Source organism: Panthera pardus, unplaced genomic scaffold (assembly GCF_024362965.1).
Source record: "Panthera pardus isolate Hobbes unplaced genomic scaffold, ASM2436296v1 HiC_scaffold_3, whole genome shotgun sequence".
In the NCBI taxonomy this organism is placed as follows: domain Eukaryota; kingdom Metazoa; phylum Chordata; class Mammalia; order Carnivora; family Felidae; genus Panthera; species Panthera pardus.
In genome coordinates, this window is record NW_026526876.1 from 6,557,251 (window position 1) to 6,845,608 (window position 288,358).

Below are 288,358 nucleotides of genomic sequence, written 5' to 3' on the forward strand. Positions count from 1 at the left end.
ACACTTCAATAACTAACCACACTTTGGAGACCATCCAAGAGGGATTGTCCATATACCTAGCTCTATAGCCAAGAGAGATATAGTGACGTCCCAGTTTATTTACACAAAGCTTTGATAACCAGACTCGACTATTCTTTCTCAGCCCAAGGCTTATAGTGCAGCCAAAAGTCTGTGAGGAGCAGATACACTTGTAAAACATCGAGTTTGGGAGCATTTGGGAAAACTGTCACCTGTAAACCTGCACACGCGTGTCCTGCCTGAGTCATTGGAGTCATAAGAATAAACTTGGGAACAGAGATGGGGTAGTAAGCGTAAGGACTCCCAATGAAGCCACGGTGACTGCGGTGTTGAGGGAAAGTAAGCCTGTCCCCTGCCCCAGGTCCCTGTGAGGATCCTAACAGAGGACATGTTAGGGGTGGGAAGACAGAGGAAACGTAATTGATAGGACAGATGTAATGTAACTGAAGTCCCTTCACTGGAGTTTTTTTTTTGCTTATATTATGGCCTGCCTTGTTCATTTAGAAAGCTCTAATCAGTAACTGTGAACCCTGTGAATACCTGTTTTTTGAAGTAGCTAAGCAGAGAGAACTTGACCCCCACAGTCAGCAAAAAATAGGGTCAAAACTGAAGCTCTATGTCCAGATCCAGATGGTGCAACCTTTTCCTCCTGCCCCCTAATCCTGGAATAAGCAGAAGAAAATAAGATAATTCAAGATTGTACTGAAATACAAGACCTCAGGAGGCCAGAAGTTAGTAGAAAATACTGGAAGGGAGAGACAAGACTTAGGCAGCAACAGAGGTGCACCCAGCCTCCTATTCCCCATGGCCCCTTCCCCACAAATGTCCTCACTGTCTTATTCAAGTGTTGAGACCATAGCTAACCCTGATTTTTCACTTGTTCTCACCCACGAGGAACAATCACATCATGCCCACCTCCCTACGGGTCACGGTCCCCTCCACGTATCTAAGCCAAAGGACCCATTATCCCTGGAGCTTCCCCCTATATTTTGGTATTTTCTCCAGTCTCATCCAATCCACCAACCCTCTTAACGTTATCTTTAGAACTCCCGATTTCTAGTCAAAAACTCTCCTGTGTCCTCAATCTCTTCTCTGAAAGCCCTTGTCTCTTACCCACCCAGTTGAAACCTTGGTCTCCACCAAGACTATATTGATATTTCAAAGACCAAAAAAAATACTTTTCAAGACCAAAAAAAAAAAAAAAATAGGCTAGGAATCTTCCTTTATCCCCTTGTCAACTTCAAAGTACTTTTCCTGTTTCAAAATTCCAAATATTTTATGGAAAGGCATGGCAAGTCTCCTACCATCCTTCTCCTGCTATTGCTCTGGTTCTATGTCTCTAATGTAAGGGCTTTGCCCCAAAATACTCATAGGAAGTGTTTGGGCATAATGAGAGGTGTGGGTGATTTTAATTTTCCTCTTTGTAGGGGGGTGGGAGGGAGGGGAAAGTGGGTGATGGGCATTGAGGAGGGCACCTGTTGGGATGAGCACTGGGTGTTGTATGGAAACCAATTTGACAATAAATTTCATATTAAAAAATTTTTCCTCTTTGTATCGACCTATTTTACTGAATATGCATTGCTTTTGTGTTCCTTTATTATTTCTTTTTTTTTTCCAATGTATTTCTTCTATATATAATTTCTTCTTTCTTTTGGTTTTCTCTTTTGTTAACTTTCCGAGTTGAATGATGAATTCATTCATTTCTCAATCTTTTGTGCTTTTCCTTTTATGTAAATCTGAATCTCATATGTTTTGGCACATATTGCAATGATTATTATGTGATTCTAATTATTTCAGAATTTCCAATGCACTTTAACCACTCCTTGTAAATGTATTTATTTAGTTTCCAAAGAACAAGGGATTTTTATTTTTAATTTTTCAAAATTGTGCGCTGTGGTCGAGGGATATACTCTGTATGTTATCAATTATGTGGTGTGTGTAGTCAGTAAACATAAGGGTCCTGTGCACTTTTAAAAAAATGGGGAAGGTTGTGTCCAGGAATATGTATTTTGACATGAAGTCATCTTTGTTAATCATGACTTAAACATTAAGTCATCTTTGTTCATCATGTTTTTCATATCTGGTATAGCCTTCCTAATATTTTGTCTTCTTTTTCATTAGTGTCTGATACAGATATTTAACATCTTTTACTATAATTGTGAACTTGTTACTTTTTCTTTGTAGTTTCGTCATTTTTTTTCCCTTATATATTTGAGTCTAGATCATCAGACTAGGATTGCTGCATCTTGTGGATGTTTTCACATATTATTCAGTATACTCTTCTTTATCTGCATCAACGCATTTTGCCTTACAATTAATTTTGTCTAAGAATATCACTAACCAAATTTCCTTTTGTTCAGTGTTGTACTGGTAACTGTTTTTTTCTCCTCTTAATCTTCAATCTCTTTTCTCCTCTCCTGACTTCTATTAAATGGATTAAGCATTTTTCATTTTCCTTTTCCCCTTTAGTAGCTTGAAAATTACACCTTATATTTCATTCTTTTAGATACTTAAAACACATACTTGACATTAAAAAGGCAGTCAAAATCTGTATCTTCCAGGTCATGAAACAGTTCAATTCTGATCTCCCTCCTCCCATCTGCCATCTTATTGTTTAGTATTTTAATTTCTCTTTGTTTTTAACCCTCTCTTCCAAATTAGTCTCTCGTTTATAAATGAATGTTTATCTGGAGTAATAAAAATGTTCACCGATTTCTTTCATTCCATTGTAACTCCAATCCCTCTCCAATCTTCTGTGTTCAATTTTCTCCTTAACTGATAAACACATTTTAGTGGTTATTTCAGGCAATGGTCAATAAGGGTTCTTTTGAAAATGTTTCATTTGGCCCTCACTCTTTTTAAAAATTTTTTTTTATTTTTTAATGTTTATTTTTGAGAGAGAGAGAGAGAGAGAGAGAGAGAGAGGCAGAGTATGAACAGGGGAGGAGCAGAGAGATAGGGAGACACAGAATCTCAAGTGGGCTCCAGGCTTCAAGCTGTCAGCACAGAACCTGACATGGGGCTCAAACTCACAAACCACAAGATCATGACTTGAGCCAAAGTCGGACACTTAACCAACTGAGCCACCCCGGTGCCCCTGGCCCTCACTCTTGAATGATACTTTTAGCTGGGTATAGAATTCTACGATGGTGGTTCTTTCCATTAGTGGACTGTAGGTAAAATTACGCTGCATTCTGACATATATTGTTACTTATGAAAAGTCTGCTGTCAGTGTCATAGTTGTTCCCTTGAGAATATTCTTTCATTCTCTGACTATATTTAGAATTTTTCCCTTCCCAGTGTTTTACAGTTTTACCCCAATGTATCTACATATAAATTACTTTTTAATCCTGCTTGGGACTCTATATATTATTTTAATCTGAAGATTTATGTTTTGTTTTGTTTTTCAAATATGGAAAAGTCTCTGCCATTGTTTTGTTTGTTTGTTTGTTTGTTTGTTTTAAATACCACCTCTCCTCTCCACTATTTTTTTTCCCTTTGGAACACCTATTAAACACATGCCAGGCCATCTCATTCCAAGTGTTAACTTCTTTTTTATAATTTTTATCTCATCCTATCTTGTGCCCCATTGAGACCTCAGATTGGTCTTCTAAAATTTTTTTTAATGTTTATTTATTTTTGAGAAAGAGAGATAGAGTGCTAGTGGGGAGGGGCAGAGAGAAAGGGAGACACATAACCCAAAGCAGGCTCCAGGCTCTGGGCTGTCAGCACAGGACACAATGTGGGGCTCAAACCCATGAACTATGAGACCTTGACCTGAGCCGAAGTCGGACGCTTAACTGACTGAGCCACCCAGGCACCCCTGTCTTCTAAATCTAACTGATCCATTATGTTTTGGTTTTTTTTTAAGTCACTATATTCTTCACTTCTTTTTTTTTTTTTTTTAATGTTTATTTATTTTTGAGACAGAGAGAGACAGAGCATGAATGGGGAAAGTCACAGAGAGAAACACACAGAATCCGAAGCAGACTCCAGGCTCTGAGCTGTTGGCACAGAGCCCAATGCGGGACTCGAACTCACAGACTGTGAGATCATGACCTGAGCTGAAGTCGGATGCTTAACCGACTGAGCCACCCAGGTGCCCCTGTTCTTCACTTCCTAAAGTGAATCAGTTGTTTTTCAAATCTGACTGATTTGAAGAATGCCTTCGTTTGCTTTATATTCACTCCTTTCCTTTTAATAATTTTAAACATATTTATTTTATAGTCTCTTTCAACTTTTCCTATCTTTTCCAAATACTGTCATATTATGTCTCCTGTTTCTGTATTTGCTTCCTCAAAAAAATATTTGAATGCCTGCTAGGTTTCAGGCATTGTTCTTAGGACTTGAAATGCATCAGCGAACAGAACCAACAAAATGTCCTGTCTTCATCAGACTCACAGTCTAGTGAAAGAGAGGCAATATATAAGCTATGTGAAATATAGAGTATGTGAGATGATGATAAAGTGGGGGAGAAAATAAAGCAGGGAAGGTGGGGACAGGAATGGAGGCTATAATTTAAATGGGGCTCTCATGGACGAGAACTGGATAAGGAGGGGAACAAGAAAACAAGCCCTACAGTTGTCAGAGAGGACACTCCTGGAAGAGGGGACTATGAGTGTAAAAGCCCTAAGACAAGACTATTCCTTGCCTGTTGGAGTCAAAATTATACCAGTGTTGTTGGAGGATAGGGAGCCAGATGGACAGTAGAAGGTGAGGAAGGCCAAACCTGACATCAGAGTCCCTGGAAAGACCTTGGCTTTTAACTTCTGTGATACTGGAAGCCATGTGAGGGATTTGGTCAGAGGAGTGACATAATCTGATCTGTAATGTTAAATGATAACTCTGGCTGCTTTGTTGTGGATAGACTGAAACAGGTCAGAATCAGGAAGACCAATGGGAGTTACTGCACTAATCCGGTTGAGAAATGATCATGGCTCAGACCAGGATAGCGTCTATGGGGAGTAAGAAGGAGTCATATTATGCATACATTTTAAAGATAGGGGCACCTGGGTGGCTCAGTTGGTTAAGCATCTGACTTCAGTTCAGGTCATGATCTGGTGGTTTGTGAGTTCAAGCCCCGTGTCAGGCTCTGTGCTGACAGCTCAGAGCCTGGAGCCTGCTTCCGATTCTGTGTCTCCCTCTCTCTCTCTCTCTGCCCCTCCTTCTCTCATGCTCTGTCTCTCTTTCTCAGAAATAAATAAACATCCAACTCTTGGTTTCAGCTCAGGTCATGATCCCAGGGTCATGGGATCGAGTCCCACATTGGGCTCCAGGCTGAGGTGGAGCCTGCTTGAGATTCTCTCTCTCCCTCTGCCCCTCTCCTCCACTTGCACTCATGCTGTCTCTCTGTCTCTCTCTTTCTCAAATAAAGAAAAAGAAAAAAGAGCCAACAGAGATTTGCTGAAAAATCAGATGTGGGTTGTGAGAAACACAGGCATGATTCTCTACCTATTAATCAATCATTCAAAGATGACTCCAAGGTTTTGGCCTGAGATGTTGAAAGGACGGAGTTACCAATTACAGAAGCAGGAAAGCCTCTAAGAGGACAAGGTTTGGGGGAAGATAGGGAGTTTGTTTTGGATGCACTGTATTCATTATCCATTGCAGCATAAAAAGTTGGCCCCAAATTTAGCAGCAGGAACAACAAACCCTTATTATGTCTCAGGGTCTGAGGGTAGGGAATATGACCTCAGCTTACATGGCTGGTTCTGCCTTGGGATGGCTCACCAAATTGCATTAAGCTTCGACCAGGGCTGGACACATGACTGGGGCTGGTTCACATGCCTGTGATGTTCGTGCTGGCTGTTGTTCATGAGGCCTCAGTGCCTCACTACATGAGCTACCTGAGTGTCAACACCTGGCAGGTGGCTTCCTCCAGAGCAAGAGGCCCAAGAGAGAGTGTGGGACAGCAAGAAGCAGGAGGAACCCAAAGAAAAGCCACGGTGTTTTTACAACCAAAAGTGCAATAATGTCTCTCCTGCCATCCTCCATTGATCCCACTAACTAGCCCCCAGTGGCATGGGAGGGGCTGCTCAGGTTACAAATGCCAGGAGCCCAGATCTTCTGGGCCATCCTGGGGGCTAGGTGCCACACACATCACACTCAAAGTTCTTCTCTGATGCCTCAGGGCAGCTCTCTTGAAGGTCATCTGGACTTGAGGACCATCTGGAGTTAAGAGGAGAGAGAGGTTCAAGCTGGTGACCTAAATGTGGAAGTCAGCACATAACGGGAGTATTTAAATAATACTGTATGATATCACCTACACAGTGGGTGGGATTTATCATTTTCTTAAGTATATATAGACGCTCCCTCATAGTGTACCATTCTTCATCATCCCCCTGTGGACACGGTGCCACTAATTGTGTGAAACCAACCTGATGCAGCAGTACTGGGTGTGCTTATGCTGTAACCCTGGAGGTTCCATTCCTTCTAGAAGAGTTTTTCTGTTAATTTCTTGGCTTATTCTTCTCACACCAAGTAATCTTCTATCGCTTACATTTACATGATGGTAGAAGCTTGGGGTTTGACCTCCAGGTGCAACTGCCTTGCTGCTTCCCCAGAGAGCAGCCAGAGAGGTTTTTATAAAGGAGGGGCCCCTAGAGGCTCCAGGCTCTCCACAGGAAGATCTACTCCAGCTGCCCTTCAGCGGGTCCCACCCATCCCTCCTGTCCCTGCATGGGGGGTCGGTACCGTATGTGGGGCTCACAGTGCCTCGCCACTTCTGCCTAATGTTCTGGCCTAGATCTATCTCTTCATTTCTGTCATCTTGTGACTTCCTCCTCTTTCTTCTAACTTGATTAGGGCTTACAAAATACCTTTTATAATAATGCATGCAGAATTTTTATGCATTTGTGACACAAAAGGGATCCCTTGTCCAAGTCAGGTAGATCTACCAATTTGTTGGCAACACCTTCCACGCACTGCTTTTCTATTAGGAAAAGAATAATAATACATCGAAAACTTGTTTGTAGGAGGCTTGATAAGACACTTTGGGGCACCTGGGTGGCTCAGTCAGTTAAGCATCCGACCCTTGATTTCAGCTCAGGTCATGATCTTGTGGTTCATGGAATCGAGCCCCACATCAGGCTCTGCGCTGACAGCTCAGAGCCTGCTTGGGATTCTCTATTCCTCTCCCTCTGTCTCTGCCCCACCCCTGCCCTCACGCTCTCTTTCTCAAAAATAAATAAACTTAATAAAACCCACTTTCTATTTCTATCTATTAAAATTCTACTACCCTATCTTCCCCCCATGTAATTCCCAGACACTATCCTAAATGCTTCTCACCCTGAAAAGTGGCGCTTGGGTGGCTCAGTTGGTTGAGTGCCAGACTTTGGCTCAGGTCATGATCTCACAGTTTGTGGGTTCGAGCCCCACGTCAGGCTCTGTGCTGACACATCAGAGCCTGGAGCCTGCTTCAGATTCTGTGTCTCCCTCTCTCCTCTGCCCCTTCTTGGCTTATTCTCTCTCTCTCTCTCTCTCTCTCTCTCTCTCTCTCTCTCTCTCTCCCCCTCTCTCTCTCTCTCTCAAAAATAAATAAACATTAAAAAAATTTTAAAGTCCCATTTCAAAATTTATCTCCTCCTAATCCCTTCCTTTCGTTAATCTAGAAATCATAGTGATTCTCTCTTCTGAAGTCATTAGAAAAAGAAGAAGAAAAGCCTAGAAAAGATATTTTAGCCCTTCTGTAGAACAGACCTTTTTGCTTTTTCTATTCAAGTAACACGTGTTGAAATTTCTTCCATAAACTGTACTTACCCAAAACTCTACCTTTTTTTACATAGCTATAAATGGTAAGAACCAAAGTTTCTTCTATCAGAGCTTTGAAGACAAAACACAATGAAGAATAGTTTAATCTTTTATCCAGCTGAAAAAACTTTCTTCTTGAGGATCATTAGGGGGCAAATGATCTTTTATATTCAAATCATAAAAAAAATTGTAAATATTTGGATAATTGGCATTGACTTAGGTAATGGGGTAAAATCTCAAAGTCCATTTACAAATGGCAGTAACTAAACATGAGACCTGATACATACCTATGAGCTTACCTCCCAAGCCAGCCAATAATTACTTTTCAACAAAACCATCTTTTTTAAAAACGAACCTCCAAAAAGGAGGCTCTGTCATCTCTGCAGAAGTTTGGGGGTGTGGGCAACCTCCCTCTGTGGCCCTAATGCAGCCAGCAGCAGCCATGAAGGAGGGTCCCAGAGTTCAAAGCTGTAACTTGAGGCCCTCCAGGCTGCAAACACGAGGAGCAGAATCAAGCTCCCACCCAACACGACCCCATTCCACTCCAGCGGCCTCACTACCACAATCTGCCCTAGAGCGCGTTCTGGTCTGCCTCCCCGTTGAAGTTGATAACTGCAGGAAGTCCAAGGCTCTCCAGGGCTTCTTCATCCCTCATTGCATCTCCACTCTGGACATCCTTGAGCCCAACACCATCTCTCACACTTCCCCAACTTCTTACACTCACCCAACTCTAGCAAATTCTCTACATTCTGAACCTTCTGAACATTTCCATCCCCTTCTTGCTGTAACTAAAACCTGGCTCACCCCCAAGGACACAGCCTTCCTTGTGGCCCTCCAAAGGGTTAATTAGGCACAGTCTCCTTCACACGGTTCATGCCACTGGACCTGAAGGTGGGGTTATGTCCTTCCTGCTCTCCCAGGCTTTTCTCAAGCCATTTTCCCTCTCTCCTCCCTAACACCCCAACTGAAAAGCTCATGCCTACAGATTTTACCACTGGGAAAGTCGTCATGCCTCAGTCTTCCACAGACTTCTAAAACTCCTGGTTATTGCACCATCTAGGTGGGTGGTCCTTCCAAAACCTTGGTCTCTCATACCCTTATTCTCATTGCCTCCACTTGTATTGTCCTCTGACTTTTCTCAGCCACCCACTTTGTGGCTATATACCTGGTTATTACCTATAACTGCCCCCACCCTCCACAATCCTAAGTGCTTCTACCTGATGACTCCCTCATGACTGCCATCTACTTCTCAGTTCATTTTTTGGAATTTTCCCCAAATCCAAGAATCCTGAGACTCCACCAGGACCTCAGTCCATTCATCCAGTGAACTCTCTTCTGTCCCTCATGCTACTCGTGCCCTTACTTCCCCTTTTACCTGGCTTAGATCCTACAGTCCACCATTACAATCACATACTTGCATATTCCCTTAAGTCCTTTTCTTCTTTTCTCTTTGCTAATTGCCCTCTTCTCCTTCTCTGAGTGTTAACCTGTGCATTTGAACATGGCTGGAGGAAAACATCCCATCATGATGACCAGAGTCACCTTCAATTAATGGTCACCTGTTTCAAGTGGGTGCTTGGTGTTGTTTAGCCATCCACCATACTTCCCTAAACCAGTCATGCTCCCGTGCGCCCCAGGGACTCTTTCACATCATCACTTCTGTCTTCAAATCCTAAACATCTCCCTCCATTCTCTGCTAGTCCCCTTGCTTCTAATTTGTCTGACAAAAGAAACAACAACCAAATAAAAAAATCCTTTTGTACACTCTTACCACCCCATTTACCAAGCTACTTATATCTGTACCCATTTAAACCTCCTTCCCTCGCCTACTTCCTGTTCATTACGGACTAATTGTCTGTACTCCTGAATATATCCAATCTTGATACTGGATCCCACAACTTCTCACTTACTCAAACCTGTAACTTCAACAATTCTGCCATCTCTCCCCATCATTAATTTTCCCTCTCTACTGCATTGCCTCCATTAGAATATAAAATGCTATATTATCTTCCATTAAAAAAATAAAGAATCCCTCCCTTGACCCTACATTCACCATCACCAACACTTATGCTTTCCATAAAGGTAAATTCTTTTTAAGTTTATTTATGAGAGAGAGAGAGAGAGAGAGAGAGAGAGGGAGAGAGAGAGAGAGAGAATATGGGTGAGTACAAGAGAGAATAGGGGAGGGGCAGAGAGAGAAGGAGAAAGACAATTCCAAGCAGGCTCCTCACTGTCAGCTCAGAGCCTGTTGCAGGGCTTGATTTCATGAACCGTGAGACCATGACCTGAGCCAAAATCAAGAGTCAGATGTTCAACTAACTGAGTCACCCAGGCACCCCACCCATAAAGGTAAATTCTTGAAGGAATCAGAGATACTGAGTAAGGGCAATCCTTCACCCAGGCCCTATTGCCCCTGCCAAAACCTGGCTTTCTTTCCATTTACTCCCCAAAACGCCCATATGACAGTCACTATGGGCCCACATTACCAAACATCATGGCCAGTTCCCAGTGGCTGCCGTGCTGGCCACAGATTCCCCAACCCCATCCCCAAACACTCTCTTCACTTAACTTCATGGAATCCACTCTCCCTGGTTCTCCTCCTACCCTTCTGCCATGCATGTTTCATCTCCTTCACTTGTACTGCTGCTTCTCCCCAGCCTAAATGCTGGAGGACCCAAGGGTCTGTCTTAGAACCTTTCTCTTCTCCAGCTCTGTTTGTTCACTAGATGATTTAATCCCACACAGGGCTTTATATACCATCATGTTTGACAACTTCCTGAACTCTAGATTCATCTCTTTGAACATCTACTCGCTATCTCTACTAGGATGCCCCCAAATCATCTCAAACTCAACACATCTTAAATCAAATTCTTATTTCTATCCCAACAATAACTTTTTCTCCCCATTTCAACAAATGGCAAATCTATCCTGTCAGCTACAGAAGCCAAAAGCCCAAGCATCATCCTTCAACCTCTTCTTGCTCTTTTGGCCCATATCCTACTACCTCTACAATCCCATTCACTCTTCCTTGAAGACATGTCCTGAATCTGACCATCTCTCCCTTCCCCTTGTATCACTCCAGCTCTGGTCCAGGCTGCCATTTATTCCCTGAGCAATGTTGCCACCCCCACCCCTCCACCCCCATTTCCAACCTCGCCTCCTCTGTCTACAGTGCAACAGAGCTGTTGGAAGAATCCTTTCAATGGCTCTCTAGTTTCCTTACAGGGAAAACCCCACAATTTCTTGGATCCCATTTTTGTCTCTCTGTCTCTCACTCTCTCAGCTGGCTTCCATCACTTGGACCTCCTGTTGTTCCTGGAACATGAGGAGCATTCTCCCTTTCTGGACTCTGCCCGGAAAGTGGATATATGTGCATGGCTCACTGCCTCAATTTCTTCATGCCCACAGTCAAATGTCACTTTATCAGGCCTCACCTGACCGCCCAAATAAAGCAGCAGCAAACCCATAGCCCTTGTTATGGGTTGAATGGTGTCTCCCCAAAATAGGTTAAGTCCTAACCCCCAGTGAATGTGACCTTGTTTGGAAATAGGGTCTTGGCAGATGATCGAGGTAAGACGAGGTCACTGGGGTGGGCGCTAATCCAATATGCAATATGACTGATGTCCTTAGAAAGAGGGGAAATTTGGGGCACCTGGGTGGCTCAGTCGGTTGAGCATCCGACTTTAGCTAAGGTCATGATCTTGCAGTTTGCAAGTTCGAGCCCCGCATCAGGCTCTGTGCTAACAGCTCAGAGCCTAGAGCCTGCTTCAGATTCTGTGTCTCCCTCTCTCTCTGCCCCCCACCCCCACTCACACTGTCTCTCTCTCTGTCTCTCTCAAAACTAAATGAACATTTAAAAAAAAGATACTATAGAATGGAAAAAAGGAGAGAAAGAAAGAAAGAAAGAAAGAAAGAAAGAAAGAAAGAAAGAAAGAAAGAAAGAAAATTTGAATTCAGAGACACAGGGAGGGCACCACATAGAGATTGGAATTACACTGCCACAAGTCTTGGAAAGAACAGACACTGGGAGAAACAGATCCTTCCCTAGCACTGTTAAAGCAACAGAGGCACTGTCAACCCCTTGATCTTGGACTTCTGGCCTCCAGAACTGTGACAATAGATTTCTGTTGTTCAAGCCACTTAGTCTGTGGTCCTTTGTTACAGCAGTCCAAAGGAAACTATTGCAATCACCCCAGATTTCCTTCTTTCTCTAGACCACACAACCATCTGATCTGTATTGTATTATATGTGTTTATTGACTGCCTTCATCAAGAACTATTTCCTTATAGAAGACAGGAAGAACTATATTCTCTGAGATAAAGATATAGATATAGATATAGATATAGATATAGATATAGATATAGATATAGATATTCGCAGAGCTTCAAAAGTTGCCGGCTATGTTCCCAGAGCCTCAAAAATTGCCTACTGCTAGGACATGCTCAATAAATATTTGTTGAATGAATAAATAAGGGAATGAATAAGTTCCTTAATCAAACTTTAGCTGTCTCTATGAGGAGCTCAGCCAAGCACTGTGACTTCACTGTGAATAAGACAAAGGAAATGTGTTTGGAGACAGACACACATTCTGTCTTACACTTCATATCCACCCCAGACTCAATCTTTTTCTAAAGTCCTTAATAATTAACCTGAGGATTCTTCCCCCGCCCCAGCAGTCATGCTTCAATTATCTTTCCTTCCAGACTAGACCAATCATTTCCTTATCGTATGAAAGAGAATGAGACCTGAGAATTCTCTTATTTTTTATTCTACATTATGTCCCAGGGCATTCGTGAGCCAATTAATCTCAATGAACTTCCTTGTCATTGCTCTTAAATCTTTAACTGGCCACTCCCCCAACCAAACTGCTACTCTCCCCATGCATATTGTGTGTGTTTAAAGTGTTTTTCTCAGTGCTTCTCCCCTCTTCATAAAAGTTTAGCTTTGCCTGCAAATTCTCCAGCCCCTTAGTTTCTTAAATCCCCATAAGATTACTGGATTAAGATTCAAAGATGAGAATCTGGTAAAAAGAAATACTCTGATATAAACTTGATGAAGAAAAACAGAAAGATTGCCAGTCTTTTCCCATAACTGTTTCTTCTCAACTGTACTGCAAGTTTGCAACTTGGTTCATACCATCCAAAATCTCTGGGAAAATCAAATCCTAAACCTAAAAGGACTCAGAGAGTGCCAAACTTTCGGGACACCTGGCTGGTTCAGTCAGAAGAGCATGAGACTCTTGATCGTAGGGTTGTGAGTTCGAGCTCCCACGTTGAGGGGTGGAGATTACTTTTAAAAAAATAAAATCTTAAAAAAAGAGTCTCAAACTTTAAAGTCACCACAATGAATGTCAACTACCATACCCCTGTTGTACCAGCAGCTACTTGGTGAGTCATATGTTTACCAGTTTTCTTTTCTTTTCCTGGATGAGAAATCAACACAATGGGACACAGCTAAGTCAAGCTGCCCAGATGTAAGAACGACCATGGCTGAGGAATAAGAACATTCTGGGGCACCTGGACTCCTGGAGGGAGTGTGGTGGTTTCTAGAAGAAGAAAACCAGTCCCTAGCCCTGAAGACTAAATTTCCCTCTCTCTTCATGCCTTAAGCTTCAATCCTATCTTTCTGGCTGATTAATGTTCCCTTTAGGAGGAAACACAACTACCAAACAAGGCAATAAAAAATTGCATTCAATAGTAGCATTATTTATAATAACCAAAAAGTGGAAGCAACTCAAATGTCCATCAAGAGATTAATGGATAAGAAAAATGTGCTATATACACACAACAGAACAGTACCTGCCTTAAAAAGGAAGGAAATCCTGAGGCACCTGGGTGGCTCAGTCAGTTGAGTGACTGAGGTCATGATACATGGTTCATGGGTTCAAATCCCACATTGGGCTCAGTGCAGAGCTCACTTTGGATCCTCTGTTCCCTTTTCTCCCTGCATCTCCCCCCACTTGTGCTCTCTCTCTCTCTCTCTCTCCCTCCCTCTCAAAACTAAACATTAAAATTTTTTTTAAAAGGGGGAGGAGGAAATCCTGACACCTGCTCCAACATAGATGAACCTTGAAGACATTATGCTGAGTAAAAATAAGGCATTCACCCAAAGTCACAAAAGGACAAACATTGCTTGATTCCATTCATATGAGGAGGACTCTATCTAAAATAGTCACATTCATAGAGACAGAAGATTGAATGGTGGTTCCAAGCGCTTTGTATGGGGGCAGAGGGGAAGGGGGAGTTATTGTCTAATGGGGACAGAGTTTCAGTTTTGCAGGATGAAAAGATCTCTGGAGGTAGATGGCAGTAATGGCTGCACAAAAAGAATGTAGAATGTGGGGTGTCTGGGTGGCTCAGTCGGTTAAGTGTCTGACTTCAGCTCAGGTCATGATCTTGCGGATTGTGAGTTTGAGCCCCGCGTCAGGCTCTGTGCTGACAGCTGGGAGCCCGGAGCCTGTGTCAGATTCTGTGTCTCCCTCTCTCCCTGCCCCTCCCCCACTCATGATCTGTCTCTGTGTCTCTCTCAAAAATAAATAAACATTAAAATAAATAAATAAATAAATAGTAACAATGGTAAATTTTATATTAGATGTATCTTGTCACAGTTAAAAACAATTTTTTTAAGTTGGGTTTAGGAAAAAAACAACAATCAGTTCAGATCAGGAAGCGCAGAAAAGATACCATGAATCTATGAATGAGCTTACATTTTGGCATCTCAAGCACCAAAGCAAGAGTGTGGAAGACTTTTCATAGTAGAAGTTGGAAGTTTCCCCTCTGAACTAGATTCCCTTCCAAACCTCCAAGGCATCCAGGGGCTCCCTACATGAGCTCTCACATCTATCGAAGGAGTAATGCCTCCATTTGGTTTAAGAGAGAATATGAATCAGGCCTAAATGGAAAATTCTGTGGCCTCTATAAGCCACAAAGGAGCCCTTACTTGGTCCCCTGATTTCCCTCCTGCCTGGCCCTACTATGCAGACTTTTCCGAATTGTCCCAGGTGATCCCTTCCAAGAACTCCAAGGTCTAGCAAAGGCTAAATGTGGCCCTGCTTAGACAACCAAAAGGAAAGCATAAATGGCAGATATCTTTTTGGTAGAGAGCATGGTTATCCATGCTCCAGTCTACAGGGGGAAGGGCAGCCTGTCCTCTGGAGAAAACAGTTAAGGGGTCCTTGTGGCATGAAGTCCAGAGTTGCATACATGAAGAGCCTCACTGTTTACCTATCAAATCTTAAAGGCATTGCTATTGTGTTTTAGGTTTATTGGCTTTTCTTGCTTTTCTTCTTGCTTCTTCTTGAGGGCAGTAGCTGAAATGAGAATAGTGTTCACCTGATGATGATGATGATGATGATGATGTAGCTGATGGTGATAGCGAGCGTTTATTGACCACTTACTATATGCCACGATTCTAAGTGTTTTACATATATTGCCTCATTTACACCCCATAATAATATTAAGAGGTTAGCTGCTATTATTAGCCCTACTTTATAGATGAGAAAATAGGAAAGTTAAATAATTTGCCCAAGATCATACACCTGGTAAGGAATGGATTTTTAGCCAGTTTAGTATGGTTGAAAATTTTTCTGAGCTAGACTTTCTAAGCCAGAAGGACAGTTTCCCTAGAGCTAGTAAGCCCTTTCCAACAATATCATGACCATCTCCTTATATAAGGTTGTACTGCTAACCAACACAGTAGAAATGACTGATTAAAGATGGCTGTGGAATCATGTGTCCTGGGTTCAAGCCCTGGCTCCGTCACTGAGTACCCTGTTTGTCTCTCAGGGATCCCATTCCCTCATCCATAAAATGAAGATTTAAATAAAAATTCATGGTAATGATCGAACGTGACAATATATGGAAAGTGCTTGGCATATGTTGAACGATGATTACATGTTAATCGTTAACTTTACTCTTAGTGGGGCCTGCACATACGAGGAATGGCACCGTAGACTCTGGCCAAGAGAAGCTCAAACAGGCAAGCTTCCAGGATTCAGCAGGTAGATTAAATCAAGACTCTGGTCACTGAAACACCTCAGTACTCCAGAGAAGTGGGCCTCATTATTTACTAGGTTCTGGTGATATAACTTATAACATCTCAAAATGGGAAACCAGTTGGATTATCTCTATTACATGAGAAGGCGGTCAAACAGCCCCACAGTTCTGCACAACGCCAGGGGCACCATTCTTAGAATAGAGCATGCCCTGTAGTCATCTACGTGGACCACATCTGCTGGACAAATCTTTGCTCACCTTCCTCTGTGGCCCATTTGTCCCCAAAGGCTGATTGCCTTGGGGAAATCAAGACAGACCAGAAACTAGGTTTTGGGTCCCAGCCCCACAACGGACTGTCTAAACTTCACCTAGTTCTTTAACTTCCCTGGGCCTTGAATTATTAATCTTTACAAGAGAGATAATCATAATTGTCACATATAAGTAATGGAAGGATTAAGTGAAATGACTATGTAATACGACTCATAAGAGTCTGGTAATAGCATTAGTAATTCCATATGAGTCGAAATTTTTGTTGTTATTTCCACTTAAAAAAAATTTTTTTTTTTTTAGTTTTTATTTTAGAGAGACAGAGAGAGCACGAGTTGGGGGAGAGAGACAGAGAAAGAGACAGAGAATCTCAACCAGGCTCCACACTCAACACAGAGCCTGACGAAGGGTTTGGTCCCATGACCCTGGGATCATGACCTGAGCCGAAATCAAGAGTCAGATGCCCAACCAACTGAGCCACCCAGGCACCCCTGTTATTGTACCTTTTGATGCAAGATCCACTAGCCAGAAGGATTCTAACTAAATGATGCTCAACTCAAAACAGGTCTTGTAAACTGTCCATCTTGACCTTAGGAAAAGTTATCCTTGTAAGAGCCCATCTTTCTCAACCCAAAGCTACCCTCTTAATTATAATTAAATAAGGAATAAAATAAAATTACAAAATATATTATGCATTTATTAAAATTCTAATAATAAATAAAACTATAAATAAATAAATCTTACTTATCAGTGAAGCCATCCAGAGTGTTTCCTGCAACCAGGGTCCTCCACATATCAAACATACAGTCGCATTCTCTTCCTATTAAGCAAAGAGGCAAGGTCTTTGGCAACCTTGCAGAAATTAAGTCACCTCTACCCCCAGTGTCCCCACTGCCTTCTGAGCTCCCATTAACCCTGGCTCAGAAGTTGGGTTTATAAATAAAGGTGCTATTAAGCAGCACTGTCTGCCCACACCTGTAGGAGCAAGGGTCTCCCATGAAAGGGGGCAGTCAGGACATGCACTCTGCCCAGTGGCCCAGTCTGCTTGATTGGCCAGGTCCCTGGTCTGCTCCTGCAGCTCCATTGGTATCCCTAACTCTCCCTTCAAATGCAAAACACAGCTTCATCTTTTCTGGTCACAAGCTTAGTTACGTGATTAAAGGAGCACGTACAGCACCAAACACATGTGTTCAGATAATGTGACCAGATTCCAAAGCCACCCCGTCTTCCTCCCCGATCCTATCCCAGTGCCCCTGCAGGTGACACTCCCAGCTGATGTCTCCTGGACTTGTGGGTTTAGATTTTCTCAGAGATAAAAGAGTCCTTTGTTGCTTTCAGAATTGCATTTGAATTGCTTTCTGGATGAATATAAAACTTTACATAGAACTTTTCCTGATGCACAGATTAAAAAAAAAATTTGTTTAACATTTATTCATTTTTGAGAGACAGAGAGAGACAGAGCATGAGTGGGGGAGGGGCAGGGAGAGAGGGGGACACAGAATGTGAAGCAGGCTCCAGGCTCCCAGCTGTCAGCACAGAGCCCGAGGCGGGGCTCGATCCACAAACCGTGAGATCATGACCTGAACCTAAGTCAGACCCTCAACCCCCTGAGCCACCCAGGTGCCCCAAGATTTTAAAAACCACATGGGGGGGAAGGGGTGCCTGCGTGGCTAGTCAGTTAGTTAAGCGTCTGACTCTTGATTTCAGCTGGGGTCATGATCTCACAGTACATGAGATCAAGCCCCACATCAGGCTCTGCGCTCATAGTGCAGAGCCTGCTTGGGATTCTCTCTCTCTCTCTCTCTCTCTCTCTCTCTCTCTCTCTCTGCCCCTCCCCTGCTCACACACATGTGCATGTTCTCTCTCCCAAAATACATAAACTTTGAAAAAAATCACAGTGAGGGGTTAAACCTGCCTACCCATATATAAACACCTTATTTTAACATTTAAACATACTTAAAACTTAATTTTTCTAATGAAAAGAACCCGTTAATGGAAAGTGGGGTGGTGGTGTTGCTGCTGCCAGTGGTTAACTTTCTGCCTTTTCTTCACAAGATCCTCATATCTCTACTCTTCATCCATAAGTAAAGGAAAATGAATACGTGTTCATCAGGGGAATAGTGACATACCCAAAGAGGTTGACTTTAGAAAGTATTTAAGTACATGGTACTGTCCTAGAATCTCTGTCACCAAAATAGAACCTAGATATGGGCTGTAACTGTCACTCCTTGACTTCTGGTTTGTAATTTTAGCACTTATCTGGGTCCGGTATTCTCTTTGGCAAGGTCTTGTAACTGGGGTACAGTGCCACCAAGTGGTGGTCAATGCCATGCTCACGTTAAAAATCCACCTAATCTGTGCCTGGGATTCATGGGCCACCTATTCAACAAATACAGTATATGAGCCAACGTTGTCTACTTTTGAATAGCAAAAATATGAGTCTTTATCAAAATAGTTTAAGATTATCAACATTTTTTCAAGATACTATAAAGCAATTTCAGAAAGAAAGAAATATGTGTGGTAATGACCATCGTTTGGTAATAATCCACACAATTACTGAGCATCTGTTGGGTTTAAAAGAAAGGTCCCAAAGACAAACAAGACCATAGTCCCTGAACTTCAGTAATTAATTAGACATGTACACAAATAACTGACTCACTAGTCAACAAACATTGCCAAGCTCCTACTATATGAGGGCTATAAGATAAGTACTTACAAGATGCTGTGAGAACAGAGAAAGGTAAGATTGATTCGAGCCGTGAAATTCAAAGGATTCCCCAAGAAGACAGAAATTTGTGCATGGCTTTGAGAAACGAGTAATCTTTTGAAAACCAGAAGGGGCAGTGAAGGGTACCGTAGACAGAAGAATTAATACCAGTGAGACACAGAAGTAGAAAATATTTGCGGAGAAGGGGAACCTGGAAAGGGAAGCTGGAGCGGGCAGGTGGAGGGCACTGAACGCACGTTGAGAAGCACGAATCATCCACCATATGCAATTGGGAAGACTTTGAGGAAGAGGGATGAGATAAACCCTCGTGGCTGTACGTCAGCAAGAATCATCTGCTAACAGTTGGACAGAGAGACGGGTTCATGTCTGTCTGCATAGGGAACACGAAAGAGGAACACATTCTATTTCCACACTAGGACCCCAAACTTTCACAGGGTCTTAGTTTTCTGGGTGCTGTGAGATGCGTGGGGATCCGGGAAAGGAAAACTAGGAAGAGAGGAAGGCCCAGAGGGAAGGAAGGAAGGAGAGGAGTTTGAGGTCACCGGTTAACATCCATTAGCCATTGGTTCCACAGAGCCCGGCAATCGTTTGAGCTCAAAGCTGCCCCCGGTTGGACGCCTCAGAATCGATTTCTGCAAGATGCCGAACGCTGAACACACATATAGCATATTTTGAACTGCTTCTTTAAAGGGATTTGAAGACTGGCTTCAGGAACCAGCATTGCAAAAATAGCAATGGATATGGCATCGTAGGGCTGAAATCTTTTTTTTTTTTTTTTTAATCGCAGAAAAGCATCGTTCTCGTTGACAGTATCCGCAAATGCATTTGCTTCCCGGCAGACACCCGTCACAGACAAACAGGGTGTTCTCCCTCGATAGAGGCTGGAGGCCCGACACAGTGAGGCTTGAGTCTCTGTCGGGCAAAGGCACCAGACAGTACCTGGTACATCTGCTCCCTCGCCCCAGGATTCCCACGCACCCCAATGCCTGCAATCAGAGACTCCGTCACCAGCCAGAAAAGTCAACAGTGTTTCCTGGGAGTCCAGCACTGGGGCAGCCAGGGACAGGTTGTTTTAGGTAACAGAAAAGTCTTGAAACCAGAGGAAGCTCCTCCCATCTCCTGTGAGACCCACTGAAACCCAGCAGGGCCCATCCAGCTTGGGAAGCACCCCACCTTTGTCCTGCATCAACTTCCTGCAAGAGCTACACAGAATCCTTTGCTAAAGAAAACTGGGCTCCGTGAACTCGGCTGAAGGCACCCTGGTTGGGGAGGAAAGATGGGTGCCCGCCTCTCAGGGGGTTCATGAGCCGGTCCCTGGATGGACTTCCGGGGAGAGACGGCTGTTGGGAGTCAGATAAGCTGCCTGAGCTGTGTGAGCTCTCTGCCTCGGTTTCCCCATCTGTTAAACCGAGGGCACGAATGTGGTGGCTCACGGAGCTGTAAGGACTGAACAGGAAAGCTGCCACAGGAGATACTGGTGAGCCCCTCCACAGAGGGGCATGGGGTTCACTGGGGCTTCATTACATTTAAATGACGTCATCGTGCAGGTGGACAGGGGTGTGGTTGGCCACGCCTACAGCTTTGCTGCCCTCTGAGTTGTAGGCACTGAAGAAGCCACCAGGCTGGGGTGAGTGCTTGACACACATAATGGACCTTTCTAGAAACTATGTCTGCCCATGGCTTTGCATGCAAGGTGGAAGGTGGTGACGATGTATGGATGGGGTCGGTCATTTATAGTAAAATCCCAGATTCTGCTGCCCTTATCTACTTTTGCAGCTCAAGATCCCTGCAGAGTGCGGGTGCAAGGCTTTTGTCCATCACCCTCCCACCACCACCACCCTAGTAAGTACATCCGGGGGTCACCAAGTGATGTGCCCAAGTCCAGTCAGCTGATACCTGCTGGGTCGTCTTCTTCCCCTCCCAGCAGGGGATGGGGGACCCCATCTCCACCTGCTGTATCACACCCAGGCAAGCTTCCTCATCAGGACACTGGTCACACGGGGCAAACAAGTGGCCAGTGCTTTCCCCAGAGCCCACACGGCACAGGAACTGCCCCAAATCCCCTGCAGAAGACGGCAGACTGCCTCTAATGGCAGGTTAAATAGGACTCGACATCCTTTGACCCTCCTCCTGACCGGGGGTGGGTCTGCCTCCTCTCCCCTTGAATGTCAGCTAGACTGTGACTACTTGGCCCAAGAGAATACGTGAACGTGATGTCATTGCGGCCTGTAACGGGACTAGCGGTTTCTGTCACGCTCTCCTTGGGGCCCTGAGCCGCCATGTTGAAGCATGACCACCCGGCTGCAGAGACCATACGGAGAAAGAGGCAGGCTTGGCTGACCCAAACCATCCAGCCGTCCCCTGCCAACACGCCAGGGATGTGAATGACGCCATCTTGGACCAGAGCGTCAGATCAACATCCTCAGGCGGTCCAGGAGACCCACATAAACCCTGAGAACGAACTGAATGGTGATCGTATGAAGCCACTACGTTTGGAGTAGACTGTCGGGTGGCCACCGATGATCAAACCACCTTCTCTCTCCCTGCTCCTTCGCTCTGTGCCACACCGACAGCAAAGCAATGTTGTGTCCTGACCTAAGACTGTACTTTAGGTAGCCAAGGTGTATTTCACAACCAACCCTCATCAGAAACTCACACTTCGCCCCCCCCATCACCCCCATCCGTGGGGAGAGTGGGCTAGGAAACCCCGTTCTCAGAATTACCCCATTCCTCCAATACCAAGGGTCCAGGCAACTAAGAGTGTGCCTGACCCCTGGATTCCTTCGGGATCAGTTTTCTTTCTCACCAGAGGCTCCTCAGACTCTCACACAAAGGCTCGGACGGGTGTGGCCTGCAAGACAGCAGATCACAGGGCTCGGGGTTAAGCTGAAACCCTCTTCTGTCCACTGGCGAATCGGGAGACGTCCTCACGATGCCCAAGGCTTTCTCTGGATCCAGGGAGGCACCGTTTCCCCGCCGCGTCTCTTGTAAGAAAAACGAGGCGCCTCTTAGACCTCTTTTCCCCGCAAGACGGGCCTGGATTTCAAGGACTTTAAAGGGTGCTGTGAGCACAATCCAGGCCGAGGATTTTCAATAGGTTTTGGCACATCAGCGGAACACGTTGGAATATTGTCAACACAGATTCTGGAGCCGCTCAGGGCTGTGCACGGGGGCGGCCACAGGTCAGATAAGATCTGTCTGGCATGCATTCTGCCTGCGGAGAAGCATGGAGTCCTCTTAATTCAATTCCTGTCCATTTCAAGATACATAGGGGATCTGGGAAAACCAGGTCTGGGGCAGTCGCTTAGAGTTAGCGGTGTGGAAAGTGACAACTGTTTCTCAACATCCAGTCCGTGTGGGGATTCGGGGTCCAAACACTTACCGGATTAGAACCCGCTGGCATTCCTTATGTGGGCCTTGGAAAGACGTTATGCTTTGGTGTCACATCAGTGTGTGTGTTCACGGGGAGGGGGCCCCAAGACACAGTGACACGCCCCAGTCTGTAGGATAATGGCGACCCAGAAGCAGACAGACTCAGTAGCCCGTTCCAGGGCCCCACGAATCGCCCGGTGGGTGATGTCTTTTTACATGACTTCCAGTCACCCGTTTAACAGTATGGCAAGGTAGCCACTGCTTCCCTCCCTTGCAGGTGAGAAAACAGGAGCCCCTAGAGATGGTGATCGAAGTGATACGTGGCAGGGACGGAATGCAAATGTGGCTTTTCTGAAGCCAGATCGGTGCTCCTGATGTTGTCTACCTGTAGCGAACCTCTCTCGCTCTGGCCCACCCAGACGTCATGCCTTTTTCTTTTTTCTTTTTTTTTTTAAGTTTATTTATTTATTTGGGGGGCGGGGCAGCGAGAGAGAGAGGAAGACAGAGAAGATCCCAAGCAGGCTCCACGCTGTAGGTGCAGAGTCCGACCCCGGGCTCAAACTCACAAACTGTGAGATCACAACCTGAGCAGAAATCAAGAGCCGGACGCCCAACCGACTGAGCCGCCCAGGTGCCCCTAGGCCTTCTTCTCTTAGTGCAGAACTGAACCTCGTTTTCCTCTGGGGAGTCATTCCTTCCCCCTTGTGATGCAGTCTTGGTACGAATGTCAATCAAAATCTCCCCCTCCCCCCCAACCCTAACCTCCGGGCAAGGATTCCCGGATATTGAAGACGCTGGAACAAGTCTACACCAGCGGTGGCCCCCTGCACTTTCACAAGCCTGGCAGGACCCTCTCCTCCCCGAGCTACTCCACATCCAATCAACAGGTTATCTTTGTCTGTTTAAATCGGCTGCTGGGGTGACCCAAGAATTCAGACACAGAGCCCCAGCCCCTTTCAGTTGGAGCTGGCTCAGTGGGTTAAGCGTCCGACTTCGGCTTAGGTCACGATCTCACCATCCACGTCCACCGTCCATGGATCTCACCATCCAGCTCTGATGGCTCAGAGCCTGGAGCCTGCTTTGGATTCTGTGTCTCCCTCTCTCTCTGTCCCTCCCAACTAGCACTGTCTCTCTTGCTGTCTCTCTCAAAAATGAATAAACATTAAAAAAAAATTTTTTAAGTCCCTTTCAGCATATGCTACTTTACTTTCTAATTCCTTCAGTTCCAATGTGAACATTAGGTAACACGAAATACTACGTGTCTTTCACTGATGATTATGTAACAGGATGTCAGATGGGATATTTCCTGTTGTCTCAGAATTAACAGCCCGGACCCAAAACTGGAGTCAAAGAGGTAAGAAATATCATACATTCTAAAAAGAACCAAAAACAAGCAGAAACCTCCCTCAGAGCTTGTTGTGGGGCAAACTGGCTGCATCGAACTTTTATTTTCTTTCTTTTATTTATTTATTTATTTTTTGGTGTTTATTTATCTTTGAGAGAGTGAGAGAGAGAGAGAGAGAAAGCAGGGGAGGGGCAGAGAGAAAGGGAGACAAAATCCAGAGCAGGCTCTAGGCTCTGAGCTGTCAGCACAGAGCCCGACGTGGGGCTCGAACTCACAAACCGTGAGATCGTGACCTGAGCCGAAGTCAGACACTTAACTGACTGAGCCACCCAGATGCCCTTACCATGGCTTTTCGTTTCTGTATTCTGATGCTCTGTCGTCTTGACTTGACGATTTGCTGGCCATGGAGGGACTCAGTTCCCAGCAAACCGTGCTCCTGAGATGACCATTCAAATGCAAACCAACCAGTCCAGAGGCCAGGCTTCCAACTGCTTTTCCTTTTAGACTCTCACACTCAGGGCCACTATTCACCTTGCCTTGATCACCCCAGGGCCAGGCACCAGACAACCAGTATGGCCTCTGTGCCCCAGAGGCAGCTGAAACTATTCAAACGGCTAATCCTGAGCCTGCCCACCCCGCCTCACCTATTCCTTCCTGCAGAAGCCACAACAAAGGCTAGTGGCCGCAGCTCCCCCGCCCCCCCCCGGGCCCCCACCTCCGGTGCTGACTCCAGCCTGGCTCCCCATGTGGCCCCGTATGCCATGTCTCCTGTTTCCAGGGAATCTGTGAGTATAACAATTGTCTTACTTCGTGACAGTCATTTCAGGGTCTACATGCCTCACCACGCCTGATGAAAACAAATCTTGGGTACCCTTAAAACACCAGCCTTGCTCCCCAGAGACTCCCCACCCCCAGCCCCCTTTAAAAAGAAAAGGAAAGATTATAGGTATAAGTATATAAGATATAAGTATATAAGTATATATATATATATATGTATATATATATATATAAGATATAAGTATATAAGATATAGGTATTCTCAGCCTCATGAGAAACAAGGAAGGGGAGACGACCCAGGACCATGTCCTATAGTAATGACAGGGACCCACAGGACGCTGATCGGCCATTCCATTCTCCAACTGGGGATCCCCATTCTTTTTTTTTTTAATTTTTCAATGTTTATTTTTGAGAGAGAGAGAGAGAGAGAGACAGAGCGTGAGCAGGTGAGGGGCAGAGACAGAGGGAGACACAGAATCCGAAGCAGGTTCCAGGCTCTGAGCTGTCAGCACAGAACTCGATGCAGGGCTCGAACCCATGAACCGCGAGATCATGACCTGAGCCGACGTCGCTTAAGTGACCGGGCCACCCAGGTGCCCCTGAGGATCCCCATCCTTAACAGACTTGCCAAGCGGCGCATGTATCCGTCTGGATAGGAGAAAACTGACCTGGGGGCAAACGGAGGAGAGAGATCACCGAGCAGGACTTAGCCCACCACTGGGCATGGCCAAGATGCATGTTTCCCATGGGTCCAGAGGACACTGAAATGCAGCTGGGTTTGGGCCATCTTTCTGGTACCCCACCAAGAAGGCTGCCTGCCAGGCGAGCCAACTTTAATAATGGAGCTGACGAAAAATGGACATCAGTCCAGAGCCAGAACGCCTGTGTCAGGGAAACGGCAGTAGGGGAGGCCCCACAGGACGTTCCAAAGACTTCAAGCAACACCCCCAAGACAGCCAGCGTCTGGACATCTGCTGCACCACACAGAACTCATAACTGGCTGGCTAGCATCAACCAGAGAAACAGCAGCAGTCGCTTAGAGAGCACTGTAGATGGGCCCAGCTGAGGGAAATGGGGGTACTGGGCAGAGGGGGCTGGGAGGGGTTTCACGACCAGGGGTGGCAGGAAAGGAGCTTCTGGGAGTTTTCTAGTGCTGCTGCTTCTTTCTTTGTTTGTTTTTAACATATTTATTACCCAATCCTTTTTTAAAAAATGTTTATTTATTTTTGAGAGAGACAGAGCATGAGCGGGAGAGGGGCAGAGAGAGGGAGACACAGAATCCAAAGCAGGCTCCAGGCTCTGAGCTGTCAGCACAGAGACCGACATAGGGCTTGAACCCACAAACCCCGAGATCATGACCTGAGCCGAAGTCAGATGCTTAGCTGACTGAGCCACCCAGGCGCCCCTCTATTCCTTGATCTGATTTACAGAGTGTGTTAGTGAAAACTCAGCGAACACATGACTTGTATGCATTTTTATGTGTATTTTTTCCATTTAAATATCTATTTTTTGAAGTTTATTTCTTTATTTTGAAAGAGAGAGAGAGAGAGCACACAAGCAGGGGAGAGGCAGAGGGAGTGAGAGAATACCAAGCAGGCTCCGTGCTGTCAGTATAGAGCCTGACGCAGGGCTCGAACTCATGAACCATGAAATCGTGACCTGAGCCGAGATCAAGAGTCAGATGCTTAACCAACTGAGCCACCCAGGCTTTAAAACAAAACAAAACGGGTGCCTGGGTGGCTCAGTCGGTTGAGCGTCTGACTTCGGCTCAGGTCATGATCTCTTGGTTTGTGAGTTAGAGCCCCACGTCAGGCTCTGTGCTGACAGCTCAGAGCCTGGAGCCTGCTTTGGATTCTGTGTCTCCTTCTCTCTCTTCCCATATCCCGCTTGTGCTCTGTCTCTTTCTGTCTCTCAAAAATAAGTAAATAAATGTAAAAAAAAAAAAAAACAACAACAAACAAACAAAAACCCACAAAACATGGGACACCCAGAATATCCACTCTGCCCAAGCACGAGCCCTCCAACGACTCACTTCCTCACCCATGTCCTGTTGACTCTCCAGGCCCCTGGTCTCTCTCCTTCAACCTTAGTATCTCCAACAGTGCCCTCAGAGGCAAAATAAAGGCATCGTTTCCTCCAATCCTTCTGGGTGGTTCCTTCTCCAGCTCTGGGGTTGTTGCTTCACATACCTGAGCTGCTGAGCCCCCCACCTGAGACTCAGAGACACCCACTGCTGGACAGTCACAAGCTCACCTCCTTTATTTCTCCCCTCATGATCCCTGTCCTCTGCTACCTGATTTCCCATATGTGAAAACCATTGCTTTCTATATTTTGCTTTGAATTTCCGTTGTTGCTGTGGGAGGGTAAACCTGGCACTCATTACTCCATCATGGTCAAAGCCAAAGTCCCTGGATTTATGGCTAACCAAGCCATATCTAAGTCACCAGCACTTTTCAGTGAATCAACTTTATCAAATTCTTTGTCAAAGCTTCTCAGTATGGTTTTCATAACATCAACCACCTTTCTTGTTCATGTTTCATTATTTCGCGTGATAAGTACCGGTGACATAACCAAGTGGGAGAATAAATGATTGACTTTCTGATAGGAGCAGAAGTGTGCGGGTGGTAACTTAGCTCACCAGCCTTCTGGTGCTGTCACTGTGCTGCTGCTGTCACTGTGGCTTCCAGAGAGGGTGAGGAGTATTTGTGGATCCCAGGAATCTCCTGTAGTTAAATAATTTTTGTGCGTGTTCTGTTTGAGTCACCTGGGGGAACACCCACGAGATGTCGAGTTTTATATTCAGGAGAGATGTCTGGGCTGGAGACATTGATTTGGGTCCTCATGAGCATACAGGAGATAGTCGAAGCTGAATGTGGGAGCAACAGAGACAATGGAGAGGGTGGGGAGTGAGGAAAAAGGAGGATAAAGGTAAAGTCCATAGAGCATTGACGTATAAGAGACAGACCAAAAAAGAGCCGCTAGAAGCAGAAGAATCATTACAAATGGCCCCCAAGTCTGAGTTACAGCAACTAAGAGGGTGGGCAAGCCATGAGGCAGTCAATGACAGGTCAGTGTTAATCAGCTTCTCTGATAAAATGAGCAAGCCTTGGAAACATGTTGGCTTCACAACTTCCAGTGAACACAAAGGGCCTATAATGAAGGCAGGCAGCTTCCAACCTCTGAACGAATGTGTTGAGTGTTTGAGCAAACACCCGCTCTATGTTGGGCAAAGACCATCTTCACTTTTCATTTTGGACAGGCATAAAGTGCTCAGGATAAGAATGAACAGAGAAAAATCACTACCTATAATGAAAATATCTAGCAATTCAAAAGAAGAGAATGGATAAGAGCATGTGTTATTTCAGGAAATAAGAGGAAATTTCAGGGAAGCCTCTAATGTGTCATCTCAGTGAGATTCAAGAGCACACTGCACGTACAAAACTAGAGGAATGGGACACCTGGGTGGCTCAGCTGGTTAAGCATCCGACTTCGGCTCAGGTCATGATCTCACGGTTCATGAGTTCGAGCCCCACGTCAGTCTCTGTGCTGACAGCTCGGAACCTGGAGCCTACTTCTGATTCTGTCTCCCTATCTCTCTGCCCCTCCCACACTCACGCTCTGTCTCTCTCTCCCTGTCAAAAATAAATAAACATTTAAAAAAAATTTTAAACTAGAGGAGAAACAGAAAAAAAAATCTCAACTCAGGAAAAATGCCTAATGATAAAAGATATAAACATCAAATTTTAAAACACAATGCAGATTATAAGCAACATGGTACATGCTAAAGAAAACTAATCAGGGAATTAAAACCAGCTTAAGAAATCCTTCCAGGATTTAAAGGAAAGGACAAAGAGAAGCTCTAGTACAAAGGAAAAAAAGGATAAATACTTGAAAAGAACAGAAATTACCATAATTCGAAGATTCCATAATTGTCTTCCCAGAAAATCTAAAAGCAACAGCTAAAGAATGATTCAGCTAATAAGATGATTCAGTAAGTTAGCTATTAACAACGTGGTTTAAAAAACAAAAAATTGGAAAAGATGGAAAGGTAAAACCTAGTAAGTTAAATTGACAGTAAACATAAAAAATGTAACACCATTGCTTATTAAGTAAGCGCTTACTAAAACTATATAGTGTTTATTACTCAGCAAATTAGCAAAAAATTAAATAATTCACCAGTTATTGCCAACGACAGAGGGAAATCAGCCTACTCACAGATCGGCGGTGGGAAGATATAGCTACACAGACTGCAGGCAATTAGGCAACATTTTGTGTGTTTTAGAATTTCGCATACCTTTTGATCCAGCAACCCCACTTCCAGGAATTTATCGTAAGGAAATAATCATGACAGTGGTACAAATATATAGCCACAATGACTGCCATGATGGCATCATGTCACTGGTAATAATGGTGAGTTCCTGGAAACAACCTAAATTTCTGACAATAGGGCATCGATTCGACAGGTTATGGTTTATCTATATAATGGAATAATGTTTACCCATTAAGCTACTATGGCAGAAAAAAATAAGAATCGAAGAAGTGTATAATAAGGTATGTAAAAATGACTTCTAAAAATGACTTCTTAAATGATTCCATCACCTACCTATCCTCCTGGAATTGTATACACCGAAATGTTAAAGTCAAGGTGGTGACACGGTGACTTCATTTTTTAACTTCCCTCTTGTGTTTCCTAAACATTCCAAAGTTAATATTAAGTAACCTTTGCTTTCATTTTTTTTTTAAAGCTACTTTAATGCTTTTCCCTGAAGTCTGTCTCATAGTTGCATTTTTCCATTGGGATGGCAGGTGTGACAGAATTTTGAACACGGGCTAAGGATCTCACTCACCTCTAATTTGAAAGATTTTATACATGTTTGAGTTTTACGTATGAAGTCATAACGAGATCCAAAGAGACTCAAAGACGAGAGCATGAAAATATACATCGCTGTGCAGATTTGAACTCACAGACTGAGGAGCACAAAAATATACGACCGTAGACAAGAGGTTATTAGGGTAGGGGAGAAAAGACTTCAAACCTTGCTGAAATGTTTCTTCTGTTTAAATATTGGTTCAGTAAGCAAGCTGCTACGTAAGTTCCCTGAGCAGGGGAAGTTTGCTATATGTTTATTAGCAGCTGAAAATATCCACAGAGCTTGGCCGAATATAGGCCTGGGAAAGACACTCCGTTCTCTGCATTTTCCCTGTGTTCTCTATTCACCCTGGCCCGCCCTCACCCTATTTCTTCTGGAATCCACACAAGCTAGATTATCTTATCTTGCACACATAGCTGCTGGGTATAGGAGGAGGTTGGCATTTAGAGCCCATGTGTTTGGTCCAGCTAGTCTGAATTACACTGGCTGTCGAGAGAGGCGTGTGCTTAACTGAGCCTTTCACGTTCCTCATTAGAGGTGACACGTATTTTGCTAGAGCACCTGGATTTTCTTTATGCAGTGCAGCCTCTGCACGTGTCTTGAATATCTGGGGCGCAGCAGCACCCCCCGTCAGTTGATCTGTCTCAGCAAGGGCTGCAGGATGTGAGGCATCATTACAAAGCATAGAGCACGTTCTCAGAGTGCTACGTCTTTTTTACCTCGGCTTGTTTACTCTGGGTCTGCGTAGGTACTAACCAGATGCTTCCACTTGAAGAGTTTATTTACCTTGTGAGCAGAACTTTAAGATGACCCCAGACGGGCCATCTGAAATCATTCAAGCACATGGTGCTGGAGGGAGAGCCCATATCTAGCTTGGGCTTCATGTTGGGAGCCCGGAATTTGGGGTCTGAAATCTGTTACGCTACAGTGTGATTGCACAGACAGAAGGCATGTGGTAAAAAACAAATCAAGACGCCCCTGGGTCTTAGAGGTCGAGAAGAGGGCAAATAGTCTTCCCCTCATTAACTTTTTATCCCATCTGGACAGCATCATCTCGATTGGTTTTCGTGTTTCCCATAAGCCTTCTTACGAAGAGTGAATTCAAACGGCCGGTGAACATACCCGTTTGAGTCACAGGCAGGTCTGTATGTGTTGTGCACAAAGTAGAGGAAAGGGACCTTTCCGAGCCAGGAGTCGGCCTGGTCCAGTCCATCAGTGGCCAAAATAGAGTCGAACAGACTCTCCAACACTTGGCTTCTGCAAAAGGGCCCTAATCAGGCCTGCTCCTCATGAGTGCAGACAGACACAGCAGTCAGGCCCCTGGATCCAAGAACGGCTCTTTTCCACCAACGTCAAACACGTTTCACAGCTGACCTGCCAAGAATGTGGATCCTGCTTCAAGATACACAGTCGGACACAGCACACAGCAGCCAAAAGAGAGAATCGCCATTGAGCCTACATCCTGGTATATCCCCTACAGATGGACAGCGTGTATATGGACTGGCAAGCATCCCAGCCCTTGGCCTCGAACGAAAAGTTCAGGATTACTTCAGAAGTAGATGGGAAAGATAAAGCAACTCTTCCAAATATGCCTTTGTTTTTCCGTGGGGATTTGTGAAGTGCAGTAGAGGAAGATTCTCAGGTCAATCCCTTTATGAGCGGTGTGGCCAAGACAGGTCCCGTGGCAGCCATATATATCTACCATAAAGAGCGCAGAGACACCCAGGCTAGGGGAAATCTCCCTGCAGTTAGCATGATTAAACTTTTCTTTGACCATCTGTATGGCCTCTAGTTCTGCTTTGTCAAAAGGAAGGGCAGTGTGGCATACGGAAAGAGCACTACGCCAAGAATAAACAAGTTTAGATTTTCTGCGCGCTTGGAAAGTCTGTTTTGTCTTGCTTAAACTCAGGTTTCGTATCCTTAAAACAAGGGGAGAGGGACATGGTCCTGAACCAGAGGTCCCCCACGGATGTGACGTCCAATAGTCTTTCCTGCCCCCCAAAGATCCAAGAATACACACTCCCAACAGATTGCAAGGTGCAGTGCCAAATGGCATGAATCCTCGAGCTGGCGGGTAATCCACTGGGGGTGGCATCACCAGACCCTGTGTGACGATGGTTAGCAGAAAATCATTTAGGAGCTAGGCAGTGGGAAGCACATTCTTCCTGGGTACTGTGTTGCCTCTCCACTCTCAAACTAGAGCACCTGTCAAAAAGAGCCTCTGAGGGAAGTGAGGATAAACTCAGTCTTAAGTGTTAGCAGCTTACCATCATCTAGACCTGCTCGAGCCAAGGATCTGCCCCTGGGCTCCGGTGTTCTTTGCTGCAGGAAAGCCTCTAGCTCACTGTTTCCAGGGATATTCCCACTGATTTGCATCTCTGGGCTTTCCTGCATTAAGCTTCACCAATCTGGGGTGCCCTACCCACGTCCTCCACCGATGAAACAGAAATAAGCATGCTACTCATGCAAAGAAAATCCGGGGCGTTTTGGTGGCTCAGTCGGTTAAACATCTGACTCTTCATTTCAGCTCAAGTCATGATCTCACAGTTCGTGGGTTCAAGCCCCACATTGGGCTCTATGCTGACAGTGCAGAGCCTGCTTGGGATTCTCTCTCTCTCTCTCTCTCTCTCTCTCTCTCTCTCTCTCTCTCTCCCTCTCTCCTTCTGCTCCTCCCCTGCTCATGTTCTCTCTCTCTCAAAAGTAAATACTAAAAAAAGAAAAAAGAAAATGCACATCCGTGTCAGAAATCAGGGGGAGAAAAGGTACCAAACATACAAGAATAGAAAATGTTAGGCAAAAAGCTAACAGATTTCAAAACCACGATGAAATGGATCCTTTAACTTTTTTGCATTACCCCCAAATGCTAACAATAGAAGATGTAGAAGACCATTATAAACAACTAACCAGAAACGTTTTTGGAAAAGGTTCTTAAAAATTTATCTCCAGGGGCCCTGGCTGGCTCAGTTGGTGGAACACACAGCTCTTGATCTCAGGGTCGTGAGTTCAAGCCCACGTTGGCTGTAGAGATTACTTAAATAAATAACATTTTAAAAAAATTATCTCCAAAAAGACTTTAGGCCCAGATGGGGTTCTTTGAGTGGATTCTTTAGAACTTTCCGGGGGAGGGGGAGAAAAAAGAATTGTCTAAACCGTTCTAGAGAAAGGAAGTAGGAATTACAAATCACTTAGTGATTTAATTCCAGAGACTAGAGAAGAGAAAGGGAAAACAGGAAGGTCCCAACTGACAAGGGTTTACACTCCCAGGGGCGTCTTGTACCCTGACGGGAGGAAATTGCAGGATACTCAGCTGGTACTCTTCAAAACTCTCAAGGTCATTAAAAACAAGAAATGACTGAGAAATTTATCACAGGGGCACCTGGGTGGCTCGATCGGTTGCATGTCTGACTTCGACTCAGGTCATGATCTCACAGTTAGTAAGTTCGAGCCCTACATCAGGCTCTGGGCTGACAGCTCAGAGCCCACTTTGAATCCTCTGCCCACCCCCCTCGCCCCTCTCTCACTTGCACTCTCTCAAAAGTAAATAAACATTTTTAAAAATTTATCACAGAATTATCACAGACCACAGTTTTCATGGGAGACATGAAAACTCACTGCGGTATGCTACCATGGATTAGAAAGAGATCCTGAAAGAGAAAGTTAGAACATTAATGGAAAAGATTGGAAATCCAAATAACGGCTGAAATGTAGTTAACGGTAAGGTTTCTTAATTTTGACAAATTCACCATGGTAATAAAAGAAACTGGGTGAGACGCATACGGGAACTCTCTGTGTTTTTACAACTGCTCTGTGAATCCATAATTGTTCAAAATTATGGGGCGCCTGGGTGGCTCAGTCAGCTAAGCATTGGGACTCTTGATCTCAGCTCAGGTCTTGATCTCAGGGTCGTGAATTCAAGCCCTGTGTTGGTGTTGGTGTTGGGTGTGGAGCCTCCTTAAAAAATAATAAGAAAAGAAAACAGAAAAAAGAAAAGAAAAGAGTTCCCAAATTAAAAGTGTAAAGAAAAGGTTAAAGGGGGAAATGGTGATGCTTATATCCAGGGACACAGGGGAAATTCAGGGCAAGAATTTTTTTTTTTTTTTTAACAGGCTGTGGTTCAGGTGTTCTTGAGATCTGCTCACGGAGGTAAGTGGCTCTAAACACCTAGTGAGAGTGACAAGGATAAAAAAACACCATTGGGGCTTCCCCTATTAAAGAACAAAAACTTAGGAACTTCAGACCAAACTCCGTCCCAGTTTAGGAACCTAACACCTATCTGCTTTGAATAAGTGGTTTCTTTTTTCCTTTTCTTCCGCCGTCTTTAACACGATACACACTTTCTCCTCTCCCGCTAGCCACGCGATCCCACTCATCACAGCCAACTCATTTTTCACCAAATCTTCAACCGCTCAGAAGACAGTCGCTCGATTTCTGCCTGAAACCCGCATCCTGATTCAGCCCGTGCATTCAACTGTCAGGAAATACTGTGAAAGAACTTTGATTTTGCGAGCGCCCTTTCAAACACTGAGTGACCCGTTCCGGGTTCTCTGATTCCACAAGAATCTGCACCGTTCATGGTCACTGAGCTGTCTTACCATTCTGTAAGTACAGCAAATGATCCTTGACCGTAGTCACACAAATGACGTTTGGCCGCTAAAAACGCACTTGAGTATTGCCCTACGGAGAGCAGCCAGCACTCCAGCCTCTATTAGGAAATCTGAGCAGATCTGGTGCTCCTACTGGCTTGTCACTTACCACAGGCTCATGGCGTGATGAACAAGGACCTTGAACCGAAGCGTGAAACGTCACGCCCCTCATGGCAAGCGCGTGGTTTGATATTTAGCCCCACGGGAATTACAGAGGGCTCACCTGGCCTAACCTTGTTTCTTCTGCAAGCTCTTCTCTGCTGCTTTGCACGTATCTACCTGAAAGAGATAATTCCGGATCAAACATGTGATCCCTGTGCATTGTCTCAGCACAGTATATCGCAATACTTCTGCATCACCAGGTGATGGAAAGCATCGCCCCTTCCCTTTCATGGCTACAGTCCATTTCCTTAGCTCTCATAATGCAGTGCCCTGCTGACTAGAAGGGCCAAAGACTATTAGAATGGCGACGTAGATATTTCTGATAGTGCTTTTTTTTTTAAAAAAAATTTTTTTTCAACGTTTTTTATTTATTTTTGGGACAGAGAGAGACAGAGCATGAACGGGGGAGGGGCAGAGAGAGAGGGAGACACAGAATCGGAAACAGGCTCCAGGCTCCGAGCCATCAGCCCAGAGCCTGACGCGGGGCTCGAACCCATGGACCGCGAGATCGTGACCTGGCTGAAGTCGGACGCTTAACCAACTGCGCCACCCAGGCGCCCCTCTGATAGTGCTTTTTGAGACACAGCACATTCACATGCACAAAGCTCTAGGGTCCATCAGATCTTTTTTTTAAATTTTTTTTAATGTTTATTTTTGAGAGAGACACACACAGCAGGAGCAGGGAACGGGCAGAGAGAGAGGGAGACACAAATCTGAAGCAGGCTCCAGGCTCCAAGCTGTCAGCACAGAGCCCGACGCAGGGCTTGAACTCACGAACCGTGAGACCATGACCTGAGCCAAAGTCAGACGCTTGATCGACTGAGCCAACCAGGCACCCCTAAGGGGTCCATTGGATCTTAACATGACTTTTTCCTATTTTAGAACACCCTCAGAAGTTCCGTGTGATGTCCCTTTTGGATTTGGGTCTTCTTCCCCTCCCCCACCCCCCACACACCTCCCGCAACTGTTTGTTTAAGGAAATATGTACAGTTCTTTCCAGGCTCCGTCAGCTGCCCAAACGGCAATCACTCACACTGGGATGTGGCCACCCCAGCAGGCTCCCAGGTCACTTCTCATCATTGGGGCTCACACTGCCCTTGAATTATAAGTTGCAGTCCAGCACTGCACCGGTAATAACAGGATGCAGAGCACAGACATTTTTCCATTTGGTGCTTCACCAACTCTCTGGGCAACATTCAGACTCTGAAGTAGCTGCCGTTCACCCTCGGGACTTGGCCGTGATCTCTGGCCCTTTCACTTAAAAAATCAGAGGCAGCATGGTGGGGCAGATTGGGCGGCATGGATTCAAATGCTGCCTCGTCATTTAATAGCCAAGGACACTCACCTAACCCGTGACCTCGCACCTCCCTGAGCCTCAGTCCCCTCATCCGTAGAATGGGGCTAGGCGTAGGACCAACCTCACACAGTTCTCGGGTATTTGAATGAGTTGATGTATGGAAAGCTCTAAACGAGGGCTGGACACACAGCTAACTCTTTAATGAAAGATTAAACATTCCCATAGGGAACTGCCATATGGTACAATACCTCCAACTTTCCCATTTGAGTTGATTTTCTCTTAGTAGACAGGCCAACGCAGCAAGGGGAAGTCTCCCCACAGACTGTCTCTAAGATGCAGGAAATGCTTCCCGGTTGAGTGAAAAAATAAATTGTGTAGCTACGACACCTCCTGACTGAAGCTTACGCTTTTCAACCAGCTGTCTTCAGCCAACACTTATTGGTGGATTCTGTCAGCAGAGCTTATGTCGAGGACGTCCAGACAGAGCCCCAAAGTGACTCACCTAGGCGCCCAGCGTCCACATCTACCTTGAAGTAGCCAATTATGCCTCTGACACTTTGGGGGAAGATTCTTCTTGTGTTTAATAACTGCAAACCTTTGTTTCCCTTGGTTTTTTAATCAGTACTACACATTTCCCACTTGCCTTCCCCCATCTGCCAGAAACACCATATTCTCATTTCAGGACCTCAAGGGGCGCCCTGGAGCCAGGGACACTGTGGCTGAACTCCCTGCTGGCACTCTGGGTCACAGCTGTTCCCAGACTAAGTCTGTCCCCCCATCAACCTCTCCGCACCTCTCTAGGTGCCTGTCACCCCTCTCTGCTCAGCCCGTCTCACCAACCACCTGCCTCTAGGATGCTTGCTGTGCTATCCTCAGGCCCCAGCCCCCCACCTTCGTCTCTACCAATCCTTTGTCTTCTATCTTTTTTTTAAAGTTTATTTATTTTGAGAGAGAGAGAGAGAGAATGAGCCAGGGAGGGGCAGAGATAGAGGCAGAAAGAGAATCCCAAGAAGGCTCTGTGCTATCAACAGGGAGCCTGATGCGGGGCTTGATCTCATGACCATGAGATCATGACCTGAGCCTAAGTCAGACGCTTAACTGACTGAGCCACCCAGCTGCCCCTATGGATTTTTTTTTAAATGGAGGCTTCATCCCATAGGCATGATCACTTATGAACTCAAACTCCAGCCCCCCTTCCCTCCCCGGATGACGGGGGTGTGGATGGAAGTTCCAAGCTCCGAATCATGGCTTGGTGTTTCTGGCGACCAGCCCCCATTCTGAAGGCATCCAGGAGCCCACCAGGAGTCACCGCATTAGAACAAAAGACCCTCCCAGGACATTCCAAGGGGTTTAGAAGCTCTGTGTCAGGAACCAGGGTCAAAGTCCCTGTTTTATAACAAAAGAAGCTCCCAGCACCCCCATCGCTCAGGAAACTTCCAAGGGTTGTAGGAGCTCCGTGTCTGGGGGCAGAGACCAAAAATATATTTCTCATTATGTCACAGAGGGTCAGCAGTTGAAGCAGACTTCAGTGTAAGTGGCAAAAGAGGGAAGCAGCTGGATCCAGGCCACACAGTGAGGATCAACAACCCGGGAGCCCGGGGCCAAGAGGGAAACGTCAGCCGTTTCAGCACCGAGCCTGGGAGCACAGATCATGTGACCGTCATCGCTCATTAAGGTGGGGAACTCTCCTCCTTTCCATGGGATGCGTTCTGGTTGAGAAACAGGTGATAGATGGCAGGTCTGTGCCTTGGGGTCAAGAGTCTACTTCAGAGGGGACAGGACTCTGTCTTTACAATCCAGTGAGATACCCCATCACCCGCGAAATGCTCCTTCTCTCTGTGCACCAAGCGCTTTGGTTACTTTGCTCGGAAATCTTATTATGCTGGGACATGCTGTGTTTTTTCCTTCATCTGGCTAGGATTCTGTGAAGAAACAGACTCCATTTTTGCTTACTTGGCCCCGTTAATGAAAGACAAAATTAATGAAAAGGTGATTGCAGTGGTTTGAGAATTAATTAGACGTTAATGCTCCTCACATAAGAAGTCTGGAGGTGGTGACCTGGTAGGGTTACTCGAATGTACCCTTCCAGAGACCTGGGTTCTTTCTACCTTTCTTTTTTTATCAGCCGTAGCATCTTGTCCATGCTGTGACCTCAGGATCACCTAATGGCTGCTGTACCTCCAACCACCGTAACTGTGTTCCAGGCCAAAAGCCCTCTTTCTCTCTCTCTCTCTTTTTTAAGAGATTTTAATGTTTTTATTTATTTTTGGGAGAGAGACAGAGTGTGAGCAGGGGAAGGGCAGGAAGAGGGAGACACAGAATCCGAAGCAGGCTCCAGGCTCTGAGCCATCAGCACAGAGCCCGACACGGGGCTTGAACCCACAAACCGTGAGATCACGACCTGAGTTGAAGTCAGTTGCTTAACCAACTGAGACACCCACATGACCCCCCCCTCTTTTTAATCAGGCAAGCCAAAGATTTTCCACAAGTCTCAGCAAGAAGCTGTTTGTTATTATATAAATATGAACGTATACAAAAATATACAACAATATACCCAGTTGTACCTTATTAGCCAGAACTCTGGGTCGGGGCCATTCCTAGACCAGCCGCTAGCCAAGATCACGGGTAGTCGTGAGACCCAGGACAAAGCTCCCGCAGCCACGACTCGGAATCAGTTTGGTCAAACAAGAACTCTGAGCTTTACCTCTAGGGACAGGAGCCTGCCCCTTCCGAGATAGGATTATCTCCACGGCTCGGCATTGACCACATGCCAGATATTGCTCCTAAGCGGTTACATTCCCATGTGGTCCTTGGAACAACCCTGTGCTGTCAGTGCCACTATTAATCCCGTCTTACAGAGGAAGAAATGGTAACGAAGAGAAACAGAGTGACCTCCCAAGGCTGCACAACCAATGAGCCGTAGAACTGAGAACACAGCCCGGGCCAAGGGACCCCAGAGGTCCCAGCACCGCTCTCCTATATGGCAGAGGGGTCCGTAAAGCTGGTGCACTCAATGAACGAACGAACGAATGAATGCATGCGCGCATGCTTGAATCAACAGATGGGCCTTTTCCCAGAAGAAGCCCGAGGCTGCTCGGGGCTCCCAGTGCCGTTTGAAGTCACTTTTCTCCATCCATCTTCTTCATGGGGTCACGACGTTATTACGTGCGCCCAGGATTTATGTCAGTTCACTGTGCTCCAGCGGGGAGAACCAAAAAAATGTTTCTCGCTGGGCTTCCTGCGTAACAGAAACTACAAGGACCGAGTCCGCAGGAGTGCGGGCGTTATCAGCACAGTGAACTTAAACAGCTCCACGTACACGCGAGCCCCGGGCCAAAGAATGAACAGAATGTAAAGCACGTCCAGGCTTCTGCTGAATCCTTGAAAATTCTGGTAGCGTGTCCGGGGCCCCATTGGAAGAGGAGGGAGGAGAGGGGAGGACACAGGGTCATCGCAGATCAGAGGACCGGGCTGTCAGTGCTGTCCCGGCACAGGGCGAACTGGAAAGCTACAGACGCAGGATGCCAGACTTCCCGAGCACACACGCACGCTGTTGCCAGACGTCTCGATATTTTGTCTACCCGCCTCAAACATCCCGACGGTCAGGGGGCGATTGCATTGTTCTGGTTTCTTATCGAGATCTGGGGCTGCAGCCGACATAGTTACAGTCCTCCTAAGAACCCCCAGAAAGTAATCAGACTCTGCCTCTCGCTGGGGGCCCCCAGGGCCCCATAATTCAGTGTGATGAATAGAAATAAATATTCAGTGAGTTTCTTCTCTTGGAAGGTGGCCGGATTCAGCAAATGCAAAATACACCAGGCCCACCTCGATTCGGATTTCGGATAAAGGGTGAATGCATGTTTAGTAGAAGCCTGTCCCCAAAACGCGGACACGGAAAGCCACGGCGGAGACAATCTAAATTCTGCTTCGGTGCAAACGACTTTCCACCTGAAAAGGAAAGGATGGATGAACGGGGAGGGGGAGGCTTTGGAGGCTGCCCCGGGGAAAGAGAAAAGCTGCAATTTCCCACGAAAAGAGCAGCGAGAGAGGCGCCGGGTCGGCCACGGGGCCAGGCCACACCGCAGGTGCTCTTTTGCTAGAAACACCTGGAGAGTTTCCACATCTGTCGTCTGCTCCCCTCCCCCGTTCCCCAGCCCCGGCCCCTGGCTCGTTCCGTCTCCCCTGCTCTCCTTCTGGCTCCTCAGAGCCTGCTAGAACACTCTCTCACCGACGCCTCAGCGGCCCACAACACCTCGTGTCCAGAGAGCACAACTCAGATCGTGATGTTCACCACGGCCTTGATTCAGTTGTGAGGTTGGCCGGGCCCTCTGCCCACTTCCAAGATGGGGGAGAAAGGTGGGTAGACAGTGGCACAGGGCCCAACTGGGTGTTTAGGTTCCACATCCAGGGCTGAACCCTCCCCGCCTCATTCCTGTTACCTCCCGTCCAGGACACGTCACGCCTTGAATACGTGACCGCACGCGGTGGCCAGCATCCATACAGGCAAATGACCAGGCACACAAGAAGCCTTCAAAACGGGGTAGTAATGGGGCACCTGGGGGGCTCAGGCAGTGGAGCGTCTGACTCTTGATTTCTGCCCAGGTCGTGAGCCCAGGGTTGCGGGATCGAGTCCCGCATCGGGGTCTGTGCTGAGCGTAGAGCCTGCTTCAGATTCTCTCTCTCTCCGTCTCCCTCTGCCCCTCCCCCCATTCTCTCTCTCTCTCTCAAAAAAAGATAGGAGTAGTGAGAACACACTGGGGGGTACCTGGGTGCACCTCAGCTGAGCCAGAAAGGAGGCGACCTGTAGGTGATTTACAAGAACCGCAATGGGGCAGCGCGAGCTGTCAGAACCACACTGGCTCTGGGCAAAGTTGCTTTCCCCCCAGATAATTTTGACGTCTTGCAATCCAACTAGGGGCAGGAAAACACTCGATTGTTCAGGCCCCACGGTGTCGGCCGGGAAAGGAGGGTGTGCTGGGGAGCATCATTCATCCCAGGGAGCAGAATGCAGAATCCAGCACCGACCCACTTGTGTGTTAAATAGCGATGGCCGCCCGGGGCGCCCTCCCCGGTAGGGTCTCCCGGGTAGGAGTGCGTCCCCCGGCTTAGAGGAGGAGCGGCTGAGGGTGGCCGGCAGAGCAGGGCAATGCTTTCCCCCTGATGAGGAAGCCCCCGGAAGGAGGAGGCCCACCTTGGGGGCTGAGATTAGCTCTGAGAGCTGAGCTATTCTGGGAGTCTGATAAGGACCGGATTTTCCATTTTCTCAGTGCAAGCAGAAGCCAGGCCCCAGGTTTCAAAGTCATCGTAGCTACCCATCGCTTACTGCTCTGTTCCATTTATTTCATCTAGACTTAGTATTCTGTTACTTTCATTCAAAACCCCAGTGGGGGGGAGGGGGGGGCGTGCCTGTGTGGCTCAGTAGATTAAGCGTCCCACTTCGGCTCAGGTCACGATCTCATGGTTTGTGGGCTTGAGCCCCGCATCAGGCTCTGTGCTGACAGCTCGGAGCCTGGAGCCTGCTTCGAATTCTGTGTCTCCCTCTCTCTCTGCCCCTCCCCTGCTCACACTATGTCTGTCTGTCTCTCTCTCTCTGAAATAAACATTAAAAAAATTGTTTTAAACACAACCCAGTAGGGATGGAGCAGTGTCTTGTCTGTGCCCTCCCCTTACGGGGAGGGCTGGAAACTAACCTTCACCGGGCATGCCTGGTCTGTCACATGCCTGTGGCGTGCCAGCGCATCCCCGTGGCGTCCTCTGACATCCTCCTAGAGGGTGCACAGGAGGTCTGAAGCAGGATCCCACCCCCGCCATCCGCAATCCAAGCTCCTTCTGCAGGGCACACAAGAGACAGGCTCCCCCAGGTGCTGGGAAAAGCGGGATGGAGAACAATACACGTCCCACCTGCCCGGTGAACCCTGGAAACAGGAGGAGTTGGTGGCGGGAACGAGAGAGGAACCAGCCTATAGACCCCGTGGCTTCCTGCACAGAGGGCGGGCAGGCTGCCTGCTTTACAGGTTAGCAGATCGCTGCCAGGTATCACTCCATTTCTATCCATTTATTTATTATTATTATTTCCCCAGTTGGGTTCTGTGCACCTGGGTTATCCCTCCAGCCACAGTGGCCTTGTTTTCTGTTTCTGGAATCTGCCAGATAAATTGCTGCTGAGGGACAAATGGTCTTGCGGTTCTCTCGGCCTTGAACACTCTGCTCCAGATAGTTTGGGACGATTACCTCCAGTCCCCTGAGGATCAGCTCCATTGTGGCCTCCTCTGAGAGCCTTCCAGAAGCATCTATTTCAAGGTAGCAAAACACCCTCAGTCCCTCTCCATCACATCCCCTACTTTCATCCATGCCATGATTCGCTGATCTGCAGTTACCCTGGTAATTTATCTTACTGCTTATGGACTGTCTGTCCTCACCCCTCAACTAGGAGGTAACTGTCGTTGGAAGAGGGATCGGTCTGTCTTTCCAGCAACACATGCCCAGCCCCTTGAACGCTGTGTGGCATTAGGATGCCCCAGAAGTAATGGTTAATTCAATGCTGTTTAGTGACCGAGTAACTGAACACAAATACCCAGCTCCAAAAGACATAAAGAAATAAAAATAAAGGAGGAAAGGAAAGAGGGAGGGAGGGAGGAAGGGAGGGAAAGAAAGAAGGAAGGAAGGAAGGAAGGAAGGAAGGAAGGAAGGAAGGAAGGAAGGAGGGAGAGAGGGAGGGAGAGAGGGAGGCAGGGAGGGAAAGAAGGAAGGAAGGAAGGGAGGGAGGAAAATTGATTTATTTGTACTGGCATGGAGCCTGTGAACTTGTACTTAAGTCTCTCTGGTGATTCTACTCTGCAGCCAGCACTGAACCTGCTGGGGGGCACGAGGGTACTTAACATCTATCTCTTCGGGGGAAGTGCCATGGCATGTAGTCTTACCCACTGACCCACTGTGGCAGGAAGAAATGAGGCCGGATTGGGATTATATTCATCCCCAGTCAAAATCAGCCGCTCACATAAGCGCCCACAGTAAATGAGGTGAGGAAGCAGATCATCTAGCTGCCATTTGGGAAAGCAAAGAGCAGCCCCGCACCATCAAAACATGACAAAGAGACAGGCAAGTGGTGACTGGGGCTGTCCGGAGGGATGTGTGTGCTGTGCAGCACGGAGGGAAACCCCGGGAGGACGGGCCCACGAGCGGAAGTGAAATAAAGGAAAGAAAGAGCCATCGCAACGAATGATAACAACCACAGGCATCGGAGAGGGACAGGAAGGACGCTGTCCCCGTGGGGCGGAGAGCCGACCGCCTGAGCACAAGCCCAGGTGGAAAGCGAGAGTGAGGAGGCCCCTCTCGCACAGCTCCTTGAACGTGGGAGCCTAAATCCAATCGGGCACTATGTCACGCACCTGCCAGTGGATTCTGCCTCCCCTACTCCCTCCGGTGCTGGCCAAATGTGACCCGTTGCTCTGGGCTCCAGAGGCCCAGGCTACGGGTGAGTAAGTTCTCTGTTCTGTTTGATGCTGAGACAAGCAGCAGAGAAACTATTAAAAAGACCGAATGTGAGTTGCATATCGAAGGGGCAGCTGGTGACCACGAATGAATCTGATGAGCAGGACGGTGCGTGGTCACTGTGCCACAAGCATGGGCCCCTGGCCGGGCTGGTCAGGGACCGGGACGGTGGCCACCTCCCTCCCTCCCCATCCCTGAGCGTCAGACTAATTACTCGCACACAAGCCTTGGGCCCCGGGCTCTGCCTCCAGGGCACTGCAGGCTGAGATACTAGGAAGGAAAAGTTCTGGCCGGCCGCCCTCCCACGTCACCTCCTGCCTTTCCTGGCACCCGCTACCCCCACGGCCATCAGGCTTCTGGGAGATCAGCATCCCAGTTCGCAGCTTCCACAGACACGCAGGTCCCCTTTACAAGCCCAGCTCTGTGTTTCCTGTTGCCCCTGGATCTTGACTCTCTCCAGCTCCTCTTCCAAAGAGATTTTTTTTTTTTTTGCTGCATCATCTGTCCTGGCTTCTCTCTTTGTATGAGTTTCCTGTTGCTGCTGTAACAAATTCCTGCAAGCTCAGAGGCTCAAAAAAAAAAAAAAAAAAAACAACCAAAATGTGCCATCTTACGGCTGCAGAAGTCAGAAGTCCAAAATGGGTTTATTTCCCTGGAGCAAAATAAAAGTGTCAGTGGGGCCAAGCTGCCTCCGGGGCCCGAAGGGAGAACCTGTTTCCTTGCCTGCTCCAGGTTCTAGAGGGTTCTGAAGTCCTTGGCTAATGCCCCTTCCAGCAATTATAACACCCCAACCTCTGTTTCTGTCATCACATCCCGTTTTCTGGCCCTCCTGCCTCCCTCTTCTTCAAGGACCCTTGCGATTACATCAGGCAGAGCTGAGTAATCCAAAAGAAAGAGCTCAAAATCTGTCATTTAATCACAGCTGCGAACTCTCTTTAGCCTGGGAAGTAACATATTCACACATTCCTGGACACGTTCCTGTCACCCACTTTAAACTCAGAGCACTCATGGGGGCGCCTGGGGGGGCTCCGTCGGTTAAGCGTCCAACTTCGGCTCAGGTCACGATCTCGCGGTTCGTGAGTTCGAGCCCCGCGTCGGGCTCTGGGCTGACGGCTCGGAGCCTGGAGCCTGCTTCGGATTCCGTGTCTCCCTCTCTCTCTCTGCCCCTCCCCCATGCACGCTCTCTCTCTTTCTCCCTCTCAAAAAAAAAGAATAAACAGTAAAAAAAATTATTACCCTTAGGGCGTTGTTTTAATTAATTTAAAAAAAGCCCCAATTCTCCCAAATTTTGCTCTTTGCCCATGGGGCAAAGAAAATTCATGGGGCTGCAAATGCACAGCCACCAAGTCAGAAGTCACCCCAGAGCACCCCGTTAATGTGAAGGGGCCCTTTTTAAGCACTTAGGACACAAGAGTAACATTTCAACATATTAATCGCCGTGTAATTCAGACTCATCTTTTTAGGACGTGGCTTCTGGAAAGTACTCCCTCCCAGAAAAATAACCGTGTGTTATTTCCTCACATATGACCGGAAACTGGGATTTTGTGATCTCTGCTGTGCGCGCACCACCCCCCCCCCCCCCGCCCTTGCTCAATGCAGCTCTCAAGGTCAAGAAACGTCACCTCAGACCTCATATTTCCTTCTTTTGCTGCAATGGATTTGACAAGCAGCCCCTACCTCCTCGTGCATAACAAATGTTTCACACATCTAAAAGTTATGCCTGGAGTCACAGAGTTTAGGGCTCGAGGCAGCCGTGTGTGGATCATACAATTCATCTGCCCCATTTCCCAGATGAGCCAGCGCAGGCCCGGAAAGACAGAAGGCCTTCCTCCAAACCAAGCTGCCCTATGAGTCGTCTGCTTTTAGACTCCTCTCTTCAAGGACAAATAGCCCCAATTCTTGTCATATTTTTTGCCCACCCTCCTTGCCTCCATCCGTTGCATTATTTTTTTTTTTCCCTAAGTTTCCTTGACCTGCTGGCAAAGGCCAAACCATCCACATGGGCTCACTCCACCGGGTGGAGGCCTGGTCCTGGAGGGCACCGCCCTGCGCACAGCTGTGGACGTCCCTCCCACCCAGGCCACATTCCTTGGCAGGCCTGCGAGGCCGGGAAGCTGTAAGGTGGACGTGTCTCTCCCTCTCCTTCCAGGCAGACGCAGACCAAGGCTGAGTCAGGCGTTTATTTCCCGTGTCTATGCCCCCCTCCCCGTGGTAAACTGCCGAAGCCGGAAGTCTTGGCCCCTGGAAGCGAAGGAGCCGTGGCGCAGGGGCTGTGGTACCTGAGGCCTGGAAGGCTGCGAGGAGATCAGGTGCGTGGGGTCACGACACAAGAGGCTGCGTGGAGGTCCTGGGGGCCGCTGCTCATCGGCTGCAAAGAGAAATGGGAAAGCTCCGCATCCGGGTGAGCTCCCTCCTGATTAGTGCCCACACTCCGCCCCGCCGGGCCCATCCAAGGGTTCCCCACCCCCTCTTCACGCCCATCGCGTGACCCTGCTTAATTTCCTTGCAGGCTGATCTCATTTACCTCGCTGCCCCTCCCCGCTTCTATTCTCGCCACCAGATTCCTCCACGATCATTCACGCTTTTTCATTTTTGTCCACGTTTATCCTCAGGTGTGCTTCCCTCAGGATGCCAAAGTGGCTGCCAGCCGCGGAAAAGGGGGCTTCGTGCTTCCTCACTAGCATCCACGGAAAGCCACGCCCCACGGAAGGACAGGTGTTTGTACCACCTGAGCGCTCTGAACTCAGCCCTGTGACAGGTGAGTGAGGAGGCGGGGCTTCCTCGAGGAGCGCTAACCCCAAGGAGGGCCTAGCCCTGGAGCGCCAAACAAATGCAGGGAACATCGTGCTCAGACTGGAAGGGAGGGGAAGAGAAACGGAGGCCAAATGCACAACCGGTGAACCCCCACAGACACCAGCCAACCCCACCTGTCTCTCCCAACTCCCAGTGTACCCCTGGGGCCCAAATTAGCTGGGCAAGCTCCCGGCCAAATTACTAGTCTATGCACACGTAGATTGTAACTTTTTTTAAAAAGCGATGAATCGATTTTGAGAGGCCTCCAAATGCACTGAAAGTGGTATTTTACAAAGACTACTTGAATGGCCCCATCCGTATATACCTACAGTTGTGCACAATCTTCAAAGAACTCTTCCCCAATGTGAACCCTAAGTGCATTAGGGCAAAGGAGAGGAGCAGTCTCGTGTCTGAATGGCTTTTTGCATCATTCAAAAAGGCTTCTTTCAACTTGGAAGCATTAAGCAGAGTTGGTTTTGATTTAGAACTGCTTTACAGGGGGGAAGAAATTTTGGCCGCATTACTCCACGGCAGGGGTGGGTCGAGATATATCTGGACGATGTGCTCGGATGAAACAATTTTTAGACCGCTCATGTGTTGGGAGGAAGGGGGAACAAAAATGTGAATTTTATGAAGTTTGAGGGTTTTAAGTTTTCCAGATTCATAGTTTTGTTTTTTAATTTTCCATAACTAATTCGTAGATTTGTTTCTCTCCTGGATTTTGGAGTATTATTACAGAAATAAAAAGTCACTGGAGTTTTCTCTGGCAACAAAAGTGTATAAATATTGACTCGAGGTACAAGATATTTAAAAGGTTTTGATGTAATGTACTCTAAAGGATTTTGATTTTTTTTAATTTTTTAATCTTTTTAAGAAACATTTATTTTTACTTATTTATTTTAGAGAGAGAGACCATGAGTGAAGTGGGGGACAGAGAATCTGAAGAGGGCTCAGTGCCGGCAGCAGTGAGCCCGATGTGGGGCTGGAAGCCACGAACCTGAGATCAGGTTCTGAGCTGACCTGAGCTGAAGTCAGACGCTCAACCGACTGAGCCACCCAGGCGCCCCATTTTTTTTTTTACATATAATTAGAATGTTGGGGCTAAAAGGACTTTGTGAACGGGCTCGGCTTTTCATATTGCAGGTGAGGAAACAGGAAGTGTGGCTCCCTCACACTTAGCCCGAAGCTCTTGCCGTCCTAATATACGCCTTTGTTCCTCTGGAAGGCATTTTCTCTGGCAAATAGCATGTTAAGTAAGTAAACCCGTGCTCCTGGGTTAACCTGAACTAAAAGCTCGACATATTTTTTTTTCTCTAATGCACTGGGCACACACTTTACCAGTGACTGTAGAAACACAAAGGATCAATCTGGCAGGAAGTCTGAACTGTGGTCCTCAGTTGAATCAAGGAAACCCCTTCCCCAGTTCTGACATTCAGTGTTCCTCCAACAATCCCACCTTTCCCCTCTACGAGCACTGGTCCCGATGCTTTGCTGGATGCGTATTATTGCCATACTAGCCCTGACGGAAAATCACCGGGGGTCGCGAGATCTGCAGTGAGAACTTTCTCACCCCTCCGGGGTCCTCTGAGGTCACAAGTTCTGAGACACAGAAGTGGGCCTCAAGCAGATGGCCGGGGCCCGGCGTCCAGCAGGTGGTTTGATCAGGGAGGTCGGCGGGGGGAAGGGGACTGGAGGGCAAGCCTTCTGGACGTGTTGGGGCTCACTGTGTGCTGGGAAGGAAGCCAGAGAAGCAGGATACGGATCCTGTCGGGAGTGGGAGGAAGGTCAGGGCTGTGACTGTGTCTGTGTGTCCGGCCAAGGTGTGGGGCTGGGAGGGGAGGTGAGCCGGAGTGCTCCTGGAGACCAGGGGTGTGCCGTGGGGGAGACGGGGTGGGGGGGAAGTCTTCAGTGATGGGGCACAGAATAAGGCAGGGGGGTTGAGGATCAAGATTCTTTGGAGGAGGACGTTTACACCCCAACTGTGTTGGGACAGTAAGGACCTCAGCCAACCGAGGGGAACAGAAACGGGGGTTACAGGAAGCAGAGGCTGAGAAGATGAATTTCTCACCCGTGTTGTGACTCCCCGCGTCCTCTGCCTCGTCTCCCTTTGTTATGGGTTGAATTGTGCCCACTCCCCACAAAAGAGATTTTGGAGTCTTGACCCGCAGTCCCACCGCCGGTGACCTTATCTGGAAAAAGCGTTGTTCCAGGTACAACCGGTAGAGGTGGAGTCCTTCTGGAGTAGCCGGGGCCCTCCATCCAGTAGGACGGGTCCTTAGAAGAAGAGGGGCGGTGGGACACAGACTCCCACGGAGGACAACAGAGGTAGACACAGACACAGGGGCGCCTGGGTGGCCCCGTTGGTTAAGTGTCTGATTTCGGCTCAGGTCATGATCTCACGGTGAGGTCGAGCCCCACATCGGGCTCTCTGCTGTCGGTGCGGAGCCCGCTTCGGATCCTCTAACCCCCTCTTTCTCTGCCCCTCTCCCACTCGTGCTTGCTCTCTCTCTCTCTCTCTCTCTCTCAAAAATAAATAAACATTTTTAAAAAATGAAAACGCAGACACAGAGGGAAGACAGCCATGTGAAGACATAGGCAGAACGTGGAATGATACTGCCCCTCGTCCAGGCAATTCTGGGGCCACCAGAAGCTGGCAGAGACAAGGAACATCCTTCACTTGAGCCTTCAGAGGGAGCACGGCCCTGCCGCCACCTTGAATTTGGACCCCCACCCCCTTCCAGGGCTGTGACACAATACGTTTCTGTCGTTTCGAGGCACTGGCTTGTAGTACTGTTACTTAAGCCTTGAAAAACGAACGCATGCCACTTCTAAGATTCTGCGTCTCGGGGCGCCTCGGTGGCTCAGTCGGTTAAGTGTCCGACTTCGGCTCAGGTCATGATCTCGTGGTTCACGAGTTCGAGCCCCGTGTCGGGCTCTGTGCTGACAGCTCAGAGCCTGGAGCCTGCTTCAGATTCTGTGTCTCCCTCTCTCTCTGACCCTCCCCCCATTCATGCTCTCTCTCTGTCTCAAAAGTAAATAAACGTTAAAAAAAAAATTAAAAAAAAAAAAGATTCTGCGTCTCAGCCAACTAAAGGAGAGAGAAACAAATCAAGACGTGTTCAACCAGTCTTTAAGCGAACTGGCCCAAATCTACCCAGACAGCTGCTGTCCTCTCTCTCTTGGACGCTCGCTTTGCTGTGCCCCCCCCCCAACCCCCACTCAACTGCGATGCCGGACCCACTTCCGCGGGGAGAAAAGATGGGGCTCTCAATGTCAGTTTCCCTAAAGGAGTCTTTCTCCCCAAAATCTTTTCTCTCATCTGCTCTCTTAATCCTTTCATATGCTCTAAGCAATTCAAAGAATCTAAAGCTGCAGCCCAAGTTCTCAGAAATTCCTGATGAAAATCTGCATGTGGTGATCTGTCACCTCTGTTTGAAAGTTTCTATCTGTTCTATCTTGGTGCTTAAACAAGACTTTATTTGAACAAATGCCGTAAGATTTAAAAACAACAGAGACTGGCAAATATGATCAAGGAATGAGAATCTATTTAAAAAAAAAAACAACAAAAACCACCAAAGAGATGTGAAAAAGAACCAAATAGGATTTCTAGAAGTAAATGTATAATGATTGGGATTAAAAATGGGACGGACGGGCAACGGGGCAAGGCTTGAATGTCACCGGAAGAGAGCTGACGATAATCCAGGGGGTTAAAAAAGGTGGTGTGTATTTCCCTTTTGTGTGTCGGGCTGCGGTGAGCATTCAGGGTGAGCACTCAGGGTCGGCGGTCATGTGGGAACACAGGTTCCTTCCGTATTGTTGCTCGGCCAATCCCCAAGGGCATTAACCCTATCTGGCCACAGGCACAGGTGATGGGACAGGTTTTATCCCCCTCAATCTTTTTTGAAGCATTACTTTTGTAAAAGACAGAGGAAGAGGAGGAAGAGGAGGAGGAGAGAGTGGAAGGGGGGAGGGGGAGGAGGAGAAGAAGGAGAAGAAAGAGGAGGGGGAGGAGGAGGGGGAGGACGAGGAGGGGGAGGAAGGAGGAGGAGGAGGTGAAGAAGCAGGGGGGAAGAGGAGGGAGAGGAGGAGGGGGGAGGAGGAAGGAGAGGAAGAAGAGAATTATCAGTATCATTAGTATAATTATCGTTACCAGAATGCTCAGGGATTGTGACAGGACTGAATTGCTATACATACCTAAATGCTTTTCTATTTTTTAACCAATCCCGCCGCAAACCAGTGACGGGTGACGGCCCTGCTGTGTTCCACAGGCAGCTCTTTGAGCGACATTACCCCAGCGCCCCAGAGGGAGGAAAGGTATGGAAGACGCACACCTCCACTCACACCTTGAAGACTTAGTCCCTGGGCCACATCCAACCACAGAACGGGAAACGCCACACAGCCAAAGAGCCATGCGTCCAAGTACAGCCCTATTAACCCAGAAGAAGGGGAGTGACCCACTGAGTACGGCCAATCGTCTCCTTCGCAAGTAGATTACAAAGCATCAGGACAGAGCGCATCGGAGTCTCCGTAAACTGAAGGGTAGAACCAAAGAAATTATCCAGAAGACCCTCCAGAGGCAAGTGGAAACATAAAAGACGGGCCACAGGTCCTGGGAAGGTCCGAGAGAATGGGGAAGAGATACTACTTAAAGCAATACAGACCAAGAATTTTCTAGAGCTGCCCACAATACCAGTGCTCAGATTCATGAATCACAGCGAATCCCACGCTGGGCCCTGCTGTAAAGGCACTATATGCCAATACGTTGAATCCGCACAGCAATCCTAGATTGCAGGCACCGTTATCATCACCATATCACAGAGGAGGAAATCCGAGGCACAGAGAGGGTAAGTAACTTGCCCGGTGTCACACAGCTGGCACAGAGCAGAGGTGGGTTTCCAGCCTCTTATCACAATACTATCCTACATTCTCTCTCGAAAAACCTGTAGTGTTTTAATTACAGCCCCAAAGGCAACGCTTTAAAAAATAGACATGCAGAACATTTTTATTGATGTATCTAATGATTCATTTTAAAACTTCCTCTAGGTCAATAGATGTAAGTAAGACTCCAACCTGAGTATGAAATTCCCACTGCTTGGAGATACGGCGGACTTGGGGTATACTTCCATAAATCCACTCTCCTGAAGCCCACCCTAAAAATGATAATAAACAAGAAAAAGGGAGAGAGAAAAACTTCATTTACAGGGAAACTGAGAAGTGGCTGCGGTCCCACGCCCGACTCTGAAACCCTACAGCAGAGACGTGTTCTCATCCAATTAGAAGAGGGAACACAGGACCAGGTCACGTTTGCATCGTTGTTCTTGGTGACCAAAGGGAGACACCATTTTCTGTGGCCCAAGAGGTGTGTCGAGACGCTTGCTTTGCACACCAAAGAGCCCGAGGCACCTACTGCTTTCTCCCTGCTTCTCAGGGCCTCCCTGCCTCTCTACCCAGTGCCAGGCAGCAGGGAAAGGGCGAGGCTCCCGGTCCAGACTCCCGTACTAAGAAGCTGGGCAACCCCGGGCAAATCGCTCTACCTCTCTGAACTCCTCCGTAAAGAGGCTGGATTTGCATCGGCAGTTTTCAGACCTTCCCAAGACTCAAGTCTTTTTCTCCTCACGAACTCGGAGACAGACACGGCACACACAGAATGGAAAAGAAAATCAGCCACCAGTAGCTGAGTCAGAGGGGGTGGGGCAAAAGCCAGGCCTTTCTGTCCCTTCCCATAGACTGGCCCCGACAACCCCTCTGACTCCTCAGAGCAGTCTGAATACAGTCTTTCCGGCTGTAATAGCTGATGATTCCCTCAGGAGCCAGACTACTAAATATTGGTCTCTGCTGTAGTCTTCGGAAAAAGAGGAGGAAGGGAAGGGGGGAGAAGAGGAAGACGGGGAAGGGGGGAGGGGGAGGGGAGGAGGAAGGGAGGAGGGGGAGGAGGAGAAGAAGAAAGGAGGAGGTGGGAAGGAGGGGAGGTGAAGAAGGGGGAAGGAGAGGAAGAGGAGGATGAGGAAGGAGAGGAGGAAAGAGGAGGGGGAGATAGAGGGAGGAGGGGTAGGAGGAAGAGGAAGGGGGAAGGAGAGGAGAAAGAGGGAGGAGGAGAGGAGGGGAGGAAGCAGGAGTAATGGGGAGGAGGAGTATGGAGAGGAGGGAGAGGGAGGAAGAGGAGAGAGGAGAGGAGGAAGGGAGATGGGGGAGGAGGGAGAGGAGGAAGGGTAGGAGGAAGTGGGAGTGAGAGGACCCAGAGAAGGAGGGGGAGGAGGAGGCAGAGGAAGGGGAGGGGAGGAGGGGGGAAGGGAAGAGGGAGGGGGAGGGGGAGGAGGGAGAGGCAAGGGAAGAGAGGAGGAGAAGAAAGGAGAAGGAGGGGAGGAGGGAAGAGGACGGAAAGGAGGGAAGGGAAGGGGAGAGGGAGGAGGGCAGGGGAGGAGGGAGGGGAGGAGGGAGGGGAAGAGGAGGGAGGAGGGAGGGGAAGATGGAGGGAGAAGAGGGAGAGGCAAGGGAAGAAAGGAGAAGAAGAAAGCAGAGGGGAGGAGGGAGAGGAGGAGGAGGGAAGGGAAAGGGAGAGGGAGGAAGGCAGGGGAGGAGGGAGAGGAGGGGGAGGGGAAGAGGAGGGAGGGGGAGAAGGGAGAGGAGAGGGAAGAAAGGAGGAGAAGGACAAGGAGGGGAGGAGGGAGGGGGAGGAGGGAAGGGAAGGGGAGAGGGAGGAGGGCAGGGGAGGAGGGAGAGGAGGAGGAGGGAGGGGAGGGAGCAAGGAGCATCAAACGAAGCACTCAGACAAGAGCTACAAGTTATTTTCAGGCTTGAGCCCAAACAAAGTGTGACAGCCGCCTTTGCTTGGTGAACAATTAACATGAGGTAACTAAACAAGACATTTATTAACAAGAATTGTGTAGCCATACCCCCTTTTGGCCCCATCCCATTAAAACGTCTCGCGAGGAAAGCGGCGTTTGGGGGCGGCCGGTCTCACCTGGGAACAGGCCAAGGCAAAGCCAAGAGCCCCGTCCCTGGCTCAGACCCAGCCAACGTGTCGGCGTCTGGTTTCTTGCACCTGGACATTCACCTCGGCCCTCCGTGGAAGCAAATCCGAACACCAGCAAGCTGGAGACGTGGATGGAGAACAAAAAGCCTCTTTTGTCCCGAGGGCAACAAAATAAAAAGGGCTGCTGCTTTTTTTTTTTTTTTTTTTCCAGCCCCTAAGAAAAGAATTACTCCTGCTAAGCCCCAAAGCTGACATTTTCATGAGAAAACAAATTTGGGCAATTTCATTTACTGCCTGCAAATCCTGAATGACCTGGAACGAGGGCCGAACGGCATTTGCACAGACGGCTCCTCTCCTCGCCCCGGCCCACACGTGTTAGCTCAGCCTTGCCTTTTCTTCTTCCCAATGGATCCCTGGGGGTGCCTAGAACCTTCTATTTATTTATTTGGGGTAATTTGGAGGGTGAGTATTGTGTCTACGCACTGTGTGTTTCTCCTCAATGTCAGTAGCAAAGGAATTCTTTTTTTTTTTAATGTTTATTTTGAGGGAGAGAGAGACAGAGTGCGAATGGGGGAGGGGCAGAGAGAGAGGGAGACACAGAATCTGAAACAGGCTCCAGGCTCTGCGCTGTCAGCACAGAGCCCGACGCGGGGCTCGAACTCACGGACCGCGAGATCATGACCTGAGCCGAAGTCGGAGGCTCAACCGACTGAGCCACCCAGGCGCCCCAGTAGCAAAGAAATTCTTACACTTAACTTGCACAGAGGACTGTTAAGAGGACAGCACCCCGGTGCAGCAGAGGACCCACCTCGGGGACACCATCCCTTCCCAGAGTGCCTTGCGCCCCTGCTGGAGCCCCCCCCACCTCCCACCGCACCCGGTGACCCTCACCACTTGTCCTTGTCACCTGCTGTTCCCCGCTCACTGTTCCCACTGTACCGAATCCAGGATCTCACTCATTCTCGGATGCACCGTTACGGCAAATGACTCCAAGGAATAAAACCCCCGCCCATGAGGGGCACCTGGGTGGCTCAGTCTGTTAAGAGTCCGACTTCGTTTCAGGTCACGATCTCACTGTCCGTGAGTCCGACCCCCCGCGTCGGGCTCTGTGCTGATGGCTCAGAGCCTGGAGACTGCTTCGGATTCTGTGTCTCCCTCTCTCTCTGTCCCTCTTCTGCTCACACTCTGTCAAACACAAATAAATGTTAAAAAAAAATTATTTTTAAACCAAAAAACCCTGCCCGTGAAACGTTGACACTACGTTCTCTTACTATTCAGAACTGCTGGATTATACTTCTCAAAAGAGTTCTGTTAAGGCTTACTTAGGTAGAGGACCGAAGTGTTTATTGCTCTCGTACCTGTGTGAAAAGGAAAATAGAAGCTAAATTAACTGAGGGCGGTATTTCTCAAGTCTCATCACATAGAGACTCGTATTTGGGATCTCTTTGCAGCCCTGAGGCCTGGTGTCCAGCTTCTTGCACAAAATCTCCATCCTCCAAGGTTTAAAAATTATTGAAAAAAAAAAAAAGACTTCTATTCCTTTCTCAATATGGCTCTTAAACTGTCCAGCCGTGTCATCGTAAGCGACAAGGGGATTCTCATGTGGGCAGGCAATGACACTATGTCAGGACTGGCACCAGACCAGAAGTGATCGTGAGATGCCCTCCATACCCAGACTTGGCCCAAATTCAGAAATGGGAGTGTGTGTGTCACAGCAATTGGAAACTGCGGGGTACACGTCGTTTTTCCTGAGTGTTCCCTCTCTACCCTTCACTCGGCCAACCCCTCCTGATCTCCATCCCCAGCTTGAGGGTTTCTCTCTCCAGCCCCCTTCCTCTCATGGTCTACATCGCCCTGCTTCAGACCTTGTGTCTCAGTCTGTGATCACACATCTACAAGTGGGGTCACGGGACACCTGGGTGGCTCAGTCGTTGAAGCGTCTGACTCTTGATTTCGGCTCAGGTCGTGATCTCACGGTTCGAGCTGGAGTTTGAGACCCGCGTCTGGCTCTGTGCTGACAGCATAGAGCCTGCTTGAGATTCTCTCTCCCTGTCTCTCTCTCTCTCTGCCCCTCCCCTACTTGCTTGCTTGCTCTCCAAATAAATAAATAAACTTAAAAAAATTTTATAAAAAAAAAAGTTTGGTTACAGTGCCACAGAAGAGGAATAAATAAGGCACTGAAAGAAAGAGTCTGAATTCCCGCCTGAATCTGCGTGCAAATGCATGATTCAAGACAGCTGTATCTGGGTATAAGGAACGAACACAACTGTGACTGTGTGTTCAGCCAGCATGAAGGTTTGAGTCTCTTTATGCAATGCGCATTCGAGTGGGGGAGACAGATGATAACCAAAGGCGGATAGGATAGGATAGGATAGGATAGGATAGGATAGGATAGGATAGGACGGGATATATAACAGGCATAACAAGTCATATCACAGAAGGTAAAGTAGGCAGAGGGGAGAGAATCGTAAAAGATCCACTTTAGACGAGGCTTCTCAGGGGGTGATATTTGAACGGATCTCTAAAAGAAGGGAGAGGAAGTCCATGAAATCCCCCGAGGGAAGAGCGTCCCAGGCAGGGAGAGAGAAGGCAAAGGCCTCGAGTTGGAAGGATCTGCGGTGTCCGAAGGACAGCAAAAGGGCTGGTGTGATGGTAGCATCGTGGCAAGAGGAGAGTGGTCAAGAGCCACGTGAGCACGGTAGCCAGAGGCTAGATGAGTCGGGTCTTTGCAGCCACTTGACCAGCCCTTTGGACTGGTTAAACTGGCCAGTTGTCCTGACGTGCGCCCAAGAGCCCTTTGATTCAACCGTCCTGATTTCCGGGGGGGATTTGCGGGGGGGGGATGTCCCAAACACCACCATGAGTGAGCCTCTCCGCTCTCCTTTCATACCTATCCACCCTTTGCTTGAATCCCTACCTACCCAAAGCTCCTTGGGGTAAGTATATCTGTATTTTGAGGCACCTACTCTCAATGAACATCGAACGAGAGGGACACGTAGGGCAAAGAAAGACTTTTCTTTACCCCCTTTTCCCGTGCAACCGTGCCCCAGGGGACTCGTGGTTCCCCTGGCCTTGGATGAAATTCAAGGAGACGCCATAGACACTCGTTCTCACAGCTGGATGGAAAAGAAGCAAAGAGCATGAGGGTTATAAGAATTGTTGCTGTCATACCTGCAACTGATCTGCTCCACGGGGGGCGTTACGGTAAACCTGTGAGAGTGGTATTCCCCCTACAAGAGAACCCTTCTTCCCACCCAGACTGGCTTCAAAAGTCTGCAGTGACTTTCCAACATGGGACACCTGTCTGAGATTCCCACTGCAAAGCCGACAGCAAGGTTGGGGGTAGGGGGGAGGCGCGCAGGGCCGACCCAGGTGCCAGGTGATGAAGGGAAACCTTCGGAATATTCTACCACGCTCGCATACCGGCTTATGTGTTCTTTCAGTTTTCAGATGATTCTAAACAAACCCAAATTTATACTTCTATATTTAGCAGCCCCCAGTTTGATTCTGATCCTGTCTGGAGACTGCATGGCCTCCTGCCAATGGTTAAATTAGTCTGTGGGACATCTACTGCTCTGAGCTAACCAATGGCCGTGGGATATTTTTAGCAACTGTAATATAATGTTGGTGGAACTGTGCATTTTTATGACTTTGTAAAGTAATCTCTAATAGAGTTGAAAAGCGATGTCCCTTATTAACCCCGTAAAGGCCACGGTCCACGCTTCAATAGGAGCAAGGGAAGCAGACGTGAGTTGTCGTTTCCCGAGAAAGGGCAAGACCAGAGAGCGGGGCAGCCGGGTTGGAAGTCTGTCCCACAAAACACTAGACTCGGGCAGTGCTGAGGAGGGTCTCTCTCTGCTCCCCCTGATACACCATTTCCTTTGCCACGTCTGAAAAAGAGATAAGGAAGACATCCTCGCGGATGAGAGCCCTTTCTAAAATAGCCTTGTCTGTGTGCCCTGCACAACGCAGCTTCCCCACCGCCCGCATGGGTCCCCTGCTGGGCTGACCCCCAACACGTTCCGCCCCCCCACCCCGCCTGGCTTCCCTCACACAGTCACTTCTGCCTGGATGTTTCCGCCCATCTCTGCCCTGAAAGCCCAGCTCACCACGACATTCTCCGAGGAGTCTTCTCGAATTCTCCCAGGCAGAACTCGCCAGTCCTCCGTGCCCACTCAGATCCCCAGACAAGGCCTGCAGAGACAGGTGAAAGAGAAGATTTTGCACACAAAGTCCTAAAAGTGTGTAGGGGCACCTGGGTGGCTCAGCGGGCTGAACGTCCAACCTTGGCTCAGGTCACGATCTCACGGTTGGTGAGCTCGAGCCCCACGTCGGGGTCCGTGCTGACAGCTGGGAGCCTGGAGCCTGCTTGGGATTCTGTGTCTCCCTCTCTCTGCCCCTCCCCTGCTCACACGCTGTCTCTGTCTCTCAAAAATGAATAAACATTAAAAAAATTTAAAAAAAAAAGAATGGGTCCTTAGACCTGGAAGGACTTTCCTGATGTCTTGTCAAATGAGAAGAGCAAGTTGCAGAGGAGAACGTGGGGAAGGGAAACGGGGAATTACTGCTTAATGTGTACAGGGTGTCTTTTGGGGGGCGGGGAGAGGTGATGAAAATGTTCGCAATTATGCCATGGTGGTGGTTTCATGACACTATGAAGACGCTAAAAGCCACAGCGTTGTACCCTTTGGTTACGGGGGTGAAGTTCATGTTCTGTGCATTTTACCCCACTAAGAAACTAACCCACAAATCCTATACATGTGCAGCATTTGGAAAAGTGCTTCTTTCTGAGTTCCTTGTTGGTAAAGAAGGCACTTGGGATCGATGGACTGAACAGAGCCTCCCTGGACTGTGGGAGTGAGCGCGGGGTTTCTGTGAAAGGAAAGGCATCGCTCCAAGAGGAAAAGAAAGGAGAGGGTGGGCGGGCCTCCCAACAGAGAGATTAGGGAGGAACCTGTCGAACAGGAAGGCTTAAGGGAAATTCTAAGAGCTGAGGAACATAAACCCTCCAGCAGGACCTCACAAACCCTCAGTAAAGCACCAAATAGGCTCGTAGGCAGCACATAGTTTTCTTGTGGAAACCAAGGAAGAGTAAGAGGCTTCAATCAAGATCAAGATGAGACCAAAGCCAAGGGAGCCCATGGAGACACAGAGGACAAACTTCAATGGGTTACACGTTTTTAGAAGTCTGTTGCTTTGTGCCTCTGCTAAGCGGGGGGCACGCCTGTTCCATGGAGATAGGGTTGGGGGCTTGTCCATCTTTACGGTCCCTGCAGGCACATCGCGAGTGCTCAATATGCATCAAGGGAATTGAACTGTATTAACATGGGTATTTCTACTTGTGATATAATTGGCATCTAGCATTGTGGAAGATTAAGGGGTACGATGGATTGATTTGATACATTTATGTATGTGGTGCAACGCGATGACCTCCAGAGTGAATGCTAACACCTGTATCACAACACGTAACTATCACTTCTTTTTTTGTGGTGAGAACATTTAAAAGAAATCTTTTTTAATGTTTATTTATTTTTGAGAGGGCGAAAGAGACAGAGCATGAGCGAGGGAGGGGCAGAGAGAGAGGGAGAGGGAGAAACGGGAGACACAGGGTCTGAAACAGGCTCCAGGCTCTGAGCTGTCAGCACAGAATCTGACACGGGGCTCGAACCCACAAACTGTGAGATCATGACCTGAGCCGAAGTCGGACACTTAATCGGCTGAGCCACCCAGGCGCCCCCCGTTTTTTTTTTTTTTTTAATTTTTTTTTTTTTAATGTTTATGTGGTGAGAATGTCCAATGTAGTCTCTTGGCAACTTTTTGAGGTATATGACACAATACTGATGGTGACTATAATCACCATGCTGGGCATTAGATTCCCAGAATTTACCCATCTTCTACCTGCAAGTTTGTACCTCTGACAACACCTCCCAAACCCCCCCACCGCCGCCCACCTGCTAGCCATATTCTGCTCTCTGTTTCAAGGAGCTCAGCTTTTTTTATATTCCACATTTGCATTTGCCCGCCTTGGTGTGATTTATCTCACTTGGTAGGACACCTTCAAGGTCACCCCTGTTGCTACAAATGGCAGGATCTCCTTTCTCTGGCTGAATACTATTCTATTCTATTCTATTCTATTCTATTCTATTCTATTCTATTCTATTCCATTCCATTCCATTCCATTCCATTCCATTCCCTCTCCTTTATCCATTCATCCACGGACACACACAGGCGGCTTCCATGTATGGGCTATTGTAAATAATGCTGCAATAAACATGGGAGTGCACATACCTTCCCACAATCCTAATTTTATTTCCTTTGGAAATAAAAGTGGGATTTCTGGGTCATATAGTAGGTATGGTTTTAATTTTTTGAGCCATCCCCATACTGTTTTCCATAGGGGCTACACCAATTTACATTCCTCCCAACAGTACACAGCGTTCCCTTTTCTCCACATCCTCACCAAAATTTTTGTCTCTTTGATCCTAGCCATTCTGTCAGGTATGAGGTGATATCTCACGGTGGTTTGGATTTGCATCTCCCTGATGATGAGTGATATTGAGCATATGTCCACGTACATGTTGGTCCTTTGGCTGTGTTCTTTGGGAAAATGTCCATTCAGTTCCTCTGCCATTTTTAATTATTTGCTTTCTTCTTTTTTATTTTTTTAAGTTTATTTTTTTATTTTGAGACAGAGACAGAGACAGCGGGAGTAGGGGAAGGGAAGAAAGAGGGGGAGAGAGAGAACCCCAAGCAGGCTCTGTGCTGCCAGTACTGAGCCTAATATGGGGCTTGAACTCATGAAACCTCAAGATCACAACCTGAGCCGGAACCAAGAGTTGGATACTTAACTGACTGAGCCACCCAGGTGCCCCCACTTTCTTCTTGTTGAGTTAAATGAGTTCTTCATATATTTTGGATTTTAACCCCTTCCCCGATATGTGGTTTGCAAATATTTTCTACCGTTCTGTAGATTGCCTTTTCATCCTGTCCATTGTTTTCTTTTGCTATTGCAGAAGCTTTTTAGTTGTTGCCTATGTTTTTGACACCACATCCAAAACTTGGCAATTACTGCCAAGATCAATGTCAAGGAGTTGTTTTCTTCTAGGAGTTTTTATGGTATCAGATCTTATGTTTAAGTCTTTAATCCATTTTGAGTTAACTTTTCTGAGTGATGTACGATGCAAGCCTAATTTCACTCTGATGCATGCTGCTGTCCAGTTTTCCCAACACCATTTGGGAAATCGAAGAGACTATCCTTTCCCCACTGAGGGTTCTTGGCTTTCAATGGATTTTTTTTTTTTTTACATTTTTCTAATCCAGAGATAAGTCAACAGCCTACTGTACTGACAGAGTTAATGCTCATTCCCTAAACCAAAGGACTTTAAAGCCTCTGTCCAGCGTTCTCTCAACCAGTCTCCTCTGGAGACTTTTCTCTGCCCAGCACTGTCCATGGCAGTGCCATGCACACCTATGCAAACACATATCTCCATCTAGTACTTCAACTTGTGGGAAGGAATTATATTCAGGCCACAAACTGGGGTGTGTCAAAGGGCCATCACAGTCCTGGTGGCCGGCGCAGAATCGGTTGATCATTTTCCAGGTCAGATGTTCTTTTGATGGTGGCGTTACTGTGATTTCACAGCAACCCTAACGGGTACACAGGGCAGGTTTTATTGGCCCCATCGGGTGATCACCCCTATGGGTGATCAGACGAAAGGTCAGGAGGCTAAAGATGCATCAAGCGGTGGGATTCCCACTCAGGATCTAAATCACATGGATAGTTTTTGCATGTTAAGTCAGCCCTTTGGGGAACAAAATCTATCAGTTAAAACCAATGTACTGGTTCATTCCTTCCTCACTGCCCATTTGTTAATAATCATCTTCTTCCCATTGGCACACTGTTTAGCATAATAGTAAGCGTCGCTGAATGTTTTAGAATTAATAAATGTCACATTTCCTTCCCTTAAAAAAAAAAAGCATACCATCAGGTGGGAATGATAAACAGGTAAACAATCCAAATGCAGTGTTATAATTATATTAATTCGACGAATATTTGTTGAGCACGTGGTATATGCCAGAAGCTGGTAAGAGATAGAGAGGGGTTATAGTACAGAATTTAAGCACTGTATGAGAGCCTGACCACCTAGAGGTCAAATCCCTGCTCTGCTACTTTAGCTCCGGGACTTGGGCAACTTCTTTAATGTTAAAGAGTTTCAGTTTCCTCCTCTGTAAAAGGGAGACAATAAAATATACTTCACGGGATAGCTATGAGGATTAAATTAGTTGCTATACGTAAAACTTTCAGCATGGTGCCAGCTCCAATGGTTAATTGCTCAATAAATGTTAGAATCACTGTTATCACTAGTTGGAATCTGTGATGTAAAGGGCAGAGTCTACAACTAGAGAGAAAACTCAGATTTTTAAAATTACAAACTTAAGGGGTGCCTGGGTGGCTCAGTCGGTTAAGCATCAGACTTCGGCTCAGGTCATGATCTCACGGTTTGTGAGTTTGAGCCCCACATCGGGCTCTGTGCTGACAGTTCAGAGCCTGGAGCCTGCTTCATATTCTGTGTCTCCCTCTTTCTCTCTCTCTCTCTGCCCTTGTCCCACTCACTCTCACTCTCTATCTCAAATAAATTTTAAAAATACCATAAATAAATGAATAAATAAATAAATAAATAAATAAAATTACAAACTTAAAGTCTGTGATTTTAAAAATAATTACAACTAGGGCACCCAAGTGGCTCAGTCGGATAAGTGTCTGACTTCCGCTCAGGTCATGAACTCACAGTTCGTGGGTTGGAGCCCAGTGTCAGGCTTTGCACTGACAGCTCAGAGCCTGGAGCCTGCTTCAGATTCTGTGTCTCTCCCTCTCTCTCTGCCCCTCCCCTGCTCATGCTCTGTCTCTCTCTCTCAAAAATAAATAAACATTAAAAAAATTAAAAAACAAAAAATAATGACAACTCACCAACATATTTATATGGCCGATTGATTTTTGATAAAGGTGCAAAAGGAATTTGATGGGGAAGTAAGAATTTTTTCAACAAATGGTGCTGGAAAAACTGGATACATACATATGCCGAAAACAAAAAACAAAAACCGACATCAATCCTTTCCTCACACCATACACAAAATTTAACTCGCAATGCACCACAGACCTAAGTGTAAAAGCTGAAATTACAAAACTTCATCCTAAAATAATCCATCATGCCCCTTTGCAGCCGACCCTCTCCTCCCACCCCCTCCCGTATCCTTGACAACCAATCATCTGCTTGCTCTGTCACTATGGTTTTGCCTCTTTTTACAAACGCGTGTAAAGTGGAATCACACAACAGTTAGTTTAGTCTCCTGTGTCTGGCTTCTTTGCTTAGCCATAATGGTTTTGAGATTCATCCACGTTCTTGCACATTCCTCACGTTTGTTCGTTTTTACTGCTGACTGGTACTCCATGGCATGGATATAACACAATTTATTAATCCGTTCACATGTGAACACTTGGAGTATTTGTAAAATTTTTTGGCTATTATGAATGCAGCTACTGTAAACATTTGAGTACAGGTTCTTGAATAGATGTACTCTTTTCACCTGGGTGAATGCCTGTTCATTGGGTAGGTGAATGTTCATGAGACACCGTTAACCTGTTTTCCAAAGTGGAAAACAATTTGGCATTCCCACCGCCTCTAAGCCAAACTGGGGGGAAGATCAGGATAAGAAGGACCATTGAGCTAGCCTCCAGCCCTCTAAGCAGGTGAACATCTGATGTCAGACCAAACAGAAGAGCCATCTTTATTCCCAAGATAGGACCTCGGGAAGACAGAGGCAGAACTAAAGTACAGAACAAATACTCACTGCCTGAGCCCAAACCAAAGGCAGGGCCTCACGTTGGCCTGGTCTCAAAACATCTTAAAGACAAGCTTGCATTCTTCATTCACGTGCTCCCCCTCTGGCCTCCAGAATTACAAATATTTAGGAAACAAGAAGATGGGGACTATTGTATACACAGACCAAGGGCCCTCCTCCTGAACTGTTTCCACTTCCTATGACTATTTAATTCATATTTGCCTCATTTGTTTGAATTCATAAGGCAGGACTGACGTTGCAATGAAATCCAATAGTTCTGTAAAATGCTAGAGGAAACACAAACAGCAGTGGAACATTCTGCGAAAACATCTCCCTGCAGGTCCTTCGCCGACCACATCAGCTACAAGGCCACACAGACCAGGAACACGGGGTAATTTATCCACCCGGCAGAGGAAAGAGAGCACTGTGTGTTGGACAGGGCGGAGGGTACGGGAAGGGACATGGGCAGACCCGAAGGTCTAGCTGGCTGTACATGTGGTTGCGGACTGTCAGGCCAGAGCCAGCAGGTGGTGGGGGGGTCAGAGTTTCGACAGACTCTCACCGTCTGGGATAGGGCTTTTCAAACTACATCCTGCAGAGCTTCATGGCCCCCTCAGTGGACATGAGTGGATAAGGGGCTCCCGGCTACTCTTTCTGGCCCTCAACCAAAGCAACTCTGCTTTTCAGTGTTTTATATATTCAAGTTTGTACAAGATTTCATTGCTTCTTTTTAAGAACAAAAACTTGTTGCTAAAAACAGTTTGGAAATGACTGGTTCAGAGCAAGATCCCCCAAAGAACACCTCTACTGAGACAGAGAGGTAGCATACATGACTAATGCAGGCTGAAGAGCATTACGAGGGAGGAGTAGGGACTGTGGCTAACCTAAGTCTTCTATAAGGCAGCTGTTACTCAACTCCAAAGAGGCAGACATTTCCACCCATGTCAGGGGCCCACCCATGTCAGGGGCAGAGATGCATGGTTGTGTCATACAGATCAGACATGGGCCATAGGAGAGACAGGACTTTCATAGGAGCACCTAAATACCATCCAAGAGACCTGCCTACAAAGGCAAGAAGACCTTGACCAGAGATGGATGGTTAAGCCTGAATTCCTAAGAGCAGAGGGAGGAAACGTAAGTGGCTACTGGAAGGGAACATATCACATATGCTACAAGCAGCATAGTTGAATATTCCCCGTACAGACCCCAAGGAACCCACAAATGAGCTCCAAGACAATGAGTCAGCTTTGCTCATCTACTAACTTGCTACGGTCAGAAGTATCAACATGCGATTACACACCACCAGTCACACCAGACCTTTCTGGCTGCCATCTTCCCTCCCTCCCCCATTCAGACCTGGAGGGTCAGAAACTGCAGCCAGTATTCTGGGGCAGGACAGGAGGAAGAAAAGAGTTTTCCTCTCAGTCCCTACCCAATGCAGACACACACACACACACACACACACACACACACACACACACACACACACCTTTTCCATCATCGGCATGGCTGGGATGGGAGAGGGGACAGACACTTTAACCTTGAACAAATCCGGAGGTCCTTTTTTCCTCCAACATTGCATTGGGTTAGATAAACTAATCACTAAAATAAAAATGCTTTTGAAGCTAAAAACGACCAGAGGACTTTCTAATTCTTAAGAATGAGCTGGCTGGCTCTGTTGCCCACCCAGGATTTCACCTAAGTGCAGAGGAGCCCATAACCCCAGGGAGCTGAGGGGGAAAGAAGAGAATTGTTAAAGTAGTTGGGGGTTTTTTAATATATAGGGAAAGGAAGGGCATTCTAGACCTTGGGAATCGGAGGCCCAGAGGTACTCAAATGTGAGAGTTTGAAAAACAGCAGGCAGGCTGGGGTGGCCAAAGCAAAGGAAGTGAAATGGGTAGGTGGGGCCAACTTGCAGGGGAGACTGTTTTCCGCGCTCTGAAGCATGGCCTTTATCCTGAAAGAGAGAGGGGAGTTCTCTGATGAGGCAGAGGTACTTTCTAGAAGATGTATCTGGGGACAGTGTGGATGAGATTAGAGGCACTTTGGGGCTCATTACAATAGCCCAAATGCAAGATGAAGGCCTGAATTAGGACCATTGTGGTCAGAGTACAAGTATGGATTTTAGAACTTCTCAGGGGACACAACTGACAGGAACCAAGCTCCCTCTGGATGGGAGGAGTGAGGAATGGAAGGCAAGGATAGCCACTTCCCAGAACCTGATCTCTGGTGCCAGTAACCTAGATATGAAATAGCAGAGGAGGGGGAATGGGGAAGGAAAATGAGGAGCTCGTTTTCAGATGTGGTGAATTTGAGGGGCTACTGAGGCAAGACGTTCTTGGGAGGATGTGTGAGAAGCAGCTGGAAATCTGGGGCCTCAGAAGGGCAGAGAGGTCACGGCTGTGAGATGAGCTCTTCTCTCCCCACTCTGGGTCCTCCTCAAAGGGGTACCTTCAGCCTAAGGCCCCCATCCCCACGTGGAGAATTCTACCAATTCTTTCTTAGCACATCCTAGAGGGAGAGGGGAAAAGCGGATCTCCCTGTAACATTTTCATTACGTTCATTCTAAAATTATACTCTCCTGATCTCCAAGGACTTCCAGTGCCTGCTGTTGATATATAACCACATAACTTCACCCTCTGTATATAATGCTGAATTACTTACGCCTCTTCCACGGCTCGCTCCTGACATGGGATGTCAAACAGAAATAGAACATGCATCTCCCGCATCTAGGGGTGAAACCTTACAGAGAATTCTATGGGCTACAATAAATAATCCCTGATGTTCCTGGAAAGGAGCTCTGTGCGCAGACAAGGTAGGGTCACTGCAGATTTATGAGTGTGTCTTTGAGTCTGCAGGCTCTACAAGGTGAGGGCCAGAGCCTGTAGATAGTGGGAGGTCCGGCGGAAAAGCTACATGAGGACAGCTGGTCCCATGGCGGGGACATCTGAGCACCTGGAGAGCCACATAACAGAGGTTTCCATTTTCTGGATTTTTTTTTTTTTTTTTTTTTTTTTTTTTTACTGCTCCAGTCACTGCCAGAAGAAGCACTTGAGGTTTGTTGAAATCTGGGTGTGTTTTCTGACAGTGATTCAAGTCTGATACCAAGAACACTGGGACAACTTTTGTGCTGTTGCAAATAAAATGTCTCCCAGCCACTCAGCATGCCCAGAGGTTGGCCTTAGATGGACTGTGTATGAATGAAGATTGGTTCCCCTCCGTTTCTCCTTGTCCACTTTTCCTAACTGGCTTTCTGTCTCTCAAACGCTCTTTCTCCCCATTTTCCTATAAAAACCCCTTTCTTTGGGGTGCCTGGGTGGCTGAGTCAGTTAAGCATCTGACTTTGGCTCAGGTCATGATCTCACGGTTTGCGAGTTTGAGCTCTGCATCGGGCTCTGTGCTGACAGTTCAGAGCCTGGAGCCTGCTTTGGATTCTGTGTCTCCCTCTCTCTCTGCCCCTCCCTTACTTGTGTGCACACGTGCTCGCTCTCTCTCTCTCTCAAAAATAAACATTAAAAACATTTCTTGGGCACAGACTGGGATACATTACTTTACCTCTAAGACCTTCATTTTCTCACCTGCAGAATGAAGGTATAAGGTCCACTGCTCCTCAAACTTGAATGTGCAAATTATTCCTCTGAGGTCGTTGACAAAACACAAATTCTGATTTGGCATCAGAATCCTGTAGTGGGGTCCAAGATTCTGCTTTTCCAATATAGTCACGGGTAATTTCAATGCTGTTGATGCATGAAGCTCACTTTGAGTACGAAGAGAAATCATGATGGTCAGAAGTCCTCACCTGCAGGACTATCTCTAATTATGCTCATATTCCACTGGTAAAGGCTGTCCACAGAACCCTGCTAGAGTTCTGAAGATGTATCTAGCCTTAATTCAGGAAAGGTGAATATGGTTAAAAAAAAAAAAAAAAACACATTCAAAAGAAGCCCATGGAAGCCCATCGAATATTTGCCTTCAGTGGAATACGTGATCTCTAAGTATGCTTACAAGTCAATGTTCTAGAACATCTATGGTTCTCTACCACAGGGAGCATATCTTAAAAGCTGTCCACACACAACGAAAGACTCTAATGGACTCATTGGTGTTGATGATGGATCATGGAGGAAAAACTTACAGAAATAAGAAGAGAAATCATAGAGACAAGGGTCAACAAAGAAGGACCAAAAAATTATCAATGGTTAACAAAAGTTGGTTCACAGAGAGGCTAATAAGAGAACTTTAGAAAGAGTGTTTAAGGGGAAAATAGAAAAGATAGTGCAAATAAACACAAAAGAAAAAAAAAGAGAAATAACTAAGACATAGAAGATGTTCTAATAACTTTAAAATAATATCATGAACAGACACTAACAAATTTCGAAGCTCAAAAGCAATTGATGAATTGTTTAAAAAGCACAAAATGGATAAATTTTAATATGAAAGACTGGAAAATTTATTTAGACCAATAATGCTTAAGAAATTGAGAAAATAATAAAAAGCCTTCTCTCCTGCCTCACACCCACACACAAAAGCCAGGCCCAGAAGGATTGACAAGTGAGTGTCGCAAAGCTTCAAGTAATAAATAATCCTCATGTCATGTAAGTTGCCACCCACAAAAAAATTTTTTTAAAGAGGAGCAAAAAATATAACCTTGATACCAAAACCAAACAGACACAAAACAAGGAAAGAAAATTATAGGCCAATTTCACATATGAACAGAGATGAAAACCCTAAATTAAATATAGACTAACAGAATCCAACATATATATTTTTAAGTTTATTTATTTATTTTGAGAGGGGGAGACAGAGCTAGCAGGGGAGCAGCAGAAAGAGAGAGAGAGAAAGAGAGAGAGAGAGAATCCCAAGCAGGCTCCACTTGGGGCTGACATGGGGCTCAAACTCACAAACTGTGAGATCAGGACCTGAGCTGAAACCAAGAGTCAGATGCTTCACCAACTGAACCACCCAGGTGCTTCCCAACATGTATTTTAAAATAATTCATCATAATCAATTTATCCCAGTTATTGAAGGATGATTCAACATTACATCTATCAATCTAATTCACAAAAATTAACACAGGAAACTCAGATGATTATCTTTTTTTAAAATTTTTTTAATGTTTATTTATTTTTTGAGAGAGAGAGAGTGGGGGGAGGAGGGGCAGAGAGAGAGAGGAAGACACAGAATCCGAAGCAGGCTCCAGGCTCTGAGCTGTCAGCACAGAGCCTGACATGGGGCTCAAACCCACAAGCTGTGAGATCATGACCCAAGCCAAAGTCAGACGCCCAACTGATTGAGCCACCAAGGCGCCCCTCAGATGATTATCTTAACAGATAATGGAAAAGCAGTTCATATGTGTCACACATTCTCATTAAAAGCTTTCAGAAAACAGGGATATCGAGAGACTCTCAAATTGGTAGTTTACCTCTCAAAAACCTATAGCAAACAAAATACATAATGGAGACTCTTTAGAAGGTAGAGAAAAAACTACTGTTGCCATGGTTTGAAAGATTTTGTCTAACTCAGTAAGATAAAAAAGAAGCAGAAGATTGAAAAAAGTAGGAGTTGCTATTTTTGAAGAGGCTATGCTCGTTTACGTAGAAAGGTCAAAGTAATTAAACTAATAAATGTTTATTGAACGGATGAGTAAATGAATGAATGAATGAATGTGATGGTTCAGCAGGATTCCCAGACACAAGATCAACACATCAACACAACAACATTCAAGAAACGCTTCTGGGGGCGCCTGGGTGGCTCAGTCAGTTAAGTGTCTGATTTCGGCTCAGGTCATGATCTCATGGCTCATGTGTTTGAATCCCACATCAGGCACTGAGCTGTCAGCAGGGAGCCACTTGGGATCCTCTGTCTTCTTCTCTCTGCCTCTCCCCCATGCTCGCTTGCTCTCTCTCCCTCTCTCTCTCTCAAAAACAAATAAACGTTAAAAAAAAAAAAAGAAGAAGAAGAAAAAACACTTCTGGAATGGCAATTTGAGAAGCTCCACATACATAACCTCTCTGTCTTAGTCTGTTCGGGCTGCTCTAACAAGAGACTACTGACTGGGTAGTTTTTGAACAAAAGTTTATTGCTCACGGTTCTGGAGGCACCAATCCTAACCATGAGGGCTCCACCTTATCACCTCCAAAGGCCCCATTTCCTAATCCCAGCACCTTTGGAAGTTAGGATTCAACATATGGACTTGGGCAAGGGGAGGAACGCATTCAAACCAGAGCACTCTCCCCAGTGAAATAACCATAACTGGCAAAAATTATAAAAACAACCACCTGAAGTCTCTGAAAATTGTCCTAAAGGCACTGGGCAAATGGAGAAACACTAATTCGAGAAAATCTCAATGTCAGTAAGACAGTGAGAGCCTGTGTATTTGAGCCACAACCCACTCCTTACATGGCCACCCCTCCAGCTCAGTGTGAAAGAAGTTCCACTCTGGGCAGATGTGGCCAAGAAGACAGGGCTCCCGCCTCCCCAGCTCTCATTCTGAGGGTTCAGATTCCCCATGGGAGGAACAGGTGGAAGCAATTCCCATCCCTCCCCATAGCTCCTTGTCTCAGAAGCTCCATTGCAGGAGGAAGAAACTTACTCCATGCAGCCCATACTCATAGGGTGGAAACTCTACCCCGGACATAGCAGGCCAAGAATACTTGGCCCACATCACCCTCACCCTGGCTCACTGCAGGCTGGAGGCTCAGTAGTTGGAGAGGCAAACCAAGAAAACCAGAGATTACCACCCCTACCCAGATCTGTGCTCATGGAGCAGGGACACCACCCCAAGGGAAGTAGACCCTTGTCTGCAGCCCCAACCCCAGACAAGTAGTGCAGAGGCTCTGCCCAGTGGGGGAGGCAAGCTCCATATATCTCCCCCAAAAGACTGACTTTATCTGCGAGGAAGGGTGGGGAAGTTCAAGCCAAAAGGCATTTTCAAAAATAGCAAAGATTTTGTTGGAAAGCAATTAATCAGAGAAGACTAGTAGGTCCAGGATAATAATATGCAAATGGTGGGTCAGCTAGAAGTTTAGTAAAGAGAACCAGGGAAGAAAGGCAGAGGGCTAAGTAAGAGCTATCATGGGACTGAAACAAGCCTCAAAGGCTGGCCTCAGAAACTCACCTCTGCAAAGAACTTGACTTTGATTGGATCAAACGGCAGAGCGACATATGTCCAAAAGCATGGTTGAGAACAACGACACAATCAGCTAGCAATTAGTGGTATAACAGCTGTGTGTTACCCCCCAACAGAGACACACCAGTCAGGAGCTTCAGAGATAGTAGAGAAAGGCAGAGAACAGGGCTAAAACCACTGTCATCTCTGGGGTGAAAATATCTAACAGCGTGCTGAGGAACAACGCCAAAGGTTTCACACTCGATGGGGAAACAGACTTCGCTAAACTAGTCTGATCACATCACTAAACAAACCAGCAAGGAAGCTAAACAACAGCATCACAAACAGACAAAATCGACTTTAAAACGACAATGAATGTTACTAGGAAAAAAATGGGACATATTATAGTAATAAAAAGGTCAAGCAAGAGGAAGAGGTCACCATTATAAACATATAATGCACTTCACAAAGTCTCAGAATAAATGAAGCAAAAAATGACAAAATGAAAAGGAAAAACAGACAATTCAGCAGTAACTGTTGGATACTTTGATATCCTTCTTTTGACAAAGGGAAGAAAAAAGGAGTAGAAGATCTATAAGGAAACAGAAGATTTAAACAACATTATAAACTAAATGAACCTAACAGACATCTATAGAGAGGTATTCAGCAAGCAGATTATATTCTTGAATGCACGTGGAACATTCTCCAGGACAGACCATCTGGTATGCCATAAAAGAAGCTTCATTAAACTTAAAAAAACTGAAAGCACATAAAGCATATTCTCTGACTATAATGGGATGAAATTAGAAATGAGTAACAACAGAAGGAAACTCCAAAAATTCAGAAACACTTGGAAAATAACACACTCTTAAATAACTAACGGGTCAAAGAAAACATCATAAGGAAAATTAGAAAATACTTTAAGATGTGGGGGGGCGCCTGGGTGGCTCAGTCGGTTAAACGTCCGACTTCGGCTCAGGTCATGATCTCGTGGTTTGTGAGTTCGAGCCCTGCATCGGGTTCTGTGCTGTCAGCTCGGAGCCTGGAGCCTGCTTCATATTCTGTGTCTCCGCCCACCCACCCCCCGTTGCCCCACTCACACTCGTTCTCTCAAATAAATTTTAAAAATACCATTAATTAATAAATAAATAAATAAATAAATAAAATTACAAACTTACTATGAGGATGAAGTTAAATTGCATGGCATTGCAGTAGAACAGATGAGTTACCTCATTAAATCATTCCCTACAACCTAGGAATAGAAATTTGAAAAGAGATGTCTATGGGGCATCTGAGTGGCTCAGTGGGTTGAGCATCTGACTTTGGCTCAGGTCATGATCTCACGGTTTGTGGATCCAAGCCCCGCATCGGGCTCTGTGCTGACAGCTCAGAGCCTGGAGCCTGCTTCGGATTCTGTATCTCTCTCTTTCTCTGCCTCTTCCCTACTCACATGCCCTCTCTCTCTCTCTCTCTCTTCCTCTCTCTGAAAAATAAACATTAAAAAATTTTTAAACAAAGAGAAAGAAACAGAAAAGGAAGATCAAACTAAACCTGAAGCAAGCAGAAAGAAGGACACAGTAAGTGTTAGAACAGAAATAAATAGAAGAGCGTAGAAAAGCAATCGAGGAAATAAATCAATGAAACCAAAATTTGGTCCTCAGAAAGTTCAGTAAAATTGACACATTGTTAGCTAAACTGACTAAGCAGAAAGGAGAAAAGACTTGACTTACCTAAGTCAGAAATAAAAGGAGCAAGATCATTAATGACATTACCAAAATAAGAAAGATTCTAAGTGAATACCGTGAACAGCCATATGCGAACAAATTAGATAATTTGAATGAAACAGGCAAATTCTTAGAAAGATATAAGCAATGAACACTGACACAAGAAGAAATGGTACATATCAATAAGGCTATACAAATAAAGGATTGAATCAGTAACCAAAACGCCAGCAGAGGAAAGTTTAGGAAAGCTCAGGAATAATAGAATGAACATAAAGTTGGAGTAGGCTGAATTTACTGATATGGGGCCCGAGAAGCAAAGACTGTGGACTCAGGGTTGTGGCTCAAGGGGTTGGAAATGGTTTTCACAGTTTTGTGGGTGGGTGGGTGGGTTGGCTGGTTGGCTAAAACATGAAGGTGAGATGTCAGAGCTCTTCTGTTATACTGCAGAGAAAGGGACCAAAAGGTCTGGAGTATGAGAATAGATTTGTCACATAAGACCTGCTCACCTACCTGAGGATGGCCCCGAGGACACCCCTTTCACAGTAACTATTAAAAAAAAACAGAGGAAAGCCCCAGAATCCTTGAATAGTTCTTCTCTGCAAGTGAGAAATGACAGTGGGATCTGCTGTTCCTGCACAGAGATCCTTAATTACAAGAGGGATAATGGGATCTTGGATTGGCAGGGGCCAAAGGATGGCCCTGAACTGCTAAAGACAAGATGGGTGTAATCAGCATCATGGACAGTGGAGTCAAATATGGAATCAGAATAGTCTGATTCACAGAGATCTATGGTACTGGCGAGTGGATCCTGGTGTCCCTAGAAGAGAAACAGATGGGTAGTCTACTAAATTCTTACTCGATCTGGATAAGCAGACACGTTCTAGGTCAAATGAACAGAAGTCTAACTTGAATCATCAGAACAAAGAATCATGGCTTCTTAATCAGTTCCCGGAGTTAAGCCAGTTTACAGAACCAGAACCCCTTGAATGAAGGGAAGGTCACATTCCTTTGAGGAAGGAAGGACCCTGGCACACTGCCAAAACTTTATAGAGTTAATCTTTCTCCTAGCCTTCCCCCCTGCCCAAAGGTGCCTACAGCCTTTTATCAGGGCGACTGTGCACTGAGGGCAGGGAAATAAGGCTCTGGGGATATTACTGGGCACTGGTTCTGAATGACATTGATTCCAAGAGATGCAAAATGTCACTGTAATTCACCAGTCAGAGTAGGCTTATGGAAGTCAGGTGATCAATGGAGTTTTCACTCAGGTACAGCTAACGGTGGGTGCGGTGCCTCTCTGAACCCATCCTGGGGTTGTTTCACCCAGTTCTGGAAGGTAAAGCCAGAAATCCCCACCCCATCCCTGACTGATTTATTTGGTCTGTACAGAAAAGAGACAGATCTTAGAAAATGGCAGCAGATTACTGTAAACTTTAGCACATGGTGACTAATCACACCTGCTCTTAGCAATGTGGCTTCATTGCTGGAGCAAATCAACATATCCCCTGGTCCCTGGCATGCAGCCACTGATCTCACAAATGCTTTTTTTCCCCACGTCTGTCACTAAGAATCACCCAAAGTGGCTTCCTTTCAGCAGCATACATTCACTGTCCTTCGCTGATAGGTTCAGGGATATATCGACTCTCTGGCCTTATGTCCTGATGTAGTTTTCAGAGATGGTAATCACCTTTCCCTCCTACGAGAGAACACATTGGTTCATTACCTTGATGTTCATGTGCTGATTTGACCCAGTGAGCAGAATTAGCAACTACTTTCAACTTACTTGTAAGATATTCGTGTGTCAGAGGGTGGGAAACAAATCCAACAGAAAGTCAGGAAGTTGCTACCTTGGTGAAACATCTAGAGGCCCAACGGTGTAGGGCACGTTGAGTTATCCTTTCTAAGGTGAAGGATGAGTTGTTACATCTGGCCTCTCCCACAACCAAAAAGGAAGCACAGTGCCTACCTGGGGCTCTGGGTTTTGAAGGCAACATGTTCTTCATTTGAGGATCTACTCCATCCTGTTTCCCAAATGACCCAAAAAGCTGATACTTTTGAGAGGGGCCCAGAATAAGAGAAGGCTCTGCGACAGGTCTAGGCGTCCGTGCAAGTGGGTATGCCTGCTGGGCCATATGATCCAGCAGGCTGAATGGTGCTTCAAGTAGCAATGGCAAAAATAGGGTTGCTGCTTGGAGGTGAATCATGGCATGGGCCCTTAGGATTTTGAAGAAAAGCCCTGCCACCCTCCGTGGCTAACTATTATCCTCTTTAGACACAGCTTGTGGCCTGCTGCTGGGCCTTGGTAAAGACCGAACGCTAATCACAGGCCACTAAGTTACCATGCAACCTGAAATGCCCATCATGAGCTGGGTGTTGTCTGATCCCCAAGCCATAAAGCTGCATGTGCATGGCAGCACAGTCCATCATCAAATAGAAGCGGTGTGAGTAAGCTAAATGAAGATGTGGCCCAATGGCCACGGTCCCCATTCCCACTACACGACCTTCTCTAGAGAGTACCTATAGCCTTACTGGCAGGTGGGGGAGGGCAGATCCCTATGATCAGTTGACTAAGAAATAGAAAACTCTGGCATGGGTTACAGATAGTTTTCCATGATATACAGGCACCATTCAAAAGTAGACATCTGGAGCACCACTTTCCGGGACATCCCTGAAAAATGGTGGCAAAGGTAAGTCCTCCCAGTGGTCAGAACTCCAGGCAATGTATCAGGTTGTTCATTTTTCTTGGAAGGAGAAATGGCCACAGGTAGGAGTCTATATGGAATCACAAGCTGTGACCAATGGTTCGGCTGGATGGCTAGGGACTTGGAAGGAAACATGATTAGAAATTTGGTGATAAGGATGTCTGAGGAAGAGGTCTGTAGATAGACTTTTCTAAATGGGTAAATAAGTAGATAAGTAAGTAAATAAATACATGCATGCGTAAACTGTATCTAACGTGACTCCTCACCAAGAAGCGGCTTCGGCAAAAGGATTTTGATAACCGGGTGGATAACGTGATCTGTTCCATGGATACCAGTTACTCTCCTTCTTCAGCTACTTTCCTTATTGCCCAATGGACTCATTAGCAAAGTGGCCGTAGTGACAGAAATGGAGGTAACGCATGTGCTCAGCAAAAGGGACTTCTATTCACCAAGGCCAACATGGCTACCGTCATTGCTGGGTGCCCAATCTGCCAGTAGCAGAGACCAAACCTGACTCCCTGATACGGCATCTTTCCCTGGGGTGATTCATTCAGCAGGTTGATTACACTGGACCACTTCCATCGTGGAAGGGGAAGCATTTTGCTCACTGTAATAGACACTTAACTATGGGATATACACGTGCCTTCACACAATGCTTCTGTCAAACCCACCATCTGTGGACTTACAGGAGGCCTTACCCACCATCACGCCATTCTGCACAGCATTGCTTCTGATCAAGGAACTCATTTCACAGCAAATGAAGTGCAACGATGGGCTCATGCTCATGGAATTTACTGATCTTTCCAAACTACTCTTTGTCCTGAAGCTGCTGGCTTGACATAATGGAGGATTCGCCTTTTGAAGACTCAGTTATGACACTAGTTAGGTGGTAATCTTTTGCAGGGCTGAGGCAAGGTTCTCAGGAGTCTGTATATGCCCCAAATCCACGTCTAATACAGGGTGCTGTTTCTCTCGTAGCCAAGATCCATGGGTCCAGGAATCAAGAGGCAGAAATGGACGTGGGGGCACTCACACTTACCCCTACTTATATGCTAGCAAAAGTTTTATTTCCTGTTCCCCTGAGCTAGAGGTCTTAGTTCCAAAGGAAGGAATGCTTCCACCAGGAAATACAACAGTGGTTCCATTGACCAGGAAGTTAAGACTACCCCTTGGTCACTTTGAGATCCTCGTGCCTCTGAATCAACAGGTAGGGACGGAGTTACTCTCCTGGCTGGGGTGACTGATCCTGTCTCCCCAGGAGAAATGATTTAAATGATCGACCATGGATATGAAGGAGAACATAAAGGAAGCAAGACCACGAGGGGAGCAAGGGATGGAAAAAAGATGGTAAGATCAATGGACTGAGGGTCCCATGGGGTCAAGGTGCTGGCCCCCAGGCTTTGCTCCCACCCATGATTTCACTGTTGCCATCATTCATACAGTAGATTCCCCTTATTTCCATTCTAAAGAGAAGGATATAGACGAGTATTCAAATAAATAAAGAAGATGATGTCACACAGTGATGAATGCAACCAAGTAAATAAAGCAGGGTAAGGGCATAGTCATGGCAGGGAGGTGGGGCTATTTCAAACTTGCTGGTCGTGGAAAACCATTCTGTGCCCCATATCTCCCCTCTGTAGTAATCCCCGATCCCACATCTGCGTCTTATCAACCACTCCTGCCAGATACCTTTGCCTCCTGTTCACTGGAAAGTATTACATAGCAATAAACCCCTTTACTTTTCCCTCGTCTGCCTGCGAATGTTTTCTCTCTCTAGTCTGCCCACATTTCCTCCAGGCTCCATGAATGGGAGACCTCTCTCCCCATAGAGCACAACCTCACTGATCTTGTCCCTTACCTATCATATTTGATCTTCTCCTGACCATCCAGGTTCCTTCTCTCTTGCCTTCAAACAACAACAGATCTTCCCATGTAGGAAAGAATGTTCTCTTGAACTCTGGTGTTTTGCTTGGGAATACCCAAAATGAGACCTCAACCCTGAGTCTCCTCTCCAATGAAATACCAATAGTCCATAGTATGGACTGGTTGCCTCCACCCAAAATTCATATGTTGAAATCCTAATCCCCAATGTGCTGGCAGTTGGAGACAGGCCTTCGGGAGGTAACTAGGGTTAGATCAGGCCATGAGGCTTGGGCCTTCATGGTGGGATTAGTGGAAGAGACACAATCTCTCTCTGCCTTGTGCCAACACAGCAAGAAGGCAGCTGCCTACAAGCCAGGAAGTGGGCTCTCACCAGGAACCAGATCTACCTGCACCTTGATCTGGAACCTTCCAGCCTCCAGAACTATGAGAAATAGAGTTGTTTAAGCCCCCCCGTCTAGGATGTTTTTGTTAAAGTGGCCCACCCTGACCAAGACAGTCCATGAACCTCTCCCCTCCTCCACAACTAGCTTTTCCCTGCCTCTCCCGTTCTTCCTTCTGTTACTGGTCTGTATACCTCAGTGCATTTTCTCTTCTGCCTTTCCTTCTCCTGCAACTGTCTAGTTCCAGGACTTACTGTGTTTGCCATCACAACATCTCTCAAATCTGGTCTCCCAATTCTAGCCTTACTGGCACCATCTTGGTCCAGGTCCTTATCATCCTCGGAATAAAAATCTCTCACAGCCTCCTAACTGGCCCCCGGCCCCAGACTCCACTTCCTCTGTGGCATCCTGCATAAAGTAATCTTCCTAAGCACTTATTTGGATCCTTTCCTGCTCAAAATTGTTTGTACCTCACCCGTGAAAGGGACAAGTCTTTGCAAACATGCCCTCAACCTATCTTCTTAGATGTGTTTCCCATCACACCCCCCCCCAAGAACCCTTCTGTTACTGTCTGGCCTGCCCTCCACCCACCCCCACACACTTCCTGCATGCCGACTGCTGTCTGCCTTGTGACATAGGACCCCGTCTCTGGGCCCGTGACTATCCAAGCCCGTAGGTACCGCCTCCTGCCTCATACTGACTTTCAAACTTGCAGGATCTGAGTGCAACACTTCCTTTGTGTGCAGGGTCTGAGCACGTGACGTCAACCTTTTAGAGCAGAGACACCCTTGCATCCTTCTCTGTAATATCAGGAATGGGGCTAGGTGATTGCTTGCTCCCAAGAGGGATCCTGTAATTGCCCCAAATCAAACAGGGATAAGTAAGCCAAAACCATTTTACTCCTAGCACGCCTTGCCTCGCGTTCACTAGCTGTGTTTTTAACTATAATTAAGACACGGCGTTAGGTGAGTTTCAGGTGTACAGCATAATGATTCAACAATCCCATATGTTGTGCAGTGCTCCTCAGGATAAGTGCCCCGAACATCTATCACCAAACAACCATATTACGATCCAACTGACCCCTATTCCTTACGCTATTCGCCTGCATAACCTCTTCAGTTCACAACCGGAAGTCTGTAGCTCTAAGCCCCTTTACAACTGCTTCACCCATCCCCCCCAACTCCCCACACGGACTTGTTTTTCATTCTAGAAGGGGGAGGCAGTCGTTCAACAAAATGAGTAAATAGAATGCACAGAATGTTGGCTGGTAGGTGCTAGGGAAGCGGGGAGGCAATGCGGGGGTGGGGGGGTGGGGGAGAAGGTGCTGCAGTCTTTTAAAGAGAAGTGGGGTGAAGGTGACAAGGGTGTAGACGGGGAGGAAGACGGGGAGTGGGTGGCTCTGCAGGCATGGGGATCACACCAGGGCAGGCAGGTGACGCAGGAGGGAAGGGGAGAGCACTCCAGGACTGCTCGTGAACAGCCAGGAGGTCCGTGTGACAGGTGGGAAAGGAGTGATGGTTGGAGACCTCTGCAGACCCCCCCTGGGAAGGGCAGCCATCAGGGCCTGAGTGAGAGGGGACACACTGGAGGTCTTGGAGCCAAGGAGTGGGGGACATGCCCTGCAGAGAGTGAGCTGTGGGCGGGCATGAGCGGGAGGCTGGCAGGAGGCTTGGCAATGACCACAGACAAGCTGATGGTTGGCAATGACCACAGACAAGCTGATGGTGGCTGACATCATCATGGGAGCAGCGGAGGTGGTAAGAAGTGATGGGATTCGGGGTCTGGCTGGAAGGCAGGGCCAGCGTCTTTGTTGATGCATGTGGACCAGGAGAGACAGAGAGGGATGAAGGGCAACTCAAAGTTTTAGCTGAATAAACTGAGACACGGAGCCATGCTTCACCAAAATAAGAAAGTCTGCTGGAGAAACATGTATGGGAGGAGATAAGAAGCTCAGGTTTAAATGACAGGAGATACCTCGCAGGCTTCCAAGTGGAAATGTTGTATAAGAAGTCAGGTGGATGAGGGGCGCCTGGGGGGCTCAGCCGGTGAAGCGTCCGACTGCCACTCAGGTCATGATCTCACAGTTTGTGAGTTCGAGCCCCGCGTCGGGCTCTGTGCTGACAGCTCAGAGCCTGGAGCCTGCTTCCAATTCTGTGTCTCCCCCCTCTCTGCACCGCCCCCCCTCCCCCATGCTCATGCTCTGTCTCTCTCTGTCTCTCAATAATAAATAAATATTCAAAAAATTTAAAAAAGAAAAAGACTGCAGTCTTCAGATTGCCTGCTATTTGCATGACTGTGAGCAAATTGTTCCTTCTCTCAGAGCCTCTGCACAAATGCAAAAAGGAGGGAGTGAACCAGATGCACTTTAACTCCCCCTCTCTGTCAGAAACAAAAATCCTAACCGTTCCTGAGAACTGTTTTGGTTTTTGGCTATATGGCTCCCCCAAGTGGTCAATGGGGTGAACGCAGCTCGCAGGTCAGGTCGCGATTACTGAGCCTACGCGTGTACTGATCATTCACCTACGGGTCGGACAGCGTGGATACCATTTTAGATGCATTATCTCATTAAATCCTCACCAGAACATTACGAGGCAATTACTGTGTTTATCCCCATGTCACAGAGGAGGAAACTGGGACACCGGGTTCAAGACTGCAGCAGAAAGTGTCGATGCAGGGTTCACACCCGGGCAGTCTTAAGTGTGCAGTCTAACTCCCGACCATTGTACCCATCGGGATACGTCACTGTCCAGGGGTAAGAATGGATGAACAGCCAAGACCGGAAGAGCTTTCTCAGTGTTGGCACGTCACTGGGAGAGGTTATGAATGTCCGTGCACCTGCGTGTGGAAAAAGTTGAAGAACCCGCCCACCCCGGCTCCCCACCTCGGGTCAGAAAGGATTTCAGCAGCCGGCGGAGGCCCCTGTGGAACCCAGAGCCTCGCCCTCACGTTATCAGACACCTAACACAGGCCTCTTGTATCCAGCAGAACTGGAAAGAGTATTAGAAAGTGCATTGAAATTACCTTACTCTGGTTTGCTTGCTTCTGGGTGGTTCCGGAACATGCTTTTGATTTGAGGTTCAATTAAGTGACCGAGATCGAGCAACCAGAAAGTGGCTGGGCCTGGGGAAACCCAGGTCTTCTGGACCCACATCCCATTCTTTGTCTTCTCTCACATACAGTTGTTTAAAGATCGGTTTCTTTATTTTAGTAAAATTCACTCCTGTGGATGCACACTTCTCTGAGTTTTGACAAGGCACAGTCGTGCCTTCCAAATTTCAACTCCTTTCCCCGATGCACCTGCTCTCCAGAGTCCACAGGGAGCTAGCTGCCTCTCGTGTTGTCTGGAGTCTTGGCTGTCGTCGGAGGGAGAGGGGATGAGCTGGAGAATGAGCCCTGCACCTTGGCCAGTAGCCTTCCAGGTGGTGGCGATATTTTGAAAAGAACGACCGATTTGCTCGTTAGCTGGGCTTAGGGTATAAGGAGGCGAGATGGTGCCCCCCGCCCCCGGCCCCAAAGCAGGTAGCGTATTGATCCTGGCAGGGCCCCCAAGGACGGGCTCAGACGCTGGCCCTGCAGGTTGCGTGGGGCTGTGGCAGCTCTGGGGCCTTCAGGACGGGGTGCCAGGTGAATTTCACTCTACACCCCCGGCCTCTAGGCCACAGATTTCTCTTCCCGTTGTAAGAGGAGCACTGGGTTTCCGTGTGGACATTCTCCACCTCGAAGGTCCCGCCCCTTGGACTTTGACTTGCCCATGACGTGCACAGCATGCTTTTGCTAACTCGGGGACGCTCGTTCCTGTGTTCCGTTCAGCCAAGCATTGGGTGAACCCCACTGCCACCTGCTTCCTCATCTCAGTGTCTCCCCGCCCACAGTCCTGGGAAAGAACAAATGATGGGTCCGCTCATCGTTTTATACCAGGCCCTGTTGTGGGCTAGCCTAGGGTTGCGTTGATCTTGCCGGATCCAAGAAACCGTGGGAGACAGTGGAAGGCGGGGCCGCGGTCACCTCTGCTGCTGTCTGAACGCAGGGCACCCGGACTGCTAGTCTAGCCTAAGCAGAACCGCCAAGGCGCTCCCCCTACTCCTTCTGTGTTCCTGTTCTCTCGTATCTTTTTTCAAATTTGTTGTGAAATATTTTACACAGACAAGCACATATAAAAGATACATGTGCGGTTGAAAGAACAGAGCAAACGCCAACGACCCCACCATAACCCGGCTTGAGGAACTGATCGTTCATATCATCTGAGAGGTATTGGCCCGTCTCTGACGGTGTCTCCCAACCTCTTCGCCCAGAGAAAATCAGTATCCTGTGTTTTGAATCGATCATTCTTTTGGTTTGCCTAAGAGGTCTCCCGCCTCTGGATGTATTCTTAAAATAGGGTTTCCTCCGTTTTGTCTGGTTTTGAGCTTTATATAAATGGATTCACAGGTGATACGACCTTCTGTGATCTGCTTCATAGAGTTAAAGTTACACTTTATCAACATCCTCACTTTCAAGTCTTTATAATAACTCTTTTATCATACACAGATGTATGGTAAAAGATTACACACAGCTGTAGCAATCTGTATCTATGGATGCCTAGTTATACATCGGCTACTGGTGGGCATTTGAGTGTTTCTGGGTTCTGTAACTACAGGCAATATAGACATTCTTACATGTTTTTCCTGCTGCACGCTGGAATGCTTCTCTGGAATGCAAGCTTAGGGGGGCACGGCTAGATTGCAAGTTAACATCACACTCGAATGATTAGATTATGGCGATTCCCCCCCCCCCATATTTACATCCATTTGTACTCCCAAAAATAGTGTATGCGAATTCTCAGAGGACTTCATACCCACCAACGCTTGGTTTTGTCCCTCTTTTTCAAAGCTTCTAAGCCTACTGAGTGTGAAAACGTTGTCTCACTGTGGGTTTAATCTACCATGCCCCAACACCAAGAAGGTCAAGCTTCTTATCGTATGTTGACAGTCTCCTGTTAAAACACCTGCTGATGTCTTTCCCCATTTTTTTATCGGGTTGGTTCTATTTTTCTGATTGAATCACGGGACTTTTTTATACACTGTGGATGCCCCGAGTCATGAAGATACTATCTTTCATGGTTTTTGAAAGCCTTAAAATTCTACAGTCTGTTGATATTCTAGATCCATCTAGAACTGATGTTTGTGTACAAATGTAAAATTAGGGCTCTCATTTCACTTTTTCTTTTTCATCTTAAAGACCTATTGCCCTAGAGCCACAATGTCACCGTTCTCCCCAGGGATTGCCCACACTGTGAAAGTCAAATTTTAGGTATATGCATGAGTGGGGTCTCTAGTTAGTTCGTCAAGAAATGATATGCAGAATGACCCCCTCTTACTCTATTCTCTGGAAGATGTGGCATGGTTTTGAATTCTCTGTTCCATAAATGTTTGGGGAAACCACCGCTAAAACCAGGCATCCAGTACGGTGTGGTTTTAAGGATTTTCAAACTGTGTTTCACTGACTTTAATGGATACACCACAAATGACTGGTCCAGGTACAGCCAAAGCTTCCTACTCAGTCCTAATGTAATTTCCACCTTTTCCTTCTTTATACGGTAATCTTGCCAAGGACTTACCCCTTCATTGCCCTTTTCGAAGACATAAATTTTGTCTTTCCTGATCCTCTCTACCACATTCTGTCTTTGGGTCCTCGCACATTCGTTTCTGCTCCTAATTCTGTTTTCCTTCGATTTACTCTGCGTTAAGCAAACAAAAGTCAGCATAAATATAAAAGATCTGAACAATAAAGTGAGCAATCTTGATCTGATACATCTAGAGAATTCCACATTCGATACAGAAAATAGATGTATACTATATATATATGTATATATATATGTGTGTGTGTATATATATACATACACACACACATATATATATACACATAGAGGGAGAGGGAGAGAGAGGGAGAGAAAAGTGTGACATTAAAATGCAAACCACTTACTGGCTCTAAAAAAATATCCAATTTCAAATAAATGCCACATATGTCACCATCTCTAACTGCAGTGTCAATGAATGACAAGTTAATAACGAAAAGATATTTGGAAATTTTTAAAATATGATGTAAAAGCACTCTTTGAGCCAAATGAGAAATCATCATGAAAATTGTAAAGAAAACCTAAAACAGAGTAATAATGAAACCTCTCTGTACTAAAATGTATGGGACTCATCAGCGGTGGTTCTTAGAGGGAAGTGCATAGCCTAACATGCTTACATTAAAAAGAATAAAGTCTCAAAATTCTTGAGTCTGACATCCATGTGGAAAAGTGAGAGAAATAACATTATAAACCTAGAAGTACAAGGTAAGAGGTAACCAAAATAAGAGCAGAAACAAATAGCAAAGAAAGCCAAAAAGCGATTTTCAAAATAATTAACTCAGTGGGGCACCTGGTGGCTCAGTCGGTTAAGCGTCTGGCTTCAGCTCAGGTCATGATCTCGCGGTTCGGTTTGTGAGTTTGAGCCCCGCATCGGGCTCTGTGCTGACGGCTCGGAGCCTGGAGCCTGCTAGGGATTCTGTGTCTCCCTCTCTCTCTGCCCCTCCCCTGCTCACGCTCTGTCTCTCTCTCTCAAAAATAAATAAACATTAAAAAATTTTTTTAAACAAAACAAAATAATTAACTCAGCAGACAAACCTCTGGAAAGACTTATCAAAAAAAAAAAAAAGACGAGAAGAGCATCATGAAGGCAAAGAGGGAGTCAATAAAGCAGAGGTTAAAAAGGGAAAGGACAGTGTTAGTAATCAGACACCAACCAATGTAGCAATATAGATAACATAGGAAAATCAACTTCCAGGAAATGACACAAAAAAGAAGTCTTCCAAGTATATAAATCATCCTCTAAAGAAACTGACACCGTGATTAAAAATCTTCTCACAAAGAAAACATCAAGCCAAGACAGGTTTACCGGCAAAGATCTGAAAAGCTTTCGAAGGAATAAAAATTGGGGCGATCTCTTCCAGACAAGAGAAAAGAAACTCCAATTCATTCTATAAGGCAAATGTAACCTGATATAAAAAAAAGAAAAAGAAAAAGAAAAAGAAAAAATAAGTCTTACAAGAAAGGAAAATTATAGGATCATATCACTCAGGATTATGGATCTGAGAATCTTAAACACCACCAAGCTGTGTTTATCCTAGTAACTAATGAAGGGTTTACAGGATGGCTGAATATTAGGGAAACGTAAGCACAATCCCCACATGAAAAGATTAATGAGGAGGATTGCTAAGCGTGTCTACTGCAACATCCTCTCAGAGACAGAAGCCATGGGTACTTTCTTAGTGATAGTACCTGCCTGCTTCTGTCTACACAGTGCCTAAACTTTGGATACTCACCATTGGCTGTGCGGTCAACTGAATCTATGTTGGCTTCTCTGTTTTTAGCAGAAATATGCCACAGATATATAAACCCAATTTTTCGCATGGCTCTGGGAAAATATCATCAAGTCTCGAGAGAATGAAACGCTGTGTTCCACAAGTGTGAAAAAACTGGGATTGAAAGGCTTTTTTAACAGAAGAGTACAGACGCTGTAGGACAGGTACGAGGACTCTTCTCACTGGGCCATAAGGATGACTAGACTGACTTCAGATAACTCACAACCAAGGAAGGAAAGAGATAACCATAACTGAACATGATTAATGCTACACGGAGATATCGAGAGAGAGAGAGAGAGAGAGAGAGAGAGAGAGAAGTGAAGCTCAGAGGACAGAATTGGGAAGGCTTCTGAGAGGGTGTATGATTTAATTCAGGTCTTTAATTCAGAGTAGGTAGGTGCTTTCAAAAGCAGGAAAAAAAAAGAGTTCTGGACAGAAGGAACCAGCTTAGACAACAAGAAAGTACTGAAAAGCACAGGAGGTTTGGTGAACCATGAAAGTTTGTGAATGGCACAACAGATCTCTAAGGCAATCTGTCACCCAAGCCAGAAAACAACGTTCGTCCAGGCCCCCTCCCCTACCTCCTTCTTTACCGCACACATCTCATGAGGAGCCCATGGAGCTAATTCCACCCCCTACATTATCTCTTAAATCCTCTCCACCTCCAATTCCACTATTTTACCTTCCCCAACTTTTGCCTAGAATATTGTTTCTTAATCGGCCTTCAAACCTCCCCATTTCCAGCCTACATAGTCACTGAAATGATTTTCCAAAAGCACAGTCTGAGAGATGGAGACAGAAGCCAAAGCAGGCTCCAAGCTCTGAGCTGTCAGCACAGAGCCTGATGTGGGGCTCGAACTCATGAACCGTGAGATCACGACCTTGCCTAAAATCCCCTATGGTTCTCCAGCATGTAAGAGAAAAAGTTCATCCTTGGCATGTGCAATTTCATGTACGATTATGACCCTGCCCATCTTTTCACACTGGTGCCCTTCTCCTGACTTTTCCAGACTCCTCACTGGCTCTGAGATAGTGGGCAGATTACTAGCCACAGTGAGTCCGTTTCTTAATCTTTAACACGGAGATAATAGTTTCTACCCACGTGTTGAGGATTAAATAAAGCTATACATGGAAACACACATAAGCCCGGCCTTCATCCTGCATATCCCCAGGACTTATTCAAGAATTTTAAACAGAAGAATGACACAATTCAATCAGCACTTTACAAAGGCTGGGGCACCTGGGGGGCCTAGTCAGTTAAGCATCCGACTTCGGCTCAGGTCATGATCTCGCAGTTCATGAGTTCGAGCCATGTGTCGTGATCTGTGCTGACAGCTCAGAGCCCGGAGCCAGCTTCAGATTCTGTGTCTCCCTCTCTCTGCCCCTCCCTGGCTCTCGCTCTCTCTCAAATATAAATAAACATTTAAAAAAGAAAAGGAAAAAAAAAAGAGAGGTGAAGGGCAGTCATGGGGATAGATTGAAGGGGAACAAGCCCAGAGGTGAGGAAGACGGACTAGGAGGCAGAAACCCACAGTGAGAAATGAATGTGTCACATTGTCAATCAGAGTAGAGAGAAACAAAAGAAACTGGAGAAAATTACGGGATCCAACCAAAAGCACCTGGCTCCTACCCAGAAGAAGAAGGTGAAGAGAAAGAGGTCCCCAGAAGGCAAGTCTCACAGAAAGGCCTTGACATATTCAGGAACAGAAGCTGATTCTAGCCAGTGCTTATGCTTTCTCTGCCCTCGGTTGAAACAACTCTCCACGCTTTGGACTTGGGTTGACCTTACAGAAACGGGCAGATGTGTTGGGACCCGGTCTTGCAAACAAAGAACTGAAGCTGCGAAATACCACCTGGGATCAAAAGCGAGCAGGAAGCGTGATGCTTCTAACCACACGCTGAAGGCATTTTTTCCAAAGAAATAAAAAATGTTCTCATCCATGGCTCCACAGACTGGAGTCAACGTAGAGTTCGTAAGATAGGAAGCAATTATGTGCATGTAACAAATCCTGGCTTAAAACATTTTTTTAGCCATCTTATGCACACACCTTCTTATCTGTTACGTTGTGGAATAGGAAACACATGGTTTCTCCAGAAGACTCTCAACAAAGCATCAAGAGACAGAGATGGTCTGCCTCTGCCCAGGCACTGCCTTACAAAAGCTACCAAGTTCTTGAAGACTGGTACCCGGCGTGTGGGACTATCTACCTCACAGACTTGCATTCGCATTGAATCTGTGCAGAAAAGCTAGGAAAAACCAGAAGTCCTGTTTTCCAGTGCTTCAGCAAATCAAAGGCTGATAGAAATCTGATTCCTTATACCTTATCCTTACTCAGTTGTGACTTCACACTATGCTCTACAGATTGATAATTTCAGATGGCAGGGTCACATTTTACATCTAAGAAGTAGAATACACTTTGGCAGATCCTCAGGAAAAGAACAAAACAAAAATAAAAACGCTAACGCAGACGTTGCGTTACCTTGTAATGATTTCAAGGTTTGAGACGAGAATTCTTGGATATTCGTTTATCGGAAAGATTTCCTGGATACTCGTTTATCTGAAAGAAATACATCAATTTAGTCCGTAGCAAATTCCCAGAAGGTACATGGAGGCTGGTGGTTCAGACTAACGGTATTCCTTACGCGCGCACTCTCACACCAGCTTTCCATCACATGTGCGTGTCTTAAGAGTGCACCCTAAGAAGTGAGTCGCTCGTGCTATTGGATTTTCCCTCGGCCGACTTCATGAGGTATTTTAAGGAGTTGACAAGTTCAAGACCAACAGTTCTTAGGTTCTCCATCCCTCACACCCCGAGTAATAGGTACAGATGCCATGCATGTGACTGGTGCACCCAGCCCTGGTCGAGAGCTGGAGACCGAAGTCACCTCTGGACCTCTGAGACAAGGTGGCCAGTGTTCCAGGACGCTTCCAAGCCCTTCTGGGTCCCGTTTCTATCCTCCCGCAGCTAAGACACATGGAGGGAACCAGTAAGCGAAAAGGCACTTTAATACTAACTAAAAGCCATCACAATTTCCTCTCCTGCCAAGTCCCCATTACCAACGGCTGCCACACGATGTCATCATGCTGATAGGGATATGAAGGCCTCTGTCCTGAATCCCGGGGGTGCTACACCTGACGCTGCCTTTGTATTGGCCACTAAGCCCCACTGGGCACCCCCCTCCAGAACCTCTGAGGTCAACTCATCCCCAAGACAAAGAAGCTGGCCTTGGTCAAGTTTATGAACAGAGTTACCCCAGCTGGAGTTCCCTCTCCCTCTCAACTCCGGCCTGCTTCTTGGGTGACAGTTTTTTGTTTTCTTAATTAAGGTAGCATTTCCTACAGTACACGTCACAGACGTGGATTTGAGTCTCAGCTCCCCTCCCTGCTGCTACCGGAGCCACAAGTTTACTTCTCTCAGCCTTGTTTTTGCTTTCACTTTCCTCTCTTCTATCTAAGACGAGACACTACAAACTGACTTTGGAAGGCTACAGTCAGGATCAAAGGAGATGAACACATACAGGAGAGGCAGGTTGCTCACAGTCTATTTCCCATGACATTGTCTTGCACGGCTAGGGTCTGGAAGCTCCGCGGGGTATTCTTTCCCCTGGCAGCAAAGGCGTAGCTGGGGAGGCTATCTACGGCCATTGCCTGGAGAACGTTTGATACTCACCTACCACAGCTGGTTCCAGAACGATACCTCCTGCAGCTCAGATCAGGTTAGGAAACAGGCACAGGGGAAGAGTGAGGCGCTGAATCTGCATATGATCAATGAGTCAGGATTTGGCCAATAGCCGAGAGGTGCTAATGTAACAGATACATTCAGCGCTGGAGCTTTGAAGTTCTTCCCTCCCCCACTTTCCAGGCTCCCACGGCTTTCTGCTCAGCAACATCTATCCTCCCGCCCATAAACCTCTCAGGTCTGACCTCCACAGGCCTTTGGCCCACAAACCTCCTCCCCACCCTTCTCTCTAAAGTAGCGGTGACCGCAATCTGAGCTGGTATCCGGTGCTCACCCAGCAGCGACGGCACCAGTGTGAGGCAGGCTGGGTTCTTACGAGCTGTGTACCTCCACCGTGACACAGGTTGAAGAACGGTACCCTTTTCCTTTAGCATCGAGAAAGCCAGGGCAGGTGAGGGCAACCAACAAAGGAGCAAACTGGAAAAAGAGACTGCATCACACCCACTCAACAGGTGCTTCACGAATACCTCTGTGGTTTCAAGAAGAGTGAGCAGAGAGAGAGAGAGAGAGGGAGAGAGAGAGAGAGCAACCACAAGAAGGGAGGAGGGGAAAAAAAAAAAGGAGCCATAAACACTTCCAGAAGAAGGGAATTTGTCCCAATGTGAAATGCACAGATAATTTAATGGAATTTACTTGATTTTTCCCCTCTCAGGGTCTGACTTCAGAAAATCAAATTACAAAGTCATCATCACAGCCTAGATTTATTACAACTGACCTGCAGGCAAAGGGTAGAACTATTACATAAACACTTCGATTCCATGTATATATCTTAAATAGAGGAGGAATTCAAACAAGAATACAGGATAAAATATTCCAAAGCTCCAAGAAGCAATTATGTTACTGAGCTCCATTTTTACAGACAAATAAGGCAATATCCCTGCACATTAGCTTTTTGATAATTTTTATACATTTTTTTCTATGGTACAAGAGAAAAATAACCAGAGCTCACAATGTACAGTCCTTACACTATTTTCACAGTTTGTGAACACTATACACCCTTTTGTTTTAATAAAGATACATTGTAATAAACTCCTTGCCCTTAAGTTTATAGTTTATAATAATCTATGATTAATACACTAAAATTGCCTTTTTATGTGGTTGTCCATACAACAGAACGGTCAGATTAGCTCCTGGACAGTCAGAATTGCTTTGATCTCCATGTGTCTAATGGCAAAGTGACCCTACGCTGAGCCAGACGGGAAGTTGACAGCAGAGAAACAGATTCCTCTTGAGTCGCCGGGGGCAACGGAGGATGATGGCTTGGTGCGGTCGAAGGAAGACGTGCAACGACGCCTCCGTTCAGAACACTGGGAAGTCTAAGGTTTGGGGAGCCAGGGCGGGGGGAGAAAAACAAGGAGACTGGGCAGGCGGACCAAAGTGAGAAATCATTTCTGAATTCTGAAAATGGACAGGGACGTAACCTTAAACAGCACCGTCTCCCCTCTATCATTCTATACCGTTTGCGACGGCCACCCTGGGAGGAGACACGTCGACACCTGCCACCGCCTGGTTCCTGGATGGCACTGTGTGCCTCTCGGCCCATGGCCGTTTCCTACCCAGTGTGCCTGAGCCAGTCCCAAGGGCTGCTTAACTGTTACACGGAACCCAACGCTCGGTGCCGGGGAGGCCTGAGCGAAGCCTAGGGAAGACCCGGCTAAGGGGTAAGTGAGGCAGCATAGCAAAAGAGAGCAGATTCTAGGGGTGGTTTTGGGCTTTGGGGTTTTGTGGGTTTTTGGTTGTTGTTGTTGTTGTCTTTTTTTTTTTTTTTTTTTTTTTGTAGAATTCCAATTCCAAGAAACGACAGTGACCTGTGCCAGAGACTCTCATGGGTGACGAGCTTCTCTAAAGACTGCCATTACAGACCCTCATCTGGTCAAATGTGTCTCTAGAAGATGCTTCCTCATCACCTACCACATCAGTGGGGCCCCACGCTCCTCAGCCTTTTACACGTTAGAGTGCAGGAGGGATTTGGGGCTAAATATCCCGGATGATTAAAAATGGTTTTGATATGGAGGGGTGGGGGGTAAAAGGCAAAATATTGGACTGAGCAAAAGTCAGTTAGCGGCAACAGACCACATGGGCAGGGGGAGGGATCCAGAAACCGAAGATGTGGGCCAGTGCGGGCAGACGACTGAGGTTTGGTCTCGTGCTGCCTATAAGCAATCTCTACGTCATCAGTCAAGGCACATCGCTTCTATAGCTACTTCTCCCTGTGAGTGAGTTATGATGGCTAAAGTATCAGGCTTGGGACCCAGGGGAAATACAGGGTGCTGTAAGTTGTTCCAGATCGGATGCTAGAATTGGAAACACCCGTAAACTTGGCCCTCAGCACGTTTTTCTTCTTTCAGTCCTGGTGGTTTGTGGCAGACGGAACATCAAGTTGGCAGGACACCGAACTTTGAGAAAGAAAATTCTTAGGGGCAGCACCTTCTGTGACAAGTGGCAGACTCCTGAGTCTTCCCGATGAAGAGAAGGACTAGTCAAGGAGAAAAGAACACGTTCTGTCCTGTCTCCGTATTTCAGGGTTCACCTCTTTGAACGCAACACGGTTTTTGGTAAAGAGAAACTCGTTCTAATTTAACGTGATATTTCAAACAGGAAATTTGGCTGAGCACATCGATCCCCGAACATCGACCGTGACGGTGAAGCAACAGAGTATCAAATCAGTAAATCTATTGCACTTGGTGAAGAGAGAAAATTAAAATTCCTCCTTTGTCTCCCAGCTCCAGAAGGCAATGCGTCTCGTTGGCTGTGCAAACCCTTCTCGCTCAAGCCCGAGTCTCTGTGTCCAGACGTCGTACATCCATCACCGTGCGCTCCCAGTTTCTGGAAGTCTGACAAAACACCATTCCAGTAGCTGCGTCTCCAGGTTTTGAGTCTAGAAATGAAGTTAAGATGTGATCTGATCACAGTCAATAAATTGATCGTACGGGCTTCCACATGTCACGGACACGTCCGTCACAAAAGAGCAGGGTGAGGTCTCTCTGACCAGCACGAACACTGTGTGATCAATCGGGTATCACGGGGATGCACGTCTAGGTGACAGGAGCATACAGACAGGATGGAAACGAACACCAATCTCACTGCACGTGGTGTCTGGGCAAGCAATAAAAACACTGTGATACGGGATGAAAATTCTTTACGTCTTGCCTCCTCTCAGCCCTTTCTCCTAGAGTCTGACGCAGCAGCGAGATCAGTCGACGTACATGGGGGAGCTGGGAGTGGCTGGCATTTGATCCAGGATTTTACAAACGTAGCATGCGACCTCTACGGTACGTTCTTCATACATCAAAATAAAGGGATGTTTCTGCAAGAAAAAACAAAAGATGATCAGAGTTCGTAGGGCAGCCCACACTGAGCTTTTCCCAATTTCGATACAGCACGGGACGGAAGGCTCCCACCACATAATGGCTGTGAAATACGGTCACGCCCGTTCCGAGAGACGGGTTAGCGGGTGTGGGCGAGCCCGATCTGGAAGAGCCATCCTGGCAGTGAGGTCAGGAGGCTTCTCTGCACACCGGGGAGGATTTGCTAGGCAGACAGCAGGAGAGCTGTTCCTCAGCCCCAAACACAGCTGGAGACCCTGCCACCGTCTGAGAGCCAGGAAGAGCCACATGAGTATGGGTTGCCATTCCCCGTGGGACACACGCATAAGCTTCAACCTCCCATATCCCCCATGTGCAGAAGGATCTTAGAGAAGAGGCTGTCTCAGTGCTCCAGACCCTGCTCTGAAAGAGGCTCGACAGAATCCCATCCTGTGAACTTCTGCCCCCGTCCCCTCCGAAGCCACCAGCCCCGTATCTGCGTCACAAGCCCACCCCTTCACACGTCATCTCTACCAGTGTTTTTCTTTCACGGCTTCTCTAAGTACGTGGGCTGGGTATCTTCGGAGCCCCTGCTGGCACCGACCAGAAGTTTGACCTAACACCCTGGACAGCTAGGCAAGGGGGTCTTTGCTTCAGCTACCACCACATTATTGATTAGGTCACAGCATTTTGTTCACTGCCAGGACCGGAGCCATTCCAGTGCTGCTTAAAACAACCAAGTCCCAGGGATGGGTGAGCTTTTGAAGAAATGGGAATTTGCTGGATGATGTAAATTTGCATTGAGAGAGTTTGATACAGAATAATTTTGAATAATTTTGTAGGGGCAGCTTGGTGGCTCAGTCGGTTGAGCGTCCGACTTCGGCTCAGGTCATGAGCTCATGGTTTGTGGGTTCAAGCCCCGCGTTGGGCTCTGTGCTGACAGCTGAGTCTGGAGCCTGCTTCGGATTCTGTGTCTCCCTCTCTCTGCCCCTCCCCTGCTCACGTTCTGTCTCTCTCTGTCTCAAAAATAAATAAAACATTAAAAAATTTTTTTTAAATTACTTAAAAAAAAATAATAACTTTGTTATACACACACACAGGCCACGCAGTGGAAGGTGGCTCCTGAAATGAATGTTAAAATTCTGGGGGGTAATTTTTATGACATGTCAAGGCCAAAATTTTCCATGAGAATCTAGCCAAAAATTAGGAGGAAAATGTAACTTCAAATTTTCTCTTTCCGAATACTGGTTTCAAACATTATTAAAAAAAAAAAAAAAACACTCAATGGTGGGGTGGGGGGGTGGCGGTGGGGGTACCTGGGTAGTGGAATTGGTTACGCATCCGACTCCTGATTTTGGCTCAGGTCATGATCTGGCATTTGTGAGTTCGAGCCCGGCGTCAGGCTCCATGCTGACAATGGGGAGCCTGCTTAGGATTCTCACTCTCTCTCTCTGTCTCTCTGTCTCTCTGTCTCTCTCTCCCTCTCTCTCCCTCTGTCTGCCCCTCCCCTGCTTATACTCTCTCTCAAAAATAAACATTAGAAAAAATAAAATTATTAAAAACATAATAATAAAATACTCAATTAGGTCAGGCTATTTGTTGAGAACACAGGAGACCATTACTTGCTTAGAGAATGAGCATGCTAAGAGCATTTGGGCAAGGAAATAACTAAAATTCCCAAGGTCTCATACAAATAACTAAAATTCCCAAGGTCTCATACTTACCAGAAGTTCTTTATACTTTGGCCTTTTGGATTCATCCTTCGTAAGGCTAAAATAACAGAAAAATACCATTATTAAAACGGAAACACAGTTACCCAAGGGCTTTTCTTTTCACAAGTGAAGTATCACAAAAAATCAGTTTTTTTCCTTCAGATACAAAAGGAACAAAGAGAACAACCTGCCAGATGTACGTACACACACACACACACACACACACACACACACACTGAAACAATTTATAATCTAAGGATTTGTCCTCAGGATATTCAGTGTAGAAGCATTAGTGGAAAACAAGAAACAAGTTAACTACTGATTACAGATTACAGCACAGCTGCGAATACTACGAATAAATGTACGAATGTGTGTATAAAATCGTGTGTATGCACGTGTTTTCTAAATACATACATGAGTATTTATACTGACACCACCTAAGAGAAACCAGAAGTCTGGGAAGTAAACTATATATAAATTTTACCAATTTATCCTTAGATTTTTTTTTTTTTTTTTTTTTTAATTTTTGCGCTCTGTATTTCAATCCTGTGTCCTTTGGTCCAAACGTGGAGAGCACCACCGCCTTACTAAGGACTATATTGATATAATAAAACACTCTGCCCTGATATTTTTGCCTTGAATCCTACCTTGTCTAATTAATGTGGCCAGAAGTATTTTCATGCTGTTTATATTTACCATATTGGTCTGGGACGATGTATCTTAATCACCCCTCTCCTCCAATCTCAATTAAATTCTTTTTTTTTTTTTTAACTCGCAAAAGATAATTAATACTGACAACATAGTTCATCTATTTCTTTTTTCTAATTAATTGATTTTTATTTATTTTGAGAAAGAGACAGAGAGCAAGGGAGGGGCTAGAGAGGGAATCCCAAGCAGGCTCCGCACCATCAGCATGGAGGCTGACGTGGGCTTTGAACCCATGAACCGTGAGATCATAACCTGAGCTGAAACTAAGAGTCAGGCCTTTAACCGACTGAGCCCCCTCACCTGTTTCCAAACTCAGTGCTGTTTTCTATATTCCATACCTTCTGGGCGGGATGTGGTGCTGTGCTATGGCGACTATACCTACACCGAGTTCCAGTATGAAGGGATTCTCCTGGCAGACAACCCACAGTGGCCAGCCTCTTCAGGATGACCTTGGCTGAAGAGACCCACCTTAGCCTCCCTGGGGCAGCCTGAGCTCATGACTGCTGCACAGAGGGGCAGGGAAATCAAGACCCTCATGCACGTGAGGCCAACCTGGAGGCCAACCTGCACGTGAGGCACGTGAGGACCCCTGGAGGGTCATCCCAGTGGTACGTCTTGCCTGTGGAGGTCTTTGTTAAGATCGCACTGTAGGCCAACCTCCCTCTGCTCCTCTAGCTTTTGATGGCAAGGTCACTGCCATCTCATCCGCTTCCCACACACTGATCTCTGCCTCAAAAGCCTGGCTTCTGGGACTCCTGGGTGGTCTCAGTTGGTTAAGCATCTGACCTCGGCTCAGGTCACGATCTCACGGTTCGTGGGTTTGAGCCCCACATCGGGCTCTGGAGGACAGTGCAGAGAACTGCTTGGGATCCTCTCTCTCCGTCTCTCTCTACTCCTCCCCAAGTCACGCTTTTTCTCACTTTCAAAATAAATAAACTTAAAAAAAAAGAGTGAGAGAGAAAAGCCTGCCTTCCAGGGAACCAACCTGCAACACCCTTCTCCTGGGTTCACTCTCCTTCTGGGCCAAGTATATCTTTTCAAGCAATCTATGAATGGTAAACTCTTAACTCTTTCCATTCCTGGAAAAATCTGTATTTCCTCCTTATTTTGAATTATAATGGAGTGCCGACGTATAAAGCTTTAGGACAAGGCTAACAATTCTTTTTCCTCCGTGGAAAGAAGGAGCTATGGCTCGTTTCCTGGCAATTACTGTGGCTCATCGCCAAGTTCGCTGTCGGTCTAATTGATTACACCTTCCCAGACAGTCTACATTCCTGCTAACTTCTACATTACTGTTCTCCACTCGTCCTTCAGGGCATTTAGACACACACTGAGATACCTTTGTGTATCCCACACGGCACAGAGACTCTGACTCCAAGCTGAGAACATCAACTCTCAAATGCTTCGCCACATGATCTCCAATACTGCTTCTCCAACTTCCAGAATTATGTTCTGTCATGTTCGCTACATCTATCTTACCAGTTCCCCTTCTGTTCCCCCTCGTGCTCAACCACTCTTTCACGCAGTTGAATCTGTGTCGTGTTGGGAAATCCCTGTGGCCTATCTGCCAACTTCCCCAACTCTATCCCCAGTTGTTTCCGGCCTAGAGTACATCAACTCTGCGGTCTTTTGTATCGACGGCTAAGTTTTTTTCATTTCTGAATCTCTGCATCAGTTTTCATAGCCAACTGTTTATCATTTCTGTTTCACTTCTTTCTCAGCTTTCTAAAAATTTTTTTAAGGCTTATTTATTTTTGAGAGAGAGAGAGAGAGAGAGAGTGAGAGAGAGGCAGAGCGCAAGCAGGGGAGGGGCAGAGAGAGAGGGAGACACAGAATCCGAAGCGGGCTCCAGGCTCCAAGCCGTCAGCACAGAGCCCGACGCGGGGCTCGAACTCAGGAACCGCAAGATCATGACCTGAGCCAAAGGCGGATGCTTAACTGACTGAGCCCCTCAGGAGCCCCACTTCTTTCTCAGTTTTCATCGAACTTACACCCTCATTTCCTCGGACAGCCTAAATATACTTGTTTTATTTTGAACTGTATTTTGGACTAGTCCATAAGCTCAGCTTGATTTAAAGTAAATTCATGTTTTGTTTTATTAGTTGATTTTTTTTTTTTTTAGCATCAGACTCCATGTATTTTGGAATTCTGGCTTGCACGGTGCACACGCTTATGCATGCATTTGTTTCGCAAATCTCAGAGTGCCTAGCCGGTACTACAAACCGAAGCAGGAGCTAGAGCTAGATAGAGCCATTTCACCACTACTGCTCCTTTTTGGGTCCACCGCTACAGAACAAGGTCCCCTAACGGCTCTTCGAAGTTCCAGCCCCCTGCTGATATTAGGATTATTATAGATCCAGTCCTCTGGTTACACGAACAGCATCTATGCCCTTGCCATTCTGTGTCCCTGCAGCATGCGGTGGCCCAGGCAGTGACTGACATGGGCATGTTTTCACTCCCCAGATCCTGATTTCTAGGCAGAGCCCAATTCCTGTGGATCCCTGTCCAGAAAAGAGCACTTGTCGACCTCTGATCGTGCAGGAAGTGATGTCCTGGGCAGAGCAAGGCCAAGGCTTCAGACCTCCAGAGCATTTCCATCACATTGGTCATCCACACAGATGTTTACTTCGTAAAGCTGCCACAATCTTAGGTTTTTGATTTTTCGATGTCAACTGCTGTAGCAAAAAGCTGCACCAACGTATAAACTCATGATGCCATCTGAGTAGAAACGTTTAACCAAATTCTTACTAACACTGACGATCTTCTGTTTCAGAATTACTACTGCCATTAGTTTGGTCCCACTTACCACGTGAAACCCAACTAGTTAAACCCCGCGCATCCAATAAGGTTTAGTCACTTGTCAAATTAACGTCAATGAAATAAAATTTTAAAATTTATCTCCTTGGCCACACTTGGAGTGCTATGGCCACCACAGTGGACAGGGCAGGTTACAAAACTTTCCCATCCTTCCAAAAGTTCTGCTGACAGCTTCAGACCCACTTTTCAGTTTACTCATCTCTCTTCAATCACACCTAATCTGTTTATTCCAGCCACTGAATTTTTAATGTATGCTTTTTACCTCTGGACGTTCCCTTTTGTTCTTCATAGATTCGTGTTCCTTGCTTTTATTTCCGAGCTTCTTCATTTTTCTTTAAATGTATGAAAAGACTTCTTCTAATTGTCCTAATATCTGAAGTCGTGGGATCTATCCCTGCTATCAGTTGTTTCTACTAATTCTCGTTCCTTGTGCTTGGGAGTGAGTGTTGGAATTTCTTCTGAACTCACACTGCATTCGACTTTTTCTTGGGGAATTCTGGGGCCCTGGCTTGAAGGATCTGGTCTTGCTTCTGCCGAACAACCAGTCTTTCTGATCAGTAGCCTCTTGGAATCCTTACCTCCGATAATTTATTGAAGTCACTTTTTCTTCGCCTGAAGTACAGTTGACACACACTGTTACGTTAGTTTCAGGCGTAGGACACAGCGATTCAACAAGTCTGTGCGTCAGGCTGTGCTCCCGCTGGTCACCATGCGACGCCATTGCAACGTCACTGACCACGTTCCCCACGCTGTGCCTTTTATCCTCATGACTTACTCATCGCACAACTGGAAGCCTGGCCCTCCTTCCCCCCTCCACCCCTTTCACTCCTCCCCTACCCTCCTCCCCTCTGGCGACCATCAATTCTCAGTTTTCCCAGGTCTGTTTCTGCTGTTTGTTTATTCATTTGTTTAGTTTTTTTGGATCCCACGCATAAGTGAAATCATGGCATCTTTCTCTGATTCCTTTCGTTTAGCATAATATCCTCTAGCTCCATCCATGTGGTAACAAATGACAAGATTTTCTTTTTTTATGGCTGAGTAATATTTCATTACACTCAGGCATGCGCACACCCACCCTACCCCACATCTTTATCTGTTCAACCATGGATGGACACAGGCTGCTTCCTTATCTTGGCTATTATAAAAAAATGCTGTAGTAAACACAGTGGTGCATACATTATTTCTGAATTCGTGTTTTCATTTTCTTTGGCTAAATACCCAGTAATAGAACCACTGGATTGTATGATGTTTCTACTTTTAATTTTTTGAAGACCATCTATACTGTTTTCCACATGGCTGCACCAATTTGCATTCCCACCAACACTGCGTGAGGGTTCCTTTCTCTCCACCCCCTTGCCAACACTTGATATTTCTAGTCTTTTTAATTCTAGCCATTCTGACAGGTATGAGGTGATACCTCATCGTGGTTTTGATTTGCATTTCCCTGACAGTGAGTGACACTGGACTTCTTTTCATGTGTCTGTTAGCCATCTGGATGTCTTCTTTGGAAACATGTCTATGCAGGTCCTCTGCCCATTTTTTAATGGTATTATTTACAGTTTTTTGGTGTTGAGTTGTACGAGTTCTTTACATATTTTGGATATTAACGCCTTACTGGAGATCTTACCTCCCGTAATTTCTGATTCCACGTAGTTTTAGAACTCTGTGGACTCCATGGCGTTGTTCTAATGCTGCTACATTTTAAAAGATACCAGGAAACGTTTAACCAGTATTTTAGTAGTTTTGGTGCAATTACTGTCCTGGATCGAATGTACCCTAATAATCTAAAGTGGTCTCATCCATCGTAACACTCGTCAGGTACTGCTCTATGTCTTTCTACACTGGTGTGAACATTAATGTGTGCCTGCGTTTTCAACAAAAGCTTGTCAAGTTTTCTCTCTGAATGCAAAAAACAACAACAAAATCTTACAACATCCCTAGATGGATTTTTTTTCCCCACCCTTCCGAGTTAATTTGGTCTGGTACTTTAATTTAAGGACTCAAGGTTTTCTTCAAGTAAAGATAATTTTTATTTTAATTCTCTCTCTACTATAATCAGTTTGGCAGAAAAACAGTTCTAGGGGAGTACTGAGAAATGTGGCCAGGGCCATAAACCAGGTCCAGGTCATAATGGGTTTTGAGGGGCCCCTGGGTGGCTCAGTCAGTTAAGCGTCCAACTCTTGATCTTGGCTCAGATCATGATCTCACGGTTCGTGAGTATGGGCCCCTCATCAGGCTCTGTGCTGACAGCTCGAACCCTACTTGGAATTCTCTCTTTCCCTCCCCCTCTCTCTTCCCCTCCCCAACTCATGCTCTCGCTTGCCCTCTCTCTCTCTCTCTCTCTCTCTCTCCTTCCCTCAAAATAAATAAACAACAACAACAAAAAGTTTTTTTTAAATAATAATGTGTTTTGAAAGCCATGTTAATTTAGTCTTTATTTTAAGGGCCAGGGTAAGCCTCTAGACCAGTACTCTCTAATCTTTTATTCATTACTGCCCTACCTTCCTGTGAAATTTCAATTCCGCCAATCTGCAGACATTCTGTAGCAGCCCTTTGGAGGGGTGCAGACCATTACGCTATCCAAGAGGTTTTCCTCTCCAGAATAAATTTCTGCCCCCTTAGGGGTGATAGCACGCTGTTAAAAATGCATGCTCTAGGCAGTTTTAAACAAAAAGTAACATGATCAGATGTACAGCAATAAAAATACAATTCTGACAAAAAGGAGAATGGTTTGGCACAAAACGGCACCGGATTACGAGGAAACCAATCAGAAACCTGAATGATCCAGGTTAGCGAGGACAGAAAATGCCCAGGAACAGTGGAAGGAAGGATGCACAAATGCAGAGAGCTGATAGGAGCAGGTCATAAAAACAGGTGTACTTCAACTATGGCCCCTGATGATCTGGAATGAGATGGAACCATGGACCTACTCAGGGAAAACAATGGGACACTGATGTCTATAACCATTATCTACAGGGGAGAACTGGCAATGAGAGACACAGAAATTTAAAAAAATATACAAGTACTACACACAGATGCAACAAAACCAGTCAAGAGATCAAGGGACTAGGCGCCTGGGTGGCTCTATCAGTTGAGCGTCTGACTCTTGATTTCAGCTCAGGTCATGATCCCAGGGTCGTAGGATCAAGCTCCACATCAAACTCTGAGCTGATAGGGTGGAGCCTGCTTGGGATTCTCTCTCTCCCTCTCTCTCTCTCTCTCTCTCTCTCTCTCTCTCTCTCTGCCCTTCCCCTGCACACACACACACTTTCGCTCTCAAAATAAATAAATAAATACTTAAAAAAAGACCAGACCAGGGGCTCCTGAGTGGCTCTGTCGGTTGAGTGTCCGACTTCGGCTCAAGTCATGATCTCACAGTTTGTGAGTTTGAGCCCCACGTCAGGCTCTGTGCTGACAGCTCGGAGCCTGGAGCCTGCTTCGAATTCTGTCTCCCTCTCTCTGCCCCTCCCTCTCTCTCTCTCTCTCTCTCAAAAATGCATAAACATTAAAAAATTTTAAAAATAAAGGGGGCGCCTGGGTGGCTCAGTTGGTTAAGCGTCCGACTTCGGCTCAGGTCATGATCTCACAGTCTGTGGGTTCGAGCCCCGCATCGGGCTCTGTGCTGACAGCTCAGGGCCTGGAGCCTGTTTCAGATTCTGTGTCTCCCTCTCTCTCTGCCCCTCCCCTGTTCATGCTCTGTCTCTCTCTGTCTCAAAGATAAACATTAAAAAAAATTAAAATTTAAAAAATAATTTAAAAAATAAAACAAAGAGATCAAGGGATTAAACAACTCTTAATTATTTTAGAAATTATGCTCTTTGACTCACACAGATTACTTTAACCAAATTACTTCATTAAAATGGAATATATAAAATTATCACATGCAATTATATAAACTGTATAGGTGTTTGCAAACTGGTAAAAATGGAAGAAGCAGGGGCACCCGGGTGGTTCATCTGGTTAAGCATCTGACTCTTGATTTCAGCTCAGGTCATGATCTCACAGGTTCGTGGGATCGAGCCCCATGTTGGGCTCTGTGCTAACCGTGCAGAGCCTGCTTGGGATTCTCTCTCTTTCTCTGTCTCTCCCCTCTCCCCCACTTGCACAAACTCACTCTCTCTCTCTCTCAAAATAAATATATAAGCTTAAAAAAAATAAAAAAGGAAAAAGCAGCCAATTTGAGTCATGCTAATGGTCCTCTTCCACCTAGAAAACCCTGAGGTATCCATCACCCCCTGGGAAACCATTGCAAAAGGAGAATTTCATTATAAAAGATGAAAGGGACTTAAAAACTAGAGTCTAACAAATATTTTCTAATTATTCAAAAAGAGGGCAATGCTGGACCATGAAATGTAAGTCTTACAGGGCCTAGAAAGAGGAGGGAGATAGAGTTCTTGGCAAGAAAAAAATGCGCAGAAAAAGGAAAGCATTTTCAAGAATGCTTTTTGCCCAGAAACACATTAATTTTAAATCATGTTGGATAAACAGAATAATTATCAAAAATATTCAAATGATAACAAAACAGGTGTCATTTAAAACACAGACTGAAACAGGGGCACCTGGGCAGCTCAGTCAGTTAAGCCTCCGACTTCAGCTCAGGTCATGATCTCACAGTTCGTGAGTTCGAGCCCCGTGTTGGGTTCTGTGCTGACACCTCAGAGCCTGGAGCCCGCTTCAAATTCTGTGTCTCCCTCTCTCTCTGCCCCTAGCCCTTCACATTCTGTCTCTCTCTGTCTCTCTCCCTCTCAAAAATAAATAAAACATTAAAATACAGACTGAAACAGTACAAAGCACGACTGTGTTCCTGCCGTATCTGCACGTTCTTATTTTTACGTTCTATGCACACGCAGGTGTGCACATGCACACACACCTGTTAAAAGGTGGACAAACAACACCAGGTGTCGGGTTCACACCTTCCCCGGAAGCGGCTTTCAGACAGCCTGGATTCAGCCGACCCACCGAGCTTTGGGTGGTCTCTCCCAATGTCACAGGCTGTGACTATGTCACAGGCTGTGTCAGAGCAGAGGGCCAGCCCTGAAATGCCAGTCTGACCTGGTAGGTTCTTGACTTTGTAAAAGCTTCCCCGCAATCCTAGCACAACTGCACTGTTAGAGCCGCATCTGAATAAGATGATCAGTCTCGCAGAGGCTGGATTTCTTGTACCGGGTACTAGAAATCAGTATCCAACTAGCAGAACACAAGAGCGATGCTCTCCGGGCCCGCTGGAAGCTTCCGTGTGGCCAAAGTGGCCCAGAGTTCCGGCACAGAGGCAGAGCGACAGGAAGAAGGCCACCCCCTCTAGGGCATGGAGGCCCAGTGCTGCGGGGAGCCAGGAACACTGGCTGTTCTCACCACGTGTTTGTTGTGCATTTGGACATCACGTACTCACCACAAGTTGACAAAGTTGATGAAACTGGGGGAGAACTCCCTTTCCTCCGAGTTACTCAGCTGTGGAGGGTCTCCTTTCACGACTTGTGTTAGTTGATCGAATACACTATTCCACTTTGGGTAAGGAAATCGGCCTGTGGCTAACTCGTACTAAAGAGAACACAGAGGGAAAAGCAAGATATACAAGATATATAATTTTCCCAATTAGTAAGGCTAAGTGGAAGGGGTGTTTAGAAATCAAGGTAATACAGAGAATTCCGTATCAACTGAGTTCAAGGACTGGGACTAAAGGAAACCCCAAACTTAAGCCCGGACCATGTCCCCACCACATAAGAGCTGGGATAGCCCTCAATTCTGATTCCTTTGTGTGAAGGATCCCGGAAGGTTGGTTTTAGAACTTTCTTGGTACAAAGTCTGCACAGTCGATAGTTATCTGAATGGAAGGCCACGTCCAGAACAGTGGTCATATTCATTTTTAAGGGAAGAGGTTCAATCAACAAAAGCCCAACCTGAGCTCAAAGGAAGCAATGTGCGATTCTGTTCTCCAGCCATCCTGTGGTTACTACAGTTTTGACCACAGCCAGATATTACCACAACAGAAGAAATCAAGTCTGGATCAAAACCCCAATGGCGGGGTGCTCAGGACAGCATCTCTAAACCATGCCAAACCAGATCCGAAGGATCTTACGGACGTTATGTCCCAATTGGTCAAAGGTCAATTCTCCCCTTTCTCTTGCTCTGTTCTGAGGATAATGAAAACCCAGAAATTGTGCTTTTTCGGAAAAAATAGGTCTAAGTCTGCAGCATGGCCTAAATGAGCACCGTTTTAGGTATGCTGGTAGGTGATTGTTATGTGAGGGTGTGACCCCAAGCTCATGAGAGAAGAAGGCACCTGAGAGGCAGCACTGAGGACAGCGTCTCAGGGCTTCTTCAGCTGAGGGCCGTGGGACCTCATTATAAAGGGGAGGAAATGAACGGGAAAGTTTGGGGCTGCCTACCAAACAGGACACAGCTCCATCTAGTGATGGGAAATTCACAGCCCATGTAGAAGAAGCTGTCCAAGGTCAGAAAAACACCACCAAGCCGTGATAAAGCAGCAAGCACAAGAAAACAAATCTAAGATTTCAAAACAACATTTGGTAACAAAGATAAGTGATGAGCAAATACAGATAACTTTTAAGATAGAAGGAAAATTTCAGTACAGGTACAGGTGAGAAAGAAGAATTTGCTTAATTGTGCTTAGCTGCAAGTTAAGTAGCTTTCTTACTATTCTTTCTCAGTGTTTGAAGGTAGAACTTTCATTAGGTTTGTTACCTCGGTTGTTCTGGTTCCACAAGAACTGAATTACGTGTAGCTCATTCACGTGTGACTTTTCTGTTCGGTGAGTAGAAGATTCCAAGTAGAAACTCTGCTTGTCCGTGTAAACACATACACCTAATACACATGCTGTACAGAGTACATGCTATTCCCGCTGGAGGTGGCAGGAGACAGGTGCCTTCACCGCTGCGCTGACCGTGGGGGCGCCACCCTCCCCCGTTCCTGTTGCTAGTGCAGTTGCCGACACCTCGTATATGTGGCCAAGGGGCCCAGCGCGACACCAAAGAGCCCAAGGCACTTCCTAAACCTTGAGGGAAACTGTCAACTCTGGTTTGATTTTTAAAGTCAAACACATACTTTTTTTCAACAACTAGAAGATATAGTCCCTGTGATTATGACCATGGAGGAAAAAAACAGGTAAATAAAGTCAAAGACTAGGAGAGAGAGAGAGAGAGAGAGAGACGGAGAGGGAGAAAGGCAGTTCTTATGAGGGGTGGAAGAGTGATAACATTTTCTTTCGATGCTAAGTCTACCATGACGAACGTACCAATGTGATCCCCAAACTCCAGACATCAGAGCGGACATCGTATCCTTGTCGAGATGCACTTGGGTCTATTCTTTCAGGCTGGAACACAAAGAGAAGTCACAGTCATTAATCACGCAAACCCTCAAGGTTCAGGGTGGAAGCGACCGCTGGTAGGTGGCTGAAATGCCAGCATACTTCTAGAAGAATCCACATGTGGGGTCAGACTTGGAGCAACAGGAAGCCATCATTGTATTGAAAACAAGCAAGAACAATCCACAAAACCCAACCTAATGGCAACCTCCATAAAGGGAAAACAAAGTGACTCTTCTCATTTCCCCCCCCAACGACTCCAAAGCATGTGCAAACCGGAAGCTAAGAACAAAGAAAAAAGGAAGAAAACTGGAGAAGTGAAAAAAAAATAATAATTATGGGGTCAGATTAGTAAGCAAGTAGTGGTAAACAGAAGAAGAAAAAAAAAAAAAAGACTAGATCTTCTCTGTTTCAGGGAATGAAGCCACTCCACAATATATCTGAAATACAAGAGCAAATATAAACTCAATAAATTCGTTATAATTATTCTACCCACTCTTCATCATAAAGCTAAATTTAACACTATGCAGAGCTTTAAAGATACCTATTAGTCATTTTTAACCAAATGAAGGCACTGGCAAAATATATTATCCTATCATGCAAACAGCGGAAATCATCTTTAGTAATTCCCATGAAGGGAGTATTCTTTACATGTCCTTGAAATAAGGGACCATTAGTTCCATACGTGTCAGGGATGGAGAAGAGAACCAGTAGCACAGAGCTGATAGTCCCTAGGTAAGACTTAGAGTGAGTACTATTGAAAGAAATGTCCAGAAGTCTGATAGTTGACTGTTATAATCTCTGCCCGTCAGCAACAACTAGTTTGCAGATCTATTTTACATATTTTTGCTTTGAACAGGAGTACTGAGGCTGTATAAGTACTCACTGGAGGCTACTTAGTTTTTAGTTGCGGACATGTGTATTTACCTGAGAAGATACACATTACATAAAAATCCCGGACCGCCAACCAAGAGAGGCACATACTGTGCCCAAAAGAGCCAGGGCACACACTTTTCTCAGGCTGACGTGGAGCATTTACTGACATAAACTATGTTCTGGGCCATAAAACACACCTTATTTTGTAGAAAAGAAATCATGAAAAGCGTGTTCTCAGATCGCGAAGTCACTCAATTAGAAACCAGTAACAGAAAGATACCTGGGCAATCCCCAAATATTTGGAGGTGAAACAACATACTTCTAAACAACCCGCAGATCACGGAGGAGGCCTCAAGATAAAGTAAAATAATACCCTGAACTGAGTGAAAACGAAAGAGAACTCATGAAGCTTCAGGAAATGCAGCGAAAGTAGTATTCAGGGGGGAAATTCATAGTACTGAATAAATACAAATACTAGAAGACAAGACACAGCCAGCAATCAAAACCTAACCTCACAGCTTTAAGGAGTTTGAAATGGAATAAACCAAGGCCAAACCACTCAGAAAAAAAAATAATCAAAGGAAGAGTGGAAAGTATGTGAAATAGACAAAAACAACAAAAATGACAACAGAATGCACACCGACTCTTCGGAAAGATCAACAAAACGGATAAACTTCTGGCTACAATGAGAGAAAAGGAGACATAACCAAATTACTGAAATCAGAACGAAAGGGGGGACATTGCCGTTCTTCCAGAAACAGACAAAATGGACACAGTTTTTGAAAATGAAACCTACCAAAAATAATAGAAATCTGAATAGCCGTAAAGCTATTTTTTCAATGAATTTGTTATGAAAAACTTTCCCGTGAAGTAAAGTCGAACCCAGATGTTCTGGTGAACTCTTTCGACCATGCAAGGGAGAGATAAGACCAGTCTTACATGAATTTCTTTCGAAAACATTTTATGAGGTCAATTTATTCACTTGTAAAACATAATAAAGACATTATGATACAATTTGTAATCCTCATAAACACAAACTCAAAAACTATTAACAAAAATAGGGACAAATCTAATCTAGCAACATGTGAACCACATAATCATGACCAAATGGTGTTTATCTCAGGAATACAAATACTGGCTTAAAACCTGAAAAGCAATGTGATGCCCCGTATTTACAGAAAAATGGAGGAATATTATACCATCTTCTCAATAAATGTAGGATTGACACCTGAGAAGATTCACAATTCAACTCTCAGCACACTATGAGAAAAGAAGGAAACGTCATGTCATAAAGAGCATCCCAAAACCACCAAGAGCAAATGTCATACTTTTTACCCATGAAATCTGGAACACTCTTTTCCTAATTAACACTGGAACAAGATAGGACTTCTGTTCAGCATTATACTGGAGGTCCTAGCCGGTCTAGAAAGCTAAGGAGGGAAGAAAAAAAACCAAACGCCACACCACTGCCTTTACTCAGAGACACTTGAACTTCTATAACTGTTTACACAGACCATCCCTACTAAAGTTAACAGCAACACGAGCAGGGATACGGGGCGTGATGTCAAAATACGCAAATCTGTATTTATCTATGACAACAGAAACATGCTGGAAGATAGGTTTTAAAATTCCATTTACAAGAGTAGCATCAAGGACCATGAATCGGTTAGGAATAAACGTTAAAGGCGCTCAAGGGTTCCTACACTGAAAACCACAAAACATGGCTGGCAGCAAAACGCCCTCAATAAATGGAGGCACTGCAGGTACTGAACTGAAGCACTTGCTAAGGCCAACATACGCACCAGTGAGTGGACAACAGATCGTGGTCCATCAACACAATGGAAACTGCTCAGCAATAGCAAGAATGAGCTAACATACCCCATAGGACGGCTACCTCTTCAGCACATCGCGCTAGAGAAAGGCAGCGGCCAGACAAGAACATGGCGTGAGATTGCATTTGGATGAATCTCCGGGATGAGAAAATCCAATTGCATGGACAGAAAACAGGACTGAGGATCTTTTTTCGGTAACAGACATCTTCGTCTCCTGACTGATGAGCAGCCATTTGTCAAAATTCAAAGTGTGCACTTAAAATGGGTACCATTTGTGGTCTTGGGGGGCAGGTCATTCTGAAACTGCTCTATGTTTCTAGCATGTGTGCGTCGTGAAAACTTCCCCAACTCCTGTAAATATGTCAAAAAAGGATTCCATTTCCTTTCACTCACACTGGGGCCAACCCAAGGATTTTTTAACTGCCCTTTTCAGTTTGCTTGATATTAATTATTCATTAGGGCCGCTTCAGTTACAGGATTACGTGTATATTTTTGTCCGTGAGGGATGCAAATGATTTCTGTCCCGTAACCCCCAACGTTACTTCTTCATTGACCTGGAGATAATTAGCAGTATTTTATTTGGATGGGCCATCTCGTTCTTTCCTCAGTGACTGTAAATACTAAATGACACAAATGCTTTTATGCTAGTTTCAGCATCCTACCCGCCCAGTGCTCTTACCAATGAGTTAAATACATTTTGACATGTTCTTTCTTTACTTCCAAGTGTACTATTTTTAACATCTAAAAGTTATTCATTGAGAGGAGTGGATATTTAAGATTCAAGAAGTTAAAGACCCAGCATCCTGAATCTAAAATCAAAACAAAGGTTTGAAAAACAAAAAGCTTGCTAAAAGTATAAAGGAAAACATCAACTTAGAGGATATGTCACATTAACAAAAATAGCAAAAAAAAAAAAAAAAAAAAAGATAAAATAATTTTATATCCAAAAACATATATAACAATAAATACACAAGTTACTTTGTATGGAAACACATAAAATAAAAACCGAGAAATAAGAAGAAACTGACAATTGAATGTTACACATTTTGAACTAATCCTTCTCAACTTGTTTGTATTAAAGAGGCAAAAAAGAAGTGTTACGCATATGTAATTAATAATACAGGTCTTTTCCAATATTTCACATTTGATTGATCATTTATCATGCTAAAAAGAATCTTAATATGTCTCAAAAGGCAGAAATATATGGGCCAAAAAGCTTTGATAAGAAATAAGTCAGGAAATTAAAAAGAAATCAATGAAACCCTTTGTACTGGTTAGCTATGATGTATAACAAATTATCCCAAAACTGAAATAGCTTAAAACAACAAATATTATCTCACAGTTTCTGTGAGTCAGGATTCAGGGAATAGCTTTGATGGGTGGTTCTGACTCGGGTTATCTCATGACTGAGGTCAAGATGGCAACTAAGACTTAAGGCTTTTCTGGGTCCTGGAAGATTTGGCACTAAGCTCATTCACCAGGTTCCTGGCAGGAAGGCTTAGTTCCTCACCACACGAGTCTCTTCATAAAGCTACCCAAGCGTCTTCACGACATGGCAGCTGGCTTCCCCCAAAGTGAGCAATCCAAGAAAGAAAGAAGGAGCTACAGTGTTTTTATACGGCCTGCTCTCAGAAAGGACACCCTGTCCTTTCTTCCATATGCTCTCACTAGGAGAGACTCACTAAGTTCGGCCCGTACATCAGGCAGTACTTTGTCTCCACCTTATAAAGGGAGGTGTATTAAGGAAATTGTGGACATCTTTTTAAACTACCACACACCTGGCTACTAAAAAACATTCCAATAAGCAGTTCTTACAACTAATATTTAAAAACCTAAGGGGGCACCTGGATGGCTCAGTCAGGTAAGTGTCCAACTCTTGATGGCGGCTCAGGTCATGATCTCACAGTCGTGAGATCGAGCCCCGCATTGGGCTCTGCACTCAGCATAGAGCCTCCTTAAGAGTCTCTCTGTCTCTCCTTCTGCCCCTCTTCCTAGCTTGTACCCTCTAAATAAATAAATAAATAAAACCAACTAAGAAAACAAAAATACGTATGTGAATACATGTACACGTTCACACACGCCCACATGCATCGGATGCTAAGGAAATAGTAAAACCTCACAGATTTTGAAGAATCATCTACCTTTCCCCAAAGACTTCTGGCTCAGAAGGATTCCAGTCTCAAAGAACGGAAAATTATACCACCACAAATGTTCTGAAGGCTGGGGAAGCTTTTTTGAGCTCAAGGAGATCAAAGATATGTTTCATTCACAAGATGATCACTAACTTTTTACTGTATGAATAAACTAAAGATGGAAAATTTCCCAATTCGATTTTTAAAGCTAGCATAGCCTATAGAAAACCTTCATAATATAAAGTATGAACCAATCTCATTTAAACACTTTTATGCAGAAATTATATTACCATACCACATGTAAAAATACATTAAACATATAAACTATGAGCCATGTAGGGATCACTTCTGGAAGGCCGGAATGGTTCAACCGCAGAAAACATGTTACTATGATTTGTCATACCAGTAGCTACATAGGGAGAAACATTTCCTCATGGCATGATTGATACCAAAAAGGCATTTAATAAAATTTTTAATAGCTGTTCCTAATTCATGCTCATCTTCTCTCTCTCTCTCTCTCTCTCTCTCTCTCTCTCTCACACACACACACACACACACACACACACACACACACAGAAATGCACAGACTTTAATCAGAAAAAAAGTATTTGGTTTCAAGGGAGAAAAAACATGAGAATCGTACAATCAATATTGTCATTCAGTACTGATCTAGAAGTATGAGAAAAGTAAATACATACAAATGTATATATATCAATCAATAGAAGGAGAGCCAAGGCAAAAATTATTTGCAGAATGGTACCTTGAGTACCATCTGAGATCAATTCAAATTAAAAAATGAGGCAGATTAGTACTTTAGCTGGTTATAAAATTAACAGTCATCTAAATAGCTTCCCTGTATATCAGCAATGCTAGGAAAACACATTATGTGACATTTAAAATAGCAACAAAAAACTGTCTTAACACCCAAGAATATAGCAGGGAGCCAACTAAATAAAGACTGGGGTCTTGGGGCACCTGGCTGGTTCAGTCAGTAGAACACGCTATTTTTGATCTCAGGGTTGTGAGTTCGAGCCCTATGTTGGCTCCAGGTTGCTTAAAAATAAATTCTAGGGTCGCCTGGGTGGCTCAGTCGGTTGGGCGTCCGACTTCAGCTCAGGTCATGATCTCGAGGTCCGTGAGTTCGAGCCCCGCGTCGGGCTCTGTGCTGACAGCTCGGAGCCTGGAGCCTGTTTCGGATTCTGTGTCTCCCTCTCTCTCTGGCCCTCCCCCGTTCATGCTCTGTCTCTCTCTGTCTCAAAAATAAATAAATGTTAAAAAAAAATTTTTTTTAAATAAATAAATTAAAAAAAAAAAAAAAGCAAAGATGGGGGTCTCAAAGGGCTCACAATCTAGTCAGGAGACACATATACACATACAAAATACAAAACACATACAAAACAAAAGACACATACAAAAACAAAGAATCAGGTGGTGATGAGGGTTATGAAGCAAAGCGGGGTCAAGGAGATGAGAGGAACAGGTCAGATGTGGTGGTCCAGGAAGGACTAGCCAAGCACATGGCATCTGCTCCAAGACCTAACTAAACTGAAAGACTGCCAACGTTAAAAATGTTCACAGAGGAGAGAGTTCAAGGGAGAAAGGAAAAGACCCCCAGGTAGGAACATCCTCCAGATGCACGTGGAACACAGAGGTCGGTGTGGTGGCCAGAGTGTGGCAAGCAAGGCAGAAGGTAACGTGTGGACAATTCTGAAAGACAGTTGAGGGCCAGATCATATAGAGCCTTCTAGGCCCATTATGAGGATTTGGGGATGAGTTTTAAGCAGAGAGGTGGCATAATTTAACAATGCTCAGAGAGGGTAACCAGCTGTTACATGAAGCACAGACTACTAGAGCAAGGTTAAGCAGAAGACCATTCTAGAGACTAGAGCAATCAGGCAGACGAGACATGCCAGTGGCCGGACCAAGAAACACTGGTGGTTTAAACATTTTTTTTTAATGTTTTATTATTTATTTTTAAGAGATAGAGACAGATTGTGAGCGGGACAGGGGCAGAAAGAGAGGGAGACACAGAATCCGAAGTAGGCTCCAGGCTCTGAGTTGTCAGCACAGAGCCCGACACGGGGCTCGGACTCACGGAACCGTGAGATCATGACCTGAGCCGAAGTCGGACGCTTAACAGACTGAGCCACCCAGGGACACCACCCCCCTTTTTCCTTTAAAGGAACACTAGTTGTTTTCAAAAGAGAGCGGGTTCTATGCCTTGAAAGTAAAGCAGACAGCATTTGCTTATGGACAGGATGTAGAGTATGAAGAGGAAGGAAATGAAACTCTAAAGTCTGTTCCTTGAGCAACTGGAAAGAGGGGTAAGAATTTACTGAAATATAGAGAAACTGGGGAAGGGGAGGCAGCTCCCAGATTTTGTAGGGAGCAGAGGAGTGATATGATGAGGTCAAGAGCTTGGGAATAAACTTATTATATGTGCAACTTCTGTGGGATCTAAGAAGTAAGAGAAAGTAGGAAACCAGACATATAATTTTGGAGTTTACAAGTGAGGTGTGGACAGTAAGAAATGTATGGGCACTCATCATCCCCGAGCATCTACTAAGTGACAGAAGCTGTACATCACGGAACAGAGACAGAAAGAAAGTATTACTCCCTAAGACTGGATGATGGACTCACTAGAAGAATCTGGGTAGTTAAGGGAAAAAAAGAGACTGAATACTCAGCCCTGGGGCATACCAAAATAAAAGAGATCAGGAAGATGAGAAGGCCCTAGAGACCCAGGAGAGAGGGGCCAGTCAGGAAGGTAGCCAAGAGCACATAAATGTCATGGAAACCAAGGGACAAAAGTCTTCAAGAACATAGTATTTTAAACATCCCAGGAAAATTAAGGAAGGTCATGGCTCCAAACTGACCATGGGCTTCAGCAACAAAAAGATGGTGATTGCTCTAATGACAGCAGTGATGTCATTCAGTGATGGGGGTAAAAGAACCCATAAGAATGGGGACAGAAAGAATAAAAGGAGAAAAAGGACAGACAGTGGGTATAGACAAGTATTCAGAATGGACAACAATAAAAATTTTTTTAAGTTTATTTATTTTTGAAATAGAGACAGAAAGAGACAGAGCATCCGAAGCAGGCTCTGTGCTGACAGCAGAGAGCCCAAGGCGGGGCTTGAACTCATGCACCGTGAGATCATGACCTGAGCCTAAGTCAGATGCTTAACCGACTGAGCCACCCATGCGTTCCCAGAATGGACAACAATATTTTAAAGAATTTATTAAGAAGTGTGTGTAGCCAGTTAAGAAGGAAAAATTAACAGACAGTAAGATAACTTGACCAAATAGAGAGAAACAAAGTATTCTTCGCTGGGAGGACTAAATAATATAAAAATGCAGTAACCAAAGGCATTTAAGACTCTAATGAAATGCCAATACAATTCCTGCTATTTTTAATAATGATAGACTATTCAAATGAAACATACAGAAAGAGGATACAACACAGTCCAGAAACAGTCCCAAATCCAAGGATTTAGTACAAGAGTACTGATTCTGAACAATGGAATTTGAATAATCAGATAATTAAAAATATAATTTTTATTTTATGGGTGAGGGGGTTTGATTAACAATGCACTTGTCACAATGAGCGGTGAGTAATGCATAGAACTGCTGAGTCATCATATTGTACATTACATCGTGCAATGAGACCAACACCACTGAATGCTAATTATCTCGAATTGAAAAAAATAAATAAAAAGTTTTAAAAATTCATGACTAATCATTTGTGGGGAGAAAAGTCACACTCTTTCCCCTGATAATTCACTAATCCTGATTACATCAGGATTAAAAACCTGAAATGTTAGGGGCACCTGGCTTACTGGGAGGGGCATGTGACTCTTGGGGATGTGATTTCGAGCCCCATTTGGGTGTAGAGATTACTTGAAAAAAAAAAGTTAAAAAAAATTTTTATTTTTTTTTTACCTGAAAAGTAAAAAAACAAAAGCCCAAACTTAGGTACTCAAATGTGAGTCTACAACCATTTCCGATCTCGGCACCAGGAAAACCTTTCAAGATATGCTAACAGCCAGAAACCGTAACGGTAACCCTGATAAGCTAACCACATTGAAATTTTCTATTTCTGTAATTCAATCAAAAATTTGTAGAATTTAAAGACAAATGACAATTTCTGGGAAAACATACAAAACCTAACAAGAAAAGACAGAAGTCGTCATTATATTATACATCAGTACAAAAGACTGGCATCCTAATAGAAAATCTGGCAAAGGATAATACAGAAAAGTGGCCAAATATAAGAAAAAATACAAAAGTATATAACTTTCTCAATAATTTTGAAATATGTAAGAAAAAACCCTTGAAGTTTTTTAACAAATCCCATCCTGGCCTACCAACTCAACAAAGATAAAACTGTAACACTCTAATGCAGAATGACACCTACTGAAAAAACACACCATTTTAATCGTATATTGTTTCCCCAAAGGTCTTGAGAAGTGTGACCTTTTTATATATAGCCAAGGAAAGATACGAAAGAGTTGTGCGAAGACACAGCTTAAAAATTTCTGCAGCAGTATTTAGAATAACAAAGAACCAGGGGCGCCCGAGTGGCTCAGTTCAGCGTCCGACTTCGGCTCAAGTCATGATCTCGCAAGGCTGAGAGTTCAAACCCTGCTGAAAGCACAGAGCCTGAAGCCTGTTTCAGATTCTGTGTCTCCCTCTCTCTGCCCCTCCCCCATTCATGCTCTATCTCTGTCTCTCTCAAAAATAAACATTTTTTAAAAATTAGAAAAAGGGAATAACAAAAAACTAAAAAATCACAAGCAGGCAAAAATAGAAAGTCAGTTAATGTCTAGTGGCTAAATTCATTATACATGAAGGTGCATCGACCTGGAAACACGCCTGCAAATGCCTAAGGAGCAGATGAAAAGCAGAAGTGCCATAGGATTTCATTTACATAAAAATGTAGCGGGATATATACTCACAGAACAATTTTTTCCCCTTATGAATGAACGATGGGTAATTAATTCTCCACTTTCCTAGTCTGTACTTTATTTTTAACATATCAAACAAGGACATAATCTTCCAATAAGAAACACATTTACAACACTATCAATAGTAGAGTTCTTCAAACGTGGAGTTATTTCACTGAACATTTAAAAAAACAGGCATAATACAATGGGATTTCAAAGTCACCAGAAAGTGAAATATCAAGCCACCGGGGATAAGCTGTGTGTCTCAAAGTTATGTGTACAAACAGAAAAAGTGACATATACGCCTCCTTTGGGAGTGTGTGTGTGTGTGTCCACACACACATATACATCCACCATATATATATATATGTATGTACATATATATATGTATGTACATACATACATATACATACACACACACACACACACACACACACACACACACACACATATACACACATACATCAAGGGAGAAAAAAAATCAGATCTGGAATCTTTTCCTGAATATTCCAAAATGTTTCGCTAGGCAAAAAATATTAGGCAACTGACAGAATGGGAGAAGATATTTGCAAGTGATATATCAGATAAAGGGTTAGTATCCAAAATTTATAAAGAACTTGCCAAACTTAACACCTAAAAACATAATTTGAACTGAAGAAATGGGCGGAAGACATGAATAGACACTTTTCCAAAGAAAACATCCAGATGGGTAACAGACACATGAAAAGATGCTCAATATCACTCATCATCAGGGAAGTACAAATTAAAACAACTGAGATACCACCTCACACCTGTCACAATGGCTAAAATGAACAACTCAGGAAACAACAGGTGTTGGCGAGGATGCAGAGAACAGGGAACCCTCTTGCGCTGTTGGTAGGAATGCAAACTAGTGCAGCCACTCTGGAAAACAGCATGGAAGGTTCTCAAAAAAATTAAAAATAGAACTACCCTACGACCCAGCAAATGCAGTACTAGGAATTTATCCAAAGGATACAAAAATGCTGATTTGAAGGGGCACATGCACCCCAATGTTTATAGCAGTGCTACCAAAAATAGGCAAATTATGCAAAGGGCCCGAATGTCCATCAACTGATGAAGGGATAAAGAAGATATGGTATGTGTTTGTATATACACACACACACACACACACACACACACACACACACACACACACACACACAATGGAACACTACTCGGTGATGAAAAAGAATGAAATCTTGCCATTTGCAATAATGTGGATGGAAGTGGAGGGTGTTATGCTAAGCAAAATAAGTCAGAGAGAGACAGATATTGTAGGATTTCACTTATATATGGAATTTGAGAAACAGATGAACATAGGGGAAGGGAAGGAAACATAAGATAAAAACAGAGAGGAAGGCAAACCATGAGACTCAAATGCAGAGAACAAACTGAGGGTTCCTGGTGGGTGTTGGGGGGGAGAATGGGCTAAATGGGTGATGGACATTAAGGAGGGCACTTGCTGGGATGAGCACTGGGTGTTATATGTAAGTGATGAATCACTGGGTTCTACTCCTAAAGTCAAGGTTACACTGTAACCTTGAATGGGGGCGGGGGGGGGGGGAAATCTTAACTATATTTAAAATTAGAGTAAAAAGCTCTTCTTAGAAGAAAACCATCATGGACTTAACACCCAAGATTACGCAGGGGCAGGGGGAGGATGGGGGGGAGGGAGGAGTTGTTACCTAACATTCAGAAATAAGCCTTCAAACTGCTACAGAAAGAAAGAGCACTGGTTGCTCAACCACAAATCCCCATGTTCAAAGGTGACAGCAGGGTAGCCCATGGACAGTTGTTTCCTAAGCTTGATTTCTGTGAAGTCACAATTCTCCAGGACTGGGTGCACCAGCCGCAGTCTCAGTACTGACTCAAACAACGGCGGCCTTCCATTGGTTTTGAAACAGCTTTCCTGAGATGGAATCCATACACCATCCGACCCACCCACTTGAAGCACTCGATTCACGGGTTGCTCATGTATTCCCAGGGCTGCTCGACCATGACCGAGGTCACTTGTAGAACCTTCCCCCCCGCCCCGCACTTCTGGCCATCGCCACCTCACGGTACCACAACTACCCCCCACGCCAGACCTACTGATCTACTTTCTGTCCCTACAGGTTTCCTTTTTCTGCACTTACGTATAAATGGAACCATACAGCACGTAATCTTTTATAACTGGCTTCTGCCCCTTGGCGTAATGTCTTCAAGGTTTATCCATATCGTAGCACGTGTATTTCATTTTGGTTTGAGACGGGGCACGAGTCCACTAGTCCACCCAGACCACGTTTTGTGTGCCCATTCACCCACTGGGGCACACGTGGGTTACTTCTGCCTTTTGGGTATTACACATTCATGTCGTTATGTGCTGCAAACATTCATGTGCGAGTTTTGTGGACGTGGGCTTTCGTTGCTGTCAGGGATAAACCTGGGAGTCCAGTTTACTGTAACTTCTGCACTGAAATGTTTGAGGACCTGCCAGGATCTTCTTCCAAAGTGGCCGTATCATCTTCCTCTGCCACCAACAGCGCATGACGGCTCCAAGTTCTCCACACCTTCATTAACACTTATTAGTATCTGACTTGGGGATTCTGGCCATCCTAGTGGATGTGTGGGGCGGGGCCTCACTGTGGTTTGAAGTCTTCAATTTTTAAACCAGGAAGAACTGGAATGTGACGGATTGATAAGCCGTCAAAGCAACAGCTAACGACCCCGAAGAACATTTATTTTTTTCCCGACTGAAAAGCCTAACCGAGACCGTTACATCCTTAACAACACTCCTGAATAAACTGCTTTCCGGTTATTAACAGGCAAGCCACAAAATAAAGTGGGTTCCACTGACAAATATCAGGGGAATGCTAAGTTTAGAAAAGCTGTTTCTTCATTGAGATTTTTCTCAGCATTTTTAATTAGTGTGCTAACATACATGATGTATCTAAACCCTTAAAATAGCATACAGTGATTCCCAGTCATTGGGTCCCAGAACGCTTTTTTGACAAACTACCCATGTCATCCAGATGCAAAATTTTTAAAAAGCCACTCTACACAGTCTCCCAGTTTTCTGAACAAGATGAGTGTTCAGAACATGGCCTTCATTGAAAGTGATACACAGACTGACAACAGCGAAAACGGCAGAGCAGGCAACTCCAAGGGAGCATCCTTCCAAAGAAACATGAAAAAATAAAGCAAAAAAATAACCAACCTTGTCAGAATTCTGGGGTTAAAGAATCAAAAGTTTATAGGAACCAGGGGTGCCCGGGTGGCCCAGACAGGTAAGCATCCAACTTCGGCTCAGGTATGATCTCACAGTTCGTGAGTCCGAGGCCCGCATCGGGCTCCATGCTGACAGCTCAGAGCCTGGAGCCTGCTTCAGATTCTGGGTCTCCCTCTCTCTCTGCCCCCCACCCCCGCTCATGCTCTCTCTCTCTCTCTCTCTCTCTCTCTGCTTCAGATTCTGGGTCTCCCTCTCTCTCTGCCCCCCACCCCCGCTCATGCTCTCTCTCTCTCTCTCTCTCTCTCTCTGCTTCAGATTCTGGGTCTCCCTCTCTCTCTGCCCCCCACCCCCGCTCATGCTCTCTCTCTCTCTCTCTCTCTCTCTCTCTGCCCCTCCCCAACTTATGCTCTCTCTTTCTCAAAAATAAATGAATAAACATATTTTTAAAAAGTTTATAGCAACCAAGCAAACAATGAATCAAGAAAATCCAACTCGAAAATGATGAGAAACCTCTGCAAAATTGCTACTTGACCTTGCCCCAGTCCTTGCTCCAGCTCAAAAGCTGTCTTACAGACGGCAGATCCCCGGTATCGGACCCTAGACTCTGGGTCCAGAGGGAAGAGGAAGCAGAGCAGACCTTAATCAAAAAGAAGTGAGTTGGTCTGTTCCAACCTGTCCGAGGAGCGATGGAGAATGGGCCGTGGGGCCTGCCTTTGTCCTGCCCGGCTGGGGACTCACTCACGGCATAATGTCAGAGGACGTGCCTCAAAAACACTGTAAGGCAAACGCATGACCTGCGGATGGCCGGTGCAGAAGATAAGGACTGAGACATACATGAGACCCCCAGAAATGTGGCAGGAAAAGTAGACGGCAGAGTTTCTTTGGAAAATGAAGCCATTCACACTGCCCTGTGCACGCTGGGAAGTTTAGAAAGCCAGGTGCATGCCCAGTGGGGGACCCGCACTCAGAAAGACCAGAGGACTTAAGCTGTAACCTCTGGCTGCTCTACAGGCCAAGGGCAGGTAGGAAGTGAAAGGGAAAGCAGATATGTGAATGGAGGGGCTGAGCATCGGAGGGGAGGCCCTAGCACAAGCCATCTGCAAGGGCTCCAGTAGTTGTGTGGGTTTCCTTCCCTTTGTTTTCTTGATGGATTGTTTTTTCTTTTCTTTTTGGATACTGGTATCCGAAAGGAAACAAGCAAAACAAAAAACTAAGGAAAACAAAAAACGAAACTGTCAAAACATTAGCTGAACACAAGCTAGGAAAAGAAACATCAGAGACCACAGGATTTATTATACGGACTTTTTCTTTTTAATTTTTTTAATATTTATTTATTTTTGAGAGAGACAGACAGACAGACAATGTGAGCAGGGGAGGGGCAGAGAGAGAGGGACACACAGAATCCGAAGCAGGCTCCAGGCTCCAAGCTGTCAGCACAGAGCCCGACGTGGGGCTCGAACTCACAAACCACAAGATCATGACCTGAGCCGAAGTCAGACGCTTAACCGACTGAGCCACCCAGGCAGCCCCATTACACAGATGTTAAAACTTTAGAGAAAAAAAAAAAATCACTAAAGAAACAGCTATGTCTCATAGCAAGGAACAAAACAAACCATGAGGAGAGGGGAAGAATCTGGGTTCCAGAATCACCATGTTATAATACTCAAAATGTCCAGTTTTTCACATACACAAAAATACAAAGCATGCAAAGAAAATGCCTGAAACTAACCACAAGGAACCGATAATCAGACAAATCCAGAATGTGGGACATTCCTGGGAAATGTGTGCATGAAGTACGTATTAGATGATAATATGAAATACTTGCTAATCGTTTAAGGTTTGTGTTTTGGGTGTGGTGATGACATTGTGGTTATGAAGAAAAGTGCACTTTTTTGGGGAGATTCGCGCAGAAGTGTTTAGAATGAGATTCATCAGCCACATACTTTCAAATGCTCCAGAACACATACATACATGTGTATCTGTATCTATGTTTACGCACATCTAGATGAGGAGACGGGGAGGCTGCAAAATGTTAACTGTTGGTTTATGGAAACGTTTGTGCTTCAACTCTACATTTTATACACTTTTGATGATATTGAATAATCTAGAAAGATGGGGCTCGATTGAGCGTCCGACTTCAGCTCAGGTCATAATCTTGAAGTTTGTAGGCTCGAGCCCCACTTTGGGCTTGCTCCCATCAGCCTGTCAGCACAGAGCCTGCTTGGGATCCTCTACCCACCTTCTCTCTGCTCCTTCCCCAAAATAAATAATTATTTAAAAAAATAAATAAATAATCTAAAAAGCAATCACAATTCCTATAGATCAAAGATAAAATAATAAATCTTAAATAAAAAGACAAGCTATGGGGTGCCTGGGTGGCTCTGCCGGTTTGAGCATCTGACTTTGGCTCAGGTCATGATCTTGCAATTCATGAGTTCAAGTCCCGTGTGGGGCTGACAGCTCGGAGCCTGGAGCCTGGAGCCTGCTTCGGATTCTGTGTCTCCCTCTTGCTGTCTGTTCCTCCCCTGTTCACCCTCTATCTCTATCTGTCTCTCAAAAATAAACATTAAAAAACAACAAAAAAAGACAAGATACATTTCTGATACCCGATGTAAAGATGCATCAAGGAAGAGTCAAGCCACCTTAAGGCTTGTAATAAAGTTAATGTGGACCACACTCCTGCCCATCTACAGGCCTCACAAGACTCAAGTGGACAGAAGCATTTCATTTAGTCCAGGAAGGATTAAAGGCGGAGAAGTTTATGATCTGCCTCCTGACTCCAGAGCTGAAGAAGCTTAGCAGGAAATGAAAAGCAGTGCAGTTCCTGGGCCTGTGAGCCCTATTTCCACACAAAGACTCAAAGTCTCCTTCTTTCTTAAAAGTCACCTAAGTACAGGGGCGCCTGGATGGCTCAGTTGGTTGAGCCTCCGACTTCAGCTCAGGTCATGATCTCACAGCTTGTGGGTTTGGGCCCCGCGTCAGGCTCTGTGCTGATGGCTCAGAGCCTGGAGCCTGCTTTGGATTCTGTGTCTCCCTGTCTCTCTGCCCCTCCCCGGCTCACGCTCTGTCTCTCTCTCAAAAATAAATAAACATTTAAAAAAAAAAAAAAAAGTCACCTGAGTACAAACATTCAGCTTCAGCTGTGCTGCAATTACCTTTTTAAAACCTGCATAAATTAAACAGGGGCTCCTGGGTGGCTCAGCCAGTTAAGCGTCTGACTTCAACTTAGGTCATGATCTTGCCATTCAGAGTTCGAGCCCCGCATCAGGCTCTGTGCTGACAGCTCGGAGCCTGGAGTCTGCTTTGGATTCTGTGTCTCCCTCTCTCTCTGACCCTCCCCCACTCATTCTCTCTCTCTCTCTCCCTCCCTCCCTCCCTCCCCTTCTCTCTCTCTCTCAAAAATAAACATTAAAGAAATTTTTAACTATCTTTAAAAAAAAATTTTTTTTCATCAGTGTTACACAGCAAAGGTACTCAGTCAACCTTAGTGCTGTGACAAGCCCGAAAAATGAAGGTGGCAGTTTCTAGTTAATTCTCAGGGCATCATTATGAAATGTGTAAATTATATGAATTCGCAAATGCTCAGTGATTAATATGTTTTATTTCTTACTTTTGAAATTGTTCCATTTATCTCTAATTATCATGATGAATGCAAGATCTTCCAAATGTTCCCAATAATCTGCCTGCCCAGCCAACATCTACAAAGCCCAAACTGCAAATGAAGATCTCTTTTTGCACACACACACACACACACAAGTCCGTAAAGACTGCGGCCAAAGCTGCTAAATGGAATGAGTCAATACTCTGCACACCCACATGCTACCACTTACGAGCAGCATGCTGGTCCCCAAAGAACCACGGCCATGTTAAAGAAGACACCAACACCTAGGGGAAGCGCTTCAAACATAGACACTAAATTTCCAATCAAATACAGATGAAAATCCAGCCTGTAGGAACAGTATATGCATACATACAGGGGTAAGGTGAGTGTGAACCATGTGGTAAGTCTGGCCAGTGTAAGTCCGGCTCCGAGGACAAACAGGATCTAAGTTGGCAAATGCCCAAGACCTCTACCCTTGAATTTGTCAGCGTGCTTCATCCACCTCCAAAGAAGGGACCAAGAATATTCAGAACACAGCCTCAGATTCTTCCAGACACTGTGAGCTCTGTTAGGAACTCTGGGAACTCCAGTCCCCCGTTTTTCTCCAACTGGAAGAAAAGCATCACTGAGTGGCCCAGGACACTTTCTCCATGTGTTAACGGATGATGTGGACACAAGATCCATAGTATCCCTGACCCTACAATGTTATCTACGACAGTCAAGAGAGCATAGGGGGTGCTGGAAACAGAGAGGCCTTCTGAGAACCACCTGGGGGTTAGTGGAATAGAGGAAGACAAGGAAACAGGAATTCACTGGGACAATTTCATAGTTCCATGGAGAAGCTAGAACCTGAATTTGGCTCTTAGGGAAGAGGAAAATATTCTAGTATGGTAAAACTGCTGACCAGTGTCAGACCCCTGAGAAGGAGAGCACCAAAGGGCAGGGGATCTCGGGGCAAAGATCACCAAGCAGGAAGATCTGGCCTTCACACTTACTGCCATGTATGGCCTACACCCGGCATCTCTTGTCTTGGCAATGGAGTCCACCAGCTGTCCACTGATGCCAAAGTCACAGAGCTTAATATTCCCACTCCTGTCCAGAAGAATATTGGAAGGTTTGATATCTGCAAGGGAGAGAGAGAAGTCATTCCGCATACAAGTGAACGGTCAAATGAGCTATATTCTAAAGCACATTAAGCAAAATTACTGAAAAACTTTAGACAATGCAAGTGATCAAGTCCTTAAAATTCAGGTATTTAAAAGGAGGAAAATGAGGAAAGAATACTCTGAATGCCAATGCTTACAAATGCAGGCTCAGAAATGTGTCACAGTAAATGTAGGCATTCTATAATGCTTTCTTTGTTTATATCAAAAGACTTACATTCATTTACCTGTTTCAAATTCATTACTTACTGGTCAAAATACAAAGAATGAATTTAACCTACAAGAGCAAATCAAGCTACCTTACAGGATGGCAAAGACTATCCACCCACATGCAAACTATGCAAATTACACAGCCACAATTTAGTTATAAGGTCAAGCTTCACCTAACTTAGAAAAGTATCCAATCCAGTCCACCTCAAAACCACAGCTTTTGGACCAAAGAAGCAAAGACTCAAAATCTGGGTCCAAAATTCACAATGTGACCTGGGGCAAGCTAGTCGACTCTCTCAGCAGCTACAACTTCCTCATCTACCAAACGAAAATAATCATTAATTCGCAGGGCTCTGGACATGAAAACACCGGATGCAGTACCTGAACTTTATTTGTACTCAATAAATGATACGTATCCACTTAGTAATTATTCCTCCTTGAGAGATTTTTCTGACCTTAGCTGACTTCATCAAGTTTCCCCCCGACTAATCCTTTGAGTCATCCTTGAGAAACCAGATTCATTTTCGTTTTCACCCCTTCCAAGGTGTGTGTCTGCTGTCCTGTAAATTTGAGAAAGCCAAATCCCTTCCATTTGGTTCTCTGAGCTTTATGGTCTTGCCAAACTGGCCCCTGGATTTTCACCCCTTCCTCACGGACAATGAACTCACTGCCGGAATGTGCTAGACCCACTGTCTGGCCAATTCTCCCCCTTTGCTCACTAATTCTCTATCCCTGTCTCAATGCTTCTATCCATTGCATTATCACTATCAAATCTCAATGAATAAAAAGCAAGGATAAAAAAGATGAGATACAAAAAATATCTGTCTATAACTCAGAAGGAGAGCTACAGAAAAGTCCAGAAAAGGTCTCTTACCAGCACTGACAAGGCTGATGCCTATCAAACGTCCATCCTAACCAGCCCATCCCTTCTAACGGAATCTACATTTGATTTTATTGAGGCATCTATCCTCCTCTGTGTAGCTCTAACCACACCTCCCAAACTGGGGCCTGACTGGTCCAAACTTATCAGGGTCGTTCCTCGCCAGTAACCAGTTGAGGCAAGGGCATGGCCAATTCTGGTGAATGAGACGAGAGAAAACACTGGAGAGAGAGAAGGAAGATTTCCCAGCTCCTAAAATAGCCAAACGGGAAGAGAAAGAGCTTCTCCAAGAGGCTGTCACATCCACATATGACGCTGGGGACTTGCTGTGGCAGTTAGCACCCTGAGGACGCAGCCAACATGTTAAGAAGGGTGGAGTCAAAAGAACCCTAAACATACTGGGCTTGGAGCCACCCTACCCTTCGACTTGTCAGGACAGATGGTGAATTTGCTTGAAGTTTAAGGCAGTTATCAGGATTTTCTGTTACTCGTAACCAAAAGCACTCTTAACTACAGCAAAAAAGCTAACTGATCATAATGGATAAGAAAAAAAGAGACTTGGGGCTGGGACTTGGAGCCTGGGTGGCTCGGTCGGTTGAGCGTCCGACTTCAGCTCAGGTCATGATCTCGCAACCTGTGGGTTCCAGCCCTGCGTCAGGCCCTGTGCTGACAGCTCAGAGCCTGGAGCCTGCTTCAGATTCTGAGTCTCCCTCTCTCTGCCCCTTCCCCGCTCATGCTCTGTGTGTGTCTTTCTCTCTCAAAAGTAAAATTAAAAAAAAAAAAAAATCAAAGAAAAAAGAGACTGCTATAAACTCATCATTTCATTTATTAATAGGAAAACCGAAGTTATTTTTGAAGCTTTTCCCATTCATTCAGCTACTCCTCTCGTTCAGCTACTCCTCTGGCACTGTCTTAGTGCTTCACTGTGATTGGCGAGTATCCTCGAGGTAACTGTTAAATGCCCTAAAGGGGATATTCTCATAGGCGCAAAATACAGCCAAAAAAAAAAAAATCCCAAAACGAGAATGAGATGAACAAGAACAAAATAATTTTGGTTAGCGATCTAACCCTACATGATTTTAGGCCAAAAGAGGAAATAAGAAGCCTACCTCCTATTATTTTTTAACAAACATTAAGCCACGCAAAATTATTCCTGATAATACAACATATGCTGATGTTCAAGGTTAACTAATTGCAGCGGTCCTGAGTCAACGCCAAATGAAAGTGACTTAAACAAATGCCCCAATTGTTAATTTCTTTAAGCACTAGACACCGTGTTTCCTAGAGTGCAAGGTTTTCCACTGTTCTGAATACGACCTTCTACTTTGTGCCCTATTTACTGTTCGGCTGAACCACACAGTGCCATGTACTGTCCTGGATTTGTCCGTGACAAGTTTCGTGAGGAGAGTGACCTTGGCTACTTCTTCAAAGCCACCACCACACGGCCCTGAGTCTAGCATAGTAATAAATAGAGCAACTGTGAAATCTGTTTGCTGAATTAATTTCGTGATTCCCCCCGACTTCCAATAAATCTACATCAAATGTTTACATTTGGACCTGTGTCTAACAAGGCCAAGATCACTGTTCATGCAAATACAAATGCTTTAGATGAATTTCAATGTAGAGTAACAATCAAAGCATCTCTCTCTATTTTCAAAAAAATCTTCTAAAGTAAAGAAGAAACACCTGAAAGGGACAGTAACATGACTTTAAAATGCTCCAGAGGGTCGAGGGGCCTGAGTTGCTCAGTCGGTTTAGCGTCTGACTTCGGCTCAGGTCATAATCTCGCAGTTCGTGGGTTTGAGCCCCACATCAGGTTCTATGCTGACAGCTCAGAGCCTGGAGCCTGCTTCAGATTCTGTGTCTCCCTCTCTCTCTGCCTCTCCCCGTCTTGCACTCTCTTTCTCTCTAGCTCAAAAATAAACATTAAAAAAAAACCTTTTTTTTTAATGCTCAAGGGGGGCACCTGGGTGGTTCAGTCAGTTGAGCATCCAGCTTCAGTTCAGGTCATGATCTCACAGCTTGTGGGTTCAAGCCCCACGTCGGGCTCTGTGTCTTCCTCTCTCTGCCCCTCCCCTGCTCATGCTCCCTCTCTGTCTCTCTCTCTCTCTCTCAAAAATAAACATAAATACATACATACATATGTAAAAATAAAATGCTCAAGGTACCATCCTCCAAATCATTTGAATGTCCCCAGGGCCATCTTCCTGCCCATTTGTATACACAGAGAAACATTATCTATCAAGCAAATGAATAACTGTTTTTCAAATAAGAGTACTAAGAACTTGCAGCAAAATCTATTTCAATTTCTAAACTCAATATATGAATAAGCTAAGCTGAAATTTATAGAATCCCAAAGGAAAAAATACCTTAAATTAATAAAGTTTTAGGGAAAAAATAACAATAGTGTTAGGATACATACGTTTTGCTAAAAACACAAGTATTTCAGGAAAGCTTAGACAGTGACACTGTAATTTTCAATAATGTTTTCCTATTAAGGAAATTTTATAGATTAATTTCTAATCTATAAAAAATAATTCCTACCCACCTCTGTGAATGATTTTCAAGTTTTCTTTTAAGTGGTTTAGTGCTTTCACAGTCTGGGGAGAAAAAGCAAAGATGAGAGAAGTAATATCCTTTTAATCAAAAAGCATGCAGTTTATCACAGCCCCGGAAGCCCTTTATATTCTTTTAGGCTCCATTATTTCAATATTCTGTCCACTTCTTGTGTTAAGTGAAAATGCTACATGATCATTTTAGATCTGAAAACTTACTTGCTTTTACATGCTGGTCCCCAATAATGAAAAGAACCCAATAACTTATAATTTTTCAGTAAGTCATTACAAAGTTGTACATTTCTCGTACCTTCAAACTTTTAAGAATGGAAATATTCCATACAAGGGAGTCCATATAGTCTGGTTCCGTTATGACCTCTAATTTAAATTAAGTTTTTCCAAATTTCCTCGGTGTCTACTAATTACTCATTCCCCTTCACTCGGTGCAAAGCCTTCAAAGTCATTTTCGCAGAGCCAAAGTATCTCTGCTCAGCCTCTATTGCAATTTATTCAGAACTGACAATATTGTTTGATCACTGCTCAGAAAATCAGTCATTTCTTCAGGGATATAGGGAACAGGGACTTGAGTTAAAATTTCCACAGTCTCCAACCAAAAGAGGCCTAAAGGACAGGCCAACCATTTGCTATCGAAAGGTCAAGTCTCTGCCCCATCAAGCTGCTGGGTGTCAGGAACGCAGAACTTGCAATGTTTGAAGCAGCTAAGCCTCTTGTGTTCATTCGGTTGTTAATGAGCAAGGAGAGACTTAACACCAAGTGATTTTAAATGTTGCGCTTAAGAGGAAGGATGATCACCAAGTCTGGAAACATAGGCAAACATGTAATAAATGATTTACTAGTGTTTCTATATTACATATACTGCATTATACAATAAAACAATTTTGTCTCTGTTTCCCAACTTCACGGCCACCCTGGTACATGGCGGTCAAGAGCAGGATTCTGGGATGGGGCTGCCTGGGCCTTAAATCATTCACCATCTACAACTGTATGAGATTCAGAGCAAATTAACTACTTAACGTCTACAGGCTCCAGATCTGTCATGTGTAAAAAGGGGGCTACACTATTTACCACAGAGAATTACTACGAAGAGAAAATGTCGAAAGATCTTGGCCTGACACAAAACAAACATTCAATAACCATTAGCTATTATCATTATTCTACTACTGTTGCATTATAACTGCTATGAATACTGGGTTTGGTATACTGGAGAGATGACAAAATTTCATTTATCTTCCCAAAAATAAGTTTCTAGTGTAATGCAGCTTCTTTTTATAAAACCATATGAAAGGGTGTATAACTTAACCTTTAGCTCATAAAATATTTAAATTTTTGAATCAATTTAGCTAAGTAAATTAAAATATTAACGAGACCCATGGATCTCAAGGTTTCGATGATTAGCGTTTAATCTGATTTTTAAAATTCCAATTATACACACACACCTTTCATGACTAAAATACAGATCAGAAACTGCCCATATATTTTTACATTAACCCTTAAGGATAAAACGGGATGAGTTGGCAGTTAGCAGGTAGACTATACTGAAAATAGAGGATGTAGGAAAGGAAGAGGCGGGAAATTACTCGCGACTGGAATATCTACCTTACAAATCCCTAGAAAACTTATTTTGCACATTCACTAACCTAAGTTGTGTCGTTAGCTGAGATTCTTATGGGTTTCTGAGAGTCTTACTAATTTTACCCTACTGAAAAGGATTTCATGGACAACTTTGGTCAACTGAAAGATTCAGAGCAAGAAAGAAAATGGTGAGGAATTCACTTTCAAAACGACAAACACATATGTAAAAAAGCACCTGGCCTCTTTTTGGTAGTCTCGTGAAAGTGAACTGACCCAATTAGTAGCAATGCAGGTTACTGAAATTGCTAGGCAAAAATTTAAATAGTTTAGAGTGGGCAGCTCAAAACGTAAACCACAGGAAATATGCTTTGTTTAAGAGTTTCAGTGTAAGGGACTTCAAGGGAACTGCTGTAATTCTGATTAATTTAGAGACAATGGTGAGAATATAACCGATTTAAAAGTAGGAAAAGCAACAGGGCTAAAAAGGAGCAGAAAATTTCTTCTGGTCTTATTTACAGCACAATGTATTATGGTTCATTGTGATTTTAATGAACAGAGTATTACAGTTTTTACATAGAATAGATTTTGAAAATTGTTTCTTAGGACTTGTATTAGTTACCCCACAGAAGTGACTGTGTCTCTTTTCCTATTACAAATGATTTTCCAGGAAGGTCAAAACCATTCTGTGAAGGACATTCAGATATGGACATTCAAAACCCCGACAGCATCTTTACAGAAGTATTAGACGGAATGAACAATTTGAAAACCAGGTACTTACTGCTAAAGTGATTTTGCCTAAAATTTCTTCTGGAATAACATCATCTAATACACTATATACATATTTGTAAAACTTATCAAACGAGGTAGACATGAGTTCCATACAGATCCAACAGTCACCCTATAAAATAACAAATATCTGTTATTCCTTTACATCTCAGGATTAAGTACCATGTTTCCTTTACTTAAAATAGAAATACAATGAGAGAAAAAGCAACTAGCAGTCATTTCTGCTTCCTCCTTAAAGCCCTGGGCAGAAGAGTCCCCTCCTCTGTAAACCCAAACCTATTTGCCCAATGTCCCCACTCTTAATTATAAAGACGGGGATGGTCTTACAGGGAAACTTCTGTGCTTTCACGAAGAGTTCCAATTTTCCCATAATTAAATACAGGTATGGGAAATATGTGGGAAACTGTTCGTTGTCGCTAACAAAGAAAATCGATGACAGTAATCTGGAGGCTCTAGGGTTCGTGGGAGGTCTGCATGAGAACACACAAGACGTAGGCAGACACCACGGGGATAGCGCTCTAAGAGGACGTTACATATGAACGCGGACTACGGAGGACCTTGCGAGAATGAGAACAGCTACTGGGATGATGACGATTCTGCGTGTTGTTAGGGATTTGTGGACCAGCTGCATCCTGGCAGATTTGCGACCACTCAGCTCCTACCTGGATTGGTTACGTAGGAGATTAATGCCCGAGAAAGCAAAACGGCTTGCCCAGAATAACAACGCCCATCAGTGATGGAGCCAGGAACAGGACCCCGTTTACTTAACTCCTGGCTCCCCTCAACACCTAAAAGCAAGGACCCTTCACGTACACACGGGAAGCATGCCTACGCTGTGATGGAGACTGAGACACATAACGGTGCCCTCACGACAGGAAGCACCACCTGCCAGAACTTACCTGGCTTCACGGCATTCTTACTTGTAAAACATATTTGACACAGCGAATTTCCACTTACATTTTCTTAAAAACATTTTTTTTAATGTTTATTTATTTTTGAGAGACAGAGAAAGACAGAGCGTGAGTGGAGGAGGGGCAGAGAGAGAGGGAGACAACAGAATCCAAAGCAGGCTGCAGGCTCCGAGCCGTGAGCACAGAGCCTGACGTGGGGCTCAAACCCACGGACTGTGAGATCATGCATGACCTGAGCCTAAGTCGGACGCTCAACCGACGGAGCCCCTCAACCTATACTTTCTTTCTTCTCTCTCTGTGGCTTTTTTTCTTTTGGGTGTTCTTACAGACTGCTGTTCACAAAGGGCTGAGTAGCACCCTTTCCCCGAAACAAACGCTCAAATTTATTTTAATCTAAAGACACCATCTCAATAGATACACTAAAAAACTTTTTTTATTAGAGAGAGAGATAGCACACTGAACTCATCTACTTACAAGGAAGGAACCTAACTTCAGCAGTACAGCAAAGTGGAAAGATCACTGAAAGGCCTGACTTCTTATCCAGACTCCCCCACTTGTGCAAGCTTGGGCCCCCCTCTCTGTTCCTCATCTAGGAAATAGGGCTGCCCCGCCATCCTCAATGGACTAGGATATAATCAAATGAGTTCACATATGTAAAGTACAAAATAAAGTGTCCTGGCAGGTGCCAAAAAATGACAGTTAAAGAAATGAGAGGAGGAGGAAGAAGCAGGGAAAAAGAGGAAGGCAACCAAGAGAGAAACAGAGACACAGAACAGGGGAAATAAAGGTAGGAAGGAAACTAGAAATGGGGGTGGGGGTAGCAATCAGCTCCAGACACAGAGAGATCTTGCGCTTGCTAAGCCACATAACCTAATGTAAACTTATCTCTTCAGGCAGTTCCTTTTGACCATAACTGAGAATAGGGAGGAGCAGCGGTGAGCTGCATTTAAAAATTTTTAAAAAGGTGAGGGGCGGGGGGATGGTCTGAGGTGCCCCCAAAAGCAGCAACAGCAACATTACTTTCATGGTCAAGCACGAGACGGGACACTGGGACACTCACATGACTGAAATGTGAAAGTAGAAATTACTAAATATGGATTTATGGAAAAGAAAAGTGAAGGATGATGAAAACCCGAACCACTGAGATCGAGATAAGTGTTCCTAGGGACGAGAACCAGATAAAACCAATGACATGCTTATATGCCTACAGTACCCACTCAGAAAATAAATTGTTTAAAAAGACACCACTCAAGGGGCGCCTGGGTGGCTCAGTCAGTTAAGCGTCCATCCGTCTTCGGCTCAGGTCGTGATCTCATGGTTTGTGCGTTCGAGTCCCACATTGGGCTCTGGGCTGACAGCTTGGAGCCTGGAGCCTGTTTCGGATTCTGTGTCTCCCTCTCTCTCTGCCCCTCCCCTGCTCACGCGTGCTCTCTCTCTCTCTCTCTCTCTCTCTCTCTCTTCTCAAAAATAAACATTAAAAAAAATTTTTTAAAGACACCACTCACAATACAAAAACTATAAAGCACCTAGTAATGTATTTAACAAAAGAAGCAAAACATTGACGAAAATGCGTATAAAATTTGACTAAGGGACATAACAACTGACCAAAGAGAGACGCAAAGTGGAGCCTGGTCTACTAGACAAAGACTTTTTATAAAGCTGTGAAGCTGTCAAAATAAAAGACAGTGGTACTGATGCAGGGGGAAAAGTAAACAGACCAATACAACAGATTCAAAAGCCCATGCAACACATGGAAATATGAAGTATGATAGATGTAGCAAAGCAAAGAGTGGCAAAAGCATGGAATATTCAATGAATGTTGCTGGAACCAGTGGCTTTCCAGATGGAAAAGAGTTAAATTAGATCATTATCTCAGATCACTCACAAATAAAGATATAAAAATCCCAAATGGATTTTTTGGAAAGCAAAGGTTTAAACTTTTTTTTTTAAAGTTTATTTATTTATTTACTTAGAGAGAGAGAGAGAGAGAGAGAGAGCGCACACACTTGCAAGAGGGGGAGGGGCAGAGAGAAAGAGAGAGAATCCCAAGCAGACTCACCCTGACAGATGCAGGGCTCAAACTCAAGAAACTCGAGATCATGACATGAGCCAAAGCTGGATGCTTAACCGACTGAGCCACCCAGGTGCCCCTAAAACCTGTCCAGAAGAGGGGCGCCTGGGTGACTCAGTCGGTTAAGTGTCCCACTCTTGATTTCGGCTCAGGTCATAATCTCACAGTTTATGAGATCAAGCCCCACATCAGGCTCTGTGCTGACAGTGTAGAGCCTGCCTGGGATTTTCTCTCTCCCTCTCTCTCTGCCCCTCCCCTGCTCGCTCGCTTGCTCTTTCTCTCTCTCTCTCTCTCCCTCAAAAATATATAAATAAGTATTAAAAAAAAAAAAAGATACCAATTCAAACTCACCCAATTGCCAAAAACAAAACATTTAGTAATACGAAATGTTAGCAATGAGGTCTGTGACAATAAATGTCTGTGACAATAAATGTCTTCCCCAACAACTACCCCCTCTTTGTTACATACAATGTGCCCAGGTGAAACTACATTTCTCTGTCTTCTACACAGAGAAGGGCAGCCAACAAGATATCCACAAAAACAGTTGGCTGATGATTCCAGAATGGTCTTTTTGGTTCTCCCCTCTTCTCTTCCTTTGTATGGACATCACAGTTGAACTCTACAAGTCAACTTGAACCACAGGACAATCTTAACAATGTAAACCACAAACTCAGTAAGCCACTAACAGTTTCCAGTACTGACACCTGTATACAATTCCTGACAAGGAAATCTCATTCTTACTAGTAGGAACACAAGTTAGAACAACCACCATGAAGAGAAATGTCACAATAGCCGCTAAGGTGGGAATAGTTGATATGATTTAACCTAGCATTTATATTTCTAGGTGTGTGCTGTATGGAATCTGTAATCTAAGTTGTCAAGGAGAAATGCAAAAAGACGTTCATTTTTACACTGTTTTATAACTGCAAAAAATTAGAAACAACCTTTGTTGGGGATTATTGAAGAAATGTAAAAAATGGTATATTTAATCATTAGAATACTACATAGCAGTTAAGATAAATTAACCAAATCAGGGGTGCCTAGCTGGCTCAGTTGGTAGAACATGAAACTCTTGTTCTAGGGGTTGTGAGTTCAAGCCCCACATTGGGCATAGAGCCTACTAAAATATAAATAAATAATATAAAGTAATTAATGACCCAAATCTATATATTAAAGATCTATATTTATCTATATGGATGAATCTTGAAAACTATGGTAAATAAAAAATGCTATGAGGGATACATACAGGAAATTTCATTTATGTAAACTTTAAAAATACATACATCAATACTACATGTTATTTAGGGGAAAATACATATTGGAAAGCCTAAATAAAGAAGTTGAAAGAAATATTAACTCAACACAGTGTTTAAAACTGTAAAGTGAGAAGGCGATTAGGATGAGACCCTCAACCATAGCTATACTTTAAAAACAAATAAAGAGCGGGGTGCCTGGTGGCTCAGTTTGTTGAGTGTCCAACTTCAGCTCAGGTCATGATCTCACAGTCCGTGAGTTTGAGCCCCGCGTTGGGCTCTGCACTGACAGCTCAGAGCCTGGAGCCTGTTTCAGATTCTGTGTCTCCCTCTCTCTCTGACCCTCCCCCATTCATGCTCTCTCTGTCTCAAAAATAAATAAATGTTAAAAAAATTTTTTTAAGACAAATAAAGAGTAAATATGCACAAGTGCTAATCTGCAGTGTTGGGTACACTATAATTCCTTTGTAATTTTTCAGTATGTTTGAAATATTTCATAGTTTAAAAAAAGCAAGAATTACCTTAAGAGACTAGACAAAGATGAGCATATTAAACCAAAACATGCAAAAAATAGGAAGGAAGAGTGATCATAATAAAAAAATTTTTACATAGAAAATAGAAAACCAGCGACACCTGGGTGGCTCATTGGTTAAGTGTCCGACTTCGGCTCAGGTCATGATCTCGCAGTTTGTGAGTTCGAGCCCCGCGTCAGGCTCTGTGCTGATGGCTCAGAGCCTGGAGCCTGCTTCGGATTCTGTGTCTCCCTCTCTCTCTGCCCTTTACCCACTCACACTCTGTCTCTCTCCTCTCTCCAAAATAAACATAAAAAAAAAAAAGAAAATAGAAAAATATAGAAAATTCTAATGACAGAAAATTAATGCAACTGAAAGCTGGCTCCCTGAAAGACTAATAAAACTGATAAATCTCTAGCCAGAGTCATCAGGAAAAAATAGAGAAGATGCAAATTATCTATTAAATTGCCAATTAATTTGATAATTCTGATGAAAGGGACAAATTTCTTCAGAGAAACAAAACTACCAAATGGCACTCAAGAAGAAATGGATAACTTGAATAGACCTCTATCTTTGAAAGAAATTGTATTTGTAGTTAAAAATCTTCCCACAAGGAAAATTCTACATTCACATGGCTTCAGGGGTGGATTCTACCAAACATTTCCGGAAGAAATACCAATTCTCTACAAATTCTTCCAGAGAACTGCAGACAGGGACTACTTTCTAGCTCATTTTATAAGGCTAGCTCAGATACACAGATACAAACCGATATGCTGATTCAAAAGCCAAAAACATTACAAGAAAACTACAGACCAGTATCTCTCAAGAACACAGGTATAAGACATCTAAATAACATTTTAGCAAACTCAATCCAACAATATGTTAAAAAGGTAACACATCATAATCAAGTGGATTTACCCTGGGAATGTAAGGTTGGTTTAACATAGGAAAAGCAATCCATGTAACTTAGGATATGAAAAAAAGAATTTCTCTAACACCATACACAATCATCTTAAGGATGCAGAAAAAGAATGTGGCAAAACTCTAACATCCATTCCTGATTAAAAAAAAAAAATCTCAGCAAATTTGGGGTCCTTGGGTGGCTCAGTTGGTTGAGCATTCGACTTTGGCTCAGGTCATGATCTCATGGTTGGTGGGTTCAAGTCCCACATCGGGCTCTGTGCTGACAGCTCAGAGCCTGGAGCCTGCTTCAGATTCTGGGTCTCCCTCTCTCTACCCCTCCCCCTTCATGCTCTCGCTCTCTCTCTCTCTCTCTCTCTCTCTCTCAAAATAAACAGACATTAAAAAAAAAAAAAGACCTGGGGCACCTGGGTAGCTCAGTAGGTTGAGCGGCCAACTTCGGCTCAGGTCATGATCTCGCAGTCCATGAGCTCGAGCCCCGCGTCAGGCTCTGTGCTGACAGCTCAGAGTCTGGAGCCTGTTTCACATTCTGTGTCTCCCTCTCTCTCTGACCCTCCCCCGTTCATGCTCTGTCTCTCTCTGTCTCAAAAATAAATAAACGTTAAAAAAAAAAAAGCCCTCAGCAAATAAGAAACAGAAGGGCACTTCCTCAACTTGATAAAGAACATCTACAAAAAACCTACAGCTAACATCACCCTTCCTGGTGAAACCCTGAGTGGTTCCTCCCTTAGATGAGAAACATTACAAGGATGTCTCCTCTCACTATTTCTATTCAACAGTGTACTAGAGGATCTAGCCAGTGCAATAAGGCAAGAAATACAAAAATAAATGCAACCCAAACTACAAAGAGGTAAACTCTCTTTGTTCACAGACAACGTGATAATCTACGTGGAAAATGTGAGGGAGTCTACAAAAAGCTACCAAAACTCACAAGTGAGTTTAACAAAGTTAGGGTAGCCAAGATAAACAAACAAAAATCAATCGCATTTCTTTATATCAATCACAAAACAAGAAGAGACAAATTTCTTTAAAATATCATTTATTGGGGTGCCTGGGTAGCTCAGTCGGATGAGCATCTGACTTTAGCTCAGGTCATGATCTCATGGTTTGTGAGTTGGAGCCCGACATTGGGCTCTGTGCTGACAGCTTGGAGCCTGAAGCCTGCTTCGGATTCTGTGTCTCATTCTCTCCCTGTTCCTCCCCCACTTGTGTTCTCTGTCTCTCAAAAATAAATAAATGTAAAAAAAATTTTTTTTTTGAAGATCATTTATTCAGCACCAAAAAATACTAAATACTTAAGGATAAACTCAACAACAAAAAAAGTGATAGGACTATAAAGTGAAACCTACAAATATTGCTGAGAAAAATTAATGTAAATAAATGAAGTAAAATATCAAGCAAATGAGTCATTACACTGGATGTCTTTAAAATATTGATACCCCTCTGACCTACAGATTTAGCTCAATCCCAATACATTTTTTTCAAAAAAGGAACAAATTGGCCCACGTTGAAATTACAAACTTTCATCCTCCCAAAAAAATGCCATTACTAGTATAATGGCTAAGCCACAAATGAGGGAGCAAATATTTGCAATCCTTTATCTGATAACAAACCTGTATCCAGAATACGTATTTTTAAAACTCCCAAAACTCAGTAAGAAACAAAAAAACAAGTTTTTAAAAAAATGGATAGGGGCGCCTGGGTGGCTCAGTTGGTTGGGCGGCCGACTTCGGCTAAGGTCATGATCTCGCAGTCTGTGAGTTTAAGCCCCGTGTCGGGCTCTGTGCTGACAGCTCAGAGCCTGGAGCCTGTTTCAGATTCTGTGTCTCCCTCTCTCTGACCCTCCCCCGTTCATGCTCTGTCTCTCTCTGTCTCAAAAATAAATAAAATGTAAAAAAAAAAAAAAAAAAAAAAAATGGATAAAAGTCCAAAGAGAAACTTCATCAGAGGAGACATAAGGTTGGTAAACAATCTTATGAAAGCTTGTTCAACATCATTAGCCACTAAAGAAACACAAATTTAAAACACAATGAGATTCCAGTATATACCAGCTAGAACGGCTAAAAATTAAAAAGACAGACCATCCCCAGTGGTGGAAAAGATATGGAAGAAAGAGAACTCTCATACATTACTTTTGAAGGTTGAAAATGGTACAGCTACTTTGGAAAATAGCTTTATAAAGTCAAACATTCATCTACCACATGATCCAGCCACTCCACTGCCAGGTATTTATTTCCCCAAGGGAAATGAAACCATGGGTCCCCCTCACAGACTTGTACACAGATGCTCACAGTAGCATTATTTGTAACAGTCAAAAACCAAAGGCAATCCAAAAGTCCCGCAGCGGGTATAAAGGGGTAAAACAACTATGGTGTATCCCCACAATGGAACACCACTTCCACTACTCAGCAAAAAAAGGAACCAACTATTGCCACACACCACAACAGGAATTGCAAATAATTACGCAGAGAGAAGAAAGACAACACGTACCTACTGTAGGACTCTACTTATGCAAAATTCTAGAAAAGGCACATTCATCTATAGTGGCAGAAAGCTGCACGGTGGCAGAAGGGACGTGTGTGTGTGTTACATACAGGGCACAAGGAAATGTGTGAGTGATGGAAATGTCCATTATCTTTTTTTTTTTTAAGTTTATTTATTTTGAGAGAAAGAGAGAGCAGGGGAGGGGCAGAGAGAGAGAGAGAGAGAGAGAGAGAGAGAGAGAGAAAATCCCAAGCTATCTCCACACTGTCAGTGCAGAGCCCGACATGGGGCTTGACCTCACAAATCCTTAGATCACACACGACCTGAGCCGAAATCAAGAGTCGGACACTTAACCAACTGAGCCACCCAGGCACCCCGGAAATGTCCAGTTATCTTGATTACGGTGATAATCCTACAGGTGAATACACTTGTTCACACATATGAAACTGTGCACTTTAAATATGTGCATTTTAGTGTATGTCCCTTCTATCTCCATAAAGCTGTACTTAAAACTTGCAAGCGAGAAGGAAAGGAAAGAGCATGAGTAGTAGCAGGGGTAGAAAGCGAGAAGGAGATGAAATTCAGCTAATATCACTGCCTTCTATATAATCCGGTGAACTTCTATGGTTACTCAGAAGTGTATGTTCCAGACTAGAATTTCTCCAACCTCAAAAGATACCTGAAGGAAGGACTTCCACTCAGTGAATTGTGAAAATATATATGTTAAAGGACATTTGTTTAAGTGATTCTAGGTTTCAGCGTTAATAAAATAAATGGCAGGTGCGGACCTTTTACCCAAGCTACAGGCTAGAAATTACGTTTATTATTCAATGCTGTCAAGCTCTTTGTTTTCCTGTCTACAAAGTATGAAAACGTGTTGAGAAACCCATGCAATTAGGTGTCTTAGTAACATATCTACATCAAATCCAAGTTGTACTTTGGGCTTTTTATTTGAGTTCAGTTCTACCATAGAAAGAAGTGCAAACGGTTGGAGACAATGGCAAAAAACTGAGTTACAGGGGCAAATGGGTGGTTCAGTCAGTTACGTGTCTGACTCCAGCTCAGGTCATGATCTCGCAGTTTGTGAGTTCGAGCCCCACATCGGGCTCTGTGCTGACGGCTCAGAGCCTAAAGCCTGCTTTGGATTCTGTGCCTTCTTCTCTGAACTCCCACCGTCTCACGCTCTGTCTCTCTCTCAAATATAAATAAACATTAAAAAATTTAAAAAACAGAGTTACAAACTTCAGTATGAAATATTATTCACTCACTGTCTGAGTAAAGCTATGGGACTTTCAGAGGCTCAATTATTCCCCCAACGGCAAGATTAATCTCCTCGCAGCAGCTGCAAGAAGAAAATTAATGTCTTACAAGCTCCTTGATGGATGGTTGACTGAACCAGACCATGATCCAATGTCCTATGGGGGATACAAATTATGAAATGAAATGTTCTGGTGGGTTCCTCAAGGTGATGGGAATTAAAAGCAATTTGTCTTCCTCACAGCGGTAGTTAACTAAGAAATCCAGGGGCACCTGGGTGGCTCAGTCGGTTGAGCGTCGGACTTCGGCTCAGGTCATGATCTCACAGTCCATGAGTTCGAGCCCCACGTCTGGCTCTGTGCTGACAGAGCCTGAAGCCTGTTTCAGATTCTACTTCTCCCTCTCTCTCTCTGACCCTCCCCTGTTCGTGCTGTGTCTCTCTCTGTCTCAAAAATAAATAAACATTAAAAAAAAATTTTTTTAATAAAAAAAAAGAAGCCCAGACCGCATCCACTCACTTCTGCTCTTTCCCTTCATAACCCAGAATTCTGTGTCTATTATTGGAACTGAAGGTCACATCACCAAAAAGATCCTAAAAGTGATCACCCTCGAGAGACAAATGTTCCTCTAAACCTTTATTTAATCTGTTTAAAATGTTAACCTTTGTAACATCAGGAAACACGCTGCCTATGCACTCTTTAAAGGTGAACTTTTTGCTTCTGAATTTCATTTTGTATTATTCAGCAAGTCCCCATTACTTCTTGGCTGTGGGGGTGGAGGGAAGTTGACGATCAGCCTGTTGGGGCAGTTTGGGACTTTATACAACTGAACTGTATCAATGTTAAAAAGTAGATTGCTTTTTTATCTTTAGTTTTTTTTAAATGTTTTAATGTTTATTTATTTTTGAGAGAGACAGAGAAACAGAGCATGAGCAGGGCAGGGGCAGAGGGAGAGGGAGACACAGAATCCGAAGCAGGCTCCAGGCTCTGAGCTGTCAGCACAGAGCCCGATGTGGGACTGGAACTCACAAGCCGTGAAATTATGACCTGAGCCGAAGTCGGTGCTTAACCGACTGAGCCTCCCAGGCGTCCCTTTATTTATTTTTGAAAGAGAGAGAGAGAGAGAGAGAGAGAGAGAGAGAGAGAAAGAGAGAGAAACTAGCAGGGGAGGGGCAGAGAGAGAGGGAGACACAGACTCCGAAGTAGGCTCCGGGCTCCGAGCTGTTGGCACAGAGCCTGACTCAGGGCTCAAATGCACGAACCATGAGGTCATGACCTGAGCCCAAGTAAGACACTTAACTGACTGGGCCACCAGGTGCCCCAGCAGATTGTTTTTTTTAAATGAAGCTGAAAAGTTCCTCATCCCTGGACCACTTGTTCCATCACAGAAATAACAGTGAGATTTTTGCCTGTGAAGTCTCATCTCTATCACTTCCTGGCTATGTGATGCCCATCAAATCAGTCCTCAAACCTCAGCCTCCTCTCTGGAGAAGGGGGATAATGCCTCTAAGCCCCCTGAGACTGTAACCAAGAGAATACACATGAAAACTCTAGAATGTTCGATAGATGCTTGTGCTTACAGCTGCATATCTCAACCCCCTGCAACCTTCCTGAGATCCATAAAACTGAATTTTACCCAGCTGTTGATAAGAAAAGATGAGCATACTGCTCAGACCTATTCCAAGCTGTTCTGTGTTGTTTCCGATACTTTGCAATCATGGGTATCACTCTGCCTTCTATTCATAAAATCAGACGTCCACCCTGTGTAGGCTGGGGTCACGCACTGAAGTGTGGCTTGTGGGAACGAGGAAACAGTGGCCACAGGAAACAGGCTGGCATGTGCCAGCACTCTGGGCTAAGACTGAGCCGGCAGGAGTCCAGAGCAGCAGTGAATACAGCCCTGGGAAAGCAGACGTGGAACGCGGTTAGGACAGAACCTCTAGTCGAGTCCCTCAACAACTCCCATCCTGCATATGATCTGAAGAGTAAAATGGCCAGAGGATTTAGTGATTATGAAGAATAAATCCATGGTCTGGGGGAAGAAGGGAGGAGGAGATGGCAAGAGCCTTGGGCGACATGAAGAAAGTTCCAGATGTGATCTTACAAACGGCACGATATCATGTAATACTTAGGTACGTTCCCGAAAACACAGAACTGCACACTGTCGCGACACACAACCGACGTGCTTTGGTGAAGTAAGTCAACAGATTCGGTGTGTCTGGCCACAAAAACGAATATCTGAGGGACAGGAGTAGAAAGAAACTGCATGAAACTAGACTTAACAGTCATGAATTACGGATTCAACAAAGCAGCGGGCGCGATCGTGAAGCAGGATTGCATTGACAGAGTCACCCATCAAAAGCACAGGGAAGCAAGTAAATGCAAATGTAGGGATCGAGTGGGGGAATCAATTGACTAACCTCTGCGTGACAAGATCTGATACATTTCTAGTCAGGGCTACAGTCAGTGCTGTCTCACAACACAGTATTTTTTAAGGCAGGAGCCACAACAAAACCCCCAAGGCTACATACACGCTTTGTGATCCAGTCCCAAAAAGAAGGGGCAGGGGGCTCCTCACCAGCTCGTAACGACCCCACCAGCACAAACTCAGCCTAACATTTTCAAAATGAGAATCGTACTGGGGCGCCTGGGTGGCTCCGTCAGGTCAGCGTCCGACTCTTGATTTCAGCTCAGGTCATGACCTCATGGTCTCATGAGAGATCTCATGATCTCAAACCCTGCACCGGACTCTGCGCTCACAGCACAGAACCTGCTTGGGATCCTCTCTCTCCTTTCTCTCTCTCTGCCCCTCGCCAGCTCGTGTGCGCTCTCTCACACTCCCTCTCTCTCTCAAATAAATAAATAAACTTTAAAAAGAAATTAGATTGGTATTTTATAGAGTATTAGAAGTGCGTAAAGGTTCAGGGCACCTGGGTGGCTCAGTCGGTTAAGCATCCAACTTCGGCTCAGGTCATAATCTCACAGTTCATGGGTTCGAGCCCCACATCAGGCTCTGTGCTGACGGCTCAGAGCCTGGAGCCTGCTTCTGATCTGTGTCTCCCTCTCTCTCTGCCCCCTTCCCCGCTTGTGCTCTGTCTCTCTGTCTCTCAAAAATAAACATTAAAAAACAAAAAGTGCTTAAAGGTTCATTAAGTTGAAGTCCTACTCACCTAACTAAATACCACAAGTGCGTGAGGACTGTCCCAGACCCCAGAAAGTATCTGATCCAAGCCCAGCTCCAGTACTGCCCACTGCCCTAACTCCCTGCCCTACGTCAGGCAGTGGAAGGACTGGAAATGACAGAAGTGACAACCTTCAGCACGACGCAAGATACCCAGAGGCCGAAAGAAGACACGTGATCCCAAGACCATCCGAGACCGTGCAGTTTCTACAAACAACTCTGGATAACGAGATTCGATAAAAGAAAGAATTTCTATTATACCTGTTTATTTCCACCTGGGTTGTACTGGGGGTTCTGGAGGAGGACGAGTAAATGCTTATATTAAATGCAGATACATCTGATGACAGAAATAAAGTTTCAAAAGGGGGACGGTGGCGGGGGGAACACCAAGGGAGTTCAGAGTCAACAAGAGGAAGAACTTAACCCACGGTAGAGGGTTAATATTCAGAAGTCGGCTGATTTGCCAGGTTCTTAAAGAACAGAAACTCTAAGAAAGGAAATACGGGATTCACATACAACAGCCATAAATATATATACGTATATAAAAAGTACGAGATTCGCCCCTTAACTGAGGAATGGTGAGTGCTGGAAATTAATACGCAGACTCTCACGGTTATACGTTAAACATTGAGCAATTAGCTTACTGCTAATGTATGGCAATTAACTGAAGATCAGAACCTAAGCCTGTCATCCTCTTATCTATTCCAATTCGATATTTATTCGTCGGCTAAAACCCCAAAGTGTTTGCTCCTACCTCTCTGAAGAGTGCACCATAAAACTGAACAATGTACGGGCAGTCACTACTGCGCATTACTACATCCAAATCCATAAGAAGTTGTTTTTGTTCTTTTTCATCCACTGTTGACCGAATTCTCTGGAAAAGAATGACAAAAGATGTCATAAACACATAAAACAACTTTAGAAACCTGAGAACAAAGGCTACCACAAGACTGAAAATTTATAAGCAAATGTCATAAATGCTAACCAGACATAAAAAATGATCATCTTCCTTAGACTTTACAAGAACAATTTTTATCACAGAAAAACAAAATAGCACTTAGGAGATTTTGTTTTACGTATTTATGTTTTTTGGGTTTTTTTTTTTTTTTTGAAGCAAAACAGCACTTAAGAATTTCTTTAAAGGACACAGGACTTTTTAACCACAAGCATCCACTAATGACGTTGGAAGTTATATAACAAAGTTCCTAGCAGTGAAAATTAACCCTCACATGCAAATATAAAGAAAACCACAATGAGCGAGACTTTAAGCAGTTCTCGTGTGAACAATCGTGAGCTTCACATCCTCATTCATGAGAGCTGGAAAAAGAGTCCAGCCCCAAATCCTAGACTGCAATAGTCCCCCTTTGCCACACTTTCTGGTGCATTAAGAACAAAAAGTTTTGGGGTGCCTGGGTGGCTCAGTCGGTTAAGTGTCCGACTCCGGCTCAGGTCATGACCTTGCAGTTCGTGGGCTCGAGCCCCGTGTCAGGCTCTGTGCTGACAGCTCAGAGCCTGGAGTCTGTTTCAGATTCTGTGTCTCCCTCTCTCTCCGCCCCTTGTCCACTTGCATATGCTCTCTCTCTCTCAGAAATAAATAAACATTTAAAAAAAAGAACAAAAAGTTCTACCTGACTCTCTACCCCAGGAGTCAGAATGTAGGGTAGTAATAACATATGGAAGAAAAATCTAAAAATGAAAAAACGAGGGCTCTTTGTCTATCCCTAAACTGGTGAGGCCCTCTTCTCGTACACGGCAGACCTGGGGTATATCCCTAATCCACCTGTAGGACTTCTGTGCCAAATTCTAAAAGACTGCCTCGAAAACTTAGCGCCCCCACCTCCCACCACATAATGGTATTGTACATGGACACGTCTGGAGGGACCGTTCCCCACTAGCGAGACAGGAAAGAATCAAGTTCAGAAAGCGTAAAACATGAATAATGAAGTTATAGTTCAACATCGAGGCATGCAAACAACGTTTTTCTCATCAAGAAGTTCACAAGGTCACAACGCACCGCTCTGTACAACGTATAGTACATACTTACAAGGCAAGTTAGTATATCAAAAAATACACAACGTGGCATTTTGTCTTCCAAAGACTTCAAGGTATCTGTCCTCAATGTTCTTGAAAGGGATGAAGGCAGACAATTAAATCCTTGAGCCCATTTTACAGAAGAGAAGCCAGAGGCACAGAGAGGTACAAAAGACGTATTCCATGTAACATGACAATAAGCGGTTGTAGAAGGAATAGAAGCAGCTTCTTTCGTTTTCCTCTCTCCCCACTAAATGAGACATTCCATATACTCCCCACACAAACAAATTTCATTGTGCTACGTAAAATCTATAGCCCATTAGCTACGGTACTTAATAGCAAATAGAATTTACTGACTCCCATACATCTCATATATACGGATTTACTTAAAATTTTTACATTGGATATTAACTGGCCAGATAAACAAGAAATAAATATGAAAAATGAAAAACAATGACAAAATAAGGCTGATACTTGTAAAATTAAGAAAAGTTTCCTTCTTTCTCTCATTTCTATATTTTAGGGACTATTAGATGATCAGAGTTTGGGGATAAAATTTTTTTTTTTTTTTAATCAACATCAGGATAACGTTTGCTCACAAAGTATGTTTGTAAAAAGTCAAAACAGCCCAGAGATATCATTTGTTATCAGTTGAAAACCATGACATGGATAATTCTGGTAAACATTTAAGTTACATTTTATTCCTGTTTTTTTAAAAAAAGGAACTTAAGGCGGCTCAGTCGGGGGAGTGTGCAGCTCTTGATCTTGGGGTTGTGAGTTCAAGCCCCACATTGGGTGTAGAGTTTACTTAAAAAAAAAAAAAGAAAGAAAGAAAGAAAGAACGTTAAAAGAATAGCTGTGAAAATACTCGTTTGGGGAAGGCAATTTTTTAACATTTTTAACATTTTTTAAAAGAAAAAGAGCTGGTGATCAGAGACAAATGGGGGATGAAAAAGGAGATGATACTCTGGGGGAGATGTCCATCAACTCAAGGATTCTCCCTTTAAGGTTTAAAAAGGTTTTAAAGGTTTAAAAACTTTTTTCTGTTTTTGCCTGTATGGATATACGGACAAGTATAAACACACTCACACTCACAAGACACTATTGTAAAAGATGCCCTCTTTGCTAGATTCTTTTCCTGAGTTGGTTATACAGTTTTCTAAGTTTCCAATTTGCACAGCTGTTTGCATTTCAACTATGGGAAATCACATTACAGCCAAAACCTCGAGAGTTACTCTGACTGGCTCTTGAGGACCAATTTCTAAAAATACTGCTGTAGCTACAGCAAGGACGCCTGGAGGCCTCACGGAAGCCCCACCATCGGACTGGTATCTCCTTCTCGGTCCTGGACAGGATTCCCGTGAGCCGGAATGGAGAGAGTTCCTGGCCCCGCTCTAACGTTTGAGCTCATCGGCATGGCAGTAAGACGACTCGTCTGAAAGCTGTTCTTTAATGCCACCACTGGTACAAAATAGAACACGGGGCTGCTGTGTGTGGCCTGCCGGCCCCCCAGGAAATAGATTCCGCTCCTGGATGCTTGTCAGCGGGTGAACACCTCTTCACGCTCTCTGAACATCTGGCCCATGGGACAGGCAGTAGGTACAAGAGTAGCTGATGATAACACGTCGGGACTGTTTGGGACTGAGTAAGCAGGAGCTAACTCTTAATTATACGTAAGTTTCAGGATTCTACTGCAACATTTGTTATATGGGAATACTTAATAAAATAAACTCATCCAAAAGTCCTAAAGGACTCAAAAAGGGGGATTAACCACTCACACACCTACAATAGTGGTCGCTTCAAATCAATGATTTTAACTCAATAACTCAATAAATGTTCACATTGGAGAATACTTAACAGCGATCAATGACTAACAATAGCCAATGAGAGAACAGTTAATAAGAGTCACGACCAAAGACAGCCTTTCTAATAGAACAAAACAATGTGTATGGGTAAGAGTTCTACCACTGGAGGTAAGTACAGCCAAGATTCTCAAATATTCAGGCAGAAAATCACAGAAAACTGAAGACATGAACGAACCCCCCTTCCCTTCAGGAAACTGTCCTTGGGAGCTCCCCTCTCATTGCCACATGGGATGCTGCCTGATTCATGGATTGCTTCATAAAGCCAATTAGATCTTCAAATTAAAGACAGAGAGAAAAAAAAAGCTTTTCTTAATGGAGGGGGATGGAAAATAAAAGTACAAAGGCGTTGCCAATGTATCCGTAAAAATCTCCCCTAATTAGAATGTTCAGAAATCAAATGTATTGATAAATGTCTTCAGTCACAGAAAATTTTCATTCATGCCATAAATTTAAAAGTTAGATAAGACTGGGGCGCCTGGGTGGCTCAGATGGTTGAGCATCCAGCTTGATTTCGGCTCGGGTCATGACCTCACGGTTCGTGGGTTCGAGCCCCACGTCAGGCTCTGTGCTGACAGCGTGAAAGCCTGCTTGGGATTCTCTCTCTGCCTCTCTCTGGCCCTCCTCTGTTCGTGTGTGCTCTCTCTCTCTCTCATAAGAAATAAATAAGCTTCAAAAAAAAAAGTTAGAGAAGACTAGAGTTTACTTGAGTTCGGAAAAGCTTTTTTTCCCTCTCATAAAAAATAGAGTGGAAAAGCTCACACAAAACCACAAAACATTTAAGAAAATCATCTCAAGAACCTTAACATTTTTTTTTTAAAGTTTCATTTTCAACCAAATATCAGAATTCATTAAAATCACTCCTGCCTTCATTATTGAGCTCTTTTACTTGTCACTATTTTCTTAACCTAACTTAAGTTATTACATGCTCTCAGGACAAATGCAACTGTACTTTTTGAAAACTGAGCCACACTGCTTTTCCAATAATGAGGTATTTTCAAATCATTGCAAGTTTTACCTTATTTGGAACAAAATGTAGAGAAGACACTTAAAATCCAAACAAGAATGACTACCCTACGTGAAAAAGCCATTTTCCACAGTGAAGAAATTTACATACTTGAAGCTAAAAAAAAATTAAAAAATTTTTTTTCATGTTTATTTATTTTTGAGAGAGAGAGACTGTGCGGGGAAGGGGCAGAGAGAGAGGGGGGAAGACACAGAATCGGAAGCAGGTTCCAGGCTCTGAGCCGTCAGCACAGAGCTCAGTGTGGGGCTCGAACTCACCGGCCGTGAGATCATGACCTGAGCCAAAGTCGGACGCTCGACTGACTGAGCCACCCAGGCGCCCCTAAAAAAAATATTTTAAAAATTGTCGTCTAAATTTGTATTCAAGGTTGTTTTACACTCCACACAAGAGGAGGCAGATGCCAATAAAAACAGCACGTAGCCACAGAGCGGCAATGCCCAAATGACCCCAGCGAAAAGTCTTTCGGTGACCCAGAAAAGGGATGCGCTGACTGACCAGTTCTCCATTGTTACGACTGTTAGGGTTGTACGTGGTTCTTATCCAATTAAAAAGAAAAAAGTCCACAGAGCTTCACTGTCCTAAAACCTCCAATCCAACTCATGCCACTGGCGGGGGCCTGTGAATGATGCTGTAGTGATAGTTACCAGGTTCCAAAGCACAAGCTAAAAGTTTCAGCTCAAAATCATCCTCCTGCCCTCTCCTACCTCGTGCATAAAACACAACAGTGTCCACTCTGAGGACAGTGCCGATCCACGGCAACAGAAACATCTAGAAGTTGCTGAAAGGTCGCTTTCCTTGTGCCTGTGCAACGTGATGTCTGGAAGTCATTGGTAAATCTAAATGTTGACAGCTTATACGTGTCCTTCGTTTGGAATGCCTCGATGTGCGACCATTTAAATTTAAGGCATAAATACTCCTCTACTGATAGCGAACAGCTATTTCAATGTGGCGTCCTTCCAGATGGCCTCTAAATACACCGGGACCTTCACACGGACACGATTCTCGCCCGTTAACTCCAAACCCTGCCAGCCCCACTTCCCCCTCGCAGTGTGCTGCTTCTCCTCAGGGGTAAATGACTAGGGATGAAACTAACAGCAGTAAGTGGGAAGAACTTTCCAGTAGATTAAGACCGGTTCTTATAATGCAAAGGGATTGTGGGAACTATTAAAAACCTATGTTCACTCAAGGAGCAGGGGTGGGGGGGGTGGGGGCCGAGAAGCAAAGAAGATAGAGGAAAACACTCTCAGAGAAAGTGCTTTCACCCCTTAGAGATATGAAGACGTGTCGTTTCTGCTTGTTTCTCTTCCTGTCCTACATTTATTCTCAGGAACAAGGAGAAGGGGTAGGAGGAAAGGGTGTGACGGCGGCCCAGTCGCTGTTAGGGGATGCGGCTAGGACGGCTCAACTGTGGCAAAAAGAAAAGGGAAAAAGGTTAGCAACACAAAGGCCAAGGGACGAGCCACAGAAGAAGCGAAGGAAGAAAGGCCCACAGGGTCGGTCCTCAGAAGGTCACCAAGGAGCACTGTGCCTGGGTGCTGACTAAATACCCAGCTGGCAGTGATGCTTACACTCATTCTGACTCAGAGCGAACCCTTACAGCCCCATGTCAGACTTCTCAAAGCCATCTCAGTTGCCAGAGAGGCTGGACATACACCACTGGGGACTGCGCAGAGGTTTGCCTCAAAATGGCCCAGTCTGCATCTGCCTGTGTTCCGGTGACATGGGTTCTTCCTGCCAACTCAAGCTAGCAGAAAAGGCTACAGACAGATGACAAGCTCCGCCTCTTGGACAGTCTGTGTGTATGGCGAGGGAAGGCCCTCTGGGTTACCGGATCCCAGTCCTGCTCAGAGAAGGGGAAAACAGCTCATCATATTCTCGAAAGACACAGAATAAAGTGAGATTGATGACAAGTCATATATGCTCTTGATTAAAAACAGCAGCTCCCCAATGTGTGGGACAGATGTTCGTTCCTAGGATTGGATCATTCCAGACAAAAAAGATAAAAGTCATCTGCAAAGCAACCAGGAGTCGAGAACTGAGGAGTCCAGGAATGAACTTTTACAGAGACAGACTTAAAAATAGCAACATAGTCAAATAAACTTGCCAAATATCTACCAATTCTAACCGATATTCTTTTCTTGTTTTTGTTTTGAAATAGAGAAAACGTGTATGGGGGGGATGAGATGAGGGGACACAGAAGAAATGGGGTAATTAATGTGGCAAGGCATGACCGCTAGGCCCCAGCAGATAAGGCCTCCCAAATTCTCAAACAAGATCTTGTCAGGTTTTTGTAGGGCTCGGGTGAGGGTCCCGAGGGCAGTATAACAAGGTCATTAAGGGTAAGGTCAGTGACTCATACCCCTGCTGCACATGTTCATCTCCAACTACCTAGAAGCTGGAATAAAGGACGAGTATTTAAAAGTGAGAGAAGTGAGTTCCCCGAGGAGAAATTAGGGCACGGATACAATGAGACTCCGCAAGGAGATGGGCTCCATCACTGTAAGAGAAATGAGTGGATAGCTTCAAAGACGATCTGGGTGTTGATTAAGACAACCTGACACGATGGGCACCTGGGTGGCTCAGTCGGTCAAGCGTCCGACTTCGGCTGAGGTCATGATCTCACAGTTCGTGGGTTCAAGCCCCGCGTCGGGCTCTGTGCTGACAGCTGGGAGCCTGGAGCCTGCTTCGGATTCTGTGTCTCCCTCTCTGCCCCTCCCCCACTCATGCTCTGTCTGTCTGTCTCTCTCTCAAAAATAAATTAAACATTAAAAAAAAAAATTTTTTTTAAAGACAATCTGACAAAGTGTCACTTTCAATTTGTCACCAATCCAAACTAGAGCACCAGAAGGTATATACTCTTCAGCAAAGCCGTGCAGGGTCTGTGATCACTGGCAAAAAGCTGAAACTCCAATGACTGTGACTGTGGCTCACTCCTACACGTAATCACTGATCACCAACCAATGTTACCAAAAGCATGAGCATTCTGTATTTCAAGAAACTGCCAAACAACAACAAAAACAACAACAACTACCAAATGTCTTGCCAGAGTGATATGATAGCTAGACCAACCACTTCCAGGACAAAAACGAAACCCAAAGCTCCTTGTGTTGACCGTCTGTACCAAGTGGACATTGATAAATATCAGCCACACAGAAATCTTAGAACTGATCCACGAGCAAACAGATCACGTGGGATCTTAGGTGAGACTCCTCTCCACAGGAACTATTCCATTTGAAATCAAAGGAGGTGGGGCACCTGGGTGGCTGAGTCAGTTAAGCATCCGACTTTGGCTCAGGTCACGATCTCACAGTCCATGAGTTCGAGCCCCGCATCAGGCTCTGTGCTGAAAGCTCGGAGCCTGGAGCCTGCTTCGGATTCTGTGTCTCCCCCTCTCTCTCTGCCCCTCCCCCGCTTGCACTCTGTTTCTCTCTCTCTCAAAAATAAATAAAATATAAAAAAAGTTTTTTAATAAAATCAAAGGACGAAAAGAACAAGGATTATCTTAATTGATATAGCTGTGATATTTTGAAAATGTGTCCCGTTCCTGGAATCACAAATGCCAATACTGCTACGCCATAAATGCATTCCATTTGTTAAGCGTTCCTTGCAAAGAACCCTCCTATGATTAGCGTCTGTGGGTAAAATATGAAGGGGGGTCCACTGCAGTCAGCAACCTAAATCAGTGACGCAGGGGATGGGAGATAGGATCGCACTCAGATCCCCCAAGTGCCCCAGTGGATCCTTACAAACATGCTGCTTTCCCAACAGAAATGTCCAGAATTCAGTTCCAATACAAAGGGTGGAAAACCCCAGAAACCACGGCAGCACGTCAACGTGCTATTTATTATCCCCTTTGGGCCACATTTTCATTTTCTTAAGTCCAAAACAAAGATTCCATGTTCCACAGCTGCAGCAAGGCTCCTCCCTGCTACCCAGGTTCATCCTTGGCTGCTGGAATCTTCTGAATCGATCACATACAAAAATGCCCACTGTGTCACTCTCACAATGCCATCACTAACGGCATGAAGGCAGACAGCAACATTAGCCGAAACAAGTTAAAAAAGGCAAGTATTTGGAATGCCGATCACAGATGCAAAATTGGTTTTCACGTCAAAGAGTAACAGATAATAAGTGTGCCTGTTAAATCAATTGTTTTAAATTAGGAAGACGTGTTTCTACCAGGGCAGGAAGAAAGAATACTAATTCTTAATTGCCAAATCATCCAAGCCTTTAGAAGCAATTTAATGAACTCTCAATTGTCTCTTGATCAAATTAATTAGTTAATAGTAGTACCTCCTATTCTCCTCACTGAGGAGACTGAGGCCCAAGCAATTCCTTGTACATATCCTCTCTGATGTGTCACCAGAGAACTGGGGAGATCGGTTCCAAAAATATATGGAGTATTTATTACGTCATGGGCAGGGCTGCCCCGAGGGCAAGGTTAATGGGACAAGCTGGACGTGTCTTGATCACCGGCTTCCTCTTTACTAATGACATCATCCACATATAAAGAGCACAGCCGTAGCGCTAACATTTTACAAGGGCCGAAAGATCATCGGTGACAAGTGACAGGTCATTACTTCCATACCCATGACACCGAAGTGCGATGCAAGTGGAAATGACGTACCACCAACATCCGGGGCATGACCGTAAGACAAAAGCAACAAAAATGACAGAACGCTTGCAGGAGGCATATCAAATAGGGGGTCAGATGGTCCTCATTTAGACTAAGGGGTGGAAGACAGGTTCTTCTCCAAACTGCGACACAGGCTGAGCTACAGATTCCAAAGGTTTCCTCAGAGCTCACGAGCCCAGAGCATCCTTCCAATATTGGCAGGCACGGGGTTGCCATCCCCTATCCCTTACATCAGCCAGAACAGTGCTATTTAGTCTATATTATTGATTGGAGTCTACATACGATGCTATCAACAGAAAGAACCCATGGAGGAAAACCGCTAGGAACAAAAGGAACACGTCTATGTGAGGGGTTCCAAGCTACACAAGGCGAGTTCAAAACCAAGCTGACCGGGGGGCGCCTGGGTGGCTCGGTCGGTTGAGCGTCCGACTTCGGCTGAGGTCATGGTCTCATGGTCCGTGAGTTCGAGCCCCGCGTCGGGCTCTGTGCTGACAGCTTGGAGCCTGGAGCCTGTTTCCGATTCTCTGTCTCCCTCTCTCTCTGCCCCTCCCCTGTTCGTGCTCTGTCTCTCTCTGTCTCAAAAATAAATAAACGTTAAAAAATTAAAAAAAAAAAAACAAAAACCAAGCTGACCGGAGGGCAGTCCTGCCACAGCCTTTGGATCTGCCCACCTCTGTTAGCACTTTTCACCTGGAACACCGTGACATTCAAGCAACGCTAGGAACATACCGTAACACGGCTCCAGCAGCCACGGATTGCTTAATTAAGCCACAGGATGTAGCCGATCAAAGAAGAGTGGAAGGCCCTGGAATCCAGTCCCAATTCAAAACCAGGCAGCCATGACTTCTGCATTCCACACGTGATCTGGAAAATCAAACACTAGCACTCTGGCCTTCCAACATGCGGTAGAATTGCCTAACAAAGTGCTCTACACCGTCGGAAAGGAGCTTTGCAAATGTAAGGCTGCTCCCGTCAACTATCATTCCAGCGCTTTCGGAACAGTGTGCGAGACCAATGTTTAAGGACTACAATGAATCTCCTCCAGTGAGCCTCACAGTTCCCGCCAAAATTATTCAGTAAGGGAACTTCTGGTAGAAGTGGCAAGGTGTCCACAGGGGCCGACCCCCACATTGCCATACTTCCAGCACTGTCTGCGTGGGGGAGGCCTACCTAGGGAGCAGATGCAAGCACCATCCAGCCCCAAGGCTGGGGGAGGGGGGGGTCCTCTGGTCCTTCCCACCAGGCATGAGGGTTAACCTAGGTCTCAACTGTACATCAAGGACACTGAAGGCGAGATCCAAATACCAAGGAGAAGCAGGAATCGAGATCAGGTTACCAGCCTAGGATGGACCGGGACGACTGAAACGGATACACCAGTAGAGTTGGAACAGTAGAGGAAAAACTCTGAGGGAGGGTTGAAAGAACAAGAGGAGCGAGGCCCATCCTCGAGAAAGGGGAAACGCCTGAAACCCTTCAGTCCAAGGTCACGTTGCTAACTCAGTATGGCCTAAGCACCTAATCTGAGACAGCCAGTCCGTCTTTCTGAGTTGCGCAGATGAGTTCTCAGGTTGAAGACTGAATGCTCTTCGTAGTATCATCCCTGACAACCTTGACCGGACACGTTCCCATCCCCACCTACCTGCCTGCCATCGGTTTCATCCTCCCACGAGAGGTCAGCCTCGCTCAACGGTCAAGCCTCTAACAAACAACTCCACTGCCCTCCGTCTGCAGGGGCATCGATCCCTTTCAATCCCTTGACAACCTGAGGCTGTCATACCACTCCATTCCAGCCCACGGGCCTGAACTCTTTCTAACTCTTCACTCCTGTGTCCCCAGATTTGCTCAGACATGCTGATTCGGATCATCTGAGGACCTGACTCTGCTGGGTGTTTCTCCCAGACGTGAGTTTCTCTAACCCCAGCCCAGAAACCTAATGCCGATGCCAATGCCTTCCTCAAACATTTGATCTGAATGTTGGGCCTTTCCCCATTACAATTAGCCCCGGAAGGGAGCTAACCAGACACCTACTTTACTCTTAGAGGACAGGGTCTGTGTGGGTCTCATTTTTTTCATTTAGTGGTTATTCCAACATCATGCGAAACGGGGTATTAAATAAATGTTATTTGCCGAAGATGCTGATTGAAGCCTGAAGTACCCTACCAGAGCCGAAGGTGGTCCCTCCTGAGCTTTAGGAGACCTGGTGGCCAGGACAACGGCTTTGCCCTGGGCAGCCCCGTGACTCAGTCATTCAGGCGACAAGACAAACCAGCTGTATCACTCCCCGTCACAGAAGAAGAAGACCTTTTTCCCATGAGTGTGCGATTAAAACTGAAGGGTCAAGATTTTCCACATCTTAGGTCCTAATGCCGAACCTCACTGGCAGCTTCAGGAACTGTCCTCGGGCCAAAGGTCAAGAAATTGTTGGCGTGCCTGGGTGGCTCAGTAGGATAAGCATCCAAGTCTTGATTTCGACTCAGGTTACGATCTCCCTGTCATGAGATCGAGCCCCACGCCCAGCACGGAGGCTGCTTGGGAAGCTCTCTCCCACTCCTTCTGTGCCTCCCACCCCACACACACGCACACGTGCCCTCTCTCTTTCCCTCTCTCTTTCTCTCTCTCTCAAAAGAAAAAGAGAAATTGTTGTATGTACAACTCTTACACATGCTGTATGCTACCTCGCTGAGTTTGATTTATTATATCTTAGCTGATTTTTAGATTACGTCTTGGAGATGACCATTTCTACTAACAGGTCTTTTCAGACATTTCTTACAGGTGGCAAAATAAACTTGGGGAAGGGCTCCCTCAAAACTAAACCTCAGGGGCGCCCCTGGTTGGCTCAGTTAGAAGAACATGTGACCCTTGATCTTGGGGTCGTGAGTTCAAGCCCCACATTGGGCTTAAAATAATTTAAAAAACCAAAACTAAAAATGAGGAATAATGATAATAAAACCAGACTAATACCACAGTCCACTTTTGTAAAGAACTGCAAATAGGTCTTAAGGATGACTTATTTCCAACATAAGCTTAGTATCTACTAAGTTAACCCCTCCATATTCCCCAGTGCATAGTAAAACACTAGTATAATGCATTTCTCATTTTACCAACAACCAGGGAAAACTCACAGGAGTGTGAACCACTGTCTCCCACTCTTTTAAATTTCTGTAGTCCTATCTCAAGGCTAAACACAGAGGGCGCTTAGTAATCAGGCTGTCTACGTCAGACCTAATGTCTTGATCACATACTGCCCCTGGGTGTTTGCTCTTGTCCATCTGTCCACGTGCCTACGTGATAAGGAATACACTCGCTCAGGTGTGATGAAAGGCTAAGCTTTTTCAGAGAGACCCACAAGATACACATTTAAAAACTGCAGTGGCTGGGGCGCCTGGGTGGCTCAGTCGGTTGGGCGTCCAACTTCAGCTCAGGTCACGATCTCGCAGTCTGTGAGTTCGAGCCCCGCATTGGGCTCTGGGGTGATGGCTCAGAGCCTGGAGCCTGCTTCCGATTCTGTGTCTCCCTCTCTCTGCCCCTCCCCCATTCATGCTCTGTCTCTGTCTCAAAAATAAATAAACGTTAAAAAAAAAATTTTTTTTTTTAAACTGCAGTGGGAGGCAAACACCAGTCTGCAAATTGGTATCAAACTGTCATGTATGTGAATGGAAAAACCCTCTTCCAGTATCATATGACGTCATGGAATCCAATGGTACGCCCCACTGATAGGTCGGTTGATAATGTCACATCACCACCTTCCCCACACTAAACGGACCCGCTTGCTCAAGAATTCAAGGTGATGGGGAGCCTGGGTGGCTCAGTCGGTTCAGTGTCAGACTTCAGCTCAGGTCATGATCTCACAGTTTGTGAGGTTGAGCCCTGAGTTGGGGCCCTGTGCTGACAGCTCGGAGCCTGGAGCCTGCTTTGGATTCTGTGTCTCCCTCTCTGTCTGCCCCTTCCCTGCGCTCTCTCTCTCCCTCTCTCTCAAAAGTAATAAAAACATTTAAAAAATTGAAAAAAAAAAAAAAGAATTCAAGTTGATAAACACGGGGCACCTGAGTGGCTCAGTCGGTTGGGCGTCCACTTCGGCTCAGGTCATGATGTCGCGGTCCGTGTCTCCCTCTCTCTCTGCCTCTCCCCCGCTCACATTCTGTCTGTCTGTCTGTCTCTCTCTCAAAAATAAAGAAACATTAAAAAATTAAAAAGAACTCAAGGTGATAAACAAACAGAGACAGTACCAACTGATAGGTATTGATGTGAGAGTTACCCATCTGGAGGTCCCATGACCCCCTCCAAGTATTTCTTAAGAGCTGGGATTTTCAAAGCCACTCCAACAGGGGCTCTCAAAATAAGGTCAAATTACAAACAGCGGACAACAACTTCCTATTTTCACTCTTTAAATGCCTTCAAAACTTGAGTGAGCACTACACAGTTTCAAAAGTTCTCAAATTAAGAAAAGCTTCCTTCAAGTCACAATGAAGCAAGTACCTTCTTTATTTCCCTTGAAAACCTACTGACTGTGGCCGAAGTCAACACAGATTACTAAAACAGATTATGATAACGGTCGACATAGTAAAACGCATGGAGTGCAGGCTGAAAATCGCAGGACATAATTATTTCAAAGGCCTTTCCCTAGTACCTGGAAGAAAGTTTAGAAGCTTTAGTTACATAGGATAGCTCTCCCTTAAGACCCAGCCAAGTAAAAGCAAGTGTCATGCACGGACAGCATACAGAAGAGCAGTGCAACACTCATCCAGAAAAATCTCAATAAAATGACTTCCCACTTCCATTGCAGTGGCACAAAATAAACATAGAGGAATCATTTCACGTTCCAAGAAGACTACCAGTTTATTTCAAGAGATAATCCAAAGCAGAGGGCGTAGCCTATGCGTCTTTAGAGGTCTACAGTTCACGTGCAAGATTTTGCAGACGTATGCAGCATCCTAAGAAAAAGGCCCACAGTCGTCATCACAATGCAAAAGAACAATGACCAAAAACGAGGTGAAGAACCATACAAGTTTTCCCCATCATGAATTTCTCATCGGTTTGTAGGACCCCACAAAGAGAAATGCTCAACAGTGAAGGAGGCAAAAACAGTTAGAGTAACATTTTGCTCACAGTAAACTTTAACACAGAGAGCATCTTCTATCAGTGTGATGCGAATCCCCTCCCAAAAGTCAATTACGACACTGAGGCGCCTAGTCAATCAAGCCACGTTGAAAAAGTCTCCAAACAGGCGTTTCAACAGGAAGATGATTAGCCGACACTGTCTGCAAACCCATTCTCCATTGTGTAAACTGAGGCATTGACTGCTTCCGTAAGAATTGTAACTCGGATCCCCCTTTGCCTTTTTCTTTTTAAACCGCCACCCCCAACACTGTCCATTTTCCAGTAACATCTGAGACACAGCGAACATCTGCTCGACATCTAAACAAACAAACGGCCACGTTACAACTACGCGGGCCCCACAGGAGTCGGATGGACGGCAGCGATGCGTAACAGGCACCGACGTCAGCCCGCCAAGGACAGCCTGTGGGGCCGATCTCCACTCCGGGCCACTCTGCCGTCTTCTTCACATGAACGTATCAGGTGGCAGACACTCACAGCAAGGACGGAATGTGACGGCATTATCACGAGGTACGCATTTCAAGTCCAGCTTTCGAACCGGGGAACAGGGCAGTACTGGGTGGAGATGAGAAAACAAACAGAAGCCGAGCCGGTCAGGGCCGAGTAAGGTTGAGGTTAGTGGCAACAGCATGTGCGTGGTTTCCGGGAAACCTTCAGTGAGACTGCTGTTAGCCCTAGCCCCGCACCTTGCCCAACCCAGTGTGCTGCCTCTTCATCCAGCTCCCCGCCTGGCTCGGTGCAGCACTGCCCTGCTCCCAGGGGTGCGGCCGCCCAGCCTGAACTCACCTTGGCAGCGGAAGGGCCTGGAGTTGAAAACACGTTAGCGCGTCATGCCAAGAGTGCAGCGAACATGCGCACTTCACACCCTCGGCGCTTCCGGAGGGGAGGGAAGCACATGCCACCGGCCAGACAGCCTCGGGACGATTCACACCCTCGAAGGATTTGGAGAAACGGTTTTACAAACACCCACGTTCGCCACACAAGCCGGGAGAGGACAGAACAACAGTGGAGTGACTGCACCAGGAAGTTGCACCTAATGGCTGAAAGCACCGGAAAAAGAAGGACGGGCGTCACCTACTTTAACTGCCATTATCTGCCCACTTGGTTTGTGGACCATTTTGTTGACGGAACCGTAAGCTCCTCGTCCGATTTCTCCAAGGTCCTTCAAGTCCTCCGCGGTGAAATCCCAGTGCTGCTCAGGAGAGATCTTCAGTTTTCCCGACGATTCGATGCTGTGTGTTCTCAGCCTCTCTCTGTTAAAATACCGGGAAGCAATTGTGCCACATTTTAAACAGGTTTGGACTTTTTTTCTGATAGCTAGCACCGATGAACGCGTGGGAAAAAAACACGGTCTGACCTCCAGGGTTTTGGAGGGTTTTTTTTTTTGGCTTTGTTTTGTTTGTTTTGTTTTTGTTGTTGTTTTTAGTGGGTTGTTTTTGGGGTTTTTTGTTTTGTTTTTTTTTGCATCGTCTTCTTTTTTTGACACACTGACTTAAGGAAGGCCTAAATTTAGGGAGTCAATGATCATAGCTTTAAGAGGATTCAGAAAACCAAGGTTCCATTGACTGAAGAAAGTAATTCTATAGACTCGTTTTCATTTCCAAATACGAGAGCTTTCTCAAACCTTTGCAAAACTGCATTGTTAAATGCAGACGCCCAGGAGTGACAGACCTCATTTCCAGAAAGTTCTTATCCAACCTTACCCAACATTAATACTCCAGGCCCTCAACCTGTGGCACAGGCACTCCCAAACTTTGGTGCACATTAGAATTTCCTGGCGAGATTCTTAAAATCTGGATGCCCAGGTTACCATCTCATAGCAATTAAATCAGAGTATCTGGGGGCAGGAGTCCAAAAGATCCAGTATTTTTAAAGATCCCAGGTGACTCCAGCAGAGTTTGGGAACTAACACCTTACCATACTGCCCTGTCCCTGTTTATGCCATGCTGGGGTAGGGGATCAGTTACATAGACAGCCAGCAGGCACTAACAGAAAAACTGTCATGTATTATTCAAACTTGAACCTCTCAGTCTTTGTTCACAGATATAGCAACGAGGTGAAAACAAATGATTCATGGACAAAAGGACCCACTCCTTACAGATTTTCATTACATTCTAAAACCATCTCCAAAATTCCAACCTGGAGATCAAAGGATGAACTTGTAACCATGCTTTGTAAAAAAGCAAATCCGGGGCACCTGGGTGGCTCAGTCGGTTAAGCGTCCGACTTCGGCTCAGGTCATGATCTCATGGTTCATGGGTTCGAGCCCCACGTTGGGCTCTGTGCTGACAGCTTGGAACCTGGAGCCTGCTTTGGATTCTGTGTCTCCCTCCCTCTCTGTTCCTCCCCTGCTCTCACTCTGTCTCTCTCTCTCACTCTCTCAAAAATAAAGATTAAAAAAATTAACAACAACAAAAAAAGCAAATCCAAAATGAAAAATGGGAAAACCACCTCATTTGTGTCTCTTTCTCCCCTGCCCCCACAGATCAATACAGTAATGAACTCTATCAAGCCAGGGAGGGCAACATGCCAGAAAAAGATTCTTGAATATCATTGATATTTTTCTTCAATTTCATATGAAATGGTCAGAATCTCTTTAAAATCTGATCAGGTAATACAAGCAAGAAAAGTTGACATGCTTATTTCTTTTACTTCTTCCAAAATACAGAAATGTTTTCTCAGGTTACTAGAACTGATTTTTGTAGCTACTTTTAAGGTTCTCAAAATATTCAGAATTTTAAAATCACTTCCCCAGAATTACCACATATACTAGTATTCATAATTACCATGCTTCAAGACTGTAGTTTAAAGACTAATACACTTTGTCTAAGTAACCACTTAGGGAACCCACATTCCCAATGCCAGATTCCAGGATCATAATAAGTCATACTACCAGCTTTTATTCACGCAAATTCTTGTCTTGTTTAGGACATATTTTCACCAACCAAACCTAGTGACGAACTGTCTTAGTAATCTTTTTCATGATGCAGAAGTATCCTAACGTAAAGAAGATTCGTTTTTGGGGCGCCTGGGTGGCTCAGTCAGTGAAGCGTCCAACTCTTGATTTCGGCTCAGGTCATGATCTCACAGTCCGCGAGACTGAGCCCCACATCGGGCTCTGTGCTGATGGTACAGAGCCTGCTTGGGATTCTCTTTCTCCCTCTCTCTCTGGCCCTTCCCTGCGTGCACACACTCTCCCTCTCTCTCAAAATAAAGCAATAAGCACTAAAACAGAAAGAAGAAGGAAGAAAGAAACAAGGAAAGAAAGAAAGAAACAAAGAAAGAAAAAGAAGGTTCATTTGTAAAGATCATTGTTCTCCGATCACTGGCAAGTAAACACCACCTCTATGGCTCAGTGTAATCACTGGTGAAATGTCCAGCAGTGGGCAACCGCTGAGAGTAGCTGAAAAATAGTTAAAATTACATGTAAATTGGAAGCAACGTGTTTTAAATTATTCGCTAATTTATGGGACATGGTAGACAGGTTCAAAGGTGATCTCCGCGATCTGTACATCCCTGGGGTTCACATCGTTGTGTGGGCTCCTCTCTCTGAGTGTGGACGGGACCTATGACCTGCTTCTAACCAAGAGAATGGGGCAAAAGACATCATTCCCATGAATACATTGTGTCATACAGCATTCCTGAGAAATGAAAGGAGTGTTTCATTACTACCTAAATCACAGAATAGCAAGTTATAATATTACCTATTTAAAGATCAAATTTCAGAATTATGGAGTAGCTCTTCTAATAATTTCGCTTACTGTAGCCTGCAGTGTAGTTTCTGGAGAAGGTCTCTTTTTTTTTTTTAAAGGGAACAGATTGACACCTACAGGGTACAGGTTATCTTCTTGGACTAATGTAAATGTTCAAAAACTGAGTACACAACTCTGAATACAGGAAAGGCAACTGAATTGTACAGTATAAGGGGTGAATTCTATGGGATGTGAATTATATCTCAATAAAGCTGCGAAGACAGAAGATGGAGGGCAGAATGTGGTCACCACCCACAGTCCATTTTCTCATTTAGACTGGAAAAAAGTTGTGGAAACCACAAAAAAAAACATGCTACGGTTATGCCATCATGAAGGTGTGTTCATGGAGTCTTTGCTCCTACCAGGCTGGCAACCTTTCCAGCGAAACTGAATCAATTTCACAGCTATTGTTTTAAGAGTTAGTGGCTTCCAAAGAAGGACTGGATAGAGATACAGCGCTGTAGTGACCACACCTGGAAGCCTGACCTGACCCTTTACCCTCACACTATAGCAGTCAACCAGTGAAGCAACTGTACCGAGTGCCCGAAACCTTAGTTGTGGTTTTCTATGGAGGCAAATGTGTCAATCAAGATTTAAGTGTTACTTCTATTAGGCATATCAGAAATTCCCAGTCATTTCATTATTAATTTCTTACCTGAAAATTAGTTCAGCTCAACTCCACAAATCTGTAAGCGATCCCCAATGCCTTTCTCTGCCTCATCAGTAACTAAGTTCAGCCTATGACCTTTTCTTTACTCTTATATTCAGCCTTCTAAAATGCATGGTAACTGTGGTCCACATGAGCAATTCTTAACCCAGACATCTTACCCATTCCCTCTGTTGGGCTGTATTCAAGAAACAAGCAAGCGATGGAGGTTCCAAGTCTCAAATTAACCCAAATCTCATACAGAAACACAACCCCAGCCCCATATCTAACCACCTACGCAGAAAAGTCCCTAAGAAAATTGGTAACGTTCTCCTCTGGATCTAGAGGTCTTCAACATGGAAACAAATTTTAATAGTTTTTGTTGTAAGAAGACCTGTAATTAGACAATCAAGTGATACACACTCCAGTTAAAAAGTGAGCTATACACTTACATATTTAAGGCCTACAGATCACAAATCAGATTTAAAGAGTACCCCTCTTGAATACAGTATTTCCAACAGGATGTACTTGGGGATAGATCTCAACACCAGGGAAGCTGTTTAGATACAGACTGATGTCACCATAAAATATTTTCTCTTATATAAAGGGAAGTAGGAGTTGAGTGGCAATAATAAACCTTGGTGATATCTACAGACAACAACACGAAGGATTAAAACCTAAAAAGAAAAAAAAATGGATCCATTTTATTAACCAACTTGAATCAAACTTGAAAAAAATCGGTTCGTGGACACAGTGCATCTTACCACCAGATTCGCTAATTAACGTGAATGGACTGGGTCCGTGTCCCCTGTGGTTATATCATCGTGTTCCAAAGACTATGCTCCTTGGCCTTGTAAAGGGATGCCGTATGAATGACTGAAAAAAATCAGAGGTTCTAGGCCTTCCCTCTTCTACTCTTTCAGGGAACCCTCATTCCCCTGCCCCCCAGGCTTCATCTTTCCACGGAGAGGGATCTGGTGTCTCACATGAGCCCTTACGGGCTGACCAGAGAACACGAACAAAGAAACTGAACACACTCAGGTCAAGTCCTTCCTACACGGAGGGTACGGATGCTCTGGGTGTCCCTCTGTCATGCATTACGAGAGGCTGCCACTCACAGGATGGGGAAGTCTAATTACATGAGGCCACGAGGAGGAGTTAGCAAACTATTCAGGTCTCAAATGCAGAGCTACATTTCCCATTTTGTCAAGAATAAGACAGGGGTAGGGGCTCCTGGGTGGCTCAGTCAGTTTAGCGCCTGGCTCTTGATTTCTGCTCAGGTCATGATCTCACAGTTCGTGAGATCAAGCCCCATGCCGGGCTCCGTGCTGACAGTACGGGGCCTGCTGGAGAGTGTCTCTCTCCCTCTCTCTCTCAAAATAAAGAAACAAGCATTTATCAAGGATAAGACAAATCTTACCATCTCTCTCAATTGGTGCCCAATACAAAGGGAATGAAGCCTTTTCCATTTTTTAACTAGACTTCTAGAGAACCAAAAACCAAGATTTTCAAACATTTTCACAAAGTATTAGTAATAAAACGAAATGCGATCGTGCAATTCCTAGGGTTCAAAGAAAATATAACAATTTCAATGTGACCTCAGAGCCTCCAGACGCCAAGAATTTCACCGCTTTGCAGCTAACCCTATAAACTAAAGTCAATTCCCTTTGGCCCCCTTGTACTAGTGCTCAGAAAGACAAAGGACAAATACTTTTGGTGACCTGAGTCATAGCTGTAGCTTGAAAGTCCCAGTTTATTCCACTTCTAGAAAAAGCTTACCCAGAGTCTCAAGGGCAACAAGGAGATCACATGCAGTCTGTCGACCGCAACTTCCGTCCTAAGATACAATTTCTGGGGACACCGGGGTGGCTCAGTTGGTTGAGCATCTGACTCTCGATTTCAGCTCAGGTCAGGATCCCAGGGTCGAGGCAACAAACCCCGCACCAGGCTCCACAGTGAACATGGAGCCTGCTGGAGAGTCTCTCTCTCTCCCTCTCTCTCTCTCCCTCTGCCCTCCTCCCCAGCTTGCGCTCACTCTCTCTCTAAAAAATAAAAATTTTAGGGGCGCCTGGGTGGCTCGGTCGGTTAAGTGTCTGACTTCGATTCAGGTCATGATCTCACGGTCCGTGAGTTTGAGCCCCGCGTCGGGCTCTGTGCTGACAGCTCAGAGCCTGGAGGCTGTTTCAGATTCTGTGTCTCTCTCTCTCTCTCTCTCTCTCTCTCTCTCTCTCTCTCTCTCTCTCTCTCTCTGCCCCTCCCCTGCTGTGCTCTCTCTCTCTCTCTCTCTCTCTCTGTGTCCCAAAAATAAATAGATAAAAGGAGGTGACTCAGCCAGAAGGAAGGTCATGGGTTTTTTCTTCTCTTTCTCCCCCTTCTGGTTCTTGTTGCCTGGAATACTGGTGAGGACTGGAGTTCCAATCACCCTCAAGGCCCTTGAGAATGGAAACCATGTACTGAGAATGAGGGAGAAGAAAATTACGGCTCTCTAGACTCTGATGACCATGAAGCCATTTCACCAACCCTACGCCTACCTATCTCCAGACAACATCTCCAGAAAGAGAAATAAACTGTCTTACTGAAGCCGCTATCTGTCCTCACCGCTGATGCTGTTGATATGCAAACTCATGCAAACTCATTTCCGGTTAATGAAGCCCCCAAGGATATCTTATTTCCCAGTGATTGTCACGGGAGGAGGTCCCTAGCATCTGGCAGTGGTGAAGAGGGAGGGAACAGGTGGAAGTCTGGTCATGACAATGACTGGGAAGTGCTATGAGCACTTAGTGGCTGAGGGTCAATGATGCTAAAATGGTTTCAAATCCACAGACCAGTTACAAACAGGCCAAGAACACTTCCCTGAATAAAGTCCTTAACTCTGGCATCCCTCATTTCTTACAGCCAGCCCTAATCATCCCTGTTCCCAGCGACTAGCCGTTCCAACCTCTAGGGCAAACATGCACAGACAGACAGACAGACATATACATACACATACACACACACACACAGAGAGAGAGAGAGAGAGAGAGAGAGAGAGAAACCGACACAGATACTGTGGGCATCACAAATAAGTAGAATATGTGTGTTTTCTTTTACAAAACATGCAAAATGATGGGTAGAATGAATCCACGCAATACAGACCTTAAGACACAAATGCGATATAAGAAAATTATTTTTTGAAATAAGGGGGACATCCTGTTACATGAAAATCTGAAAGCTGTCATTTCTGAGCCCACATGTTTGCAATGAAGTCCTTTAGTGTGCCCTCTTTGATCACCGACCCTCTGGACAGAAATGACCACTTTGTCTTTTCACTACTTACTGAACACTGAATCATCACTACTGCGTTTTCACTGCCGTCCTTTCACTGATTCGGACTGATGTGTACAAGTTTCTAAAATCCTACAGATTCCCCTCCCCCCCCCAAAAAAAATAAAAAACTGTGACATGATGTTCCAGAGCATTCCTGAGACTAGACCCTGGGAAAAGCTTTATTTCTATCTAAAGTGTCCAATAAAGCTGCCCGGCTTTGCACATAGGTGGGCGGACTTGTTCTTTGGAGAAATATAGCCAGCACGGCCACGGCTACCTGGGATGTCTCTAGCTCATCTTCCACCCCTACCCTCTGCTAAATCCAGAGGGCACCCTTCTGTGCTAATTCAGCAGCAGGATAAGTACTCGGACAGATATAAAGGGTATAGGCTAAACTGTTAAGCAAGTGCCCACAGAGCCCCGTCCACAGCGCCCTTTTCCCTCACGCCCACCTAAAAGGTGATCAGGGGTGAGATCACTCTTTTAAGCTGCAGTTTGGTTTCTTACTCTTAGAGTTGGACTTTTTTTTTGCCACTTGGCAAGCAAGTGTCTCTTCCTTGGTTAAGTCCCTGGGAGAACACCCCTGAGCCCTCCTGCCAAGGCTTTGTTTTCCTGCTGCTGCTTCTGCTAAGAGTTATTAGTATATGTTATTAACTTATCGACTGACTCTTGGTCCTGTGCTGTAAATATTTCTCCAGAGCGTGTTTACCTTCCCATTCTATTTATGAATTTATACCTGTAAAACATTCGGAAATGTGCATGCTCTCAAGTCGATCGTGCCATTTCACTCTGCCACGCAGTATCATTCAAGTTCACCTCCGCGTGCGAAATGGACTTCCTTCCACCATTGCCTTTCCAGCTTCCTGCCAATGCCTCGTTTTCTCACCTATCACCTAATCAATAATCCTGTTCCCTATTTATCCAAATTTGCTCTCCCCTCGAGATTTGCTGGGGGCGCCGGGGTGGCTCAGATGGTTAAGCGTCCAACCTCGGCTCAGGTCATGATCTCACAGTTCGTGGGTTTGAGCCCCGCGTCGGGCTCTGTGCTGACAGTGTGGCGCCTGCTTGGGATTCTCTCGTTTTCTGTCTCTCCCCACTCTCACTTTTTCTCTCTCTCAAAAATAAACTTAAAAAAAAAAAATTTGCTGGGGCGCCTGGGTGGCTCAGTCGGTTAAGCAGCCGACTTCAGCTCAGGTCATGATCTCACGGTCCGTGAGTTTGAGCCCCGCGTCGGGCTCTGTGCTGACAGCTCAGAGACTGGAGCCTGTTTCAGATTCTGTGTCTCCCTCTCTCTCTGACCCTCCCCCGTTCATGCTCTGTCTCTCCCTGTCTCAAAAATAAATAAAATGTTAAAAAAAAAAAAATTTGCTGATCCTTTTTTATAAACATCATGATGTCTTCTACTGTATTAAGAATGCCATAAAGTGCCGCGTTCAGAGATGCTTTCTCAAAGTCAAGAAGACATTGCTTCCTAGTTCCAGAATGCCTGCTCCCATCTCACAGGGAGGATACGTGTGGCACTCACGCTTGGGCCACTGTGGAGCATCAGGGACACAGACTTACTCTCACACTTGAAACAAGTAAAAAAACGGACAAAATCTGAGATGGTCTTGAAGACACTGGACGTCAGGCATCAAAGGGCAGCGAACACCGAGAGGCAAGAAATACACACGGTGAGCCTACGGCTGTCCCCAGCTTCCGGTCTGGAGGGGTCCACAGACTGCGAGGGGATGGGGGACCAGGGGGATCGAGGCACCTCCTGGCAGTATCCTGGTGTTGAGCAGACAGATCTGGGTGTCTGAGGAGACCAAGGTAGCCAGAATCTAAGAAGCAGAGTTCCGGGATAAGAGAGCGCTGCACAGAAAGAGAACCCCACAGACAGGCACGGAGCCCTCCTTGGTCAGCATGCTCTTACAAAGACCCTACACTCGCCTGGGGAAAGAACCCCCCAAAAGGATTAGAGGGAACAATGCCCAGGCTGGAGCGGTACTCGGAACACCCACCAAAGCTGAAAAGCAAGAGTCAACAGGATCCAGCTGTTTCCAAGTAACTTAACCAAAGATTCGTAGGAACGCAAAAACACCTGGCACCCAAAGTCCGGCCTGCAATCTAAAACTCAGCAAGGATGCAGAGAAGCAAAATAAGATGGCCCAAAATGAAGAGAAAGATCAACCAATTCTGAGTCAGAAATGGCGAAGATGCCAGAACTAGCAGACAAAGACAATGAAACCGTGTTTACGACTCTATGGTGTGTGTTTGAGAAACTGAAGGGGAGACGAATACATTGGACAGATGTGGGATATACAAAAAGCAACGAAACCAAACGTCTAGACAGAAAAGCTAGAACAGGTCAGGAGGAAACTTTGGGGGTGGTAGATATGTTCACTGACCTGCCTGGAGTGGTGCTTTCACAGGGTATACACACGTCAAAACTTCCCAAACTGTACGCTTTCACTACGTACAGTTCATTATATGTCAACTATACCTAAGTAAGATTGATGGGAAAGAGAGAAAGAGACTGTCTTGGAGCCTCACTCTCCTTGTGGGAAAAGGATTTGTCCATCCCGTGTCCATACGTTCAAACCCTGTCTGTAGTTCAAGGCCCCAGGGCTCAGGGTGTTCCCAATCAGAGCACGCACTGCTCCAGAGGCAAATTCTCTCTTGATGCCCTTGTCCTCGAATTCCATACTCTTCAACGGACAGCAGCAAATCTAAGAATATAATCCTCAGTCTATTTTGCTACCACGACCCTTCTCTGCGTCCACGCTGCCCAGATGAAATGTACCTACATCCATCTGGCCTCCCTCCCCAGTTATTTTCTGGTACTTGCTAGTCAGGGGGGAGGCTCTGGGGTGGGGGAGGCACTCTGTCTCTTAAACTAATGGTTCAGAAGAGGCCACATTTTCTCCTGCGGTCTGCAGGAATGCCCTAAGAGAAATCCTCGGTAAATCTCTTCTTGATTCCTATAGGGACTCCACATGGGATTGTCTTAATTTTCTGTGTTTCATATATCCATCCTTGTTTCTTAATAAATAGTTTAGCAGGATACTGCTTCTCCTATATCATTTTGCCCTACAAATCTGAAATTGTTTTTACAAAGTCAGAACATTAGTTCCTGAAGCAAGTAACGAAGGAGCAAGAATCTTAATTCCTTTTCATTCATAACCTGTAGCTAGCTATGTGAACTGTCTTGTAAACTATGGGACATTCTCAAGCTCACCTTTATTATTCTGGGGCAGGGCGGGCATTTACCCAAACTAGTCAATGAGAAAAAAAAAAAAGATTTTATAGATTATTTCTACAGACACAATCTAAAGATTTATCAACAGACACACTTAGGAACACAGGCTATTTTATATAATATACCTACTTGAAACAGAGGGTATTTTTGAACCTCTTACAGTGCTTACATTTTAGCTTGTGTGAATTGTGATCAAACCAGCTTAATTTAATACCAGTCTAGGCTGTAGACCTTAACTCACTCTACTTCCTTATGTATACTCTAGGTGCCTACAGAAAAATAAAAAGGTAAATATCTAATTACAGTTGAATCTGGATCTTTCTGTGAAGAGAAGCCAAAGCACACAACTCAACATGTGTGCTAGTTAATGCACAAAATAGCCTGTGAAAGGAGAAAAGAAGAAAACATTCTTCATGCCCCCAGCTTCCGGACATCTCCGTTTGGGTTTCAGATGCACACAGTCACAGACTAACAGACTAACAGAATCGTCCAGGCTTGTCCTTCAGAAAACCCTGCCTGGAGGTCCTGGATTGGGTCCAGTGCTCCTCCTCAGCACCCACATATGCTAAAAATCAGGAAACACCCAGTCCGGGGCCCCTGGGTGTCTCAGTCGGTTAAGCGTCTGACCTCGGCTCAGGTCATGATCTCGCGATTTAGGAGTTTCAGCCCCACATCCGGCTGTGTGCTGACAGGAGCTTGCTTTGGATTCTAGGTCTCCCTCTCTCTGCCCCTTCCTCCCCAAAACTAAACATTAAGAAAAAAAATTGGGAGGCCTGGGTGGCTGAGTCGGTTTAGCGTCCGACTTCAGCTCAGGTCATGATCTCACAGTCTGTGAGTTTGAGCCCCGCATCGGGCTCTGTGCTGACAGCTCAGAGCCTAGAGTCTGCTTCAGATTCTGTCTCCCTCTCTCTCTGTGCCTCCCCCGCTCACACTCTGTCTCTCTCAAAAATAAACAAACATTTAAAAAATTTTTAATTAAAAGAAGAAAAAAGAAAAAAAAAGAAATACCCAGTCCATGGCAAATTCCTGATCTGCAGTCCCAGCAACGTTTTCTTTCAAGTAGATTAGGCTAGTTTGGTACTTCTTCTTAGTGAGCCCTATTGTGGGTCCACATCTAACCGTTTGTGCTTAATTCTTCTGATAATTCCTTCTATCGAGTCAAACTCAGAGGTCTCCTTTGAAGGGGCACAGGGGAGGATACAGGCAACAGGCCAGGGTCCCTCAAGTCGCAGAACAAGGAGGCTTCTGTCCGCAGCTCGGGCACCCGGGCTGGAATCTCCTGTCTACAACCTGATTCTTCACCACGGGCGTGTATCACTTCTTAAACGTTCCCAAGTACTCCCCAATCTGCCTCAGGAAACATCCCACGGAGCAAGGACACCGTGGCTTACTGATAGGAGGGGGACACCGCAGACCTCTCCTGCCCAGGCCAACAGCTCCCGTTCTCCCACAACGACACACACCGCCCACCCGGAGTCCGGTCTCCAGTTCAGAGCTCCGTCCACCGGCATATCCACTCCACGCCTCGGCTCCTCCGCTCGCTAATCAAGTCTACTTATCTTCAAGCACACACACGTACTCCCCACTGCCGTGATCTGGACAGGACTCTAATTCCCCAAAGCTCTGATTCTTTTGGGACCAAAATGCCAAATCCACTGTGTTGTTTCTCGGGGGCGGGAGCCAAGGAGAGACTGAGAAGAGGCACTAGGCCCTGCCCTTCGTCAGCCTCCCGCAAATGTGTGGGTACTTTTTCTCCCAGATATTCTAGGACTATCTCCGCCCAGCAACTTCCATTTGCATCACAGAGGCTGTCTGCTCCGATTTCAACTACGTCTCCACCACTCCGTTCTTGAAAAGTGAACGTAACGTCCTCTCCAGCAGGTCACGTCTATCACAGAGCATATGCTCCACGGGTTTCCAGAGGACACTTGCCAGGAGCTAGTTAGTCATTTTTTTACTTAGGTAATCTCTACACCCAATGTGGGGCTCGAACTCACGACCCCAAGATTACTACGAGTCGCGTGTTCTTCCGAATGAGCCAGCCAGGCGCCCTAAGGAGCTAGCTACTCTTATCACAAAACGTGGTCTGAGAAGCCAAAACCCATTTCTCCAATACCACATGCACTGGGCTCAACTGGGGTCCCCCAACAACAGATTTATCCACCTCAGAAGGTGGCCTTATCTTTACAGATACAATTAAGATAAAGATCTTGAGGAAAGGTCATCCTGGACTTGGGTGGGCCCTAAATATAATGGCAAGTGTCCTTATAAGAGACAGACAGGAAGACAGAGACGCAGGGAGACACAGGGAGGAAATCCAAGCAAGGACAGAGGCGACTGGGGTCCTGCCACCTCCACCCCAGGAATGCCAGGAGGTACCAGGGCTGGAAGAGGGAAGGAAGGATCCCCTCCAAAGCCTGTAGAAGAAGCATCACCTTGCCAACACCCTGATTTCGGATTTCTGGCCTCCGAAACTGCGAGAGAATAAATTTCTGTCGTTTTAGTCTACCAAGACTGTGGTAATTTGTTACAGCAGCTGTAGGAATCCAATACACCATCTAAACCACGAGTCAACAAACTTCTTCTGTAAAGAAACAGATGAACATTTTAGGCATTGCCAGCCCCTCTCTGTAGCAACTATGCGACCAAATGGGTGTGGCTATGTTCCAATAAAACTTTATTTATAAAAACTAGCAGCAGGGCCGCATTTGGCTCCTGAGCTGTAGTTTGAGTACTACGGGGTCTAAATGAGACCTATCGTTCAGACGATCTCTATCACATCTATTCATTTTTCATATCCTTCCTCTTTCAACTTTATAATTATTCTCTGGAAGAGAAGAAACTCCAGTAACGCACCCAAATCTTATAGTTTTATCAAAATTTAAGCTCAAGATACATTTCAGGCTCTTTCTTAACCCTCACGGCCCCTCCTCCCCCCTACACACACACACACACACACACACACACACACACACACACACACAACACACACACACAAACACACACACAAACACACAAACACACACACACACACACACACACACACACACACATGCAAATCAACAGGCAGTGGAATTAGGGGTCTGTAACCCATCCCTGATTCTCTTGCCACACACGTAAATAAGTACACTAAAGAGGCAGCAGACCTCCATGCCTTGGGCATCCTTCCTATCTACGTATCCTTCCTATCTACGTATCCTTCAGAAAATGACAGCTAATTACCTGAACACATCTCTTCCTCCTGGGCATAAGAACTTGATCCCCCAACCCTGCCAGTGCCTACAGATTTTCCTTTGATAAATAAACATCTCCTGGTGCCCAGAACCTTCTATTATCTAATTAGGCATGTCTGAAGGCTTGAAGCATGTTTTCTCCTCTTCTTTCATGATCACATCCTTCCCCTTCATTTATCTTACTCTTGATTTCCTCCCAACGTTATCAAACATGTCTTTCTCTCCAAATTACTTATTCCTCCTTTTGCCCTGTAAGCAGCCTTGATTTTATCAAGCCGACATACTCTAAAATGCCTCAAGCTGCTTTATTGCTCTCCTTGGCACATATACATATATATAATTAGCATTCCTCCTAAGACAGGAAAATAAATAGAACACATACCCTGCACACCACTGCAACCGTTCTGTGTCCGTACTCTAGATGAGTACTGCTTTATGCATCCTTCTGCAATGCAGCTCTGTTAATTCCGGAAATTTCCACAGTAAACCCGGTCTGTCAGTTGCCATGGAAACTGTCTGCTTCCTGCCACTACTAACAAAATGAGTATGTTTGCTAAGACCTAAGATGAGGCAAAGGGAAGAATTGGAAAGGAAGGAAGGAAGGAAGGAAGGAAGGAAGGAAGGAAGGAAGGAAGGAAGGAAGGAAAGATGTCCAAAAGAATTGCTCAAACACTCCAAATATAAATTTTCAAATTCTGATATCCATATGCAGTGAGGAGAAGATACTAATGACACAGATCTGCAGTGCCTTGAGCAGCACTGACTTAGGGAGGAGAAAGCAATTTCCCACCACTAAGGAAAAGAGTAAGATTAGAGTATAAGACAAGCATCCACGGTTGCATCCTGTGGCTACAGGCAGCATATTCCCTACGAGCTGATGGTATGTCAGCTGTACTCAGCGTTTACCATTAGCACAGTTTCTCTGGGCTGTGTTTCTTACAGACAAAAGTTAAGAAAGCTGACTTAGCTAAACCAACAGGTTACAAGTTTTCCTAAGATCCTCTCCCTGTCTGGAACCCCATCTCTACGGGCGGCTACCTAACACCTTTTCCCCACTAGTATGGAAGAAATCAGGGTCCTTACATGCAGATGTCAGGAGCAGGCATCGAGACAGCCACCTTACCAGGACGCTCAGAATATTAGGCACAGCTGACCACAATCGCTCCCACCTGCCCCTGGAAAAAATGCATGTCATTTTTCTGTGACATCACATGTAACGATCTGCTGCCTACCTCTCAAGCGTCTTTGTTTTCTCTGCCTGTCGCTTCTCTGCTATCCAACCTCGACATGTTAGATTTCCTCGGGGCTCAGCCCTGGATCCGATTCTCTCATCGAGATACACTCTCTCCCCGGACAACATCAGCATCTACATGCTGACAGCTCGCAACCTTTAATTTCCAAGCTACCCCGTCTTCTCTAGGTACCAGACTTCCATTTTCAACACCACAGTGGGTGCTGTATTTACCCCTTGATCTCGCAGGATATTTCAGGGGCATCTCAAATCTGACATACCTCAAGCTGAACTCCTGTTCTTCTGTGCCCTCCCCCACAGACACTCCACGGCCGGTGGGCCCATTTCAGCAATGGCAGCTGAACCCATCATTCAACCCACAATTCTGGAAGTGACCAGGGACACTTTCCCATTTTTGCCACCCACATTCAAATTCTTACTCGTTTTTGTTAATGCTTCCTTTAAAATTCCTTTGCAAGCTCCATTTCCCTCTATGTCCCTGTCATCAACTAATATCATCACCCATCATGCCACAGCCACACTACCACCGCCTCATGAGGACTCCTGAATTCCTTTCTTGCCTCTCCACAATACATACTGCACGCAGCAGCCAGGGTGATCGCACTGGGGTGTAAATCAGATGGTGCCACTCGCCTGCTCATAACCCTTTGTTAGCTTCCCACTCCCTTTGGGTTTTTCTTTTATTTTTAAGTGTATTTATTTTGAGAGAGAGAGCTAGTACGAGAAGGGGAGGAGCAGAGAGAGAGGAAGCGAGAGAACCAGAAGCAGGCTCCTTGCACTATCAGTGTGGAGCCCATGGTGGGGCTCGATCTCACGAGCCGCAAGATCATGACCTGAGCCGAAATCAAGAGTCTGTCACTTGAATGACTGCATCACCCAGGCGCCCGCACCAACTCGCGAATGCCATCCCAAGTGGTTACCTACAAGGCCACATGTGATCAGGCCCGTGACTCTCTCTCCACCCTTAAATGCACTTCTCCTTCTCGTTTTCTGATCAAATTGGCATCTCTTTGTTTCCCTGAAAAGCTGAATCTTTTCCACCTTGATACGTTGCCTCTTCAAATACTTGCAATTCCCTGCACTTAGAATGCCCTCAGCAGCCCCCTTCCCCAAATCTAGTAAGAACCTGCCCGGGCTCAGAAGCCTTCAGTGACAACTTGTTCATCTCCATGCGGAATCAAGCCCCTCATATGCTCTCAGCTGGCCCTTTTCCTGGAACAGCATGAATACTACCTATAATTACACACACACACACAAACACACACACACACGTTGAATGTGTCATCCCAACACCTTAAGCTTCATTAAGTAGCAGCAGAATCTCCTTTTTTTCAACATGAAATACCCAGTGTCCACCGTAGTGTCTGGCAGATGGTGGCATTCAACAAACAGCTGATGAAAGTCTAATAGAACGTGCGTGGGGTTGGTCTCTGACAGCTACCAAGTCAGCTGCTCATAAAGCTCCGAGGCACTCCCTGGACTCTGTAACCTAAGCTCCCCCTCATTTTACATCCACTCAAACCCCAAGATATGGAGGAACACACCACTGACATCTGACTTCGGCAGCTCCTAGGTCAGGACAGAGGCGACGGTAACCGTCCGGGTGAACCTACAATGCTTCTCTGGTCGATGGTCCCCAACCACAGGCAATGTTGCACTTGTACCTCAAGGGTCACATGGCCACATCTGGAGATTCCCTGCACTTGGAATTCCCTGCACTTGAAACAACTAGGTGGTTGTTCCTACTGGGGGGGAGGGGAGTGCTGCTGGCATCTGGTGGGGGGAAGCCAGAGTTACCGGGAAGCATCCTACAGTGCGCAGCCCAGCCTCCTGCCTCCTATACCAAGAACTATCCCGTCTAAAACGTCAATAGCACCAAGGTGGAGAAGACACAGCTACTCCCACAGTCTTAGAAGATAGGAGTAGGGCCCAAAACTGTCAATCTGGGCACCTGTCTGGCTCAGTCGGTGGAGTGCGTGACTCTTGATCTCAGGGTTGTGAGTTTGAGCCACCTGTTGAGTGTAGAGATTACTTAAAAGCTTAGGAGGGGCACCGGGGTGGCTCAGTCAGTTAAGTGTCTGACTCTTGACTTTGGCTCTGGTCATGATCTCATGGTTCAAGCCCCACATCAGGCTCTGTGCCGACAGTGTGGAGCCTGCTTGGGATTCTCTCTTTCTGCCCCTCCCCTACTTTCTCTCTCTCTCTCAAAAGAAACATTAAAAAGAAAATTTAGGGGTGCCTGGGTGGCTCAGTGAGTTAAGCATCTGACTTTGGCTCAGGTCATGATCTCACAGTTCCTAGGTTCAAGTCCTGTATCGGGCTCTGTGCTGACAGAGCCTGGAGCCTGCTTCAGATTCTGTGTCCTCCTCTCTCTCTGCTCCTCCCCCACTCTCTCTCTCTCTCTCTCAAAAACAAAACATTAAAACAATTTTTTTTTAATTTTTTTTAACGTTTATTTATTTTTGAGACAGAGAGAGACAGAGCATGAACGGGGGAGGGGCAGAGAGAGAGGGAGACACAGAACCGGAAGCAGGCTCCAGGCTCTGGGCCATCAGCCCAGAGCCCGACGCGGGGCTCGAACTCACGGACCGCGAGATCGTGACCTGAGCTGAAGTCGGACACTTAACCGACTGAGCCACCCAGGCGCCCCTAAAACAATTTTTAAAAATTTTAAACAAATAAAATCTTTAAAAAATATTTCTATATATAACATTTTACCACCACAAAGTTGTTTTTTAAAGCATTATTTTTAATTAAAAAATGAAGGGGCACCTGGGTGGCTCAGTTGGTTTAGCATCCTACTTCAGCCCAGGTCATGATCTCACGGTTTGTGAGTTCGAGCCCCACATGGGGCACTGTGCTGACGGCTCAGAGCCTGGAACCTGCTTCAGATTCTGTGTCTCCTCTCTCTGCCCCTCTCCCACTCATGCTCACACACACACTCTCTCTCTCTCTCTCTCTCTCTCTGTCAAAAATAAATAAACTTAAAAAAATGAAAATAATCTAAATGGTTATCAGTAAGGAACTAATTACATAATTACATAATTGGTATATAATTACATAATACATCAATTCAAATGTAATGAAAGATAAAATTGATTTCTGAAAATGAATGTGCTAATTTAGAAATACATTTTCAAGATGTACTAAGTGAAAAATCAAGCCACAAAGTAGGGTACTAAATGGCTTTTTGAATAAATATTTTCAAGAATTACATAAATTATTATATATTTTGGTATTTGAACAAGTTTTTCTATAAGGACACACTACACTTAAAAGGGTTTTATCTTTAGAGAAAACTATGTACGAAATGAATTCTTTCACCAGAAGCATATACCACTCATTTTTTAAACGGTAACATGAACTTTCTGGATGGTAACATTATGAGCCATTTTGATTTTCTTCTTTAAACTTTTCTGAAAGTTAGGATGGAAGAAAGGAAGGAGACAGACTAGTAAATGGTCTTTTTTTTTATTTATTTATTTTGAGAGAAAGAGAGCATGAGCAGGGGAGGGACAGAGAGGGAAAGGGAGAGAATTCTAAGCAGGCTCCACACTCAGCTCAGAGCCTGAAAGGGGCTCGATCCCACGACCCTGGGATAATGATCTGAGCTGAAATCAAGAGGCAGATGCTCAACCGACTGAGCCATCCGGGTGCCCCGAGATTTACTTTTTTTAAGTAATCTCTACACCCAACGTGGAACTCATACTGACAACCCCAGGATCAAGAGTTGCACACTCTACAGACTGCACCAGCCAGGCACCGCTCTAGAGCCCAATATAGACAACCTGTCCCCACACTTTTTTCTAGGGGACTCCCGCTATTCAGGGGTACGCTACACCCGCTGTGACTCCACAGATGCTATAGATTAATCTTCAAATTACATTAAAAATTTCCATCTAGGTTTGTCTCAAACATCATGACACGGGAAACCACGTGGGCAGGAATAAAATCCGTCACCATACCGTTCCACGGGCCTAAGAGTTGAATTCAATAAAAACAGTGTTCGTACACTTACCAAGTGATTGTTGAAACATATACGGGCTTTGAAGACAAAGACAGAAAAACACAGGTACCATTCAATGAGAGTAAATAACAGACTTAGCATTTTTACTGTTAGTCTTCCGCCATCTTTTTTTTTTTTTAATTGAAGTGTGGTTTCCAAATGAAATGCAGAAATCGTAAGGATACAGTTGGCCGAGTTACCAAACACACACACCCGTGTATCTCACACCTGAACAAGACGGAGAAGATCCCACCACCCCAGGAATGCGCCATTCCTGTCCGGCCCCTCCACAGACACTGTTCTGATTTCCATCACTTTGTCTAGAATTTGATACAGATAAAATGAAACAGTGTTCCCTTATGCCTGACTTCTGCTCAGCATTTCTGGATTCATCAAGCAGGCTGCGAGCCTCAGTACTTTGTTCCTTTTGGTTGTTGAAAAGTATTTCACTGATTAACATGCCACATATTATCCATTCTTCCATCACGGGATACCTGGGTGGTTTCCAGTTGGAGGGCCATTATAAATTGAGTTTTCATGAACCTTCACATGCAAGTCTTTCTGGGGACACTCTTGTCTTAAGTAAATAACAAGAAATAGAATTTGCTGAGTTACGGGATAGATGTGCCCTTAAGTGACTATCAAAGATTTTTCTGAGGTGCTTGTGCCATTTCCTACTTCCCCCATAACATATGAGAATTCTGGTCATACGTACTTGTTAATATACTGTGTGGCCTTTCAAATTGTATCCATTCTGGTGGGTATGTAATAACGTAAGATAACAGAAGAAATATATCTTGGTCTCCACTCCCAGCTCCTGGCACAAAGCTTCTCAAATGCTTGTAATTTCAGGGGCACCTGGCTGGCTCAGTCATTTAAGCGTCTGAGTTTGGCTCCGGTCATGATCTCGCGGTTTGTGGGTTCAAGCCCCACGTCAGGCTCTGTGCTGACAGCTGGGAGCCTGGAGCCTGCTTCGAATTCTATGCCTCCTTCTCTCTCTGTTCCCCTCCCCCACTTGTGCTGTCTGTCTCTGTCTCTCAAAAATGAAAACATTAAAAAAAAAAAAAAAGTTTTAAAACCCTTGTCATCTCCTAAATGATATGAACACTAGCAGCAATCTCTTGTCCTAAAGAGGACATTGCATGGCTCCTGGGAGGCACTGGTCACCAGAAATCCCAAGCCGGGATTAGAAGTTTAGAATTCTCAGGCCCAGCGCCCATCCTCCAGAGAGCAGAGACGGGCTGGAAACAGAGTCCCTGATTCATCGCACCTGTGTGACAAAGTCCCCACAAAATCCCAACAGGAAGGGGTTCCAAGGGCTTTCGGGCCGGTGAACACGTGCACCCCAGGAAGGAGAGGAGAGGTACACCAGCTCCTCAGGAACTCTGGTGCCTGCGACCCTTCCAGACCTCTCCCTGGGTATCTCTTCATCTGGCTGTTCGCCCGTATCCTTTGGGTAAACCTAGGCTCCACCCCTGTCGCTCTCTCTGGCTCTCACTCTCTCTCTCAAAATAAATACTTAAAAAAAAAAAAAAAAAAAAAACAGAGAGACCACACCAAGAGCTCAGTGGAAGGGAAGAAGGAAGGAAGAAGAAAAAAGAAAAATAAAACCAAAGCAGAAAAGTGAGATCTGAGACACTGGGGGAAAAAGCCCACTCTGTGGTCACCCACAAAGGAAAAACCAGGTCACATTCCGAAGCTCAGAACCGTCATGGCACATACGTTCCTAACAGTAACCCTGCAAGTCCGGAAGCCTGGAGCAGCGCCTTCCAACTCTGAAGAACAATTTCTACCCCAGAATCCTAAGACCGACAAAGCTATTAATCTAGCAAGAGGGTGAGATAAAGGCATTTTCAGACATGCAAAGACCCCAAAACCCTACTTACTAGGAAAGAACACTTATCTCAGGAAGCTGTTGGAAGATATACTCCCTCAAAATGGAGGGAAACTAAATCACAATGAAAGAAAGAGAAAGAGAATGAAAAGGAAAAGGAAAGAGAAAAAGAGAAGAGAAGGAAGAGAAGGGAAGGAAAGGGAAAGGGAAGGGAAGGGAAGGGAAGGGAAAGAGGGGCAGCTGGGTGGCTCAGTCGGTTGAGCATCTGACTCTTAATTTGGGCTCAGGTCATGATCCCAGGCTTGTGGGACTGTGCCCTACATCGGGCTCTGAGCTGACAGCACAGAGCCCACTTGGGACTCTCTGTCTCCCTGTCTCTCTGCCCCTCCCCTGCTCTCTCTCTCTCAAAATAAATAAACAAACACTAAAAAAATACACCTCTGAAAGAAAGAGAGAGAGAGAGAGAGAGAGAGGGAGGGGGGAGGGAGGGAGGACATGACTCCCAAAGACAGGGAATCAAAATCAGGAGAGTAATACAGGCATTCACAAACCACTGCCAACAGCCATGAAGCAGGCCTAACATGCAACCACTCCAGATTACAGCAAGATTAGGGATGATAGACAACTCTTAAAAAGAAAAAAAAAAAAAGAGAGAGAAAAGAAAAACACTGAGTGATCATCTACTCTTTCACGTTGAGAGGAGATTCAGAGTGAACCATTAAATGAGGCAATTATTAATTCTGAGGAAAACAAATCTGCTCAAGATCAGTAATGTAATCACACTCAGTGGTAAATAATAATAAAAAAGAACACTCTGAAAAGATAGGACATTTCCTTTAAGCAGGTTAATTCCTTATTCATAGGTAAGTTTCCAGAAACATGCCCGTAACATGAAGGCAAAGGACCTCTATAACATTCTGAACTGAATCGGAACCCAGTCTTGCTGCCTTATCAGAAACAGTTGGAAAGCTCAGGAAAAGCAAAACAAAAAACAAAGCAAGACAAAAAACACAAAAAACAAAAAACAAAAAACCTAGGCATTTCTTTAAAGAACACAGTTCTACAGCTCTATAGGTTAAAAAAAACCAGGGACACCTTTCAATGTGTGCCTAAGTCTCTGATTCAAGAAAAAAGATGCTTGAAAATGCCAAAACTAAATTCATCTTTAGTAAACAAGCAAGTCAGCACATTTACTATTAATTTCTTTAAATGAATATTCCAGAACTAACTTCAATATCTCAGCTATACACATCCAGCTTGAGGAAAATTATACTAGTGAATCTCCGGGTGGGGGGGGGGGAGGGGGGCGGGGGGAACGACACACAGAGAATCAGTTCAACCACAGCTATTACCACTATGCTCAGTTGAAAATCACATCTCCTGTGAAACACTAACTTTAGGAAATGTGCCACAACCATCAGGTGCACCAAGGTAGGATGTGGGACTAAGGAATAGATTGCATGCCTCTGAACTTTAAGAAGTACAATAATGCAAGTTCTAGAAGACAATCTCACACGACAGGATTATTTACTATAGTCAAAAGGTAGAATGCCTGAATGTCCATCTGTATGAACGAATAAACAAAATGCCGTATATAGATACAACACTATTCAGCCTTGAAAAGGAAATTCTGGGGCGCCTGGGTGGCTCAGTTGGTTAAGCGTGTGACTCTTGGTTTTGGCTCAGGTCATGAACTCACGGTTCATGAGTTCGAGCCCCGCATTGGGCTCTGTGCTGATGGCTCAGAGCCTGCTTGGGATTCTCTCTCTCTCTCTCTCTCTCTCTCTCTCTCTCTGCTCCTTCTCCCTCATGTTCTATTTCTCTCTCAAAATAAATAAAACTTTAAAAAGGGGCGGGGGGGGGGGTGGGGAGGGATTCTGACACACATAACATGGATAGAGTGTGAAGACATTATGTTGAGTGAAAGAAGCCAGACACAAAAGAACAAATATTGTATCATAACTCTACTTATATGAGGTACCTAGAGTGACCAAATTTAGAGACAACGTGGAACCAAGGCGGGCAGGAGGAGAAACGTGGAGTTAGCGTTTAATGAACACAGTTTCAGTTGAGAAGATGAAATCGAGTCCTGGAGATGGATGGCAGTGATGCCTGCACAAAAATGTGAATATACTTAATGCCCCTGAGCTGCACATTTGAAAATGGTTACGATGCTAAATTGCATGTTATGTGTATTTGGCACGGGGAATCAGAAAGAAAAAGCTTCCAGCAGTAAATCTAAACCAGCCAAAAATTAAAAGATCCCATCATATTTAATACACTTGGTGTTTTAAATTTTGGAGTACTAGTTTGTAGCTATAAATATTTCTACCATGACTGCCATTTTGTGAAAGTACTCCAGCACAGAAGTCACTAGGCCTGCATCAAAAAATGTCAGAGATGGGGGAAAACTTTGCAGCTCGTGTAGACCCATGGTTTTCACACTTAGGAGCTGAGCAGAGATGTCCCAGGGACTATTTTGGAGAAAGGACGGGCAAGACTACAGAGACCTCTCCCAACTCACACACAGTTAGCCCCCCCGGGCTTTTCCATAACCTCTGATTTGAAGAAAGCACACACCTGGCTGAATTCTTTCCCTCCCTGCCCCAATTTACCATGTAAAAGAATGGAAGTCGCTATGCGAATTCAACACCTGAATTGCGATCAGAGTGCCACATGACACATTCAAGGTCACAGGGATAATGATGATGTAAGGACAGAAACCAGGTCTTCCAACATTAACTGAAATGGTTAATCCAAAATAATAAAGTTTAAAAGACAAAGTTTCCACAATTTAACCAGCAACAGTGGCTAGACGATTTATTTTTTATTATTTATTTTGCGGAGAGCGTAAGCAGGGGACGGGTAGAGAGAGGGAGACCAAGGATCCAGAGAGGGGTCTGCGCTGACAGGCTGACAGCAGTGAGCCCAGTATGGGGCTCAAACTCATGAACGGCAAGATCATGACCTGAGCTGAAGCTGGACGCTCAACTGACTGAGCCACCCAAGTACCCCCACGGCTACGTAATTTCTAATTGCTATTCTATGCTTTACTGTAAAGCTCTACTGAGTAGGCTTACCATGAAATGACGAACACCACTAGCTATTAACTAGCTTTAAAACTTCTTTCAAACGACTCCTAGTGTCCCGTAGCACAAACTGAGCCTTTTAACATTCAACTGTCATAAAAATAAATGAGATCCCAGAGACCTTCTTGGTCTCAACAAAGAGATTCTTTTAAACGTGGAATATATGGTTTCGAACCGCTTAGCTCAAGCCCCCAAATATATCTGTACTCGGCATTATTTCTAATATGTATTCTTTTGAGCTAGTGTTTCTTCTTGTACAATTCGGATATGTTGTGAGGATAAAAGGGCTGTTCTTTCAGGAAAACAATTGTATTTGGTGCATTCTCAGTGGTTCTGTGCTCGACGAGCACTCACACATTACTCAGTGCGATGGAAGCAGAGACCTCACAGGAGAATACCTACTGTTGTTCGTGTCCGATTTACATACAGAACATGACTGCAGCACAAGACTGCCACATTTATAAGAACACCGTGGGGTATCAGAGGGGGAAAAACCTACACTTCCTGTTCAGGTTTCTCCTCACTCTCGAAGGACGCACAACAAAAGTACAATTAAAAAAAAAGGAAATAAACGATGAAGAAACTGAGAGATTCCAGCAAATTTCTGAAGGTCTGAAAGCAGACACAAATGTGTAGACAAAGCAAAACTAATCACCTCTAAAAGAAGGGACTCTAGTTTCAAAGACATCAGTCAATTGTAGTACAGGACCTTGTTTAGATCCTGCTTCAAAGTATTTTTAAAAAAAAATGGTGAAGTAATTCACTTACATGATGATATTAAAGATTTATTCTACTGGATATAATAATGGTATTGTGACTGTGTTTTTATAAAGGAGTCCTTTAGGGCACCTGGGTGGCTCCGTTGGTTGAGCGTCCGACTTTGGCTCAGGTCATGATCTCCCGGTCTGTGAGTTCGAGCCCTGTGTCGGGCTCTGTGCTGACAGCTCGGAGCCTGGAGCCTGGAGCCTGCTTTGGATTCTGTGTCTCCCTCTCTCTCTGTCCCTTTCCCACTTGTGCTCTCTCTCAAAAATAATTAAAAACATTCCAAAAGAATTTTTAAAAAAAGAAGTACATCTTGAAATACTTATAGATAGAATAACATCTGAGGTTTGGTTAAAAATAAGGAAGGTGGAGAAATAGATAAAAACAGTATTGGCCACATTAACCACTAAAACTTCTATGTATTTGTCATGCAGATAAATACATACAGATTCATCTATAACTCTCTACTTCTGGATATGCTTGTAACTTTCCATAATAAGGGGTTAAAAAAAAACAGTAATAGGGGCGCCTGGCTGGCTCAGTCAGTAGAGTGTGCAACCCTTGATCTCAGGGCTGTGAGTTTGAGCCCCATGTTTCAGATTACTGAAAAGTAAAATCTTAGAAAAAGAAGAAGAAGAAGAAGAAGAAAAAGAAGAAGAGGAGGAGGAAGAGGAAGAAGAAGAAGAAGACGACAAAGAAGAAGAAGACGACGACGACGACGACGACGACTTTCCTTGTGGGGGAGGAACAGTAATAGAGAAAACTACCACCTGTAACACATTGGGAGGGAAACACTCAGCAGAGAGGAAAAATAAACAATAGTCCCAAAAGAATCATAGAGAGGATCCAAAGTTGGAAGGTACGAATGCCTAGAAGCAGAAAAGTTCATTAAAATTCTTTCTGTAAGAAAGGTCCAGTTGGTTCCTCCTTTTCTCTCTACCTCCCCCCACCCCCCCAAATGGGAAGACAGCATGTCTTTAAAGAAAATAAACATGCTATCTGAGGAGAAAGAGGCCTCTAATGGTGAATGTTGGCTCTACTCACTCTGGCATCTGAATATTCCTGGCCTGACAGCCAGTTCTCAGACCATTCACAGAATACTCACCTGTATCAGAGCTACCCATCAGCCTTCTAATTTCCTCACTCTCAACTATCAATGGACAACCAAGAATTACAAGACACATGTAAATAAACTAACACAAAGAAGAAAGACAAAGGAAAATAAAACTGACACCCTGAAGAAATGGATTGCCATGAGGATAGAAAAGAACCTTAAAATTCCAGATAAAGTAGGTGTGCCTGGGTGGCTCAGTCGGTTAAGCGTCCGACTTCGACTCAGGTCATGATCTCGCGGTTTGTGGGTTCGAGCCCCACGTCAGGCTCTGTGCCAACAGTTCCAAGCCTGAAGCCTGCTTCAGATTCTGTGTCTCCTCCTCTCTCTGCCCCTCCCATGCTCATGCTCTATCTCTCTCTGTCTCTCAATAATAAATAAATGTTAAAAAAATTTTTTTTTTTAATTCTAGATAAATTAAGAATAAGATACTAAAGGTGGCTCAGTCGTTTAAGCATCCAACTTCGGCTTAGGTCATGATCTCACGGTTCGTGGGATCGAGCCCCGCATCGGGCTCTGCGCTGACAGCTCAGAACCTGAAGCCTGCTTCAGATTCTGTGTCTCCCTCTCTCTGACCGTCCCCCATTCATGTTCTCTCTCTCTCTCTCTCAAAAATAAATAAAACATTAAAAAAAAAGAGTAAGATACTAAGAAGAAGCCACAATCCACTCATGGAAATTAAAATCAAATGCCAAAATAGAAAATTTCATAGAAGGATCAGTAAATAAGGGAAATCTAGGATATAGAAAAAGAAAACAAAGACCCAGGAAATTCAAAAGGTCCAACATCCAAACAACAGGAGACTAGGAAATACATGAAGGAATTGATCACAACAAAAGCAGAAATTTTCTCAGAAACAGATACCTGAACTAAATAAAATGGTTCCTCCATGCACAGAAAGATGATCCAGACCTAGATAGATCTTCATATAACTATAGAACAGCAAGAATAAAGGAAAAAAATGCTAAAAGTTTCCAGTGATAGAACTAGGTAATCTGCAAGTAACATCTGTGCTATATAATTAAACAGACTACACACAGTCCCCAAAACTTATCTGTACTTACACTCACCAGAATGTCATTCTCCCTTCTCTGCCCATCTTTCAAAACCCAATTCAAATCTTGCTTCTTTGTGAAAGGTTTCACCAAGTTGTTTATCCGAAAGTGATCTTATCCCCTCCTGCACCATTCATTTGACATTCAATCTGTGTTACTTTATGCCTCATTTCTTGAATCTCTACAGCCAACTGTTATTTCTTAGAATTTTATTTGAACTGTTGGTTCCCAGAAAATAAGGACACAGTTTTAATATTTTAAATCTTACATGCCAGATGGATGGGAGAGTAGCTCCTGGGAGCTACATCTCTCAACTTCATTAGTTGCTTATACTTCACCTTATCTTTTCCTAAATTCAAGAGCAAGTTTTCTATTTATATCTGTAACTAAAGTTAAAGGGGGAAAAAAAAGAGTTCAAGCAAATTTTAGAAGGAGGTAACACATATAAATGGCACAGAGGTAGCTTTTTCAAATCCCCACGCTGCAAGTAACCAACAGTGGTTCTTTAGTGCCCGATGGTGCACAACCCAGAGAAAGAGCACAGAAGGATCCCCTGATGGAAGGGTGTAGGGAGTCAGAAGACGTAAGCTGCCCTACATACTGAAACAATGGTCTTAAGGGGCGCCTGGGTGGCTCCGTCGGTTAAGCGGCCGACTTCGGCTCAGGTCGTGATCTCGCGTGATCTCGCGTGATCTCGCGTGATCTCGCGTGATCTCGCGTGATCTCGCGTGATCTCGCGTGATCTCGTGTGAGTTCGAGCCCCGCAACCGGCTCTGTGCTGACAGCTCGGAGCCTGGAGCCTGCTTCGGATCCCATGCGTCCCTCTCTCTGTGCCCCTCCTCTGCTCACTTTCTCTCTCTCTTTTGCAAAACAATAAATAACAGGTTGAAACGACGGTCTTTGACCAATACCAATGTTAGTAGTTTCACCTGTTCCTCATCCACATAATAACAGACCAGCACAGTAAGAAAATTAAAACGAGGTCTGGGTCTGAAATGTTTACACCCCAGAACCAAAATCTTAAGATTCTATCGTAAAATAGAATAAACACTTCTTATTTATAGAATAAGAATGCTTATTACCATGCCCTCTCAAACTTTTAACACCTGCTGGGACGAGACAAGGGATAAGAAACCTAGCTGGTTATAAGGATATTATAAAGTGGTAGGTTTAAATTAAAAAAAAAATGATGGACCCAAATTTTGGAAGAAAGCTTTTTTTTCACCCTGTTTACCGTTCACACACACACGCACACACAAGATTTTGTCCATGAATTCCCAAATACATGAAACTCTCAAAGGATGAGAGTACAAGTATGTAAATGTTTTTGCAGTTCTAAATGTAAGTCAGGGTGTTTTTCTGTGTGTCCAAGGGGGCTTTGAAAAAAAAAGAGGGAGAGGGGGAGGATCTGTTAAGTTGGGCGATTACTATATATCCTCTTTCGCAGACTTCAACTACGTAGTTCAGCTAGCAACCAAGGTAATAGAAATGGACCATGTTCAAGAATTAGTTTTGTACTAGCTTTCACCAGAAATTCTAGGAAATGAGGAAGGAGGTTCTTTTAAAAATGTTTCCTTGCTGCCAGAGTTCTGACTAATTAAGAGGTACTAAGAGTTTCCTTCCTCAATATAACCCCCACTTGATGTTTTCGAGGAGGTAAAAAGGCTGGGACGCTGAACTGAGCTCTGACAAGAAATCTCATTAGGAACACCAGTCTAATAAAATTAGCAGTCCTATTCCCAGTCAAATGAACTGCTGTCACTCTAGTTTTCATTGGTTTAAAGTCACAGGTGAAAACCTAAGAACGAACACACACACACACACACACACACACACACACACACACAGCCCCCTTCTATACTCTGATGGTTTAAAAATAACAAAATAGTTTTTAGCATTCCTATTTCAAGACACTCTACCTCCTGCCAGTTCGTTACTGTTTGCAAATACGACGCCTGCCAGACATCAAAAGGAAAGAAAGTAGCCATAAATGTGCTTTTTTGGGAAGTATGAATCAATTTGTAGTCTAACAAGGTTTGAATAAAAATTGTTAAGGAATGATTAAAAACTGCAGATACTATATTCTGACTGCTTTTTAAACCATACCTTCTGCCATTTGCTTGCTTTATCGTTCTCAATCCCGGAACTAGGAAAAATTAATTTTATGAACGTGAGTATGAATGTGAAGCCACTGGCTTTGACCCTTCATACTCATGATAGGTCTTGGGGGGTAAAAGGGGGAGGCATCATTATTTAATACATCACTTCACTTCAAAGGTGTCTGTAAATATTCTTCTGGAGGTATTTTAAATTAACAGATGTTTCTAATACACTCAGTGACTTTCAGTGATGCTAAAATATCATTTTTACATTTTAATAAAAATATTTAGGGAAAAATATATTTGTAGGGAATAAATTTTAAAAATATTCACTGACACCTGTACACTGACGGGCACACATTCTTCCAATTTACTGTGACATGAAAATCTTACAGGAATTTAGCTCATCATAATAAAATAGAATGGGACTCTATTTTGTCACCCAGTAAGCAGGGACGATTTGTACAGATCTAGAGGCGAGAGTTATGTTCCCTAAGTACCACTTACAATTTAAATGGAAATCCAGAGGGAAAGGTCTAAACGATAGTCTCAGTTCAGAAAGAGAAAAATGTTGACGATCTCAAGGTATCTGGATCTTCAGCTCTTTTTTCCCTTCAAGTTTAAACTTTAACAAGGAAAATTATGCTTCTCTACTTCAGACTACAGAATCAATAATTTTCTACTTAAGTTCAAATAGTAGTATTTCAAATGGCCCGTAAAAGAATGAAAATACCAACCCCTCAACTTGGGAAAATTCATAAAATACAGTAACGTTAAAACCGTTGCTTGAGCTGAGCCTTTTAGTTGATTACCAGGAATACTCACATGTGTGGGTTTTGAACTCCTGTAGGATTGGGATTCAGAGTAAACCTTGCTGTAGATTTGAAAGGTGGATTTGCAAAATTCAACTTCAGTGCTTTGCGTTTACCTAAGAAATAACAAATAAAAAGTAAAAGTTTCAAGCACTATAAAAGAGACACCACTCTGAGGGCATAAGAAATTCATACCAAAAAGCAGAAAAATGTGTTTTAACATACAGTTAATATAATATTTTGAAAGGCAACAAAGAATTTCTCAGAATTAAGAAACAGTAAATAAAAATGACCTAAAGTTGTTACTAACTACAAATCATCCGTTATGCTTCAATACGATAGAAAACAACGTTCAGTGTTTCAAGTTTATATTGTTCAGAGACGCTAACACTTTTGCAAATGAAAATACCACTACAAAAATCATTTACCTCAGCAAATATATTGAAAGATACTAAAGTATTACCACCTTTCCAGGGTTACACTTCGATGCCATAGTTTAATGGTTTTCCCTCAAACATAGCATAAATGACCGAGCGAAGAATCTCAAGCATTCTGCAACCATTACAAGCTAAAAAAAACATCATGGCACGGTCAACTTCAAGTTCGATACACTGGTATTTCAAATAATTATTTATCTTGAGCCATTTCTTTGGGGTTAGGGAAAGGGGAGGTAAGGTACCAATGTTTTACATTATGCCAACAAAACATGTCCAGTATAGAAAAGCCAAAAATTTCAGAAAGATAAAGAAGAGAAAAATACAAAGAGTATTATTTATATACCTACAGAATATATGAGTTTTTAAAAATATATATTATACATAAGTCAGAAAAGATAAAGAAAAATATACATAATATTATGTACAGAATATATGGGGTTTTTTTAACATATATTATATATAAGTCCAATTATCCCCAAATAATCATTGTCTCTTGGAAACTATTTTCTGTACATAGACACCCATTTTTTTCTCTACCATTAAAATCAGACCACAATATGTTTTGTAACATGCTATACTCACTGACCATATTCCTCTCTATGTCAATAAAGCTTACAAGATCATTTCTCTGGGATTCTACCGAATGGAAACTCTGTAACAAAGTCAGGTTTGTTAAGCATTTGCAACACATCTTAGCTTCCCGTAGATACTAAGGATACTTTTTTCCAGCATACACACCTCCTGGTTTGTTATGCATATATCTACCTTCTCAAACAACACGTCTACAATCCAAACCCTTTTCCACCCCTTCAGAAGATGTATGGGTTCAGAAGATGTATGAAGGGGCTCCATCTACTCAGCCTGGTGTTTCTGATGACAGTTGTAAGTTTCAGGGTGCCACACTAGCCGGACGGGACTGCAGGACAAGAGCAGAGAGCTCCTGGCCGTGGCTCCTGGATCAGCTCTGGGAGACGGGCTTTACTACAGGATAATGTGAATTCCCAAGAAGCCCAGACACATCATGTTCAGAAGTAAGCATGGGGGGCGCCTGGGTGGCTCAGTCAGTTGAGCGTCCGACTACGGCTCAGGTCATGAACTCAGTCTGTGAGTTCGAACCCCGCATCGGGCTCTGTGCTGATGGCTCAGAGCCTGGAGCCTGCTTCGGATTCTGTGTCTCCCTCTCTCTCTGACCCTCCCCCACTCATGCTCTGTCTCTCTCTCTCTCTCTGTCAAAAATAAATAAAACATTAAAAAAAAAAGAAGTAAGCATGGTACAACATGAATTTTCCATGTAACTTGCCCATTCAGGTGCCAAATATTTATTTTAAATTCAGTTTCATTTGAAAGCCAGTAGAGAAGAGGTTCTCTATAATTGCAAAAGGTTCTCTATGAAAATCGGCAGGTTTGTCTGTCTTAAAAAGCAAATTCCGTATATTACAAAAAAAAAACTTAAAAAATTTTAAGGGAAATCTGGGGAAAATCCTTGCAATACAAAACAGGAAACTCTAAATATACATAAAGACATCACACAAGTCAAGGAAAATAGAAAAATTGGCAAGGGTATGAAAAAGTAAAGTTTTGCTCAGTAAAGCAAAACTGAGAACAAATTAGGAAAGGCACTCACTAACACCAAAACCAGTTAAAAATTCTGTTCATGTGAAACTGGCAAAACTTAGGTCTCATTTATATATACACCTATTTTTCCCCCGACGATAATGGGTTAACGCGACCAGGTACACGAATCACTAATATCACACACTGCTGGTAAAAAAAGCAAATTGATAGGATTGTTTCTGATGAAATGTTCAGCAACATGCGAGAAAAAGTCTTTAATGAACAGGCTCTTTTACTTCTTGGAAATCTGTCTTTAGGAATTATCTAAAGGCAGAGGGCTATCCCCGGGCCTTGAAACCTAACGGAATTTGCTCTGCTGGATTTTGAAACTGCTTGGGACTGCTGTTTCCTTTTTTCCTTCAGTGTTCTCCCATTTTGAATGGGTATCTCCAGAAATGCGATCCAGTGCCTGACAAGGTCACTTGTCTTCTTGCTTCTGGGTTCGCGGATGGAGAGGAATCTTGTGCCACAATGGATCACACTGTCTCACCCATACCTGATTTGGATGATTCTGATGAGACTGGGGGTTGATGAACTGGTGGTGTCTAGATAAGATCTGGATTCGAGCTGATGCTGTGACCTCAGGCTCTGGGGGAAGCCGGAGCACCAAGAGTATCGTCCACACACGGAGAAGATGTAAACATTTGGGGGCCACAGGTGGACTGCAGTGAAAATGGAGGCCTTCAAAGATATCAGGTCCATGGGATGCCTGGGGGACTCAGTCGGTTAATCGTCCGACTTCAGCTCAGGTCATGATTTCGCGGTTCATGGGTTCAAACCCCGCGTCGGGCTTTGTGCTGACAGCTCAGAGCCTGGAGCCCGTTCCTGATTCTGTGTCTCCCTCTCTCTCTCTGCCCCTCCCCACCTCTCTCTCTCTCTCTCTCTCAAAAATAAACACTGAAAGAAGAATTAAAAAACAAACAAACAAAAAGACACCAGGTCCTAATCAATCCCTGGAACCTATGAATGTTACTTTATAGAACAAAGTTTCAGGAATTTAAATTAAGCTCTGGGGGCACCTGGGTGGCTCAGTCAGTTAAGCTCAGGTCATGATCTCACTGTTTGTGAGTTCGAGCCCCACGTCGGGATCCACACTGGCAGTGCAGAGCCTGCTTGGGATTCTCTCTCTCTCTCCTTCACTCTCTGCCCTTCTCCAGATCGCAAAGTAAATAAACTTTAAAAAAATAAAAGAAATGAAGTTCTGAATGAGCTCAATGCCTACCAACCCCCCAAATCAAAAGCTGAACACCACCTGTCATGTGGTTGTGTCTGGAACCACCCTATAGGGTGAAAAACCGAAAACACACTAAGATCAAATTCAGGACAATAACAGAACAAAGAATCATTGTGAAAACCATCCCGAGGAAAACACCAAAACTGGCCCTTTCTTCCAAAGCTCAGTTTGAGGGGACAGCAGCTAACCTTTGCAGGCAGACAAAATATATTACTACAATTAAAACAAACTGTTTTCTTGAAAATAAATATTTACACACACACACACACACACACACACACACACACACATCCTTCCTCAGCACTGCTTTCACACTTGAACAAAAATAAATTGGGGTCTTGAAGGCCATTTCCCGCAGAAATGAACAAGCACACAAACATCACACAATGTGACTTACACAGGTTAGGTCTGAACACATGCCATCTTCAACACATCTGCAACTGTCTTGAACGCTGTCCAAGCACATGTTCTGATCGTCCACCAACAAAATATGCTAAATAATTCTATAAAAGTTCACAGCCTCTCTAAGCGGAGGTGATGACTCAGGGCCTAGAACCAGTGCCAGGGGGTGTAGAGGAAGATCGAGTTGCATGGGCTGGTCCTGCAGGGCTCCCATTCTCCAAAGGCTGACCATTTGGAGATGAACTCACAGGGCAGTTTTGAGGAGGAGAAGGACAGTCCCAGAAAGTCAGTCAAAGACGAGATGTGGGGAGAGGCAGAAAGGAGCAGAGCAGTTTTTACGATACTTCAGAGAGGCTATCTCTGTGGACATGAACATTGTTTCCCCCAGCATTTCTTTTTTTCCCCCCATTCACTTTCTCTAAGTAAGAACCTTTATTATGACTGGTCCTTATCTTCTCTTTCTCACCCCAAAAACCTAAATCCTAAAGGCAACCCGTCACTATGCCAGTTATTTTTAGTGACAAAACTACACGCAAATACGACATTAGAGCAACAGGGATTTTTTTTTTTTTTTTCAAAAGCCTGCAACTTCTACAGGGAGTAAAGGGAGTAAGGAAGGAAGTTTTCCTACAAATGGCCTGTGGAGATTTTTAGAAGCTAACAGAGATTAAGTTATTTGTACAGCAGTCTTTAAACTAGCTGATCAAAAAAGATTATAAACTTGTGATTATAATTCTCCCTTTGGGGAGACTGTCACCAAATAATCCCCATCCCTAACCAGTCAACAGAGATAAACAGAGCCTCCCCTTTATCTACAGCAGAAGAGAAAACAGCCATTGATCAAACATCTTAAAGTATTCATAGGGAAGGAGTCTCCTGTGAGCGAAGACAGTCTTTGTGTACCTAAAAACTAAGTTCAGTGAAGCTGATAACAGAAAATGCTCTCAAATGCATATTAGATCGGTCTGAGAACAAATTTCACACGGATTGCCCCGGACAATCCCGATGTGGGTCAAATTGGCTACAATAAATTCTTGCCATCTGTAACCAAGAACCCTGACTGTTAAGGACAACAGTGTGTGCCCTCGTCCCATCATCATACTTCCAAGGCACTGCTCTACCCCTCAGGGTAATACTGCCCAACTCTTCTCATGCCGGCTCATACAGGAAATGAGGACACCTGCTTGGCACACCGGGAAGACCAGAATCTCCGCCAGCCCACAGGCCGACCCAGGTGGCTCACAGCCTCATGTCCCACTCAGGCTCGCCAAGGACTGGGGATCGACCTCTCTGCACCACCCTTTGAAGGTCTGGTTTCAAAGCTCTGCCTCAAACAACCTCTCCACATCGACCTCCAAATTCTTCCTCACGCTTCTCATGAAAGACACAGTCCCAAGGATGGGATCTTCAAGAACATTCCGATCTATGATTCTGAAGAACAAGGATTTGTCCACTGATATCCATACTCAGTAAGGCCTAGGAATGTGTTTGGCTTGTATTCTGACCACAGAGCAACTCACAGAATTTTGAAGGTGGAAGGAAGATATCTTTCAACTTTACTTGGCCTTAAGCAAGAAGACAAAGGAGCCATCCCTGAATATTGTACTCCACCAACTTCTCAAATGATACAAACCCTTAACATCACTTCCCACAATCGGCTAAGCTGGCCCAGTAGTTGAGTTTAACCTTGGTCAAAAATTCTATCCGAGAGCAGCCAAGAGTCTACCAGTCAACCATGCAAGATGACCAGTCTTTGCAATCTAGGTCACCAAAACCTCCTTCCCTGACCTTCCACAGATGAGGAAAAAGCATTTCCTAAGCACTATTTCTATTTCCAAAACATCAGAACCAGCCTGTCCTCAGAGAGACACTATGTCTACATGGGGTCCACCCTGTCGCTCCCTCCCATCCTTCTCAAGCCTGTTCCCATGATCAAATTGTGAGCAATTTTGTCCTAAATGTTTAACTAGCTTAATTTATCTTTGAATTCTACAAATCACCTGTAATAGGTAACTACAACAAAATAACAGTGCAACAAATATTTGTTGAATTCAAATTATTAATTTTTTTATCAACATGGCACTAACCTCTCATACAACCTAGTGGGCTTATTTTCTTTTATTCGATCATAGGAAAGCAAGATTCTGTTCCTCTGATTCAGAATCTTCCCACCCAACCTGTAAGAATGGAGACCATCTCTAAAATACTGCAGTCAATCTACGTACCTTCGACACGTGATTTCACCAAATTTGAAATAGTAACAGCAAAACTTCCCATTGTTGGTGGCAATAAAGATCACTGAAGGATCCAGCGATGCATCTAGAAGTTAGCTTTTTTGCTGTAATATTAATGCATCACTTCAGGTTATGTGGTAGATTGTTATCAAAATAGCCACCAGTGAATCACCTCTTTAGAATGTGACTATTCCCTGCCTCTCTAATCAGGCTGGAGTTCAGACTCACTGGGACCCCAAGAACACAGCAGAAAGGGTTGTTGTAGGACTTCCAAAGCTAAGCCTTTAGGAGGCCCACAGCGTCCACTTTCACCCTCTTGGAAAGTGACCAAGTCTAAACGTGAAGCAGCCCAAGTAGCGTCCTTGATGATGGAAATCCACATGCACAAGGTCCAGAGGTCCCAGTCATCCCCACTGAGCTTAGTCTCCACCCACAGACCTACTAGCTGAATACAGACACATAGCAGAGCTCAGGTTAAACCAGCAGGACCACCACCCAACTACCAAACAGAATCACGAAAACGTCAGTTACTCTTTAAAGCCACTACTCAGAAGCCAAAGGAGCTAGGTAGGAATAATCAAAAAACCAGTAAGAATCAGTCTCTCTTGAGATCTTAAGAACCCCCACTGCACCACTAGGGATTTCCCAGAACCTAGCAGAGGAAAAAGCGAGAACTGAAACTACGATGTACAAATCACTCACAGAACACCTTCAAAAACATGAGCGATTGACCTACAAGTACCCAGAGCATCCCGCCAGGGGACGGAGGGGTGAGGACCGCCTGAAATTCTCATTTCTCCCTTGGCTCTAACTCTTCATACCTCATTTCCAAATGGAGTATTCGGAGTAACTCGTTCAATTCTCTGTAATCACTGGCTATAAAATGAGGAACACACAGTTCCAACTACACAACTTTATATCCGAGTAATTTCAGAAACGAGAAAATAAAATCGTAAACAAGGACTTACTCTCATTTCCTTTTCTACCTAAATTACTACAGTGATGAGGGCCCTAACTTCTTTGATAAGCTCAAGAGAAGGGCAGGACATGAAGGATGTTAGACTCGGAACTGTCCGTTATGTCCCAGTCTTGCAATCTCCAGCAATCTGAGCATTGAATGAGTCACTGTCGGCTAATACCGTGCCGCGCCTCTCCTCCTCCAGCCCTGGGTACGTAAGAGTGAACGAGTTCCAAAAATTTATAAAATCTCACTTAGAACTCTGAACTCCCATAGATATCACAAAACACGGTTATTCATCCATACAGCTAAGCAGTTTGGAAGGTGGCTTGTTCTGGGTAGAAGAGATAAACAAATATATGCCAACAGGCCCTTCTGGCACAGTTCAACACTTTTGTGTGGAAGATGGATTTGGGGGAAGTCCAACGTAGTAATTCACATGGCCACAGGTAGAGAAATATCACGGTTATACACAAGCTATTGTGCCAGGTAGTATAGACAAAAAGACCGATAAGGCAGCTGGCTGACCTACCCACAAAGACTGCTTTGTTTCTCACCTTAGCAAAATTAAAAAGAAATGTGGTGGGAGGGGGCTAAATGGCAGACTAGGGGAGAAAATTACTTCTGCGAGACGCTAAATGATTATCACTGAAATACTGATAAAGATGACACAGGGCTATTTCTGCGGCCAAGCAATTTACACATCTGTAAAATCAAGACAAAAACAGTCCCTTACTGTTTTCACTGCTCTGGTGATGCTGCAGGGAGGATTCATATACCTTAAAAATACAATGGCTGGTAAAGAGTAACGAAAAAATAATGAAGAGTAATGAAAAAATAATAAAGAGTAATGAAAATAAAGAGTAATGAAAAAATGGCAACTAACTGTGAGATTAGTCAGAAGTACTGAAACCCAATTGAAAAGTTAATTAAATTATTAAATTCTCTAAAAAAGAAAAAACTGGGAAAATTGATACCTTTTAAAAATTTTTTCCTTAATGTTTATTTGACAGAGAGAGACAGAGCATGAGCAGGGGAGGGGCAAAGAGAGGGAGACACAGAATCCGAAGCAGGCTCCAGGCTCCAAGCTGTCAGCACAGAGCCCGACGCGGGGCTCAAACTCCTGAACTGTGAGATCATGACCCAAGCCGAAGTCGGACACTTAAATGACTGAGCCACCCAGGCACCCCTTGTCTGATACCTTTTAAACCAAAAAAATGTGTGAGCAACAAGAAAGAAATGCAACTGGCTCTGTAGATTCCTTTTAACTACTGTGCCAATAAAAGTCCCTGTTCTTACCCACAGCCAGCATCCCAGTGGTGCTCAACCGGAAACTAGGAAAACCAGTGGTAAAGCCCGACTACCTAGCCTTGGAGTTCGGCTCTTCTACTTAGTGCTATGCACTCTCAGGCAGGTGGCGTCATCTCTCTGCCACAGGCCCATTCCTGCCAAATGGGATTGATATTACCTTCCTCAGAGGGGGGCTGGCAGGAGGAAAGGAGTTACTGTGTAGGTCAGGGTCAGCCAACCATCACTCATTGTTTCCCACCTTGTATCATCCGCTGTGTGTAGGTTTACAGTGGCAACGTCCTGAACCAGGGTGGGTGGGAGGCCACTAACACCAGTGCTTCCTAAACATTAAGCATCTCCCTCATCTGATAAGCTCGGGCCTCAGAGGCTCTGTTGCCAAAGAAAGAACCGAAACGATTCACTCTCTACCTTGCCAACCTCTGGCAGATGATTCACAGACCTCTCCTGGGGTAGACAGATTTTTTTTTAAACCTGTAATATCGAGAACTCTGCTATTTCTCTATCGGTGCCTAGAGGGGTACTGCTCTGACACAATGGCATAACAATTTCTAGCAGATTCTATGGACTCCAGGCAAAGGCAAAAGAAGTGTTTTAGTTTCTGTAGACTACATTTTACTATGAGACCTTATTTGGTTAACAAAAGTCTTCAGGGAGAGTGTAAAGGCTGAAAAGCCCCCAACTTGCTCCCAAAGCTGATCAACCAACAATTTAAAAAAAAAATGTTTTTAGCTCATTTTCTATCACAGTAAAATGGGGAGTTCATCAAGTTTCCTGGAATGAAACAGACAATCTGCCCTAACATCCTTCCAAACTTAACATTAGAGAGACTCGTGATGATTCTTCGTCCCTTGATCCCACTAACCATTAGCTCTGACATTGATGACATGAGCCCCTCTATGGTCACCAGTAATTTTGTCTCAATTATGCACAATGTCACTATTATGAGTTTCTATATGCAGCCACACCTTTGAGCTAGCATTTAAGCCAACAACACCTGCTTTGATCAGACTCTGAGCCAGATGTCTCCTACCAACAAACAAATACAATTCCTCAGGCTAAACTGACCAAGTCCTGATTAATCCAAACTCTTTAAAAATACCAGAGAGACAGCTCATTCAGGATGACCAATGCAGCACAAATGTCAAGGCTTTATTGAAATAAACAGGACTTCAGATACTCATGCAGGTAGAGTCAACAGACTGGCCAGCAGAACTTGCTCTGGATTCCCATGGTCCCAAGCTCTCCTGTGAGGTCTGCAGGTTCTTTAAGGAGATAAAGAAAACAACTTTGTACCTTTGTACTTTTGTCTAAACTACAGAGCCCCAGCTGAAATGACCCACTGTGGGGGCTGGGAGGGTTGGGGTAGATATAAGGGACTGACTGATGGATTTGAGAGCAAATATCCCAGTTCGAAAATAAACAAAGAATATGAACAGGTAATTAACAAAAGGGAGAATACACACAGAATCCAAAGAACCATCAAATTCTTCTAGGTATCCACAAAATTAAAATTCAATTTTTGCCTCTAATACCACATGTAAATAAGAGGAATCCTTATGTTAATTTTTTTAATGTTTATTTATTTTTGAGAAACAGAGAGACAGCGTATGACTGGGAGCGGGGGGAGAGAGAGGGAGACAGAATCCGAAGCGGGCTCCAGGCTCTGAGCTGTCAGCACAGAGCCCGACATGGGGCTCAAACCCACGAACTGTGAGACTGTGACCTGAGCCGAAGTCGGACACTTAACCGACTGAGCCACCCAGGCGTTCCAGGAATCCCAACGTTAACGTTAATAACAGTATGAAGAAGTGGGCAGTCTTTTCAGAATTTTTCACAGCTGTACTTTCACATCGGTCTGTGGTTATGTGATGTCCACCATCCCCATGATACCTTAAGCTCCAGGAGCACAGAAATCCTATTTCCCACCTGCCTCCCTGCCTAGAACTGCACCTGATGCACAGATCCTTAACATCTGTTCAGTAGACAGATGGACAGAGACAAATAAATGAAGCTATTACTGCTGTGAATATAAACTGGTCCAGTTTCTAGAGGGCAAGATCTTGCAAACATCTCCAAATGTCCTTGATGATTAATGTAGTAAGTCCATTCCTAAGAATTCATTCTCTAGGAAGTTAAAGATTATGCAAAGAAAAGTATTCAGCATCGTGATATTTATGCTAGACTAGATAGAAAAATTACGACACATCCGTAACAGGAATACTACACCACCACCAAAAAAAAAACAAAAAACAAAAAACAACCCAGAAACAAAAACAAAACAAAAACAAAAACAAAACAAAAAAACCCACACCATAAAAGACTACTGACATTAGTAAATGTTAGTAAGAGATTTTTTTAATCAAGCAATAAGTAATGTGTCTAATAAACTATTTCAGTAAAGCATATGTGCATATGATCAATTTATAATACACACACAGGTCTTTCTCCAAAAGTATGACTGGTGATTACTTCCAGGTGCTAGAATTATGGGTCATTTTTTTCTACTTTGCTGTGTTTCCGTTTTTCTACACTAAGTATTTGTTGTTTCTCTTTCAATTATAATCTCCTTGCTACTCACACCCGAGCTTTCTAAAAGAGACCAATCTGTTCTCTAAACCCAAATTTACTGAGGCCTAGAGAACAAGTAAAATGTCCTTAAAAACACAAATCTAGGCACTTTCATATATATATCTGCTAATCCACCTTGAACATTTCCATACCCCGAAAATCTTGTAATATTTCACACATGATATCTTTTGAGATTTTTTTAAGGTGTATGTACCAGCTAAGTTCAATAATATTTTAATCCCCCCCACAGCCTCCATGGGAATCTAAGGGTAGAAATTCCAGTTACACACCCACCTTGAGAAGGTTCCAAGTGGACACCCATCCCTGCCAGCACACCTCCACCCCAGTTTAGGGGAGAAGGGGAAGAATGTGTAATAATGCTGAGCTTGTCATTTGTCCCCAGCTTGTTCGGAGCTCTCTTTTATACCATCACCCATCACAATTCTTAACAAGAAAGGTCTAACCTGCTAGGTGCCTGCACTAATTCCACTCACACAGCATTACTGCTCTTAGGGCGCTGAGAGTTCTGGCCAGGAAGGGGGAAGGTTTACAGCACAGCAGGTCAGTCCATAGACATAAGGGACTTCCTGGTGGATTTGAGAGCAAATACCCCAATTAGAAAATAAACACAGACTAGGAACAGGTAATTCACAAAGAGAGAGTACGCATAGAATCAAAAAAAAAAAACAAAACCATCAAATTCTTCTAGCTACTCTAGGTACTCAGCATCCCGTCCAGGTGCTCAGACACTTTAAATCCACGTCATGCCTAAAACTCACCCAAATCCACAGGGCGTTTATGTTAAGCCTTAAATCTTCCAACACATCAACAAGGGGTCCCACAGAGACAAGTGAGACACAAATGCTGTGTTGATCAAATCCAACAAAACTTGCCATTCAGAATGGTCAGTGAGCCTTTCTTCTCCGATGGGTAGGCCATGTGGCAACCTCTGCCTCCCAGTCAGACCCCTCCACACTCTACTTAAGTTCCTCATCAGCTCCCCAAAGTTTCAAGTTACTATGTTACCACGCACCAGTAGCGAGATATTAGGATTTCTGAAAAATCACCCACATAACGAACTCCTACCTTTTGGTAGCATCCTTCTAGTGGGACAGGGCACCTACTACACAAACTTGTGAAAACTGGGTCAAGAAAAGCCACAAGGCTTGCTCTGGTTTTCATCAACATCCCAGAGCCCACACAAGTGGCCTCCAGCCCACCTCACTGTCCAGGCAGAGGCAACGCATCGCACAGCAGATATTCTCAGAACGGCTCACTCGAACTCTAACAACGAACCAAAGTGCCCACCGGTCTTAGGTCACATTTATTTTTCCTGCTTGGTCAACCCCACAAGATCCTAACAATACCATTTGAACTTCCCGCCACCCATAAATGAAATAAGGACACTAACCATATTGTCTAATGATGCCATCAGTATTGTTTCAATCAGTGCTTCAAACCTTTTTCGTATGTGCCACCAAGTGAAGGAAAGAGCACGTGTACAACCCAATGAAGGAAACACAAGCCTGCTCTTGGCTAAAGGCCACTGACCTGAGCTGCAGCGAGTGGCCCCAGGCCGCAGGCCAAGGCATTCTGTGTTTCAGCTGACAGGTAACTTAGCGGCGCCCAGGTTGAGGAGCTAGGAAAACAGTCATATCAGACTTCTCCTCGAAGAGTTTACTTAGAGGAATGTTATTAGCCACAAAGCAGATATTAGTTTCTTAATTTTTTTGTCAAACATTAATGTCTTCCCTCATCTTCCTACAATGCCAATAAGGATTCCCACCAGCCATAAATAACTCTTCCAGACCCAATCCTATATGAATTTCACTAACGAGTAGGTTAGGATAAAGAAAACTGTAAGATACAGGCAATTTAGCATCACAGTGAAGGTACCCGTTTGGTCCTGGGAGATACAGCATAGGAATCTTTTTCACAACACAAAATCAACCATCCATTACCAAAATGATACGGTACCCATTCTTCTTTCCAGGTAAGTATAGATTAGCCCTCCTAGAAAGCTTACAGATCCAAAGCTCTGGGTCTACTGTGTGCAAGGTAGTTTTGCTGTAGTGTCTGTGTTGTAATAAAAAATGTATCTGGTACTTGTCCCAAGTACCTGGCACAGACCTCCTATGACCCTTCTAGTACCTCCCCCCCAGTGATAGAAGAGTCTTTTGTTATTCATAACAAGCCCCTTTCAACCAAACCAGAGATTATGCTAATGAAGGGACAGAGGAGAGGGCCTCTCCCACAGGCACTACACACACATAATTTCAGGACGGGATGCTGGTCTCCAGAGAAACAAACCTGGCAAAGAGGAGGGCTACAACTTTTAGCTCCACCCCCTAGCTTCCGTGGAGGGGAGAAGGGCTGGAAACTGAGTTCCATCACCCAATGGCCAATGATTTGATGAACTGTGCCTATGTAATGAAACTCCCATAAACTCTCCCCCAAGAAGGAGTTCCAGGAGTTTCCAGGTTGGTGAACACATCAAAGTACTAGAAGGATGACAAGCCCAGAGAAGGTATGGAAGCTCTCTGCCCGCTCTCTCCATACCTAGCCCTACAGAGCTCTTCCATTTGGCTGTTCCCGAGTTGTCTCTTTTACACTAAACTGATAAACGTAAGTACAGTGTTTTCCTGAGTTCCGTGAGCTGCCCTAACAAATAACGCAACCTGGGGGTCGAGTCAGGGGAGCCCTATCTAATTCATGATTGGCCAAGCAGAAGTGTGGGTGCCTAAGTACCCCACTGGCAGCTGGATCTGAAGTGGGGCCATTTGGGGGGCTGACCCCTTTAACGTGGGGATCTGATTCCAACTCCAGCTAGATAGTGTCCAGCAACTGAATTGTTGGACCCCCAGCTGATGTCAGAGAACTGGAGAATGCTTGGGGGTGAGAAAACACTGCAGTGTTAAAATCTGAAACACTGAAAGGTGAAGAATATGAGGTCAGTTTCAAGGAATAAATCTTTTCTTATTTCCATGAACACTTGTCGTTGATTGTTCTATGCTATCCAAATCTATAAGCAAGCCAAAAACAGGAGGAAAATACCCCAATTCAATTAGAGATAAAGTGAGAAAATGTGGTTTATGAATATATTTTCTCTATCATGTGTCAGTGGTCAATTTATAAATTGAATGGACATATTATCCACCTGTGACGTTGATTTAAGAAAGGTCTTCTTAGAGCAAAGAATGAACATACATGACCACGTTAGGCTAGCTCAGGAAAATCAGATAGAGGGTCTTATCTATTTCTCCTTTCTATGTGGCTGCTTAAGGATCACAGTTTACCTTTTATTCCAAGCTGACTTCACTCTGGGAAGGGAGAACACTAAACTCCCGTGCCGTACTGCCCCACTAGCTTATCCCAAAGCAAAAGTTCACACCACCATATGCGATTTCACCTGTAATAATCCTTTTTATCATCATATGTCACTAGGAATCCAGAAAGGCAACGGCAGGAATCAATTTCTTTCATATATACGATTCTGCATATATTTTCATTCAATTAAGGTAATTTGGAGAGCCTTCCGGTAATCTGTTACCACTAAACGGCACTCGTGAATGACAATGACAAGAAGGCTTTTACTGACCCTTTGTGTTGATGCAGAGACAACCTGCCCTCAAAAGTGAGCTGCTCACTGCTGTAAAGAAGGGGAATACAAGCCTTTTTCCGGTACCTTCCACTACCTAATGCAGAAGGAAAGCCTTATTTCAAAGATAACTCTCCCAATTCTAAAACACCAGCGGTGGCTCAGCAATCATTTAATAACTGCATAGGAGGGGGGAAAATCACACTATACCATTTTTAAATAGTCATCATTTACCACATAGCCACCATTTATGTTTCTTTCTTCAGGAACAGTCAGTATTTGAACACCAGCACCTCCCCATGCGGGACCTAAATGTTCATCCGGATGACTTCTGACCATGATAATGAGATCCGGCACTCCAAGGACTCAGTATTTTTCCTAACAGCACCTGCCGTATCTCAGCAACACAAGTATTTCCTGAATAAATGGATAATCCAAGGTCAGGTTTTGCTTCATTTTGCCCCCTCATTGATCAAAATACCTGTAACTAGAAATTAAGTTCTCCGAAAAAGTTAACCAGAAGCTTGAGCTAGAGAACTGCTCCTGCCAGAATTGCATGACACATGAATAGTACACCATGTTACATGCCTGCTATAAATTGAAGTTTTTGAAAGGTTAGAACTAAAGTAAGATTAATCGAGAGAGTAAATGGCAAAGAGGGTATGTTGTATCCCTTCTGCTTCCGGAATATATGGCACAGGAGAGTATTTTGATGGCAAGTTCTCTAATCAGTTACTGACAAACTGTGCGAGACCAAATCAGTTTCAGAACATCATAAAGGGGAGACTGCAATAATTTAGTTACAAGATGGGTAACTAAACAGGAATAGTAAGAAAGAAGAGCTGGTTAAGAAACTGCTATTACAGAAGGGTGAAGAATGACACCTGTTGGACAAGAACACAGTCACTGAAAAGGTTAAGTGCTCACTGGAACGCAGGAGCTCACCAAGCTTTTTTATGCCCTGGTTGAGAACTCATACTTACTTCTATTCTCACCAAACTGCCTTTTGAGGACTAATTCTGGTTCCCAAGTAATGGGAAGGCGAAGCCCTACAGGACCTGAGCCATCTAAGCACTGAACACAAATGAATTTTAAGCAAGGCTGGACTCCAGTTTGGAACTGATCTTAGTTTGGCAGAACTGCTTTCCCATAACCCACGGATTCCTCCTCACCAAAAAATGTCAAGAATTATTTGGCATGTTCTTTAATCATCTTCAGAGATTAAGAAATTTTAAAAAGCTAAAAAACCCTGGTAACGAAGAGGCCAGCTCATATTCCAGGGTATGAAGAAGAGACAGATTTCCAGTTTTAATTCTCTCCAAGTACAGAAAAGCACAATAAACGTCTGTGTATACGTGCGTGCCCACATACACATACGTTCGTATCCTTCGACACCGGTACAGCTAAGTCAGAGAGGATTAATGCTTCATTTAGTTTGCATTCGTTGGTATGCCCCAAACACAAATGTTGGGTTTTGGCTGATCATAGCTACTATTTGAAGAGCCCACAGATGTTTGGCAGTACGAGTTAACCAGTACCTAACAAAATAATTTAGACAGAAATCATCAACGATGGCCAAAAACAACAGGTGAAAAGCCGATGGGGAACTTTCTCCTATAGGAATCACATGGACAGCACCTAAAACCCAGCCATTAATCTTAACAAGAGCTACAGTCACAAATCATACGCCCTCATAGGGCACCTGGGGGCTCAGTCGGTTGAGCATCCGACTTCGGCACAGGTCATGATCTCGCGGTTTGTGAGTTTGAGCCCCGCATGGGTTCTGTGCTGACAGATCAGAGTCTGGAACCTGCTTCGGATTCTGTGTCTTCCTCTCTCTCTCTCTCTCTCTCTCTCTCTCTCTCTCTGCCCCTCCCCTGCTCACACTCGGTCTCTCTCAAAAATAAATAAACATTTGAAAAAAAAAATTTTAAACATCATGTGCCCCCTGATGCGAGGCAACAAGAAATACCCAGCACCACCTATAAAGCATTCTTGCCAAAAATGCATATCTCTATGTGATCAAGCCTCTCTGCTTAACCACCAATTAACAGAAACTACAGGGCAAGGAGACACCCATGAAACACTAGTGACTAAAAGGATGTAATCAGCCAAATGTGAAACGTGCAAAACGCTACAAAACGCATGACCCAATTTTTTCAGTGAATAAATGGCAAAGAGAAAAATGGGGGAACTACTATAGAGAAACAGCAATCAAATGCAGAATGTGTGGACCTTGCTGAGATCTCAACTTGAACAAATCAACTGTAAACATGCATCTGTATGGCATTTGAGGAGATCTGAGGGGCTATCTGATAATATTGTTTTGTTTCTTTAACAGTGTGATAACCGCCTGAGGCTCTGCATTTAAGAGTCGTTATCACCGACAAGGCATGTGACTGACATAGATGTGGCCAGAAAAAAAATGAAATAATGATAATCTCTGAACTTGCTTGAAGATATTTCAGTAGAGATAGGTGTCGGGATGAGGAACACAAGAAATAAGATTGGCCATATGTTGGGGCGCCTGGGTGGCTCAGTCGGTTGAGCGCTGGACTTCAGCTCAGGTCACGATCTCACGGTTCATGAGTTCGAGCCCCGCATCGGGCTTGCTGCTGTCGGCACAGTTCCTGCTTGGGATCCTCTGTCCCCCTCTCTCTGCCCCTCCCCTGCTTGCGCTCTCTCTCCAAAATGAATGAACGTTAAAAGATTTTTTTAATAAAAAAAGAAAGAAAATCATTCCTATGAGTACTCACTGCTCTCTTTCAAGAATAAGACACTATTGTTTATAGCATATAAACTTGACCAGACCAGGGTCACTCACTAGCCGGATGACTTTGAAAAATTTCCTTATTAACCTTTCTGTGCCTCAGTTTCCTCACCCATACTAGTTACTATACCAACCTCACAAGGTTGTAAGGATTAAAGGAGTTAACAGAATGTGCTTAGAACGGGGTTTGGCACACAGTGAATGAGCTATTATGATTATTTCTGCCACACAGACTGACTTTACAAGTTCACTCTCTCAAAGAACATAAGCTTCTTCAGAGTAGGCTCTACATCTAACTCTTCTTGAAAGACCCCAGGGCCCCTTATCATTAGCAGTATATGTGTCTGTTAAGTGTTTCATTTGTGCCCATTTATTTAATCTTGGAAGAGGTGCTCTAAAGGGGAGCGAGTATGCTTACATACACTTGATTTTCATTTCTGATTAATGTTCACCTAATTCTACCTAATGATCAGATGAACAGCAACCCGGGTGTTTTAAGTTTCTTCTAGTACATCTTTCCATGTAGACACTTGTGTCTCGATTTTGAAAGCACTCGTAAAATCATGTCGTGAGAATTTCAAGTATTTACTACTCCTTATTTGAAAACCATCACCCTCAATTTATAAGCTAAATTGAAAACCACTTTGATGGGGCGCCTGGGTGGCTCAGTCGGTTAAGCATCCGACTTCGGCTCAGGTCACGATCTCGCGGTCCGTGAGTTCGAGCCCCGCGTCGGGCTCTGTGCTGACAGCTCGGAGCCTGGAGCCTGTTTCAGATTCTGTGTCTCCCTCTCTCTCTGACCCTCCCCCGTTCATGCTCTGTCTCTGTCTCAAAAATAAATAAACATTAAAAAAAAGAAAGAAAACCACTTTGATGGGGCGCCTGGATGGCTCAGTCGGTTGAGCGTCCCACTTCTGCTCAGGTCATGCTCTCCCGGTCTGTGAGTTTGAGCCCCGCGTCAGGCTCTGTGCTGACAGCTCGGAGCCTGGAGCCTGCTTCCCATTCTGTGTCTCCCTGTCTCTCTGCCCCCTACCCCCCCACTCATGCTCTGTCTCTCAAAAAAATAAACATTTTAAAAAATTTAAAAAAAAAGAAAAGAAAAGAAAACCACTTTGATGAATTGGAGATCTGGTTGGTAACACCTTCTGGAAAGTTTCCACATCACTTCTGCCCCGAATCTGTCCAGCCACAAAAGTTTTGTCAAACAGCCCTGCACTGCTAATAGCGAAGTTCGACTGGCACATGGGAAACTTTCTGCACTGTGGGAGAATCACTCATTTTTTTCTCATGCAAAAATATCACACATTAAGTTTCTCTAAATGATTATTAAGGTGCAATGGCTACTCAAAACCTTCTTTCTTCTAGCAATGAAAACCATGTTTCAGGAGAAATGAATGTTCCCATTACTTTCCAGATCAAAGATAATCAGGCAACATTCCCCTTGGAATGGGAGGAAGTACAAAGGGAATATGTGAATGTCGCCTCTGCCTACACCATTACTACAATTCTTGGGCTTTAATTTGTAAAAAGCTCTTTTCAAGCAGATGGATTTTCCATTGGCAGTTTTAGCATGAGGTCCGTGAAGATAGTGATGAATCTCCTGGATGCTAGTTGGGCTTATGGCAAATCCTACAAGATCTCATTTTTCAACTAAATTCAGCATATAAACTTAAAATATAAATAAATAGAGGTGCCTGGGTGGCTCAGTCAGTTGGACATCTGACTTCAGCTCATGTCATGACCTCACAGGTTTGTGGCTTCGGGCTCCACATCTGGCTTTCTGTTGTCCGCATGGAGCCTGCTTTAGATCCACTGTCTCCCTCTGTCTCTGCACCTCCCCTGTGTGCGCTCTCTCTCTCTCTCTCTCCATCTCAAACATTAAAAAAAAATCAAATCAAATAATAAAATATAAGTAATTCTATAGAAATTTAAATAAAACTTGTTAATCTCTAATAGCAGCATTGTTTCTTATGATTGCTGAAAAACATAGCTGAGCTTAATAAATTCCAAATGATAAAATTTTAGTCACTGTGTACAGATTTTTTGCTACATAAAATGGAAAATTAGAAATTTAATCAGGTGTGGGGCGCCTGGGTGGCTCAGTTGGTTGGGCGTCCGACTTTGACTCAGGTCATGATCTGGCAGTTCCTGCGTTGGGCTGACCACTGTCAGTGGGGTGCCCATTTCTGATTCTCTCCTGCCCCCCTCCCTGTCTGCACTTCCCCCGCTTGCACTCTCAAAAATAAATAAAACATTAAAAAAAAAAGAAATTTAATCAGGTGAATTTCCTAAGCTCTTAGTGTAAAGGTAGAATGGCTTGACTCCCCCTCCACGTCTTCCTTCGCCTGGTTTACTACACAGCCTACTTCCAATACAATCAGATACTCTCTTGAGCAACACATCATCTTTTACAGACACTTCTTATCAGGTCACTAAACTTATTAATGACTTCCTCAAATTTCTGCATTCACGAAACATCCTTCCTCCTCTTTATTGTTTCCTTTTTACTATTACCAACTTAAAACCAATTAGGGATCCTTATTGTAAAAGAGTAGTTTCACAATTAAATGAGAATCTGTGGTTAGAATACCTCCACTTTTTTCTCCAAAAATATTCTGATGTGCAGTGTTACCAAAAGCAATCACTACCTGTAATCTAATTTCTATTAGTGACTTCAAGAATAAAAGTCAGCTCTGGAGCACATAACTTTCTACATAAAGCTCCTGTTGGGGCGCCTGGATGGCTCAGTAGGTTGTGTCTGCCCTGTGATTTAGGCTCTGGTCACGATTTCAGGATTCATGAGCTCAAGCCCCACATCAGGCTCTGTGCTGACAACTCAGAGCCTGCTTGGGATTCCCCCCCACTCTCTGCTCCTCCCCCATGCTCTCTCTGTCTAAATAAATCAAAAGAAAGAAAGAAACGAAGAAAGAAAGAAACATCCTGTTGCTTATGCAAACATCCCCAAGTAAAACAATTTTTAAAAGCTACTAAAAAAGTTTTTAAAGCTACCAAAAGTATAAAAGGTACAAAACTCAATACCACCCAAATGTGTCTTCAGCCAAGACCTCTACAGCCATGGGATCCTTAATGAGTCTTCTCATCCAAATAAGAAAATCAGAATGCTAACACACTAGGGTAAATTTGACATCTATGAAAGCACTTCTCAAAAAGTGTTTCTAGGTAAATCTTCCCCCACCAACAAACAAAAAAAAAAACAAAAAACAAAAACAAAAACACTGGTTTTATAAACCAAAGCAAATCATGTTCTAAAGAACCATGTTTACAAGTTCTCTGATTAAAGCCATCAAGATATGATCATTCAAAACTTGGTCATAAGTCACATAAACACCTTTACAAGTACAGAATCATGCTCTCCAAATGATGAATGATGAATTAATCAACCTTCTAAACATAAGCACTATCAATCAGAAAGAGTATCTTTCCCTGAAGTAGTCTTTCGTTTAGACTTCAGAATAATTTGACAATCCAACAGGGTTAAGAGAAACATAACACCATTGTCTTAAATAATTGTAACTTCATTTGTTTACTTATTACCTTAAATACATACTAACTTCATATAGAAAAAACCAAAAAGCAAGTAAATGCAAACTACAATTGATCAAAAGAAGGCCATGAGATGCAAAGTGGATTTTTATTGACGATCTGTAAAAATCCGGTTCCAAAATTAAATGTGATCTCACACTGTGTGCGAAAACACCCCCCACACATTTCCAATAAAGCTCCACTAACTTGTGACAGGCGATTGTGATACACTCATTGGAATAGTGATAACACAGTATGAAAAACAAAAACTATGTGAAAGTCAAACAATGGGAAAAAGTGAATCCTTCAGAGCTTCCATTAGTCATCAGAATCATCTTACAATAAGTCTTTCTGACTTATGACGGAGAATCAATCAAGCATGTGAGGCCACTGCACGCACTCACTGGGTTCTTCACAATAATTGTGTGCTCTTTGCGCTCCGTCCCCTCCTACAACTACCGTAAGACACAGAAGTGTTTTTAATGAACTAAATCTAAGTCCTTCTGAGAATTCTGAAACATCCTGAGAATAAGATGGGAGATTCTGGCCCTACAGGAGGTCCTATTCGATGAGAAAACACTACCTGCGCGATTTCAAGCCCTTTAGTTTTAAAGAGCCAGTGACCGCCTTTAACATATAAAGTGAATGTCTATATCCCAAACGTAAGCCTGGTTGTCTGCAAACATTACAAAGTTGTACTTTAATCTTTAGGACAGGACCAATCTTGGAAAAAAGTTAATGTACGTAAGCAACTGGAAAGTTAAGCGTTTAGTACAAAAATAAATACCGTCAACTTAGAGCTGGCCATCCCTACCAACATCCCTGCTCCAACCCTCCCTTTACTTGAGTCTTCCGCTGAGGTCCCAGCCAGCAGAGAGCTCTGCTTAACTCCAAAGTAGGGCAGGCCCATCGCTGGATCTTTGAGCCCCGTTCTCCAATCAGGAAAGCAGCTCTCAGGAGACCCATGGCACCCCCACCCCCACCCAGCCCCATGCCGCTCTCTCTCACAACAGCAGGGCAGACGTGCCCTGTACCCCTGCCTCCTGCACCACCTCACCCTGTGTTCAGCTGCTAATCAATGTGTAGCATCAGCAGCTGAACACTCAGAATCAAACCCAGATCAACTCAGGTCCACTACACTAAGAGTCAGCAAGGGCGGGGACCTATTCATTTCCGGACCCATCGGCTCCCCCACTTTCTGGTACCGAGGCGTGCAACAGGTGCTTCGTGAATGAACGTATCAAACGGTGTTGAATCCCAAAAGCTGGAAAACAAAGAGGAGGATGTCCCAAAGTGAGAGGGGGAGATAAAAAAGGAGATGTGAGAAGAGGCAGTGAAGACAACCCAGAAGTGAGAATCAAAGCGGGAGTATTATATATATGCATGCTTCCTTGTTCGATTCTTCCGGGTTCCAGGCAGGCAGCACCACAAATCTGCCGTTTCTGTAACAACGGAGAAGGGACAGAACCATTTAGACAGTCCAAAGGCACTTTTAATCTAGCTACAGAGCTTTTTATGGACACTGCATACACAACTTTAAGCTTAACAAAATCAGTACATTTCTCTGGTTTTACGTCCACAGCTGGACTAAGTTAGAAAAAAGGGCAACAATGTGAATGCAGCTTTACATTTTTTAAATGTCAGCATTTTTCTTAGATTAAATGTTGCCAATATAGAAAAACTAAAAATTATAATAATTAAAGAGAAACATTTTGTTAAAACATAAGCGAAAGCAAAAAATTATCATAGTAAGTGTATTTAAAATAGCATAAAATAGAAGTTGTAACTTCATTATACACAGATATATATCAAATATGGGCAGGCAATTGTATACTATCTTTAGTTTAAGGTAAGAGAAGGATAATAACCGATTAAAAAATTGTGATCCTAGGGTCTGGCTGCCCTACTCTGTGTCATGAGTGAGCCACTCAAGAAATACATTGTTTGCTGACTACACTTCAAAGGAAGTCACAAGGTTCAATCAATGGAAATTGTAAACATTTTGATTCCATCAGAAAACGTTAGGGGTGCCTGGGTGGCTCAGTGGGTTAAGCCTCTGACTCTCGATTTCAGCTCAGGTCATGATCTCACAGTTTGTGGTTCGAGCCCTGCGTCGGGCTCTGCACGGACAGCGCAGAGCCTGCTTGGGATTCTCTCTCTCCCTCTGTCTCTCTCTGCCCCTCCCTCGCTTGCTCACGCTCTCTCTCTCACTCACTCTCTCTCTAATATAAAAAAATAAACATCAAAAAATATTTTAAGAAATTGTTAAAACAGTACATCTTAAATGTTCTCAGCACGAAAAAAAGAGTATTAATTATGCAAGGTGAGGGAGGTGTTAAGTAACCCTACAGCGATCATCGTTTTGCAACATTCAAGTTACACATTGTACACCTTAAGCTTACATGATTACAAGTCAATTACATCTCAGTAAAGCTGGGGGAGAAGAAGGACGTGTATCAAAAAGTGGCCACCATTCTTCCTCACTCTGTGAATAAATAACATGAAACTAGTCACATTGTATTTGGGGATTTTTTTTTTATGTTAACTGAAGAATAGTCTCCTGGAGTGGGGAGTTCTTAACTGCATTTATACAAATGATATTTAAGTTTAAAATGCGCTTGCTGGGGCGCCTGGGTGGCTCAGTCGGTTGAGCGGCCGACTTCAGCTCAGGTCATGATCTCACGGTCCATGAGTTCGAGCCCCGCGTCGGGCTCTGTGCTGACGGCTCGGAGCCTGGAGCCTGTTTCAGATTCTGTGTCTCCCTCTCTCTCTGCTCCTCCCCCACTTGCGCTCTGTCTCTTTCTCTCTCTCTCTCACAAATGAGTAAATGTTAAAAAAAAATTTTTTAAACAAACAAATAAATAAATAAGACGCATTTGTTGGGGGCATCTAGGTGGCTCAGTTGGTTAAGTGGCTGGCTGGCTCCTTATTTCAGCTCAAGTCATGATCTCATGGTCATGGGATCGAGCCCCACATCAGGTTCCACACTGAGTGTGGAGACTGCTTGGGATTCTCTCTCCTCGCCTCTCTCTCTGCCTCTCCCTCCTCTCAAAACATATAAATAAATTTTAAAATGTCTTTAATGCATTTGTTTTAGCTTTATAAGTTTTGCTTGTTATTGAATAGAAAACTTACTCTGCATTCTTTTAAGACTGGTGTCCTAATAGAGAACACTAGTCCACATTGAGGTAGGGGGAGGCAGGAGGAAGAAACAAGCTTTGTTTCAAAGAAAAAAATGAAAACACTCTATGTGTATGGTTCCAAAAAATCAACCTTAAATCATGAAATCTCTGAGTACCATTAAATACTCTGCACCACAATCTTAAAAGAGAACTTTCCTCAGCTTGTAGTTTGCATTATGGTGAAATCCAAATACCTATGCATATCTTTTCATAACTCATACACATAAATATACCTTTCCATACCTATGTACATCTTTCCAAATCTACTATGATTTCTATACATATATACATCTGAATATCTATAAATTATCTGCACATCTATATACAACTTTCTATACCTACAAGCATTTGAATACCTGTATATATCTATTTCAATTTTGAGCAAAAACAATTTACAATCAAGAATAGAACTATTATTATTATTATTATTATTATTATTATTATTGTATTTGGAAAAAGAATGAGAAATGGAAGCTCTTTGAGTGTAAAATTGCCATGGTTGGTTAGTTGAACCAATTGTGGACACATTCTCAATACCAAGATGGATATGAAAAAAAAAATAAGTAGCATAGGATCATAAAGTTTGTAGCTTACTTTGTGCCTTTTCACAGAAGTTTATCTGAAAGCCTAAAGTAAAAGAGATAAGTTCCAGTTCATTGACTGTAAATCAAACAAACCAAAATTAGAACATGACATTGCATTCTTATATCACATTTGAATAAAACCGATTCAGGAACAGTTCGAATCACATACCCCCCACTAGCAAAGTGAAAACTCTAACACGTGGGCTTTCTTTTAAAAAGTCAGCTCTCTCTGGGGCAGTACTTTATTAAATGAAGCTGAAATTAGATTGAAATTCTAAATTATGCAATTACCTTAATGTTTCACATCTATTCGACGAACAGAATAGCCATTAGCCCTTGGAAGTCAAGAGTAACTTTTAAGGTAATCTTATCAATGCTTTCAATCTACAAACTCAGAACATGTTACAAGTGACTTTTATTAACCCTAATTGCTGACTTAACACTATCTGCGATTAACTATTACCCCTGATTCAAAAGCTTCAAAAGCAGTTCATAAATTACGAAATCTAAACCAAAGCAACATTTTCTAGTCAATTTGCTAACCTCACCGGTAAAACCATGAACTAATGAGGAGGTACTCAACTTCTTCTAGGAGGCCTGAGAGGGGGTGGTGTCCCTAGGAATGATATGCAGGGTGGGACTTTACAAGTTACAGGAAGAAAACCTGTGAAATCTCCTTAGGAACGTGAGCACATTTCCCAAATCGAGCTGGACCTGATTACGCCTTATGTATTCATTTATATAGATGTTAATTTTTTGTAAAATGCACCCAGTAAAATAAGCTGTTGACAACAAATTATTTAAGGTTCTTAAATAAAATATTTAAATATTCTTAAAATATTCTTTCACCCCCTTGGTTTAGGGGGTGAATGCCTGATTTTCTCAATAGTCCACCTATGAGTGCATTTATTAATGCCTTCAGAAACAACATGGGAAATTCAGAATGAGTATCACTACTCATTCTGTATTTATGGGAATTCAACCAAAACTTCTAGGAAAAGAGCCAGGACTAAAAGAAGGATGTGTTTAAGTACTCTCTCCCATCCAATTATCAGAATGCTTAGGATTCTAAGATAAAGATATCACCTATCAGGTACAATACCGGAAAAATCCCAACGTAGCTACTTTGCCCAAGAGTAACCCACTGCTTACTGGCTAACCACACAAATGCCAACACAGGGGGAGTGGGCACCGGGGAGCTCCGGGCTGGAGGACCCAGGGCAAACCTGGAGGCAGCTACCCCTCAAGTTCGACTTGCGGCCCCAGCAGATGTGTGGCAGGAACAGACTTCAGAAAGAAAAAAGTCAGAGATCCGTGGCCCTTGTAAGCCTAAGCAACTAAAAGCCAGCCCAGCCACTCTCCCACGGGCCCAATGAGGTGAACACAGGTCGGAAGGAGAGGAAACTGGTTCTCTGTTAGCAGCAGTGGCATAGAGAGCACAGAGGAACCCCAGCCTCAGTTCAGAAGGCGGGTCTCCAGCTCTCCCCGCTGAGCTGAAGGCAAAATCCACCTGACAGCTGGAGGGGAAACTGATGAAAGACTGAAACAAGTTGAAGGCAATAGTCACTCTTCTCTTTTCAGCTCTAAATATAGTTAGTGTTCGCTACTAGTTAGCAAAATTAAAGGGAAGCAGGAGAGGAAAACAAAATAACAATATGAATGGAGAAAGGAGCAAGAAAAATAAACGTGAAAGATACAAGAAAAAGGAGTTGGGGCTGTTTGCACAACTGCTAAAAATAAGTTACAGGGTAATTTTAAGAAACAGAAAAAAAATGCTTAAATGCATATGTAACTGATAATGTTACAATGTCACCAATTACTGCTCTAACCACATGGGAGGTTAAATACACCTTAGATACAGGAATCAACGCAGGTAGATAAAAAGGGAGGAGGCTGAAATGCTCACCACCTAAGTACAGACTTGTTCTTTTCATCTAGTTACGGATACAGCGACCAGGTGAACAGATCTGTCCATCTCTGCATTATTTCTCCCTCAGAAAAGACTTGCGGGTGGCTCAGTGGGTTGAGCTGAGGTTCAGCTCAGGTCATGATCTCACAGTTCATGAGTTCGAGCCCCGTGTTGGGCTTTGTGCGGACAGTACGGGTGTGCTTCAGATTCTCTGCCTCCCTCTCTCTCAAAAATAAAAATTTTTAAAAATAAAATTAAAAAAGGCTTGCTACCAGACGCGGAGTTCACAGGCAAGGAGGGTTAAACTAACTCAAACATAATGGCTCACCTTGGAATCCCACTTAATCCTATCAGTTAAACCAGACAAAAGGCTATCAGCTAAATCTTTCTAGAGCTCCCCTAGCTCATTAAACTCAAAGGGCAGGGAGGGGCCAAGGGGACCACCAGCAACCTCGTCTGAGAACAGAAAGGTTGGAGGAAAGAAATGATGAGGAAAACTTCCAATATTCTCAGCTTTATAAAAAGCCAGTTTGTGGCTAGGCTATAATTAGTCCATCACTATTCATTCACAAATGTTCAATTTTTGAGGTCACCCGTATCTCAATTCTGTCTTTCCACGCACTCGCTTCATGTACTACGACTCCAGGAGCACGAGGTACCAGTTCAATCTGTTGCTGGTAACCAGGTAATTTTGAAAATCTCAGGGGCCTCCTCCCACTTTTTTATCCTGGTATCTGTAGGCTGGGACTAAATTTTACATGATCGTCCACTTTGAATCTTTTCATTTTATCTGGTCCCAGGTAAGTTTATTTGCATTAAATCTTAACCCTCCCCCGCCCCCCCCCCCCCCCAACCAAGACTAAATACCCAGATGTATACATATGACAATGTGTTAGGAAGATGTATATATATGACAATGTGTTGGAGCTCTGTGGGGCTTTCTCCTCCCCTTTCTCACTGGGCCGCCCTCTTTCCCACACTCCTCCTCAACCTCACGCTCTTACCCCAATCGTGAGAGCCCTGCACTGGCCAGGACTGGAAACCTACCATTATGGTATCTGCCAGACAAAGTGAGCTTGTCTGCATTAGTTTAGAAGGCCATTTAGGAGGTGAGCAAGTGTATACAAAAACAAAAGGCAGAGAGTATTTGAGAAAGTAGAACACGAAACAAAAAATGTTAATCCAGGGTCCTAGTTCCAACTGTGAAAGTCAAGTCATTTCACCTGAACCTCTGTTTCCTCCTTTAACTATAAAATTAAGAATAATAATGAGGGGGGTGTCTGAGTGGTCCAGTCAGTTAAGCATCCCACTTCGGTTCAGGTCATGATCTTGCAGTTCATAAGTTCGAGCCCTACATCGGGCTCTGGAGCCTACTTAATTCTCTCTCTCTCTCTCTCTCTCTCTCTCTCTCTCTCTCCCTCCCTCCCTCCCTCCCTCCCTCCCTCCCTCCCTCTGCCTTTCGGTGGCTCACACTCTGTCTCTCTGTTAAAAATAAACATTAAAAAAAATTAACCAAAGCAAAAATGAGCTATTGGAACCTCATCAAAATAAAAAGCTTCTGCACAGCGAAGGAAACTATCAGCAAAACTAAAAGGCAACTGACAGAATGGGAGAAGATATCTGCAAATGACCTATCAGATAAAGGGTTAGTATCCAAAATCTATAAAGAACTGATCAAACTCAACACCCCAAAAAAACAAATAATCCAGTGAGGAAATGGGCAAAAGACATGAACAGACACTTCTCCAAAGAAGACATCCAAATACGAATCAAAACCACAATGAGATAGCACCTCACACCTGTCAGAATGGCTAACATTAACAGTTCAGGCAACAACAGATGTTGGCGAGGATGCAGAGAAAAAGGATCTCTTTTGCATTGTTGGTGGGAATGCAAGCTGGTGCGTCCACTCTGGAAAACAGTATGGAGGTTCCTCAAAAAACTAAAAATAGAACTACCCTACAACCTGGCAATTGCACTACTAGGCATTTATCCACGGGATACAAGTGTGCTGTTTCGAAGGCACATTTGCACCCCCATGTTTCTAGCAGCACTATCGACAACAGCCAAAGTATGGAAAGAGCCCAAATGTCCACCGATGGATGAATGGATAAAGATGTGTGGTATGTGTGTATATATATATATATATATATATATATATATATATATATATACATATACATATATGTACATACACACGATGGAGTATTACTCAGCAATCAAAAAGAATGAAATCTTGCCATTTGCAACTACCTGGATGGAACTAGAGGATATTATGCTAAGTGAAATTAGTCAGAGAGAGACAAATATGACTTCACTCATATGAGGACTTTAAGATACAAGACAGATGAACATAAAGGAAGGAAAGCAAAATTAATAGAAAAATAGGGAGGAGGGGAGCCTCAGTGACCCAGTCAGTTGAGCATCCAGCTTTGGCTCAGGTCATGATCTCGCAATTCGTGGGTTCGAGCCCCGAGTCAGGCTCTGTGCTGACAGCTCGGAGCCTGGAGCCTGCTTTGGATTCTGTGTCTCCCTCTCTCTCTCTGCTCCTCCCCTGCTCATGCTCTGTCTCTCAAAGATGAATAAACATTAAAAAAAAAAAAAAAAACAGGGAGGGGGACAAAACATAAGAGACTCTTAAATATGAAGAACAGAGGGTTCCTGGAGGGGTTGTGGGAGGGGGGATGGGCTAAATGGGGGAGGGGCACCAAGGAATTTACCCCTGAAATCACTGTGAAATCAGCACTATATGCTAACTTGGATGTAAATTTAAAAAATAAATAAATTTTTAAAAATTAAAAACAAACAAGAATAGTAATCAGGTAATCTTATCTTAGAATTTGGGAACAGTGTGTCGACACCTGCTATGCCTGTGAAACGGCCCCGTGGGGCTTTGCATTATCCCGGGTCCCCTTCTCCGGGTTGATGGTATAACCCAGCGAGGGTGCGGGACAGGGGCATCGGTGGTTTCCAGCTCCCCCGGCAGTTCCTTCCAGCTCCCTCACACCCAAGTCTGGTACTGCTGAAAACGGACTATGGGCCGCAGTATACATCCACACTAGTGTAAAGAAAATCAGAGCCTGGCGCGTCTGGGTGGCCCGGTCGGCTGGGCGTCTGGCTCTTGATTTCAGCTCTGGTCATGACCTCGTGGTTTTGTGAGTTCGAGCCCTGGATGGGGTCTGCGTTGACAGTGCGGAACCTGCTGGGGACTCTCCCACTCTCTGTGTCTCTCAAAATACATAAACTTAGAAAGAGGGGGGGGGGGGGAAGGGAAGGAAGGAAGGAAGGAAGGAAGGAAGGAAGGAAGGAAGGGAGGGAGGCAGGGTGGGAGGAAGGAAGGAAATCAGAACCCCCTTACTGGGTCATGCCCACAGAGCAAGCTACCCAGTCTTGCTTCCAACAGGAGCAGGAAGAGCCTTGTGTGTGCTGCCTTCCAAAATCAACCTCAAAATTGTGGCATGTGGCCCCAACTGCGGAGTTATTCAGAGTACATCATTAGGGCTCTAACATCTAAGGCTTGATCTCAGCTCATCCAAAATTTGTGTTTTCGTTGTGCTCAAGAGTGGTTTCCGCAAGATTTGCTTCCTGCTGTGCTGCTTCCTGCCTCCCCTTGCTTCACCATTCACTAACTGAAAAGGGGAGCCGCCCTAATTCACTAATTCCAGCTTGCCTGCATCATCCAGAACCATTCGTGATTTCATAAATACTGATCAAATCCGGGGTGCCTGCAGAGCTCAGCTGACTTCAGCTCAGGTCAGGATCTCATGGTTTGTGGGTTCGAGCCCCGCGTCGGGCTCTGTACTGACAGCTTGGAGCCTGCCTCAGATTCTGTCTCTCTCTCCCTCTCTCTCTGCCCCTCTCCCGCTCATGTTCTTTCTCTCTCAAAAATAAATAAACAATTTTTAAAAATACCGATCAAATCCTCTCCAAAGTTGTTTTTAACTCGGGATCTTGTCAGTGCTCCTAAGCCATTTCTTTTTTCTGCCTGTGGCCAATAAACTACCCCATTGACTCTTTGGCTATGTAACTAAAGGCTATATTATCATCTCCAACCTGTTCACTGAAGCCCCAGTGTACCTGGGCGGGGCAATTTATGACTGTGACTGCGGCAAGTATCGAACCTCCGTGAGCCTCCATTGTCTCATCTGTAGAACACAAGAGTACTACCCAAAAGTGCTTTGTGATGATTAGCACATCTAAATGTCCAGCACTGCGCCTGGACTAGAGGTTATTACGACCACAGTAATTACTCCTGGTCCCTCCCTCAGGTGAGCAATGGCTGTGGCACCTTCCCCACCGGGACCAGCTCCGCCTACACAAAACCAGTCCCCCTCCTTTTACTTCCTGTCACCCTAAGGGAGGAAACAGGGAGGGACTCCAGACAGCACGGGGATCCCCACCCCGGGCTCTACATTCTGCCACAGCCCTTCCTAGACACAGCCTGGTGTCCTGGTGTCCACGAAGAGGGATAGTTTCCTGGCAGGATCCCAACCCAGATCTCAGGGATACCGGCATCCATCAGGGGGAGCCGCTTAGTGTCACTTAGTTTTTTCAGCAAAGTCAGACAACGAACGCAATACCAAATATGTCTGGCAACGTCTTTCTGGTTTCCCCCCTTTTAAAAATTTTGTCGGAGCGATCTTTGGTAAGCGGAAGCAAGGTAGGCCCTGAAAAAGCTGCTGTGGTGTCCACCTCGATCATCTTTCCACGTCGTGGAGAATGATGTGCTGTTCAGGAATCCAGCTGTAGCAACGGCATCGTCTTTCCAGGGGCCCATCTTGCGTTAACTACTAACTGATGCTCCCTTTGACTGTGTAGCCCCAAATTAGGCAGATCTTGTCACCCCTGGCCCTCGAATCATTTCTAGAAGTACACGTTACTTCTCAGCTTGGCCAGGAGTGTGAGGAGACACATGAAGGCTGTGTCTCCTCTTCTGGAGCTGGGGGGATAAGGGTAGAAACAAAGCAGAGACAGTAATTTGCCCCAGATGACAGATGTAGTCAGGATGCTGACATCAATTATGAACTCTTTTGCTAACTGGGTTCCTTTGCCATGGCATGTGTAGTGTTGAAAGAGTTCCACTACCTTTCAAACCTATACTGCCCCCCCGGGCCAATGCGTAATTAAAATGTTCCAGGGGCGCCTGGGTGGCTCAGTGGGTTAAGTGTCTGACTTCGGCTCAAGTCATGATCTCACAGTTCGTGGGTTCGAGCCCCACATAGGGCTCTGTGCCGACAGCTCAGAGCCTGGAGCCTGCTTCGGATTCTGTGTCTCCCTCTCTCTGACCCTCCCCTGCTTGCACTCTGTCTGTCTGTCTCTCTCTCTCTCAAAAGTAAACATTAAAAAAAAATTTTTTTTTAGGGCACCTGGGTGGCTCAGTCGGTTAAGCATCCGACTTCAGCTCAGGTTATGATCTCATGGTTCGTGGGTTCGAGCCCCATGTGGGGCTCTGTGCTGACAGCTCAGAGCCTGGAGCCTGCTTCGGGTTGTGTCTCCCTCTCTCTCTCTCTCTCTGCCCCTCTCCCACTCACTCTGTGTCTCTCTCAAAAATAAATTTTAAAAAAATTTTTTAAAAAAGAAAAAGAAAGAAAAACGCCCCCTAATTCAAAATGCTGCTGTCGACCCTCCAGCAAGTTTAGAACTGTGACATAAAAAGGAGCATCAGGAAGGACAAGGCTCCAGAAACAACCCAAACATGGCTGGCGGCTTAGAGCTCCCACCCCCTGACTGCAACTTAAAATAATCTCCCCTTTCTATTCCTGAATCTGCATCTCTGCTGGCAAACATTCTTCCCTCAGACCTGATGGCTGAAATGACTTAGAGCTCGGAGAACCTGTGTGAAACTGTGTTATTGACCAGGAAGAAGAAAGGCTGGGTTAAAACCTGCCTCCACTGGGGCGAATTACCTGAAGTGGTCAGTTCCCTAATCTACGAAAGGGGACTGTGCCCACCTCCCCCTTCGAGGGTGCTGGTGAGCATCAAATTAGGTAGAGACCATGGAAAAGACCTGTGTTAACTATCAGTTTCCCTTCTTAAGTTTAAACCTGAATTACAGTTTCCCAGGTTGTGTAATTTGGGCCGTATCTCTACCTCTGAGACATGGAGGTCGCAGAGGAGACTGACCTGGATTACGTATGAAGGAGCTGTGATCTCCTGACCCCTAGAAATCGGGGAAACTCTATGCGCCCAAATCCATCCAGCCTCTCTGATTAGGTAAACAAAGCGGAAGGAAAACAGAGACATTTCGGAAAGAAGACAACAGGACTCAAAACACAGTGTTAGCTAATATCCCATCTCAAAACAAGTTTCAGGACACATTCACTAGAAAGCACGTGACAGTGAAAGGTGAGAAAGTGTGCTGAAAGCATGGTTTTTCTACTTTTTGTCTTTGAAGATCAGGATTGCTTGATTTTCAAGAGAACACAGAAATGCAGTGTGCTTTGCGGGGGGGACCAATTTGCTAAGCTGTGCTTGTTTTAGGTTATGTCAAATAAATGGTAGAGAAATAGTACTCAGCACACTGGGAAGAAAAGGCAAGAAATTCTAGGGTTTGGAACTATATCCACTGTCTGCACAGTTCGGTTCTTTAAAATCCAGATAAAGGAATCTCCCCGTAGTTCTTGAAAACCACAGACTAACTGGTAAAACAAATAGTCAAATATAATCACAGATAGGGTGTTTCCCACATCTTTTATGTATTTCAATATTACTGGGAGAAAAAAAAAGTGCATTGATTTTAAATCTTCATTTTTTTCTTAACAGATATGCGTCATTACACTTGAAAGTTTTGTGTGTTTATTTTTGCATTTTTTTTTTAATATTGAGATATAGCTGACATTACATTAGTTTCAGGGGTACAACTTAATGAGTCGATACGTGTATATCTCCAAAAATGGTCACCATAGTAAGTCTTGTTAACATCCATCGCATACACAAACAACTTTTATTCTTGTGATGAGAACTTTTAAGATTTGCTGTTAGCAGCTCTCAAATACGCAATATGGCATTATTAATCATAGCTGCCAGGCCGTACATTATTTTGTGTGTGTTTAAGAACAATCAAGCTATCATCTTTTCATTTAAAATGGTATTTATTTATATGGGTGCCCTGGTGGCTCAGTCAGTTAAGCATCTGACTCTTGATTTCGGTTCGGGTCACGACCTCACAGCCGTAGGACTGAGCCTCGTGTCAGGCTCTGCACTGGCAGCGTAGAGGCTGCTTGGGATTCTCTGCCCCCCCCTCAAAAATAATAAACATTTTAAAAAAATTGATATTTATTAACTGTTCAGGTGAAGCTAAGTAGGTAAGGACTGGACTGGTCCATAGGTTTTGTTACACATCTGCATTTAAGACCCAAGAAGAAAAAAGGAAAAACTGCCTGCCTAGAACAGCTCATTATGAGAGGTACCTACAGTGTATACTTTACATTGTATACAATGTATACTTTGTAAACTTTGTATACAATGTATACCTTGTATACTTTGTATACTACAATGTATACTTTAGGACTATTTCCTGTAACAAGTACTTTACAAATGCCTCCAGAACTGATCCTTCAGAATCAATTGCAGGTTCTAACTATTCTAACCACATTTAAACTACCAGAGTAAAGTTTAAGGAAGTTTTATATATTCCCCTGCTTTAAATCTTCTAGAATAAACTTCTTGTGTTTATGAGAGCTTTCAAATCTATACATTTTAAGCGAATAGTAACTCAAGGAGGTACATAACCATGTCTAATAATAATCCTTTTTTCTGATAGTTTATAATTTTCCAAACATTTCCATGTGCATTACTCTAATAACGTGACCCTCACAACAGCCCGGCCATATGGGTATTATTCCTATTTTAGCAGATGAGAAACTCAGAGTTCAGAAAAGGTGAGTAAATGCCCCAAGTCACAGCGCCTGCAGAGGAGTGAGCAGTTTCCTGAATCCAGGTAGAATAAAGACCCATCAGGGATATTCTTAAAGGAAAGGCTCAATAATGAAAAGCAGAAATCAGCAGATTAGTGAGAAGGGTGGGACCCAGTAATAATGAAGCTAAAGAAAATGTGTAGTAGATCATGAGGGGTTAGGGACTCGTCTACTAATAGTGAAAGAGACTATTAATGACACCATATTACAAACAACGCATTGTTGCTATTAACAATGATGATGGAGGGAGGCGCCTGGGTGGCTCAGTGGGTCAAGTGTCCGGCTTCGGCTCAGGTCATGATCTCACGGTTCGTGAGTTCGAGCCCCGCGTCGGGCTCTGTGCTGACAGCTCGGAGCCTGGAGTCTGCTTTAGATTCTGTGTCTCCCTCCCCCCCCCCCCAAATAAACATTAAAGAAAAAAAAAAACATTAAAACAACGATGATGGCTGACATGTATCACATCCTTACTATGTCAGACCCATGCCCTACATGCATTCACCAAGAACCTGTGAAGTGAGCATTATTCCTACTTCCCAACTGAAAACCTGAGGCTCAGAGAGGTTGAGTATCTTGCCCTAGGTCACAAAAATCTTAAATCCTGACAAGGGGATTCAAATCCAGGACTCCAGAGCTCTTAAATGTTATGGCATTAGGAAAACAATACTTCCCAATGTGGACCACACTCTTGGGTCACAAATGTCAAGCCATGAAAACAGTGTACAGGGTTATCCAGTGCCCAGCACAGAGCTTATCACACAGAAGGACCTCACATGTCTGTTAGATGAAATGTGTTCCATAAGTCCTGCAACTAGCTGTTTGAAAGAGGAGGGTCATTAACACGTCCCAGGAAGGCAATGTTTTACAGGGCAGCAAGTAGAAACAGATTGGAGGAAGGGGGTGGTATATACCAAACATCTTCTAAGGGTCTGAAGCCCGATCTAAAACCAAAGGTCTCTAGCAGAGGAAGCATGAAAGGTTGGGCTCTAAGCATACAAAGTAAACAAAAAAGGTCCTCAACTGCTCTTTAAGCTCATGGATTATAACCTGGATTGCACTAGACAACATCCAGCGACTTTCAGGTGCTTCTCTTCGTTCTGAGTCAGCAAAAAAAGGTTCAAGAACAAGACACTTATAACTAGCAGGTTCCTCAGCCAATCAAGGCTAGACATGGTGCTGGTAAAAGAAAATTCATCAATAATCCAAAGAGAAGTCTATGTCCGCCTTCTCCCTTTTAAAACTAGGTTCCGCTTGTTGGAAAGGTTACTAGACATCAGAAACACAGAGGTGGCGGAGAAGAATGGAGAGCCTCAGAATATTAACCAACCACAAGGGCACCACCGCAAGCTCCTCCCCATTCCGGAAGCTTGACACACACACAGTGTCCCCTCTGCCCGGAGCACGACACTCATCTTTCCAGACAGGTCTTCTCCACCCCTCTTATCGAAGCACACCACACACTCCTCTTATCTTCCATTGCAAAACCCCGCTTCTTACCTTCCTAACACTCTTCTCCATGAGTAAGTTTTCTTATGTACCTGCGGACTGTCTTTCCTGCCCCGTCTCATCAGGAGGGAGGAGAATGCCCAACTAACTCTCTGCTGTATGCCCAGCACTAGAGTCTATGCCCAGCACTGGGAGGCTCAACATTTTTTAACCAAAATAATAATAATAATTAATAATAAATGTATACAGCTTTTTCAAACTATCAGCATCCCTACCCCCACCAAAATAAACTCCCCACCACACACACACACGCACTATTTTTATAAGCTTTAGAAGTCACCCATTTTGCAAAAGCCATACAATCCTAAACTGTCGTTTTTCCGCCTCATTTCCAGCAACGACTGGACTGGAGAGCGGTCCTTGTCAGAAAACCCATCTTTTACGTCGTCTGCATACACACATATACACATTGGGCTGTGCAACACAGCAGCGGCCAACAACTACTTCGGTCTGAATTAATCATGAGGGCCTGCACAGAAAGTGTCCTCGGAGCTCTGACATCATCCCGTCTGTACATCACCATTCTTTACGTGTACTGAAATGATCTCCCAGGGAGCGCAACCAGCCGGGAGGGAAAACTTGAGGGCATCCTGTCTCTGCTTTCCTGAATCACGCACCCTCTCATCGACACGAAGACCCCAAGGCGGTTGAGACAGACCCGGGCACGCGGCTCAAGACACAGCAAGGAGCCCTGTCGGGAAGGTTCTAATCAGAGAGTAAAAATGTCACCATGGTGACACTGACCGCCGAGGGTATCGCGACCCATTCTGCTGATATTGTAACATAAGCGGTTAGCTGAAGTCGTCCAAGAGGTCGCTGAGATTCCCGGTTTTAAAAATAACAGGACTCCCCCGAAATCCCCCCCCGAAAACTTCAGGGAATGGCCCCTGATGGGCTGGGGAGGGGTGGGGGTGGGGGGTTGGGGGGGGCTGGTGTTTTCACAACACCCCCTCGGTCAGGAGCCACGCGGATTGGAATTCGCCTTCCCAGCGGGGGAGAAGCATTAATTCATTAAGGAGGTGGCGGCCTCGGACGTCCAGACACGACCCAGTGCCACCGGGACCCCCTGCCTTTCTGTCTCCTGCGTCTCCCCCACTGAAACCGAATCCAGGGCTCTCGCGTATTTACGGATATTTCCAGCCTGTGCCACGCCAACGCGGTCACCCCGGGCCCGACGGCCGTCCGAACTACTAACCTTACAGGTGGCACAGGCCGGAGCAGCCCCTCCCCCACCCCACCCCCGTCCCTCCCCCTCCCCCCCTTCCCCTCCCCCCTCCCCCGCCCCCCGGGAAAGTTTGCAGGCGCGGGGGGGGGGGGGTCCCCGCGGGGGGCGCCCAGTCGGCGGGCGGGCCCGGCTCCGGCGGCGCCCCGCGGGGAGCCAAGATGGCCCTGCGCGGGGCCCCAGGGCTGCGGCGGCGGGGCGCAGGGGGGGTGGGGGGGGGGGGCGCCAGGCCGGGGCGCCGGGGACGCAGCGCCGCCGCCTACCTGCGCGGCGCGGCCGGGCCCGCGGGAGGCCAGCCCGGCGCGGGCCCGGAAACGCGGGCGGGGCGGCGCCAGGTGAGCGGCGGCGGCGGGGGCGGCCGCGGGGGCGGGCCCGGGCCAGGTGGGCCTCCCGCGGGCCCGGCGGGGGCCGAGCGGGGCGGGGTGGGGGGGAGGGGGGGGTGGTGCGCGGAGGCCGCGGGCCGGGGCCTGCGCGCGGGGCCGGGGCAGGGCCGGGCGCGCGGCGGGCGGGGGCGCGGGCCGCCCCGGTGGCTTCCTCGGCCGGGTCCGGGGGCGTCCGCGGGCCGCGGGGGACAGGCCGCGACGACGCCGACGGCCGCGCCGGGGGGGCGGGGGTCGCGGCGCTGGCGCGTTCCTTACCCTGCATGCTGCTGACGGCCGGGTGGCCCGGCGCCGGGGGCCCCACGGGGCCCGGGGTGCCGCTGCCGCTGCCGCCCCCGGAGCCGCCGCCGCCGCCGCTCGGGCTCGGAGCCGCCATTGTTGGGAGTGAGGAGCCGAGCGGCGCCGCGGCGGCTGCAATGCAGCAAGCTCGGCCTCTCGCACGGCCGAGGGGCGCGGCCAGCGCCCGCCTTGGCCACGCCCCCTGCCCGCCCCCGACACGCCCCCCGGACACGCCTCCCGCCGCGCGCACGCGCGCGCGCGCTCCGGAGCCCGACGCCGAGCCGCGCCAGCTGCGGAGCCGCAGAACCGCCCAGGGCGCGGGTGCCCGGCCCGGGAGGAAGGCGGCCGGGCTGCCCCGGCGCTGCGGGCCGGCTCGCGGGGCCTAGGGCGCTTTGCAGCAGCGTTACGAGCGCGGGTGCGCCGGGGAGGTTAGGGGACGCAGAGCTTTCGTCGCTCCCGCAGAGGCCTGCGACCCCAAGAAGTTTACGAGCCCCCTCGTTGGAAACCACAGAAGCCGAAATCAGACCGGTCGAGCTGAACAGGACCCCCGGGGTCGTGCTTCCTGTCCAGCCTCTGGCAGGGCACTTCCAGAGGGCACTCTGGTTCTAGCTGTGGTCCCATCAGGAGCCCCTGTTAAGCTCCGCCCGACACCCCAACCCTCCACGCTGACCTGGGGGCTGCTACGGGGTGCTACTCGAAGCGACGTCTCCGGACTCCTCTCCAAACTGTGAATCAGAATCTGCATTCTAAATAATATCCCCAGGAGGGGCGCTCAGTTAAGCGTCAGACTTCGGCTCAGGTCATGATCTCACAGCTCATGAGTTCGAGCCCCGGGTTGGGCTCTGTGCAGACAGCTCAGAGCCTGGAGCCTGCTTTGGATTCTGTGTCTCCTTTTCTCTCTGCTCCTCCCCTGCTTGTGCTCTCTCTCTCTCTCTCTCTCTGTCTCTCAAAAATAAATAAACGTTAAAAATTTTTTAAAAATAATAATAGTATCTCTAAGTAATTTGTATGAACCTTAAATGTGAAAAACGTATCTTAAGCCCCCAACATCCCCTGGCCTCCCAAAATACACTACTTACATCCCCAACTCCCCCCCTCAACACACACTGGGTTCCTTTGCCCACCTGCTCTACACCGTAGAACACCAGCCATGGTCATTATTACCAACTATATAAAATGAAAACCTCCCCCCCAAACTCAGGGTTCCTCCAGTGCTTTGCACAGAGACTTTGATTCTAGGAACACAGCAGCTAAAAGCAGAAAAAAATAGTCCTCTGTGAGGCTAAGAGTTTCTGGGCCAATGGAAATGTAATTGATATGGTGAGACCCGGGTCTCCAGGCAGGGGTATGTCTTGCCTATAATTGAATGGCCAACTGAACTGTGCACTATCACAATTAATCTAAATGAATGACCAACTGTGCACTATCACAATTAATCTAAACTGTGCAGCTGGACGATCCCTGCCCTTTGGAAGCATTGCACAATGTATACAAGGGCCTCGTTCTCAAACCTCCTTCCACACAGACCTTATCTGTGCTGGAACTTCCTCATACCATGTTGGAAAAGCGTGTCCTCCGTCACAAGGGCCCTCTGCCTTCTTGCTGTGAACCCAACCTCAGCCTCCTCATGATTGCTCAGAAGCTAACAGGGGCTGCAGATGGGGCTTAGGAAAAGTAAGTCGGGGAGGCAACCAAGGCGTATTGAAGATGAAAACAGGAAGATGTACTTAAGGGGAGAGCCTTTCACTGAGTCTGCCTCGGAAAGGCCTGCCCTCAGAAGGTTTGGCTGACTGTCTTCAAGTCTAGCTCCTTATAAACGTTGCCGAATCGCCGTCTAAGCATCAGGAGTCCACCTGGTTCTTGTTGGTCCTGGGGAATCCTGTATGTGGGGTCGTTGGGGGAATCTTATGAGAACCAGAAAGAAAAGTTTCCCGTCCAGGCTGTTCAGTCCAGAGGACAGGCTAAATATTCCATCTATGGCTTCCGCGTGGTGCTCCTGGAAAGAGAACAAATGACCAAGAAAAGGAGGAGGTGTGACTCAGTGAGATCCGTGACCTGAGCCGAAACCGAGAGTCGGACGCTTAACCGACAGAGCCACCCAGGCACCCTGCCTGGTGTCCTTCTAAAGAGAATAAGGCACGGACACACACTGAGGGAAAACTGTGTGAAGACCCAAGGGAAGAGGTGACCATCTACAAACCAAGCAAGGAGACCTCAGAAGACATCAACCCTGCAAACACCTTGACCTCACGCTATGAGCCTCCGGGACTCTGAGAAAATAAATACCTGTTGTTGAAGCCACCTGGTCTGTGATACTTAGTTATGGCAGCCTTCGCCAACTCATACATGGTTCAGAAAATGAATTGCTTAAAAGGATAGGTCTTTTAGTAATAATAAGAGTAGCTGGCATAACCTTTGGGGAGTGGGAAAGCCATTAAGCGATTAAGTGTCAATAATCAAGAAATTCATGGGCACTTGGCTGACTCGGTCAGAAGAGCATGCAACTCTTGATCTCAGTGTCTTGAGTTTAAGCCCCATGTTGGGTACAGAAATTATAAATCAATCAATCAATCTTTTTAAAAATTCACATTTGGAAGAGCTCCTTGAGAAAATCCCCAAATGAGCTTGAAGCTCTCAGCTCTGCCATGTAATATTTCTTTCCTTCTAAAAAGGATGGGAACAGCAGATTAAGACCACTGCCATGGGAGCACCTGGGTGGCTCAGTAGGTTAAGTGGCTGACTTCACTCAGGTCATGATCTCTCTGTTCTTAGAGTTCAAGCCCTGTGTCAGGTTCTGTGCTGACAGCTCAGAGCCTGGAGCCTGCCTCAGATTCTGTGTCTCCCACCCCCACTCGCTCTCTGTCTCTCTCTTTCTCAAAAATAACTTTAAAAAAAATGTTTTAAAAAGACCATTGCTGTGAGCAATGTATGTCAATATCAGAGTACGTTGTCCCAAAAGAGGGTGCAGAGAAGTGTGCATATCTGTGGCTGGGATCATCTTTGTTTAGAAATCTAGCTTGCTGGTTTTTTGTTTGTTTGTTTTTTTTTTTCTGAGAGAGAGAGAGCACAGGAGGGGCAGGGAGGGGCAGAGGGAGAGAGAGAGAGAGAGAGAGAGAGAGAGAGAGAGAGAGAGAGAGAGAGTCTTAAGCAGAATCCATGCTCAGAGCCAAGCCAGACATGGGACTCGATCTTATGACCCTGGGATCATGACCTGAGCCAAAATCAAGAGTTGGAGATTCAACTGACTGAGCCACCCAGGGATCCCTGGCTGGTTCTTTCTGATACCTATGTCTCAATGGTTAGATTCCAAAGACATGTTTCACTTCACATTCCAAATAAAGTAATAGTATTTAACTAGATTTCACTTTAGGACCCCAATGTCAGCCTCTGAGAAAGCAAGAAGGGTCAAACACCACTATTTGGCTGGGCCAATCACCATTATCATAGCCCCTATAAAGGCTCAGCAGCTTGGCTTTGAGCAAAACCATCTCCTGTCCACCCCCCCATCACTGAGGGCTCAAGACCAGATCATCCAATGACTGATTTTTGCCTCCCCAGGCAGAGGGCTGCAAGCTGTGCGGGTTTCTGGGTATTGGTTGAGTATTGCATTTAATTGGAAATAAAGCACATGTGAGAAGCTTTTAACTGCCCTCAAAAGAACCAAAATTCTGTCGAGTTCTGCTAAAAGAAGGCATTAATTAGGGACACCTGGGTGGCTTGGTTGGTTAAGCATCTGACTGTTGGTTTCGGCTCAGGTCATGAGTTTGAGCCCCTGTGTCAGACACTGCGCTGACAGAGCCTGCTTGGGAGTCTCTCCCTCTCCTTCTCTCTCTATGCACACCCCCCACCCCACTTGCTCTCTCTCAAAATAATTGAATATAAAAAGCATTAATTGATTTTGACTATTAAAAATCATGCATGCATATACAAATTTATAGGTAAGGGGCACCTGGGCGGCTCAGTAGGTTGAGTCTCGAACTTCGGCTCAGGTCATGATCTCACAGCTCATGAGTTCGAGCCCCGCATCGGGCTCCGTGCTGACAGCTCAGAGCCTGGAGCCTGCTTCAGATTCTGTGTCTCCCTCTCTCTCTGCCCCTCCCCTGCTCATGCTCTGTCTCTCTCTCAAAACTAAATAAACATTAAAAATTTGTTTAAAGAGTAGAAAAATGGAAATACCTCACTCTAAGTCACTTACCACTATGTGAACAGTGACATTGAAGTATTAGCCATAGTCTGACCCGATACAAATATGTACTAGAAGGATATGATGCTCATGGGCCAGAACATACCCACAGGCTGTCTTCATATTCTATATTCTGTTGATCTATCTTCACTATTAGAAAAACAAAAACAAAACAAAAACACAAAATGAAACAAACAAACAAAAATACAACAACAGTGGGCATTCTGGGGGGAAGGAAGGAGTGAAGCATGATTGGAAAGGGGCAGAAGGGAACTTTCCCTAAGGCAATGGTCATGTTCTGTACTTTGACAGGGGTTGGGTTACACAAGTGTATGCACTCATTAAAATGCTGCAAATATATGATATAGATTTGTGCATTTCAATGTGGGTAAAGTATACATAAAAAGAAAAAAATCTAGAAATATCAAGTTCTAGCTAAAAGCATGAAAAAGTCTTCAGGAGAACATATACTGATATCTGCAATTGACTTTGAAATGTATCAAAAACAAGATGGCGAATGAAAGGATAGTGGGATGGATAAATGGATACATATGTGCAAAATCCAGGTAGTGAGTAGACTGGTGTGAACGATTTTTTTCAATTGCATGAAATTTTCATAATAAAATATTAGGGGGAAATGAAAAACCCAATAAAACAAAAAATCACACGTACATTAAACATATTGCTAAATTATATTGCCTCCTTGCCCAAAATTACAAACCAAGTAATATAACTTCTAATGACTGAGTATAAATTTGTCTAATTTAATTGAGTAGGTTTCTTACAAAAATCAGAAATTATTAAAACTTCTTACCTAAAGGAAAGGAATCACCTAGGGTACAGCTGTGTAGGGTCCTCATGTGCAAGGATATATGTTGCTGTGGACTTATGTGAGACCATTCGGGCACCTCTAGCTAAGTCAAGATCTTAGGATTTAATAATTACTTAAAGGAGGACATTGTGGTTTTTGTTTTCCAGATTAAGTAACAATATCTGGTTTGAATTTAATAACATTGTTTTGTTTCATTGTTGTTGTTGTTTTTTTTTTGTAACAGCTTTGAGCTGTAATTCACATACCATATAATTCACCCATTTGAAGTATACAGTTCAGCCTGATTATAGCTACCCTTGAGGGTAACATTGTATTCGACATTGTATTTAACATTGTATACACCTGCAGTGACCACTGAAATGCACAATGGCAGACACTGTATATTTTATAAACTAAAATAAAAATAAAGTCAGGCGTTCATTTCAAGAAGAGCCATCTGGGGCACCTGGGTGGCTCAGTCGGGTAAGCGTCTGACTTTGGCTCAGGTCATGATCTCACGCTCCATGAGTTCGAGCCCCGTGTCAGACTCTGTGCTGACAGCTCGGCACCTGGAGCCTGCTTCGGATTCTGTGTCTCCCTCTCTGTCTGCCCCTCCCCGGCTCATGCTCTGTCTCTCTCTGTCTCAAAAATAAATAAACATTAAAAAAAATTAAAAAAAAAAAAAAAAAGAAGAAGAGCCATCACAGCACAAACTCTTGTGACCATAGATCAGTCACTTTGGGTATAATCAGACTACATTAACTATACCAATCAGAGCTCAAGAAAGCTGTGCCTTTTCCCCAGAGATATACATAGAGCTGTTAGCTTACTCTAACCATCAGAAATCAGTAGCCAAACTTAATTAATAGTTGATAAAGTACTTTATCAGCCATGTAGATTAACTGACAAATTATTGCTAGACACGTAGGAATTCTCTATTTTTGGAATGTTGAAAAGATCGAATTACCCAATATTCAGAATTAATAATGAACTCATACACTATACATGGCATAAAAATGTTAATGAGGGGCGGCTGGGTGGCTCAGTCGGTTGAGCGCCCGACTTCGGCTCAGGTCATGAGCTCACGGTTCGTGAGTTCGAGCCCCACGTCAGGCCCTGTGCTGGCTGCTTGGAGCCTAGAGCCTACTTCAGATTCTGTGTCCCCTTTCTCTCCGTCCCCTTCCTGCTTGCTCTCTTTCTCTCTTAAAAAAAAAAAAAAATGTTAATGAGCAGGAGAGAAGATGTGGCAAGAACAAAAAGTCAGAATTAGGTTTTATAAAAAGACAAAGCAGATAGAGTCTTTGGGAAAATGAAACTTAACCTTACATTAGCCAGATGCTACAAGTTTTGTTAACACTAAATAATACATCTATGAAAACTACCCCATTGAACCCCAGGAACACTTCATATGTTTGTTTATTTGTTTGTGGTACATAAATGCCAGACAAATTTTATTGAAGTTTTAATTTTATTATTATTTTTAGGTAATGTCTATGCCCATTGTGGTGCTCAAACTCACGACCCTGAGGGGCGCCTCAGTGGCTCTGTCGGTTGAGCGTCCAACTTCGGCTCAGGTCATGATGTCGCAGTTGACAAGTTTGAGCCCTGCATCGGGCTCTGTGCTGACAACTCTGAGCCTGGAGCCTGCTTCGGATTCTGTGTCTCCCTCTCTCTCTGCCCCTCCCCCACTCATGCTCTGTCTTTCTCTGTCTCAAAAATAAATAAATACTAAAAAAATTAAAAAAAAAAAACTCACGACCCTGAGATCAAGGGTCACATGCTCTACGTACTGAACCAGCCAGGCACCCCAACTTTTATTTATTTTAATACCTAAAAAGCACATAAACTAGCAAATGAACATTAACAATGAAATAGAAAAAAATGAGTAAAAGATAAATGCAAATAACTTATAAACAAGTGATTCCAAGTCTCATTCATAATTATAGTAATATGCATTAAAATAATAATATACACTTCCTTAGAAAATCGACAAATATGATTAGATAATATATTTTCCTGTTGACCTTTTTTATTTTTTAAAATATATTTTAATGCTTATTATTTATTTTTGAGAGAGAGACAGAGTGCCAGTGGGGAAGGAATAGAGAGAGAGGGAGACACAGAATCTGAAGCAGGCTCCAGGCTCTGAGCTGTCAGCACAGAGCCCGATGTGGGGCTCGAACCCAAAGACCCTGAGATCTTGACCTGAGTCGAAGGTGGACACACTAACTGAGCCACCCAGGTGCCCTGTTGACCTTTTTAAAAAATTTTTATTAAAAAAATTTTTTTTAATTTATTTATGTAATCTCTACACGCAACAAAGGGCTCAAACTCATGACCCTGAGATGAAGAGTCACATGCGCTAATGACTGAGCCAGCCAGGCACCCCAACTTTTATTTATTTTAATAGCTAAAAAGTACATAAACCAATAAACGAACATCAACACTGAAATAGAAAAAGAAGAGTAAAAGATAAATACAAATGGCTTATGAAACAGTGATTCCAAGTCTCATTCATAATTATAGTAATATGCATTAAAATAATAAAACACACTTGGGGCGCCTGGGTGATTCAGTAGGTTAAGCGTCCAGCTTCAGCTCAGGTCATGATCTCACGGTTCATGAGTTCAAGCCCCGCGTTGGGCTCTGTGCTGACAGCTCGGAGCCTGGAGCCTGCTTCAGATTCTGTGTCCCCTCTCTCTCCACACCACCCCTGCTTGTGCTCTCTCTCTCTTTCAAAAATGAATAAACATTAAAAAAATTGTTTCCAATAATAATATACACTTCCTTAGAAAATAGACAAATGTAATTAAGTAATATATTTTCCTGTTGACTTTTTTTAGTTTTTTAAATATATTTTAATGTTTATTACTTATTTTTGAGAGAGAGAGAGACAGAGCATGAGCAGGGGAGGGGCAGAGAGAGACACAGAATCCGAAGCAGCCTCCAGGCTCCGAGCTGTCAGCACAGAGCCTGTCGTGCGGCTTGAACTCACGAACTGTGAGATCTTGACCTGAGCCGAAGTTGGACACTTAACTGACTGAGCCACCCAGGTGTCCTGTTGAACTTAAAAAAAAAAAAAAAAAAATTATTTATTTATGTAATCTCGACACCCAACATAGGGCTCAAACCTCATGACCCTGAGATCAAGAGTCACATGCTCTGCTGACTGAGCCAGCCAGGCACCCCTTCTGTTGACCTTTCTAACAAATGAACTATTTCAGGTACAAGTTGCCATTTGTTTGAAGAAAGGTTTTTGTTAACTAAAGTCACTTCATTCATTTAAAGGCGGTCTCCCCCTGATCTTATCTCAGTTCTCAGACAGAAACTGGCACACGGCCCCTGATAGCTCACAAAACATAGGCGCATTCTCATACCAGTTCAGAGTTGTTAAGACTTTCCCGTTGATGTGACCTCAGAATTTGTTATAAGGAAATAAGATTTGGGGGCGCCTGGCTGCCTCAGTTGGTAGACCATGTGATTCTCCATCTCAGGGTTGTGAGTTCGAGCCCCATGTTGGACGTAGAGATTACTTAAAAATAAATTCTTGGGGCGCCTGGGTGGCTCAGTGGGTTAAGTGTCCGACTTCGGCTCAGGTCATGATCTCACCGTCTGTGAGTTCGAGCCCCACGTTGGGCTCTGTGCTGACAGCTCAGAGCCTGCAGCCTGCTTCAGATTCTGTGTGTCCCTCTCTCTGCCCCTCCCCCACTCATGCTCTGTCCCTCTTGCTTTCAAAAATAAATAAAACGTAAAAAAAGTTTTAAAAATGCAAAGACTAGGTTGCCTGGGTGGCTCAGTTGGTTAAGCATCGGACTCCTGATCTCAGCTCAGGTCTTGATCTCAGGGTCATGAGCTCACGCCCAACACTATGTGAAGCCTACTTTAAAAAAAAAAAAAAAGGCAAGGATGTTTCACGTCACTCAAAGAAAACAGAGTGCAAATTAAAACCACACCAAGTTACCATTTTTTTTCAATTATCTAACAAGCAAAATTTACACAATATGTTGATACGAGTGTGGAAAATGGACATTCTATACATTGCTGATGGGAATACATATTTGCACAATCACTGAAGGGCAATGTAGCAATATCTATCAAAATTACAAATGCATTTTCCCTTTAACCCAAAGATTATATACTTCTAGGAGTTTATTCCTGCAGATACACTTATTTTTAAACTTTTTTTTAACGTGTATTCATTTTTTGTGAGACAGAGAGAGAGAGAGAGAGAGAGAGACAAAGCATGAGTGGGGGAGGGGCAGAGAGAGAGGGAGACGCAGAATCTGAAGCAGGATTCAGGCTCTGGGCTGTCAGCACAGAGCCCAATGTGGGGCTCGAACTCACAGACGGTGAGATCATGACCTGAGCCGAAGTAGGACACTTAACCCACTGAGCCCCCCAGGTACCCCTAAACAGTTACATTTTACACTTGATCTTAGCCAAAAGGCCAAGAAGCGATTAAACAGTTACCTTTTAAAATGACTCAAAAACATACATTATTTTTTTCTTAACGTTTTATTTATTTTTGAGACAGGGAGAGACAGAGCATGAACAGGGGAGGGTCAGAGAGAGGGAGACACAGAATCTGAAACAGGCTCCAGGCTCTGAGCCGTCAGCACAGAGCCCAATGTGGGGCTCGAACTCACGGACCCCGAGATCATGACCTGAGCCGAAGTCGGCCACTCAACCGACTGAGCCACCCAGGTGCCCCCAAAAAACATAAATTATTTTTGAAGTATTTTATAAAAAGGTCTTTTTCTTATACATATAGATTCTATTTGACTTCCAGAAAATGTTTCCATTTTTCTTTTTATTAAATCGGAAATGTACTGAGTTTTTATTCTTGGCTACAATTCTGCTTGAATACCAAAGAATTATAAGATACGTAGATGATGAATCCTGTAAGAATTCAGTAGACATTTATTACTGGATTAATACAGCAAAATTCATCGATAGTACTTTTTTACTTAGAAGTCTTCTTTGGCGGAGGTCCTGGGTGGCTCAGTCAAAGTGTCTGACTTTGGCTCAGGTCATGACTCATGGCTCATGAGTTCGAGCCCCACATCAGGCTCACTGTTGTCAGCACAGAGCCCGCCTTGGATCCTCTGTCCTCCCCCTCCCCCCCCCCCCCGCCGCCTCCCCTCTATAGCTTAAGGTCTCTCTCTCTCAAAAATGAATAAATATTAAAAAAAAAAAAAAATCTTCATGGGTTCTTTTAATTTGCAAACTTGGGTGGTGTGAGTGGTTCTCAGAGTAGCTCTGTGGGACACATAGGCTCACAAACAAGGTTGTCTACACCAGTCCGTGTCTCTTTGAACATATCCTGGAACAATGTGACTGTTGGGGGTGCTGACCCACCCACACCCCCAGTGGAGAATCTGTGTATAACTTTTGGCTCCCTAAAAACTTAGCCGATAAAACCTATCGTTGACTGGAAGCCTTACCAATAACACAAATAGTCAATTAAGTTGTATTTCGCATATCATATGTATTATACATTGTATTCTTACAATAAAGTAAGCTAGAGCAAAGAAAATAGTACTAAGAAAATCACAAGAAAAAGAATGTACATTTACAATACTGCACTTTATTTTTTGAGAAAAAAAAAAACTTCATGTATAAGAAAACCCACACTGTTCAAACCCATGTGGTCCAAAGGCCCACTGTATATGTTTTCAGGTACATGGAGGAAATCCAAGATCATTTAGTGTATTCTTCACTGAGGAAGAAGTACAGATCCCACTTTATAAGTGAGGACAACCCCAAATACAGCAAAACTTTGGATCGCGAGTAACTTGTTCTGCAAGTGTTCTACAAGACCAGCAAACATTCCTAATAAATTTTAACTTAATAAATGATCGATGTCTTGCCATATGCATCACACGATGCTGAACATCACACAATCACAACTGAGTGATCACAATGGTTCTTCTCTCTCTTGCTGAGGGATTGTGGGTGATCGTTCAATGCAATGTCACATTTCCTTGAAATCCTCAAAAGGAGGCAAAGCAAGTGTCATTGGATAGGCTCCTTTTTAAAGTTGTACGAAAAGAAGAAGATTCCACTGAGCCAATAGATAGCCGTGATTCTGTTAGCGATAGTGAACGTCTTCCTACGCAATAACCCTCCTCTCTCTTATCTCCGTCACACCATCATAAAGGTGTTCAAAGGTAAGTGCAGGTGAATTTGTTTCTTTTTCTTCATATTTTGTATTTTCTTTATTATTTTGTATGATATTACAGCATTGTGATCATTTTTATACAAATATTTTTGGGTTGTGGAGTGAATCATCTAAGTTTCTATTATTTCTTATCAGGAGATTTGCTTTGATATACAAGTGCTTTGGATTACAAGCATGTTTCCAGAATGAATTACGCTAGCAAACCAAGGTTTTACTGTTCTTGTTTCCCTCTCCGAGATGGGACTTGAGATTCTAACTCCTTCTTTCCTTTTTTTTTTTTTTTTTTTTTTTTTTTTTTTTTGTCCCCAGTGCACACTGGCTGAGATCTATATAACTCTAGTTCTCATATATCATGAATTTTCCAGGGCAGTCACAATTGCAAATACTATGTTCCCAATTATGAACCATGAGAGCTCAATTCTGGTTCTGGAAATACAGGTACAGTACACCCAGGCTGAACTCTTGTCTGTTGACCTTGGCCAATTCCTTAGTATTTCCCTCTTGGAAGTTCCCCTGCAAAAATGGGGAAATTGGAGAAGCAAAGTTCCTAGATGCCTCGTGCCTCAGCCAGATGAGCAAGCTATGAACGTGCGAGGGTATTACCAAGGAATACGGCTCTGACAAAGGCGATGCCCAGCCCCGCCTGCAGCAGTCAGCCGTGTCTTTCTGCACCGAGTACCCCTACACCCTCTGGCCGCCAAAGCTCTTAGACATCCCCAATGGGCTCTAAACCCCGGAATCCAAGTTGGGCATCATTAACATCTCATCTCCTGTGTTCTAGATAATATTCCTGGGCAATCTGATGCAAATGCCTTCAGAGGCCAGAACCCCAATGGGCTCTAAACCCCGGAATCCAAGTTGGGCATCATTAACATCTCATCTCCTGTGTTCTAGATAATATTCCTGGGCAATCTGATGCAAATGCCTTCAGAGGCCAGGTAGTAAAGTGCTATGAACATATAAAGAGACCTGATTTAAAGGGATGGTCAGACTTAGGATGAACAGAGAACATGCACCATAAAAGGCATTCCCATTCAAAGAAAGTGTTAAAATTGTGTGTGTCACACAAAATACTGGCTGCCAGTTTGCAGCTCCTGGTTTGGAGGGTCCATCCACAGTGGCATCGGAGAGAAGGGGTCTTGGATAGAACTCTGTTTGCTTTAAAGTATTTGTGCCGTGCCTAATGCTTGGTGACCGGCTCCTTCCAACACGGGCTTGCTTTGTGCCTTTGGGACATGCTACTTTTTCTGCACGTTTCCACGGGCAACCCAAGCCTCCCTGCGGTGACCCTCTTCAAGACTTTCTAAGACCGGCTACCACTGTTGATCGACTTCCTTTTTTCCCCCTTCTCCTAACACTACATAATGAATAGGTTACATTCTGGAAAAACATTAAACAAACAAACAAACAAACAAACAAACAAACAAACCGTGGTGTCTGGTTAATCCCAATGCTTTTGTGTCTGTATGTTCTCCAATGTTCAGACCCCTTCTGCTAATTAGCTGTGGCAGATGAGTCACCTGTCTTGCTATCTCCCCAAGGGAAGAAAAAGCTTGCTTCTCCTATTGATCTAGGAGACCTTCAGGAGTCACCACATGCTCCTGGAAGCTTCTGTCAGAGAGAGGAAAGTTCAATCTGCAAAAGCCAGTGCTGACAGAAACTCAACATGGGCAGATGTCCAGCCATTCCTAGCATCAGACAGCAGGCACAGATGGGGCTCCCCACTGTTCAGTGCTGATGGGATTTACTGGAGTCAAGGCCATCAAGAAGAGGTAAATGTCACAGACATAGCAGGGGCAAAGTCTAGTTGTCTGTCCGCTCAGCAAAAGGTCACGCAGCTTAAACCAAAGGAGGCTCATGAGTGCCAAGAAGTGACCGTGCACAAAACAGTAGTCAGGTAACAAGGGGTCAAGATGAGGCACTTATACGGGGGCCAGAGAAGGAGAATCCTGGGTGGTGGAAGGTTTCAGGGGGTCTGGCTCCTCTTACTCAATCCTCTAAGATTGTTACCTGAATAGAACTCCCCAAGTTTTAAAGGGGCCCTGGTCAGTTAATGAGATGAAGAATCACCTCTAGAGTCAGATGCTTTCCAGATCAGCATTTTTCCAGAAAAAGAAGCTGGAGCTCTTTTTCTGGCACAAACTGAAATTCAAAAGGGGGATCAACGTGTATAGAGAGTCTTGACCAGGTTTGATTCCAGCATTCAGTGAATTTTAGGCCTAACACTCTCCTTCGTGAGGGAAACTGGAGTCTTGGTCTCTACAAGGACAGAGATTAAGCTCGGAACAAAGAGAGATAAAATAAACTGCAGATTGAGACGGCATCCACAATTTTCTTCTGGGATTACTTGCAGTCTTGAAGAAGTAGATGAAATGTATTTATTACACTATTGCAGACTGTATCACAGTTTAGGTTACTAAATTCATTTAGTTGAGACCACATTTCTAATCATTACAAAGTGTTTTGTTTTCCTTCTCTGATATTTGGGCATCATGTTGAAACACTGTGGCAAAAATGCTTATGCTCAGATATAATAATTTTTTTATGGTAATTCTTTTCATGAATGTATTCTAAAATGGATGGTATATAAAAATCAGGATACTGGTAACAGGGAGATTTTATTACGTGCCAGGCTCATCGCAGGCATTTTAATTTTTTAAATGTTTATTTTATTTTATTTTTTTATTGTCTATTTATTTTTGACAGAGACAGAGACAGAGCATGAGCGGTGGAGGGGCAGAGAGAGAGGGAGACATAGAATCCAAAGCAGGCTCCAGGCTCCGAGCTGTCAGCACAGAGCTTGACGTGGGGCTCGAATTCACAAACTGTGAGATCATGACCTGAGCCGAAGTCGGACGCTCAACCGACTGAGCCACCCAGGTGCCCCAATGTTTATTTTTGACAGACAGACAGAGTGTGAGTGGGGGAGGAGCAGAGAGAGAGGGAGACACAGAATCTGAACCAGTCTCCAGGCTCCGAGCTATCAGGCTCCAGGCTCCGAGCTGTCAGCACAGAGCCCGACACGGGGCTTGAACTCCTGAACCTCGAGATCATGACCTGAGCCAAAGTCGGACGCTTACCAACTGAGCCACCCAGGTACCCCTCATTGCAGGCATTTTATATACATCATCTCAGTTAATTCTCTTAACAATCCTAAAAAGTAAGTGGTATTATGGGGCACCTGGGTGGCTCAGTCGGTTAAGTGCCCGACTCTTGGGTTTGGCTCAGGTCATGATCTCACAGCTTCATGAGTTTGAGCCCCATGTCAGGCTCTGTGCTGGCAGTGTGGAGCCTGCTTGGGATTGTCTCTCTCCTTCTCTCTCTACCCATCCCCCACCTTCACTGTCTCTGTCTCACTCAAAATAAATAAATAAACTCAAAAAAAAATTTTCGAAGTAGGTGGTATTGTATCTCTCATTTTATCAATGAGAAAACTTGAGGTGCCCAAAGGTGGCTACACTATGATCATAAAGAGTCTTCTTTCTTTCTTTCTTTCTTTCTTTCTTTCTTTCTTTCTTTTTTAAAAATGTTTATTTATTTTGAGAGGGAGAGGGAGCTAGTGAGGGGCAGAGAGAGAGGCAGACAGAGGATCCAAAGCAAAGAGCCTGATGCGGGGCTCGAACCCAGGAACCAGGGGATCATGATCTGAGATGAAGTTGGATGCTTAACTGACTGAGCCACCCAGGTGTCCCCTAAAGAGGTTTCTATGGATAAAAGTCAGCACTGAAAACTTGTTCCATTTTAGCTTCTGTCAAAAGCATCCTAATTACCAGCCAACTGTGTTACTCCCTGCGCTGTGCTCAAGTAAGTTTTGGAAACCCGCTAGATCTATTTGTCTCTTGAAGTTTGAGTTAATAGACCATCATCGATACCGTGTGCTGGAATGCTTCTCCTCAGATCAGTGCTAAAAGCATCACGCTGGAAATTTGTTTAAAAATCCTATATCCAGGTCCTACCTCGCAGAGAATCGTATTAAGGGCAAAGGCAAGAAATCTGGGTTTAACATGCCTTCTGGGCCATGGATTTTCAGCCAGATTTGAGAAGCCTGATGTAGAGCAGCAGGCTCTACTCTTTTCTAATCAAGCTCTCTTTTCTCTTTTTTTTAAAAGTGTATTTATTTTGAGAAAGAGCGCGCGCTCGCGCGCGCGTGTGTGTGTGTGTGTGTGTGTGTGTGTGTGTGTGCAGGGGGTGGGGTGGGGGAGGGGGGAGAGAGAGGGGAAAGAGAGAATCCCAAGCAGGCTCCACACTCAGCTCAGAGCCCAGCAGGGGGCTCCGTCTTCTGAACTGTGAGATCACGACCCAAGCGGAAATCAAGATGTTTAACCTACTGAGCCACCCAGGCGCCCCCGATCGAGTCTTGGTTTCACGCTCTGTTATGCCAAGATTTTTCAGGTCTTGTTCTAAGTTTATTTTTGACGCTTAGCGTTAATGGTTGCCATAAGCGAAAATTGACACACACACACACACACACACACACACAACCCTCCAAATGGAAAAAGTACATCATAGGCAGTACACATTCATTTTTCAGTACCATCTGCTAATTAAGCAAAAGTTTTTGATGAAATGGTGCTACCACTTTCCACAGTCCCTGATGTAAGTCAGTATCTCTTGCAAACTAATTGGAAGGCACGTTGCATTTTTTTTTTTTATTTAAAAAAAATTTTTTTTAACGTTTATTTATTTTTGAGACAGAGAGAGACAGAGCATGAACGGGGGAGGGGCAGAGAGAGAGGGAGACACAGAATCGGAAACAGGCTCCAGGCTCTGAGCCATCAGCCCAGAGCCTGACGTGGGGCTCGAACTCACGGACCGCGAGATTGTGACCTGAGCTGAAGTCGGACGTTTAACCGACTGAGCCACCCAGGTGCCCCAGGCACGTTGCATTTTAACAATGCTAACCTGCAGACTTAAAATGAGAAGCACTAAAACTTTTTTTTTTTACATGGATGGATTTTTATTCATTAGGACCTCAAAAGAGGATATCAAGCATTTTTCATTAGATTTAATGAAAGTTCATAAAGTACTTGACAGGATATTATACGACCTTAAACATTGCTGAAAAATTATCTTTATGTTCTAGATATATATTTTTTCTGGATAGATTAAATATATAATCTATATGTATATAATCTCTCTCTATATATAAATATACAGAATCTGTGTTATATAATCTTTATGTATTTGTAATTTGTATATGGTTAATAATCTGTATATATACACTGTCACATATACATACATGTTTACATACAGAGTATATACTTATATTTTCCTGTGTAATTATACATATATATACATGCATATGTATACTTACATATAGAATATATAAGTAGACATATTTTTGTATATATAAGTATATATACTATATATAAATATACATACATATATAGTTAGGATAACAATAGTCACCTTAACTATGTAATAGTGGATACAATCGTACATTTCTAATAGACTTCTTAATTTTTTAAAAATCTTTATTTTTGAGGGATAGAGACAGAGTGTGAGTGTGGGAGGAACAGAGAAAGAGGGAGACACAGAATCCGAAGCAGGCTCCTGGCTCCGAGCTGTCAGCATAGCTGACACGACACGGGGCTCAAACCCATGAACCACAAGATCGTGACCTGAGCCCAAGTCGGACGCTCAACTGACTGAGCCACCCAGGCACCCCTCTAGTAGACTCCTTAATATTCGAAATTACTTTGCTTGAGTCTTGGTCAGGTCTGATCAGGTTGGCACAATTTCCCAACGTATCTGAAAAAGAACTCATGCTACAAGTGTGGTTCTATCATTTTCCTGTTGGTTAACTGTACCTGCATCAATTTTTTTAAGTGTATGTAATTATTTTTCAGAGAGACAGAGACTGGCAAGAGTAGGGGAAGGGGCAGAGAGAGAGAGAGGGAGACAGAGAATCCTAAGCAGGCTTTGCACTCTCAGTACGGAACCTGAGACGGGGCTCGAACTCATGGAACAGTGAGATCATGGCCTGAGCTGACACCAGGAGTCGGACGCTTATAACCGAATGAACCACCCAGGCACCCCTGTACCTGCATTATTAGTGTGCCCTTCAAACTGAGATTACTTTGCAGGAACTTTAAAAATGATGTGTTCATTTTGTTAGGATTCATTCAGTTAAAACTAGGTAATGTCATCCATAATTCCACTGAATACAGCACATGTCAATCTCAGCATATCTCGCTTATTATATTTCAATAATTAGAAAGCAAAGGAAGATGTGGGACCCTACTGTTAACTGCCCCATGGCATGGACCTTCTCCTCTTCCCTCATGGCGCCCCCCTTCTGTGACTCAAGTCTGCTCAGCATGACAAGTGAGGGGACATGCCAGTCCATTATAGTCAATACTGGTGGGGCCGAATTTTTTTCTCATTTCTCCAGGTCCATGGACTTATTATTTATTATTTTTTTTATTTTTTTTAAAGTTTATTTATTTTTGAGACAGAGACAGCATGAGGCAGAGAGAGAGAGGGAGAGAGAGAGAATCCCAAGCAGGCTCCGCACTGCCAGTCTAGAGCCTGATGTGGGGTTTGAACCCACAAAACAGTGAGATCATGACCTGAGCCGAACCCAAGAGTTGGAAGCTTAACCAATTGAGCCACCCAGGCACCCCTCCAGGTCTGTGGATTTAGATGTTTAAACGCATCTGCCTAAGGATGCAATGACTTTTATATTAAAAAAAAAAAAAAATCAGGGGCGCCTGGGTGGCTCGGTCGGTTAAGCGTCCGACTTTGGCTCAGGTCATGATCTCACGGTCTGTGAGTTCGAGCCCCGCGTCGGGCTCTGTGCTGACAGCTCAGAGCCTGGAGCCTGTTTCAGATTCTGTGTCTCCCTCTCTCTGACCCTCCCCCGTTCATGCTCTGTCTCTCTCTGTCTCAAAAATAAATAAACGTTAAAAAAAAATTAAAAAAAAAAATCATAGGGCGCCTGGGTGGCTCAGTAGGTTAAGCCTCTGACTTCAGCCCAGGTCATGATCCTACGCTTAGTGGGTTGGAGCCCCACGTCAGGCTCTGTGCTGACAGCTTGGAGCCTGGAGCCTGCTTCGGATTCTCTCTCTCATTCTCTCTCTCTCTCTGCCCCTCCCCCGCTTGCGATCTCTCTCTCTCTCTCTCTCTCTCTCTCTCTCTCTGTTTCCCACTAATAAATAAATATCCCCCAAAAAAATCATAGGTCTATTTGAGGAAGTCTCCGGAAAACTTCCCAACAACCTGCAGAAGGGCCTTGGTCACTGGAATCCCGAAACCTCAGACTGGGAAAGAACCCCTTGTCTAAAGACATTTAATGTCCTCAGGAACTTGATTTGGTCATCAGGATTCATCTACAGGTTTTCTTTAAAGGTATAAATTCTAGGACTCAGATGTCTCCAGCCAGGTCCGTGGTCCCTTGTGTCGTTTGTAAGCACACAGGACGTCTTCTCGCAGTCCCACCTGAACCTTCTTCAACATCTTAAAGACCTCCTTCAGGACATTCCCAATAACACAAGTGATACATTGGGACTTCTCCTCACCAGGAAAAAAGCCGTATTCTTAAAACTCCTCTACTCTCTAAACAGCCCTTAGAAGACAACACGGCTTCCGTTTGCCATGAGTTGAATCACTGTTTGCTTCAAAGAAGTCGACAGGATACAAACCACGTCTTGATGAGCGCATTGAGACTGGTTTCCAGTCTCCCTTCCTTGCTTAGCCCATAGGGTCAGTGTTTCCATACAGCTTCCACTGGTATCCTTCACTTCCTGAGCCTTGAGTCAACCTGAATCTCCCCCTCAAGTCAACATCTCTTTTCTTTTTTTTCTTTAAAAAAACTTTTTTAACGTTTATTTATTTTTGAGAGAGAGACACAGAGAGAGAGAGAGAGAGAGCGGGGGAGGGGCAGAGCGACAGAGGGAGACGCAGAATCCAAAGCAGGCTCCAAGCTGTCAGCACAGAGCCCGACACGGGGCTTGAACCCTCAAACCGTGAGACCATGACCTGAGCCGAAGTCGGATGCTCAACCCACTGAGCCACTCAGGCGCCCCCTAGGCATCTCTTTCAAATTTCTGTTCCTAGGTTGTAGAGAATGACTTAATGAGGTAACTCATCTGGTCTACTGCAATGCCATGCAATTTAACTTCATCCTCATAGTGATGGTAAATTTTTCTCCTAAGAGGTCTCCTTTCATTCTCCCGCACCTTACACAATCCCGTTGAGCAGCAAGTCCTGGCTGCCCAGCTGTATCCTGGAGCATCATGCAGCAGAGAGAGGCAAGAACGTGAAATTTGGAGTCAGCAAAGAGTTTAGAGTCAGCAACCAAACGTCTCTGTGGCTCTGAGTTAGGCGCCTACCCCTCTGGATCTGTTTCCTTATTTTCACAGTGGGAGTGCGGTCGTAAAAACCAACCTCTGTGCTCCGGAGCTGAAATATGTAACGTGAAGACAGAATTTGGGGGTAAGGAAGGAAGGTGGTCTATTACTTTGCCGGGCACAGGAGGCTGTGGCAGGCTAATGCCTCCAGAACTACAGGATGGCCAAGGGTAAAAGGCTGAGGGGTTTTACAGGAAAATACAGGATCTGGACGGTTTCCAAGGAATCTGGAACATGCTCCTGGCCGTGTTTGTCACATCTTCAAGGTGGTCTCATGACTAGCATTGCCACCAGCGATCGATCGGAGTCTCTGTTACTAAGTATACATTGAGGTCAGCGAGATGTCAATATCGATACTGAATTCTTGGAACAAAGGTTTCCACAGAAAAACAAGAGAAGGTGGCCCAGGCAGGGGGTTGGGGGTGGGGGTGGGGATGGGGGGTGGGGAGAGGGGGAGGCTTCAAGAATGAGGAAGAGAAAAATGTGTTTAGTTTAAAGTCCAGCATCGAGGCGGCACCAATGTATCTATCTTTGTTTCCATCCGTCTTTACATTTCTATAGTGGTTTCAGGAGCAAGGATTTTGCTGGGTCTGCTGTTATGAGGATTGGACTTTTTCTTTTCCAAGTGAGCACCTTTTAGTTTGTAAAGAACATAATTGGCCCTGCGGTTTTATTTTGTTTTATCCTTCCTTCTCTCCCTCTTTCTTTTCTTTCCATAATGTCCTCTGTTTTATGGTTTCTAGTTCTCCCTCTTTCTTTTCTCTCCATAATGTCTCTTTCATGGTTTCTATTTCTTTCACTCCTGGAACAACCCAGAATATTTCCTTTAAAAATCTCTTTCAGCTTGCTCTATTATCTCTAATTTGGGGGGTACAATTTCATTAAAAAAAACAAACTGGTAGCTGTCTCTTTTGATGCATTGTTTTTGCTTCAGTTTATAGTTTTTGCTTTTAAGCTTCTCCTCAGGGAAGAATGTTTTCTTGGGTGCCCCACATGGCCCCGATGGGAGTACCCTGGAGTTTTGTTACTCAAAGATCAACCTCTCCTCTGCTCAAGGATAGTGTTCAGTAATGATTGCCTCTTCCCTTTCATGCATTGCAAATTTGTCCTCTCTGCTGGATCATTGCTCTCAGCATATAAACACGCTGTACCTCCCTCCTCATTTCTCTCATTTTGATATTTCCCTTTATAGCAAAACTTCTGGAATGACTTGTCTATATTTGTCGCTCCAATTTTTCTCTATTGAAGTGCTCTATTCAGGCTTTCTCCACTCTCAGCTACTCTTGTTAAGGTCACCAATGACTCCACTGTTGCTAAAATTCATGGTCAATTCTCAATCCTTGTCATACTTTTGATCATTAGTTTTTGACCCAGTTGATTACTGCCTCCTTTTTGAACATTTTGTACAGTTGGGCTCCAGGACACCACTCTCTCTTTGTTTGCCTCCACCTCAATGAGCCTTGATCTCTTTCTCGTTCGATGGATCCTCCTTATCTCCTTGACCCTAATATGTTGGGTGTATCCCAGGGCTCACTCCCCACAATCTTCTTTTCCTTTCACTCATTGTCTCAGGATTTGGGCATTTGTTATTACCCGGGAAGGGAAGCTCCTGCAGATATCCATAAGCTTTGCTCCTTCACTTAAGGTCTGAATTCTGGGTCATTTTATCAGTTAGCTCTTCCCTGACTGTCTGATTAAATTACACTCCATCCTGTGGTGCCTGGGTTGAGCGTCCCACTTTGGCGTAGGTCATGATCTTACTGTTCATGGGTTCAAGCCCCATGTTGGGCTCTGTGCTGACAGCCAGAACCTGGAGCCTACTTCAGATTGTGTCTCCCTTTCTCTGTCCCTCCCCCATTCTCTCTCTCTCTCTCTCTCTCTCTCTCTCTCTCTCTCTCTCTCTCTCAAAAATAAACATTAGGGACACCTGGGTGGCTTGGTTGGTTAAGAGTTCAACTTTGGCTCGGGTCATGATCTCATGGTTCTAGAGTTTGAATCCCGCGTTGGGCTCTGTGCTGACAGCTCAGAGCCTGGAGCCTGCTTCAGATTCTGTGTCTCCCCCTCTCTCTGCCCCTCCCCTGCTCATGCCCTGTATCTCTTTCTCTCAAAAATAAACATAAAAAAAAAGACATTTAACTTATACTCCATCCTTAACACTGTCCATCCCCTCTCACCTTGATTTAATTTTCTTATCATTACCCAACATACTTATTACTACTTGTGTATCTATTGTTCAGCTCCTTCATAAAATAGAAGCCCTCTGAGGGCAGGAACTCTATCTGTTCAGTTCACTGTTGCATAGCCAGCTGTCAGAACAATGCCTCTGTAGGAGGCATCTGATAAATATTTATTGAATGAGTGAGTGAATGAATGGAAAGAGATGATAACTTTCCCTTATTTCCTAAACTGAGGTATAGATCTCCCAATTTTAAGACATATTTTTTAGTGGTTCAGTCTGTTCAGAAAGAAGGGAGATTTCATGCTTCACCTCAAGGTGCCAGTTTATAAAGACATTATTAAACTACCAAGTGTCATTTCTATGTCAGGAATCATCTATCGGGGTTAGGGTTCTCACGGGTTCTGAGGATGGGCTTCAGAGCTCTGCGAACTCCCTAAACTTGTGTGGAAAACGTTGTATGTAGACGTATGTGTGCATTTCCCTTGGGAAAAGAAGTATAGCTTTCATCAGATTCACAAAGTATCTATGGACCAATTAAAGGGTTTGGATTATTATTATCTTCTTTGTGTATTGATCAGCTAAGAGCTACTATGTTGAAGATAAAAACTCATCACCTTCCTTTCCAAACCAGCTTGTCTCTTGACTTTCTTAGAAGCAAAGCCCTCGGTGTCAGAAGAAACAGCCACTGCAGGCATCCCTTTAAAATGCCCCCAATTAATTGCTACCCTGCTGCTCAGGAACTCATAGAGTAGCACTGTTACACAAGTCGACTTTAGAAATTTCCACTTGGGTTAAGCTGAAATGGTTTTCACACACTGGGTCTTGTTCTGGCCCTGGGACCAGGAAGAACATGTTAAATCTCTTTTTTTCCCCTTTGGTTAGTTTTTCAGATATGTGAAGATACCAGGATTCACACCTCCCCCCTCTTCCAAAGCCTTTTTCTCCAGAGATGTGTCCAATTCCGCTAAACGTGCCACAGGGCAACTCGCCACACTGCAACTCTGTTTCCGAACGCTCCCCAGTGTTGCCAACTGTCCAAGACTGAACACACATAGGATACACGTAGGAATCCAGATTTCCAGATTTGGATGCTTCTATCAGCGCAATTTAGTATCACAAAACGACTGTTGTGGCTGAGCGCAGGATGGGTGTGGAAGAAACAGGTGGACAGAGGGCAAGGTGTCTGGGCGATGAGGCAAAACAGTAGCACTTCGCAGCTTCTGGCCTGCGGGAAAGGGAAGGAGAAGCGGGGGGAGGGAGGATGGCATCCCTGCTGAAGCAGAGTGAGTTTGGGGGAGGCAGAGGGAGGGAGACAGAAGGACACACGGGACGCGAAGGCCGGGAGACAGGTTAGCAACGCATGGAATGCCAACACGGGGAAGTGGAAAGAGAGAGCCCAGGAAGTGCAGAGCTAGTGTGAGTTGGAGCATCGAGGACGTCGGGGAGCAAATCCAATGCAGCGGGGAGGCTTCGGCTGAGCACCCAGGACACGGGCAGAGTCGCAAAGGTGTGGGACTGGGCACGGGGTATGCGACACACACGGGAATTATCTTGATAGACCCTCGCAGCGCTCGGGCCAGCCTGTCGGCGACAAGAGAAGGGACGAACGCTCCAAGCTGGAATGAATGACCCAGCCGCCCCCTGCGGGCAACCGCGAGCGGCCACTGCGCCTGGGCGACGCGAGCGGGGCGGGGCAACGCGGGCGGCCAATCGGAGCCCGCGGCCCAGCCCCGGCCCCGCCCCTCCGTCCCGGCGCCGGCGCCGGCGGCGCGCGCAGCCGCCGGCCTCCCGGAAGTGCGCCCGGAGCCGGCGTCGCGGGCCGAGGTGAGCGCGCGCGGGCTGGGCGGGCCCGGCCGCGGCCACCCGGGGTCGGGCGTGGCGTCTCCCGCGTCCGCGCGGGGCTCAGCTGGGCCCCCAGGGGCGACGGCGGGGCCGGCGGACGCGCGCCCGGACGTCTCGGAGGGCGCGGGGCCGCGGCAGGGGCAGGGAGGCGGGGCCGAGCGGGCTCAGGGGTGGTGGGGACGCCGCTGCCCGGCGCTGGCTCTGTGCCCCGGAGCCTGCGTACCCCGCCGGACTCCCGGGCCGCGCCCCTAGACTGGCAGCTAAACCGGGCCGCTCCCTGTGCCTTCCCCCAGAGGCTGGAAGGCAGCGGCCCCGCGTGGGCTGAAGCCCGGAGCCTCCCTCCCCGGGGTGCCAAGGGTGCTGGGGGGCCCGGCGTGGAGAACACCTGGGTGGGGAGCGCCGCCCCGGCCTCCAGGACGCAGAATGCCAGCGGCACTCCCCTAACTCCCCTGCAGTTTGAACCAGCCTCGAAACCCGCTCCCTCCCCTCGCCTCCCGAAATCTCCCGACGTTGGGGGCTCCTCTTCCCCGGAGCACAGGCCTTGCTTGGAGCTTCCTGGGTTCCAATTCGGCCGCCCCTTGTGAACATCAGAGGTTCCTAATCCGCCAGGATTAGAAATGGCAGGAACAGGGCCTAATAAGGAGCTGATGCGTAGCTGTTGGAGTAAAAATTACTCCTAAGGCTCCTTGTAGACGGCAAGGCAGGCTTTTTATTTAGGGGCCCGACCGCAACGGGGTTTTGCAGGCGCAGAGAGAAATTGGGCTGTGTTCCGAATACAGCAAGGACGAGTGAGCTCCGTGGGGAGGATCAGTGGATGGAAAATTACTAAGGAAACGTGGGGTAAAGGGAACGGGCTGAACCGACTTGACAGGAGTTTAGCCGAAGGCAGGCCCGCGCGCTAAGGACTTTGATCAGGTATCAGGGGTGGTCAGATATACAACGTTAGGATGTAGCATTTAACCAGCTCTCAAAGATGAGGGTTTTTCCCTGAACTGGACTCAGCAAGATTCTTGCTGAAACGGGACTCAAAGGGTCAAGGGCAGAGCTGAAAGGCCAGACCAAGTCACAAAGAGGACTCAGGAGCTTGACTAGATTTTGCTTAAGGAGAGAGTCTTTGTCAATAGTAGGTACACAACAAAGGGCTGCTTGTATGCACATGCATAGTAAGCGTGCTTACCTAAAAGTATATATATATATATATATATATATATATATATATATATATATATATATATGTATATGTGTGTGTACATATATATGTGTATATGTATACATATATATGTGTATATGTATACATATATATGTGTATATATATACATATATATATATTTATATATATACATATATAAATACATATACATATATATATATTTAATTTTTTAAAATTTTCATTTATTTTTGAAAGAGGGAGAGACAGAGCATGAGTAGGGGAGGGTCAGAGAGAGAGGGAGACACAGAATCCGAAGCAGCCTCCAGGCTCTGAGCTGTCAGCACAGTCCCATGGAGGGCTCCAACTCAGGAACACAAGATGATGACTGGAGCCAAGTCCCACGCTTAAGGACTGAGCCACCCAGGTGCCCCCCTAAGAGTATATTTTAAGTTCATTCTCATTTGTTAGAGTTTTAATAAGAACTATGCATTTGGGATAACTTGAAGTGTTTTTAGGTTCTCATGAACTCATTGGGTTATAAACTACACCCTTTATATAATAATTTAATTTGAAATAATTGAGACATTTTACTTAGCATTTTGTTAGGATATAATTACTAAAATCAAGTTTAAATACAAGATTTACAGTTTTCCCTAAATGTCAGTTTCCCGAAATGTAATCTGTGCACTCTTAATCCAGGAAGGAAATAAATCTGAATAAATCTACGCATCAGTCTCTTGATCTTTGAAATCTTTTTACTTGTTATTTAAAACTCAGGAGCCAAACAGATTTAGATTATGAAGGGTGCTTGTATATTTATTCAATTTTGTGACATGTTTATTTAAAACTGCACATTTTTCCTCTAGTTTTCTATAAGTGGTCTCCTATAAGTTTAGATATGTTGTGTTTTCACTGCCATTCAATATGAAAACATTTTAATTTCCATTGTCCTTCTTTTTCTTTGGCCATAGGTTAAGAGTTTTGTTTTTTAATAATTTCTATATATTGACATTTTCTAGATATTGTTACCGAGTTCTAATTTCCTGTATTATGGTCAGAGCATATATACTTTGAGATTGTAATCTTCTGAAAAGTAATCATGCCTGTGGTCTGCTTTGGTGAATGATTCATATACACTTGAAATGAATGTGTATTCTATAGTTGTTGAGTCTGAACGTCAGATCAAGTTGGTAAGTTGGTTTACAGTGTTCAGATTTTCTGTATCCTTACTGATTTTTTTTTGTCTACTCCTTCGATCAACTATGAGGATCTGCCATTTTAGACCTGGTATTAAGTGCATATACATTTACAGTTTTGTGTTGTAAATGACTAGACTCATTTATAATGAAATGTTTCCCTGTTTCTTTTTTGGTCTTGAAGTCTCTTGGTCAGATATAATATAACTGTACCAGTTTTTGTATGCTTGCTGTTTGCATAGGATTTCTTTTCCCCATTATTTTATTTCCAAACCATCTGTATCTTTACGTATAAAATGTCTCTTGTAGACACTGTATGATTGGATGTTGCTTTTCTAAATCTGACAGTCTTTACTTATAATTAAAATGTTTAGTCCACTTACATTTAATGTAATTACTGATATGGTTGAGTGTTGGTCTACCAGTTGTCTTTTTTCTCCATTTGATCCGTCTGGTTTTTATTCTTCTCTTGATGTTTTCTTATCACATTTTGGGATAGTGAATGTTTTGGGGGATTCCTTTATTGGTTTTTAAGCTATAGTTCTTTATATAATATTTTTACACCTAGCAGTAGCGTCTTTAAATGACCAAAGTTTACTTTAACTTATTGGAATCTACTTTAATATTTGTACCGCTTTATGTCACAATTTACACTTATTTCCTGCCTCTCATTTAACACCTTTGCATTTCCCGTTTGTCACCTTAGCACCACTCACTTCCCATTTCGTATTCTTTTGTATCAGTTCATAAATGTAATAACCTCACAACAGATGAATTCCTTATGCCCACTCCTTTGTGCTATATTTATGTCATTTACTTCTACTTATGTTCTGTTTACACTGTTATTATTTTTGTATTTAATAGTTGCCTTTTAAGGAGGTTAGAAGTAAAAGCATAGTATTTCTATATTTATTCAGTATATGTTTACCATTTTTAGAGATCTTCATTCCTTTCTGTAGATCTGAGTTTCTCTGCAATTGGAAAGGTGTCCTTTATCATTTCTTACATATAAATCACTGGAGAAAAATTTTCCTAGCTTATTTATTTATTTTTATTGAAGTATAATCAGCATACAATGTTATGTTGGTTTCAGGTGTATAGCATATTGATTTGACAATTCTATACATTACTCAGTGCGCATATCAACTATACTCTGTATGCTGTATTTTTCATCTCAGTCATTTGTTTTATAACTGGAACTTGGTATCTTTTTTTTTTTTAGTTTATTTATTTTGAGAGAGAGATGGCACAAGCAGGGAAGAGGAGCAGAGGGAAAGAGAGGGAATGGTAAACAGGCTCCATGCTCTGTGCAGACCCCAATGCGGGGCTCAATCCCACCACCCTGGGATCATGACTTGAGCCAAAATCAACCGACTGAGCCACCCAGGTGCCCCAGAAGTTTGTAGCTCTTAATCCCTTTTATCTGTTTTGCTCATAACCCCTTCTTACTTCCCTTTTGGCAAAGAACAGTTTGTTCTCTGTATTCAAGAGTCTGGTTTCTGTTGTTTGTGCATTTGTTTTGTTTTTTCATATTCTACAAATAAGTGAAATTATATGGTATCTTTCTCTCTCTGTCAGACTTACTTCATTTAGCGTAGTGCCCTCCAGGCCTATCAGTGTTGTTGCAAATGGCAAGATCTTATTCTTTTTTATGGCTGAGTAGTATTCCATTGTGTGTGTGTGTGTATATATATATACACCACATCTTTATTCATTCATCTGTCAATGGACGCTTGGGTTTGCTTCCATATCTTGGCCATTGTAAATGCTGCAGTAAACATAGGGGTGCGTATATCTTTTTGAATTAGTGGTTTTGTTTTCTTTGTGTAAATACCAATAATGGAATTACTGGATCATGTGGTGTTTCTGCTTTTTAATTTCAACATAATGGTTGCACCAATTTACATTCCCACCAACAGGGCTCTCCTTTTTTGCCACATCCTTGCCAACACTTGTTATTTCTTGTCTTTTTAATATTAGCCTTTCTGACTGGTGTGAGGTGATACCTCATTGTGTTTTTCATTTGTATTTTCTTGGTGGTTAGTGATATTGAGCATCTCTTCATGTTTCTGTTGGCTTTCTCTGTGTCTTTGGGAAAATGTCTGTTCAGGTCCCATGACTATTTTTTTAATTGGTGTGTGTGTGTGTGTGTGTGTGTGTGTGTGTGTGTGTGTGTTGAGTTGTAGAAGTTATTTGTACACTTTGGATATTAACCCCTTATTGGTTATATAATTTTTTGTTGATGGTTTCCTTTACTATGTAACAGCTTTTTATTTTGGTGTCATCCCAATGGTTTATTTTTGCTTTTGTTTCCCTTGCCTGAGGAGACATATCTAAAAATATGTCGCTAAGGGCAATATCCGAGAGATTACTGCATTTTCCTTAGGAGTTTTATGGTTTCAGGACTCACATTTAGGTCTTTAATCTATTTTCAGTTAATTCTTGCGTATGGCATAAGAAAGTGGTCCAGTGTCATTCTTTTGCATGTAGCTGTTCTGTTTTCTCAGCACCATTTATTGAGAAGATTGTCTGTTTCCCATTGTATATTCTTGCCTCTTTTGTTGTAGATTAGAGCCCATGGATGCAGGTTTATTTCTAGACTCTATCCTGTTCCATTGGTCTGTGTGTCTGTTATTGTGCCAGTACCATGCTGTTTTGATTCTTCTAGCTTTGTGATATATCTTGAAATCCTGGGAGAAGAGACCCCTCTAGCTTTGTTCTTCTCAAGAATGATTTGACTGTTTGTTGTCTTTTGTGGTTCCATACACGTTTTAGGATTATGTGTTTTAGTTCTGTGGAAAATGCTGTTGGTACTTTGATAGGGATTGCGCTGAATCTGTACATTGAGTTGGGTGTCATGGGCTTTTTAACGATATTCTTTCAGCTCATGAGCATGATCTATCTTTCTATTTGTTTGTGTCATCTGCGGTTCTTTCGACAACTTCTTATAGTTTTCAGAGTACAAGTCTTTCACTTTCTTTGTTAAATTTATTCCTAGGTATCCTTTTTTAAAAAATTTAAGAAAATGTTTACTTATTTTTGAGAGAGAGAGAGAGCGTGCGCACACACATGACTGAGCGTGGGGGAGGAGCAGAGAGAGAGAGGGACACAGAATCCGAAGCAGGCTCCAGGCTGCAAGCCGTCAGCACAGAGCCTGACGTGGGGCTCAAACTCACGAACCGTGAGATCATGACCTGGGCCAAAGACGGATCGACGCTTAACTGACTGAGCCACCCGGGTGCCCCAGTATTCTATTCCTTTACGTGAAGTTATAAATGGGATTGTTTCCTTAATTTCTCTTCCTGCTACTTCATTATTAGTGCATAGGAACACAACAGATTTCTGTATGCTAATTTTGGATCCTGTAGCTTTACTGAATTCATTTTTCAGTTCTAATAGTTTTTTCATGCAGGCTTTAGGGTTTTCTATATATACTATGTTATTTGCAAATAGTGACTTCTTCCTTACCAGTTTGGATGTCTTTTATTCCTTTTTCTTGTCTGATTGCTGCAGCTCAGACTTCCAATACTATGTTGAATAAAAGTGGTGAGTGGACATCCTTGTTTTGTTTCTGATCATAAAGCAAAAGCTTTCAGGTTTTCACGACTGAGTACGATGTTAGCTGCAGGTTTTTCATGTATGGCCTTTTTATTTTAAGGTATGTTCTCTCTAAATCCACTTTGTTGAGAGTTTTTATCATGAATGGATGTATTTTGTCAAATGCTTTTTTGGCATTTGTTGAAATGATCATATAGTTTTAATTCTTTTTCTTGTTAATGTGATGTATTACATTGATTTGCGAATATTGAACCAATTGATCGAGGTTTTTTTTTTCAATGTATTGTTGAACTTGGTTTGCAAATATTTTGTTGAGATTTTTTGCATCTATGTTCACCAGAGATATTGGCCTGTAGTTTTCTTTTTTTTGTAGTGTCTCTGTCTGATTTTGGTGTTAGGATAATGCTCGTCTTGTAGAATGAATTTGAAAGTTTTCCTTCCTCTTCTGTTTTGGAATAGTTTGAGAAGAATAGATATCAACCCTTCTTTAAATATTTGGTCAAGTTCACCTGTGAAGCCATTTGGTCCTGGACTTTTGTTTGTTAAAAGTATTGGTTATTCAGTTTTGTTACTAGCAGTTGTTTCATTCAAATTTTCCATTCCTAATTCAGTTTTGGAAGATTGCATGCTTCTAGGAACTTATCCATTTTTTTCTAGATTGTTTAATTTGGTGGTATATAATTTTTCATCATACTCTTTTATAATCCTTTGTATTTCTGTGGTTATTTTTCTTTCATTTTTAAAAAAATTTTTTAAAATGTTTATTTATTTTTGAGAGACGGAGAGACAGAGTGCAAGCTGGGGAGGGGCAGAGAGAGACAGGGAGACACAGAATCCGAAGCAGGCTCCAGGCTCTGAGCTGTCCGCACAGAGCCCAACGTGGGGCTTGAACCCATGAACTGTGAGATCATAACCTGAGCTGAAGTCGGATGCTCAACCAACTGAGCCACCCAGGCGCCCCTTTCATTTCTGATTTTATTTATTTGAATCACCTCTCTCTTCCTTTTTTGATGAGTCTGGCTAAAGATTTATCCATTTTGTTGATCTTTTCAAAGGACCAGCTCCTGGTTTCATTGATCTTTTTCTATGCTTTTTAGTTTCTATTTTTATTTCTGCTCTACTCTTTATTACAGTAAGACCTTGGATCGCAAGTAACTTGTTTTGTGAGTGTTCCTCAAGACGAGCAAACATTTCTAAAAATCTTACTTGATAAACGAGCGATGTCTTGCAATATGAGTAGTATGTGATGCTCAATGTCACATGATCACAAGTGAGCTGGTGGTTCTTGAAATTCACTTTGATATACAAGTGCTTTGGGTTACAAGCATGTTTCCAGAATGAATTATGCTCGCAAACCAAGGTTTAATGTGTTTCCTCCCTTCTACTCGTTTTGGGTTTTGTTTGTTCTTCTTTTTCTAGCTCCTTTAGGTGTAAGTTTAGGTTGTTTAAGATTTTCCTTCTGAAGGCAGGCCGATATGGCTATAACTTCCCTCTTAGAACTGCTTTTGTTGCATCTCAAAGATTTTAGGTTGTTTTCATTTGTCTCCACGTATTTTTCGATTTCCTCTTTGACGTCTTGGTTGACCTCTTCATTGTTAGATAACACGTTGTTTAGCCTCCATGTGTTTGTGTTCTCTCCAGATTGATTTCTAGTTGTGGTTAGAGAGGATGCAGGATATGACTTTAGTCTTTTTAAATTTACTGAGACTTGTTTTGTGGCCTAACATGTGATGCCTTGGAGAATGTTCCAAGTGCACTTGGAAATAATGTATCCTGCTGGTTTTGAATGGAATGTTCTGTATATATGTCTTAGTTCCATCTGGCCTACTGTGTGGTTTAAAGCCAGTTTCTTTGTTGATTTTATGTCTGGATGATCTATCCGTTGATGCAAGTAGGGTGTTAAGTTCCCCTATTATTATGGTATGACCGCCAGTTTCTTCCTTTATGTCTTTTAATATTTGCTTTATGTATTTAGGTGCCTTTATGTTGGTTGCATAAATATTTGTAATTGTTATATCTTCTTGTTAGATTGATCCCCGTATTATATGGTGTCCTTCTTTGTCTCTTGTTTATAGTCTTTGTTTTAAAGTCTGTTTTGTCTGATATAGTATTGCTACTCTGGCTTTTTTGTCCCCCTCCACTTCTATTTGCATGGTATATGTTTTTCCATCCCTTCACTTTCAATCTGTACGAGTCTTTAGGTCTGAAGTGAGTCTATTACAGGCAGCAGATAGATGAGTGTTGGTTTTTTTGTTTTTTTGTTTTGTTTTTATTCATTCAGTTACTCTGTATCTTGATTTGGAGCACTTAGACCATTTAAAGTAATTGTTATGATTACATATTTATCGCTGTTTTAACTGTTTTCTTGTTATTTTTGTAGTTCTCTGTTGCTGTCTTCTCTTGCTGTCTTCCCTTGTGGTTTGATGGGTTTCTTTAGTGTTATGTTTGGATTCCTTTCTCTTTATTTTTTGTGTACCTATTATAGGTTTTTGATTTGTGTTAACTATTGGGCTTGTATATCACATTTATAACAGTCTCTGTTTAGTTGATGGTTGCTTGAATTTGAACACATTCCAAAAGCAGATATCTTTCTATTCTTATTTTTGAAAGATGTTTTTACTGGAGTGGAAATCTGGGTTGATAATTCTTTTCCTAGAATTTGGATTTGGTTCTTTGTTATAATTTCAATTTCTCTGTGGAACGTCCCTATGTCTACTTTCATTATGGCTATATTTTTCTTGTAGTCCTTGGGCCATCTTTGGGTTGGTTTCTCCTGTTTTTTTTTTTCCCATGACTTTGAGTCACATTATCATGTTTTTAAATGTCTAATAATTTGGGGTTACATCTCGAATATTGCGGGTGGCACATTGTAGGATTCTGTGATCTTCCTCTGAGGAGTATTGAGTTTTGTTCTGGCAGGCAGTTGAGTTACTCATTGATCACCTTTGACTTGTGTTAGCTTGGTTTTATGCCTTGTTAGGACAGATCTCTCTGGAAAGGCCAGAGTGTATCCTGAGGCGTTCTAACTTGATTAGGCCAGACCAGGAGGCTGCATTTCCTCTGTGGATCTTGTTGATGCTTGGCTTTAGGCTCTTTTAGGGCCAGTTTAGAGTAGATCTTACTCTAGGGCATTGTATTTACTCCTAACTATCCTAACACGAGGCCTTTCTGGTATCTCAGGATGCTTTGGGTATTAACGGGTATGGGTATTAACGAGGTCTCTCCATTCTTAATGGTCACAAACTCAAATATGTCTCATTCCTGATTGGCATTTATTTTGTATCTCTTTTGCTCTTAACCCTGTAGCATCTGCTGTCTGTTAAACTTTGCATAACTTCACCCTGCCCCCGTGCAGTCCAACCCTTGGCCAAGGGCTCACAGGAAAACCCCACACAGACTTCTTCATGACCACCCCCCTCCCTGCCATAGCTCCATTCTTTCCACTGCTCTGTTGTTCAGATTCCAGATTCTAAAGCAGCTCCAAGTTCTGATCTCTCCCTCCTCAGTTTGTTGAGACCATCGAACTCCGCTTGAGCTCCAGCTTCCTGCACCATTGTTGGGAAATTGTCGCCATGCAGACAGCCAGGATGATCCTGGGCCTCTTCCCCATGAGGTTTTCTTCTCTCGGGGACCTCATTCTTGTCTGCCAGTTGTCTAGTGCAGGAAAACAATTGCCCTAAACGTTTTCTGTAGTTCTGTAGTTGTTGACAGTGGGTGGGCTGGTCTTACTACCAGGTACTCTGCTATGGCCAGAAACAGAATTGCTCAAACACGTCTGTACTGAGCACATCATCAGCATGGCACCCTGGCTTCTGTTTGAATAAATGAACGAAATTTGTGGGTTTCTTGTTGAACCAAAAAATAAGTGCAATGAGGTCCACATATGAAACCTGTAATATTGGGTTAATCCTTTATTAAATTTTTAAAAAAATTTTTATTTGTTTTTGAGAGAGAAAGAGAGAGACAGAGCATGAGCAGGGGAGGGGCAGAGAGAGAGGGAGACACAGAATCTGAAGCGGGTTCCAAGCTCCAAGCTGTCAGCACAGAGCCCGACGTGGGCTTGAACTCACGAGCCATGAGATCATGACCTGAGCTGAAGTTGGATGCCTAACTGACTGAGCCACCCAGTTGCCCCTGGATTAATCCTTTAATCCTTTTTACTTCTTCCCCCCCCCCTTTTTTTTTTTAATGTTTCTTTTTGAGAGAGAGAGCGAGAACATGAGTGGGGAGGGGCAAAGAGGGAGGGAGACAGAATCCCGAGCAGGTTCCCCACTGTCAGTGCAGCGCCCAACGTGGGGCTCATACGCACAAGCCATGAGATCGTGACCTGAGCCGAAATCAAGAGCGGGACACTTGGGGCGCCTGGGTGGCGCAGTCGGTTAGGCGTCTGACTTCAGCCAGGTCACAATCTCGCGGGTCCGTGAGTTCGAGCCCTGCGTCGGGCTCTGGGCTGATGGCTCGGAGCCTGGAGCCTGTTTCCGATTCTGTGTCTCCCTCTCTCTCTGCCTCTCCCCCGTTCATGCTCTGTCTCTCTCTGTCCCAAAAATAAAAAAAACAAAAACAAAAACAAAAAAAAACGTTGAAAAAAAAATTAAAAAAAAAAAAAAAAAAGCGGGGCACTTAACTGAGCCACCCGGTGCCCCTCACCCTTTCCTTTTTTTGCTTGAAACGTTTTATTTTTTATTTTACTTTATTTTTTGTTTATTTATAGTTTTTAAATGATTTTCTGATACAGGATGAGTTGTTTGAAGTGCTAGGCATGAAGACATTCCTTCTTGTACCACAAGAAAAAGGCAGCTATGAAAAGCTGGAGTATTCTACCGATCTCTAATTAAGCCAGATTAACTGATTGGGTGTGTCTGTTTGCTTTTATGGTTCCAATTAGTGTTTTGGAGGAATGATGGCCTGCAACGCTTTTATAACATTTAAGGATTGGCCCAATAATCCAATATTAGGATCCTATGCAAGACAGTTAACTAGAAATAGTTAAATAAACTGATCCTTTAAGCATTTCTAAATACTACCTTTGTCATTTAACATTCCTTTTTCCACCAGCTTAGCCACTGTCTTCCAGATTTTTAGGCCGGTTGCCATAAAATAGTGCTCACTTAGTTCAAGGCCAGAGGAATGTGTTTGGGGGTAGTCACTGTTGGTCCTAAGCCTTCTCTAACCCCGGAGTTGAACATTTCATTTGGGACAGGTTTTTCATCGATTCCCACACAGTCTCATTTTCCACACTGCCCTCAGAAGAGGTCACCTGGAAATTTCGTTGCACCTGTTGGGGAAGAATTAATTTGTCCTCTTTCACCCCTTATTCCTTATGGAAGCATCAGGTCGTTTCAGCATCACCCCTTCTAGGGTGTCGATGACGTCTTTGTTCAGCTTCACCGTTTCGTCTGCACGCTCGTGGGTGCAGTTAAGCCAGTGTCGTGTGGAAGAGCCGTTCACGTGGAAAACCGGGGTGAAAATGCTTCACGCGATGCGTTTCATCCTTCTACTGGGTCTGGCCCTTTGAAGCCCAAGAGAGAATGTCGTAAGACGGTCTGGGTGAAGATGCCAGTTTAGATACCGTATTAAGCGACTTGCTTGGCGGCTTCAGGTTTGTAATCTCTCAGAGGAGAGTAGTGGAGCCGTCGCTTCTCAGGTAGGGCCTGTGAATTCGTTCTCACTGATACTGTGTCCTTCTCTGTCCAGCACCGGCTCTCTCTCCCTCTCTAGTGTCCCTGTGGGAGCCTCGGTGAAGACTTGGTCCCCCCCCACCCCCCGAGACAGCCCCATCCGGGAAACCCTTCACCCAAAGGGACCCGCCGAGCCAGATGATGCCTGTCGACCTGGGGCAGGCCCTGGCCCTGCTGCCGCGGCTGGCGAAGGCCGAGGACTCCCCGTTCTGCGGACCGGACGCTGCCCCTCGAGGGGAGCTCTCTAACCCCGAGACCGCCCGCCAGCTCTTCAGGCAGTTTCGTTACCAGGTGACGTCTGGGCCCCACGAGACCCTGCGACAGCTTCGGAAGCTCTGCTTCCAGTGGCTGCAGCCAGAGGTTCACACGAAGGAGCAGATCCTGGAGATCCTCATGCTGGAGCAGTTCCTGACCATCCTGCCCGGGGAGATCCAGACGTGGGTGCGGACCCAGTGTCCGGGCAGCGGCGAGGAGGCGGTGACCCTCGTGGAGAGCTTGAAGGGAGACCCCCAGAGACTGTGGCGGTGGGTAAGCAGAGGGGGTAATCCGCCAGCGAGGCACAGGGCTCCCTTGGGGTCTCGCGAGGCGTCTTGTCTTTTTTTCTGACTCTCAGCATGTGTGCTTTTCCACACTAACGACCAGTTCTCCAACTTTCTTTTCTTTTCTTCTCTTCTCTTTTCTTTAATGTTTTATTTATTTTTGACAGAGAGAGACAGAGAGACAGAGAGACAGAGTGTGAGCAGGGGAGGGGCAGAGAGAAAGGGAGACACAGAGTCCGAAGCAGGTTCCAGGCTCTGAGCTGTCAGCACAGAGCCTGACGCGGGGCTGGAACCCACGAGCTGTGAGATCATGGCCTGAGCCGAAGTCGGATGCTTAACCGACTGAGCCACCCAGGTGCCCCTATTCTCCAACTTTCTGATACCAGCCCGGTGTCTTACAAGTCAGTTCAGACCCGACACTAACATTCTGGGGTTGGCAGACCCAGGGGGATAAGGGTCAGTCTGATGAGAATGCTCTTATTTTGGACACCAGTCACAGGTCACACAGGCCAACTGTCCTTAAGACCGACTGGCTGTACATTTGCTGGTTCCCACAACGCCCTCCCCGGGTTGGACAGGGAATGACTCATGGAACTCGTGAAAGCACGACTTACACTTGCTGGTTTATGATAAGGAGCGTGATTCAGGAGCAGCAGCAGGAGGCCATGGGGATGGCGTGGGGCTTCCGTGGCCTCTCCCGGCAGGCCGTGTGCCTGGTGCTGCTGTATGTTCACCAGCTTAGAGGCTCCCCAGACCCCATCATTTGGGGAGCTTGATGGAGGCTTCGTTACTTAGGCATGAGAGATTAGTCATTGGCCATTGGTGACCGAAAATCTCCGGCCTCTCTCCCTTCCTCAGAGGTTGAGGGTTGGGGCTGTCAGGTCAATCCTCTGATCACCCGGTGGGCACCTCTGATGACCAGCCTCCGTCCTGAAGCTCTCTGGGGGCCCACCAAGCGTCCCCTGCTTAGCCTCAACTCAGGCGTGATGGAAAGGGGCTCATCATGAATAACAGAATTGCTCTGTCACTCCCTTCCTTTAGGGCAATTCCAAGGGTTTTAGCAACTCTGTGCCAGGAACCTGGGACAGAGACGAAATCCATGTTTCTTATTATATCGCCCCAGTGTGTCCCCGTGTCTCCCCTAATTCTAAGGCTCCCTGGGACTCTGACCATTACAAACAGAGGCCAAAGCCTCTTGTCTCTGTCCATCTTTAGACTCAAGTGTCCGGGAAGTTGTACAAAGGATACCTGAGTTTTTCACTGGTGGAGACTATCCAGTAGAAACACATTGTCGATGAACTTTCCCTTTAGTTTTTCTTAATTTTTTTTAATGTTTATTTATTTTTGAGAGAGAGAGAGAGAGAGAGAGACAGAGTGCAAGCAGGGGAGGAGCAGAGAAACAGGGAGACACAGAATCCGAAGCAGGCTCCAGGCTCCGAGGCATCAGCACAGAGCCCGATGCGGGGCTGAACTCACAGACTGCGAGATCATGACCTGAGCCGCAGTCGGACGCCTAACGGACTGAGCCACCCAGGCGCCCCTCCATGGCGTGCCTTGAAGACCTCCCACGCCTGATTCAGGCGTCGGCTTTCGGCCTCCCCTCAGGTCGTTTTCCTCACAGCTTCCTGCTGGTCTAGACGGAAAAGCTCGTGTGCCTCTTTCCCTGTTCCATGTCCCCGAGGACCGCCCTGTGGTCTGTTATGGAGCGTTAGCTGTGTTTCTTTCAGAACCCCTCATTCTGGATCCTTCAGTAACTAATTCTGTGTGGTCTCTAGATCAGCATCCAAGTTCTGGGACAAGAAATCTTATCGGAGAAGACGGACTCCGCAAGCTGCCGCGTGGGGGGAGCGGGACGCCATCTTGAAATGGCGTCTCAGGAGCTGGGACCTCGGGCCTCCCCCTCCAGGCCTGGGGAGCCGCCGAGCCGTGCTGTGAAAGAGGAGTCTGACATGGAGCAAGAATTAGGTGAGGGGCGCTTCCTCGCGGTGGCATGTGGTGAGTTCTCGGGGAAATCTGGGGGCCGTGGTTAGTGGGCCTACGACCGAGTGGAAAATGATATGCTGCTCAGATCAGGGTATCTCTGGAAAGTCTGGAAACGGAGTGGACTTAACTGAATCCCTCTGAGGGGGAGCTCTGGTCCGTGAAGCTCCTCTATGGCTGGGCCAGACCACGTGAATTTTGGTTCTGAGGGAGGAGGAGGAAACTGTGGATGAGACTGTTGGGAAGGTTGGAACGAGCTGGAGCTGGTTGGCGAGGGAGGGACGGGCATCACTTCTGACGTGTACCGATTGCATCGGTGCCCTCTGGGGAGTGGTTTGCCACGACACCTAGAGCCTTCCAACTTTCTGTTCCTCGCTTCAGCGCTGGCCGCTGCCGCCCTGGACGAAAGGCTCGTCGGAGACCAGGACTTCACGGCCTCCGTGCTCCAAGCAGCACCTCAGGTGAGCCGGCTTCCTTGCTTGTCTTACCCCCGCCGGGGCTCCAGCGGGAGCGTGGAAAGGGGACGTGCTGTCAGAAGTAGAGAGGACGGCTGGCGAGGGCAGCAACACGCACGTGGAATGAAGCCCGAGTCCCAGGATTTCTCTTGAGACAGAAGGCTGGGTGATCGTCACCTTGATAACGGAATCTGGATCCATTCTTCCCGGAGGAAGTGGCTGTGAAGCTTCCCTCTTGTTTGTCCTGCTCCTGCTCTTGGGGTCGTGCGGAGAAAAGACTCTATTTCCTGGTCTCGGCCTCCCCCACGGGAGTCAGTTTGAGAGTTCGAATGGTTACGGGTCATGTGGGCCAGGCGACCTCCCCCAGCTTTAGGGAGGTGTAGTGGACAAACAGTAAACCGCACATATTTCAAGCATACGGTTTGGTAAGTTTCTTGACACGTATACACACGTGTGAAACCATGTTCACAATCAGGTTGATAAACATACCTGTTACGCCCAAGGTTTCCTTTTGCCCCTTTGTGACCCCTCCCGCCTGCCCCCCACCGCCCCCAGTGCTGAGATCCCAAGGCTACCACTGAGCTGCTTTCTGTCACCATACATTAGCTTGCATTTTCTAGAATTGGGTGTGAAATGGAGTCATGTCATCTGTCCTCTTAACTTTGTTCTTCTGCATGTAATATTTTTCTTGCTCCTTTTGATATTTTCTCAGTGGTTTTCAACGGTTTGACTACCGTGGATGGCCTAGGACTCATTTTCTTCGTGTGGGGTTCTTGGATCTGTGGGTTTATAGTTTTCATCAAATTTGGAAAATCTTGACCAGTATCTCTTCCACCATCTTCTGTCTCCCTTCCTTCTCTGCTTCTTTGTGGATTTTGAGAATAACCCCCACATGGACTCTGTGTGAGGATAACGTGTGTACGTTCATTACAGCTCTCCAGGTTGTCCCAGAGCTTTACTGATGCTTTCTGTCTCTATAAAAAAAAAAATCTCTGTTTCATTTTGGATACTCCCTGTTCATGTGTCTTCAAGTTCACTAATCTTCTCTTCTGCTTTGTCTGATCCGTTGTTAATCCCATCCAGTGTATTTTTCATCTCAAATGTCTTTTTCATCTCTAGAAGTTTGAATTGGGGCTTCATTATGTTTTTCACATCTGTACTTAACATGTTCTGTTGTTCCTACCTTTTCTTGACTGTACGGAATATGGCTATAATGTCTGTTTAAAAATTTTTTTTAACGTTTTATTTATTTTTGAGAGAGACAGAGACAGAGTGTGAGTAGGGGAGGGGCAGAGAGAGAGGGAGTCACAGAATCTGAAGCAGGCTCCAGGCTGTCAGCACAGAGCCCGACGCGGGGCTCGAACCCACGAACTGTGAGATCATGACCTGAGCCAAAGTCAGAGGCTCAACCGACTGAGCCACCCAGGTGCCCCTATAATGTCTATTTTAATGTCCTTGTCTGCTAATCTATCACCTGTGTCATTTCTGAGTCAGTTTTGATGGATCGATTGATCTCATTGTGAGGTGTTTTCCTGCTACTCACCATGCCCAGCAACCTTTGATAGGATGTCAGACGTGAATTTTACTTTGTTGGATGCCGAGTATTTTGGCATTCCTATAAAAGTTCTTTTTTTTTTTTAATGTTTGTTTATTTTATTTTTACTAAAAAATTTTTTAATGTTTATTTTTGAGAGAGACAGAGTGTGAGCAGGGAAGGGGCAGAGCGAAAGGGAGACACAGAATCTGAAGCAGGCTCCAGGCTGTAAGCTGTCAACACAGAGCCTGATGCAGGGCTCAAACCCACAAACTGTGAGATCATGACCTGGGTCAAAGTTGGACCCTCAACCAACTGAACCATCCAGGCACCCCTTTTTATTTTTTAAAATATTTATTGATTGATTTTTGAGAGCAAGAGAGAGCAAGCATGTGCCCGAGTGAGGGAGGGGCAGAGAGAGGGAGAGAGAGAGTCCCAAGCAGGCTCCACGCCATCAGCACAGATCCAGACTTGGGCCTCGAACTCATGAACTGTAAGATCATGACCTGAGCCAAATCAAGAGTTGGACACTTAACTGACTGAGTCACCCAGGCGCCCTGTTTATTTATTTTGGAAGAGAGAGTGCATGAGCAGAGAAGAGGGGCAGAGGGAGACAGAATCCCAAACAGGCTCTGTACCATCAGCGTGGAGCTTGACTCGGGGCTCGAACCCACGAACCGTGAGATCATGACCTGAGCCGAGTCAAGAGTTGGATGCTTAACCAACTGAAGCACCCAGGTGCCCGCCCCCCTGTAAATGTTCTAGAGCTTTGCTCTGGGATGTGATCAGTCACTGCTTGGACGTAGTTTTATGGCACCAGAGAAGTCTTTAGTCTGGGCTCATTTCTCCCACCACTGAGGCAAGACCCTTCTGTGTATCGTACCTGATGCTGCTTGATGTATGAGGTTTTCCACTCTGGCTGGAAGGAAGTACCTACCACTAGCTCTGTTTGCTCCGCTTCTCCTGGAGGCTCCTTCCCAGACCCGAGGGGGACCCCCTGGAGATCTCCGGAGCCTTCTCTCCGTTCAGCTCCCCACTCTGGTCTGCTGCCCTGCTGACTCTGGCTGCCTTCGCCTTCCCAGACTCTGAGCAACTTCCGCCAACTCTAGGGGGAGGGGGCCGCCTGACTCAGCCTGGCCCCCCTGCCTGTGCTTCCGGGCTGTTGTCTCCAGGTGGTGCATTCGGCCAGTGCAGGGCTCACCTGATTCGTCTCCTCTCTCTCAGGGAGCTCTGCTCTGCTCCGCCTGCCAGGCGGTGTCCCCAAACCGTTGTTTCCTATATTTTGTCTCCTTTTCCAGTTGTTTCAGGAGGGAAAGTAAATCTGGTCTCTGTTACTCTGTCCGAAACAACTTGGGGAACAGGTTTATTTTGAGTATGTAGTTAACAACTCTGAAAAGTTGCATTTGATAAAAATAAAGTTTTTCTGGGGGCACCTTGGTGGCTCAGTCGGTTAAGTGTCTGACTTCGGCTCAGGTCATGATCTCTCGGTTTCACGGGTGCTGTGCCTGGAGCCCTCTGTGCCGACAGCTCGGAGCCTGGAGCCTGCTTTGGATTCTGTCCCCATCTCTAACCGCCCCTCCCCTAATCACACTGTCTGTCTCTCTCTCTCTCTCAAATTTTAAATAAAGATTAAAAAAAATTAAAACACTACAAAATTATTTAAAAAATAAAGTTTTTCTGGAACCCATACTCCTTGATCGAAGCGTTGTTTCAAACCTTCAGGGAACTCTGCGGTTCTCTAGAGAAGGTAAGGGCAGGGAGGCCAGTAGGTGGTGGTGATGTGCTGCCCAAGCCCGGTGGGAGCTTCAGATTTCCAGGCTCAGGGATGTAGAAACCAGAATACGAACTTCACAGTTCACCCTGGGAGAGGGATGGGAGAGGGCAGGAGAGGGACAGACCTTTTTAGTGACTCAGGAGTACCTGTCTTCCCACTTTCAAGGTACCTAGAAACCAAATTGTTAGGAGGTTTTGTAGTGCAAAAGATTTGGGTATTCTGTGAAATATTTCAAGCAGACGTGAGGATTACTGTTGCTTCTGTAGTAAGTACAGAGTGTTCCTATGAGACGTCTGGACAATTTATGAACATCTTTTAGCTGGTAGAATTAAGCATTAACGAAACATTACGTAGCAACGTTGACCGTGACTTGTTCTGGATAGCTCGAATCAAATGGCTAAAAAACATGTTCACTGGCATGAGCCATGCCTGTGTCTGTGTGCATTTCCCTGTATTTAGCAGATAACTGATCAACAGCCCCTCGATCCAGACAAACAAAAGTCATTCTTAACCGGTTCCAGCATCCCTGCTCCCAACCATAACAAGGGCCATGTGCACTTCCAGAAGGGGCTTGATATTTAGTGGATGCTTTGTTACGTGCAGGGGATCTTGCAATAGATGTAATCACTCCCTCAAATCTCCTTTATAGGTTAGGAGCCTCGTGAATTATGCCAGAATAATGAGGTAGCATCCCCACGCAGTTTCATCGTTAGAAACCAGGAGTGAGTTAGAGCCTCACGCAGACCCGGGGATGCTTTTACTCACATTCCTGCGTCTTCAGATTTCGGGAGAGGAACACAGTGCGGGGGGGGGGGGGGGGGGGGGGGGACGGGGGGGACCTGTGTCCGGGTCAGCTGTGGCAGTGTCTCACAAACCCACAAGGTGGCGCTGTCTCCACACAAAATCAAGGGTAGTTTTGCATCAGATTCCATCGTTCTGTCCTTCCAGAGCAGTGACTACTGTGCCCTTCCCTCTGCCAGCGCCCAAGCAAGGGTCTGTGTCTCCTGAACGTGAAGCCTGAGGGGTCCCCTATTCAGCAGTGTTTGCTCAAACCTGTTCTTCTCCGGAGGTTGTGAAGGTAGCTTCATTCACAGATTAAGACAATAAACTCAGTTCTACGAGCTCCTTTCAAAACTGAACATTTTATTTTATCTTTTAAAGGTTATTTATTTATTTTGAGAGAGAGAGAGAGCGCACGGGGGACGGACATAGAGGGAGAGAGAGAGAACCCCAAGCAGGCTCTGCTCTGTCAGCATGGAGTCTGATGTGGGGCTCGATCTGGCGAACCATGAGAGCCTGACCTGAGCCGAAATCAGGAGTTGGATGCTCAACTGACTGAGCCACCCAGGCGCCCCCAAAGTAGAAAATTTTAAATTAAAATTAAGATAAAAAATGTGGTTATAGTTGATGCTTAAGTATATCGTGAAATACATTTAAGTCACTTTTTGCATTTTTATCCTAAAAAAAATCCAACCCCGTGTTTTCTTTTTAAAATTTTTGCTTAGTATCTGCTAATTGCAGACTTTTGGGTAAATCATGCTTTTTCAGACCTTTCTGCTTCCCTTTGATATGCTGTTAGGCAGACTTGACCTAGGACTGAGAATGGCTTCCCTGAGCATGCCTCGTGCCCTGAGAACATCTCATTTTCTTATTCGCCCTCCTCATGTTTGCTCCCTGTAGCCTGGCTATTCATAATAGTGGGTGGTTATCAACTTCGGGGTTCCTGAAAGAGTACAGAATCCCTTCATTTTCTCTGCAAACCCTGGTGAGCGTGGGAGACCGGGTGTCCCGTAGGCCGCACATAAAATAACACTACTACAGGCGTGATTTCCGAGGAGTTATTTGCCGAGGGCTTTATTTCCCCCAGACAGCATGCACCGAGAGCCTGCTCTGTCCTGGGCATCGTCTCGGGGCCTGACAAAGTACACACTGGAGCTCACGTGCTAACGGGGGCAGCTCTTAGCCAAACACCTGTGTGCGTGCCGGTGAATGCCAGGACTGAAAACTAGAGCGTGCTGTGAAGACAGGTGATGCCTGCGTTATTTCTGTCAATCAGGGTGTGAGTGTTATCCCACCACCAAGTGAGAACGGGGGCTCAGAAAGGTGGTGTCTCTTGCTGAGGGTCACGCAGGTAGAAGTGGCAGGGCCGGGACTCAAAAACCCGGCCCGGTTGAGTCACACAGGTAGAGTTTACAGCCGGGACTGTGCTGTTGATCACTCCGCCGTCCAGACTGGGTCTCCAGCGCTCCGCTCCTCGGCGGGGAGATGGGGATTTGAATCCACAGACGTGGACTCCAGCTGGGCAGCGTTCCCAGGTTTGAGGCTCTAGCCTCCAGTTTCATAGGAGAAGAAGGGCATGTTTTGGGGGATAATTGAGGCACACCTTGCAACAGAGAACCCATCGATTTTCCACTGAGTGGGAGGAAAACCGGTCTAACGTTAGGCTGTAAACTCAGAACTGTCGGGGAGGCTCCACGTGTGCACGGAGCCAGCCCTCTGTCTCTGGTCTGAATCCACTGATCTGTTTCAGAGAGACTAGGATGCATCCGACTTCCTTGTGGGCGCTTCCCACCTTTTTGCTGACTCGCGTGTGGTTTTCTAACAAATTCCCTTTTAATTTCTTTTCCCTCTTGAATTTCCAGAGTTTTAAAAAAAAATTTTAATGTTTATTTTTGAGAGAGAAAGAGAGAGGGACAGAGTGAGAACAGGGATGGGGCAGAGAGAAAGAGACACAGAATCCGAGGCAGGCTCCAGGCCCCAAGCTGTCAGCACAGAGCCCGACGCGGGGCTCGAACCCACGAAACGCGAGATCGTGACCTGAGCCAAACTCAGATGCTTAACCGACTGAGCCCCCAAGGTGCCCCATGAATTTCCAGATTTTAATGAAATATTGGGAGCATCAGATTCCGACTGTTCAAAGACCTCTATTATAAGCATTGGGTTAAAAAAATAAGGGGTGCTTGAGGGCTCAGTGGGTGAAGCGTCCAACTTTTTTGTTTTTAATCTTTATTTTTGACAGAGAGAGAGAGTGAACAGCAGAGGGACAAAGAGAGGGAGACAGAGGATCCAAAGTGGCCTTCACACTGACGGCAGAGAGCCCGATGCGGGGCTCGAACTCACGAACTGTAAGACCATGACCTGAGCTGACGTCAGTTTCTTAACTGACTCAGCCACCCAGGCTCCCCCAGCATCCAACTCGTGATCTCAGCTCAGGTCGTGATCTCACAGTTGGTGAGATCAAGCCCCTCATCGGGCTCCACGCTGACAGTGTAGAGTCTGTTTGGGATTCTCTCTCTCCCTCTCCCTCTGCTTCTCCTGTGTGTTCTCTCTCTCTCTCTCTCTCTCTCTCTCTCAAAATAAATATTTAAAAAAAGAAAGAAAGAAAAAAGGACAGGGTAGAAGAAGCTTTTGCCTTCTCTCTGTGTTCTTGACTCTTAAGTATGTGCAACTAAAAAGCCAGCACTTAAAATCTAGATGTATTCTAACCAGGGCAAGAAATACTGACGTGGAGACTGTCGTTTTCCCCTTGGCCTCTTCCCTTGAACTACCTCCTGTGATTCCTTAGATCATCTGATGGCCAGGCGGCGAGGGCATAGGCCCGTTTTCCTCCACTTTCCTACAGGGGAGGGAAGGCTGGGTTCAGAAACCTGCGTTGGAGTCGTGTCATCGCATGTTTTCTAGGAGACGTGGAGGCACCTGGAGTCCGTCCAGAAGGAGCAGTACTGGGATCTCATGCTGGAGACCTACGGGAAGATGGTCTCCGGAGGTGAGGGTGTGGGCCAGTCCGGTGGGAGCAGACGTTAAACATTTTCTGTGTCCGTTAGAGAGAGCTGCTTCCATGGAAGTTCTTCGGGGGAAGGGGGCACCGGGGACGTGGCTGGGAACTGGGGATAGCAGGGTCTGTGTGCCCAGAACTGTCACGGCTGCATTATGCGTGGTTACTCCTTAAATGTATGAGGTCGGGGATGGTGTTCCTGTGTGAAGGATGACGAGAGTGAGCGTCAGCTCCTGCCACGTTCCTTGTAAGTGCCGAGTTAACGATGGAACTCGGTGTGTCTGAGTCCCTGCTCTGTGCCACTAAGCCCCACTGTGCCAAGAAGCAGTGGCTCGCCCAAACGCGAGCCTTGGTGTGCAGGCAGGCCCTTCCGGTCACCTTGTGACCCTCACCATACATCCTGGTCATGTCATGAGTACTGGTGTCTGAGAAGCTCCCAGTAGCCTTCTAAGAGAAGGTCTTTTAAGTGGTCCCCAGATCCTTCCTATTTCCTCTTCACACTCAGGTTGTGCCTTTGACAGACCCAGACTGGTCCCTAGTTCTCCCCATTCACCTGGGCTTCATGTCGTCCCTCTGTGTACCAGGCATTTCCAGTTCCAAGCCTGATCCGACTGGTTCAACGGAGTATGGGGAAGAGCCTGCCGGGCGGCACCCTCACCTTAGTGAGAAGATCCCAAGGCCCACCTGCCTAGGTGAGTGGTCGTTCACTGGGGCCGAGCCCCTCCTGACCTCCTGTCATTAAACTGGGGGGGGTACAAGGACCTGAGGTCTGTGACATTGTCTGTAACTAGCCACGATCTGGTCAGTCCAGTGTGAGTCCCGAGGTTGGGTCTCCTCGTCTCTGGTGCACGGGCTGCTGGAACATACATACATAATCGTGGAACAGAGACCACACATCGGACCCGCTGCCTTCGGGCTTGTCTGCCGTGACTGCTTGCTTCTTCAGAGCAAGTTAAGGTTAGTACAGACTGATACCAACACAGACAGTAGAATTCCTTTCTAGAAAGGTTATGGAACAGCAGTAGGCAATCACTCTTGCTGACTCTTTTGGTTTTCGTAATTGTTGCAGTGAAGTGAAGACTGAATAAGACAAACTGACAGAAAAACACATTTAACTAATCTCTAGGCACCTGACTTCTCCAAAACAGCAGCAACAACAAACACTTCCTGTGAATCATGTATTCTAAGACAGGAGGCGGGGAAATATGTGAACTTCTTCTGTGGTCATGCAGCCATCACCCTTTGTTTCCTGCACTCTGTTTAAAGCGTTGCGGATGTAACACCTCGCGTCCGCACGTACCCGCACCCCCGGCCCCCCCCCAACATACACTTCGCCATGTACAGAAGATCCCAGAACTGTGGAGGAAGAAAAGGACCAGGGATGAGTAGTGTATGGAAAGTGATCCTTTCCAGTGGGATCCAACTATTTCCCTTTGCTAACTAACACACTAAGAGACAGCAAGCTTCATGTGAAATGTACGATTTTAATTTTAACCAATATATTTATCCTAATACTGTTCTCACAAGGATCCCTTTGGAGCAGGGTTTCTCAAACTGCATTTCCTGACCAATCAGTGTAGTGTGAAATCATGTTGTAGGTTGTATCCAGCATTTAAAAAAAATGCAGTGATAAGATTGAATGGAGAATATCAGAAAATATCAGGGTGGGTAATATTTTAGGAAATTTTTGCTCTAAGTATGTGTGTATGTTCCATATTTCAATATAAACATACTTCTTTTTTTTAATTTAAAAATCCTTGTTAATGTTTGTTTATTTTTGAGAGGGAGAGAGAGAGAGAGAGAGACAGAGCACAAGTTGGGGAGGGGCAGAGAGAGAGGGAGACACAGACTCAGAAACAGGCTCCAGGCTCCGAGCTGTCAGTACAGAGCCCGGTGTGGGGCTCGAACCCACAAACTGTGACTCATGACCTGATCCGAAGTTGGATGCTTAACTGACTGAGCCACCCAGGCGCCCCAATATAAACATATTTCTTTTTTTTTAATTTTTTGAAATGTTTTATTATTTATTTTTGAGACAGAGAGAGAGAGAGCATGGATGGGGGAGGGTCAGAGAGAGGGAGACACAGAATTGAAACAGGCTTCAGGCTCTGAGCTGTCAGCACAGAGCCCGATGCGGGGCTCGAACTCACAGACCGCGAGATCATGACCTGAGCCGAAGTCGGCCGCTTAACCGACTGAGCCACCCAGGCGCCCCTTAATAGATATTTTTTAGAGCACTTTCAGATTCACAGCAAAGTTGAGTGTAAGGTACAAGGGATTTCCCATATGCGTCCTTGTAGTGGGATTTTATTTGTGATACATGGTTCACCTATCTCCACTCATTCTTTTTTTTTTTTTTTTTCCTCCTTCATTCCGCCTGGTGACATGGTTGCATTAGCTCTTACCTTGAATGAGACTATGGGGAGTCTACACAGCCAGCTGGCCCTCGTAGGGCTAAGACATGGCAATGTCTGCTCTTGACAGAGAGGAAATGTGGGGAGAGACACCAGGGAAGTGGCCATGGGCAGGGCAGACTGCAAGGGCATGCTGGGAGCAGGGGGAACCCCGTGGAAAGTTGATGCAGGAGTCCAGCTGTGCAGGGGCGAGCCCTGGACTAGTGTGGAAACAATTAACAGGATCAGAAAGGACTCAAAGACCCAAAAGCAGCCAGTTTGCCAGATCTGGGCTCACACCAATGGGCAGTCTCAAGAGAGCATGCATGCTGTGTGTTTGACCATACGGAAGAATAGCGTGTGGTTAAAGCAGGCCAGCAGGGGAATACACCTCAAAAAGCCACGTCCTCATCTCTGATCAAAACCCCAAGGGGTTTAAAAAAAAAATTGTTTGGGAAAAGGATTCTTAAGTAGTTATCTGTAAGAATACTGCAAAGTTACTAAAGAGTCTTGAAAGAAGAATTGTTCATTGACATTAGATCTGTAAACATTACGAGTCTGTTGTTTTAGTCTGGCTGGCCCAGTTGGTCAAGCACGCAACCTGATCTCAGGGTCATGAGTTCGAGCCCCATGTGGGGCATGGAGCCTATTTAAAAAAAAAAAAGTCTGTCATTTTAGAAAGGTAAAATCAATAAAATGATGGGATATGGATATAGAAGTAGACACACAGGCCAGCAGAACAGAAAAGGGAGCCTTGGAAGAGAGGCTCATCAGGCAAGAATTTTTTAAAAAATTTTTTTTTAATGTTTATTTTTGACAGAGACACAGCATGAGCGGGGGAGGGGCAGAGAGAGAGGGAGACACAGAATCGGAAGCAGGCTCCAGGCTCCGAGCTGTCAGCACAGAGCCCGACACGGGGCTCGAACTCACAGACCGCGAGATCATGACCTGAGCCGAAGTCGGAAGCTCAGCCGACTGAGCCACCCAGCCGCCCCTGGGCAAGAATTTGATGTGAGACAGAGGAAGAGGCCACAAGGGTCTGTGGATGAGGTGTTCTTCCGTGAACAGCATTCTTTGGGAAGAGGCATCGGTTTAAATGTGATGAAGGTCATACACCAAAATAAGTTGGAAATAGATGAAAAAGATAAAATAGGAACATAATACGGAAGGAAACGGGTGACTGTTTGACTCACTGTCTGGGCGGGGAAGGTTTTATCAGTATAAAAGCCACGGAGGAAAACCATTAGGGAAAAGATGAATAGACTTGAGTACACTGGGGCCCCTGGGTGGCTCAGTCGGTTGAGTGTCCTACTTCACCTCGGGTCATGATCTCACGGTTCATGGGTTCAAGCCCGCGTCGGGCTCTGTGCTGTGACAGCTCGGAGCCCGGAGCCTGCTTCAGATTCTGTGCCTCCCTCTCTCTCTGCCCCGGTTGTACTTGTGCTCTCTCTCAAAAATAAATAAACGTTAGGAAAAAAAAATAGACTTGAGTATACTTAAAATTAAGAAAACCCCCACAACTTACACATATACGTAAATGGCCACAAACAAAATTCAGGTATCGGTGAAAAACATTGTTCATGAAAATGACAGATAAATGATTATCTTTCTTTCCTTTCTTTCTCTTTTTCTTCCTTTTTTTCTTTTTTTCCTCTTTCTTTCTTTCTTTCTTTCTTTCTTTCTTTCTTTCTTTCTTTCTGTATATTTTTGAGAGAGAGCACAAGTAGGGGAGGGGCAGAGAGAGTCAGGGGACAGAGGATCTGAGTCGGGCTCCATGCTGACAGTAGAGAGCCCTACGCGGGGCTCCAGCTCACAAACTGGGAGATTGTGATCTGAGCTGAAGTCAGACGCTCAATAGACTGAGCCACCCAGGCACCCCTCAATGATTATTTTTCTTAACATGGTGAGAGTTAATGCAGGATAATAAGAAAAAAAAAAAAAAAGACTTTCTCAATGAAAGAATGGGCAGCAGTCTTTATGAAATGTAGGTCTTAAATGTGAAAAAATTCATCCTTTAATAACAAAGGTGTTAAAATTTATAACAGTGAGAAACTATGTTTTCACTGGTTTCAAAGGCCAATATTTAAAAAAAAAAAAATTTTTTTTTAAACATTTATTTCTGAGAGACGGACAGACAGTGAGCAGGGGAAGGGCAGAGAGAGAGGGAGACAGAATCCAAAGCAGGCTTCAGGCTCCGAGCTGTCAGCACAGAGCTTGACACGGGGCTCGAACCCATGAACCATGGGATCGTGACCTGAGCCAAAGTCGGATGCTTAACCAACTGAGCCACCCAGGCGCCCCTCAGAGAAGGCCAATATTTTAGAAATACTCAGTACTTAAGGCCCGAACACTGTCCTTTGCTTAGCCCGGCTGGTCATACTGGGGGGTGGCACAGTCCTAGAGATTGATTCGCCAGCCAGTGTCAGGAGCCTCAGTATCAATGTTCGCGCCTACTGACATGGTAATAACCCTGCAGGGAACCCCAAATGGTCAGAAATGTGGGCAAAGATGTATGAAGAAAAAGCACAGCGTTATTTATAGTAGCAAACCCACAACAAATAGCTTTGGTGTCCAGAGTAGGAAAATCCTTCAGTAAATCATGTGTTTGCTATTATGTGTTCATGGTGATGTCTCTACAATAGATCATTATTCAGCTTTCAAATGATATTCATAACGGCTCCTTTAAAGACAAGAGAAAGTACCTTTGTCATTTGAGAGGGGTGTGTCCTAAGACTTTGTGAATTAAGTCAGATCTAACTCTTTAGCAGATTCCTGGGGCTCTAGCAGATAATTTGAAGGCACTGATGCAGGAAAGAGAAAGGTGAATAGCTTCCTTAGGTCTTCAGAAATAACGTATAAAAGTTGGAAAACATATTCTACCACCAGAATAAAAATCTTTACTATACGTATCATTTAGTGGTAGCAACCAAAAACTTAAGGTATGAGCAAAAGAAAAATTTTTTAATTTTTTTTTTTAATGTTTATTTTTGAGAGAGACAGAGACAGAGTGTGAGCAGGGGCGGGGCAGAGAGAAAGGGAGACAGAATCCGGAACAGGCTCCAGGCTCCAAGCTGTCAGCACAGAGCCCGACACGGGGCTCGAACTCACAAACCGTGAGTCCTCCCCACCCCACCCCCCAAAAAAGCACACATACATACATACATACATACATACATACAGGTAAAGATTAAACAAAGACCAGAAGGAAATACATAATCATGGTTGCTACCTCTGGATGGTGTGATTGAGGTCGATTTGCTTTTCTTCTTTATGTTTTTCTCTCCAAATTGCTTTTAGTGCTTTAGATGTAATCAGATAAAAACAAATCGTTTTGCAAAGTAATGCCCTTACATAATACACTTGTTTTTCCTGGGCCTTAAGAAATGCACACTGCTCATTTATGGGGGGCAGCGGCGGTCAGCAGAGCCCTCTGTGCGCTCCGTCTGCCCTGTGACGTTCTCGGCTCTGGAGCTGGACACTGAGCCCGGACCCCAGCACGAGTGCAGTGAGTGTCCGGTCGCCCAGGCCGGATGGTGTCTTCCTTCCTCATTCACTGACGCCTTCTTGATAGAGAAGAGATAGAGAATTCATGTTTTCCGAGGACCTTTTTCTTGACGTAGGGGTTAGAAAACAGGGCACAGCATTGATGGAACGATTTTAAATCTTCTTTCTTCTTCCAGGAGACAGGCAAGAGAATGACAAAGAGAACCTGAATTTGGAAAATTGCAGGGGCCAGGAGCCTTCCGACGTCTCCTGCCACGCCTCAGGGGAGGCGCCTTCCCAGGCCTCCTTGAGTGGCCTCTTCGGTGAGGATGCACCGAGATGCTTTGGAGAAGTGGACAGTCGCCCCGAGGCCCCGGGAGACCTGCAGGGTGAGGGGCCGGTGGGCCAGCTCTCTCCTCAAGAGAGGAATTCTGGGAAACAGCACGTGGCCAGTCCTCATCCAGAAGAACTGTCCCTGCTGTGGCTGGAGGAGAAGAGAGACGCCTCCCCGAAGGGGCAGCCGAGGGCCCCCATGGCCCAAAAACTCCCCACCTGCAGGGAGTGTGGGAAAAGCTTTTACAGGAATTCTCAGCTTGTTTTTCACCAGAGAACTCACACTGGAGAGACGTACTTCCAGTGCCCCACCTGCAAAAAAGCCTTTCTGCGGAGTTCAGACTTTGTGAAGCACCAGAGAATCCACACAGGGGAGAAGCCCTGTAAATGTGGCCACTGTGGCAAAGGCTTCAGCGACTTCTCGGGACTGCGTCACCACGAGAAGATCCACACGGGAGAGAAGCCCTACAAATGTCCCATCTGCGAGAAGAGTTTTATTCAGAGGTCAAACTTTAACAGGCATCAGAGAGTGCACACAGGAGAGAAACCGTACAAGTGTCCCCGCTGCGGGAAAAGTTTCAGCTGGAGCTCGAGCCTTGATAAACATCAAAGATCCCACTTAGGAAAGAAGCCCTTTCAGTAGCCAAGCTCCCTGAGCCCATTTCTGTCTCTGGGCCATTTAAAAATACTTCCTTCCATCTGGAGACATCGCATCTCTTAAAGGCCAGCCCTGTTCTCTCTGTTATTTTATGGATTCGAGAGGAGAGTCACCAGGGCACGGCTTTGGACTTGGAGGACACGTTGGCCTCTGGGTTGGGTTTCGTGTGGGTTTCATTTCTTGCCTCTGCGTCGGGAGAAAGAGTGGTCAGCTCGTCTCTTGCGGTGGATCCCTCGGGGAGAAAGGTTCAGTTGGAGGTCCTGTTCTACAAGTGCCGTCCGGGGAGAGCTCAACTGGATTGGCTGCATGGCAGCTCATGGCGGCTCAGGGGAAGGGCCTGGGATCAGCGGTTTAGGAGGGGGGTTCGGGAGCAGGCCTTCTGTCACAGGAAGGGCAGCAGAGAGGGCCAGTGAGCTCACGTGTGTTCCTTGCCACACGGGTGCAGAATTAACCTCAAGTGTCTCTCGTTCTAAATAAACTTCTTAGAGTTACCCCGTATCTTTCTTTGTGTCTGAAGTGTCGCCTGTGTTCTAAGCGTAACTCAAGGTGCATTTTCTCATGGAACAACCCTGAATGGTAGTTGAGCACCTGACCATCCCGTACAGACTTACCAGCGGAAGAGCGACAGGAAATCACTAACCTGGTGCCCCGGTGTGAGAGTTGGGTTCGCCCTGGGCATTCTTTGTCTCTTCTGAGCTCATCTCCCGCTTGCTCACCTGCCTCAACCTGCCCCTCTTTCTCCTGGCTATCAATTTTACTTTTCCAGAGTGTTCTGTGCTTTAAAATTACCTTTATTACCCCATTTTGTCAGTAGATATTAGGAAGAAGTCATTAGTAGTGATGTAATGTCCGTTCTGTCTAGGGGTGTGACACATACATCTAACCTGCCCACTTGTGTCCCCTCTTCGAAGTCACACGCCCCCCCCCCCCCCCCCAGTGTCCTGCTCTCATCGTGTGGGAGTTTCACCTTCCTTCTTCATCCTCCTCTTGCCTGCTCCAAGTTTCCTGCTGCTGGTGAGGACCAGGGAGGAGGGCAGTGATCTGTAGGCACGAACCGGCAGATTGAAACTCAAGTTGGATTTCTTGGATTCCAGAGGGATTTTTAACCCCCCTGTAGCATGAAGGTGAGGGGGAAGGCCCCTCATTAGGAAGTGCAGGAACCACAGGGCAGAAAGCAGGAAAATCATGGAGGAACCAGCGTTCGATTTTGTATTCGGTACAGCAGAGATTTGTAGGGTGGTGGGATTTTATGTTTCAGGTTTTTTTTTTAATGTTTATTTTTGAGAGAGATTAACCAGCCCTCCAGGGGAACTCAGATTGCAGCTCAAGTTTAAGGGCCCCTGTTGTAAATCCTAATTCATCAAGGATATGGGGGGGGGGGGGCGGTAATGATTCCAGAAGGAATACTGGGCCCTCCTGGACTCTTCTTAGCAAACAGACCTTCCTATAAGAGCTCTTTAAAACAGTGGAGCTCTTTGGGATTCCAGCGAACATGTATTAGAGAAAAATCTAGAAAACTTTTAGGCTAAAAAGCTGCAGGCACAGGGTTTCTCCGTGGGTCCCTCTGAAATAATCAAGGATGATAGAGATACTGGGAAACAACCTCATTCACGGTTGTGTTCTCAGCACACGGTAAGTGTTTAACTTACTGAATGCATGTGTGAGTTAATAAGGGATACATGTCCTATGTATACTTCCTCTGTCCTTTAGATCACTGATCGGCAAAATGTGGCCCAGCATCTGTTTTTGTAAATATGGTTTTATTGGAGCCCAGCCACACCCATTTATTTATGTTCTGGGTTGAGTCATTGCAGCAGAGAAAAATGCCCTGCAAAGCATAGACCATTTACCGAGTGGCCCTTTCCAGAAAAAATTTGGCGATCCCTGATCCAGAGTAACTGGTCACAATGCAGCCTCTGACCCCGGGGCGATGCTGACAGCCACTGGTCTATGGAGTAGCTGGGAGCGGAGCACTGGGTACCGTGCCGTGTAACTACATCAGGGCTCAGGTGTTTGTGGTTCGTTTCTCTTGGTCTCTCCAGGATCGTTTATGACTCTGCCTGCTCACAAAGCTGAGACCAGACACAGTCGAAGAATAAATCACTTTATTAGGAATGGTGCAGTGTTGTGAAATGCTTCCTCTGCTCGTTCCTGGACCCGAATTCGTCCAGCTGTCGCCGCAATTGTAGGCACATCTCTCCGGGTTCCCTACAAGAATTCTACAGAATTGTGAGTACATGTGATTTCTTTTTTTTTTTTTAATGTTTGTTTATCTTTGAGAGAGAGAGAGAGGACAAGCAGGGGAGGAGCAGAGAGAGGGAGACACAGACTCCGAAGCAGGCTCCGGGCTTTGAACTGTCAGCAGGGCTCGAACTCACAAACCGTGAGATCATGACCTGAGCTGAAGTCAGATGCTTAACCGACTGAGCCAGCCAGGTGCCCCAAGTACATGTGATTTCTTATCTATGCGTCTGTGTCACCCCTCCCCGCCTTGTCCCTCTGGGCAGCCTCCAGCCCGGCCTTGTGTTCTCAGTGGCTAAATCTGGAGAAGCAGAGCGACTCCAGCGAGAACCCACTTAGATGCCTTCTCCTTGGTCTTCAGGTTGAAAGTCCACACATAGGTGGGTCCCCGCTGGGAAGTCTTGTACACGGGACAAGGATAGACGCTGCGGCTGTCCTGTTTATCTGCAGGAATGGCCTTGATGAACATCACGGGCATGGGGGGTGTCAGGTCCTTCAGCTTCGCCTCCGTAATGACCCCTGCCTGGGGACAAGAACATGAAAGGAGCCACCTTAGATCAGACACAGAGTGCAGCCAGCCAGCCAGCCTCCTGTCAGAAGGCCCAGCAGCTGAGACACTGGGAAGGCCTGGCTGCCTTATGAATCGTTAACCCACGATGGGACGGCAGCTGAGATGCGGGAAACCGATTTCTGTTTTCCAGCCTAAATTACTTTCTGAAGGAGAGTTCTAGAAGTTGTTATGTATCATATACAGATTAACCCCTTTGTGACTTGAGCCTCTATTTTTATTTCCTTGTCCATTCACTTCATAAGCATATCGAATGCAACTATTTGCCAGATGGTCATTATGGAAGGTGCTAGGGCTTTGAAAGACGAGGAAGACACAGTTCGTGCCAGCAAATGCTTTAGATTTTAAGGGTTCGGTTATGTCTTTTTCAGCTTCATATGGGACCTCCTTCACCCTCTAGAGCATTTTGACTTCTTGAGCGGAGCTGTGTTCTATCTTTACTCATATGATAGGGACCTAACTTCTGGGGCTTTCTAGTTGGGACCTCTGTGGTTTTCTGAGATGAATCAATAGAGTGATGTGGGGCTGTTTATTTTTATTTACTATTATTTTTTTTTCCTAGTCCTGAGAAATGTTCTGAGGACCAAAAGCATTCCTGTATCAAATAAGCTTGGGAAAAGGTGCTTACCATACACTGAAGACAGGAAGTCCTAGCAGTAAAGAAAAGAGGTGAATTTTATTTAACCTGGTGCTTCCCAAACTTATTTGACCACAGGACTCTTTTCTTTTCAATCTATTTATTTCCTATGGCACTAGTGTTTTATGGAACTTACTGTGGGAAATGTTGATACAGAGCGATTCACAGATACCTTGCAGTTGCCCTGGTGACTTTGATCCCCTTCTACTATGGATAGAGCTTGGCTCATTTTCCATGAAATGCATTTATTTATTTTTAAATTTTTTTTAATGTTTACTATTTTTGAGAGAGAGAGTCAGACAGAGAGAGAGACAGAGAGCAAGCAGGGGAGGGGCAGAGAGAGAGGGAGACACAGAGTCTGAAGCAGGCTCCAGGCTCTGAGCCATTAGCACAGAGCCTGATGCAGGGCTTGAACTCACAGACCTTGAGATCATGACCTGAGCTGAAGTTGGATGCTTAACTGACTGAGCCACCCAGGTGCCCCTCCATGAAATTCATTTAAAGGGGAGGATGTGCCTTTTCAGTTCTGTTAGAGGCTGGTATGAGGCACGATGAGTAATAGATCTTAGGGAAACAGTAGGCACTCCCTTAACATCAACAACTGAGTGTTTATGGCAGGGAGTGGGAGAAGGGGTAGAACCTTTCTTTTTTCCACACGTACCTCAGAACCAACCCTTTTAAAATGTACAAGTCAGTGTTTTTTTAATGTACAATCATCACTTTGTAATTCCAGAACATTTTCATCACCCCTTCTCCCCCCCCCCCCCCAAGAAACTAACCATGGGCAGCCACCATGAGTAGTGGGGTATTGGTGCCTCCAGTGATTATGGTTGAATTCTCTATATGAATGGCATATTTGTTTCCATCTCTTAACTTTTAACCTATTTGTGTCTTTGAATCTAAAGTGTATCTTGTGTAGACAGCATATACTTGTATCATTAAAAAAAAATCCATTCTGCCATTCTCTGCCTTTTGGTTGTAGTGTTTAATTTATTTATATTTAATGTAATTACTGATAAGGTAAGGTTTACATCTGCCATTTGACTCTTTGTTTTCTATGTCTTGGGACTTTATTGTTCCTTGGTTTCTCCATTGCTGCCTTCTTTTGTGTTAAATAGATCTATTTCAGTGTATCATTTTAATTCCGTTATTTCTTTTACTATATAAAAAAATTATTTTCTTAGTGATTTCCCTAGGGATTACAATGAACTTCAGTGTATAAACATCAACTTCAATGAATACCAACTTAATTTCAGTAGTAGACAAAACTTTATTCCTCTATATGTTCCTTTCCTTCCCCTTCCTCTGCTTAAGACCTTGTGCTGGTTTCATGATACAAATTACATCTTTCTGCTTATCAGCAGATTTAGAGTTATCGCTTCCTGCAATTGTCCATTAAATCAGGAAGGAAATAAAAGTTACAAACAAAAATCCATTTATATTTTCTTATATATTTACAGACATAATTACCTTTGCTGGTGTTCTGCTTCTTCATGTGGACTTGAGTTACTGTCTTGTAACTCATTTCATTCTGAAGGACTCCCTTAAGTATTTTTTCTTTTTTTTTTTTTTCAAAAAAATGTTTTTATTTGAGAGAGACAGAGTAAGCAGGGGAGAGGGGCAGAGGGAGAGAGAGAGCATCTTAAACAGGCTCAACACTCATTGCAGAGCCTGATGTGGGACTTGATCCCATGACCATGAGATCATGACCTGAGCCGAAATCAAGAGTCAGACACTTTAACCGACTGAGCCACCCAGGCGCCCCTCCCTTAAGTATTTCTTATAGGTCTGGTCTGCTAGTGGTGAATTCTCTCTCTCTCTCTTTAAACTTGGGAATGTCTTAATTTCTCCTTCATTTTTGAAAGATAGTGTTACTGGATATGGAATTTTTGGCTGACAGTCTTTCTGTCAGCACTATGACTTCCATTCTACTGTCTTCTGACTTCATGGTTTCTTAAGAGAAATCATCTGTTCATCCAATGGAGGACCCCTTGGAAGTGATGGATTGCTTTCAAGGTTCTCTCTTTACCTTATAACATGTCTGCGTATGGATTTCTAAGTTTATCCTATTTAGATTTTGTTGAGATTCCTGGATGTGTAGATTAATCTTTTTTTTTTTTTTTTAATCAAATCTGGAAAGTGGCCATTATTGCTTCAAATATTCTTTCTGGCTATTTCTCTCTCTCTTCTCCTTTTGGGACTGCTACTATGTAGATGTTTGTATGCTTGAGTATTCCTCAGGTTTCTAAACTGTTCATTTATTTTGTTCTTTTTTTCTGCTTCTCAGCTTGGATAATCTCAAGTGATACATTTCCAAGTTTGGCGATTCTTGTCTACTCAAATCTTCTGTTGAATTCCTCTATTTAATTTTAATTTTTTTATTTAATTTTTAATTTATTTTTTAATGTTTATTTATTTTGGAGAGAGAAAGTACAAGTGGGAGAGGGGAGAGAGAGAGAGGGAGACACAGAATCCAAAGCAGGCTCCAGGCTCCGAGCTGTCAGCACAGAGCCCCACGTGGGGTTCGAACCCACGAACTGTGAGATCATGACCCGAGCCGAAGCCGGACACTTAACCAACGGAGCCACCCAGGCGACCCGAAAACTTGAATATTTTAAATAATACATTGTGGCAACTCCAAAAGTCAGGCTCCCTCCATAGAGTTTGTTGTTGTTTATTGAATGACTTTTCTGAACTGACTCTGTATCGTCTGTCTTTGACACCTAAGGCTCCTGAAGTAGCCTTAGTTAGCTTGGTGGTTAGCACATAGTTGGACAGAGGTTTCTTAGACCCCTGGATCCAGTGAGTCTCACAGGTTCTGCCCCAGGGCTCTGTGCATGTGTTGCGCATGCCTGCAGGGCTCAGCCAGGCAGTTGAAAACTCTGCCTTAGCCTTCACTTCCTGCTTGCACAGAGCCTCAGGGTCAGCCAGAAGTGAGCTTACAGACTTCTCAGGGCTTTCTTGAGCCTGTGCACAGCCCTGCCCATGGGCATGGCCCTCTAGGTTTCCAAGGATGAGTTGGAGGTCATCTCATTCTCCAGCTTTTCCTTTTAAGTGGTAGCCTAGTTAGCCTAGTATTTGTAGTTAGCCTAGTATTTGTTCCCCTGTTTATTTTTTTAATTTTTTTTTAATGTTTATTTCTGAGAAAGAGACAGAGCACGAGTAGGGGAGGGGCAGAGAGAGAGGGAGACACAGAATCTGAAATAGGCTCCAGGCTCTGAGCTGTCAGCACAGAACCTGATGCGGGGCTCGAACTCACGGACCGCGAGATCATGAACCTGAGCAGAAGTCGGACGCTCAACCGACTGAGCCACCCAGGCGCCCCTGCTCCACTGTTATCTACTACCTCAGGCAAGCTGGAGGTTAAATAGTTGTCTTTGTTTTCAGTACATGCCTTCAGGGGGGAAAGGCTGTTGCCCTGGGTGAGCTCCAACTCTGGTCAAGTAAAGCAGACTTGTAAGTGGGGTCTTCCTGGAAACCACCACATAGGGAAAATAATGACCGTTTTCTGGGAATGGGTCTTTGAAAGTACTCCAACTCCGTTTTGCCCCCTCCAGTGGCTGGGAGGCTGCTGTGTTCACTGTGACTAGAGCACATTTGTTTTCGAGGCCACCACAGAGTTGGTGGGGATGGGGATGGGAAAAGGGCAAGTTAAAAGGCCACAAAGCTTATTCTCTTACTGAGCTTTGGACATTTTTCTTCACTAAATACTCCTTGGGTTGCTGAAAGCCTTTAGTTGATTTCTAGAGTCCTGTGCAAAAGTTAAGCTCTGATAATGTGGGGCCAGTGTTATTTTATGGAGGAGAGGATATTTGGACATTCTTACTCTTATGTTTTTGCTGACATCTTTTTGGGGGTAGAAACTGAGACTAAGAGTTCTTGGTGGGCGGGTATTGCTTTTTGGGAAGTTGTTATTAGTATTATTTATAAAAAAAATTTTTTTAATGTTTATTTATTTTTGAGAGAGAGGGTGAGGGGTGGGGGCAGAGAGAGAGGGAGACACAGGATCCGAAGCAGCTCCGGGCTCTGAGCTGTCAGCCCAGAGCCCAGTGCGGGGCTCGAACTTATGAACCACAAGATCATGACCTGAGCCAAAGCCAGATGCTCAACCGACTGAGCCACCCAGGTGTCCTGGGAAGTTATTATTATATAGAAACAAGGTCATAAAATACTGGAGTTAGATGATTGGAATCAGTGTCTTTTCCCCCTCCCCCACAGTGCTGGCATTCTTCTGAACTTCTTCCCCACTTGCTCACTTTGGGTTTTTTTTGACATTCTAGCTCTGGCACCCTACAGCACCCTACACCTAATAGCATCCAGGTGTGACCCCCCCTGCTCACAGAATCTTGGACAAATGTTCAGGTGGAGAAGGGGAAGTCAGCTTCCTTCTCAAGGTTCAGGCTGTTTGAACACTGTCCCACTTTGCTCTCCTCTCTGTTGGCCCTTGATTGGTTCCATAGAGCTCCTATGACAAATTACTACAAATTTGGTGGCTTAAAACAACAGAAATGATTCTTTCACAGTTCTGAAGGCCAGACTTTTTTTTTGCTAATTTTTCTTATTTTCTTAACTTTTTTTTTTTTAACTTTATTTTGAGAGAGAGAGCACATATGCATAGCAGGGGTAGGGTAGAGAGAGGAGGAGAGAGAATTCCAGGCAGGCTCCACACTGCCAGTGCAGAGCCTGAAGTGGGGTTCAAATTCACAAACCTGGGGAACATGACCTGAGTCGAAACCAAGAGCCGGTTGCTTAACCAACTGAGCCACCCAGGCACTCCTGAAGGCCAGAGTCTTAAATCAAGGTGTAGGTAGGGTCTGTTCCTTCTGGAGGCCCTGAGGCAGAAACTATCCCATGTATCTCTCCTGGCTTCTGGGGGCTTCCTTGGAATTCCTTGGCTTATAGATACATCACTCCAATCTCTGCCTCTGTCCTCACAGGGCATTGTCTTCTGTGTTTCCAACATGGCCTTCTTATAAGGATACCAATCCTTGGATTTAGGGCCTTCTCTGCTCTAGTATAACCTCACCTCAACTGCATATATCTGCAAAGAGCCTATGTCTAGATAGGGGCACATTCTGAGGTTCTAGGTGAACACGAATTTTGGTAGACACTGTTTAATCCAGTACGGCTCTGTATGTATATTTACATGGCCTACGTGGCCTTCTATGATATCTTAGATCTTTCTTTCCCTCATGTTTATTTTTGAGAGGGGGGGGGGGAGGGAGCACACAAGTGGGGGAGGGGCAGAGAGAGAGAGGGAGACACAGAATCCAAAGCAGGCTCCAGGCTCCAGGCTCTGAGCTGTCAGCATAGAGCCCAACATGGAGCTCAAACTCACGAGCTGTGAGATCGTGACCTGAGCTGAAGTCGGACACTCAACCGACTGAGCCACCCAGGCGTCCCTATAGTTTAGATCACCTGACAGTTTTTCCCCATTAACTCTGTACTAACAGCTAGGAATAGTTAAGTGGCACTTGCCAAGCGGGATATGTGACTAAGCACTTATTCCAGATCATGTGTTATCACAAACGTGAACTTGCTCTGGAGGTATCCATCCTTGCCCATGTCATTTATCCCAGCCAATCTTAGGGTGAGTCAAATCTTTATTAGGCTCCAGTGAGGAACCCTTTCAGAATGTCACATTGAAATAGCATCTACTGGGCTCCCTTTGGAGATGGGGGCAGTGTAAAAGGCAGAAGGGATTCCTGTCCTTCTAGAGCTCGTGGATGAGGAAAGTGGCCCTGGAAGGTGAAATGACATCCCCAGGGCGGGCAGCCAGCATCAGGGATAGCTCGAGAGTTAGTGACTCTCACACTTCTGGAGCATTCTCTGTGTGCCGGGCACAATTCCAGGTGTCCCCGCATATGAACTCATCTTTGCAGCAACTCTTATTTTCCCCTTTCACACTTGAGGAAACTGAGATTTGGAGAGGTAGACCCACGTCCCAAGGTCCCAGAGTTAGCGGATGGTAGTGCTGGGATTCAGATCCACCCAGTTTGGTTCCAGAGCCCTTGCTTTTAATCGGCACAAAGCCTGTGCTCTCCGCACCGTCCCTGGCTGCATGAGAGTGCCTTGAGAGCCTCAAGGAAAGGCCACCCAGGTCAGAAGGTCCGGGGCATCCCCTTTGCACAATCGCACTCTATGGAGGCAATGTGTAATTTAATCAGCCCACAGAGGGTGTCCCACCCCAAGATTTACCTGTACGTCCCAGCGAGCGCCTTCCACAAAGAGGCCATGGATGTAGGCCCCCTCCCGAGGGGCGCTCCTGAAGTCCTCCCTGTTCTTCTTTGTCACGTCACACTGCAGGGTCATCTGGTCCAGTGGCCACTCGTTCTTGCGGGCCGTGGACTGCATGATGGCGGTCAGGAAGGACTGGGGGTTGAAGAAGCCTGTCAGCCACACCGTGGCAGGCATGGTGAAGTCTCCGATCCAGGCCTCCAACTCTTTGATTCGGTCGAGGAGGTCCACAAACCAGGCTCCCAGGCCTGCCGTGGAGGGGTAGGCTCGCCTGGCCCAGGGCTCTGGCACCGTGTCTAGGTACAGGGCGTTCTGTAAGTTCTCCATGTCGCTGGTCATGGTCAGCTCCCCCTGTAGACGAGGGGCAGGAGGGGACAGAGTGAGGGGGCAGGAAGTCCCTGGAGACAACCGGCCATAGGGACCGCTGGCTCATGGCCTACAGGCAGACAGATGAGTCCAACAGTGGTGGCCATGACTGTCCCTAATACTTGGTTTGAAGGTGTGTGAGTCCACACCTACGTACTGACAGTGGTTGACATCCACTGCGGACCTCAGACCACCTGTGGGTTCCCTACCCTAAAGCCTGGGTGCTGGCTCTCCTCCCGCCTTTGCAGCGGGCCCCGCAGCTCAGAAGCACGAGAGGCCCGAGGCTGGACGATCTGTGTCCCCCCCAAATCAAGGATCTCCCCCAGAATCAAGGTAGGAGATACACAGTCAACTTGAAGGAACCCACCTCCAACTGCTAGATGAAAGGTTACGTCGAAAACCATCATTAGGTTCGATTTTGTAACTTTGGTTATGACACGGATCTCCAGCAATTTCTTTCCTTTTTTTTTTTTTTTTAAATGTTTACTTATTTATTTTGAGAGAGAGTGAGCGAGCAGGGGAGGGGCAGAAAGAGAGAGAGAGAGAGAGAGAGAGAGAGAGGGAGAAGGAGACAGGAGACAGGAGACAGAATCCCAAGCAGGCTCCACACTGTCAGCACAGAGCCTGATGCGGGGCTCAAACTCACGAACCACGAGATCATGATCTGAGCCAAAATCGAGAGTCAGATGCTTAGCTGACTGAGCCACCCAGGCGCCCCTCCAAATTTCTTGAAGACCCCATCTCTATTGTAGTGGTTTCCGCACAGGGGTTAGAGTACACGACAAGGCTCGCATTATGGGCTGAATGTTTGTGCCCTCCCCACCGACACCCAAATTTCCTTGTTGAAATGCTAACCCCCAGTGTGATGGTATTAGGAGGTGGGGCCTCTGGAAGGCGCCTGGGTCATGAGGTGGGGCCCTCATGAATGGGATTAGTGCCCTTATTATAAGACCCCAAAGAGCCCCCTCGCCCCTTATGTCTTGTGAGGACAGAAAAAAGATGGCTGGCTGTGAACCAGGAAGTCGGCCCCTCCCTAGACACCAGATCTGCTGGTGCCTCTAGAACTGGGAGAAGTCGATTTCTGTTGTTTATAAGCCACCCAGTCTGGTAATTCAATTATAGAAGTCTGTGTGGACTGAGACAGCTTGGCTCACCCTAAGTGCAGACTGTTAAAATGTCACGCAGGCCTCCCTGCGCCCCGAGTCCCCTTGCCTGTGGGATGGGAGACTGGACCATGTAACTCTATGACCATTTAACTCTTGGAACTGTTAAAAAAGAAAAGTTAAATATGCCTCCCTTAAAGGTGAACATATTTCGGGTCCTAAGTGACAGCTAGAAACTCTGTCACTCAGCCCTCTGACCCCCGAACTTCTTCATGAACTTAACAGAGAGACTGTAGCCGTTACTCTCTCTGCCCTGGAGTCGAGTGGCTGGGCTATTTTCAGATATAAATACCTTCATATTTTATACAAGAACTAAACATCCCGATCAGCCCAGTGCCAGGTAGGCGAGCCCGAATGAGTACAGCCCAAATCATGGATGCTTTTCCCTCAGGTAAACAGATCATATTCCAGCGACAGAAAACAGATTTCCTTCCAGGTATCCGCTCAGCTGCACGGGGGTGGCTCACCAGAGAAGACTGTGGTCGAGGGTTCTGAGGCCACCCCCCGGGTCCGACGGGAGGTATGAGCATCCCATGTCTACCCTCCAGGTTTATCGCTTCTAAACACACCCAAATCAGGAGAACAAAAGTTCCTTCTGGTAGATTTCCCCAAGGGTCTTCTGACACGAACAGAAGTTGAAACAAAAAAACATTGTTCTTTTTCCTGGACTCTTTACTTCAGAGGACACTTCTGAAAAGAGGCTACGAAATATTCCTCGTACATTTGAGCCAAATTCAAGGTTCTGAGACAGAGTGTCTTCCTCATGCCCTCAATTCTGTGAAAATTCATTGTTATACGTAGTTGGTAATTTAGGTATTAGTAAGGTTTGCCAAAAAGCAGCTGATTATTTAATAAAATAGCATTAAGTGTCAAAAGTAAATTTAGTGCAAAGGGAAAAAGTAAATGATCAAACCCTCTCTTTTATGAGACCCCATCTGTGCAACTTTTTCTTGCCTTATCGTACTATCTAAGACCTTCATTCCAACGAGAATAAAAGTGATAAGGGCAGACATCCTTGCTTCCTTCCAAACTTGGAAAAAAATCATCTTCCAACATTAAGAGCGATGTTTTCCTTAGATGTCCTTTATTCTGTTGAGGAAAGTCTCTTTTCTTAGTCTTCTGATATTTTAAATCAAGATTCACTGTTAAGTTTTGTCAGATGCTTTTTTTTTCCTTTATGAAGATGATTGCGTGGTTTTCTTATGTAGTGCGTTTATACGGTGAACTCCATTGATTGAGTTTTCAGCGTTAAAGCCAGCCTTGCAGTCCTGGGATGAACCCCATGTGTCCACGATGTGTTGTCCTTTTCTTATGTTGTATGATTTCATTTACCAACATCTTGCGAAGGATTTTTGTATCTGGGTTTATGAGTAGTATTTGTTCCCCATTTTCTTTTCTTTTTCTTTTTTTTAAAATTTTTTAATGTTTATTTATTTTTGAGACAGAGTGCAAGGTGGGGGAGGGTCAGAGAGAGAGGGAGACACAGTATCCCAAGCAGGCTCCAGGCTCCGAGCTGTCGGCACAGAGCCCAATGCCGGCTCGAACGCACGGACCGTGAGATCATGACCTGAGCCAAAGTCGGATGCTCAACCGACTGAGCCACCCAGGCTCATTTTCTTTTCTCATGGGATCTTTGGTTTTTCTCATAGTACCTTAGGGCCTCATAAAATTTGTTGGGAAGTGTTCCCACTCTGCTTTCTTATTTATTAAAATATTCTGTAAACCGTGTCGTAAACAGATGTGCTGTCATCCAGGCTCTGTTGTTCCACATGGGCAGAGCCCAGGTGGAGTAGAGTTAGCATCATTCTGAAGGGCCCTAGGATTCTGGGAGTGGTGAATGAGCACTGGCTTCAACTTAAATCACCAGCTGCAGTAGCACCTAAGAGAGTCAGCCTGTCCTTTGAAGCTTTGAAGCCAGGCTTTGACTTCTCTCTAGCTATGGAAGTCCTAGATGGCGTCCCCTTCCAATAGAAAATTGTTTGTCTGCACTGAAAGCCTGTTGCTTAGTGTGGCCACCTTCATGAATTATCTCAGCTCGATCTTCTGGATAACTTGCTGCAGATTCTATATCAGTACTTGTGGCTTCATCTGGCACTTTAACGTTACAGACACGGCTTCTTTCCTTAAACCTCCAGAACCAACCCCTGCTAACTTCAGACTTTTCTGCAGCTTCCTCACCTCTCCCAGCCTTCGTGGAACTGAAGGGAGTTAGGGTCTTGCTCTAGATGAGGGTTTTGCTTAGGGGAATGTCGTGGCTAGTTTGGGCATCTATCTAGACCACTAAAACGTTCTCCACATCAGCGATAAGACTGTTGTACTTTATTATCATTTGTGTGTTCCCCGGAGTGGCCCTTTGCATTTCCTTCCAGAACTTTTCCTTTGCATTCACAACTTAGCTAACCATTTGGTGTAAGAGGCCTAGCTTTATGTCTTGTCTTGTCTTTTGACATGCCTTCCTTGGTAAGCTTAATCACCCGCAGCTTTTGGTTTCAAGTGAGAGACGTGTGACTCTTCCCTTCACTTGAACACTTAGAAGCCATTGTAGGGTTATTAACTGGCCTAATTTCAATATTGTTGTGTCTCAGGGAATAGGGGGCCAATGGAGAGGGAGAGAGACAGAGGAATGGCCAGGCAGTGGAGCAGTCAGAACACATAAACAATGATCAATTGAGTTTGCTGTTTTATTGTTTTATTTTTTAAAATAATTTCTTTCAATGTTTATTTTTGAGAGAGACAGAGAGCGATCGGGGAGGAGCAGAGAGAGGAGCAGGGAGCACAGAATCCCAAGCAGGCTCCAGGCTCTGAACTGTCAGCACAGAGCCCAATGTGGGGCTTGAACCCACGAACCACAAGATCATGACCTGAGCCAAAGTTGGACACTTAACCGACTGAGCCACGCAGGCATCCCAAGTTTGCTGTTTTAAATGGGCATGGTCTGTGCACTCCAGAGCAATTACATTCATAATATCAAAAATCACTGATCACCATAACAAATATAATACTGAAAAAGTTTGAAATATTGTGAGAATGACCAAAATGTGACACAGAGAAATGAAGTGAGCAAATGTTGTTAAAATGACACCTACA

At 44.9% G+C, this 288,358-nt stretch overlaps 3 protein-coding genes, 2 long non-coding RNA genes and 1 pseudogene across 11 annotated transcripts in view; 2 read left to right on the forward strand and 4 right to left on the reverse strand.

Moving 5' to 3' along the window:
• Window positions 1-87,840: 87,840 nt before the first annotated feature.
• On the reverse strand, window positions 87,841-222,170 carry MAP2K4 (mitogen-activated protein kinase kinase 4). Of its 2 annotated transcripts, XM_053893182.1 has the most exons (12): window positions 221,986-222,170; window positions 208,808-208,840; window positions 184,376-184,478; window positions 155,243-155,417; window positions 140,248-140,367; window positions 126,897-127,016; window positions 124,519-124,570; window positions 120,713-120,840; window positions 103,033-103,110; window positions 101,170-101,318; window positions 92,268-92,313; window positions 87,841-90,545 (listed from the first exon to the last, which is right to left on the reverse strand). In XM_053893182.1, the coding sequence occupies exons 1-12, from the start codon at window positions 222,101-222,103 to the stop codon at window positions 90,432-90,434; spliced, it is 1,236 nt and encodes a 411-aa protein (XP_053749157.1). In that variant the 5' UTR covers window positions 222,104-222,170; the 3' UTR covers window positions 87,841-90,431. The 2 variants fall into 2 exon arrangements, with proteins under 2 accessions (XP_053749157.1, XP_053749158.1); XM_053893183.1 differs by lacking the exon at window positions 208,808-208,840 and having other exon boundaries at window positions 221,986-222,169.
• LOC109245850 (uncharacterized) lies at window positions 153,860-155,236 on the reverse strand. The gene is made up of 2 exons (XR_002071122.2): window positions 154,951-155,236; window positions 153,860-154,719 (listed from the first exon to the last, which is right to left on the reverse strand). It is a non-coding gene; the product is annotated as an uncharacterized LOC109245850 (long non-coding RNA).
• A 9,154-nt stretch (window positions 222,171-231,324) lies between the features above and the next one.
• Window positions 231,325-231,459, reverse strand: LOC128774390 (U2 spliceosomal RNA; annotated as a pseudogene).
• A 13,994-nt stretch (window positions 231,460-245,453) lies between these two features.
• ZNF18 (zinc finger protein 18) lies at window positions 245,454-274,555 on the forward strand. 3 transcript variants are annotated; one of them, XM_053893251.1, is made up of 7 exons: window positions 245,454-245,535; window positions 257,152-257,663; window positions 259,450-259,639; window positions 260,036-260,115; window positions 267,099-267,183; window positions 267,777-267,884; window positions 273,266-274,555. In XM_053893251.1, exons 2-7 carry the CDS (start codon window positions 257,274-257,276, stop codon window positions 274,042-274,044), a joined length of 1,632 nt encoding a protein of 543 aa, XP_053749226.1. In that variant the 5' UTR covers window positions 245,454-245,535; window positions 257,152-257,273; the 3' UTR covers window positions 274,045-274,555. The 3 variants fall into 3 exon arrangements, with proteins under 3 accessions (XP_053749226.1, XP_053749227.1, XP_053749225.1); XM_053893252.1 differs by lacking the exon at window positions 245,454-245,535 and adding an exon at window positions 247,077-249,286; XM_053893250.1 differs by lacking the exon at window positions 245,454-245,535 and adding an exon at window positions 256,066-257,056.
• Window positions 274,556-274,998: 443 nt separating this feature from the next.
• Window positions 274,999-288,358, forward strand: part of LOC109245854 (uncharacterized) — a 26,486-nt gene continuing 13,126 nt past the window's right edge. For all 4 annotated transcript variants that reach the window (XR_008418861.1, XR_002071123.2, XR_008418860.1 and 1 more), the window contains exon 1: window positions 274,999-276,288. This is a non-coding gene — a long non-coding RNA (uncharacterized LOC109245854). The remainder of the gene's footprint in view (window positions 276,289-288,358) is intronic.
• The window catches only part of DNAH9 (dynein axonemal heavy chain 9), a 333,637-nt gene continuing 321,607 nt past the window's right edge, over window positions 276,329-288,358 (reverse strand). The window contains 2 exon segments of the mRNA XM_053893249.1: window positions 276,329-276,823; window positions 283,704-284,093. Coding sequence (XP_053749224.1) covers window positions 276,596-276,823; window positions 283,704-284,093 — 618 coding nt within the window. The 3' untranslated portion in view covers window positions 276,329-276,595.

Coding starts and splice junctions, on each gene's coding strand:
- MAP2K4 (XM_053893182.1), bottom strand. CDS start 222,103: ATGGCGGCTCCGAGCCCGAGCGGCGGCGGCGGCGGCTCCGGGGGCGGC. Junction 140,368..155,242: donor GGCAGATAATGGCAGTTAAA/GTAGGTGACGCC, acceptor ATTCTTTTCCAG/AGAATTCGGTCAACAGTGGA. Junction 120,841..124,518: donor CTTGAAAATCATTCACAGAG/GTGGGTAGGAAT, acceptor TCTCCCTTGCAG/ATATCAAACCTTCCAATATT.
- ZNF18 (XM_053893251.1), top strand. CDS start 257,274: ATGATGCCTGTCGACCTGGGGCAGGCCCTGGCCCTGCTGCCGCGGCTG. Junction 257,664..259,449: donor CCCAGAGACTGTGGCGGTGG/GTAAGCAGAGGG, acceptor TGTGGTCTCTAG/ATCAGCATCCAAGTTCTGGG. Junction 260,116..267,098: donor TGCTCCAAGCAGCACCTCAG/GTGAGCCGGCTT, acceptor CATGTTTTCTAG/GAGACGTGGAGGCACCTGGA.